This window comes from Hyla sarda, chromosome 1 (assembly GCF_029499605.1).
Source record: "Hyla sarda isolate aHylSar1 chromosome 1, aHylSar1.hap1, whole genome shotgun sequence".
Lineage (NCBI taxonomy): Eukaryota > Metazoa > Chordata > Amphibia > Anura > Hylidae > Hyla > Hyla sarda.
In genome coordinates this window covers 511,509,721-511,798,078 of record NC_079189.1, presented here as the reverse complement: position 1 = coordinate 511,798,078, position 288,358 = coordinate 511,509,721, and the positions used below count along the sequence as shown (strand labels likewise).

The 288,358-nt window shown below is 42.7% G+C and overlaps 3 protein-coding genes and 1 long non-coding RNA gene across 7 annotated transcripts in view; 2 read left to right on the top strand and 2 right to left on the bottom strand.

Moving 5' to 3' along the window:
- RHOBTB3 (Rho related BTB domain containing 3) overlaps positions 1–63,819 on the top strand; it is a 65,208-nt gene extending 1,389 nt beyond the window's left edge. Inside the window, exons 2-12 of one of the 3 annotated variants that reach the window (XM_056537718.1) lie at positions 2,451–2,646; positions 10,704–10,896; positions 15,309–15,463; positions 26,085–26,190; positions 31,529–31,876; positions 38,931–39,037; positions 42,770–42,869; positions 48,571–48,744; positions 58,928–59,094; positions 59,709–59,805; positions 63,239–63,819. In XM_056537718.1, coding sequence (XP_056393693.1) covers positions 2,451–2,646; positions 10,704–10,896; positions 15,309–15,463; positions 26,085–26,190; positions 31,529–31,876; positions 38,931–39,037; positions 42,770–42,869; positions 48,571–48,744; positions 58,928–59,094; positions 59,709–59,805; positions 63,239–63,351 — 1,756 coding nt within the window. In that variant the 3' untranslated portion in view covers positions 63,352–63,819. Of the gene's footprint in view, positions 1–2,450; positions 2,647–10,703; positions 10,897–15,308; positions 15,464–26,084; positions 26,191–31,528; positions 31,877–38,930; positions 39,038–42,769; positions 42,870–48,570; positions 48,745–58,927; positions 59,095–59,708; positions 59,806–63,235 lie in introns of all 3 variants that reach the window. The other 2 variants (XM_056537709.1, XM_056537726.1) reach the window with 2 other exon arrangements.
- Positions 63,820–69,068: 5,249 nt separating this feature from the next.
- On the bottom strand, positions 69,069–77,975 carry GLRX (glutaredoxin). Its single transcript, XM_056552403.1, has 3 exons — positions 77,680–77,975; positions 69,442–69,562; positions 69,069–69,170 (listed from the first exon to the last, which is right to left on the bottom strand). The coding sequence occupies exons 1-2, from the start codon at positions 77,884–77,886 to the stop codon at positions 69,449–69,451; spliced, it is 321 nt and encodes a 106-aa protein (XP_056408378.1). The 5' UTR covers positions 77,887–77,975; the 3' UTR covers positions 69,069–69,170; positions 69,442–69,448.
- A 29,159-nt stretch (positions 77,976–107,134) lies between these two features.
- ELL2 (elongation factor for RNA polymerase II 2) lies at positions 107,135–182,230 on the bottom strand. 2 transcript variants are annotated; one of them, XM_056537659.1, is made up of 12 exons: positions 181,960–182,230; positions 144,263–144,310; positions 128,549–128,670; positions 126,278–126,441; positions 124,526–124,785; positions 121,731–121,855; positions 121,309–121,393; positions 118,649–119,207; positions 117,315–117,378; positions 115,641–115,812; positions 114,574–114,618; positions 107,135–112,539 (listed from the first exon to the last, which is right to left on the bottom strand). In XM_056537659.1, the coding sequence occupies exons 1-12, from the start codon at positions 182,089–182,091 to the stop codon at positions 112,423–112,425; spliced, it is 1,893 nt and encodes a 630-aa protein (XP_056393634.1). In that variant the 5' UTR covers positions 182,092–182,230; the 3' UTR covers positions 107,135–112,422. The 2 variants fall into 2 exon arrangements, with proteins under 2 accessions (XP_056393634.1, XP_056393640.1); XM_056537665.1 differs by lacking the exon at positions 181,960–182,230 and adding an exon at positions 181,751–181,832.
- Positions 182,231–182,384: 154 nt separating this feature from the next.
- On the top strand, positions 182,385–243,941 carry LOC130290291 (uncharacterized). Its single transcript, XR_008847556.1, has 4 exons — positions 182,385–182,453; positions 197,826–197,910; positions 242,897–242,938; positions 243,380–243,941. It is a non-coding gene; the product is annotated as an uncharacterized LOC130290291 (long non-coding RNA).
- The last annotated feature ends 44,417 nt before the right edge of the window (positions 243,942–288,358 follow it).

Genomic DNA, 288,358 nt, shown 5'->3' with positions numbered 1-288,358 from the left:
ACCAGAAAAACGTCATAGACTACGGTTTTGGATACCGATAAAAAACCAGACAATGTTAAGTCAATGCATACGGTTTTCTATACGGTTCCGTATGGTTTTTAACTTGAAACAGTATACGGGAGCTGTATAGCATAAACGTGATGGGCATGCACCCTGGTGATTCGGCTTTCCCATAGAGATGAATGAAGGGCGCGTGCCTACCCCAGCTCCATGCAGCAGGTGAGCCAGGGTGCTGGGTAGGAAATTGCAGAGCTCTGCCTTTGGATGGGGCTAAATTTTTTTAAGCTGGATAACCCCTTTCAATGGCCCAAACATAGTCATATAGTCCGAGTAAATATGCATATGTGTGTGAAATTATCTGATCATAGTCACTAGTTTGGGTGTCAATAGTGCCCTATGCTTGTAGGTTAACAGATATGCGGCGGTGTCCCATTCTGACAGTTTGCTGCTATATATGTGAGAATCCTGATGTGACTAAACCCTAAAGATCAAAAAGGTGGACAGAATGACTGAGTTTAAAGGGGTTCTCCGGTGCTTACACATCTTATCCCCTATCCAAAGGATAGGGGATAAGATGCCTGATCGTGGGAGTCCTGCAGCTGGGGACGCCCGTGATCATGCACGCGGCACCCCGTTTGTAATCAGTCCCTGGAGCGTGTTCGCTCGGGGTCTGACTGCGGGAGACTACAGGGCCGGCGGCGTGTGACGTCACGCCTCCGCCCCCGTGTGACGTCACGCTCCGCCCCTCAATGCAAGCCTATGGGAGGGGGCGTGATAGCTCTCGTAGGCTTGAATTGAGGGGCGGAGCGTGACGTCACACGGGGGCGGAGGTGTGATGTCACACGCCGCCGGCCCTGTAGTCGCCCGTAATTAGACCAGGAGCGAACACGCTCCAGGGACTGATTACAAATGGGGTGCTGCGTGCATGATCACGGGTGTCCCCAGCTGCGGGACTCCCAACGATCAGGCATCTTATCCCCTATCCTTTGGATAGGGGATAAGATGTGTAAGCACCGGAGAACCCCTTTAAAGAACTTTGGGCGATCACCATATTAAACTTTTCTGTCTGCTGAAAAAGTGATCTGTGATGTCAGGTTTTTTCAACAAATCCTTTGTCACTTTATACAAGTGCATTCCTATGTTTTACACATATTTCTCCAGCCAATTTACGGTAGGGTGACTTGTAACGGATCTGCAGCGTATGTTACGCTGCGGATACGCCGGTGACCCTACCCTGCTCGCTGCAGCAGTCCACCGCTATGAGCACACTCGCAGTGTACTCAAACATCGCGGAACAGCCGCATTCTGAGTACACTGCGTATGTGCGTGACGACTTGCTTGTCCCTGTGTGGCTGCTCGTAGCGGCATTGGGGGGGGGCATTTAGGGGGAACAGCTGGAGGCACACAATAGGGCTGGGTCACTGGCGGATCAGCAGCGTAAAATACGCTGCAGATCTGTTATGTGTGACCCTACTCTTTGTCTGGAATGTTCATGGTCAGACTGTGCATACAAACATTCTGACGAATGATTGATCAAACACTTATAGGGTAATTTGTTAAGGCCCAAATTGGCCTATATATATGTGGTGCACAGCGTGCATTGCATTTATAATACCTTTTTTACCGGCATACATGGCTTTCTTCACTAGCTAATCCGGCGGGAGTTTTGTGGGCATGGTTTGGGCATGATTTCCTAGGCGCACAGTTTATGCACTGATTTATGATGTGCAAATTTTGTGTAACGCCCACTTCAGCCGGTAGCAGGTCTAGGCAGCCACGACAGGCTGACTGGCAAGTGAGCTCCACATTAGCAAGTCATGTGTAAACATTAGCCAGAATTTATCAAAAGGCGCAGGCATTTTGGCCAATACAGACCAACTTAAAGCATAACCTTAACCCCTTAAGGGGGAACTCTGGTACAGAACATCTTATTCCCTATCTGCAGGAAGTTACTGTGGTTGGGACTGTGGGAGACATTTATTATTGTATTTACATCATATGTCGCAAACCCCTCCAAAACACTGCAAATCTACACTGGTCCAGACCTGGCTTACAAAACTGCTTTTGCAGAACACTTTTAAAAAGTCACACATTTTTTTTGCTCAACTGCGACTTTTTATGCAGAAATGTCGCAGAGGAGAGGAGAAATCGTACAAAAAATATTTATTTTATTTTGCTTACGTGCGCTAAATTTATCAACCCCCCCTGTAATAGTATGATAGAAATGTCGCATGTAAGCAAAAACAAATGACTTGAAAACTCTCTTTCTAATCACAACAATGATAAATGTCCCCCCTATATTCTCAGAATTTGTACTTCTTACATCCAACTAGTTACACAAAAATTGGCTTTTATTTACCAAGCTTTGCAGAGTACATTGTGATTGTTAAATCGACCTTATAAAGTACCTAATATTTAGACTGAATGAGTAACTAGTGTATTTGTTTAAGGTCTATTCAGATTGTGTCACTCGGGAATGAGGACAATGGATTATCTGCAGAAGAAAGGACCTCAAATGTGTTTTCTTTCTATCTTGGACTCAGATCTAATAGATTACAGGTAGAAAAAAGCCACCCAGTTTTCAGGGTCTACCAAGCCAGTGTTCTGGGCAATGTGGAGATTGTGGTGCACGAGTGTCCTGACTGGGTAAGTTCTAAAAAAAAGATATTTACAGTTCATATAGCATATTATCTATAGCAAAAGTTGTGCATACTGTATATGTAAATACACAGCATCACTTATCTTGTGGGGATTCCAGTTCTGCTGCATTTTTGTGTCCTTTTTTTCCTCATTGTTTTTCCCTACCTTTTTTAAATACTTCAATTAGAGGTTTGCAGGAATTAAAGGAGAAGTATCATGTACAAAAACCTATAATGACCACTGGGACCCCTGGCTCTCCCCGGGAACAGAGCATGTTGATCCCCGCACGACGCAGCAGCCGACAGCCCCCCCCCTCCATTGATCTCCATGGGAGAGCCAAAGATAGTTGAATGGGTCTCCCATAGATAAATATGGAAGGGGTGTGCCAGGGCCCAATACTGGAGATTGTGGGGGTCCCAGCGGTATCCTGCGGCTAGGGGATGCGTTTTGTACTTTCACAGATATTTCACCTTTAAATAGGGACATCTAAAAGGCTATATCTAAATCTAAAACTTTTCTTTATTAAATCGCTTAGTAAATCACTCCTTTTCTGTAAGCCCCACCCCCTTGTAAATTGTAGTGTCAAGTTGTAAAAAGTCACAGACAGGGCTTGCACAAAAATTTGCATCTTTTTCCCCCCAAAAAAATAAAGGTGTACTTAGTTTATTAATTTCCTTTTTATGTTTTTATTTTTCTCAGTTGGGATGCGTTTTTTGGGTCAGTGGCAGCTTTTTGAAAATGTAGCATTCTCTTGGGTGTGGTCGTTTTTTTTACCTAGTTTGTGGTGTTTTCCTCCCATAGACCTTCATTTTTTCCTGCTTTTGAAACTTAGCCGGTCTAAAAAATATTTAGTGCAAAGAAAGACAAAATGAGTAAATTTTCCCCAATGACCAACCTATAAAAGAGCCTTGACTAGTGATTAAAAGCCAAACCAAAATCTCCAAAAGGAAGAGTACTGTTCTGTCTTCAAAGTGATCGTGTGTAAACTCTATACATCAACTGTATTAACAGGAAGTATAAACTAAAACATGCAGAAATATGAAAACAATATCCACAGCTCATCTCCTTATTGGTGAAGTGCTTGGATCTGGGCCAAGCCCATCGCCCGCTATGACTGCCGACTGCCACAAGAAAAAAGTCCTCTCGATCCAGCTCTTCAGAAAAACTTGTCTTTTATTGGATATGCATTAATACACAGATCCATTCCATAAAAACTTCTCAGCTCACACCAAGTGCCCCATACTATACATCCCAACCTGTTTAGTGCGCATGCGTACTTTGTAAAGGCATCCTGGACAAAGTGCTCATGCACACGAAATGCGTTGGGATGTACAGGATGGGGCATCTGGTGTGAGAGGGGAAGTTTTTATGAAATGGAACTGTGTATTAATACATTTCCAATAAAAGACTAAAAGACAAGTTTTACTGAAGAGCTGGATCGAGAGGATTTTTTTCTTGTTTTGGTTTGTATTGGTTTCATAAACCAAAACATGCAGCAAGACATACAGTAAGGGATGTACATTGATAAATCAATGCAAACAAAATCACCATACCAGTAAATTTATTGTTGAGCAAAAAGAAAATTCCCCCCCCCCCCCCCCCCAAAAAAAAAAAAAACATAATAAAATTTAGTTTAGCAGAGAAGCATAGTAAACAAAGAAGGAGTGAGGGGTAAGGCTGAGGAAGAAAGAAGAAGGTAAAATATAGGGGTTGGAATAGAGGTGGTGGGAAAGTGATGGCTTACTGCCCTGAATAAATATTCTACACTACATTTTAAGCTGTAACTAGGGATGGGTCAGGAGCCAGCTCTGTATGTCTCTGGAGTCACAGAAAAAGAGTCAGGACACCAAGTGCTAAAAAGTCTGCATGTGGTCTCTGCCTAAGCTTATGTGCACACATGGTTTTTCAGCATTATTTTGGATCTCTTTTGGTCTGTATTTTTAGGAAAGCACAGAAATCTTCCTATTGTGGTTGTGTAAATGCTGTGAAAGCACATGATACCTAGCCCTACCTATAAACCTATTTTATACCTATAAAACCTATTTTGTACCTATAAAATAAAGTGGGAATTGGTTAGTGTCTGGACTGTCCTTATATACCCTTAAAGGGGTATTCCAGGCAAAACCTTTTATATATATATATATATATATATATATATATATATATATATATCAACTGGCTCCGGAAAGTTAAACAGATTTAAATTACTTCTATTAAAAAATCTTAATCCTTCCAATAGTTATTAGCTTCTGAAATTTTCTGTCTAACTGCTCAATGATGATGTCACGTCCCGGGAGCTGTGCATGATGGGAGGATATCCCCATAGGAACTGCACAGCTCCCGGGACGTGAGTCATCAGAGAGCAGTTAGACAGAAAATAACAACTCAACTTCAGAAGCTAATAACTATTGGAAGGATTAAGATTTTTTAATAGAAGTAATGTACAAATCTGTTTAACTTTCCGGAGCCAGTTGATATATAAAAAAAAGTTTTGGCCTGGAATACCCCTTTATATTATTCAATTAGCCTTTCACTCATAGGTTTTCTCTGTGTCTGTGTTATTCCTGGTTTTGGCTTAAAATACCAAAATATTGTGTAAGAACATAGATTTATGTTCTTACACATTCCAGGTATAGTTTTAAAGCTAAAACCAGGAATACTTTTTCTCCCTTTGTGATCCATACCTGGTCTTGGCTTCTGCTGCTTCACAAAACAAACCTGGACATATAAGAGTACCCTTAAAGATGCTATGCTTCAGCTTTCTTTCTTGTCAGGGAATTTATTTGATACATTCCTTATGTTTTTATTTTAGCTTCACTTCTTTTGTCATTAGACAAAGTTATCCAGTAACTGATGAGAAAAATGTAGGGGTGCATTGTCCTTCATAGGAATGTCCTGTAGCATACCAGTTCATTGAAATGCTCAGCTAGACCCATGCCTACTTCTCTAACCGCATTTTCAAATAAAAGCTTCATTGTACGTTCATCGCCAACGCTTAATTTCAACACTTGTAAAGAAATGCTACGCACTTTGTGTATTTGCAGAAAGTATATACCACACAGTGTTCATTGAAAATAATGCTGCAATACTGTCATAATCAAGAGTTTATCCCAGGGTTAAAAGTTATCCCCTATGCAAGGGATAGGGGATATCTAGCTGAACCCTGGGGGTCTGACCACTGTGACCCCACCTATCACAAGTTGACCCCAGCAGTGGATGGAGCTGTATCACGCTCAACAGCTGCTCGATTTATTCTCTACAAGACTTTTTAAACATTGCTAAGTACTGAACTTTTCGGAAGTACCATAGGCAGGGCCAAGTTTGCTTGCTGCCTCTCCATTCACTGGGTGTAACAATTAAACTCTTATGATAGGTGAGTCACAGCGGTGGACCCCACTGATCAGTTAGGTATCCCTAAATGTTGGGATAACCCCTTTAGAGTATGTTCACACGTACAGGATCTGCTGCATATTGTTGCTGTATATTTTCTGCAGCTAATTTTACTAACCATTGAAGTTAATGGGTTGCAAAATCAGCTGCACAAAATATGGAGCAAAAAATATGCAGCAGATCCTGTACGTGTGAACCTACCCTTAAGATTATATCTAAGGTGTGGAGAGTTGGCACTAAACAAGGAAAGGATTAGGTGTCAATATCAACATCTGATTTGTTTCTAAGCTTTTCTTAACAGATAGGGGATTAGTAGAGGAGAATGATAACCCTTTCCGATGGAGTGTTTTGATGGACAGTAATGTATTCATGTATTACGTAAAGCTTCAGTAGCTTCAGTGTCAATAGCTTCTGTATCGAGCTTGCTTTTAAAGAACATATTGGGGAACTGCATGGTTAGCAATAATATAGCAGACCTGCAAAAAAAAACCTCATTGTCATTTGTTGCTGCTGTTTTTATGACAACCTGTTGCTATTGACTGCGCACTGTATCATCTGCGCACTGTAGGTCATTATAGAAGTCATAACCTACCCCTGTATTTGAATACCCTGGCCTAACTGCAGAGGCTTGATGATGTCTCCTCTGCCCCAGCAGTTCCCCCTTCTCTCAAGCTGCACACCATACTTTAAAGGTTCAACAGTGTTTCTTTTTAGTAAAACTAACAGTAGGTAAATGGGCATGATATATATATATATATATATATATATATAATGCCTGCAGCTCTTTTATTCTGGCCATTAGTAAAGTTTTTAAGTACAATCTGTTGTTGTCATGCCTCTATGCCAGTGGTCTCTAAACTGTGGATTTTGCTAAACTACAACTCTCAGCATGCCTGGAGTTAGTGCTTGGTGGTATGACTAAAATTGTGTATCACAGTATTTTTCAAAGTTATGGCAGTTCCACGGTATTTGCCGATTTTTTTCACTCATTTCCTCCTAACCACCCCCCCCCCCCCTCGAATGAATTATCATCCGTAGTGCACTGGGGAACTAATCATATATGACCCGCAGGCGCTCTGCTCTGCTTTTCCTCCCCCCTCCCCCACCCACCGAATGAACTATCAGCCACTACGCTTTCCCCACATTGGGAGACTAATCATGTTACCTGCAGGCGCTGCTCTCCTTCTCCTCCTGTGAGCCGTGGCGCTGGAAATGAATGAGTTGTGAGCCCCAGGTGCAGGACTTCTGTTCGGGGAACAGAAGCTGTCACCTCCCCCTGCAAGCGCAGAAAACCAGTGTGCCGCGGGCGCTGCAGAACTTCTGATCAGAAGCTCTGCAGCGCCCGTGGCCCACTGGCTTTCTGCGCTTGCAGGGGGATGTGACAGCTTCCGTTCTCCAAACAGAAGTCCTGCGCCCGCCGCTCACAACTCATTCATTTCCCGTGCCGTGGCTCACAGGAGGAAAAGGAGAGCAGTGCCTGCGGGTAATATGATTAGTCACCCAATGTGGGGACAGCAGTGCTGCAGCTGATAGTTCATTCATTCGAGAGGGGGGGGGGGGCGACCAGTATTGTGGTATAGGGAAAAATTCATATCGTACAGGAAAAACACACCGGTATTCGATATGAACAGGTATATCGCCCAGCACTACCTGGAGTGGTCCACAGTTTGAAGACCTCAGCTTAATGGCCAACTAGGATGTTGTGCACAAAGATGCACATTTACTTTAAAGAATCCCTCTGACCAAAACTGGGACGCCTTAGTGTTCCTGAATGCTCTTGTATATATATATATATATATATATATAGTTATTGGGGGGAATTTAACAAGGCTTGCCTGTTAGTTTTCTGTCAGAAAAAAAGGTACAAAGTAAGGCTGCTTTCACACTATAAAGTTCTTCCGTTTTAAAGAGCCGTTATAATCAACCCTTAAAAACGGGTGTTACAAAATCCCATCAAAGTCTATGGCCCATTATTAATAACGGACGTTATTTGTGACGGGAGAAAAAACGGTACTTGTACTATTTTTCTCCCGTCACAAAATAACGTCCATTATTAATAACGGGCTATGACAGGTTAAAACGGATAATGTAGAAATCCCATAGACTTTAACCCCTTAACGACAATGGACGTAAATGTACGTCATGGTGAGTTGGTAATTAGCGCACCATGACGTACATTTACGCGCCGCCATGATCGCGAGCACCGGATCGGTGCTCGCGTCATGCCCGGCAGGTCCCGGCTGCTATCAGCAGCAAGGGACCCGCCAGTAATGGCGGACATCCGCGATCGCGCGGATGTCCGCCATTAACCCCTCAGATGCCGTGATCAATACAGATCACGACATCTGCAGCAGTGCGGTACTTTGAATGGATGATCGGATCGCCCGCAGCGCTGCCGCGGCCATCCGATCATCCAGCATGGCGGCCGGAGGTCCCCTCACCTGGCTCCGGCCGTCTCCCGGGGTCTTCTGCTCTGGTCTGAGATCGAGCAGACCAGAGCAGAAGATTACTGATAATACTGAGCAGTGCAGTGTCCTATACATAGCACTGAACAGTATTAGCAATCAACTGATTGCTATGAATAGTCCCCTATGGGGACATAAAAAGTGTAAAAAAAATTTTTAAAAAAAATGTAAAATAAAAAAGTAAAAAAATTAGAAAAATCCCCTCCCCAAATAAAAAAGTAAAACATCAATTTTTCCCATTTTACCCCCCAAAAAGCATAAAAAAATGAATTAATACACATATTTGGTAACACCGCGTGTGTAAATGTTTGAACTATTAAATATTGTTAATTATCCCGTACGGTGAACGGCGTAAATGTAAAAAATTTTTCCAAAATTGCTGCTTTTTGGTCACATTTTGTTCCAAAAAAAATTAATAAAGAGTTAAAGCTAAGCAAAAGTGGTACTGATAAAAACTACAGATCATGGTGCAAAAAATGAGCCCTCATATCGCCCCATATATGGAAACGTGAGAAAGTTATAGGTGGTCAAATAGGGCAATTTCAAAATACAAATTTTGTTAAAATGGTGTGAGTTGTTTTTTTTAAGTGGTACAATTATAAAAAAGCATATAATCATGGGTATCATTTTAATCAGATTGACCCACAGAATAAAGAAAACATGTCATTTTTACCAGAATGTTTACAGCGTGAAAACAAAACCTTCCAAAATTTGCTAAATTGTGGTTTTCTTTTCATTTTTCCCACGTAAATAATATTTGTTTGGTTGCGCCGTACATTTTATGCTAAAATAAGTGATGTAATTACAAAGTAAACCATATATTGAAGTAGAAAAAGGAAAGATGCAGGCACTGCACGCTATTACTTTCTAGCAATCTTAATGTGGGAGAGCAGACGGTAGAAATACCAGCTTATCGGGTGGTGCTCATTCGTGGAAAATCGCAGTGTATGAATACAGTTCAATAGATAGAAGGACAAAGGCACTCACCCAGCGCTGTGATTAGATAGATATCTTCTTTAATTCATGTAGTACATGTTACAACAGGATAGCGGTGGAAGCCGTGGCGAGCGCAGGACGCCAGTGTGTAAGATAGCTGGTCACCATGTACTACTTGAATTAAAGAAGATATCTAATCACAGCGCTGGGTGAGTGCCTTTGTCCTTCTATCTATTGAACCTAATTACAAATTAAAATTGGTGATGCAAAAAACAAGCCCTCATATGGGTCTGTGGATGGAAATATAAGAGAGTTATGATTTTTAGAAGGCGAGGAGGAAAAAACGAAAATGCAAAAATAAAATTGGTCTGGTCCTTAAGGCCAAAATGGGCCTGGTCCTTAAGGGCTTAATGGGATTTTGTAACAGATATTTTTAAGGGTTTCATAACGGAGAATTATAACTGCTCTTTAAAACGGAAGAGCTTTATAGTGTGAAAGCAGCCTAATACGCAAACCTCATTTTGCTCGACTTTTTTTATGTTTTGCACAAAAATGTAGGGTGTTATGACTTTTTATGCCAGGTTTTAGGTGTAAGCATTGATACATTTCCCCCATTCTGTTCAAAACTGAACTATTTACCCTTCCTCGACCGTGCTACCTTTTTCTCCTTTCTTTTTTTGACAGTCATAATCCTATTCCTCCACTGCTATCAGACACTTATCCCAATCCTAAGAATGGAGGATAAGTTTTTAATTGCTGTAATACCCTTTAAACTATTGGTCTATTTTTTCACTTTGACCTATTGCTGCAAATTTAAGATTTATGTCTGAACGGTTCCTGGGCTTTACCTGCAGAAAGCAAAGGACAGCACATACAAATTTCCTATATAGCTACTAATATAAGGACAGCTCCACCAGAGGTGTACTTGTACCTGAAGTACTATACCAATGCTGCGTCCCCCTTCATTCTCAAAATCGGTGGGTGTCCCAGGGGTCGTAACCCAACCAATCATAAAATAATGTGAACGTTCCTTTATATAAGTTCTCTTAAAAAGACAACTCATGTTTATTTGCTCTGTAAGGGCAGTTGGACATCATGCAGTATATGAGAATCCCCCACTTGGGATACCATTCTAGAAGTGCAGAAAGTTTTTAATTAAAAGGCACTTGCCCCCTTTAAGGGATTCAATAGGACCCTAAACCAAAGTCAAGAATTTTGTGAAAATGATCCTAATGAAATGCACTTAATAATGATATGCTTGTTCTTTTGCAGGATACATTTGCCAGTGATTTGCAGAGGTCTCAGGCCACAATTGCAGAAGGAGATATTTTTGTATTAAAGTTTGCGGTCAACAACAAATCCTTATTTCTGGAAATAAAGAACAATTTTGCTCCATTATTAAAACAGATATTCAGTCACCAGTCGGTGCCAGTAATCATTTTAGCAATTGGTACAAGACAAAGTGGTGAGTGTTGCTATTACTGTTATTGCTGATACATAGTTTGTTAATGATAGAGCTAGAAGATCAATACTAAAAAGCATTACCTCTATAAGGCTTGTACCACAAGGGACAAAATATAATGCTTCCACTCTGAACAGGCTGTAAGTAATGGAATAGATCACCAAAAAACTTATTTTTAGAGAACAGAGTAATAGAGTCTAAGCTAGGCTTTCTGTCACCAGGAGTAAAGATTCTTCTGTAGCGCTATATCTAAATGACCATGACCGAGGCAGAGTAACTTGTTGGCACTCCTCCCTGGCAGCCACCACCCAGGACACATGACACCATCCCTCATTTCCCCTTGTTATCAGGCTAAGGCTACACACAGACATTTATAAGATTTTTAAGCAATCACTGCTAGGCAAAAATATAGGTAACATAGGATACAAAGTGGCAGGAAAGTTGCAGCAATATTGAGTGAATAATAATGGGGGCATCGTGAAGGCATTGAATGTTCTTCCCTGTGCTGCCAATACTGCAGAATAGTGCTCCACCCGGCATCATACCCTTCTCAGCTGTGAAATCTCGTAAGCAGAGAATTTTACTTCTTGTCTCCTTTGGCTGGCTGCGCATGCGGAAGAGAGGGGTTAGATGCAGACTGGAGCTCCATTCGCAACATTGAAAGATCAGCACAGGAGAAGAAGTCTTTCCTCTGAAGATTCAAGCCAGACATTACCTTGCACCAGGGGCTTGGGAACACCCCCCCCCCCCCCCCCCCCCCCCGCCCCTACTGAGGAGGATTATGGAGGTAAATATTACGATTTCGATATGCGATTGTGATATTATAAACAAATGGTTTATTCCCCCTATTTCATGTCAAATTCTCCCATTTCATATTACCACTCCCCTCATTTCATAATATGAAAAGAGGGGAATGGCTATATGGGGGGTGAATGGCTATATGAGGAGGAATGGCTATATGAGGGGAAGAACGGCTATATGATGGGGGGCAATGGCTATATTAGGGGGGCAATGGCTATATGAGGGGGAGAAACGGCTATATAAGAGGGGAGAATGACAATGTGAGGGAAGGACAGCTATATGAGAGGAGGGAATGGCTATGTAATGGGGGAACGACTATATGAAGAGGGGGGACGAATATATGGGGGGAATGGCTATATGAGGAGAAATAGCTATATGGGGGAAACGGCTATGTGAGGGGGAGAACGGCTTTATGAGGGGGAGAAATGGCTGTATCAGAAGAGGGAATGGCTATTTGAGGGGGTGGCTATATGAGGGAGAAACAGCAAGAAGTGAGGGAACGACTATATGAGAGGTGTACGGCTATATGAGGGGGAAACAGCTATATAAAGCGGGATGGCTATGTGAGGGGGAGGGGACAACTATATAACAATCCATAAAGCTATTCTTAACATCATATGGCCCTTTACCCTCCTCATATAGTCACCCCCCCCCCATATAGCCATTTCTCCTCATATAGTAATCCCCCCTCAATATTGTAAATCCACCCTCATATGGCCACCCTCTTCCTCATATAGTCATTCCCTCTCATAAAGATGAAACCATTCCCCTGCTCACAGTAATGAACAGTACTACAGTGTAAGCAGGAGTGGTTGTGATAGGGATGACCCTTATGTATCTAATGACTGATCAATATACTAATACTAATATGCCATTGCTGCTGGAAAAAAATATCTGTTACCTACCCTTTAACCCATATACATCAGAATGCTATCTACTCGTGACTCCGGATTGAGACCTTGCATGCAGGAGTAGAAAGACAAAATATCTGACAAACAGAAACTTCTGCCAAGAAATTAATGGACACTAGATATGCTAATATATACGGACACAATAATCAAACAACCAATCAAAAAGTAACATGCTAATTGTGATGTCATAACTAACCCTCCTTTTTTTTCGAATGTAAAAAATTTACTTCCTGTATTAAACAGAACTCTTTGGGGAACAGCTGGGTTTCCTGCTAAGAATGAGTGTATACCAACATCCTCTGTGTGGTGTATATTTTCTTATGTCGACACTTAGCAAAATATATAGCAGCACAGTCAATCACATTTGAAAGCCTCCCCTCAGTCCATCCTTATCAGTTGTTCCACCCCCTGGACCTAGGTGACTCCACCCTTTGACCTCTACACTCCCGTTTGCCACATAGCCCCGTGAGTGCTGTTTTCATCTCCTTAGACCTAATTTTGACAAGGGCCAAATCGAAATATTGCAATCCACTATAATCGTGATTCGATTGCGATATATCATGCAGGCCTACTAGGAGGCTTATTCCAATATACAAAGAAAAAGGATTGTGGGAGCTCTACATAAATCAAAAATCCTAAACAGAGGATACTGTGGTACACATTACCCAATGTGTCAAAATACTATATGAAACAAACCAAAAAATTGTAACAACAGAAGTGCCTTAGAACCGGTCTTTGCAGTATAGGCCACGGTAACGCAAGCAGCCACCATCTTGTTTCTGTGGTACTGGCATCAGCGAAGAGGAGGAATGGGAGGCTGAACCTAAGTGGTGGCTGGAGCAGAGACCAGGGGCAAGTACAAGTGATGAGTGCCTGCCGGGCTTCTCCCTTTTTGTGGGGCACTATTGTGCAGGAAGTGACCAAAGTACACCCGGGAGGGCCACAGCATCTTGTATCTCCGCCTGCTACCGGAAGAATGTAAGGGAGGTAACCTGCTGCTTCTGTTGCTTAAAGGGGCTTTGCATCTGAAATCATTATTTTATAGAAAACATTGTCAATATGGATTCCTATACTATTATAATAGCGTATTTTCCCAAGGTTGATCAGGCTGATAACAGTAGCAGTAGACTACTTCTCACTGAAAATATGTTATGTGCAGTTTCCCATTAAGCGTTTAAAGACCTGTAGACCCAGCCTGACCTGAAAGGCAAAATTTTACTTTTCTGTGAATCGAGAAAAATCACAGGGAATGCTATAAGGGAGGATTTAGGTTTTATGGTGAACTACAACTTCCAGCATATCCTGACAACCTTAGTGCATTTGGATTGTGAAATGTTGCCTGCAATGTATTATTTGGGGTACTAAGCGGACCCCCCTAAACTGCAGAAAAGTCATGGTGCACTATGTAGACACTACACTCTGTTTTATAAAACAATGTTTTGAATGCTGTGACTCTCCAGCTGTTACAAAACTACAACTCACATCATGCCCTGGCAGTCTAGATCCTCTATTACAGTTTTTCTTACCACGTGGTCTATGGCTTTTGCAAAACTACAACTCCCAGCATTTCCTGACAACTAAATCTGTGGCTTTTTGGCTGTTCCAAAACTACAACTCCCTGCACACTGAGTTGTAGTTTTATAACAACCAGACAGACACAGATTAAAAAGCACAGCTATGAGGTGATGTCCCCTTACATATCGATTAGATGTACAAAGGGAGAGACTGCTCAGGCGTGCGTCCTTGACTTGTACCACTATAAGCAGAGTAAAGTAGCCTCTGTCTACCATTGGCTTCCATAATAAAAATGTTTTTGTTAGTTTTTTTACCCCCTCAGTGCCAGAAAGAAGTAGTGCAATGTGTGGAGCATGTGGGTGTGGTTAGGGGCGTGGCTGGAAATCTTGGGTGAGTTCCCCCACTTTTTTCCCAGGACTTGTCCACTGATAGTAAGCATCATTTATTGTTTAATAAATATTCTTAAATGATTATTGGACACATTCTTTCCTACTATCATTTAACCTAGTAGGACTGTTACAATTTTTTGGTTTGTTTCATATAGCTTATTCCAATACACTGGAGGTTTCCTGCACAGGGCTTCCTGTAAAAAGGTTTGTGTAAAAGTGTTAGTAAAGTCATATGTATTGCTTTGCATAATCTCCTATCGCATACTTTTAAAGCAGCATAAATACCTGAATGTCTTTGGGTCAAAGTGTATGTGAAGTTAATTTTTACCAAACTTCATATCTAACTTGCAGTTTTCTCAGCTCTAAATCATAACAGTTGACATGAATATAGACTCTTTGCTATCTATTGCTGTTTTTAATGGGACATTCTTGGAATAATCAGGAAATTGCCTGTTTTTTTTAAAGGGCATGAGGCGAGGTAACTTTTTTCCAAATGTTATTTTACTTTCCCAGTGCGTCTAAAATGAAGCAACCTTGCAAATCAAAAAATCTGACTTATAAGTAGTTCACACAGTAGCAAAAAGTAGTATGTATATGAAAAAGAGTATAGCATCAGTTCATGAGTAAAAATGTCTGATTCTGTGCCTGCATTTCATTAATAGTATAGAATAGTGTTTCCCAACCAGGGTGTCTCCAAGGGTGCCCAGACAGGTAGGTTTGCAACAGCTGGAGGCACCCTAGAATAATAAAAGACGTTACAGTCATTATTAAAGGATTAGTAAATGTTCTTTATTTTTAGATGGACCATCCTGCACCTGCCCCATGTGCACTTCAGACACAGAGGTATGCGTTCCTGCTTCAGAAGGGATTCAACTTGCCAAGGACTTAGGAGCTACATACATAGAACTGCATGCTCTAAATGTCTTCTATGTTGTGAAATACTTCGGAGGACTGGTAGGTTCACGAGAGAATAGAGCTATACAGAATATTTCCTGTTATGACTGTTTAGATGGCTGCAGTGGGTAACATGTTCTACTTGATCATGTTATCATAGTAGTGCATGCTTCTTTTACCAGAGCCAATAAAAGAGAAAGATTCCATTAAACAAAGTAAAAATAGAGCATGACTGCCTTGTAGCATTTTCATATTGGTAGAAAATGACAGGGCACTTAGCCAAATAAAGAGACTACAATAGAAATGAATTGCCATTTTATTCACCAAATTACTTGCAAGATAATTCCAGGAAACCAGCTTTTTCAATAAAGAATTCTTGACATTCTGATACAGCTCATTTCAGTGCAGGGCAGGCTGAAAACTGGGCCCTTGGGCATTAAGTTGCATATTGTTTCTTTTTTAATTTTATTGTTTTACTTATTTCAAAAACATCCTTTTTTTCTGTGCAACACTTTCTGGGATGTCTGTTATTACAAACTACCAAAAAAGTAGAATAAAGCCTCTAATATTTTTACTCTTTAAATTCCTTGCTGGCAAAGACTAGGCTGCAGTTATAATGTATAGTAATATCATATCACATGTCCCCATGATCCAATAGTTGCATCCGCCACTGTTAGGCTGGGTTCACACTACGTTTTTCAACTACGGTTCCCGCATACGTTTTCTTTCAAAAACCGTATGGGAAAAACGGATGGAACAGTATGGGAAAAGTAAACCGTATGCGTTTTTAAACAGTATACTGTTTTTATAAGTGCATACATTTCCGTCAGTTTTTATAGAAAAAAAAACCCATATGTTTTTGAAAATGTTGTCCATTTTTAATGGGAGGGGTCTTGGGTGGGGACTTTAGGATTCAAATGCGCATGTGCAAAGTAAAAACGTATACGTTTTTCCCGTATGGAACCGTATACATGTGCGTTTCCCATTGACGTCCATGTTAAAAAAAAACGTATGCGGTTGCAGTATGGTTTTTAAACCGGAGACAAAATCGTGGTCAACCACAGTTTTGACTCCGGTTTAAAAACCGTACTGCAACCACGTAATTTTTTTTAACATGGACGTCAATGGGAAACGCACATGTATACGGTTCCATACGGGAAAAACGTATAAGTTTTTACTTTGCACAAGCGCATTTGAATCCTAAAGTCCCCACCCAAGACCCCTCCCATTAAAAATGGACAAAATTTTTAAAAACTTATGGGTTTTTTTCTATAAAAACTGACGGAACTGTATGCACTTTTAAAAATAGTATACTGTTTTAAAAACGCATACGGTTTACTTTTTCCCATACTGTTCCATCCGTTTTTTTCCCATACAGTTTTTGATAGAAAACGTATGCGGGAACTGTAGTTGAAAAACGTAGTGTGAACCCAGCCTTATTCAAATATTATGCAATCATTACCACCACTAACACCTATTGGATGAGGCAGCTACATGACTCATTATCACTGTGAGCTCATGGTACCTGGAAAAGTTTTATTTAGGCTAGATTTTTTTTTTTAAACCTAAAAAAAATGCCAGCAAAAACACCAGAAAAACTGTCACAGCTTTTTCCAAAGTTTTGGCAGTTTTTCTGGCGTTTTTGCCTTTGAGTGAAAATTGCATTTTTGGCCCCTTTGGCGTTTTTTTCTAAATTTGTTGGGTACCGAAGAAAAAAAAAAAAAAGGGTGCAGTGGGGATGGAAAAAGATATACCCGACAGAGGGACCCAAAAATTTAGTCGACAATAATAAAAATGTAGAAAGTGGCCATTTAAGTGTAAAAATAATATATTTTTTATAATAAATTTTGTAACATTTTTTTATTAGTAATGTATTTTAATAATGTGTTTAATAAAATGTGTGTGTGTGTGTGTTACGCCGAGCGCTCCGGGTCCCCGCTCCTCCCCGGAGCGCTCGCTTCTCTCTCGCTACCGCAGCGCTCCGGGCAGCTCCACTGACCCGGTGCGCTGCGATACCGTCTCCAGCCGGGATGCGATTCGCGATGCGGGTAGCGCCCGCTCGCGATGCGCATCCCAGCTCCCGTACCTGACTCGCTCTCCGTCTGTCCTGTCCCGGCGCGCGCGGCCCCGCTCCCTAGGGCGCGCGCGCGCCGGGTCTCTGCGATTTAAAGGGCCACTGCGCCGCTGATTGGCGCAGTGGTTCCAATTAGTGTGTTCACCTGTGCACTCCCTATTTATACCTCACTTCCCCTTCACTCCCTCGCCGGATCTTGTTGCCATTGTGCCAGTGAAAGCGTTTCCTTGTGTGTTCCTAGCCTGTGTTCCAGACCTCCTGCCGTTGCCCCTGACTACGATCCTTGCTGCCTGCCCCGACCTTCTGCTACGTCCGACCTTGCTTCTGTCTACTCCCTTGTACCGCGCCTATCTTCAGCAGCCAGAGAGGTGAGCCGTTGCTAGTGGATACGACCTGGTCACTACCGCCGCAGCAAGACCATCCCGCTTTGCGGCGGGCTCTGGTGAAAACCAGTAGTGACTTAGAACCGATCCACTAGCACGGTCCACGCCAATCCCTCTCCGGCACAGAGGATCCACTACCTGCCAGCCGGCATCGTGACAGTAGATCCGGCCATGGATCCCGCTGAAGTTCCTCTGCCAGTTGTCGCTGACCTCACCACGGTGGTCGCCCAGCAGTCACAACAGATAGCGCAACAAGGCCAACAGCTGTCTCAACTGACCGTTATGCTACAGCAGTTACTACCACAGCTTCAGCAGTCATCTCCTCCGCCAGCTCCTGCACCTCCTCCGCAGCGAGTGGCCGCTCCTGGTCTACGCCTATCCTTGCCGGATAAATTTGATGGGGACTCTAAGTTTTGCCGTGGCTTTCTTTCCCAATGTTCCCTGCATCTGGAGATGATGTCGGACCAGTTTCCCACTGAAAGGTCTAAGGTGGCTTTCGTAGTCAGCCTTCTGTCTGGAAAAGCCCTGTCTTGGGCCACACCGCTCTGGGACCGCAATGACCCCGTCACTGCCTCTGTACACTCCTTCTTCTCGGAAATCCGAAGTGTCTTTGAGGAACCTGCCCGAGCCTCTTCTGCTGAGACTGCCCTGTTGAACCTGGTCCAGGGTAATTCTTCCGTTGGCGAGTATGCCGTACAATTCCGTACTCTTGCTTCAGAATTATCCTGGAATAATGAGGCCCTCTGCGCGACCTTTAAAAAAGGCCTATCCAGCAACATTAAAGATGTTCTGGCCGCACGAGAAATCCCTGCTAATCTACATGAACTCATTCACCTAGCCACTCGCATTGACATGCGTTTTTCCGAAAGGCGTCAGGAGCTCCGCCAAGATATGGACTCTGTTCGCACGAGGCGTTTCTTCTCCTCGGCTCCTCTCTCCTCTGGTCCCCTGCAATCCGTTCCTGTGCCTCCCGCCGTGGAGGCTATGCAGGTCGACCGGTCTCGCCTGACACCTCAAGAGAGGACACGACGCCGCATGGAGAACCTCTGCCTGTACTGTGCTAGTACCGAACACTTCCTGAGGGATTGTCCTATCTGTCCTCCCCGCCTGGAAAGACGTACGCTGACTCCGCACAAAGGTGAGACAGTCCTTGATGTCTACTCTGCTTCTCCACGTCTTACTGTGCCTGTGCGGATGTCTGCCTCTGCCTTCTCCTTCTCTACTATGGCCTTCTTGGACTCTGGATCTGCAGGAAATTTTATTTTGGCCTCTCTTGTCAACAGGTTCAACATCCCAGTGACCAGTCTCGCCAGACCCCTTTACATCAATTGTGTAAACAATGAAAGATTGGACTGTACCATACGTTTCCGCACGGAGCCCCTTCTAATGAGCATCGGATCTCATCACGAGAGGATTGAACTTTTGGTCCTCCCCAATTGCACTTCTGAAATTCTCCTTGGACTTCCCTGGCTTCAACTTCATTCCCCAACCCTGGATTGGTCCACTGGGGAGATCAAGAGTTGGGGGCCCTCTTGTTCCAAGGACTGTCTAAAACCGGTTCCCAGTAACCCTTGCCGTGACTCTGTGGTTCCTCCAGTAACCGGTCTCCCTAAGGCCTATATGGACTTTGCGGATGTTTTTTGCAAAAAACAAGCTGACACTCTACCTCCTCACAGGCCTTATGATTGTCCTATCGACCTCCTCCCGGGCACTACTCCACCCCGGGGCAGAATTTATCCTCTGTCCGCCCCAGAGACTCTTGCCATGTCTGAATACGTCCAGGAAAATTTGAAAAAGGGCTTTATCCGTAAATCCTCCTCTCCTGCCGGAGCCGGATTTTTCTTTGTGTCCAAAAAAGATGGCTCCCTACGTCCTTGCATTGACTACCGCGGTCTTAATAAAATCACGGTTAAGAACCGCTACCCCCTACCCCTCATCTCTGAACTCTTTGATCGCCTCCAAGGTGCCCACATCTTTACTAAACTGGACTTAAGAGGTGCTTATAATCTCATCCGCATCAGAGAGGGGGATGAATGGAAAACGGCATTTAACACCAGAGATGGACACTTTGAGTATCTGGTCATGCCCTTTGGCCTGCGCAACGCCCCTGCCGTCTTCCAAGACTTTGTTAATGAAATTTTTCGTGATCTTTTATACTCCTGTGTTGTTGTATATCTGGACGATATCCTGATTTTTTCTGCCAATCTAGAAGAACATCGCCAGCATGTCCGTATGGTTCTTCAGAGACTTCGTGACAATCAACTCTATGCCAAAATTGAGAAATGTCTGTTTGAATGCCAATCTCTTCCTTTTCTAGGATACTTGGTCTCTGGCCAGGGACTACAAATGGATCCAGACAAACTCTCGGCCGTCTTAGATTGGCCACGCCCCTCCGGACTCCGTGCTATCCAACGCTTTTTGGGGTTCGCCAATTATTACAGGCAATTTATCCCACATTTTTCTACCGTTGTGGCCCCTATCGTGGCTTTAACCAAAAAAAATGCCGATCCCAAGTCTTGGCCTCCTCAAGCGGAAGACGCCTTTAAACGACTCAAGTCTGCCTTTTCTTCGGCTCCCGTGCTCTCCAGACCTGACCCTTCCAAACCCTTCCTATTGGAGGTTGATGCCTCCTCAGTGGGAGCTGGAGCTGTTCTTCTACAAAAAAACTCTTCCGGGCATGCTGTCACTTGTGGTTTTTTTTCTAGGACCTTCTCTCCGGCGGAGAGGAACTACTCCATCGGGGATCGAGAGCTTCTAGCCATCAAATTAGCACTTGAGGAATGGAGGCATCTGCTGGAGGGATCAAGATTTCCAGTTATTATTTACACCGATCACAAGAACCTCTCCTACCTCCAGTCTGCCCAACGGCTGAACCCTCGCCAGGCCCGGTGGTCTCTGTTCTTTGCCCGATTTAATTTTGAAATTCACTTTCGGCCTGCCGATAAGAACATTAGGGCCGATGCTCTCTCTCGTTCCTCGGATGCTTCGGAAGTTGAACTCTCTCCGCAACACATCATTCCTCCTGACTGCCTGATTTCCACTTCTCCAGCCTCCATCAGGCAAACTCCTCCAGGAAAGACCTTTGTTTCTCCACGCCAACGCCTCGGAATCCTCAAATGGGGTCACTCCTCCCATCTCGCAGGTCATGTGGGCATCAAGAAATCTGTGCAACTCATCTCCCGCTTCTATTGGTGGCCGACTCTGGAGACGGATGTTGTGGACTTTGTGCGAGCCTGCACTATCTGTGCCCGGGATAAGACTCCTCGCCAGAAGCCCGCTGGTTTTCTTCATCCCCTGCCTGTCCCCGAACAGCCTTGGTCTCTGATTGGTATGGATTTTATTACTGATTTACCCCCTTCCCGTGGCAACACTGTTATTTGGGTGGTCGTTGATCGATTCTCCAAAATGGCACATTTCATCCCTCTTCCTGGTCTTCCTTCAGCGCCTCAGTTGGCTAAACAATTTTTTGTACACATTTTTCGTCTTCACGGGTTGCCCACACAGATAGTCTCGGATAGAGGCGTCCAATTCGTGTCAAAATTCTGGAGGGCTCTCTGTAAACAACTCAAGATTAAATTAAACTTTTCTTCTGCATATCATCCTCAATCCAATGGACAAGTAGAAAGAATTAACCAGGTCTTGGGTGATTATTTACGACATTTTGTTTCCTCCCGCCAGGATGATTGGGCAGATCTTCTACCATGGGCCGAATTCTCGTATAACTTTAGAGTCTCTGAATCTTCCTCCAAATCCCCATTTTTTGTGGTGTACGGCCGTCACCCTCTTCCCCCCCTCCCTACTCCCTTGCCCTCTGGTTTGCCCGCGGTAGATGAAGTGACTCGTGATCTTTCCACCATATGGAAAGAGACCCAAGATTCTCTTTTACAGGCTTCATCTCGCATGAAAAAGTTTGCCGATAAGAAAAGAAGAGCTCCCCCCATTTTTGCTCCCGGAGACAAGGTATGGCTCTCCGCTAAATATGTCCGCTTTCGTGTCCCCAGTTACAAACTGGGTCCACGCTATCTTGGTCCTTTCAAAGTCTTGTGCCAAATTAATCCTGTCTCTTACAAACTTCTTCTTCCTCCTTCTCTCCGTATTCCTAATGCCTTTCATGTCTCTCTTCTTAAACCACTCATCATCAACCGTTTCTCTCCCAAATTAGTTTCTCCCACTCCTGTCTCCGGTTCTTCTGACGTCTTCTCAGTGAAAGAGATACTGGCCTCCAAGACGGTCAGAGGAAAAAGGTTCTTTTTGGTGGATTGGGAGGGCTGTGGACCTGAAGAGAGATCCTGGGAACCTGAGGACAACATCCTGGACAAAAGTCTGCTCCTCAGGTTCTCAGGCTCTAAGAAGAGGGGGAGACCCAAGGGGGGGAGTACTGTTACGCCGAGCGCTCCGGGTCCCCGCTCCTCCCCGGAGCGCTCGCTTCTCTCTCGCTACCGCAGCGCTCCGGGCAGCTCCACTGACCCGGTGCGCTGCGATACCGTCTCCAGCCGGGATGCGATTCGCGATGCGGGTAGCGCCCGCTCGCGATGCGCATCCCGGCTCCCGTACCTGACTCGCTCTCCGTCTGTCCTGTCCCGGCGCGCGCGGCCCCGCTCCCTAGGGCGCGCGCGCGCCGGGTCTCTGCGATTTAAAGGGCCACTGCGCCGCTGATTGGCGCAGTGGTTCCAATTAGTGTGTTCACCTGTGCACTCCCTATTTATACCTCACTTCCCCTTCACTCCCTCGCCGGATCTTGTTGCCATTGTGCCAGTGAAAGCGTTTCCTTGTGTGTTCCTAGCCTGTGTTCCAGACCTCCTGCCGTTGCCCCTGACTACGATCCTTGCTGCCTGCCCCGACCTTCTGCTACGTCCGACCTTGCTTCTGTCTACTCCCTTGTACCGCGCCTATCTTCAGCAGCCAGAGAGGTGAGCCGTTGCTAGTGGATACGACCTGGTCACTACCGCCGCAGCAAGACCATCCCGCTTTGCGGCGGGCTCTGGTGAAAACCAGTAGTGACTTAGAACCGATCCACTAGCACGGTCCACGCCAATCCCTCTCCGGCACAGAGGATCCACTACCTGCCAGCCGGCATCGTGACAGTGTGTTTTTAACTTTTTTCTTTATATTTTTACATTTTTATAGGTAGTACTACTACTCCCAGTAGTACCTGTACTAATAGACAGATCGCCCCGGGTGTCACTCCTGACACCCTATGCGATTGTCCTATCTATTGCAGAGATGGGGAGAGGCTCTATACAGCACTTGCATCTCTGCACTATATACTCCGGGCCGGCCAGTGATGGGAATAGAAATTCACCTCACTCATTCATATTTTCCGCCCAGAGTGAGGATTGGCCAGATGGTGGCAGCCAATCCCCACTCTCAGTGGGAAATATGAATCAGTGATGGGAATTTATACTCATGCAGCTTTGTCCAAGAGTCTTTTCTTGTCCATGACTTATGGACAAGCCTGATGCAGCTTCAGGACTGGTTAGTGTCCCAGTAGATATGGGGACCGCTAGTGGTGAAATTTTCACGAGCCGTTTTCTTTAGTAAATATTAAAAAAAAAAATGTAAACAACCATATTACAGAAGGTCTTTCATTATTATTAGTTACAACATATAAAAAGTTTTTGGATTTGACAGTGACCATTTAAAGAAATATGGGGAATCCAGGAGTTGTTTAAAATCCCTAGCAAACCATAGCTGCTAAGGGACTTTTGATAAAGTTATTTAACGGGCCTGCATTTTTATGGAATGACCGGCTGGTTTAGTAGAGGGGCTTATCATTCCTTCTCTGGCCAGTCTGGATTTTAGTTTGGCCCAAGTCAGCACAGGTGCTGGAGGCTGCTCATTACTGGGCTCACATAAAAGGTTAATACAGTCTCCGAGAAGGCTGGGAGCTACTTGTATTCTTCTGGGAGTTGGAATCCAGAGGTCTGTAACCTAAATAGGACAGTAAATGCTGGTGTAAGGTTATGCATCTTAATATGTATTGTTTGCTCAAGTATTAGCACTTTGACAAGCAGGATTTATTTTGTATATTGTATGTTTGAATGTGAAGGCTGTACTAATGTGCTAAAATCTAACAAGAGAAGCACTGTTTTTACCTATATTGCTGTGTAACTCTCTGTAACTGCTGTTTTTCTGCTATTTGCCAAGCACTACAGAGCTAATCTCTCACAAAAGGGTAAATTATTGCTCAGTGTGTTCTTTGATGATACTAAAAAGCATGAATGAATGTGTTCCAATGGATGGAGCAGATTTGGAAAGAATCAACATTAAAAAAGAGTAATAATTTCATTAACTACTGTAAACTTGTCAACATTTATGTCCATAAGCATACATACATATATATTTGTTCAGGGTAGATTCCTATGTAAATTATAACTTACAATATTCTAATCTCTATCATTATCTCCACATCCGGATGTCCAAATTACAGGACTGTTGTCTCATGACATTCATCATAACCACTGTGGATACACTATATTTATCCCTGTGCCGATTGTAAAAGGCTCATATTAACAAGGCCTTATGTTAACATTAACATTGTGCAAGCTTTCTGCATTAGACTTTTCTATATGGATGTTAATTCTAAAAAAAACAACAAAAAAAAAACAACAACTTGTTAAGCTGCCAACAATGTGGTAGGGACCTACGTATAACTTTGCTATGGAATCTTTGCATGTCTCACAGTGTCCATCATACCTCAGTGGCATCCATCAAATTCCTAGCCTGTCATGCAGTAATGTCTTGATTACAATTGTGTTCTAATTAGACACTGAGTCTTGCCCTAAAAGGCTTAAAAGTGTTTCCCTACTATCCTATAACAGACTCTCAGAAGCTACATTTTATAGTATAGACTAGACAGTGTAAAGATGTGGCAAATCTATCAAAGAGGCTTATGTGGCATCAAAAATGTTGTGCATCTTTAGATATTGGCAACTTTATTCCACCTATTGGTTGGCTTCCTTACTAGTACTTAACAAAATAATTTTGATGCTCTTTGTCAATTTCTAGTCATGCCATTTTTCATAAAGCTATGCATTTGTGCTAATCGTTGCTCCCTAAGCAAAAAGTATCTAAAATACATAATGAATGGGGTTTAATTTATGTATGGCAGCTCGGGGGGCAAATTAAGCGCATTTGTAATAGTAAATCTGCCCCAATGTTTCTCAACATTTCATGTTTAGTCTGGGATAGAATCTGTTTGATATCATATTTGAAACCATGTGGCTTTGTTTTTTTCTCAATGCATCTTTTCTCTCTTGGAAGCAAAGCTATTGGATAAAGTTAAATGCATTCTTGTCACTGGATCTCCATCCAAAAGAAAGAGAAGGATGGGATTTTAGACTTTGACTATACATTGGATTGAGTCTAGTAGCACACTGATGGATTTTATTTATTAACCTACAGGTCTAGTCAAAAGGCATACATCACACTAAGTTATGTGCAACCTTGTGAACTACAGTTGTCACTCTACAGTCAAAGGGAACTTGTCAATACTTTCATGCTGCTGGAACCAAGAGTCATTGGGGTGGCCCCCATTGGCTTCTCCCCAACCTAGCAGCCATGATTGGTAGATCTCGCCCTGTTTAGGTATAGGGAGATATCTATCAATCAAGGTTGGTGGGGCATTCAGAAGTCACAGGGACCATCCTGGTGGTTGAGGAAGCATGACACCAATGACAGGTTCCCTTTAAGAAACAACCTGCTGCGTTGTAGAAAGTCCGCACGTAGTCCAGGACATAGGATCATATGCAAAGCTGAATGAATCAAAGCCACTTTCCCATATGAAAATTTGTCCACCATTATAACATATGGGGAAAAATGATTTTCCAATTGTCACCAGGGTTTTGCCTTAGTAAATCAATGCAGTAATCATATAGAGGAAGATTTATCATTGTCTTTCTTTTGTAAGTGATTTCTGAAGCTGTGTTTTTTTGCTTTGTGATGCTATATGTGCGACAAATTTGATGATGATAAATTTGCTGCACTTGGGCCAAAAAAATCGCGACCACTGCAAAGTGAAAATGAAAATTTCACTTCAGGTAGAGCATGTTCGAAAAATTGCGATCATGTGACAAAGATAAGCAAAAAAAAAAAAATGCAATGATAAATCTCCCTAATATAGACTTGAATTGTGTGGCTTATTCATCATTAGTAGAAAGGGCATCCCCAGAGGCCGAAACATTTCCCAAATGTCACCATTGTTGTGTTATATGTTGAATTCCAGCTGGAATACTTCATACTGCAGACTATGAGCAAAACGTCAGCTGCAGCTGAAAGAAGAAAGAAGAATCAAGCCCTTAAGGTGAAACCTCCCAAGCTGGGGCCACCAGGTAAAGTATCTCTTCATTATAGTCAGTTTCTTTTAAACTGTATTTATTAACACAGGGCAGATCAATTTAGTGTTATATATCAATGTTAACCTTTACAGCAGTGGTCTCTAAACTGTGGACTTCCAGATGTTGCAAAACTACAAATCCCAGCATGTGTGGACAGCCAACGGCTGCTTTACAGCATCTGATGTTCGCAGAAATCAATTGACTGTGAATAGGACACAGAATTCTGTATGTAGCTCATGTGCCATTGAAACTCTTTAAGGGTCTATTCACACGTACAGTATTCTCCGCAGATTTGATGCACAGGATTTCAAGCTGTATTCAGTCATTCCGTTTACATTGAAATCTGCAGCAGAAAATCCTGCGCATCAAATCTGCGCAGAATACTGTACGTGTGAATAGACCATAAGACTCACTGCTTTACTTTCATATTATGGCTTTTCAGAAATAACATATAAGAACCTCTCCAAACCACATTCAGCTTGGAGATTTTCAGCATTTGCTGATTCAGCAAATATGTTTTTATTTGTTAGGCTGTTCGAGTTTTATTTGAACAAAAGTAGGGAAACAAAGTACTTTACCATCTGTATAGTCATATTTATTTTAACCTTGTAAAGTTTCCTTAAAAATGTTTTAATGTGCTTGCCAAGGTCTTATTAGTTATTAGTATAAACATACAGTAGAATTGAATACAGGCAGATTGTTTTTTTACTTGTCTGTTGCTCATGCACATTTTGACAATAAGTCTGTTCAGAATTACATCTTAGGGTTCAATAGGGTATGTGACCTGTGGAGTAGTTGTACCTACTGGCCACATAAAAGAGATAGAAACAAAGTTTAGAAAGTTCTCAAGACCTTCTTATACACATGAATGTTCAGCGCGACCGAATCTTCATGTGTTCTTTATGGTGAGAGAAGGGATAAGCTGCTTGCTGCCGAAAAGCTCTGGCGGCAGTCTGTGTCTCCAAGAATAAAAAATAGACATACACAGTTTATGTATAGATGGTCCTACACTGACCAATTTATTCTTTTAAATTGGTGTAGTTTGCAAATTAAATAAACTTGTCTAAGTTATAGAAAAATTTTAATCTACCTATTTTATACTCACCTGTTTAATCCTCAATATATCAATCTACTTCCCCTCCAGCTTTAGTTAGGGTGGGTTCACACTACGTTTTGTCCCATACGGGAGTGCATACGGCAGGGGGGAGCTAAAAGCTCGCGCTCCCGTATGTAACCGTATGCGCTCCCGTATGTCATTCATTTCAATGAGCCGACCGGAGTGAAACGTTCGGTCCGGTCGGCTCATTTTTGCGCCGTATGCGCTTTTACAACCGGACCTAAAACCGTGGTTGACCACAGTTTTAGGTCCGGTTGTAAAAGCGCATACGGCGCAAAAATGAGCCGACCGGACCGAACGTTTCACTCCGGTCGGCTCATTGAAATGAATGACATACGGGAGCGCATACGGTCACATACGGGAGCGCGAGCTTTTAGCTCCCCCCTGCCGTATGCTCTCCCGTATGGGACAAAACGTAGTGTGAACCCAGCCTTACAGGGCTGTAGCAATGACAAGCCTGTGTAGCCACTTGGAGCAGATCACTTGTCTTAGCGTTCATATGCATTATACTTCTGAGGCCAGGGATTTGCTGGTTAAGCAAGCAGCAGGATACATCATGTCATTCCTGCAGCCATGTAAACAGAGCTGGCAGGTAGAACCAGGGTAGTGATGCTGGCCCTGGCAGGGAATAAACTGGTGAGTAAAGCTTTTTTTTTTATACCACAATTCCAAGCACTAGGAAAAAATTTAAATAACTCAGACAATCCCTTTAACCCCATGACTACTATTGTTACTATATTCCCTTGTCTGGTTATTTGGGATATCCCTGTTTTAACAGGTCAGATTTTTCTTGAAACAGTGCCACGCTTGTTCATGTGATATTTCTGGATTTTCAGCTCAGCCCTGATCACTTGAAGGTGGCTGAACTACAATTTTGATCTGTCAGGGTCTAAGTGCTGATCATTAGAACAAGCTGGTAAAAGTGCACAGTAGTGCGCTTCACTCCACGCCTCGCAGCAATCTACGACCTGTCACCACAAAAATGCTATCTAATCCAAAGGCATCATGTTAGAAAGAGAATATATATGTTACAGCTAAAACTGGTTTTCCCTAATGAAAATTAGTTTTGACTTAACTCCTTTGTAAAAACTAGTATTGACTGCTTATCCCCTGTGAAGACTAGTTTTGAGTGAATGTCTTTGTGAAAACTAGAATTGACTGATTTTTCCCAGTGAAAACTAGTTTTGACTGAACTTCTTTGTGAAAACTAGAATGAACTGCTAGAATTGACTGCGTTTTCTATTTAAAACCAGTTTTTACTGAACACCTTCTTACAAACTAGAATATTTACTAAACGCCTTCCTACAAACTAGAATTTACTGCTTATCAAAAACCGAATGTCAATTGAAAACCGGTTTAAAGTAGAGAAATGACAACAATGGGACACAGCAAATGAGGCGTCAGAGATCCAGGATATTAAAGAATGGCTTCTGAGTTTATTCCACAAAGTAGATACATGTGCAACATTTCGGCGTGGAGCCTTTGTCAAGCTTAACAAAGGCTCCACGCTGAAACGTTGCACATGTATCTACTTTGTGAAATAAACTCAGAAGCCATTCTTTATTATCCTGGATCTCTGACGCCTCATTTGCTGTGTCCCATTGTTGTTATGGACTTTTTTCCAGCCATGCCAGGCTGGTAATGACACGTGCAATAGTCAGATAGTGCTGAGTGCTGAACCCTGATTTCTCTAGGATTAAAGTAGAGAAAACTAGTTTTAACAAAATGGCTTAGTCCAAATGTTTCCACAGAAGTCAAAGTTCATCTAGCTTACACGTGGTGCTTGAGAATGATTCTTATTGGTTGTGCAACGTCACCTTAGTCGTTGTGGGTTGACCACTCTGCCTCCGCATATCCTTGTACCCCTTTGCTAAGCATGCTCATGCGGGTTGACCACGCTGCCTCACATAACCACGTACCCCCTCCACTAAACTTGCTAGTGCTGGCCTACCATGTCGCCCTTGCATACACGTGTACCCCCCTGCTAAGCACCAAAAAAAACTTTTGCTATGCTGTATATCTTGGCAAAACAATAGTTTTTCTAATATACTTCTTTAAAAAAATATATCATATTTTATGAAGAAAACTGTCTTTGAAAATTGTGTCACTAGGGGTCCCCATACCTCTTGGGACACAGATGAGTGAGGAAGCAGCATCAGCTTGTCCACAAGTCATGGACAAGAGATGGCTGATGGACAAAGCTGTGGATGGGACTAGCGCTCTGCTGTGCTCGCTCCTGGCCTGTCGCTTTGCCTGGGTGAGCGCGGCTGCCAGGAGCGAGCGTGCATGAATTTACAGCATTGTTCTGTAAATATTTCTACTTTGCTACTTTTTTAATTTTTAATTTCTTTTCTGTGGTGGCAAAGTTCGGCACAAGGGGAAAACCGCTGATCGGATGTGGGATGTTACAGAGCTACGGGCCCAAATGTCAGCTGCTGAGCGAGTCCATATAACAGTGTTTCCCAAGCAGTGTGCCTCAAACTGTTGCAAGACTACAACTACCAGCATTTTCAGATAGCCAGAGGCTGTCCGGGCATGCTGGGAGTTGTAGTTTTGAAATCTGCTTGGGAAACACTTCCATACACTCAGCAATCTTGGCATGTCTGCTCAGCTCCACCCCCTTCTCTGCCCCACCCCCTGTTGTGCATGTGATCTCAGACTCACACAGAGGCCTGCTAGTGTCAGAGGAAAGATTTGAAACTGCAAGAGAACAGAAGATTAGCAAGTTACAAAGGTATGAGTATAAATACTGTGCCCTGGCCCCTGCCATTTTATACTACCCCACCCCAACACAGTGACATCACTGCATATTTACTCTATACTATAACATCCCTGTAATATCTTAGTACTGTGACATCATTGGGGTTATCCCTATAATGTGACATCCCTCATCACTGTGTATTATCCATGTACTGTGTGCATTATCCCTGTACTGTGACATCAATGTCTGTATTATCCCTGTACTGTGACATCACTGTGTATATTATCCCTGTACTGTGACATCATTGTGGTTATTATCCCTGTAATGTGACATCACTGTGTGCATTATCCATGTACTGTGACATCAATGTCTGTATTATCCCTGTACTGTGACATCACTGTGTGTATTATCCCTGTACTGTGACACCGAGGCCTGCTGGGGTCAGAGGAAAGACATTTTACTCAAACATATTACTACCTACAAGCTATTATGGAGACTAACTACTAAGCTAATAGGGGGCTACCTACTACCTACATGCTTATATGAGGGTTTTCATTTATGGGACAGCTATCTGGGGAATTTACTTTTACATTCATTATGTTTATATATATAAGCCCTTCCCTAATAAAAATGAAAACACCCCCTTTTTCCTATAAGAAAAAACCTGTGACATGACAATTAAAATAGTATCGTAATTGGTATCTGCAAGTGATTGAAAAAAGTATCGGTACTCGTACTCAGTCTTAAAAAAATGGTATCGGGACATCCCTAATAACTAGATTTATTTGGCATGCCTATCTCTCTTACTATTAGAGATTTTCAAATCTAGAAAAATGCAAACAAAACACTGCATGTATCAACAAAATATACTACTAATATAAAGAAAAATATGTCACAAAAAACAACCTCTAGTTTGTGCGAAGACGTTTAGTAAAAACTGGTTTTTCAACAAAGGCACTCAGTAAAAACTGGTTTTAACTAGGAAAAATCTGTCAATTCTAGTTTTCACAAAAGCATTTTTGTCAAAACTAGTTTTCACTAGGGAAAACTAGTTTTAACTGTAACATATATATATATATATATATATATATATATATATATAGTAAATGATTTATTGTAACTAAATCTTATTGATTGAAATCTATGCTCTTTTTGTTCTTAGGAGGCCAGTAAACAGTGGACCTCATACTGGACTCCTAAGCATAGATAGATAGGAGATTTCAATCAACTAATGACAAGTTATACTGAATCCTTTTCCACAGAGATATAAACAGTCTAAATCTGCTAAGCTCCTCCTTCTGTATAACATGATGCTGATAGATTAGGTAGCATTTTCATAGTGACCGGTTCCCTTTAAGTGTCTGTGTACTAGTTAAGTCCCATATTGTGCACTGTCACATAAAAGATTGTGTCCGGTAAAAACAAATATCAAAGTAAATAATTGATTGTAAACATATGTAATGTTATTATGTTAATTCTTTTTGTAATGTTATTATGTTATTTGTTTTGTACAGAAAAGATGCCTGTCTTGAAAGATGAACCTTCACAGTATATGTCTGATATCAAGAACTTGTTGGATCAATGCCAGTGTGTAGATGTGGTCTTCTGTACGGCTGACTTGAATCCGATATATGGAGCTCACAGAGTGGTTCTATGTAGTTTGAGCTCCATATTTATGCTGCTGTTTGGTATGGTATCTAATAAAGACATGTATGACCCCAGCACACATAAGACTGTCCAGTCCCTCTTCTATGTGTACCAGGAGCCTGCGGTCTCCACTAAGAATTCTCCAGTAAGAGTCATTGTTAAAGATGACCTCTTCCATAAATGTTTATCCGACATCCTCCACTTCATTTACTCAGGTACCACAGTTATACATTTGCATTTCTTCTGGTGATTTATATATTTGTGAAAAATGTATAAATGTAATTTTTAAAAATTTTTTATGCTGTTTACTGTGCGATAAAAATTGTTATCTTTATTTTATTTATGGCGATACCCAATTCATATTGCTTTTAATGTTCTTTCCTTTTCACAACAAAATCCTTTTATTTTCTCTCTTTTTTTATGTAGCGAACTTCCGACAGCCATAACTTCATTTTTCGGCCTATTGCATTGTGTGTGGGGCTTATTTTTGTGGGACAAGTTGTACTTTTAATTTACATACTTTATTTTATTATATTATACATAAGGTAGCCAGAAAAAAACTATATGTAGGACAAAATGGGGAAAAAATTATGAAATTGCGCAAATTTGTAGAGCAATCATTTTTTCCAACTTCACAATACGGTAAAACTAAAATGCTAACTTTATTCTATTCTATCTTTGCGCCTTGAGCTGTAGTTTTCAGTGGTACCACTTTTGTGGAGTTCTGGCTTTTTGATCACTTTGTATTCAATTTTTTCAGGGATATGATGTGATCATAAATCATCAATTTTGGTGTTTGGGTATATATATTTTAAATGCATTTATTTTTTTCTACCTGGCTGATTAGAAAATAAAAGGGGAACATTATTAATTTTCTTTCTTTTAACAACTTAGGGACATGCGCTGTAAATGTACGCTGCAGCGAGTAAATTCGCGCACTGCGCTGTACATTCACAGCGCCTATGACTCCCCAGCTGTTTCAAAACTCCAATTTCCTCACAGGGCATGCTGGGAGTTGTAGTTGTGCCAATGCTAGAAAGCCACAGGTTAGGGATTGCTTTGTTAGGATACAGCAATCCCCAACCTATGACTCTCCAGCTGTCATAAAACTACAACCCCCAACATGTCCCTAATGTCAGGGCATGCTGGGAGTTGTAGTATTTTTAATGCTAGCAGGCAATGGAGGCAGCTGGGCGATGCCGGCGACGGAGCTGTCCGGTGGGGGGGGGGAGGTGTTGTTGGGTAGGTTACTGTGTGAATGGTGGACTGGCCAGGAGATACGCGGTAGGGAGCAGGTCCGTGGAGCACTCCTTCTGTATGCTGCGTGGAGAAAGCTCAAATCTTCTGATGTCACAACAATGCGTGAAGGGGGGGAGAACAGGGCTCACATGCTCCAATAACCAGAAGCCACCACTGTCTTAAAGCAGCTGTAGCAATAAAAATAAAAAATAAATTGTCACAAATAAAACAAATGATACCCATCTCTTGTGTCAAATAAGCAAATGATACCTGTCTCTTGATACTTGTCATCTGATGGCTGTTTGCGAAGCTATACATATTTTATAACTTTACAAACAGCCATCAGCTATCTTCCAGTGTTTACTGCTCTGTGCATGATATACAGCTGACAGATTAGAGTAAACGTTATATGGGATATACCATAATCCCTGCTAGGTGCTGGGATTTCTGAAAAGAACCAAGCATACAGTGGGACAAAAAAGTATTTACTCAGCCACCAATTGTTCTCCCACTTAAAGGGGTACTCCGCCCCTAGACATCTTATCCGCTATCCAAAGGATAGGGGATAAGATGTCAGATCGCCACAGTCACGCTGCTGGGAACCCCCGGGATTGCTGCTGCGGCACTGCGCTATCATTACAGCACAGAGCGAGTTCGCTCTGCACGTAATGCCGGAGCATCGTTATGGCTCTGCCCCTCATGACGTCACGGCCCGCCCGCTCAATATGAGTCTATGGGAGGGGGCGTGGTGGTCGCCCCGCCCCCTGTCATAGACTTGCATTAAGGGGGTGGGCCGTGATGTCATGAGGGGCGGAGCCATGATGTCACGCTGCTCTGTCCCCTGTTTCGACCGTCATTATGCACAGAGCGAACTCGCTCTGTGCAGTAATGATAGCGCAGTGCCGCAGCAGCGATCCCGGGGGTCCCCAGCAGCGGGACCACGGCGATCTGACATCTTGTCCCCTATCCTTTGGATAGGGGATAAGATGCTAGGGGCGGAGTACCCCTTTAAAAAGATGAGAGAGGCCTGTAATTTTCATCATAGTTATAACTCAACTATAAGAGAAATAATTAGAAGGAAAAAAAAATCCATTAAATCACATTGTCTGATTTTTAAAGAATTTATTTGCAAATTATGGTGGAAAATAAGTATTTGGTCACTTACAAACAAGCAAGATTTCTGGCTCTCACAGACCTATAACTTCTTCTTTAAGAGTCTCCTCTGTCCTCCACTCGTTACCTGTATTAATGGCACCTATTTGAACTTGTTATCAGTATAAAAGACACCTGTCCACAACCTCAAACAGTCACAACTCCAAACTACACTATGGCCAAGACCAAAGAGCTGTCGAAGGACACCAGAAACAAAATTATAGACCTTCACCAGGCTCAGAAGACTGAATCTGCAATAGGCAAGAAGCTTGGTGTGAAGAAATCAACTGTTGGAGCAATTATTAGAAAATGAAAGACATACAAAACCACTGATAATCTCCCTCCATCTGGGGCTCCACACAAGATCTCACACCGTGGTCTCAAAATGATCACAAGAACAGTGAGCAAAAATCCCTGAACCACACAGGGAGACCTAGTGAATGACCTGCAGAGAGCCAGGACCAAAGTAACAAAGGCTACCATCAGTAACACACTTCGCCGCCAGGGACTCAAATAATGCAGTGCCAGATGTGTTGCCCTGCTTAAGCCAGTACATGTCCGGGCCCGTCTGAAGTTTTCTAGAGAGCATTTGGATGATCCAGAAGAGTATTGGGAGAATGTCATATGGTCAGATGAAACCAAAGTAGAACTTTTTAGTAAAAACTCAACTCGTCGTGTTTGGAGGAGAAAGAATGCTGAGTTGCATCCAAAGAGCAGCTACTGTGAAACATGGGGTGAAAACATCATGCTTTGGGGCTGTTTTTCTGCGAAAGGACCAGGACGACTGATCAGTGTAAAGGAAAGAATGGCTGGGGCCATGTATCTTGAGATTTTGAGTGAAAACCTTCTTCCATCAGCAAGGGCATTATAGATGGAACTTGGCTGGGTCTTTCAGCATGACAATGATCCCAAACACACCGCCCTGGCAACGAAGGAGTGACTTCATAAGAAGCATTTCAAGGTCCTGGAGTGGCCTAGCCAGTCTCCAGATCCCGGCCCCATAGAAAACCTTTGGAGGGACATCTCCAAAACATCACTGCTCTAGAGGAGATCTGCATGGAGGAATGGGCCAAAATACCAGCAACAGTGTGTGAAAACCTTGTGAAGACTTACAGAAAATGATTGACCTCTGTCATTGCCAACAAAGGGTATATAACAAAGTGTTGAGATGAACTTTTGTTATTGACCAAATACTTATTTTCCACCATAATATGCAAATAAATTATTTAAAAATCAGACGATGTGATTTTATGGATTTTTTTTTCTCATTATGTCTCTCATAGTTGAGGTATACCTATGATGAAAATTACAGGCCTCTCATATTTTTAAGTGGGAGAACTTGCAAAATTGGTGGCTGACGCAATACTTTTTTGCCCCACTGTACTTTTCCCCATTAGGTAGAAATTCGCCTGTATGTTGGTGCCCTAATATGTAGTTTCTCTTAGTATGCTGGTACCCCCAGTAGGTGATTTCCCTCAATAAGCTGGCGTCTCCTGTAAGTAGTTTCCCCAGAATGTAGTATCTTTCAGTAAGTGGTTTAACCCCTGTAAATAGGACCCCTCTGTATGTGGTTTGCCCCATATTGCCTCCCCCCCCCCCTATAGTTTCATATGTAAAGGGCACGCTTCCTTCCAGTATATAATTATTGACCAAATACTAATTTTACACCATAATTTGCAAGTAAATTCTTTAAAAATCAGACAATGTGATTTTATGGATTTTTTTTTCTAATTATGTCTAGTTATGAATAGTTGAGGTATACCAATGATGAAAATTACAGGCCTCCCTCATCTTTTTAAGTAGGAGAATTTGCACAATTGGTGGCTGACTAAATACTTTTTTGCCCCACTGTATCTATGTATTTGTTTATTTATTGTGGGAAGGGAAATAAGTGTGAATTAGTGAACTAGGACCCGTCCTCCTGATAGGTGAAAGTCCCAGAGATGTGGCTCATAATTTAAGTGTATCTGTCATTAGCAAAAACTTTTTATAAAATGTAGAAAATAACATTATATGTATATTTTTTATATACATTGGTTAAAAATGTGTATATTTTTGTCCCTGCAGTTATTGCCTGTGTGTATCTGTGAGAAAACCAATCACAGGTGTGGTGGACAAGCAGGGCTCTGTGCTCTGACGACAAGCAGGGCTCTGTACACTGAGGACAAGCGAGGCTCTGTACACAGAGGACAAGCGGGGCTCTGTACACTGAGGACAAGCAGGGCTCTGTACACTGAGGACAAGCAGGGCTCTGTACACTGAGGACAAGCAGGGCTCTGTACACTGAGGACAAGCAGGGCTCTGTACCCTGAGGACAAGCAGGGCTCTGTACCCTGAGGACAAGCAGGGCTCTGTGCTCTGAGGACAAGCAGGGCTCTGTGCTCTGAGGACAAGCAGGGCTCTGTACACTGAGGACAAGCAGGGCTCTGTACACTGAGGACAAGCAGGGCTCTGTACACTGAGGACAAGCAGGGCTCTGTACACTAAGGACAAGCAGGGATCTGTACACTGAGGACAAGCAGGGTTCTGTACACTGAGGACAAGCAGGGCTCTGTACCCTGAGGACAAGCAGGGATCTGTACACTGAGGACAAGCAGGGCTCTGTACACTCAGGACAAGCAGGGCTCTGTACACTCAGGACAAGCAGGGCTCTGTACACTGAGGACAAGCAGGGCTCTGTGCTCTGAGGACAAGCAGGGCTCTTTACACTGAGGACAAGCAGGGCTCTGTACACTGAGGACAAGCAGGGCTCTGTACACTGAGGACAAGCAGGGATCTGTGCACTGAGGACAATCAGGGCTCTATGCACTGAGACTCTATGACACACTCCCAGGGTGATTGACAACTTGGGAGCCTGCACAGAGCCCTGCTTGTCCTGCCCACACTTTCTTTATTTGGTCTCCTCACAGAGACACACAGGCAATAGCTGCAGGGACAGCATTTTTTCACCCAAAAATATACACATTTTTTAACCAATGTATAAGAAAAATATACATATTATAGTATTATCTACATTATATAAAAAAAAATTGTTAACGACAAGCACACTTTAAGAGAATTGTAGATTTTTTCATCACATTTCCTCTGCCGCAGCATTGCAGCTCTAAACAGATATTTCCTGTCAGTCAATATGAAAATAAGAGGTCCTCAACATACAAAGAGGTAGATTTACTATGGAAAATGCATGTGTAATTTGTGCTTACATGACTTGCACCACATATATTATGATCGCACCGGGTCTTGCTGCGATCGTGAGATATAAGACAGGGAAGCAGTGGGAATTGCCATTCCCTGGAGATCCATCTTTTTCTCTGCAAACAAGTCTATGAAAAAAAAGGGTCTGCAGGATCTGCAGGCAGCAATGGAGTATAGCGCAATGCCGTCTGCTTCCCAGGGTTATGTTTCACAATCACAACAGATCTCAGGAATGAGACCTGGTGTGAGCAACAACTTTTGACATGACAAAAGTTGTTCATCATAATAGCAAAGCTTTAAAAAAAATGTAGACACTTTTCCACCTTGTTCCATAAGGGGACGTTGCCTCTACAAAAGGGTGTAGGTGGTTTGGTAAATGGGGGTGTGGCTTAAGATACAACATCATGGCCAAATATGTACCACAATTCTAGTGCAGGATTCTGGTGCAGGATTCTGGTGCAGTCTAAGTTTAGACCAACTATTAGTTTCTTTAAAGGAATACGTAATAGGGAAAAAGACATGAAACAACAGAATCCCCCACATCCTATGCCACCTAGGGAGTGGAGGAAGTATGCTTGGCCTATGTTTTTTTTGCATAAAAGTTATTTTTACACAGATGATAAATGCAACAACTCTATCTGTACACAAAAAGCCACGCCCCTCCCAAGTGCAAAAACACAAAAATGACGAAGCCAGCTCAAACTGCAAAAAAATTACGCAAAAACAATCATACACAAGGTGCACAAAAACAATGATAAATGCCCCCCCAGTATGTTTTAGATTTTTCAATTTATTTTTGTTGTTGTAAAGGGGGACTTATTCTTATTTTTAAGAATTGTATATTTTGTGTGGTCTTAAACACATTAGTAGAAAGAAAATACTTGCTAGGATGTGTGAATCTTATTCTAATCTGTTACTGAATGGCACTAGCCTTTATATGTGTTACTTATGCAAAATCATAGAATGTTGCAGAATCTTGTGATACCTTTTTAATTGGACCATTTTCCAGTCTAAAGAAAATGAAATGCTTTTGACTTGAAATAGGAATGATCCACGCAAGCTTGTCTCTGCAAAATACTGTTAGTCCAATATAAAAGGTATTACAACACTCTGCAACATTCTGTGATTTTGCTTCCGCATCACTGGACTAATACGACAACTCCAAACTACTTCATGTATTTCTGAAAATTAAAAATGATTCAAGAATTCAGATCTGTAAACTTGGCAGCTAAGTTCTGTGTAATATCAGTGTGGATGACTTCCCTATGTATAGGTGTTGTTGCTTAAAGGGGTACTCATTGGAAAACATCAGGGGGGGGGGGGTTCAAACCATTTGGTGCCAGAAAGTCATACAGATATGTAATTTACTTCTACTTAGAAATCCTAATCCCCAGTATTTATCAACTGCTGTATGCTCCAGAAGAAGTTGTGTAGTTCTTTTCAAGTCTGGCCATCTGCTGACACCTCTGTCCTTGTCAGAAACTATTCAGAGTAGAAGCAAATCCCCTTATCTCAAAACAACAAATACAAATCTTAAAGCATGTCACTTTCATACGTGGTTCTCAGTGTATTTAAAAAGAAGATACATTATGATTGTGTATATACAGATCACATAGAATATAGTGTACTTGTGTAATTTTCGAATCTAAAGCATATGTTAATTCACCTGTGCTGTTTCTATAGGCGCGTTCCAATGGCAGCTGCTAGAATATCACCTCAACGAAAAATTAAAAGATGCTGAAGAAGTAGCACACGTGTATACCATAGTACAACGCATAATAGATAAAACAGTAAGTGTTTTATGTTCATTTTTTTCCTACTGTATGCTTCCACATACGTTCCACAGAACCAGCCTTTACAGAAAAAAACCACATTGATAGCCAATTCATAACAGGCCAAGAATCAGCAGAACAGACGGTCACATGTTTGTGGCCGAGCTGCAGTACTATGTACGGCCACATTAGCAGAAGTACTCCTGTGCATGGATAAACACCTATCAATCACACACTGATGGCCTCTCCTAAGGGCATAGCCATGTTGTATAATAGCTAATATACCACATCTGTTGTGAAATGATTGGAAATGTAATCTTTTTACTATTTGCAATAATCTTCTAATGTGCAGCATGTAGAAAGTAAAAAATGTTCAGTTTGTTAGATGCATGATCACACTTTGTTCTGCATGTGTCATCATTCCCTGTTTCCGCAATTATGAGTAGTTTGATGTTCTTACAGTATTGGCTGGGATTTCTTTTTGTTTATATATTAAAGTTTTACAATTTTTCCAAAGAGAAAAAGAAAGTAGAGTAAGAAAAAAAAGAAATAACAATATCTTATATAACAATTCTGGGTTGTACAATAGATACATGAGAAAGTTCGAGTAGTAAAAGATAACTCCATCATTGTTGCTGCTGATTCCAGAGTACAATTTACAATAGCCCTTCAGGGGAAACCCCTAGGGGAAATAAGCCCTATTTCTAGGCACTCACTAAAATATGACTTTAATTCTTGTGCTTAAAAACTAAATGAGAGAACACACACCATATATATAGTATATATATATATATATATATATATATATATACTATATATATCCATAATTTGAATTCCACTAGATAGAGAGATCACTGCCCAAAACCCATGACCAGCTGATTCCAGAGTGTCTCGGTCTAACATATTCAGATTGGAGAACAGGAAATTAGATGAACCAAAATAAAATGTCCATCTTGATGACCACAGTTCAGCAATGATAAATCAGCAAAAGCATCTTAATGGAGTAGCTCACAAAGATCTATGACTAAGTTTACATATCTGTCTACAAAAAAGAGAAAGAATCTTAGTTGCCATGGCGCTCAGGGGTTCAGTGGGATTTCTTAAGCAGGCCTAGATTTTTTATTTCCCACTATGCCAGTACCAGATACGAAGCTGCATTACTAAAGGTAGATAATGGGGATAAAGAGCTACCAATACCTTTGTCTTTATGGATGGCCATCTTCACAGTCATAAAATCTCTTTATTCAGTTATAGCTAGGGGTGCTGTAGAGCAAAGCCCTGTATCTGTCAGCTGGTCATTATCAAGACAGGATTTACAGTTTGATTTTTCTAATGTGGTCCACAATGTAGTAATCAGCAGAGGCGTTACTTGAGAGGTAGCAGTTGCTCCTGGGCCTGGAAGCCTAAGGGGCTCCAAAAACCCCTCTGCCACATAAGAAAACTCTTATCTGATAAATGGCACATGTAAGATGGGGGCCCTGGAACAAACTTTGCACTGGGGCCCATGAGGCTTAAAGAGGCACTGTCATTATGAAAAACTTGTTATATCTTGTAGTACTACTGATAAGATGAGTATACACATATACATTTCTTTAAAAAAAAATGTCAGTTTTACTAAAAAATGAAAATAGCCGCCACTAGGGGTCATCTGTCTTTATGCAGACAGTATTTTGCAGCATAATGGATACCAGATGTAAAGTGTGTTGGTATCCAGTATAGGAGATCACCATTGCACCACTACAGCCTACAAATGTTCCTAAACTACAATTCCCATGGTGAGAGTTGTAGTTTTGCAACAGCTGTTCATACAATCTTTGTAAAACTCTGTTTTAGAGCTGTGTATTCTCCAGCTGTGTGCCTTCAGCTCTTGCAAAACTACAGACAAAGGATGTGTGGGCATGCTGGGATTTGTAGTTTTGAAACAGATAAAGGCAACAATGCTCTAACACGGTGCTTTACAAACTCTGCAGCTCCAGTTTTTGCAAAACTACAACTCCCAGCATACTTGAACAGCCAAAGCTTTCTCTGACTCCTGAATGACAAAGAAGCTGATCAGACATTCAGGAATCTGTGAAAGCTGAATGAAACACATAGTGACAGCTATGTTGATTAGCATCCAGCTTTACTAGGAACAAAATGTATGCATAAAAACTACTGTGCAGTGATTTGCAGACTGCCAGGCTGCTCCCAGACTCAGAGCAGATGTCTCACCACAGTGAGGGAGAGAGATGGACACACCTCCTCCATAAGGCAAGAAGACAAAGCAGGTGAGCAACATATAAATGCTATTTGTTAGAGAATTATAGGTCCTAGAAACATAAAAATTATATGTACATGATCAGGTTTAGGTACTGATTTTGGCACTATGACAGGTACGCTTTAATGTACGATTCTGCTAATCTGGCTGCTATGTGCAATTGTTAGATTTTTTTATGTTCACTTATGTGTTTTTTTTAACCCAATGTTTATTAGTTTTAAGTGGTTATCTTTTTAAGCTGGATAATAAACATATTCTTGCTAACATATGTTAAGTGTTACTTTTTTCAGGGATTTCCCTTAAAGGAAAACGGTTATCTGATCACCCACACTAAACCCAATACACTGGGTTATAGTGTGGGTGAACAGGAGACTGATGAGGGGTTAATGGGTTAAATACATACTTGCATGCTGGAGACGGGCCCACCGGCTTAATTTGAATATCTCTCCGGAGTGCAGGTACGTATTTAACCCATTAATCCCTCATCGATCTCCTGTTCATCCACACTATAGCCCAGTGTATTGGGTTTAGTGTGGGTGAAAAGATGACTGTTTTCCTTTAAGGGTGCGTTCACACGGAGTAAATGAAGAGTAATTCACACCGAAAAATTTACGGGCGGAAAAAAGAATTCTATTTTTGCGCGAAATTCTCGGGGAATTCACTCGCAATTCGCGCACAATTTGCGTGCGGACATGGGGGAGAAAGAAGTGAAGGGGTTTTCAGCCAAATTGCAAATTGCGCGCGAAAACAATGTCGGGCGGAATTTTTTTTTTACCATTGACTTCAATTGATTTCCGCTTGAAGAATGAACATGTCCTTTCTTCAAGCGGAACCGAATTCAGCGTCGGAATTCTGCTAGCAGAATTTCCGCAGTGTGAACAGGCCAGCAGAAATAACATTAAAGTCATTGGGCAGAGGAGATGTGAATTAATTTGAAGCGGAGAATTCAAGAGGAATTACTCGAGTAAATTCCTCTTGATTTACTCCGTGTGAACGCACCCTAAGGGTGTATTCACACGAACAGTACCCTGCACATCAAATATGCGCAGGATACTGTATGTGTGAATACACCCTAAGGGTGTATTAACACATGCAGTATCCTGTGTATATTTGATGTGCAGGATTTGAAGCGGTGTTCAGTCAATAACCTTACATTGAAATCTGCAGCTTCAAATCCTGTACATCAAATATGTGCAGAATACTGTACGTATGAATACACCCTAAAGGTAGGGTCAAACATGCCGTATTTTACTGCTGCATATTTCCTTCCCACTCAAGTCAGTTGGTAGCAAAATCAGCTGTGTATTTTGTTTCCCGTTGACTTCAATGGGTAGAAAATTTGGCAGTGTTATGCGCAAAAATGTGTATCTTTTTTGCATAAGTTATTTTAGTGATACTCCTTAAGTCAAATATGCTGTGACTTGCAGTGGTAGCTGATAAATCTCCCCCCTATATTTTCATGTTTTCACTTTAAATTTCTTTGTGTTCTTTAGGGCACAAGTTCACATTCTATGAAGCCACTGCCTTTATGGGAATCTCTTGGATTCTTTTTTAACAATACATCACTGGCAGATGTGATCTTCCAGGTACAAGGTACTGTGATGTATGATATTTGCATTTAATGCGTTACTGTCATTAATACATACTTTTGGCATGTCAAATGTTAAGATCACACCCGGTCTCATTCCTGACCTGCTGCGATCGTGAGTTTTAGTCAACTAATGCTCACCATTAGGCCATATTCACTTCAGAGAATTTCGGAGCTGAATTTGTCAGAAAAATGCAGCTAGGAATTTCCGTTACAGAAGAATCCATTTGCTTTCAATGGGCTTCTGCTTCACCATGCACATCGCGGAATTTCCAGCGGAAATCCCGATTCTGGGCTTTGCCAAAAGAATTGGCATACTCGGAAATGTATTTCTGAGCATTCCTAGCAATGATCTATAGGGTAAGTGCACACAAAGGGTCTTGACCTTCATTTTAGTCAATATTTTTACCCCCAAAAAAATTTCTGCTTCTATCAAATATACTTCAAGAACTGACTGTTCACTTCTTTCCTAATATTTCCCACCCCATGAATGGTGCCATTGTCACAAGATAATGTTATTCACTTCATCGTGCAGCAGCTCTTCATGTAGTCACATGTATGTGGTTTTCTATAGAATTGGGTTCACAGACCCTTCTCAGAGCTACTTCTTTAAATAAAACCCTGTGCACTGTAAATGTTTGTCCAGCATCTTTATTAAAAATCTCAGGCGTTTATTTGCTTAACTTGTTATGTTTTGTGTTCTTGCTCAGTGTTGCGAATTAGCATTAGCCTACATGCCTGCTACTTAAGTAAAATATGCAGGAACACACCTGTGAATTAAGACACGCCAACCTTAAAATTTACCTTCAATTTATGGGTGTTTTTCAGACAGTGCTGCGTGTGTAATTTTATAATTTTCTGTTTATCTCATGCAGAAGGGCAGGTTTTCAGTATATGAGTGAAAACCAAATCATGAGAGCTTGTTGTAGGTTTGCTGTGGCTTTTCCTGCAGATAATGCAAAAAAGAGAAAAAATTATAGGTTTTACCCTGGTTTTGTGGAGTAAATTTGTCGCACAGTTTGTCTCAGATGTTGTTTGAAACTTTTCATTGTGACTTTTGCTTAAGAAGATTTTTTAAAAAGAACATACCAAGTTATGATTTCAGTTGATATCATGCAGTGGTCAGGAACTTATGATGTGTGATTTTTCAGTTTGTTGCATCGTTTGGGGCAACTGCGCTAACTAAGGCACATAGCTACAACAGACCTGACTTGGCTTACAAACTGACTGTGGAAAATGGTTGTAAAATCTGCAGGTGCAGAATTTGTAGGGAATCTTCATGAAAATCCACAACAATGGCCCATATTTATCAATCTGCCAAAAACCCTAATTGTCTGTTTTGTCCCATAGCAACCAATCACAGCTCAGTCTTTATGTCTTAACGGGCACTTGTAAAGTGAAAGTTGAACTGTGATTGGTTGCTATGGGAAAAACCAGACAATTAGGGGTTCAGGATTTTTCAAACAAATGAAGTATTTCTCACAGAAAATGATTGCAGTAACACATGTTTTGCTATACACATGTTTATTCCCTTTGTGTGTATTTGAACTAAACCAAAAAAAAGGGAGAAAAAAAAGCAAATTGGACATAATGTCACACCAAACTCCAAAAATGGGTTGGAGAAAATTATAGGCACCCTTTCAAAATTGTGGAAAAATAAGATTGTTCCAAGCATGTGATGCTACTTTAAGCTCACCTGGGGCAAGTTACAGGTGTGGGCAATATAAAAAAACACACCTGAAAGCAGATAAAAAGGAGAGAAGTTCACTTAGTCTTTGCATTGTGTGTCTGTGTGTGCCACATTAAGCATGGACAACAGAAAGAGGAGAAGAGAACTGTCTGAGGACTTTAGAAGCAAAATTGTGGAAAAATATCTCTGGGTTACAAGTCCATCTCCAGAGATCTAGATTTGCCTTTGTCCACAGTGCGCAACATTATCATGAAGTTTGCAACCCATGGCACTGTAGTTAATCTCCCTGGGTGTGGACAGAAGAGAAAAAGTGATGAAAAGTGTCAACGCAGGATAGTCCAGATGGTGGATAAGCAGCCCCAAACAAGTTCCAGCGATATTCAAGCTGTCCTGCAGGCTCAGGGAGCATCAGTGTCAACGTGAACTATCCGTCGAATTTGAAATTAAATTAAACTCTATGGCAGGAGACCTAGGAGGACCCCACTGCTGACACAGAGACATAAAAATGCAAGACTACATTTTGCCAAAATGAACTTGAGTAAGACAAAATCCTTCTGGGAAAACGTCTTGTGGACAGATAAGACCAAGATAGAGCTTTTTGGTAAAGCACATCATTTTACTGTTTACTGGAATGAGGCCTACAAAGAAAAGAACACAGTATCTACCGTGAAATATGGTGGAGCTCCAATGATGTTTTGGGGTTGTTTTGCTGCCTCTGGCACTGGGTGCCTTGAATGTGTGTATCGCATCATGAAATCTGAGGATAATTAATGGATTTTGGGTCGCACTGTACAGCCCAGTTTCAGAAAGCTGGGTTTGCGTCCGAGATCTTGGGTCTTCCAGCAGGACAATGACCACAAAGATATGTCAAAAAGCACCCAGAAATGGATGGCAACAAAGTGCTGGAGAGTTCTGAAGTGGCCAGCAATGAGTCCAGATCTAAATCCCATTGAACACCTGTGGAGAGATCTTAAAATTGCTGTTGAGAAAAGGCGCCCTTCCAATAAGAGAGACCTGGAGCAGTGACTGATTTAAGTAATTTTTTCCAAAGGGTGTGCAACCAAATATTAACCACTTAAGGACTCAGGGCGTACCTGTATGCAAAAAATAAGCCATCATATGGATTTTTAGGTGCACAATTGAAAGAATTATGATTTTTTAAAGGTAAGGAGGAAAAAACAAAAGTGCAAAAACTAAAAAAACTCTGAGTCCTTAAGGGGTTAAGTTAAGGGTGCCCATAATTTTGTCCAGCCCATTTTGGGAGTTTGGTGTGACATTATGTCCAATTTGCTTTTTTTACCTCACTTTTTTGGTTTAGTTCCAATACACACAAAGGGAATAAACATGTGTATAGCAAAACATGTGTTACTGCAATCCTTTTCTTTGAGAAATACTTCATTTTCTAAAAATATTTCCGGGGTGCCAACATTTACAGCCATGACTGTATGTGTTATTTTACATGTTGGCCTGCTCATTAAATATGATGAAAAAGAATGGGGAAATTCCACAAAAAATCCCTGCTCATTCTGGCACAGAAACTGAAACACTATCGATTAAAAAAAATGTGCAGATCAATTTAAAGCATTAGTCTCAACTTTTTCCTAGACATGTGAAAAGTTGAAATCGTAACGGGTGTCAGTCCTGAGATCCCCGCTTTTGGGGAAGCGAGCGGCAGCCTACTTCACTCCCTGGCAGTCAATCAAATCCCACTTTTTCTTTGGATAATGTAGAGAAAAGGTCGGATCTGCTGGCCAGGGGGTAAAAGACAATGCCGCACACTTCAGAGTGGGTCTCAGGACTAACACCTGGTGCAATCTCAACTTTCATCTGGGCAACGTGTAAAAAGTTGTTTTTAATGACACAAGTCTGTAGCTTGTGGATAAAATTTGTTAAATTATATCCACATGTATAGTACTGTAATCCATTGAAAACCCACATATATGTACTATTTTGGTGAATAGGAATTAACCGCTGAATGTAGGGATGTCCCGATACCATTTTTTTAAGACCGAGTACGAGTACCAATATTTTAATTCTAGTACTCGCCGATACCAATTCCGATTACTTTAAGGGAATCTGACAACAGGGTGACCCGGTTTCTGGCGCTGCTTACCGTATGATATGTGGGTTCCTTGTTGTGTGCAATGGAGGCGGCTGCTTTAGTATGAGCCAATATTTCTCTCTTCTCCATTGGGCAGAACAGGGAATTTGCATTGGCGGCAAGACTCATGACCACATGGTGAGCAGCAGTAGAAACCGGGTCACCTGCACTATCTACCTATATATTCAAGTTAGTGCAGGTGACTGCTGTAAGATAGTAGGTAGTATCCCCTTGCAGACATTAGCAGCAGCCCCCTGTAGACATTAGTAGCAGACCCCCTGTAGAACACAGTCCCCTCTTGTAGACAGCGCCCCCCCCGCCTTGTAGACAACACCCCCCCTTGTAGGCAGCAAGGCAGCAGCCCCCCCCCCCCTTGTAGACAGTAGGCCCCCCTGTAGACATTAGTAGACATTAGACCACAGCCCCCCTTGTAAACAGCAAGCCCCCCCCCTTGTAGACAGCACGCCCCCCGCAGGGCCCCCCCTTTAGACTTAAGTAGTAGGCCCCCCTGTAGACCGCAGCCCCCTGCAGACATTAGTGGCAGCCCCCCTGTAGATTGCAGCCCCCTTGTAGACAGCAACCCCCCCCCCCTTTAGACAGCAGGCCCCCCTTTAGACAGCAAGCCCCCCCTTTTAGACATTAGTAGCAGGCCCCCTGTAGACCGTAGCCCCCACCCTTGTAGACAGCTCACCTGCGGCTGTCCTCTGACTGGTGCTGCCACTCCGCTGTCCCGTTCTCCCATCTGCATCATGGTGTTCTATGGAGGAGCATGTGACATACACATCACTCTGCTTCCTCTGTAGCATTACGCTGGGCGCAGTGTAGAAGGTGGAGTGACGTTTGTGTCACATGCTCCTCCATGGAACGCTATGATGCGGACGGTAGAACGGGGCAGCGGAGCGGCAGCAGGTATTGGATTTGGTATCGGAGACATTGAAGAGTCCCCGATACCATGGAAATGGCTAGTATCATCCCCGATACCGATACTAGAATTTATATCAGGACATCCCTATCTGAATAAACAACTAAATTTTTCCATTTTTGCCACTCTGCATTGATTGTATGAGGCCGTGTTTAATGCGGCAGAAATTGCACTTTGGTGGTGAAGTTTGGTAATATATATATATATATATATATATATATATATAATTTTGTAATATATATATAGTTTTTCCACGTGAATTTGGGAAAAAGTCTTCTTGGCATTGTATTGTTTTTTTTTGTTTTTTTTTATATATGGTTTACTTTTCACTTTTTTTGTTTTATTTATTTTATCATACTTTTTTCACTTTATTTATTCTCTTATTATCTTCACTTATTAAATGTCCCAATAAAGGAGTACTATTTTATAACATTATTTCATACTTATAGTGGGAGTTTTACTAAGAATAACATTTTGTACACCGGTTTTATGTAGGACCCTGCTTGTGCTTGGTGTGCAGGATTTCCTGGAAGTCTGAAGCTGGCTGTGTGCTAGCCTAAGAAACCTGTGCCAGATTAAGCTTGTCTCACTACAATCTATTGTTTACCAATGTAAATAGCAATAAGCGTGGCGCATGTGGGGGCAACGCCCCCTTCCCGCGCAGACTGTAAAAACAAAATCGCTAAATTATCACGCAAACCGCTTGCACAAATAAATTGCGTAGTCCTGTCATGTGTAAACTGGATGGCATTCTCATAGCTCACGACTTGGCGAACATGACGCGATCGGGAGTTGAAATGCTGGAAGTCCCACTTTGTGTGGAAATTTTGAATTTCTACTCCTGATTACCTCATGTCGGGTCAAGTCTCTGGCTACGAGAATGACAGCCAATTTTCACCTATCCTGTCACTGTTGTAACAAGTACTCTTTAAATATGTGGAACTTATATGCATAATAGAATAGTGTGATTTTTTTTTCTACTTTGTACTGCAGATACTAAGATTCCAGCTCATCGGGCCATGTTAGTAGCTCGCTGTGAAGTAATGGCTGCCATGTTTAGTGGAAGTTACATGGAAGCCAATCAAGTGCTTATTCCAGTGTATGGTCTATCAAAAGACACTTTTTTAGATTTTCTTGAGTACATCTATACAGATACCTTCTACCCTGGTAAGTTATACATAATGGCCCAGATTTATCTGTCTGATTAAATGTCAGACTTTTGTCTCAGATAGCAATAAGTCACATCTCAGCTTTCGTTTCTCAAAATGAGCTGTGATTGGTTGCTATCTGTTGGAGACACAATTCAGACACAATTTTCTCAGATAAATCTGGGCTAATGAGTTATGTTTCTCTGGAAAGTATATGTGATCGTCTGAGAATGTCCATGACACTTTTCCTATTAGTTAGATTACCTAATATAAAAATATAACAGGCTTTTTTTAGAAAGCCGCAGTATTCAGAATTCTGAGAATTTTGCCACATAAATGTTAGCGCCCCATAACTTTACTGTGGATTGTCGAGCTTTTGTTCCTCCACACTAATACTATATACATTTCGGATCAGATTGCGTGTTTGATTTTTAAAAAGACCTCTGAAAAATTAAAGAAGCAAATTGATTTCATCATTTTTTTATCGCCGGGGTTATCTTTAGGGCAACCTGCAGCTCCAACAGACGTAAATTCATTGGTATTTAGATGATGAGAGAGAGCATCCATCTCCATGTGGAGATAATTTATCAAACACACTAGCCCATAACTCATGTCAGAGAATAATCATAGGGCTTAAAGCAATGCTTGTTCATGACCAAAACTAGGTCAAAGACTAGGTCTCTGGGCCTCATTTACTAAGCTGAAACCGACCATTTTTTGTAATTTTTTTTTGAGTGTTTGAGACATGTTTGCACCAGTCTGTGCCAGTGTGCGCCGGGAAAATCCGACAAAACCGACATTGCACTGTGAAAAGCCAAAAAAGGAGTGTTGTCTGTTGCAGAGAGGGTGTGGCAGACCCAAAAAGGGGCAGGGTTTCCCAACCCGACCTGTTTACTATTGAATTCACAGAAAATCCTGTGGATAAATGGCTGGAAATTTCCACCTAGAAAAAGCTGGTCAGAAAATGTTCCCGACTTTTCCCAATAGTAAATAGAGAGGATTCCTGCAAGTCTAAAACAACATTTCCACTAGTAAAAACCTGACACTCTTAGTAAATGAGGCCCTATGTGTTCTTAAGACTAAAGAACAAAACAACAATTTTTAAGATGTGTGTGTGATGCTTATCAGTAGTTACTATATGATATGATTGATATGAAAACCGTCCATACTATGTGCGTTATTCCCAGTTATTTTACATTGATATTGTAATTATTCACATTTATTAAGTAGGGATTGCTTAAAGGGGTACTCCGATGGAAAACAAATGTTTTGAAATCAACTGGATGTTGAACAGATTTGTAAATTATGACAAAAGTATTATTAAATTGGCAAGCGCTGGATCAGACACATAACAATTATAGCTATATAGTTGAAACTGACCTGTATAAGCAGTAGGAGGAGGGAGAGGTCCTGATAATACAGATGGAACTGTAGGCGGTGTGAGGGAGTGTTCTCCAGATGACTAAAATGAAGACACGATAGCTTAATTGTGTGAAATGATATACGTATCAATAGAATTGGGCTGTGTCTGTATAGCGTGATATACCTGTAGAGGATCAGTCGCGCTGGTACAAGCAGTATTGGTGGGGATATGCAGGTTCAGATGTCCGAACGGCTGGTGTAGTAAACTGAAGGGGTGATATTCCTGTGGTGTAGAATAGGTTAATCGATCTGTATATAGTGCAAGGAACTATTGGTGATTTCCTATTAGTACCTGTTAGGGAGCTGTATTACTGTATCCGTATGGATATTGTAGTGGAGAGTGCTTTATACTGTGTATCTGCGTGGGCTCTCCCTGAGGGTGCTCCAGAGGTTGAAAGTGCGTATTAAAAATCCTTTTCTACAGTTCAACTCTGTAACATAGGCAATATAATGTTGTCACTACCTAGTTCCGATGCAAATAATCTTGCAGGCTGATGGATGTCCGTATTACATATAGATACTTTCATGAATGACTGCTATCTGTTATAGCACTGAGTAGCGTACCTGGTGTGGCTCCGGCAGGTGTCCGCTGCGCAATGATCGCTGTTGAGAGCTCTCGATGAGGGTGCTCCTGGAATTGTTAGAGGGTGTTGAATTGAAGTCCTGTCCGGGAATGGTTGTTGGTAATCCGGTCACGCTATACAGACACAGCCCAATTCTATTGATACGTATATCATTTCACACAATTAAGCTATCGTGTCTTCATTTTAGTCATCTGGAGAACACTCCCTCACACCGTCTACAGTTCCATCTGTATTATCAGGACCTCTCCCTCCTCCTACTGCTTATACAGGTCAGTTTCAACTATATAGTTATAATTGTTATGTGTCTGATCCAGCGCTTGCCAATTTAATAATACTTTTGTCATATATACTATATATTGGTGTGCATCAACAGGGGAGCACATCTATTGGCTTAGCAGCAGTCCAGCCACAGATCATATCCAAACCCATCCAGAGCTAGTGAATTTATTTAGCAAGTTGCCCAGACTTGTAAATTACTTCCATTTAAAAATCTTAATCCTTCTAGTACTTATCAGCTGCTGTATAATCCAGGGGAAATTGTGAAGTTATTTCCAGTCTGACCACAGTCGTCTCTGCTGACACCTCTGTCCGTTTCAGGTACTGTCCAAAGCAGGAGAGGTTTGCTATGGGGATTCGCTCCTACTCTTAACAGTTCCTGAAATGGACAGAGTTGTCAGTAGAGAACAGTGTGGTCAGACTGAAAAGAACTTAACAACTTCTTGTGGAGCATACAGCAGCTGATAAGTACTGGAAGGATTAAGATTTTTAAATCTTAGTAAATTCAGTGAATTAAAAGCCAAGCACATCCAACGCCAATCTGTTATTGGTATCAGTCACTTGACAAATTCGTCAGTCACTTTTCCCTGGCATACCTGCAGTTTATGCCATGGTAAGGTGTTTGTGCTGATGTTAAAACACTTTCTCTATCGGCTCCATTGGGGGACACAGACCGTGGGTGTATGCTGCTGTCTCTAGGAGGTATGACACTATGGTAACAAAAAAGTTGGCTCCTCCCAGCAGGATATACCCGCCTCCAGACCCTGAGCTAATCAGTTTAAGCTTAGTGTCTGAAGGAGGTGGATATGGTCTGGATTTCTCCAGACCAGGTCTTATGTTTTATTATTTTCCTAGTTAGGGAATGTGTTTTTTCCTTTTTCTTCCATGTTTTCAGGTGGGGACTTAGGAACTGCGGCTCATTGTTTCCCCATTGCGAGTAAGGGGGCACAGACATTGCGTATATGCGCTGTTAACCCCCTCTCGCCAACGGTCAGCGTCTGGGGTTGTACCTCATGGGTCCGGGTCCCCCTATTCCCTGCTCGCCTCGCTCGCACAGGGTAGCTCGGCATGATGCAGGTAACAAAAGCTGACTGAAGACCTCGCAGAAGACTCCATCAGGTAAGTTCTTCTGACTGAGGTGAGTATATATTTTCTCCCTTAGGTGCTGACTTGCAACCTCTGGAGACCCTCATTTTTTGGACCACTTTCAGGTTAAGGGGCTGGCCTGTGTTGGGGCTCTATCTTTATTCAAAGCAGGGGCGAGCAAGGGCATTTTGAGCAGGTGTTTTATACTATGCGGCTGTCGGCCGCAGTGCTAACTATGTGGCTGAAAGCCGCGGCGTCTGTACTGTTCGGCGCACGGAGCCCCGACTCACTTTCGTTTTCGGCTGCAGACAGCTGCCAGCGTACATGGGAATCGCCCGCTCACTTCCCCGCGGGCGCAGATGCGACTGACATGTGCGCCCGGGGCAAAGAGCGGGCGCCATTACTGTTCTTCTTCACGGCGGCCGGGGCGCTATAGCTCCACCCACAGGGCCACCGGAGCTTACTGGAGGCGCGAACCGTCCTCCAATCAGCGCCGTGCGCGCGATGTTCGGGAGACAGAGGCCAATTAGACAGTGCCTCTGCTCCAGGCACGCCCCCCTATGGCTATTGGCTGGCCTGTTTCTCCTTCTCTTTCTCTCAGAGCGGAGTTCTCCTCACAGCAGCTGCCACAGGGGACACAGACTCGGGTGAGTTCTTTTTTCATTATGTTCGTACCCAGAACTGTTCCTCCCTCTAAACAGACAACTGGAGCATTAGTTTCCTATTTTATCTGTAAGACCTGTAATTCCAAAATGCCTGGTTCTGCTGAACCCACTTGCTCTGCCTGCTCCTCTGCTGCCCCAGACCCCATGGTTCCCCCGGATGCTCTTTCAGTTCCGGTGGATTCGGCCGCCCCTCCAGCCTGGGTTTCTTCCCTGTCCCAGTATATGGCTGACTTGACTCAAGTCTCCCGTTCGGTGGCTGAGGCCTCCCGTGAAGTGGTGTCTGCCTTGAAGAAGTCTGCCCTGCGCCGGCCCTCTAAAGGGAACCGCTCCTCTTCTCCACATACCTCACGCTCTCACAAGCGTACTAGGGGTGCATCTTCTGACTCTTCTATTGAGTCTTCAGGTAGACGTTGGCTTTCCCCTCGTAGTTCCCGCCCCCCCGGATCATCTGGTCACAAACCTCCAGGGCTGCCTCCACTCGTTCACATTCTCCTGGTGAACTGGCGGATGAGGCTTTTGAATCGGCATCTGACTCGGAAGACCACTTGGATTCAGTTGAAACGGTGAACTCATTAGTTGCGGCCATAAGAGACACCTTTCACTTAGAGGACCCAGGATCTTCGGACATGACTCCTGAAGTTTCCTTTCGTCGTGCTAAACCGGCACCTCAAAGGTTCAGCACTCACGCTGAATTTGACACCCTTCTGGAATCTGCATGGAAACATCCAGACAAGAGGTTCCCGGGAATGAAGAAGGTTCAGGTGCGTTACCCATTCGACAAGGACCTTGTCTTTAAGGTGGCTTCCCCTCCCTCGGTGGACCCACCAATTTCCCGCCTCTCTAAGGCTACCACACTGCCACTGGCAGATGCGGCTGCTTTCAAGGACCCGACGGACAAGAAGGTGGAGTCCTTAGTGAAGTTTGCCTCTGAAGCAGCAGGCTCTTCTCTACTTCCCACCTTCGCCTCGGCTTGGGTGTCCAAAGCCCTATCGTTGTGGTCCTCAAAGCTCCGTCAGGGTATCCAGGCGGGATCTCCCCCAGAGGATCTGTCTGCCTTGGTTCTCCAATGCTCTAAAGCTGGGGAATTTCTGTGCAGAGCTTCCATGCAGTCAGCCCGTTGTGCTGCCTTTGCTGTGGGTCACCTGGTGGCTCTCCGCCGTTCCATGTAGCTAAAGGCTTGGAATACAGATGCCGCTTCCTAAAGGTCTCTCCCTGAGCTCCCTTTTACTGGTGTCCGTCTTTTTGGCAAGCGCCTTGACAAGATTATTTCTGAGACAGTGGGGGGCAAGAGTTCCTTGTTGCCTCAAAATAAGGCTTGCTCTACTTCCCAGAGGAAGTCCTCTTCCTTTCGGTCCTTTCGGACTTTTGGCCCCAATAAGGGGTCGGGGCAGGCGCCTTCGCGGGACAAGAAGGCTCCCTCGTTCAGGGCGCGCCCGTCTTGGAAGTCGGACACCAACCGTTCCGGACGTTTTGCGGCCAAATTGGGCAACCGCAAACCCACTTCCACATGAAGTGATACCCCCACCCGCAGATTTTTCTCGTGTGGGAGATAGTCTCCTGTTCTTTCGAGACGTATGGACCACACATATTAAGGACTCTTGGGTCAGGGACGTGGTGTCCAACGGGTACTGAATCGAGTTTGCTTCTCTCCCGAGGGATCGTTTTTTTCAGTCCCGGGCTCCCCGGTCTCCTTCTCTGGGGAAGCAGTTTCAAGAGGCCCTTCGGTCCCTGCTTCTCCAGGGAGTTATTGTCCCCGTTCCTCCAAGGGAACGTTTTCAGGGTTTCTATTCCAATCTTTTTGTGGTCCCCAAGAAGGGCGATTCGGTGCGGCCAATCCTGGATCTCAAGCATCTCAACCGTCATCTTCTCATCCGCCACTTCCGAATGGAATCCCTCAGTTCAGTAGTGGCATCCATGTAACAAGGGGAATTTCTTTCTTCAGTGTACATCAAAGATGCCTACCTCCATGTTCCAATATTTCCCGGCCATCAACGGTACCTCCGTTTTGCGGTTCCAGAGGGACATTTTCAATTCGTAGCCCTCCCCTTTGGTCTGGCCACTGCTCCTCGGGTCTTTACCAAGATCCTTGCACCAGTGATAGCCCTGTTGCGGTCGAGAGGAGTCTCAGTGATCCCTTACCTGGACGACCTTCTCATCAAGGCTCCCACCAGAGTCCAGACCCTGGAGAATGTGGATCTCACCCTCCAGACTCTGGATCGCTTCGGGTGGATGGTCAACAGGGACAAGTCTGTCCTTTCTCCCACCCAGTCTCTGATCTTCCTGGGACTTCAATTCAACACGGCCCCTGCCCGGATTTGCCTTCCGCCAGACAAATGTCTGACTCTCCTGTCAGGAGTCCGCTCCCTTCGGGCCCAGGTCCCAGTTTCCATCCGCATTTGCATGGAAGTCTTGGGTCGGATGGTAGCGGCCATGGAGGCCGTACCCTTTGCCCAGTTTCATTACCGTCCCCTTCAGCTGGCGATTCTCTCTCGATGGGACAGATCTCCTCTGTCTCTCGATCGCAAGATTGCTCTCCCTCGCCGGATCCGTCAGTCTCTGCTCTGGTGGCTCCGCTCCCCCTTTCTTCTTCAGGGGTGATAATTTCTTCCCCTCCACTGGCAGGTGGTTACAACGGATGCCAGTCTGTCGGGCTGGGGCGGTGTGCTCAGGAACTGGACAGTTCAGGGCCTCTGGTCTCCCCGGGAAGCCCCGCTTCCGATAAACATCTTGGAACTGAGGGCAATTCTTCTTTACCTTCTTCACTGGGAGTCCCTGCTTCAGTCCCGCCCTGTCCGCATCCAGTCGGACAACGCCACGGCTGTGGCTTACATAAATCGGCACTTGCAGCTCGGCAGCCATGGCCGAGGTGACAAAGATTCTCATTTTGGGCGGAAAACAATGTTCCGGCCATTTAGGCGATTCACATTCCGGGTGTGCTCAACTGGGAAGCGGACTTTCTCAGCCGGTCCCTCAGCCGACCCTGGCGAGTGGTCCCTGCATCCAGAGGTCTTCGCACAGATCTGCGACCTCTGGGGCATTCCAGACGTGGACCTCTTCGCATCTCGGCACAATCGGAAGATCCTTCCGTTTGTGGCGAAGTCCAGGGACCCCCTGGCACTAGCTGTGGATGCCCTAGTGATTCCTTGGACGGGTTTGCTCTGCTCTGTTTCCTCCCCTTCCGCTCCTTCCCAGGGTTCTGACGAAGCTCAAAGCGGAGGAAGTTCCTGCCATTCTGATAGCTCCAGATTGGCCCCGAAGGTCATGGTACGCTGACGTGGTCAGGCTCCTGGACGACACTCCACTACGCCTTCCACTTCGTTCGGACCTCCTGTCTCAGGGTCCTCTTTGCCACCCCAATTTACATTGCTGCAGTTGACGGCGTGGCGGTTGAGACCGCGGTTTTGAGAGCCCGCGGTTTCTCTTCCCCAGTCATTCGCACCATGCTCAGGGCTCGTAAGCCCTCCTCGGCAAAAATTTACCACCATACTTGGCGGTCTTATTTTCATTGGTGCGAAGCTCAGGTTTTGTCTCCTGTTACTTTTTCTGTTCCCCGTCTTCTTTCTTTCTTGCAGTCGGGTTTGGAACTAGGTTTGTCTCTCAGTTCCCTTAAGGGTCAGGTTTAGGCTCTTTTTATTCTTTTCCAGCGTCCTTTGGCTTCTAATTCTCATGTCCGGACCTTTCTTCAAGGAGTGGCGCATGCTGCCCCTCCTTATCGGTCACCTTCTCCCCCTTGGGATTTGAATCTGGTCTTGGGGGTCCTCCAAGGTGAACATTTTGAACCCCTTAGGGAGGTGTCCCTGCACCTCCTTTCTTGAAAAGTGGCGTTTCTTGTTGCTATCACCTCCATCCGGAGAGTGTCTGAATTGGCAGCTATCTCCTGCCGTTCTCCGTTTCTGGTGCTTCATCAGGACAAGGTTGTCTTCCGGCCAGATCCTTCCTTTTTGCGTAAGGTTGTTTCGGCCTTTCATCTCAATGAGGACATTGTTCTTCCGCCATTTTGTCCCGCTCCTTCTCATCCTAAGGAGCATTTACTCCACAAACTGGATGTGGTTCCGGCTGTTAGGTCTTACTTCTCTGTCACTTCCTCGTTTCGTCAGTGTGATTCCTTTTTCGTCCTTACGGAAGGTCGTCGCAAGGGACATCCTGCTTCCAAGGCCACCATTTCTCGGTGGATCTGGTCTGCCATTTCGGAAGCCTATCGCTGTAGGGGGAAGGTTCCTCCCTTCAGGGTTGTGGCTCATTCTACCCGTTCTGTTGGGCTCTCCAGAACAAGGCCTCGGCCTCGCAGATTTGCAAGGCGGCTACTTGGTTGTCTTTGCACACTTTCTCAAGGTTTTACCAGGTTCATACCTTCGAATCGGCTGATGCTAGTCTGGGCCGTAAAGTGCTGCAGGCGGCAGTGGAACAGCCGACCGCCTAACTGATTGTCTGCCCACCCAAGGGACGGCTTTGGTACATCCCACGGTCTGTGTCCCCCCGATGGAGCCGATAGAGAATAGGAGTTTTTTAACACTTACCGTAAAATCTCTTTCTCGAAGGATCCATTGGGGGACACAGCTCCCGCCCTTTTGGGTTACTCTTTGGTTTCCTGTCCGAGGGTGTGTTGAGTTATATTTTTTCTTCTGGTTCTCGGACAGTTCAGGTTTTTTTCATTGACCTGTCGTTCCTCTCCTATTGCTCTGGTACTAAACTGATTAGCTCAGGGCCTGGTGGCGGGTATATCCTGCTGGGAGGAGCCGACTTTTTTGTTACCATAGTGTCATACCTCCTAAAGACAGCAGCATACACCCACGGTCTGTGTCCCCCAATGGATCCTTCGAGAAAGAGATTTTACGGCAAGTGTTAAAAAAATCTCCTTTTTACAGCACCCCCCCCCCCCCCCCCCTAACATGTTTTGTCACTAGGTGTGACGTCCTCAGAGGTTATGGGGCATAACCTCTGAGGACATCATACATAGTGACGAAACATGTTAGGGGCAAGCATGTAAAAGTGTTTTAACATTTTTAAGTAGAATTATAAAGTATGCTTGTCAAGCGGCTGATACTGATAACAGATTGGTGTTGGATGTGCTGGGCTTTTAATTCACTGAATGAACTCACCATTTGATTTGATTTAAATTATGCTAATAAAAGTTAAGTTTTATTCCTTAAAGTTAGGGATAATAGTGGACCTTTACTCTGTCTTATTAGACTGAGTTGCCTCCAAATTTTTTTTACTATGACACTTTGTTTTACTGATATTTACATATTCATGTATTTTATTTATCATATGTGTCATAGCGCACAGATTCTATTTTACTATACTCAATTGTTGATCTGTTACATTGTGAATCTATTTTATGTGTTCATTATATTTTTTAACAATTGTTATGACAATAATACCATGACAGAACCTTTAATTATTTTAGCCAGTTATGGCTATTTGCAGTATTTTATCCTTCGATCTAAGTATATGTAACTATTAGGTTTTATTCTACCATTCTTAGTTTTGGCTCATAATACATGGTCTTGCTGTATTTACTTTATGTCTTAAACGACGCTTGATATATTGCCATCTTGCTACACTGAGTTTTGGTGTAAAATTACATCGACACGTTGTGCCCTTTTGGTCAGTATCAGAGAGCTTGTCAGCTGTTCTGACATGTCTGATTTAGTCAATAATTTTTACCCAACTAAATAATACTGGAGATTCTTTTCTTAGAACTCTGATTTATTCATACATTTTCAAGATGAGTAACCTAGGAACCATGTCACTATGGAATTTTGTAGTTTGTAGAAAGTGTGTCAGTTTATTCATTCCTTTTTAGAGAAGTAACATAGGAATGTTTTTTTTCTATATGGTAAGTGGAATCTAATGTATAATTGCAAGTTAAAAAAAAAAGGGGATTATAAACACTGAGTTTCAAGGTTGTGGGTGATACAGGGTCGGACAGGGCACTAAACCTAAAATTGAGGAGTGTAAAGGGAGGGAGGAGGGGGTTGGGAGGGGTATTATTTATAGGAGTGATATGGTTTGTAATCATATGATGATGTACTATTTATTGTAGTTGATGTTAAAAGAAATACATATTTTAAAATGGAAAAAACACATAGGAATGTCATACAGCTGATTATGCAGAATGTAAATACTGGAACCTAAAACACCCAATTGTCCATACACTTACTTATAGCTAGCATCCTGCAAGCCATGTCTCTTCTGATTTGCTCCGAGATGTATCAAGTATCAAGACTACAACATATTTGTGAACGTTATATCAGTACCCAGCTTCAGAGTGTGCCCAGCAGAGAGCTGGGATCAACAAGCCTGAACGTGGTCAGTCTGCTTAAAAAGGCTAAGGTAATGCCATCAACAATTTGAAACATTCATATCAGAAGTGTTTATGGACGTAGCTCATAGGAGAATAGGATTCACTATGGATGAGTTTATTTTTCTCATTCCCACAAAAAGCCTAGATATACTGTAAATGAGTTTCAGCTGGGAAATCCAAACTCATTGACAGTATATGATGTCTATGATGTCTCTCTTGAACATGTAACACACTAGAGATTCGATATGTAGATCTGTACATAAACTATCCTGCTGTACTTTTCAGCATTTGTTGCAACTTGCTTCAGCCTATAGAATATTGAGTACAACCAGATAAGACTGTAGGAGTCATACCTGACTATATAGGGCACTTTTATAAAAACAGGAACATGCTTAGCACTATGTAAATACATGAAATCACTCATGACTAATGCCTTCTGTACATTTTTGTTTAGTTTTCTTGCATTTGCAAAAGATTATCTTTTGCCTTAAGCTCCATTTACATCAATTGTATGGCCTACGTCACAAAAATATGTTTGGATAACAATGAAGGGTGCCAAAGTGTAACTTGTAGATTACTAAACATTTTTTAATGTATGTGTCATAACTAATTTTCTTCATATCGATTCTATTTTGTTGGACAGTTCCATAACTCTGAAAGTCTTTACACTTGGCTACTTTACTTTGTTGCCACACACTATTTGATCTTCAGTCAAAAGCAAGAGTTCCAAGACCTTTCAGGTAATTTGGCTTTACCAAACCAACCAACCAACCAGACACATTTGAAAGTGCACTATGTAAGGGTAAATTCACATGTGGCAGATTTGTTGCCGAAAATCCTGAAAATGTTCCATTCATCTGAATGCACTGTGGAAAAATGAAATGCACATGCTGCAGAAACAACCTTATTCATACATACGCCAATCAGCCAGACCAATTGAGACAGAATAAAGGTGGCCTATGATTTCTCTCACAAGGACATGGATTGAAATGTTTTCCAGAACATTTCACATATTCCGGATTGGATTGAGATTGAAGAAATTTGGAAGCCAAGTAAACACCTTTTCATGTTCCTCAAAGCATTCCTGAACTGTCAATAAGAAATACCAATGCCATAAGCTGTGTATCTATTCTGCAAGAATGTTAGGCTACATAGAATGTGTCAAAGTGCCCCCACATAATGCCAGGACTCAAGGTTTCCCAACAGAATATTACCCAGAGTATCACATTGTCTTAGCCTTCCTCCCATAGTGAATCCTGGTGCCGTCTCTTTACCAAGTAAGTGATGCACACCACCCATTTGTCAAAACAATGTTAAAGAAAACATCAGACCAGACCACCTTCATTCTTTGCGTTAAAATTCAGTTGTGATACTCACATGCCTATTGAAGGCACTTTTGAGCAGGGGTTAAAGTGAACGCTCTGACTATTCTATGGCTATGCAAAACTCCTACACCACAATTGGTGATGTACCATGTGTTGTGACACCTTACTGCCATTTCAGCATTTATTTATTTAACACCTTGTGCTTCAGAAGCTCTTCAGACCAGAAGGAAAGACTTTTCTTTCGAATCCTTAAAGGGGTACTACCGTGCTGACAACTTATCCCCTATCTAAAGGATAGGGGATAAGTTGCCTGATGGCGCGGGGTCCTGCTGCTGGTGACCCCCCGCGATCTCGCACGCAGCACCCCGCTCTCATCAAGCCACAGAGCGAACATCCGTCTCGCGCCCTGCCATAGACTTACATTGAGGGTGCGGAGCGTGACGTCACATGGGGCGGAGCCGTGACGTCACGATACTCCGGCCCCGTGATCGGCAGTCATCAGACCTGGAGCGATGTTCGCTCCTGGGCCTGATGAGAGCGGGGTGCTGCATGCGAGATCGCGGGGGTCCACAGCGGCAGGACCCCGCGCGATCGGGCAACTTATCCCCTATCCTTTAGATACGGGATAAGTTTTTAGCACGGTAGTCCCCCTTTAACAGGTGCCATTGTCGCCAGATGGTCTGTGTTATTCACCACACTAATTTTATGGCTAGTCAGTTTATGGAACTTTTTTCAGTTGCATAAATGTTTGCAATTAATCAACCTTGTGTGAATTTACCTTATAAAAAGCTCAAATAGATAACACCAAATAAGATAATAGTTATTGGTATGTGTATGTTACGGAATCAATTGATTCGATATATGTACAAGGTATATATTGATTTTAAAAATGTTCATATGACAGTAAATGGTGTGGATTTGGCACATATTACATCTTGAAATTAATATGACTACCACCGTAAACTACATACAATGTTTTTTCAATGGACATCCACATAATTTTGTAACAGTTTTTTCTTCTTCTTGGATTTCTAAATATTAATTGACTTGTCACTTATTGAAACTGGATCTGATAGCCAGGATATGGATTAATCCAATTGAATTAGTGGTAACATGTTTATAATTGGAGGCATACTTCAGTATCCATATTTGCTTATATTAGCCTTGGTTACAGCTGTTGCGCAAACATCTTCATATGTTAAAGAGGTACTCCAGTGAAAAAAAAATGTTAAAGGGGTACTCCGGCGCTCCCATAGGCTTGCATTGAGGGGCAGAGCGTGACGTCACACGGGGGCGGAGACTTGACGTCACACGCCGCCTGCCCCGTGGTCGCCAGTAATCAGACCCAGAGCGAACATGCTCCGGGGACTGATTTTAACTGGGTTGCTGCGTGCAAGATCACGGGGGTCCCCAGCGGCGGGACCCCCGTGATCAGGCATCTTATCCCCTATCCTTTGGATAGGGAATAAGATGTCTAAGCGCCGGAGTACCCCTTTAAGGGCACGTTCACACGTGCGTATTTTACGCTGCAGATCCGCTGGTGAAGGCCCGCTCTATGCTGGCTTTACATGTACCTGCTGGTAGCAGCAATACGCCGCTACCAGCAGGCACACTGCGATGTGCGAGTCGCAGTATACTCGCCCATCGCGGTAGCTCTCTGCCTAGCTCAGAGCAGGGAGAGCAGCCGCAATGTGAGAGTACGCCGCGCACATTGCTGCACTGTGTCTGCTGGTAGTGGGGTATTGCCGCTACCAGCAGGCACATGTAAAGCCAGCATAGTGCGGGCCTTCACCAGCGGATGCGCAGCTAAATACGCTGCGAAAATCCGCGCGTGTGAACATACCCTAAATCAACTGGTGCCAGAAAATTATACAGATTTGTGAATTTCCTCTATTTAATAATCTTAAAGAGTACCTCTCATGATCTTGTTACATTTTATAATCCTCCCAGTTCCCTGCCCCCATCATGATAATAAAAATAAAGGCAGGGGTGGTTTATTTTTTATTTTTCTACCTTGATAATGCTCTATATTTTCTGCTCAGTCAGATTCACAGACTGGGAAGGGGCATTACCCAGCAGGCGTGACATCATCTGAAGCCATACAGGGGAGAACTTCCTCCCTCACTCTGCTACACACAGCCAAGAGCTCAGTGTGAGATGAGCTATGATTGGATAGGTTTGCCCACCTTCCCCCTCCCTCAGCACTTCAGATTGCATTTCCTGATTTTGGACTTCTGCCAGGCCAGCAGGTGTCCAAAGTCTGTGCAAGAGAGAGGGGGAAATGTGCTCTGGACAAGTAGGGAGACACCTTGTGGCAGCTTTTTTAAGCACAAATAAAACATAGAAAACTTCCTTTTTTTAAACATAGTACATTAGAAAGATTTTTTATTTACCATAAAGGAGTGCAATAGCGAAAATTATATTTAATGACAGTGCTGCCCATTTAAGCCTCCTAGTACTTATCAGCTGCTGTATACTACAGAGGAAGTTGTATAGTTCTTTCTAGTCTAACCACAGTGCTCTCTGCTGTCACCTTTTTCCATGTCAGGAACTGTCTACAAAACTTCCTCTCGAGCACACAGCAGCTGATAAGTACTGGAAGGATTAAGCTTTTTAAAGAGAAGTAATTTAAAAATCTGTTTTACTTTCTGGCATCTGTTAATTTGAAAACATTTCTTTTCCACCAGAGTACCCCTTTAATGCAGTGGATTGTCAGTGGCCTGTTGCTTTGAGCTTTGTTGCATGAAGCAGCAGGCAGAAACATTGTTGTATACTGTATTTGTAAAACATTATGTTTTATTCTCAGCTTTATTTTTTACTCCCTCCATTTTATCTTTTTATTTAGCAGAGGAACTGGATTTTGTGGAAAGACACAAGTGGCCTTCAAGTAGTTACCTGACACAACTTGCAGAATACAGAAAATACATAAATTCTCCAAAGCACAGGTGTGCTGTCATGTGACCCAAGCTTGATTACCTGCTTTAGTTTAGTTAAACTAGTCAGTGCCTAATGTGTATCAATGCCTGGTGTACTATCACCTGTAAAGGTACTTTTCTGCATTTGATGTTTTATTTTTCACAAGCTAGTATCTGGGGGGGTAGGGGAAGGGGTGAGAGCTGACTCTCTGTTGCCTAGAACAGACCTCAAAAGTACCTACCAGCATTATCATGTGACATTTCACAGTAAATATGTAACTATAAACAGCATTACCCCAACTACCGTGTTTCCCCGAAAATACACCATACCCCGAAAATAAGCCCTAGCTGGATTATCGGGGTGGGCTGCAATATAAACCCTACCCCGAAAATTAGACCTAGACCAGTGGTCTCCAACCTTTGGACCTCCAGATGTTGCAAATGTTTGCAACATCTGGAGGTCCGCAGGTTGAAGACCACTGACCTAGACAATGCCCGGGCTGCAAATATTAAAAAACAAAGTTTAACTTGCCTTCGTCCTCTGTTGCTAAGGAACCGGCCTCACTGTCCTCCGCTGTTCTCGCTGCAGTCCTGGGGATGGGAACGTCATAGAGCCTTCAGCCTATCACCGCCCGCAGCGATGTCCCACCTCGGCCGATGATAGGCTGAGCTCACTGTGAAGTAAAAAGCCGTCCGGCTTCTTAGATGACAGTCGGCTCAGCCTATCATCGGCAGAGGCGGGACATCGCTGCGGCTGGTGATAGGCTGAAGGCTCTGTGACGTCCCAATACCAGGAAGCAGCAAGAACAGCAGAGGGACCATGAGGCCGGTTCCATAGCAACGGGGGAACGGATTACGAAGGTAAGTTAAAGTTTGTTTTTTAAAATTTGCACCCCGGGCACAGCAATACAAAGTACAGCACAGCGGCTGATAATTATTTGGCAGGGGGGAGAGAAGCTGCGCTCGCGGGTGACATACGATTAGTCCCCCGATGTGGGGTGCAGCGCTGGGCTGATAAACCGGGGGGGGAGGGGAACAGAGCTGCGCCCATCACATGATGATAATGGGGGGGGGGGGGGGGGTGTAAATACCGTGGAACCACCATGTTCAATGTACATACCGTACCGTAAATAAATGTGTTTTTTGTGACTAAAATTAATATAAGACCCGGTCTTATTTTCGGAGAAACACGGTGCATAGATTTCTACTATGTGTGAATATACCCTTGGTAGGTATTCACACACACAGTATACTGCGCATATTTGATGTGGTTGAAGCTGCAGACTTAAAAGGAGATATCCAGTGGTGAACAACTTATCCCCTATCCTAAGGATAGGGGATAAGTTGCAGATCGCGGGGGGTCTGACCACTGGGGCCCCCACGATCTCCTGTACGGGGCCCCGACAGCCCGCGGGAAGGGGGCGTGTTGACCCCCGCACAAAGCGGCGGCCGACACGCCCCCTCAATACATCTGTATGGCAGAGCCGGAGCACTGCCTTCGGCAATCTCCGGCTCTGCCACAGAGATATATTGAGATGGCGTGTCGGCCGCCGCTTCGTGCGGTGGTCGACACCCGCTATCTGGGCGGAGAGCCTGGCCCCCCGTACAGAGAGATCGCATTGGGCCCCAGCGGTCGGACCCCCCGCGATCTCAAACTTATCCCCTATCCTTAGGATAGGGGATACGTTTTTCACCACTGGACTACCCCTTTAATGCTGTGTTTAGTAAATTAATTTATATTGAACTCTGCAGCATAAACTCTGCAGCTTTAAAACCTGTGCATCAATTATGCGCAGGATACTGTACATGTGAATACACCCTTAAAGGAGTAGTCCAGTGGTGATTCAGTGGTGAGCAACTTATCCCCTATCCTAAGGATAGGGGATAAGTTGCAGATCGCGGGGGGTCCGACCGCTGGGGCCCCCTGCAATCTCCTGTACGGAGCCCCGACAGCCCGCGGGAAGGGGGCGTGTCGACCTCCGCACGAGGCGGCGGCCGACACGCCCCCTCAATACAACTCTATGGCAGAGCCGAAGCGCTGCCTTCGGCAATCTCCGGCTCTGCCATAGAGATGTATTGAGGGGGCGTGTCGGCCGCCGCCTCGTGCGGGGGTCGACACCCGCTATCTCGGCGGAGAGTCGGAGCCCCGTACAGAGAGATCGCAGGGGGCCCCAGCGGTCGGACCCCCCGCGATCTCAAACTTATCCCCTATCCTTAGGATAGGGGATAAGTTTTTCACCACTGGACTACCCCTTTAAAGCAGTTTACTGAAAGTGACTGGCATACTGTTTTTCTGTCAGTATGTGGGTCTGAATGAAGAGACTGTTTTGGCCACAGGAACATGAACTGTCTGCCATTAAGGGGTGTTCTTTACAGTCTAAGGCTAAGTTTCCACTCATTTTTCTCTCTGGCAGTTTTTGGAACACTGCCACTGCAGTTTTTGAGCCAAGGTCAGAAGTGGATCCATAAGGGAGAAGAACTGTAGGTCCTTCCTTTATATGTCTAATTCCTTTTGAATACATTTCTGGCTTTGGCTCAAACTGCAGTGGCAGTATTCCAAAAACTGCCAAAGAAAAAACCAGGTGGAAACTTAGCCTTATAAAAGCATTAAAAAAAAAACAACACTATTTTGTAGCCTTAAAAAATAAAAATAAAATCTTAAAGGCTTTTTCACAGATTTTTTTTTATTGTTGATTTTTTTTTATTGTGGATGAGTGCAAAATGAAATAACTTTCCAAATAGTCTTCATAAGAAATTTCCTACTATTTCTTAAGAATCTGACAGACTTTTTGCTCTTAAGGCTAGGTTCAGACTACGGAATTTCCGACAGAAATTCAGTCGTAAAATTTCCGTCAGAAATTCCGCTTGCTAAAATGTCTAGTGTAGTGAATGGTTTTCCGTCCACAAATTCACACTTTGGAATTTGTGAAGTGGAAAATCCTCTTTCTTCAGGCAGAATTCCTCGCGGAACACATTGCAGTCTGTGGGAGACTGCAGTGTCCGCGCGGTTCTAGTGCCGACTTATTCAGTCGGCACAGGCGGAACTCAGAATCTCCGGGCGGAAATTTTCTGCTCGGAGATTCCGTAGTCTGAACCTAGCCTTAAGGCTATATTCACACGCTGGAATGTCCACATGGAGAATCTCCGAGCGGACATTCCGGATACTGTGGGGTGCCGGCATAATTCGCTGGCGCTTGGACCGCACGGGAATGCGCCGTCTCATGGACAGCTATGCATTCTGTGCAGTCTCCGCACAAAGAATGAACGCTGGAAACACCTGGCACAGAAATTCCACCATGTGCACAGTGCAGCAGAATCCCGTTAAATTCAACAGGACTCTGCTGAAGCGGAATTTTCCAATGCAGAATCCAACACGGAAATTCCGACATGTGAACATGGCCTCAGTGTTAGGCTTCTTTCACACTGCAGTTGTGCTTCATCCGAAAACATCCATTAGGCTCGCTTTTTTTTTTGCCTTTAATGTCCGTTATCAGGACAGGGCACAACGGGTCCCGACGGATCCTATTGACTATAATGAGGTCCATTGGGCGCTGTTTTTTAGTGGGAGAAAAAGACGGCGCATGCAGTAATTTTTCTTCTGCTATTCCGGTGAAATTTTTCTTCTTTTAGATCAACTGGTCGCAGAAACATATTTGTAATTATTACTTCTATTAAAAAATCTTAATCCTTCCTGTACTTATTAGCTGCTGAATACTACAGAGGAAATTCTTTTCTTTTTGGAATGCTCTCTGATGACATCATGAACCCACAGCTCTCTCTGCTGATGTTATTATAATAATAATAATGCTTTATTTATTGTTGTCCTTAGTGTGATTTGAATCCAAGGCCCCAGCACTGCAAGGCAGCAGTGCTAACCACTGAGCCACCATGCTGCCCTTAGCATACATCTGCTATGCATGGTTGCTAAAATGGACAGAGATGTCAGCAAAGAGCACTGTGTTCGTGATGTCATCAGTGTTCCAAAAAGAAAGGAATTTCCTCTGTAGCATTCAGCAGCTAATAAGTACTGGAAGGATTAAGATTTTTTAATAGAAGTAATTTACAAATATGTTTAACTTTCTGCCACCAGTTGATTTAAAAAAGAAAAAAAGGTTTTCACTGGAGTACCCCTTTAACAGCAATATGCACAGAATTTGAGAGAGCTAATTTCTAATTCACACAAGAGACATATGGCAATAAACATTCTCACGTGCATATAACTGCCATAGGACATTAGACCCAAATCCTGCCTGTGACCCCTATTAATAAGAATAGGGTCTGTGCACTAGTCCTCTAAAAATTTACCCCTGGGGCAACTTGTTATACATTACTTACTTTAACTGACTTTTGGATGCATTTGTGTTTCTATCAATATATTTAATAAAATGTAAAACATTTTAACTATAATCTCTTGTCGCAGCTTTTGTTTGTGTTTTTTGGTCACTTTACTTTTAGCAAAAGAATAAATACCAGCAGAGGAAACAGAAACACTCTTTTTGATTTATTTTTCCTGTTGCTTTTGCTGAGATTTATTCACAATGGGGGAAATTTATCAATTAAAAAAAAAATGAAATAAGCAATGTAATTGATTGTTATGGGCAACTCAGCAACTTTTCCTCTGGACAGGTTTTAATAAATCTCCCAGTATCCCTGTTCCAACAACTAAAGCATGGGCTGAATATCGCCATCTATCCCCGATATCATATGTGACTGGCTGACTGGATAGTATTTTGACAGACAACAGGTACCATTCCTAAAAAGTACCCATGCACCCTTACAGGTGCCATATTATTTCTCCCTTGGGGATGGAAACATAATACACCTGTACGTGAGGGCTTAGTAATATGATACAGACTGTTTGGTAGGGTAACATGTTCACACCTGACAATCACCTGTCAGTCCACATCATTCTCCATCCCACAACGCAGAATTAGACCTTGTCCGCATAGGGCTGGTGTAGATTTGCGCCTCAGTCATTGTAGTTGCACCAAACCATGTGAGAAAATGAAAAGTCACACATGATAAATTCCTGACCACTGCAGGATATCAACTGAAATCGCCACTTGGTATGTTCTTTTTGAAAAGCCTTCTAAAGCAAAAGTTGCAATAAAAGTCTCTAAACAGCATCTGAGACAAACTGTGCAACAAATTAACCCCCCCCCATGTCTGTAAGAAGAGAAATGCATCATGGAAACTTCAGTTCCTTACATTTAAATCCTGTCCGGGCTTGCTGGGAGTTCAAGTTTTGCAACATCTGGAGGGCCACCAGTTTGAGACCCTTGATCTAAATAAAGGTGCAGCACAGAGCTGGGCAAGATAATTAAAGATAAAATAATTACTTCTGAGCTATGATGACTGCACCTCGTGAACATTCAGATTAGAGATGAGCGAACTTACAGTAAATTTGATTCGTCACGAACTTCTCGGCTCGGCAGTTGATGACTTTTCCTGCATAAATTAGTTCAGCTTTCAGGTGCTCCCGTGGGCTGGAAAAGGTGGATACAGTCCTAGGAGACTCTTTCCTAGGACTGTATCCACCTTTTCCAGCCCACCGGAGCACCAGAAAGCTGAACTAATTAATGCAGGAAAAGTCAGCAACCGCAGAGCTGAGAAGTTCGTGACGAATCGAATTTACTGTAAGTTCGCTCATCTCTAATTCAGATAATAAATGTGCCTACAGTATATGTCTTTTTATAAGGCTGATAAACCCCTGGAATGTAATCTAAAAAGTCATATTTAGAATAATTCAACAGAAGCGTGTTAATCAGTTTAATGCCAATTTTAATTGAAAAATCCAATAAATATTTAGCATGGCAACAATGTTACTTAAGACATGGAATTTGCACTGGAACCAGCCATAGGCTTCTGAAATGAAAAAGAAAAGTACATCAGAGTTCAGTATTTCAATGTGAAAAACAGCTTTCAAATATTGTAATCCTTTTTATATTACATCCAACGTAGAATTGTATAACTTATCATCTAGTTCAATATTCCACATTTATGTCAGATAAATTAGTAATGTAGCATGGGAAATTAGGCTAATTCTTTTTTCATCAGTGCATTTATCTAAAAGAATGTTATATAAAAACATTTATTAAGACAAACCAAAGGGATAAGAAAATCCTGCCCTAAATACCGTTTCATTACTCCAGGGCTCCAATCGATATCAGCAACTTCTCTAGCTCTCCACTGCCATCTAGTTGTGTTAGATCAGAACAGCCGCCAATGCATTTCTCTCCAATAAATATCCGAGGTACCTTGAAATGAAAAATAAACTCTCATATAGCTTATGTATGGTATTTTGTTTTGTTTCTTTGGTTATTTGACTATGGCCTCTTTCCCACAACAGTATTTGGGTATTTTTCATTAGCATATGGAAACCAATATCAGAAGAGTGTCCCAACTATGGAAACATGCAAATCTATTATACTTCTCTCTCTTTCACTTGGCTTTGGTTTGTAATTAATGACAAAAAATACTGACCTAAATGTTTGCATGTGAAAAGAGCCCAAAGCCAAATTTACAGAGATTTATTTCTGAGCATAGACCGGATACATGTGGTGACCACAAGGGTCTGTTCTGTGCCCTATTCTTTTTATCATGTTTATAAGTCAGAAGGTTTGGTAGGTAAGGTTGCTGAAGACAAAAAAAGTGTACAATACTGTTGCTATTCCTGGAGGTGTCCGTAACATGGAAGATGGTTTAGCTGGATACATTGTCAAAACATTGGAAATGGCAGTTTAATATTTCAAAATGTAAAATGATGCACTTTTGCTAGTAAAGACTTCAGAAGAGAAGGATTTCGGGGTAGTGATATCTCACAGCCTCAAAATGAGGCAACTAGGACAGCCAGGCTGTAGGGAAGGCAAATTAGATGCTTGAGCTGCATAACTAAAAGGTATAACTAATGGGAAGAGGAAGATTGGGATTCTGCTGTATAGAGCCTTAGTGAGAACATATCTGAAATACTGGGTTCAGTTCTGGAGACCTTGTCTTCAAAAAAGTCATGGATAAAAAAAGAACAGGTCCAAAGATGGGCTACAGACTGGTGGATATCTAGAAGTTATCAGGAAGCTGTCATCGCTTTCTTGCTGTCTGAACCATAAGTGATCAGGGTGGTCTTTGGTGGCTTCCTACTGGCCTTGATACACAAACAGAGGTCTATCAATGAAGGCTGGTAAGGCGGGATGAGGCTTCTAGGGACTGCCCCGATTAATGGTTTAGACAGCATGAAAGTGATGATATGCTTGCCCTTAACCCGTTCAGGACCCATGACGTAACGTTACGTCCCGACACCCTGGGTCTTAAGGACCCATGACGTACAGTTACGTCATGGGCAGTTCCGGTCCCCGCCATGCGCCGGACGGAGATCGGACCGGGATACCTGCTGAAATCATTCAGCAGGCATCCCATGCAAATGCCCAGGGGGGGTCATCAAACACCCAATCCCCCCACCCACCCGTGTCGCCGATCGCGGCAAATCGCAAGTGAATTCACACTTGCGATTTGCGCGATTACGGGTCTATAGTGACCCAGAATGTAAGGGGGACCGCGGGTGTCTAAGACACCCAGGATCACCCTGAAGCAATAGGAATGAGATGGCACGGGTGCCACCCCTCCTATCTCTGCTATTGGTGGTCTAGACGCGACCACCAATAGCAGGGCGGGGGGGGGGGGGGTTTACTTTCGTTTTCCCCGTCCTGCCCACCCACAATAGGCGGGGCAGGACGGGGAAACGACGGGGACCGGCGCCGAAGATCCACTTACCGATCCGGGCGGGCGACGGAGATCGGCGGGCGGCGATGACGTGCGGCTGGATCAGACGGAAGCCGGTGAGTTGCCTAGCAACATCTGGAGGGTACAGTTTGAGACCATTATACAGTGGTCTCTAACTGTAGCCCTCCAGATGTTGCAAAACTACAACTCCCAGCATGCCCAGACAGCTGTTTGCAAAACTACATATTCCAGCATGCCCAAACAGCTGTCTGGGCATGCTGGGAGTTGTAGTTTTGCAACATCTGGAGGGCTACAGTTTGAGACCACTATATAGTGGTCCCTAAACTGTAGCCCTCCAGATCTTGCAAAACTACAACTCCTAGCATGCCCAAACAACTGTTTGCTGTCAGGGCATGCTGGGAATTGTAGTTTTGCAACAGCTGGAGGACAGTTTGGAGATCACTTTGGAGTGTTCGCTAAAACTGTAGCCCTCCAGATGTTGCAAAACTTCAAATCCCAGCATGTCCAAACAGCAATCAGCTGTCTCGGCATGCTGGGAGTTGTAGCTGCGTACCTCCAGCTATTGCATAACTACATCTCCCAGCATGCCTTTCGGCGATCAGTACATACTGGGAGTTGTAGTTTTGCAACAGCTGGCGGCAGACTGGTTGGAAAATACTGAGTTAGGTAACAGAACCTAACTGAAGGTTTTCCAACCAGTGTGTCTCCAGCTGTTGCAAAAGTACAACTCCCAGCATGCATGGTCTGTCAGTACATGCTGGGAGTTGTAGTTTTGAAACAGCTGGAGGTTTGCCCCCCCCCCCCCCATGTGAACGTACAGGGTACATTCACATGGGCAGGCTTACAGTAAGTTTCCTGCTTCAAGTTTGGGCTGCAGCAAATTTTTTGCCGCAGCTCAAACTCCTAGCGGGAAACTCACTGTAACACGTCAGTGCGAATTTACCCTAAAAACACTACACTAACACATAATAAAGAGTAAAACACAACATATACACCCCCTTACACTGCCCCCCCAATAAAAATTAAAACCGTATTGTATGGCAGTGTTTCCAAGACGGAGCCTCCAGCTGTTGCAAAGTAACAACTCCCAGCATTTCCGGACAGCCACTGACTGTCCAGGCATGCTGGGAATTTAGCAACAGCTGGAGGCACCCTGTTTTGGAATCACTGGCGTAGAATACCCCTGTGTGATCCCTAATTTAGTCCTCATGCGCATGGAGCTCTCTCACTTCGGAGCCGTCGTATTTCAAGGAAACAGTTTAGGGCCACATATGGGGCATCTCCGTACTCGGGAGAAATTGCACTACAAATTTTGGGGGGGCTTTTTCTCCCTTTACCCCTTAAGAAAAGGAAAAGTTGGGGCTACACCAGCTTGTTAGTGTAAAAAAAATAAAAAAATAAATTACACTAACATGCTGGTGTTGCCCTATACTTTTTATTTTCACAAGCGTTAAAAGGAAAAAAAAGACCCCCAAAATTTGTAACGCAGAAATGGGGTACAGAAATACCCCATATGTGGGCGTAAAATGCTCTGCGGGCGCACAACAAGGCTCAGGAGTGAGAGCTCACTTTGTACATTTGAGGCCTAAATTGGTGATTTGCACAGGGGTGGCTGATTTTACAGCGGTTCTGACATAAACTCAAAAAAATAAATACCCACATGTGATCCCATTTTGGAAACTACACCCCTCACGTAATGTAATAAGGGGTACAGTGAGCATTTACGCCCCACAGGTGTCTGACAGATTTTTGGAACAGTGGTCCGTGAAAATGGAAAATTTTATTTTTCATTTGCATAGCCCACTGTTCCAAAGATCTGTCAAATGCCAGTGGGGTGTAAATACTCACTGCACCCCTTATTAAATTCTGTGAGGGGTGTAGTTTCCAAAATAGGGTCACATGTGGGGGGGGGGTCCACTGTTCTGGCACCACGGGGGGCTTTGTAAACGCACATGGCCCCCGACTTCCATTCCAAACAATTTTTTTCCCAAAAGCTCAATGGCGCTCCATGTGAAATTTGGGGGGGGAAGCACACATTTTTGTGAATTTTTTATTTTATTTATTTATTTATTTTTTTTACATATGCAAAAGTCGTGAAACCCGTGGGTTAAAATGAGGGTTAAAATGCTCACTGAATGTCATTATGAATACTTTAGGGGGTGCAGTTTTTATAATGGGGTCATTTGTGGGGTATTTCTAATATGAAGACCCTTCAAATCCACTTCAAACCTGAACTGGTCCCTTAAAAATAGTGAGTTTGAAAATTTTGTGAAAAATTGGAAAGTTGCTGCTGAACTTTGAAGCCCTCTGGTGTCTTCCAAAAGTAAAAACACATCAATTTTATGATGCAAACAAAGTAGACATATTGTATATGTGAATAAAAAAAATATATTTTGAATATCCATTTTCCTTACAAGCAGAGAGCTTCAAAGTTAGAAAAATGCAACATTTTCAAATTTTTCATCAAATTTTGGGATTTTTCACCAAGAAAGGATGCAAGTTACCACAAAATCTTACCACCATGTTAAAGTAGGATATGTCACGAAAAAAAAACAATCTCGGAATCAGAATGAAAGGTACAAGCATCCCAGAGTTATTAATGCTTAAAGTGACAGGGGTCAGATGTTCAAAAAAAGGCCGGGTCCTACAGTGAAAATTGGCTGGGTCCTTAACCCCTTAAGGACCGGAGGTTTTTCCGTTTTTGCATTTTCGTTTTTTGCTCCTTGCCTTTAAAAAATCATAACTCTTTCAAATTTACACCTAAAAATCCATATGATGGCTTATTTTTTGCGCCACCAATTCTACTTTGTAATGACGTCAGTCATTTTGCCCAAAAATCTATGGTGAAGCGGGAAAAAAAATCATTGTGCGACAAAATTGAAAAAAAAAATGCTGTTTTGTAACTTTTGGGGGCTTCCGTTTCTACGTAGTACATTTTTGGGTAAAAATGACACCTGATATGTATTCTGTAGGTCCATACGATTAAAATGATACCCTACTTATATAGGTTTGATTTTGTCGGACTTCTGGAAAAAATCATAACTACATGCAGGAAAATTAATACGTTTAAAATTGTCATCTTCTGACCCCTATAACTTTTTTATTTTCCGTGTATGGGGCGGTATGAGCGCTCATTTTTTGCGCCGTGATCTGAAGTTTTTAACGGTATCATTTTTGCATTGATAGGACTTATTGATCACTTTTTATTCATTTTTAAATGATATAAAAAGTGACCAAAAATGCACTATTTTGGACTTTGGAATTTTTTTGCGCGCACGCCATTGACCGAGCGGTTTAATTAATGATATATTTTTATAAATCGGACATTTCCGCACGCGGTGATACCACATATGTTTATTTTTATTTTTATTTACACTGTGTTTTTTATTTTATGGGAAAAGGGGGGTGATTCAAACTTTTAATAGGGGAGGAGTTAAATGATCTTTATTCACTTTTTTTTTGCAGTGTTATAGGTCCCATAGGGACCTATAACACTGCACACACTGATCTTCTATGTTGATCACTGGTTTCTCATAAGAAACCAGTGATCAACGATTCTGCCGGATGACTGCTCATGCCTGGATCTCAGGCACTGAGCAGTCATTCGGCGATCGGACAGCGAGGAGGCAGGAAGGGGCCCTCCCGCTGTCCTGTCAGCTGTTCGGGATGCCGCGATTAGCCGCGGCTATCCCGAACAGCCCGACTGAGCTAGCCGGGAACTTTCACTTTCACTTTTAGCCGCGCGGCTCAGCTTTGAGCGCGCGGCTAAAGGGTTAATAGCGTGCGGCGCCGCGATCGGCGCTGCGCGCTATTAGAGGCGTGTCCCGGCTTCACTATGACGCCGGGCCCGCCATGATATGACGCGGGGTTACTGTGTAACCCCGCGTTATATCAGAAGAGCAGGACCAAGGACGTACCGGTACGTCCTTGGTCCTTAAGGGGTTAAAGGGTTTAAGGGGTACTCTGGTGGAAAACAATGTATTTTAAATCAACTGGTGCCAGAAAGTTATACAGATTTGTAAATTACATCTATTAAACAAATCTTAATCCTTCCAGTACTTTTCTGCCTGTCCACAGTGCTCTCTACTGACACCTCTGTCCATGTCAGGAACTGCCCAGAACAGGAGAAGATCCCCATAGCAAACCTCTCCTGCTCTGGACAGTTCCTGACACTGACAAAGTTTTCTGCAAAGAGCACTGTGGTCAGACAGAAGAGAAATTCAAAAAGAAAATAATTTCTCTAATGATTTTCTAATAGAAGTAATTTACAAATCTGTTTAACTTTCTGGCACCAGTTGACTTAAAAAGAAATTAGTCTTCCACCGAAGTACCCCTTTAAAGAACTTAACAGGACTATCTGGAGGCAACAAAAAACCCTTTCTATGGTGCTGGGGGCGGTCTAAAAATACCTACTTACCTACAGTGGTTCCCCAAGTCTCCAGTATCATCCAGTCCCCTGCAGCTCCAGCAGCTTCCTACTTCAGAGAAGTTTTTTACGGCAGCGGCATCCTGCATCATTGATCAGGCAGTCACTGCAGTAAAGAGCTTGTCCCAGAAGTAGGAAGTAACCGAGGCTGCGGAGGACCGCATGATGTCAGAGTGGGTGCCAAGTGATATGTTTCCCTGGTATACATCTTGTTCTGAACAACACTTATCCCCTATTCATAAGAAAGGGATGTGTCACATCCCAGGGACCTGAGTCACACCTCTGAATAGAGAGGCAAGTCATGCATGTGCACTGCTGTTCCATTCATTGTCTATAGAGCTGCCAAAGAGTGCTGTACTCCTGTGGTTTGGGGTTAAGTGATTTAAGTAACTATACCCCTTCAACCCCTTAAAGCCAGACGTAAATGTACGTCCTGGTGAGCTGGTACTTAACGCACCAGGACGTACATGTACGTCCTATACATAACCGCGAGCATTGGAGCCGATAGCAGCCAGGGACCTGCCGGTAATGGCGGACATCCGCGATCGCGCAAATGTCCGCCATTAACCCCTCAGATGCCGTGATCAATGCAGAGCACGGCATTTGCAGCTTTGCGGTCACTAAAATGGATGATTGGATCGCCTGCAGCGCAGCCGTGGCAATCCGATCATCCAGAACGGGCCAGAGGTCCCCTTACCTGCCTCCGCTGCCTTCCACGGGTCTTATGCTCTGGTCTGCGATCGAGCAGACCAGAGCAGAAGATGACCGATAATACTGATCAGTGCTATGTGCTATGCATAGTACTGAACAGTATTAGCAATCAAATGATTGCTATAAATAGTCCCCTATGGGGACTATTAAAGTGTAAAAATAAAAGTAAAAAAAAAATTGAGAAACCCCCTCCCCCAATAAAAAAACGTAAATTGTCCCATTTTCCCTATATCACCCCCAAAAAGTGTTAAAAAAATATTTTATATACATATTTGGTATTGCCGCATGCGTAAATATCCGAAATATTAAAATAAAATGTTAATGATACCGTACGGTGAACGGCGTGAATGTAAAAAAAAGGTCCAAAATAGATGCTTTTTTTTTTTTATAACATTTCATTCCCAAAAATTTTTATAAAATTTTTTTTTTTAAAGTTTTATATAAGCAAATATGGTATCACTAAAAAGTACAGATCACGGCGCAAAAGATGAGCCCTCATACTGCCACTTATACGGAAAAATAAAAGTTATAGGTCTTTAAGATAGCCAAAGGCTGTCCGGGCATGCTGGGATTTGTAGTTTTGCAACAGCTGGAGGCACCCTGATTGGGAAACACTCTTTTAAGGATATATTCATCTTTTATGTAAGTAGAGACTGAATGTACTATGTAATACTATTGATCAAGGACAGTTTTTTAGCCAACTTTCCCGATGAAAGGACCTAAAAGGTCTTGCAAGCTTGCACTCTGTATCTTCTCAGTTATCCAATAAAAAACGTACCATCACTACTCCACTTATCTCTTACATATCTACGGCTAACACGATATCAACTCATCTGATTTTAGCATTCTTTGGGATGCCAGCAGACATTGCAGTTTGTAATGTTCCAAAAACACACGTAAAAAACAAACAAAAAAAAAAAAACACCTTTAGGGTCTATTCACACGTACAGTATTCTGCGCAGATTTGATGCGCAGGATTTCAAGCTGTGTTCAGTCATTCTGTTTACACTGAAATCTGCAGCAGAGAATCCTGCATGTGAATAGTTCAAAGAACATTTATGTTTGCTGACAACACGCATGCGTTTTTGATTAAAAAAAAAACACGTATGCTATCACATGCTGTTTCTTTTAATAATTTAAAGCATTTTTTTTTTTTTTTTGCGGAACTTTATAACATTCCATGTCTGCTTCAATATGGCTTTTGTGCAATAACTTAACATAATATCAAGAATCTATTACTCGATTTCCGTCTGTGCTCTGAAGCAATGCCACGTCGTGTTTTATGCAATCTATTGGTGATAGATTACTTGTGTTTTGTACTCTATGGTCTACATACAAGCACACACCCTCCCTAGTAGCTATGTATACACCTAACCGGAAAGAAGTGACAGTGGAATTCATTACCTGCAAACTATGGATAGAATCAGCCCAGTCCTGAACTTCTTAATTTAAGGAATATTAAATAGAAATAATTCATTGTGTGCATCCCATTGAACTCACCGTTCTCTCTCCAGTGGTCTTTAAGAAGTAATCTTGTAGACTGCTCATGATATCCAGATTGGCGATATTAATGATTTCCAGATGTCCCTCCTTAAACTTGTACTTCTTCAGAATGCCTTTTGCTCTGATACAAAAAGGACACGAGCTCTTCTCAAACATGGTCACTTTGGATGGGGAGAGTTTGCTCTGGACAAAACTCTCAGCCATTGTTGGAGAAGGAGAAAGAAGTTCCTTTGTTACCAAGTCAAGAGGTAGCGAAGCAGTAGTGAGGGGCAGAAGGGTTGTGTAACTGAGTCCAGGAGGTGGGGGGAGGAGGATTCTGGGTGGTGGGTGGATTTATTTGCTGCTCAGTTCATGTTCTTTTTAACACTGTCCCTTCCTCATCCAGCTCAGCCTGTTAAACCACTTCTATAATAGCTATCCTACAAAAAGTAGCATAAAACCGCACAGAAGTGATATTGCTGATAAGTCACTGCCTGCTGCACTAGGATATTATTACACAAAGTGTCCTTTTAAATATACACTGACACCGCTGAATCAGCCACCAAAGTTTTATTGGGTTGATCCTCTCAAATAAAAAAAAAGTGCACAGAATGTTTTTGAAAGTGTCCAATGGGGTCAGTAAGCATGTACAAAGAAGCACAAAGAGACAAAAAAAAATATTTCTCCCCATAGGGGCAATTTATGAAGGATGGTGTAGATGAACAATTTTTCTAGATTTTATTTTTGAATTTGTGCGGTGCGGTAATGTGTACGGGCGACAAATGTATTAAATGGTCCCATGGCACGTGATCAATATGGTGCTAGTACACATTTGTCTGACACCTTAGTACACCACTTTGTATGGTTATTCCACTTTTTAACCCGTTGAGCCAAAATGTACGACTTTCTACAAATGCCAGGTCTGGGTGGTGTAGATTTGCGACAAATTCATAATAAATTCGTAACCACTGCAAAAAATTAAAACAAAAAAGGCAACCATGCTATGGTATAGCTGCACAAGTTTAGAAAGATTATCTAAAGCAAAAGTCACAGTGAAAAGTCTTAAAACAGCAACTGCGACAAATCATGCAACAATTCAACACCAAAAAACAGGGTAAGGCTAGGACTCCACTGAGGTTTTGTTCTAGCATTTTTTTTTATTTTATTTAAAAAACGCCTGAAAAACTGCCACTGAATTTTCCTGCATTTTTGCGCCGACAATATTAAAATTGCGAACATGTATAATTTTTTTTGTGCGTAATGTATTAATACCATATATTATGTGTAATGTATGTCTTTTTTATGTGTAATATTGATGTTACTGTCTTTTATAAAAAATTTTTTAGGTATTGTATATTTCCCTCAGTACGGCACTACTCCCATCATGGAACAGACTCATGATGGGAGTTGTAGTACAGGGGCTGAGTGAATGATGGCATTTCCTGACAGTGAGAACATGCTGGGAGTTGTACTTGAGTTGAAGGTAGCGGGGAGCGATGCAGAGACGAGCATGGCTGACAGCCCCAGTCAGAGGTAGCGGGGGTGTAAAGTACTGTAGTAGGGGACTCTGTATGGGCGGCTGAAAGAGGGGGGGGGGGGGATAATGTTAGGAAATTATGAAAAACGCCATATGGCTCATTGGATATTTTTGGGGTATTTTTGAAAAAAATTCCTAGCCCTGTGTGCAACTTTTCAATTTGTCACATCTGTTGTCGCAACTATGCTAACTGAGGTGCAAATCTACACCAACCCTGACTTTGCTTACAAAACTGACTGCAAACAGCATTATTAGAAAGTTGCACATTTTGTTGCATAATAAAAAGGCACACAAAAAGTCACAGGGGGTACGGGTACCATAATAAGTGATGTACTGAAGTAAGAAATATGATCAGCACCAGATTTATTACCATTCCCTGCACCATGCAATAAGTTTGGTGCAGGTACCATATGAATTAATGGGGTAAGGTTAAGTAAGGTTTTCTTTTTCTGACCCCAAAAAACACCAGAAAAAAACGCCATGGCATTTCCCTGCATTTAGTGTTTTGTTTTGTTTTTTCCTTTTTTTTCTGGCATTTTTGCTTTTGAGTGGAAATTGCATTTTTGGCCCCCTTGGCGTTTTTTTTTTTTCAAAATTTGTTGGGTACCCCCCCCCCCCCCCCCCCCAAAAAAAAAGGATGCTGTAGGGATGGAAAAAATTGCATTTAACAAAATTTATATTTTTTATAAGGACATTTTTATTAATTTTAAAAGGGACCAATTTATGTTGGTGGACAGGGACCTAAAATATGTAGCTGACAATAATGTAAATGTAGAAAGGGGCCATTTAATTGTAATATATTTTTTCTAATATTTTTACTAAACTTTTTATTAGTAATGTATTTTAATAATGTGTTTAACCCCTTAAGGACACAGGGCGTATCCATACGCCCCCGCTTCCAAGTCCTTAAGGACACAGGGCGTATGGATACGCCAAGCGCATTTCGGGCCCCAGCCGCTAGCTGGAGCGGAGCCGGTGCCGGATGCCTGCTGAAATCGTTCAGCAGGCATCCCGGCATATCGCCCAGGGGGGGTCATTATGTCCCCCCATGTCGGCGATTGCTGCAAATCGCTGGACAATTCAGTCCAGCGATCTGTGGCAGATTCTGAGTCAATCGGGTCTCCAGTGACCCGGAATTACTGGCTGATCGGGGCCATCAGAGACGGCCCCGAACAGCCATTGCCAGCAGAGGTGAGGTGGCACTGGTGCCACCTCACGATCGCCCTGATTCGTCGACCGGTTTCCCAGCCGACCAATCAGGGCGCCTGATGCGGGTGTCACTCCCGCAACCCACTCCGCCCCTCTTCCGGAGGACGTGAGCGGGTGCGGGAAGAAGACCCCGGGTGCTGGGTACCCCGATCCCCAGCGTCCCTGTTGGGATCGGGGCCCCAGGAGCGACGGCAGCTGCGTGGAGCAGCAGCAGGAGGTGAGTGACAGCCTCCTGCTGTTGCTTAGCAACAGCTCCCAGCATGCAAAAAGGGCATGCTGGGAGCTGTAGTTATGCAACAGCAGGAGGCAGACCACCACAACTCCCAGAATTCCCTTATGGGCATGCTGGGACTTGTAGTTTTGCAACAGCTGGAGGCACATTTTTTCTATGGAAAAGTGTACCTTCAGCTGTTGTATAACTACAACTCCCAGCTTGCACAATCAGCTAAAGTGGTGGTTGCATAACTACAACTTCCAGCATGCCCGTTGGCTGTCGGTGACTGCTGAGAGTTGTAGTTTTGCAACAGCTGAAGGCACACTGAGTTAAGTAGCAAACCAGTGTGTCTCCAGCTGTTGCATAACTACAATCCCCAGCATCCCCAGCCAAAGTAGTATGCCTCCGGCTGTTGCATAACTACAAGACCCAGCATGCCCTTCCGCCGTCCGTACATGCTGGGGGTTGTAGCTTTTGCAACAGCTGAAGGCACACTGGTTGCAAAACACTGAGTTTGTTACCAAACTCGGTGTTTCACAACCAGTGTGCCTCCAGCTGTTGCAAAACTACAACTCCCAGCATGCACTGATAGACCGTACATGCTGGGAGTTGTAGTTTTGCAACAGCTGGATGTTTCTCCCCCCCAATGTGAACGTACAGGGTACACTCACATGGGCGGAGGTTTACAGTAAGTATCCGGAAGCAAGTTTGAGCTGCGGCAAATTTTCTGCCGCAGCTCAAACTGCCAGCGAGAAACTACTGTGAACCCCCGCCCGTGCGACTGTACCCTAAAAAACACTACACTAACAAAAAATTAAATAAAAAGTAAAAAACACTACATATACACATACCCCTACACAGCCCACCTCCCCAATAAAAATGAAAAACGTCTGGTACGCCACTGTTTCCAAAACGGAGCCTCCAGCTGTTGCAAAACAACTACTCCCAGTATTGCCAGATAGCCGTTGACTGTCCAGGCATGCTGGGAGTTTTACAACAGCTGGAGGCACCCTGTTTTGGAATCACTGGCGTAGAATACCCCTATGTCCACCCCTATGCAAGTCCCTAATTTAGGCCTCAAATGCGCATGGCGCTGTCACTTTGGAGCCCTGTCGTATTTCAAGGCAACAGTTTAGGGTCACATATGGGGTATCGCCGTACTCGGGAGAAATTACAAATTTTGGGGGGTATTTTCTGCTATTACCCTTTTAAAAAATTTAACATTTTTGGGAAAACAAGCATTTTAGGTAAAAAAAAATTTTTTTTTTACATATACAAACACCTGTGGGGTATAAAGGTTCACATTACCCCTTGTTACGTTCCCCGAGGGGTCTAGTTTTCAAAATGGTATGCCATGTGTTTTTATTTTTTTTGCTGTTCTGGCACCATAGGGGCTTCCTAAATGCGGCATGCCCCCAGAGCAAAATTTGCTTTCAAAAAACCAAATGTGACTCCGTGTTTTCTGAATCGGGAGAAATTGGGCTTCAAATTTTGGGGGGTATTTTCTGCTATTACCCTTTTTAAAAATGTACACATTTTGGGAAACCAAGCATTTTAGGTAAAAAATTTTACATATGCAAAAGTCGTGAATCACCTGTGGGGTATTAAGGTTCACTTTACCCCTATTCCTGTGAAACACCTAAAGGGTTAATACACTTACTGAATGTCATTTTGAATACTTTGGGGGAGTAGTTTTTATAATGGGGTCTTTTATGGGGTATTTCTAATATGAAGACCCTTCAAATCCACTTCAAAACTGAACTGGTCCTTGAAAAATAGTGAGTTTGAAAATTTTGTGAAAAATTTCAAAATTGCTGCTGAAGTTTGAAGCCCTCTGATGTCTTCCAAAAGCAAACATAAAGTTGACATATTGTATATGTGAACCCCAAAAAAATGTATTTTGAATATCCATTTTCCTTACAAGCAGAGAGCTTCAAAGTTAGAAAAATGCAACAATTTCCTTTTTTTCATCAAATTTGGGGATTTTTCACCAAGAAAGGATGCAAGTTACCATAAAATTTTACCACTAAGTTAAAGTAGAATATGTCACGAAAAAACAATCTCGGAATCAAAATGATAACTAAAAGCATTCCAGAGTTATTAATGTTTAAATTGACAGTGGTCAGATTTGCAAAAAACGCTCTGGTCCTTAAGGTGTAAAATGGCCTGGTCCTTAAGGGGTTAAGGCTAACCCTCGGTCGCGTTTTTTGTGCACAGTTCAACCGCTTTACTATACAGTGTTTATATATGTGTGTTAATTAGTTTCATTCCAAGGACCACCAAAGAAGTATTATCTACTGGTGTAGGTAAGTCTCGCCGGTCACGTAAGGAGCCCTGACCACAAACAGAATTATAACAAAACACTTGTGAACCCATGAGGCGTTGGGACCTAAGGGAACATTCACACATGCAGGATCACACATGCAGATTGTATTGTGACTGAACACAGCTTCAAATCTGCAACCAATCGTGTACAGATGATAAAGGGTTGTATCATAGTAACGTAGCAACATAGTTCATAAGGTTGAAAAAAGACCAGAGTCCATCTAGTTCAACCTATTTCCCTAATGAGTCCCTACTGAGTTGACCCAGGGGAAGGCAAAAAACACTCATACTAGAGGCAAAGATTCCTTCCCGACTCCAAATATGGCATCAGAATAAATCTCTGAATCAACGTTCTGTCCATATAAATCTAGTATACATAACCAGCGATGTTATTACTCTCCAAAAATGCATCCAGACCCCTTTTGAACTCTTTTACAGAGTTCATCATGACCACCTCCTCCGGGAGAGAATTCCACAGTCTCACTGCTCTTACAGTAAAGAACCCCAATCTGTGCTGGTGTAGAAACCTTCTTTCCTCCTTGTTATAGATACAGTTCTGGGTATAAATAGATCATGGGAGAGATCTCTGTACTGGCCCCTGATATATTTATACATAGTTATTAGGTCTCCCCTAAGCCAGTAACAATGGTCCTCGCCCACCCTGGTAACATCAGGCTGTTGCTGCTTGGTTGTTATCTGGCTGAGAATAAAAATATGGGGAACCCTATGCGTTTTTTTTTAATTTTATTTATAAAAAAAAAAAAAAAAAACGCATAGGGTTCACCGTCTTTTTATTCTCAGCTATATACCAACCTAGCAGCAACAGCCTGACATTACCAGGGTGAGCGAGGACCATTGCTACTGGCCCTCCCCAGCCTAAATAACGCCAGCCTGTTACCACCTAGGCCCAGGAGCGACCATTTTTGGTTCTCCTGGCCTGTTGGTACTGGCTCTTCCCGGCACCCCTGTGGCTGTTTTTGGGGCTAATGCTAAGCCCCAGTTTAGTAATGGATTCCGTCAATAAGACCGGCTTCCACTACTAAGCCTGAAAATTCAATAAAAAAAAAAAAGACGAGACGAGACAATGGAAAAATTATTTTATTTTAAAAAACACTCCCCCACAGCCCTTGTTAACCATTTTATTAAAAGGAAAAAAAATCCAGTTTATCCGCTGTAATCCTCTGCATACACTGATCTGAAATGAGAAGAAAAAAAACCCCACAAAATATTGGTAAGTACCTTTTTGGCGCTGTCTGCTGGATAAAGCGCCCATATCTTTGGCTGTCTGGGCATGCTGGGAGTTGAAGTTTAGCAACAGCTGGAGTCTCCCTATCTGGGAAGACACTGCCAGAAGGGTCTGTTCACATTATACAAAACGGACAATGTGAACAGAGCCTTACTAGCCTGGCTCCCGTCTGTAGCCCCGCCCCCAATGACATCATCACTAGGGGGCGGAGCTATACTGACCCAGCTGGTACTCGAGGGAAGTAAGTGGACTGTCTTCTGTATACACTATATACAGCTATCTATAGATAGCAGCTGTATATAGTGTATACCACCCAAAGGGTTAACCTACATTGTCCAGCAGTGTAAGTTAACTCATTCCTTGCTGGGCTGGCACATAGCGCACAGCTCAGCAAGGGGTTAAGTGAGCCAGCAATGTGCATACTGTATACACATTGCAGGCTCACTGTAAGTTCTTGCTAGGCAGTAGATATACGATGTATATCTACTGCTCAGCATCAGCTGTTCTCCAGGCTCTGCAGCCGTGGGCACAGCTGAGTCTCGAAATTGACATCAGGACGATCGCATCGGGTGTCAGGAGGAGTGACATCTGCTGTGAACTGTCCCTTACTGCAGGTACTACTGCTCCCAACATGGAGCACACTCTGCTCCATGCATGGAGCTGTAGTACCTGCATTAACCCCTTAAGGACCAACCCAAATAAAACTGTATGCCCCTGAAAGACCAGGCCTGTTTTTTCAAATCGGGGATGTCTGTTTTATTAGAGAATAACTCTGGTAACGTTTTGCCAATCACAATAATTCTGACATTTTTTTTTTGGCACAAGTTGTCCTTCATGTACATAGTTAAAGTAAGCCGATATAATTTGTAGTTTGTTTTGTAGTTTTACAATGCAAAAAAATCATGACATTTAAAAAAAAAATTACGATTTTTTGCTATTTTAACACTAATAGGTTGCATATATTTATACATACTGACCAAGTAGTTGATGAAATTTATACTTTCAGATGTCTACTTTATTTTGACAGCATTTTTTTGGTTTTTAATTAACATTTTAAATTAATTAGAAGCCTAACAATTTAACTTGAAATTTTGAAAATTTGAAAAGTACATCTTTTTTTTATGTGCTATCCAAGGTTTGCAGAAATTTGAAGGTGGAACATAAGAACACCCCCCAAATGACACCATTTTAAAAACTAGACCCCTCAAGGTATTCGCTAGGGGGTACAGTGAGTATTTTAACACCATAGTTTTTTGGCAGGAATTATTACAAAATCAGTATTAAAAATTCGAAATTAGCATTTTTTCACAAATGCATCATTTGTGGGGCATATTTTTTTGTACATAACTTCTGATATTGCAAGAAATGCTCCCTATATTTTATTAAGCTAATCAGCCCGTGTTTGGAAATACCCCCGCTTAGGCCATACAGTGACCCCCCACCTACGATGGCCCCGACATATGATGAAATCGACATACGATGGCCTCTCAGAGGCCATCGCATGTCGATGTCAGCATCGACATATGATGCTTTTTTATGTCGGGGCCATCGCATTAAGTGCTATCCGGCAGCGCCAAATGCTTAAGCTGCTGCCGGATAGCAGCTTAATGTTCCCCGTGTGGTGCGGTAAGTATTACTTACCCCTCCACGATGCTCCGGGGTGCCCTCCGGGTCCAGCGCTGGTCTTCCGGTGTCTTCTCGACCCTTTCTCATGACGTCAATACGCTGCTGCACACGTCATCCAATAGGAATGGCGTACGCAGCGGCGTAATGACGTCGCTACGCAGGCCCAGTAAGGCCTTGCGGAAGAAAGCAGAGGACCGGAGAAGACAGCAGAGGACCGGAGAAGACAGCAGAGGACCGGAGAAGACAGCGGAGGACCGGAGAAGACAGCGGAGGACCGGAGAAGACAGCGGAGAGCCCAGCAGAGGCCCGGGGACACCATCTCGAGCGGCGGGGACAGGCGAGTACAGCTTCCTATACTTTACATTGCACGAATCCCTCAACATACGATGGATTCGACAAACGATGGCTCGTTTGGAACGAATTACCATTGTATGTTGAGGGACCACTGTATTTGGTTCCTTGGCCGCGTGGAAGGACCCAGAAGGAGAGGTGCGCCATTTGGCTTTCAGGGAATCATTTTAGGCCGAATGGATTATAGGCTGCCAGAACCATACAGAACCCCCACAGGTGACCCCATTTTGGAAACTACACCCCCTAAAGTATTCATCTAGACATAAAGTGAGTACTTATTGTGTGGCTGGAACTGATACAAAGTCAGTGAAAAAATTAAAATTTTCTTTTTTTTTCACAAATGCATTATTTGTGGGACATATTTTTTGTACATTGCATGTGAAAAGTAGAAAATGCGCCCCATATTTTATTACGCTGTTCGTCACCTGTTCGGTAATACCCCCGCTTAGACCATATTTGGTTGCATGGCCACATGGTGAGACCCAAAATTAGCCGTATTTGGCTTTCAGGATATCATTATACAAATTATGGGCCGCACTTCATCTTGCAAAGCATTCTAGCTGTCAGAACAAAACCGCACCCCCAGATGTGACCCCATTTTCGAAACTACACCCCCTAAAGTATTCACCTAGGGCAAAAGTGAGTACGTTGAGCCCTTATTGTGTGGTTAGAATAATTTCAAAGTCAGTGGAAAAAATAGCAATTAGCTTTTTTTCCCCACAAATTCTTTATTTGTGGGACATCATTTTGGTAAGTCGCTTTTGAAATGGAGGAAATACGCCCCATATTTTATCACGCTGTTCGTCCTGGGCTGGGCAGTACCCCTACTTAGGCCATATCTGGTTGCCTGGTAGGACCAAGAAGGAAAGCAGCCCCCTTTGGCTTTCAGGGCATCATTGTAAGAATTGTCCCCATTCATACTGCGTTTCTGCAGTATAGGTGTCCGTTGTCATGTCAAAAAAGGGATGCCAATGTATACTGTAGCAGTCTCATTCAGAAATGAATGGAGCTGCTACAGTATACGTCAGCATCACTCTTTTTGATGTGATGCTGACGGATACCTTTAACACTGCGTAAACGCAGTATGAACAGGACGCAGTTTAGGTTCACATAGAGCGCATCCACAGCATATGTCACACCACAGATGCCCCCGGCAGTCATAAGGGCGAGATCACTGCTGTGGCTGGGTAGCTCAGTGTGTCCGCTCATGACTGCCGGTGGGAAATCTGCCGCTATGAGTGGACACACAAAGCTACCAAGCCGCAGCAGGGAGCTCATTATTCTGACTTCTGACGGGCATCCGCAGCATGTAATATGCTGCGGATGTGTGCCGTGTGATCCTACACATTATACGTTTTTATTTTTTATTCTATTTATTTAATAAATGTGTTTTTATAATTTTTTTACACTGTATTTTAACTTTTTTTTTTTTACACTTTTTTTATACTTATTGTTTTTATACACTTTTATTTATTTTATATATTTTTCACTTTTTTTTTTTTTAATGCTTTGGAATACTTAGTATTCCAAAGCATTGCAGATATACAGTGGGGATCAAAAGTTTGGGCACCCCAGGCAAAAATTTGTATTAATAAGCATAAAGAAGCCAAGGAAAGATGGAAAAATCTCCAAACGGCATCAAATTACAGATTAGACATTCTTATAATATGTCAACAAAAGTTAGATTTTATTTCCATCGTTTACACTTTCAAAATAACAGAAAACAAAAAATGGTGTCTGCAAAAGTTTGGGCACCCTGCAGAGTTAATATCTTGTACGGCCCCCTTTGGTAAGTATCACAGCTTGTAAACGCTTTTTGTAGCCAGCCAAGACTCTTTCAATTCTTGTTTGAGGTATCTTTGCCCATTCTTCCTTACAAAAGTCTTCCAGTTCTTTGAGATTTCTGGGCTGTCTGTCACGCACTGCTCTTTTAAGGTCTATCCATAGATTTTCAATTATGTTGAGGACAGGAGATTGTGAAGGCCATGGCAAATCCTTCAGTTTACGCCTCTCCCTCTGTCATAACACTTACAGCCAGCGGTCACTTCCGACCGCGACTGTAAGGGTTAAACTACCGGGACCGAAGTTTACTTCGGTCCCGGCATTGCGGCCGAGTCCCTGCCGCGATCTCGTGGGTGCACTGGGCAGCAACCACGAGAAGCATGGACGTATACACGTCCATGGTCCTTAAGGGGTTAATAGACAGATCGCAGCGGGTGTAACTCCTGACACCCGCTGAGATCCTCCTGTATAATGTATAGATGCGGCCGGCCTCTCTTCTATGGTTCCCTGCACTGCTGCATATATACACATATTCATATTTCCCACAGAATTGTGAAAGACTGGAACCAGCTGGCCAATCACAGCCCTCTGCGGGAAATATGAATAGGTGTATATATACGGCAGTGCAGAGGACCATAGAAGAGCGGTCGGCCGCATTTATACATTATGCAGGAGGATCGCAACTAAACCCGGTGATCTTTCAATTAGTACAGGTACTACTACTCCCATCATGGAACAGTGTGTGTTCAATGCTGGGAGTAGTAGTACTACCTAAAAAAAAAATTTTTAAAAAGTGAAAAACACACATACACTACATTTTTGTTATTGTCTGCTATATTTTTAGTGCCCTACCCGCCCACATAAATTGATCCCTGCTTAAAAATTTATAAACATTTTGTTATAAAAAAGATTAATTTAATTAAATACAATTTTTACCATCACTACTATATCTTTTTTTTTTTTTTTTTTAATGGTACCCAAAGAAATGTTAATTAAAAAAAGGTATCTCCATCACTTTTTTGGATCGCTAAAGTCCAAAAAAGAATAAAAACCGTCTGAAAAAAACGCCAATGTTAAAACCCGTATGGAGTTTTTCTTAGCGTTTTTTTCACTCCCATAGACTTCTATGGGAGAAAAACACCAAGATTTTCCCGAGAAAATGCCAAAGTCTTGAAAAGAGGTCGTTTTTTTTAAAAACTGCCAAGGAGCCCAAAACACCAATAAGATTAAAAAAACGCCAAACTGAAAAACGCTAAGTGGATTTGGCATTTTGCAGTTCCCTAAAAAACGCCATGCGGCAGAATGGGTGTTTTTATTGGCGTTTTTGTAAGTGGAAACCTAGCCTTATGCAGGAAAATAAAGACACACTTCTATGTCACTGTCTGTAACTGTCTGTAACATTGACAATTATTTGCTTGGCTTTATGGAGCTAATCTCCCACAGCGCTGCCTTACAATTTTTTTTTTTTTAACTAGACAGTCTCTTTAACAAGCCTTAAATACTTTTCTTATTGGAATATTGTGGTATTCCAACACTAGCTGCCCCTAGACCTATCTGTTTACTAGCTTTATACTATGCTGAGATGTTAATATCATTTCACACAGTCTTATCAGACTAAAGACAAGTTCCCCAAATGTCAGCTGCCGTTTCTCGCCCACAGCAGCAGCCTGTGCTCCCCGTCTTTAAAGTGGGGCAAAAGGGCCCTCTGTCATCCACATAAATGGGCCACCATTAGGGGGTACATCCATGTGTCCACTGATTTAAAGTGCCTGAGGCCTCTTTTGCGTGAGCGTGAATGTTCGCCATGTCAGGTAGGGAACCTGTAAACATTTTTAAACATGCCCCTGGTGAGAACTGCTCACCTTTAACCCCCTGGCTGCTGCCACCACAGCGCTGCCTTGACTTAAAAAGTAAAGTGGCCTCACCTAATACATCCATGCTACAGATGTAATGCTCCTTATTGCCGCTCATGTTCCTGGTTTGAAGCAGCATCAGCTGACAGCCAGTAAGACCAACCCCTTTCTCTAACCCCTAGCATCATGCAACATTGAGTGGTCCCACCCTTACTGGCCCCTCCCTTTTGTGGTTCCGCCCTAAGCCCCACCTGTAGACCGGATCTTTTGGTGACATAGAAACGCCCCTTGCTCCAAGGAAAATCCCCTTTAAAGGGGTACTCTACTGGCCAGCGTTCGAAAGTAAATGTACCGAACACTGTTTTCATGCTGCGGGAGTTGGCCACGCCCCTCGTGATGTCGCGCCCGTTTTCGCACTGTGGGGGTCGGCCCTTCCTCGTGACATCATGACCACGCCCCCTCAATGCAAGTCAATGGGAGGGGGCGTGACATCATGAGGGGCGTGGCCGACCTCCGCAGCACGAAAACAGCGTTCGGAACATTTACTTGCAAACGCTGGTCAGTGGAGTACTCCTTTAATGTCTGTTTTTTTTATATTACCAGCATCCATAATATCATACATGCCCTGGCTATTAGCTATGACCTGTCTCACATAGAGGTCCTGTTTATTGTGATAGGAAGGTCAAGGAATGCAATGAGGATTTAGATATTTAACACTGTTGCTATGGCTGGCATTTACCTCAATCCTTAATTCCATCATTAATACCACGGCATGAATTGTTTTTCTGTTTCTATACATTGTAGGATTTATATAATGACTGCTTACCACAAATGTTTTCATGTTACACGCCATAGTACACAGAATATTATCTCTACTGTCTGACTGCACAAAAAAGTATCATGCATGATGAAATGTCTTAAGAGATAACTACAATGATCATAAAACTAACAACTCAAAGTTTACTGTACAACAATGATTATGATACAATATAAGGGCTTATCCACAAAACAGAAATACAGTCTAGTGCCATAAACAAAAATAAACCACACCTATCAAAAACAATGTCCCAAATTAATAATATATGGTTTGTTTCACACTGTCGTTGTGACACGGCAGTGCAATGTCCATTGGGAAACCCAGGGAGAATAACGGGAGAAAAAAAAATCATCAGGTGATGTCTTTTTCTCCCTTTACTCCTGTCATAAAACAACAGTGCCCGATGGACCCCATAATAGTAAATGGGAGCAGTCGGGAGCCGATGTTGTCCGCTGTGTCCCGTCCAAATTAACGGCTGTTAAAGGCACACACACACAAAAAAAAAGTGACTGACGGATGATCTCCGACGAGGCACAATGGCAGTGTGAAAGAGACCTAACAATGTCAATGTCTAATACCTTACGGAGATCAGAAAACTCATTAAGGATACTGCACAGATTTGATGCGCAGGATTTGTAACTGCAGATTAGAAGCTGTGCTCAGTCATCTAGTTTACAGTGAAATCTGCAGTAGAAAATCCTGTGTATCAAATCTGTGTATGTGTGAACGTACCCTAAAACAACATAAAAGGAGTGGTAGTTATGAGAAAAAAAGTGCATCAAGTGGGCAGTAAGCAAATACATATAGTAAAAAATCTCAGACTTTAGAGAAGGAAAATGAATACCTAATCTATTTTAATACACAACAGGTAAGTACATATTAACAAACTTGCAATCAATAAAATCTAATAATGAAATTTTAATATATTGCATACTTTTTGAGCCATTGACTTTTTGTGACATTTTAAAAAATTTTCTAATGACAGGTATACTTTAAAGGAAAGCTATATACAACAACTTATTGCAGCGACAATTTAAATTTGTTGTCACAACATCTGGGGGATCCAGAAGAAAGGAGAAGTTTTAATCCTTTCTTTAGATTTTCCATTCCTGTTGAATACACTTCTGGTTTTGGCTCAAAGAAAGCTGCCAAGTGGAAACACAGCCAGGGTTGACCCCAAGACATTGTGTTGCCTGGGTCCAAGAGTGAAATGCTGCCCAAGCCGATGCCCCCCAAAAAATGGTAATAATTTTTTTTAGCGTTCAGAATATGATAAATCTGACATGCTTTTTTTAATTCTATGGGTCAGTACGATTACAATAATACCGAACTTGGATAATTTTTGTTTCATTTTAAGGTAAAAAAAACAAAATAGAAAACTTGAAAAAAAGAAAAATGTTATTCAATGCCATGTTCTGACCCCTATAACTTTTTTATTTTTCCAGCTATGTTAGGGTTTATTTTTTGGGCCATGAGCTGTAGTTTTTAAATGTTTTTTTTATCGCATTTTTCCGGGATGTGATGTGACCAAAAAATCTGCAATTTTGGCCATTCACTTTGCATGATCAGAAACACCATAATTTAATAGCTCGGACAATTACACATGTGGTGCCCTGCCCTGACGAAGCGCTTCAGCGCACAGCGGTCCGTCGCCAGCACACTACCCCCGTGTCTTGTCCACCCGCTCCCCTGCATGTTTAACCCCGCATGTTCTGACGAACAATAAAGAAGCATCTGCAAGAAGACCCTGGTGAGTGCTCCGCATCCTTTGTCTATATATCACATGTTTTGATATTGTATCTCTTAGGCTGGGTTCACACCATGTTTTGTTAAATACGGCTCCCGTATACGGCTGGGGGGAGGAGGGGGGCGGGGCTTAATCGCGGCGCCCGCACCCGGGATCCGTATTTAATGCATGTCTATGAGCCGACCGGAGTGAACCACAGCCTCCGGTCGGCTGCTTTTTCGGCCGTATGCGGTTTCCCAACCGCAGGCAAAAACGTGGTCGACCACGTTTTTGCCTGCGGTCGGGAAACCACATACGGCCGAAAACGAAGCCGACCGGAGGCTACGGTTCACTCCGGTCGGCTCATAGACGTACATTAAATACGGTTCAACTCACTGCTGTGTAATGGTGCAGGAAACTCAAGTATGTCTTGCACTGGGGTTAAGAAATGTCAAGGCATGCGTCATATTTGCACGTATGAAAAGCTTCCAAATATGTAAATGTCAATATTCTATTATCAGCAAAAAGAACAAGGATCTTTGATAGCCATGATCGCAACCAATTTCTCAAACGCATGCTATCTAGAAACAGTGTAGCTCCATGACCCCAAGTAAGGGCACAACCACATGCCTCCTTCCTAATGTATAGCACTTTGTCACACAGCCTCGGTCTCCTATTACCAAGTCTTCATGTGAGCGAAAAGCAACTTCTCTGGGTGATGCTGCCATCTGCTGGCTGCATTGTACAGTAGTTGTATAAGCTTGCTAAAGTAAGCACTGTATAAATTCCCTGATATAAAAAAAGAAACTTTTAATGTGACAAAGACAAGTAAAAAGTTTTGACCATTTCAATTTCTCAGTATTATTGATATTTGAACGAGCTGGGAAAAGCATGTTGTTAGGTGCTTCGCTCCCCAGCTCCCTCTGATCTCAGTCCAGTTACCCGTCTAGTGCAACTAGAAAGAGATCAACTGCATACTTCTCCCCGCCCAGTCAAAACTGAGACCCCCGACCAATCAAAACTTTTGACATATCTCTGTTATATGTCAAAAGTTATTTGTAAAAGACAGATAAACGTAAAAAAAAGTAAAAGAAAATAGCAACAACAAAACCCCCCAAAACACATACCTTAAAGGGGTACTCCGGTGGAAAACATTTTGTTTTTAATCAACTGGTGCCAGAAAGTTAAACAGAAAAGGAAAATTACTTCTATTAAAAAAATCTTTATCCTTTCAGTACTTATTAGCTGCTATATCAAAAAGAGAAAGTTCTTTTCTTTTTGGATTTCTTTTTTTTTTCTGTCCACCCTCTCTGCTCTCTGCTGAGACCTCTGTCCGTATCAGGAACTGTCCAGAACAGGAGCAAATCCCCATAGGAAATCTATGCTGCCCTGGACAGTTCCTGATACAGACAGAGGTGTCAGCAGAGAGAACTGTGGACAGAAAAAAAAAATTCAAAAAGAAAAGATCTTTCTCTGTAATATACAGCCGCTAATAAGTACTGGAAAGATAAAGATTTTTTTAATAGAAGTAGTTTACAAATCTGTATTACTTTCTGGCACCAGTTGATAAAATAAATAAATAAATAATGTTTTCCACCGGAATACCCTTTTAACTGCATTCCTCAAATGTTTATCAAAAATATGGTCTAAACATACACTGTAGCTTAAGACTTCTGGACAATTCTATAAATTGACATCTATGGTTTCCATAACCTGTAGAGTACTATAACTGTTATCAGCCATTTCAGCACATCTGTAAGATTTGTATGTTAGTTTTGCTGTGTTGCTACAATTTAAAAACACCCAGAAAACCTATGACAGTGGTCTCCAAACTGTGGATGTCCAACTGTTGTAAAACTACAACTCCCAGCATTTCTTGAAAACCAATACCTGGGCATGCTTGAGGACCACTGCCCTATGGTAACACATGGGGGCAGGTTTGTCAGCCAGTTTTGCTATATTCCCACTCTTAAAAAAAATAGCACTGAAGTTTACAGAACCCAGGTTGAAGGGTCTTCTGACCTTTAATATTGATGGTATATTTGTAGGATTTGCCATAATTGCTTGACTGGGGGTCTAACTGCAAGAATTACCACCAGGCACCAAATCTAAGTGCAGCTGGCTACAAGGCATGGGTGTTCTCGGTTTGGGTGTGTTCACACGGCTAAACGTCCATGCGGAATTCCACCAGAAAATATTCTGCATGGACATTCCACTGCAGCAGGATCCCATTGATTTTAATTGGAATTTGCTGCACTGTGCACACAGCAGAATTTCCACAGCAGATGTCTATTCTTTCTGCGGATTTCACTCGTTAACACATTGGCCTCTATGGACAGTGCATTTCAGAGTAGTCCCAGTGCCCCCGGATAGTGCAAATGTGTGGAATGTCCACTTGTGTTTTTCAAGCAGAGATTCCAGCCGTGAGCATGCTTAATTGATTAGATTATAATGGCAGCCAACCCTCCAGTCCTCACTGGATCTGTGTATTTTTGAACAATAGCAGATGATGACATTCTATGCAGGTATACATAGGCAACTTGGTCACTGGTAGAGAAGGATCTTTATGTACTTGTAGATCATAGACTACAAAATAGCATGCAGTGTCAGGCAGCTGCTTCTAAGGCCAGCAGGATATTGTCATGTATCAGAAGAGGCATGCTGTTCAGTTTTGGGCTCCAGTTCTTAAAAGGGATGTTGCGGAACTAGAGAGGGCGCAGAGTTTATAGTTAAATGCGGCACTGGCAGCCGCAGCAGCCCTGTCTGTCTGCTGAAGGACCAGTCCTGGCAGCAAGCAGTGCAGTGTTTAAGGTCTCTAGGGACAGCTGCTTGCTCACCCCCCCCCCCCCCCCCCCCCCCCCCCACAGAGCAGCTGCCTCTTTTGCCCAGGCTAAAGATAGTACTAGATAAAATAATAACTCGCCCTGCCTGGTCTGTATGGTGAGGCCCAGTGGTCATCTTGGTCTATTTAGTCACCATTAAACACCCACACACTTTCTGATAAAATAATAAATCACCTTGGCCTGTATGGTGAGACCTGGGCATCACTTTTGTCTGGCTGAAGAGAACCAGACGTCACCTTGGTCAGTATATTGATGCCCAGTCATCACCTGAGTTTGTCTGGAGAGAGAAACAGGCGTCACCTTCATCTGTATGGTGAGGGTAGGCGGTCACGTCCGTCTGTCTGGGCAGGAATTTTACTTGGTCTGTTGGGATGCCACAACAGACACTCAGTTTGAGAACATAAGAGCACTTATGCAATGACATCAGATGGATTCCTTTTAGAATGTACAGAGAAATAGAATCACCAAATGACCTGAAAAGTAACATCAGCCTCCAGACTGGTTGTCAGTATTGATGTGCATGGAGGACTGCAGAGATGCACATTTATAGATCTATTTTAAATGGCTTTTTAAGCTTTAACTGGAAATCTCTGGAAGTTGCTGTATTATACACTTGATGAATCACACAATATCCATTAGGTGGCGCTGTGATCCTGTAGCTATGGCCTGAATATGAAGTTATGTTATCATGGAACAGCAAATGGGAACCCGAAATGGTCTTGAGAACAGAACGTTCTGATGACAATATCCTGTAACAGGTCTAGTGTACTAGCAATGCAATATTAATACACTGGAACATAACATGTTTTCTGTCTGTGTCCTGTATATATCTAAGTAATAAAAATATTTCAATACTTAAATACTGTAGTTCACAACTATCACATTGTAAGTCATTGGAATGCATTAGGCATTACTGATGTCCATTGTGCAATGGATTCATTTTTGTTTTTCTGCTCCTATGATGATTCAAGAAAACTGAATTTACGACACAGATTAGAACTCTGTTTCACAAGTTCTACAAAAATATATGCATTGTTAAAAATATAGCCCGAAACCCAGAATCCCTAGTATTAAAAACCTGTTCTGTTCAGGAGTGAATGAAATTTAAGGTGTCATAAACAAAAGGCCCAGATTATCATTGTCATGGTTGTCAAACACACACTTTCAAGGTGCGTTCACACGCTAGTACGGTAACTAGCAGCGGGAAACATACTGCGAGTTACGCTACCATTCAGCTGAATGGGCCGCGGACAGTCCGCAAATCTGACACTATTGCGGACTGTCTGTGGACCGATTTAAATCAATGGTAGCGTAACTTGCAGCAGGAAACCCGCTGCTAGTAATAGCGTGTGAACGCACCCTTGGATGAAATAATAGCTGTGATGAAGAAAACTAAACTTCTAGATCTAGGTCTAGATTCACACAAACATAATACGGGTGCATTGTTGCTATATACTATAACTATATACTTTATACTATAAATCCTGGCTAGCCTGGGGGTCTAATCACCTGAACTGACATAGATCACTATATGCCAACAGCTCAGGTTATTAGACTTGCAGATGGGAAAATGCACCTATGTTATACTTATGCAAATCCAGCCTAAGGGTACGTTCACACATACAGGATCCTGCGCAGATTTGACTGAGCTGTACTCGGTCATTTAGTTTACATTGAAATCTGCAGCAGAAAATCCTGTGCATAAAATCTGCGTACGTGTGAACGTACCCTAAGGCCACACTCCCAGATGCCGGTGAACGCATACAGCTAAAACAACACCCCCCATGCATTCACCAAATGGGCATGCAATGTTGCCAGAATAATTGGGGGCCAAGGAGGGGTGAGGGGTATTTTTTGGCCACACACGCCATGTGGAAACATAGTTACATAGTTAGTATGATTGAAAAAAGACATACGTCCATCAAGTCCAACCAGGGAATTGAAGGGAAGGGTGTAAGGGGATAAGGGAAAGGGATGTAGTTTTATAATTCTGCATAAGCATTAATGTTATTTTGTTCCAGGAATGTATCTAACCCTGTTTTAAAGCTGTTAATTGTTCCTGCTGTGACCAGTTCCTGAGGTAGACCGTTCCATAAATTCACAGTCCTCACGGTAAAGAAGGCGTGTCGCCCCTTTAGACTAAACCTTTTCTTCTCCAGACAGAGGGAGTGCCCCCTCGTCCTTTGGGGGGGGGGGGGGGGGGTTTAACCTGGAACAGTTTTTCTCCATATTTTTTGTATGGGCCATTTCTTTAATCGCTCCTCATAGCTAAGATGTTCCATGCCCCATATTAGTTTAGTCGTGCGTCTCTGCACCCTTTCCAACTCCGCAGTGTCCCTTTTATGAACAGGCGACCAAAACTGAACAGCATATTCCAGGTGAGGCCGTACCAATGCTTTATAAAGGGGGAGTATTATGTCCCTGTCCCTTGAGTCCATGGCCTTATACTTCTGTATACTTCAGTTATTGAGCTTATATTGATTTAAAGGGGTTATCCAGGATTAGACAAACAAGCTCTTCGAAAATCAGAGCCACACCTGTCCTCATGTCAGGTGTAGTATTATAACTCTGCTCCATTCACTTTAAAGGGAACCTGTGATCAGATTTTACCATATATAAGGCCTGTCAATGTGTTAAAATTGGTAAAATCTTCTTCCTCACCATCCCCGGGAGACTTTCCTGCCAGCAGGGATGGTAAGGATATGAAGTTAGGAAGTTTCTCCCCACCAGCCCCATAAGTAGTCCCCTGGGCAGGGAGTTATACTCGCCTAGTTCCCCCTCCCCCGGCTGTAATCATGCCCCCTCAGTGTGATTAACAGTCCAGGCACGGCCCTCGTCATCTCTCTACTCAGTCTGCTTAGGGAGCAAAGCGGTGACACGGGCTGTCAATCAAGCTGAGGTGGTGCTGTTTTTGGAAGAAAGCAGTCATGTTTGTCTAATTCTGAATACGGCCTTTGGGTACGTTCACACGTAAATAATCTGCCATGGATTACCTGCAGCTGAAATCCTTCTAGCAGATTTTCTGCTGCGGAATTCCATACTGGAAAATTTGCAAGCGGAATGTCAGCTGCAGGGAACCTGCAGCGGATTACTTACATGTGAAGTACCCTTCTAAAGGCAACATATCGGCAGTTTTAAGCAAGGAGCAAGTTTTTCATATACATACTGTATATATTTTAAGCTTGTTTTATCATCACATTTTAATTTTTCTCATGAGTATCTATATAGATGTTATATATTTTTTATACTTTTATATACAGTATATATATCAATTCACTACAGTTTTTATCTTTCGGTCCTGAAGAAGGAATAAGTCAGTGCTGAAACACATTTTACCGTTGATTTGTCCTGTGCATTGTCTGTGGTCATTCCCACGCCAGCTACACAGCAGTGTTTCCAAGACTTTTTTTTTTGCCTTCACCTTTCACCATGTTATATTGATCCCACTCTGAATGTCATCCAATCGGGTCAGAGTGCAGCAGTCTGTTTATTCATTACGCCTACTGTAGAGTTGTGTTTATTTATAGGGAAATTCTATGAGGTTAGTTTACTACGTTTGGGTTTCACACCTACTGAAAATCTACACAAAAGGGCACCCTCTTTTTTTTTGTCTCATCTTAAAGGGTTTGTCCAGGAATAGAAAAACAGAGCAAATTTTTTGAAAAACCGCTCCCCGTCTGTTTTCAGGTTGGGTGTGGTTCTGCAGCTCAGTTCCATTGAAGTGAATGGAGCCAAGTTGTAATACCGCACACAACCTGGGGACAGACGTGGAGCTGTTTTTGAAAGAAATTAGCTTTGTTTTTCTATTCCATGACAACCCCTTTAACTCCTACTGATTACAGGAGAGGGGCTCCATAGACTTAGACTAAGTGAGTACACCCTCACATGAAAAAATGACCCTCTGCTACAATGTAAAAGGAGATTTTTTTTATGCTCACCATAAAATCTCTTTCTCGTAGCCTTCATTGGGGGACACCTATACTAACGGGTTTATGCTCTTGCCACTAGGAGGCACTGACAATAAGAAAAAAGTCTGCTCCACCCTGGAAGGATATACCCGCCCACTGGAAGTGAGGTAATAAGTTTTGTCACCAAGTAGTAGGAGAATCCAACAAAGAAATATGTCCGAAAGACCCCAGAAAGGAATCCCAGATAAAAAAAATGTAAAAAGGAAAAGAAAATCCAGACAAAGAATGAAGAAATGGGTGGGTGCGGTGAAGGCTACGAGAAAGAGATTTTACGGTGAGTACAAAAAAAATCTCCTTTTCTCGGTCACTCTTCATTGGGGGACACCTATACTGATGGGACGTACCAAAGCAGTCCCACCAAGGGAGGGAATAACAACCACCAGTAAAAAGGAAATCATTCCACAGACCGAAACCACTCAATGGTAAGGCCTGAGGACAAGATCCAGGGCAGAGACAACCAAGGCCCACAAACTGAGCTCCCGGAAGAACCCCCGTCCATGGAGAAGGACTAGGACGCCAAGGAAGAGACTGTCCTATGTAGAGACTACAAAGCTACAGTCCATAAAGAGACAAGAAAAGGTTGACTAGGAAGCCAGTAGGGCCAGAACCATCCCGGGAGGAGGTAGGAATCAATCCCAAGGAACACAGAACCAGACAGAGGGCTAACCCGGCTGGGAAACAAAAATGGAAAAGCGCACAAACAAGAGAGCCCCATCCAGAGTCAACCAGGTCAAGAGAAGATGCCAGGGAGAGCAGCATGTGCAGAAGGAGAGTACAGAAGGAGAAGACCAGAAAAACACTGAAAAAAAAAGAAAGAAGGATGGAGACTTGCTGTGGAGAGGCCTGGTGCAGAAAATTGATGACCAGAACAGCTGCAGACCAAAAACCTCCATCCCAGGGGCCCGCCGCAAGCACTTGGGAGGCGAAATAAGCTTGACTAGAGTAATCTGGATGACCGAAACGCCCACCGCCCTGGGAGTAAATTGACCCACGAAGGAGGAGACGGAAGGAATAAGGCCAAAAAGGGAGTGGAATGCCCTAAAAAAAGGGGCATCCTGGAACACCGGAGCGTCGGATATGGGAACTGTAGGTACCCGGGTCACTTGGAAGACGTACACGTAAAAATAAACGGCCAAAAGGAGCATCCTGGAACACTGGAACAGTCGACATGGGAAACGGACGTTCCAGAGTTGCCTGGAAGACGTACACCTGTAGAGTAAGAATCTAATGTCCACGAAATGCTCCTGGTGACAAACTCCTACGTCTAGACAAGAAGAACTGCGGTACAGAAAGACCGCCCCACAAACGGGACTGCTGAGAAGTCGGGGCAGGAGAGCTAACCTATGGCTATTTTTCTTTTTGTTTGTGCAACTTAGGGGGAACGGCACCCTCTGTAGCCATGCACCCCTCCCCTTTTTCACAGGAGGTATTTTAAATTGATAATGGATCTAGCATGTCACCCAGTCAGAGGCTATATTCCCAGCAGAGGTGAGTGAAATGAGTGTTAGGCTCAATGTGTGTTAGGGTCCCATCCGAAATGAGGCCACCTCCGCGTGGTGGATGGGGGGGGGGGGACACATTTTTATCAAAAAGTGCGCTAAGAGCCTCCATTTTTTGACCAAGTGTGCTGCTGCAATCTTCTTTTTTGTATAAGTGCAAAAGTGCATAGCTCTGCTGATTGCTCTCAGCATAAAAAAAGGGCCCAGCCAGGTACCCCCCCCTATATAGAGGAGGGAAAAACAAGGGGTGGTCGCTATGAAACCCAGGCCCAGATGATGCCAAGCTCACTGATCCCTTTACTCCCGGTGGAGTAGGGATGATCAAAGTGTGCCAGGCACTATAGGAGCAGTGAAATGCTGCCTGAAGGTAAGGGGGCAAAATACAGGTATCTGTCCTCGTTATTTCCTCCTCACCTTCTAAAAATCATAACACTTCAATTTTGCACCTACAGACCCATATGAGGGCTTTTTTTTTTGCGCCACCAATATCACTTTGTAATGACATCAATCATTTCACTACAAAATCTACGGTGAAACCGGAAAAAAAAATATTTGTGGGGCAAAATAAAAAAAAATAAAAAAAGCCATTTTGTAACTTGGGGGCTTCTGAATCTACGCAGTGCACTTTTCAGTAAAACTGACAACTTATCTTTATTCTGTAGGTCCATATGGTTATAAGGATACCTAATTTATATAGCTTTTATTTTACTACCTAAAAAAAATTATAACTACATGCACCAAAATTTGTATGTTGAAAATTGGCATCTTCTGACCCCTATAACTTTATTTTTCCGTATACGGGGCGGTATGAGAGGTAATTTTTTGTGCCATGATTTGAAGTTTATATTGGTAAAATTTTTGTTTTGATGGGACCAAAAATATGCAATTTTGGACATATATATATTTTTTTTAGTTTGGACACGCGGTGATACCATATATGTTTATTTTTATTATGTTTACATATTTTTTTTATGTGAAATGTGGGAAAAGGGGGGTGATTCAAACTTTTAATATGGAAGGAGTTAATGGGTGTTCTTTTAAACATACTACATTTTTTTATTTTTTTTAAATACTGAGGCAGTATTTAAAAGGAGTTTAAAAACAAAAAGAGCTATGGGTCAACTCCTGTAAATTCATTATCCTGCAGAAATGCTCCTCTTGGCCTTCTAAGAGACATAATTCTTTCAAGGGCTTATTTTATGTGGGAATAATTGTACTTTGTAATTTTGGCAAACTGAAACCTCACCCACAATTTAGCAATCTTATTTATCTATGTGTGTGTGTGTGTATAAAGTTTTGCTTATCCTCTTCTGTACCCTATAACATGATTTTTCTGTAAACGCTGCTTTTTCATATTTGAACAAGCGAACAAGGCCTGAGAGGGTCTCAGGTGCAGGAATTCCTCAAACAAATTACAGAAAGGTAACAGTCATCACAATTTCAATATAATGATCAGCTCCATTCCATAATAATGACACATCCGGCCATTACCTATTAAATAGGGAGTGAACTATTGAGTCACACGTGTCTCAAACCATTACTGACACTCTTTTATAGTAAAAAGCATTAAATGTATCACATGTCAGCTCCATTGTCTGGAAACGAATGTGTCATGTACAGACATGAATGCTAAGATCATTTCTCAAATATCAGTCATAGATATATCCATACATACAGCGAGTGACATTAGTATTGAACAAGTCACTATTTTTCTCCCTAAATACACTCCAGTTGTGGAAAATCGTGAGTAGCGTTTATTCCATCGTGGTAAACAAGGCAACGTTTCAGCTGCTAGCAAACAGCCTTTCTCAAGCAAATACACAGTGCAAGTAAACAGGTATAAATATGGTGGAAGTGGTGACATCAATTACATCACTCATTTGCATTGGAGTAATAAATGTGAACACAAACAGTAGCAAATCAGCACAATAATCAAGTGAAGTTACAGTACAGATGAATACATACATGTATACAAAGTGTACAGAAGCATGTGTACATAATACAGTGCCAAGTGAAATAATCATATAATAAACTCATGGAGGCTCTGGGCAGGTCCTGCATGACAGGGCCAAAAGCACCAGCGACGCCGTCACAATGTGTCAGGCGCATGCCAAGCACTGAACGAAAGTAAACTGGGCAAGGGGTCAGCCAGAAGTGCGTGTGTAGTGGAGGACTGCACAGTGCACATGCACTTCCGGCTGATCCTATTGGCCCATTTACTTCCGCTCAGTGCATGCCTGTCATATTGTGACGCCGCCGCCAGTACTTTTGCCCATCATGCAGGACCCCCACAAAGCCTCCGCGAGTTTGATTATTTCACTGTCTGCACTGTATTATGTACAAATGCTTCTGTACACTTTGTATACATGTATGTATTCATCTGTACTGTAACTTCATTATTGCACTGATTGCTACTGTTTATATGTGTTCATGCTTGATATTACTCCAATGTAAATGAGTGATGTAATTGAGGACGTCCCCACTTCCACCATATTTATAGCTCTTCACTTGCACTTTGTATTAGCAGCTGAAACGTTGCCTTGTTTACCACAATGGAATAAATGCTACTCACAATTTTCCACAACTTCTGGAGTGCTGCAGTGTTCTTTTTGATTTATATGAAGTATGGAGTCCTGTGACCCCCCACTGAGTTGTACCCATTTTCCTTTTATCTGACGGAGTGCTGCTACCTTCTTGTGTATATAAATATATAATTTCTATAGGCTTTACATTTTGTCTGGATATCTGCTAAAGATACCTGAATATAGACTATACAATTGCATACATAGTTTGAAATTTGTGCATGGGATGCACAGGAGGAAGAAGTGTCCTGTGTTTCCCTTTTTAAGGCACAGCTGCCTACATCATTCTTGTGTGACATTATATCATATTGACACATTGTTACCTATTCCCCACACCATGTAACTAGAAGTCTATCATCCATCCTACCTATCATGTTACTGCATCGGATGGCTGTAAGAGGCATGTCCTTTACAGGCTTCATGTGACAGGCACCAGAGTAGTGTCACATGCAGAATGTAAGGTAACTAGTTTATCTGCTTGCTAGGGAAGTAGCTTTAAAGGTTTGCACTGAAACTCAGCACAGGACTATATTTACTTACACACCTGGTATTTTCTCCCATGTAAGTCATCCCAGGATGGGAAGCACATTTAATTACAGCCTAGGTTTATTTCTAATTTCCTGGGCGGTTCCTGAGGTTCACTCCCTATGACAGGCAGCATTAACCTTTTTGCACCAAAGAAAGGCAATGATTTGTCCCCAGTTTCTCAATCTTTGGGTTAGTTTTAATATATTGCAAAAGAGCAGTCTGCTTTTTTTTGTACTGGTACAAGTCATTTCATAAGTTATTGAATACTAGAACTGTTTCTAAATAATTTCCCCAAACTACTGAATTCAAAGTTGAAAAGGTAGCACTAGTTTAGCGCAAATCAGGATTTTCCCAACCAGTGCAAAACTACAACTTCCAGCATGTCAACAGCTGTCTGGGCATGCTGGGAGTTGTAGTTTTGCAAAAGCTGGAGGTACACTGGTTGGGGAACACTGGTGTAAATAATAAAGCTTAGAGGATTTCAAACTGATTATTTTTTCTTAAATGGGTAACCCGGTGAAAAGCATCTTATGCAAAGGATAGGGGATATGATGTCTGATCGCGGTACGGCACCCCCTCCTCCCCCCCGTAATCTCTGTTACGGCACCCTGGTCATCCGTGCACAGAGCAAACTCTGCTCCGTGCCAGATGACTGGCGACTACAGCTGCCAAACCCCCTCCAATCATGTCTATTGGAGGAGGCATGACGGCTATGTGCTAGCCATCACTCTCCCTCCCATAGACTTGTATGGAGGGGGGCGTTGCATGACATCAAACACCGAAGCGCCAAGCTTCCGTGTTCCGGACGGCGCCGCTGCCGGCCCAGAGATAGCAGGGTCCCCAGCGATCAGACATCTTATCCCCTATTCTTTGAATAGGGGATAAGATGTTTTTTGCGGGAGTACACCTTTAACCCCTTAAGGACTCAGCCCATTTTGGCCTTAAGGACTCAGACAATTTAATTTTTACGTTTTCATTTTTTCCTCCTCGCCTTCTAAAAATCATAACTCTTATATTTTCATCCACAGACTACTATGAGGGCTTGTTTTTTGCGCGACCAGTTGTCCTTTGTAATGACATAACTCATTATATCATAAAATGTATGGCACAACCAAAAAACACTTTTTGTGGGGAAATTAAAAAGAAAAACGCAATTTTGCTAATTTTGCAAGGTTTCGTTTTCACGCCGTACAATTTACGGTAAAAATTACATGTGTTCTTTATTCTGAGGGTCAATCCGATTAAAATGATACCCATTATTACATACTTTTATATTATTGTTGTGCTTAAAAAAAAAATCACAAACTTTTTAACCAAATTAGTACGTTTATAATCCCTTTATTTTGATGACCTATAACTTTTTTATTTTTCCGTATAAGCGGCGGTATGGGGGCTCATTTTTTGCGCCATGATCTGTAGTTTTTTTTGATACCACATTTGCATATAAAAAACTTAATTTGTAATTTTTTTTAATAAAATGTATTAAAAAAGTAGCAATTTTGGACTTTTTTTTTACGTTCACCGTAAGGGATCATTAACATTTTATTTTAATAGTTCGGACATTTACGCACGCGGTGATACCAAATATGTCTATAAAATTTATTTTTTACGCTTTTTGGGGGTAAAATAGGAAAAAACGGACGTTTTACTTTATTGGGGGAGGGGATTTTTCACTTTTTTTTTTACTTACATTTTTTTTTTTTTTTTTTACACTTGAATAGTCCCCATAGGGGACTATTCATAGCAATACCATGATTGCTAATACTGATCTGTTCTATGTATAGGACATAGAACAGATCAGTGTTATCGGTCATCTTCTGTTCTGGTCTGCTCGATCTCAGACCAGAGCAGAAGACGCCGGGAGGCGGAAGGTGAGGGGACCTCCGTGCGGCGTTCTGAATGATCGGATCCCCGCAGCAGCGCTGCGGGCTATCCGATCGTTCATTTAAATCGTGCACTGCCGCAGATGCCGGGATCTGTATTGATCCCGGCACCTGAGGGGTTAATGGCGGACGCCCGCGAGATCGCGGGCGTCGGCCATTGCCGGCGGGTCGCTGGCTGCGATCAGCACCCGGGATCAGCCGCGCATGACACGGGCATCGCTCCGATGCCCGCGGTTATGCACAGAACGTAAATGTACGTCCTGGTGCGTTAAGTACCACCGCACCAGGACGTACATTTACGTCCTGCGTCCTTAAGGGGTTAAAGGGGTTGTCTCATGGGCACATGTCCATTCATTCATTTCTATGGGACAGCCGAAGCACTGATCTCCAGCTCTCCCAAGGAGATCCATGGTGGTCGATAAAGCTCTGTGCAAGGGCAGAACTGGATAGGAGATTGCAGGGGGTCCCAGCAGACTGATAGGGGATATAAAAAAATAAAAATAAAAAAAAATAAAAAAATTAACAGCCAATTACAGTCAATGGAAGTTAAGCAAATTGTGTAACTTCTCCAGCTTCAGGAGCTGCTTTTGACCTCTCCGACCACTGCAATCAGGTCACAGGTGCCTGGAAGAAGCCATATAATGATATGGGTTGACCCATATTGTCAGCTGGCAAGTAACAGGAAATGCAGACATGGGGATTGTGTATTTTTCATAGGTTGAACTGGCTAACAGTTTAAAAAAAAAAAAACCTCACCAGCCGTTCAGAAGAAAATCCACACGAGGACCTATATGGCTGCACTTTGTTGTCGAATTAGCAAAAATGGCTGACTCAACTGGATAGAAACCGCTGCTAAAGTAAAGGTGATGCAGCAGCTATAAAGTCCATATAGATTTTGGGTGATATACCACTTTTAAGTGGGGTTAACTTGTAGAATGGAAGATAATTTGTTATCCTTTCTTTTAAAACTGATGGTCTATACTCCAGATAAGACATTGAGAGTAGATTGGCTAGGGGATGCAACTCCTGCAGATTAGCTGTTTAAAAGAGCCATGGGCAGGGATCTATACTTCCCTAGCCCCATCTTCTATTGCTGTAATCACACCCCCTCAGCGTGATTGACAACGCACGTCACCACCCTGCTCCCTAAGCAGACAAAGCAGAGCAATGACATGGGCCATGGCTGGGCTATCAATAACATTGAGAGGGGCATAATTACAGATGAAGACTAGACTAGTTAAATATATAGCTCCCGGCCCAAGGACTAAAGGGACTGGCGGGGAACACTTTCTAACTTCATATTTTACATGTTGCCATGCATTATGTATCGTAAAATCTCATGACAGGTTCCCTTTAATAGTGAGTTGTGTGCAATCTGTCTAAATACATAGACATTCTTTAAAGGGTAAAAAAAAAATTTACACAAAAAAAAAAAACTTGTATCTGACACTTATTTGTTACATTAAAAAAAAATACTCAAACCGTTTCATGATGCTCAAAGTTAACATTTTATTAAACAACTGATTTTCTTTTAACACAGAGGGGTAATATTGGCTCAAAAATTAGCTAAAAATACCCCAAATCCATTTTACCATTGAGATTTGAACACAGAATATCTGGAACATTTGAGAAAGTTCATTTTTTGTGCAGGGTCAACAGCCATCGTAAACTTCGGTTACTCTTTTGTATTGTTTAACGCATAGTGTCACTTAGTAGCCCTGTATGCTCTGGAGAGAAAGTTAAAAGATGGACATTCAAGGAAACAGGCGCCCAACAAAGAGCACAGGAAAGGAATCCTTCATTCATTAGAAATGGTTTTCAATACTCTTCTTAGGCTGTGTTTAAAGGGAACAGGGGTACTGAGAACTGACTTCTGTAAATGTAATCACCTGGTTCTAGCTCTGCTTTGGCAAGGCAGCCCCTCGGAACGGAATGAGAAGCTAACATACATGTGATACATTTGTCTGTGAATGGCGTACCAGATTCCTGTTTGGAGGAATGCTGCATATTACAAACCTTTGTGACAATACTATTCATTGCATGTTTGAAGGTTCTTATTCACAATGATCAGAAGTGAACACAACAGGATCTGAATCCTTCCAGTTACATTTTCTCCTCATACAACATACAAAAGGAACAATAATTTACAAAACACAAAAAGACAAGTCCCCTTCATGACAAGGTGGTACATAAACATAAGTGAGAACAGTAAACAGTTCAACTACAAGACAATTGGGGACTTGATAAGATCACCCATTTTCAAGTCAGTGGCAATGAGTTGTGAGAGGTGTATACATTAATCTCATTTACAATATGTCAATCTGGTTGGGCCTCACATAACAGCTGAATTAAACAATGCATTAAGTAACAAGTGTCTGTAGTCTACTTGAAGACCATGTTTAAGGAACCCTAGACAGACATGAAAGCTTTCATTTTGGTTATAAGTCAATATCAATACTGAAAAGGTCTTAGATTAACAGGGTTGTTTGTTCCAAGAAGGAATGTGAAATATAAGGTATATTATTGTGGGGAACAAAAGCAGTAAATGTGTTCTAGTGTAAGGCTAGGTAGGTAACATGACATTGCCTGATTTATAAGGCTAGGGCACCATAGCGCTGCCCACCAGTCACAAAAGTTGTGCCATTCCTGCTACAGTTCAAGGTTTTTCTTTTTTGTGACTGGTGCAAGAATGCTGAATTGCAGGTAACTAACTGTGGAGCCATAGCCTAAACCTATGACCGCTTTTACATTGGCATAACATGGACTCGCATAACATGTCTTAGACCAACTGATGGTCTAGAGACCCAAACTAAAAGCTTTGGTGATTTATGATGCCATTAGTCAGTCACATCTATTAGACAGGTGTGAAAGTTGCCTAAATAAGAGTTTGCAAGCAGTTTCCTCATCCACAGAGTGTTGAATTGTGAAATGGTCTTCAACTGACAGCAGCACAGAACTAGTTGCAAAGTCTCTGCAGGGTCTACATCTGACAAAATGCAAAACTAGCCCTAAAACTTTACAATGCAGACAGAAGATGTTCGGCTTAACTTATTGAAACTAATGCAAGGGATAGGACAGTTTCCCAGATCAACCAGTCAGTACTGCACTATACAAGAGCTGGAAGTAGACTTGACTACTATAGATGTCTATCTGCTGCACCAATATGTATCACAAGAATGCAGAATTCATTCCCTTAACAGCTAGCTAAAACACGTGCCATTGCCATGCCTTGATGCATCATTTATGAATGAAGTTTGGAATGCATTCTTAATATTGTTTCCACCCACAATATGACTATCATAATGAAGGCAGCTTTACTACAAAGGTAAATACAGGGATTCGGCTTAATGAACATGGATATTAATTCAAGGATTTTGGTTCAAAAATGTGTTTTCCAGCATTAATACATCTTGTAAACCAGAAAGTCTGTGCCAAAAAATTATTAAAAATGTGGCATTGCACATAGGTGTGTGCATTCAGCCAATTCAACATCTTCAGGACAATGTGTGTAAGGACTAGGATTTTAAAACTGTATTTGGAGAAAGGGGGAGGTGAGAAGAAAAGAATGCGCAAGACACTAGTGAAAATGTCTGAGAAAACCTTGCACTGAGCCAGATAAGGTTCCGTCACACTAAAATTGGTCATGGAAACATAAGGATAATCTATACAGCCATTATAATAGCAATTTGAGCAGACAGTTAACCTAACCGAATGTAATGTATATAGGGTCTGACAACTGTTGCCCAACAGCAATGTCAGAGGGGAACTAGCAGACATGTTGTAACCAAACATTTCTGAGCATCTGTTGTGCCAGGGATAAGCTGCCATTAGAAGTGCCTGGCAGGGTTGTGTCCTCTCCACTTTACTAAATCTTACAGAACCCCTGCATTTATAATGGGCAGTCAGATGTGGTTGTTGGCTGAACACTCCTCGAACAACATCTCTGTGTGTTAGGTTTCAACTTAAAGCGAACCGGTCACATTGAAAATGCAGATCTTTTAGAATGCGGCATGTTTTAGAGGAGAAGGAGGATAGTACATCCATAGTTTTGTGGGGAGAGATTCATAACTTGTTATTGATTTACCTGTTTAGACTGCCCACTGGACCTCCAAGGTCAGAAGGAGCAAAGACATAGCAAAAAAATCAAGCATTACTCTTTCCAGAAAACAATTTTTTTATTTACAACCTTGCTCTTTGTGATATCAGGGGTCCAGTGGGCGGTCTTCGTCTGAGTCATTTTTGTATGTTATCGCACACAAGGAAGACTCCCTGCTCTTTCTGACCGTGGAGGTCCAGTGGGCAGTTCTAAACAGTGATTGACTTCCATCTTCATAAATAAACGCACAAGAGAGACGGACTAATTTAAACCCCCACTGGACCCCTAAGATCATAAAAAGCAAGAACGCAAGTCAATAAGTTGCAAAGTTTACTTTTGTGAGAAAAAAATTTTGATACCTCTCTGAGATTAGGTACAAAGATCAATCACTGACTAAGATCACCCACAAGACTCAAGTCAGAAAAATTGGAGCAGTAATTCTATAAATTATATTCGAATCTTCCTAAAAACTTCTAGATTTACATCCCTGCTCATTTTAATCTTAGGGGTCCAGTGGGTGGTACAAACAAGTGTCTGACAGCTCTGTATGTAAACTTGAACAAGGCAGTTTATTGATCTACACCCTTGATCTTTGTGATCTTGGGAGTCTAGTGGGTGGTCCTAATTTGTGTCTGACAGCTATCCTCGTGAGTTTACATACAATTCCCAAATTTTTTTTTTAACCGTTTTTTTATTAGAAAAACAGCTCTGTATGTAAACTCATACAAGGTAGGCAGTCAGTCATTGTTTAAGGTGAGAAACAGCAGGGATGTAAATAGATTTAAAACACAATATTCTTCCACAAAACTATATTAATATACTCCGCTCCTCCTGCCTGTTGACATTCTCTGTTTCTTGGTTTTATTTTCAATGCGACAAGTTACCTTCAAGCAATGTAGTGTTGGTGTGAGAACCCATTTTTTGCTGATGGCAGAGAAATTTTATAAGCCGTTTTATTCTATGTCAATTATCCTAAGGCCACAAAATACCGGCTGAAGAGTAACCTCTCACACCTCCCCCACTTCTCAAAATGCAGCATATACAAATTCTGAAATGTAGTCAGGATTTGTGAAGTTTTGGTATGTGGATAAGTTATATATGAAATGTTTTATTGCCCCATAAGTCTGGTTTGTAACCAATGAAGAGCTGCACAATGCTGTCCCTCATGCACCAGCAGACCCCACTGATGGCACACAAGACACGTGACAACCATCACATGATCCTAATTTAGGATTCTTCATCTGCACAAACATTCTGGTTTACAGAGACACAAGAGCAAGCATGTTTGATGCTGGAGGCAACGTTTATTACAGATACTGACAAGCTTTTTTTTGGCAAACATTCCAATAATCACATCTGTAAACATTATGTGTCCCTTTTTCATTGGCAGCACTTTCGATAAGAGGGAAAAAATGGATTTTAATTTACCCAGAACGCAAAGAAAATCCAAAGAAAAAAAAAATATATTTTTGTTCCCACATGGAAAAGAAAAAAAAATTAGTTTTAATTAAAGTAAACTGGTACATTGCATGAAATGCAACTTTGTGCCGTCTGATGATCACAGTATATCTTAAAGTTAAATATATCTGTATTTTAGTTAAGCTCCTGGTTCGCAGGAGGAAAAAAAAAAATCTTTAAATATACATGTAGGTAAATAGCTTCTTTGCATAATCTTTTTTTCAAAAATACTTTATATCCGTATATAAATAAGTTACCTACATGGTTACATTTCTTAATTTGTCACCCAAAAATGTTTCTTGGTTAAACCTCTTCACAAGAAGTAAACCCCCTTCTCTACTGAAAGGGATCGGCTTGGTTTGATACCAGCTCCCACACTGACCCTCTTCAGTCCTTGATGTCAATGCTGACAAATTCTTGAAATGGAAATGCTTATGTTTTCCACAAGTAGCAAAGTCATAGGAAAAACCCTACAATAACACTCGTCAGTTGTTTAAAACCTGAGCGTTTGGCCTAGTACATAGCAGCTTTGTGATTTCATCATGCATGCTCACACCCACGCAGTCCTTGCACACATACAAGCACACTCCTAGACGCTGATAGGCCACAGTGTGCTTCCCGTTGCTTAGTAAAAGGGGAAGCGGTGTAGCCAATACTGAACTACACTAAATATAAACAGGCAAACACCTTAAGGCATCCATTGAAGTAGGGGGTATCATTTGAAAGTTTAAGTTAAGGACAGAGGTTTTTTTTTTCATATAATATTTTCTGTCTCTTAACGCTTGATTTTTATTTTATTTTTTGTTTTTTATTTTTAAATAGATTTTTTGTGCAAATTTTTTTTTAACCTTCTCCCATGTAAGGCGAAGGGTTTGCATTTAAGAAAGGTCAGAAGACAGACATTTATCCAAAAAGCACATCGTTATGCTACATAAAACTTAGAATGCGCAGTTTATCGAGTATAGGCACTTCGAGTATGGACTTCCAGTACCTATACTGATTTCCACAGATAAATGAGAGTCCAAAAGGACAAGAAAGGAGAAAGCAGCTTTTAAATAAGCAGGATAAAGGTAAAGATGGGCACCAGGAGGGAGAAGAAAAAAAAAAAAAAAGTCTAATACTGAAACTCCTGAAAGTTTCTTTGCTTTATCCTAGCGTAACACATCTGGAATTTTAAATAAATAGCGTTAAGTATTCACATCTTGTCTTAGAAGAGCTTTAGTGCCAGGACTCTACCCGTCGTTGGTCAAAATCTCCTATTAGTCTTTTGATGTGGGCAAGCTTGTTGTGCAGGTATTCACATCTGTATTTTTCTTCATAATAGTTTGGACTTGCCTGCAAACAGAAAAGGACAGATGTCATATGTGGTCATTTCAAAAGTAAGTTTGCAAAGAGCAGACTGAAACTAAGGGTATGTTCACAATCCGGAATTTCCGTGCACAGAATTGCACTCGTGATTTCCCCTGTATGAACCTCAACACAGACTTCTGCAGTGTGAATGGGTCAGCGGAATTTCAGCAGGGGAGAACTTTGCCACTGGACTAGATTTTAGAGATAAACAAAGTTACAGTGATTCGATTAGTCATGAACTTCTCGGCTCGGCGGTTGCTGACTTTAGCCTGCATAAATTAGTTCAGCTTTCAGGTGCTCTGGTGGGATGGAGACTATCCTAGGACTGTACCCACCTTTTCCAGCCCACCGGAGCACCTGAAAGCTGAACTAATTTATACAGGCTAAAGTCAGCAACTGCCGAGCAGTTTGTGACGAATCGTATCACTGTAACTACGCTCATCTCTACTAGTTTTGTTGAATGAATATGTCAATTATTTTTTCGGAATAATGCACAGACTGCCATGCGCTCAAGGTGGCGATGCAGGTAAGCTGAAGGATTTTGGCGGCCACCACGATAGGAATTATGGACAGAGATTCCATGATGTGAATGTACCCAAAGAAATACACTTAAAATGAATAAGGTAACTACTACAGGTAAAAAACTGATATCTGAAATAGATTTAGGGGGGCACCGTTGACCAGTTGCCCATAGAAACCAATCAGATTGCTTCTTTCATTTATCACAGGCCTTGTTAAAAATTATCCATACACTGAAATAAGTGAATGGGCGGCACTCACAAATTTAGCGCCTTTATGCCTTCAGAGCAGCGGGTTTACAAGCAAAGCATTTCAGCATGAAATGCAAGAGACAATTGTTTCGTGCTAAATGCGCTTCCTTCCTGACTGAAAAAAATAAAATAAACCTGATTGGTTGCTGAAGGCAACTGCACCACTCTTCCTCTAGTCAGTTTTTGATATATCTCCCACATGGTTCACAAACACGGGAAGAGTTTCTTAGATCAATTGGAATGAACTGAATATCTAACAAATGCATATAATTGACAGCAAGGCACATTTTAGCACGGAATTATAACTTCTCAAATCAACTCTTAATACTAGATAGCTGTAGGTCTTTCAATTAGGTCTTTATAGGGTATTCCAGTATAATTGTTTTTTTATATAGTGATGCCCATCTGTCCCCCACAGAGCCCATTCTAGGGACTTTCAGTAGGCTGTCACTCATCGCTCCTCCATTTGAGATGTTATGTCTCAGCAGGTCCTGCCTGCTTAGCCAATCACTGGCCAAGATGGAACATGGCTGCCCAATGACAGAATGGGCAAGTCTTTCACAAGGTCTCTGAAGCCAGGTGTAGTGATAAGCAGCAGAGGAAGGAAGTCACAGGAACAGGAGCTTTAGAGGACTAAGGTAGGTATCACATTTTATTGTTACACCAGCTCTGTCACTTTCCCGTGATCAATGTATGTGAAGATGTGGCTGCTTGCAGAGAGGACAACTGGATTAACAGACTGGACTTTAAGCTGTTGCAGTTTCTTACTCTATGAAATCCCTAATGCAGTGCTAGGATTACAATTTTACATTTGTCTATCAAGTTTGAATTTTGTTCCATCAACATTTATATAATCAGTCCGGAATCCTGAAATTGCTTGCCATGTATAGTAAGAAATCTGTATCCAGCTGGCTAGAAAACCTTGTTCAAGTCTATAGTAAAGCCAGGACTCTTACATGCATGATTTGCATACGTGGCAAATTATTTCAATGTGCAGAAGGAATAAAACCTAGGGAAGAAACTGCTTTCCATGTCCTATTAATGCATATGATCACCACTGACCGCTTCCAGAAGAGTCACATGATGCTACATATCTCCTGCAGCAGCCACTGCAGAGGAAATTACCAGCCTCATCTTACAGTAAGTAAATGATATGGAAACTAGTCTTATTCTTCATGTCTATGTGCACACCCAAGTATTAATCTCATTTTACTAACATTGGATGCTATATGGTGCTTCAAATCCATACCTCTTTAAATTTCTTGTACTCTTTTATAACCTCTTCATGTACAACCTGCAAAGAGAAAGTGTTTGATAAAATAAGCTGAATAAAAACTACATAAAACCTACCCCATAGACTGATCACTCCAAATGATTCACTGGGATCCAAACCTACAGGCATATATTGCATTTCCTGGGGATATACTATACATGTGTAAGGTGGAATTCCCCCTTTAAATTTTATTTTTCTACAATTGGGGATTGTACACGTCAGACTGGGGCACTTTGTTAAACTTTTCAGCTATAAGTGTTTGGGCTCTGACTCCCTTAGAAAGAATGTGATAAAAAGGTACTATTAGGCTATAGACATCTTTGGCAAGATAAAACTCATTCATGCATATTTTGCAGCTTTTAAATTCAAGCTGCAATGTTCAATGCATTTTAGACATCCCTGAATTTCAGTTTACAATAGACTCCTAGTTTTAGACCTCTCGAACGTGTTTCTCTCAGTAATACATGCTGGATGTACGGTCTTTGGATCCAGGATGTATCAACACAGCTTCATTCCTGTATTGATTTTGCCTACAGCCCCTGGGGAATCTCCTCTATACTGTGCAGACACACTGCAGGAATGTCCAAGATCTCTCCTCTTTCTGAAGCCGTCAGTGACAGTTTTCCTTTTTACACATGCTGTGTTAACTCTACCTGCAGCCCTTGGGTCCTCCCCACCCTCTAAAACAGTCCACTTTGTTAACCTCCTTCCAAGTGTCAGCTACTACTGACAACATGAGCAGAATAATGAAGAAGGCAGTAGGTGGCAGCACTAAGCTGACAGCAGCCAGGAGCAGTGCTCTGTTACATTTATGTTACATTTAGGAGTTGTGCAGACTCTACTCAACAAAATGGTAGGAGACTTCTCAAAACACAATCCGTGCATAGGTGTCTATAGCATCTTAGACAAATTCTCTGGTATCTCAGGAAGCCAACTGCAGAGGTTATCAAATTGAAAAAGCCATAAACATTGGTGAATCTTTCCTGTTGCTTGTGAGCAGTTTACTATTTTTTAATACTAAAACAAAAGAAAAAAGAAATTACCTGGTATTCCTTAGATCCCGGGGAAAGGCGCTTCCTCTGTGCATCCAGCTGCATAAATTTCCTAGTGATATTCTCTACTCTGGCATGTAAGCTGCGATATTCATCATATTCAGAGTTGAAGTCCTCTTTGTAACTTTGCCTCTGTTCTTTGGACACAATAACAGTGTATTTTCTACAAACAAACAATTTAATATTATAGGGTGCAGCCCATGAATAGTGTTTTTTTTTTCTTTTCTTTAGAACGACAACAGCACTTCCTGCGTTTCTCTAGATTTTTGTAAAGCTTAATCAGACCCATTAAATATCCTATTATGTAATGAATAATCAACAAGTCAGAATGGAGACTGGCTATAAGGAGGATCTTGCTGTCAAGCACCTGGAGTGGAAAGCCTATTTCTTTCATTCAAGGAAGCCGTGTAATGCTTCAATCCTGCTCTGCAGGGAACTGAACCTTGCTGCCAGGTTCCTCCAGATTACATCTGATTTATGGGGCTTCCTGCAGTGGGATACACATTAGCATCTCATTGGGGAGACAATTGATAAATAAACCATTTTAATTGGAGAAAACTGACATTTAGTTATCAAATATCGTTTAAGAGAGCCGTCATGAAAAGACAAATGTTTTATGAACACCAACTATTGCTGACCTACAATGCGGGGACCCTTCAAAGGAAGTTAAACAAATTACAATACAAATGTAAAGATAATCCGTTAAAACACAAAATTATTTTTTATTTTATTAAAAAAAAAAAAAAACACTGGTTTGATGCATTTCACAGTATATCAATTGTAGTTAAAGCATTAGGATAATGCATTGGGCTGGGGGTATGTGTGTCCACGCGTGCTGGTCCAACACAGTGCATTATCCAAACAATGCAAAAATAAGGTTGGGTCATAATGCACTTCCCATATGAAGCACAGCATGCAAACCTGCCTCATCAAATCCGGCTCAACCTCAATTATGAGAGGTAGCTCCCATTTTTACTTTTCACTATTCGAGATACATGCAGGTTTGTGAAAGTAGAGTGTCATACAGGAATTCTGATTGGTTCACTAATAGGATATGGCAGGAACCGCATAACCACGTCCTTGGGGGGGAAAAGCGAAACATGTTGGGGTTGCAGGCTCCAGTACGTCTGGAAATTGCATTTTTAAAACATTGTTTTTGCATATTTGGATTATGCACCGCACTGGGTTGAGCCGAGGTCCTTTGTCTCAGACCAGATGAACCAGCACTCAAGCCCAATGCATTATCCTAATGCTTTATGTACAATTGATATACTGAAATACACCCAGCAGACAACCAGTTTGTTATCATTTCTGTATACTGAACACTCCTATTTGGAACATTTAAGAGTTATTGAAAATTCAATTTTTAATAAAGATATATTTTGGAATTTTCAATTCACTCTTGAAGGTGTGAGTGCTGTTTACAATATAGGGCCCAAGATGCATGATTTAAGCTAGCTCAATGTAGGTATTATACTTATAGGTAGTACAACAATGATCTGCCCCAATAGCTTCCAAAGGCCAATTTATACTGGTCATTAAAACATTGGAAAGTATACATCTGGGCATTCCTCCGATGTATATGGTGGAATAAAAGCATGCCAGTTATTTCCAGTGAAAAACCATTACTTCTAAAATGCTGCACAGAACTTTAATGCTACTTACATAATGTAATCTGGTAATTCTGTTGTAGATGAAGGATCTGATGCTGTGCAGGTTTCTTGAACATCTATTAAGGGAAAAATTGTTCTTTACGTTACAATGCAAGTATAAAATTATAAAGTAATTTTAATAGTTTACATTTTATTATGGGTAAAACTGGGATGTGTACTAGTACAGTTGTGTTAAACAAAAAAAAAACTCACAAGTTGTACAAGTACAATCTTTATGCAAATAGTACAGTTTGTCTGTACCAGCAGTGAAGGACATACAATTTATACATGTAAGTAATACAAGCTACTTCTACACTGCAGAAAAGCAGCAAGTGCTAAACATGACCCTGCAGAATCTTGTAAGCTTCCATCAGAGGCAACACCCTTAAAGGACACACAAGATAAGGACTTTTGCTGCATGACTGCAGGTTTTGGCACATTACTTAGCTTTTCAGTTCTAAGTTTTGAAAGCTTTATACTAAGAGGGTGCAGTGCTAGGCAACACCAAAAGCATTATTTTCTTGTATTAAGAAACAGCTGTATAAGTATACAACAAAACATTAGCAAAACACTAAATTGAACCATAACTTTTTTCCGTAGCATAAAATCCAAAGTGAATTTTACACTCCATCTGAATTGTTCAGGATAGACAGTTGGTTGTTGCTTTCCTTAGCTACAGTATTCTATTCCCCATGAAATAAAATGTAACAAATAGCACTGGTTTATCATTAATGTTATTCTGTAGTAGTGTCCCTGCACAGTGACACCACCAGCAGTCACCGGACAGTGCCTTTTGGGGCACACTACTTTACCAATGGAAATGGTAACAGCGAGTTGCCAAGTTAGATGCTCCATATGGTTATTATATAATAAAAGGAGGAGGAACAGGTAATCCAAAATTTAGGGTAAAAAAAAAAAGTTTAAATGGGCACTGACTAAAAAAGACAAACCTAGACCTGTTGAGTTAAAACTTTTGAGTGTTCAGACTGCAACCGATCGCTAGAACTAGCAGCAAGAAGAGCGCGCTGAGACAATTTACAATGTAAGTGTATGGGATTGTGTCTGTCAACTGCAATTATCTATCCCCTCTTTCTAATTCTAACAATTGGTCGGGGTCTGAACACCCAGACACCCACTGATTAAAACGTAACATGTGTCTTGGACGTGTCAGAAGTTTTTTTTTTTTTTTTTTTTTTTTTTTTTTTTTTAAAGAGACAGGTACACTTTAAAAGCTGACAGCTCATTCTAACACCAAGTTGTCATCAAAAAGAACCCAACCTAGAATTGCATGCAATTATTTCCTTGAACACAGAAGGATGACTGGAAAAAAATGACAATAATCTGCACCTTTCTTTTCCTCTGGCTTGGGGCTCTTTTCCACCTTTACTATTTCCTCTTTTTTCATGTGAGCTGGCTTTTCTTCCATAGGTTCAGTATCCAGTTTTTTGCGGTCCTTGTCCTTGTGTTTTTTGGGTTTCTTTGCCTTTTTGTGCAATGTGCCATTTTTATTGTCCGTGGGATCAGAGTTCCCCAACTTTACCGGCGTTGATATAGAGTTATCCAGAGTAGTCCTAGAGGTAAATTTATCTTGCTGGTCCTCGTAGGTGCTGCCATTTTGACCAAAACTGTCCATTGGCAGATCCTGCGTCCCCCTACCCTCAGGAGTACTGGGAGAGTTTGAGTTAGAGTTCATAGTTTGTGGATTTGAAACTGGAAGGCGTGCGGGTGGAAGTGGAGGAAGTGCTGGGGTGGCAGCAGCAGGCGGGGGAGGAGGTGGGGGTGCTGGTTTGTCATTGGTTAAACCTAAATGTCCATTTAAAGTTGGCTGCACCCTATTTGTAAGATGAGATATCCTTGGTTTCTTATTCATTAATGGATCAATGAATTCAGTATCCAGAAGACGTTTCTAGGAAAGAATAAAAAATGTATGCGTGTTAGAAATCCAAATTACATAATGGTTGAATGGTACTGTATTTCTACAGGAACAAGAATACATTAAAGTAGTTGGCCAGTGAAAACTAACTTCTATCCACAGGATAGGGGATAAGTAGCTGATTGCGGGGGATCCGACTGCTTGGACCCTCCCAGATCTTTGGAACGGAACCCCAGCTCTCAGTGAAGAGCGTGTGGCAGATGGCAAGCACTCCATTATTTTCTATGTGAGCACCGGAGATGCCGAAGTACAGAACTGGTGTCCCTTCGGCGTTCCCATCAAAATTAATGAAGCATGTGCAGTCTACTGCACATGCTCCTCACTCAGAGTATGTGTGGACAAGAGATCAGTTTTTGCAGGACAACCCCTTAAAGGCCGCCCAATGGATAACTGAGCACAGCATGTCAGATTAGAACATGTGGTGCATAAAGATCTGTAAAAGCTGCACAAACTACATTTCCTCTGCTATCACCAAGTGGATGGGGCTTACTGAGGAAGGACGTTGGTCCACATAAAGAGGCCGTAGCTGTCCCATGTGCAGAGTTTACTATGATTTACGCCTGCATACAGGTGTAAATTGTAGTGGAAATTTACGCCAGCTGCCAGATTGCATGGATTTCTGAGGCTGCAGCATGGGCAAGCACCGCTTGATAAATAAAGTGTGGTCCTACCCTGGCAGAGGGCCATTTAAAGTGTACCCATTAGATCCAACAAAAACTTTTTTTTATATATCACTTAGTACCTAATCCTGATCATGTACATCTCATTTTTATGTGTCTAGCACCTTTATTTAATTGCACTTTTTAATTTAGCTCACTAGTCTGAATTCCTCTCAAAGGGAGGGGGCGTGGCCTCACTGTGCAGGTCTCCGCCCCCCTCCCTCAGTATGCTGTCTGCTCACATCTCCCCTAGCATTAGCAAAACTACATAGGTGATGATGCATGGACTAAGCAGAACTAGTATGCGTCCAAGCGGACAGGGGGGCAGTTTGACTAGCTTTTTCAGTATGAAATACTGAAAATTTTCTAATGAAAGCAATTGGTTTTGCATGCTTTACAACATATCAAGAGTTTTTGTATCCGACAGTGCTCATTTAAGCTTTTCCCTTTATTCAGATCAATATAGAATGCTTAGTTTGCTTTAAAAAGGGAAACTGACAGCTGGTTCACCTGCAATAAACCTAATACATAGGTTTGTAGTGCTGGTGAACCTGAGTAAAGTGATTGAACACTTACATAAATCAGTGGTCCAGTTGCAGAATTATAGCTAGTAAATTTATCTTGTCTTTTGCATAAGAGGCGGGAGCAGGCATACAGAGCTTCCCCGCCTCCATCTCCTCTGCTCCCATATGCCCAACTGGACTAAATATTCATGGAGGACACTTGAACACTATGGGTGGGCATATGGAGCAAAGAGGAGGCAGGGAACCTCTGTATGCCAGCTCCCACCTCCACTGCACAAAGGACAGCATTAGCAACAGACCCTAATACTTCTTGTATCCTCTGAACGACAGCACCGATCAAAAGTTATATCATTTTAACCCAGTTAACCTGCAATATAACCCCATGTATTGAGTTTAGTGCATCTGAATCAGCTGTCAGTTTCCTTTTAATGAATAGAACATACTCAGTTTGTCCCACTGTGTGGGAGTTAAATGGGCAGATTACATTACTTTTGAGTATGGCAAAATAAAAGTATATATTCAAAGACCCACCAAACATTAGTAGACATGTTCAGTCCATCAGAGAGAACCGGCTGCCAGAGGGTGCACATTGGCATAATTCCCTGCCAGTAAGCCGATTTATACCACATAAAGCTATTTCTAAAGTGAACCCATCTTTAGCTACAATGTGCTTGGTCAAGTTACAAAATAGTTTTGGGATGTCATTCATTACCCTATATTGATTATTGGCAAGACTTACTGCCATAATGACAATGCATTTATTGAATACCTAAGGGTGTATACTATACATTGTGCAGCATCAGTTCTGGTAACATAAGGAAAGCATTTAAAACACTTATCAGTCTCTCTGAAAAAATAATCTGTGGAGACTTCCATGGCTGTATAAAATACCTGGGAAGGAGATGTAGATGCAGCACTTAAAGGCGGAGAGTCTGATTGACTGGAGCTGGTAGCATTCTGAGACTGATTAAGTTTTCTGTTAAAAATGAAACCACACGCTAGATTATGGAGCCAATACAATTTTACCAGTAACCAACTGCATATGAATATGGTTGAAGAATAAAACCATAGAAAAGCAATGCTTAAGTCATAGAACCAAGTGCCCTACCAGCTAGAAAAGTGCCAATATAGTGGCTAAATTGTTCACCTTGGTACCATTCCTTTCTAAAGATACTGTATACAGCACTCAGTGACTACTGCTTTAGCACAAGGCAGGTTTAAATGCTAGAGCAAGAAAGGATAACCAGCAAGAATGTCGATTTACTAGCTGGAGGAGAATCATTGCACAACTTTATTTCACAGTAGGTACGTACCTGGAAAGGACTTTGTCTAATAACTGTTTGTCAGACTCGAAGTATCCAGGCCAATCCCTCTGAATTTCCTTGTAAACAAAGTCTTTAAGAGTATATGAATTGTCCTTGGGGTTCAAGTTGGCAACCTAGGGTGAAAAAGGAGAACACATTAACTTAGAGCACCGTAACTATAGTTCTATATAAAAATTTTACATAATTATGTATACTTTGACAAACGGCTTAGGCAGGGAAGAGGCAAATCAATGACAGGGGCTGGGTCTATATATGGAGACATAAAACCATTAAAAAAATAAATTTGTAGCAGAAAGCAAATATATGGACAAAGATTTCCATGCAGCTAGGAACGGAATTTTTTCAGTAGACAAATCCCTATGAGAATTCATAGCAAGCAAAAATCTATTAAAATTTAATGATAATTATGATTATTTAAGATTTAAAAATACTAAATTTCATGGCTACGAAAGTAACACGCCATGAAATATATAAATGAGATTCATCTAGCTTCCTCTAATGTGTCCATGATGATCTATTAATACACATCACTACTATACTTAGTCCATCATTTACTATGACACCAGAATGCCCAGAGAACTCCACAACCGGGCATGTAAGTTCTGAGCACATATTGGATTACCCTGCAACACTGCCTTCTATAGTCTTCAGCTGGTCCAAGTCCTTTAAAAGGCTTCACTAAACAAACCAAATCCTACAGTGAAACAATACAGCCCCCTCAGCATGCTTCTCTTAATCTGCCTGAAACAAAAATGGTCCTATTTTCCCATCAAAACCAATCACAGCTCCGCTTTCATACTTTAAGCTCTGGTAAAATGAAAGCTGAGCTGTGATTGGTTGTGGGCAAAACCAGACGAGTTTTGGTTTCAGGCAGATTGATGAATCTCCCCCAATGTGTATATATATTCGGATTTCTTTCAGTGTAGTCTGCCCATGCTGAGAATGAAGTGTAACGGGATATGGCATGACTCAAACTATGTCATCTGTCTGGAATGAAGCTATAGACCCAAGGCCAAATAATTTTATTTTTCAGGCAAATTCCTTGGGTAAAACATTTAATTTCATCCACAATCCTAAGTAGAGAAAGGTTACATATCAATATCTGAAAACTGACTTCTCTTTTCCTAGAATCCAGTTTACACATTGGGAAAAGGCCCTAACTTTACCTAAATTGACAAGCCCCTCTGAATACCATGCAGTTTGCTTATGTGGTCCATTTACTTAAGGAAAAAAAAAAAAAAAGTTATATAGTCTGACTGATCAAACTCCCAACCAGAGTGCCTGTAGATGTTTTAAAACTACAACTTCCAGCATGCCTGGAAAGCCAAAGGCTGGGAGTTTTAGTTTTGAAACAGCAGGAGGCACACTAGTAGGGAAACACTACTCCAGGCCCATATACCTTAAACAAGCTTGGCATATATGCTGGAAGTATTTCTTTGGTGGAAATACTCTAATATGGTAGTTAATACTCTAATATGGTAGTTAATATAATATTGATAAAGTATCCAGTCAAGTATACATTATATACCAAGGTGTTGGACATTTGGCCAATTTCTACCTATAGTGATTGTCATGAAGCGTTACCTTGGTTCAAAAATGCTAATTCATAATAAACCTTTTGTAGTCAGGTCAAGTAGTGAATCCCGTGTAGTCGCCCTACTGAGTGTCTACAGTGTATCTAGAATTTAATACTGCCTTTAGAAACCATAGGGTTACAGATGTTTGCTCTTCTGGGCACTGAAAACCACATAAGACTGCCCTCTTTCTCAGTACTGCGGGTGTTTGGCTTGCTGGCAGGGAAGAGTACAGGGTTGTACTGTTTCAGAAGCTGCAGAGCACAAAGACTGTCTGTGCCATTTAGCTCCTTTAACCCACTACCATGACTACGTTTAGGTTACAAGGAAGCACAAAAGCCCTGGGGTTTACATCTGGAAATGAAAAAAAGGGGGGGGGGGGAGAAAAGACACTTTTCTTGCCTTCAAAAATTTTACATATATTAAAATGCAAAGGGCTGAAAAGCTGAAGGCATAGCAAGGTGATGATACCAGACATTCCCAAACATATGGCTACTGCACAACTCAAGGTGTAGCACTGCCCAATAAGGGTGTGCATGGATTCTGTAACAAACACTCAGCTTGCTGCTGCTAAATATAGGCCACAGTATGCCAGTTGTGTATGATGAGCTAGCACTGTACAAAAGCAGAAGCCCTGCTTGCTGACATCTGAAGTGTAATGTAACAAAGAACTCCCTTTCCCCTTGTGTAAGTGGTTGCATATTTAACCCTTACAGAAAGAACTAAGATTTACTGTACATATCACATATAAAGTTCTTATCAAGACAGTATAGTCAGCTCTACATACTTTTTAGTGAAAGCACAAGGCTCGGCACTGTTCTTGCAGTGCAAGAGACAGACCCCTCAGTACAAGTGTGAACGGTCTGCCGTAGCTATTATTACTGTCAAGAAAAAAAATAATTCAACACAGAGCAACCTTTAAAGTCAATGGGGCCGTCATGATCTCCCAGAAAATAGATCTGTGACAGCAGTGGGGTCAGCTAGAAATGGAAGCTTGAGGCTAGTGTGACATATGGGCATGCGTTAACTCTTCATGACGAAAATATAAATAAAACCTGGAAGAAATAAGGTTGTGATGGGATACTCTAATATATAAAAATGTTAATCATCCACTGAGCCCAAAGAAACATGTAAAACTTGCATATACCCAGAAGCCTGTGTAGGAGGTACAAGACAATTTCACGTCTACCATCTGACAGCTATTCTCACCTGTGGCAGGATAACACCAAGAGAGTTCTTGTCTTTTTGATTAACACCATCTTTATGTAAACGAGCAAGTATCTCTGGTTTTTTATATGGCTTCAGTGCCAGCAGATGAATCACCCTTTCCCTATACGGCCGCTGTGCAATACTGTTGCTGACATTTGTCTTTCGAATGGTGTTTGCTGGATTAATGGGCGTGGACCTTTTCCTTTCTGGTGCTGTATCTAAAATACTATTTGCTGGTTTACGAATCTGGACCCTCTTCCCTACAAGAAATCGGAAAAACACAAAGTTAAAAAAAAAATCCAAATCAAAAGTCCAGAAGTTGCCAAATCCTGTTACCAGCATAATGGTTACTTTACTTTAATGCCACAGCTTCGATGTGCGCAAGATCAGGTTCTTTCTACACGTGCACAGAGCTTGCAAAACTTTAGTTTGTCAGATTTGAAGAGGTTGTTCCTGTTGGATGTGAACATTCACAGCCAGGATTTGTGCTGGAGGAAGGGCATGGCAGGAGCACTTAAGGTTACTGTGTGTCATGGGCATCTTTCCAGTATCAGATGAAGGACTCATTCAGATCCTATATATTTTTATTCTATAAAATTTATATGGGAAACACTGGTAGATTCTTGACACACTACATATGCCCAATAAGTGGCAAAAAAAATAAAATTTGAAAAATGTTTCCATAAATAAAATGGATCAGAGACCTATTTTTAATCTCATTTGCACAGTCAAGTGTAATGGCCTGTCAGCATTTCAGACTGGGTAAAAACTGGTGTGTTTGAATGAGATAATTCCAATCCTCCCCCAACTCAGGGACTCATTAGGGATATAGGTTGCACTAGATGGACTCTGGTCTTTTTTTAATGAACTATGTTAACACTAAAAGTAACTATGGACATGAGAGCAAATAGTGTGGGCATTAGCCTTGATTTCTTGTACAACCAGTAAGAGTAGGGTCACACATACCGTATTTTGCTACCTATTTGCTGCTGCGTATTTTTCTACCCATTGAAGTGAATGGGTAAAAAATTTTACAGCAGCAAAAATATGGCACGTAGGACCCTACCCTAAAAATCTTGCTAGAGGTGAAGATCCCCGGGGCTCCGGTTCACGTGTAAAAAAGGTGTGTTCGAGCGCTCACTCCTGTAGAATAGCTTGGCTGGGATCGTGGCAGTAAGAAGTAGCCGGACACGGTTAAAGATATAATAACCGGATTTTATTTGTATAGATCACAGATAACGCGTTTCGAGGGGTGGGACCCCCTCTTCATCAGATCAATGATCTGATGAAGAGGGGGTCCCACCCCTCGAAACGCGTTCTGTGATCTATACAAATAAAATCCGGTTATTATATCTTTAACCGTGTCCGGCTACTTCTTACTGCCACGATCCCAGCCAAGCTATTCTACAGGAGTGAGCGCTCGAACACACCTTTTTTACACGTGAACCGGAGCCCCGGGGATCTTCACCTCTTGCATTCTCCAGACGTCCAGGAATCCCAGGACGCCACGGTGTGAGCTGCACCCCCTGATTTCACTATTCCCTTTGCAACGGGATACAAGCGCGATATGGTGTTGTGCCCACTGCACAACACCAGAAGGTGAGCAAGTTTTTTTCACCTCTTTGTCTTTGTTATATCTGAAAACTTTTACGGCACATTGTTGCGCTTCCCTTTTGTGTTTCCAATTTTTTCTGCATATCGAGCATCTAAAAATCTTGCTGCAAGCCTAAAAACCAGGCAATCAATACGTACCTACAAATGGGCCGCCAGGTTTTATAACCTTTGTACTTCGGCTTCGAGTTTCCTCTTCTGCCTGGGTCATGCGGTCTCTTGTAAGCTGGTAGGAGTCATTAGTGGCACATACTGTTATTTTATCTTGGATGAATCCCAGACAATTCAATTTTGATACACCAGTGCTGAAAGAGGAAAAAAAATGTAAGGATCAATCGACCTAATGGGGGAAATAAAAGGGTTAAGAAAAATACCTATTCACCATAGAGTTAGATCCAGACATGCACCTACACACTTGGAGACTTGTCTATTAGTAAATGGTGGGCACTACACTATTAATGTTCTCTGCAGCATATTGTATAGCCGAGTAGTCATTGCTAGTGGTACATACTATGTTTCAAGCCAGAATTGTGCTTAGGACAAGAGTAAGCTACATTTTGAGAGGATTGGGTGGAAAACAAATGAATTCAAATAAACTGGTTACAGAACGTTAAACAGATTTGTAGATTACTTCTATTTAAAAATCTTAAACCTTCCAGTACTTAATAGCTGCTGTATGCTTCAGAGGAAGTTTTGTAGTTCTTTCCAGTCTGAACACCGTGCTCTTCTGCTGCCCTTGTCTGTATCAGGAACTGTCCAGTGTAGGAGCACATCTCCATAGCAAAAGTCTCCTGCTCTGGACAGTTCCTGAGACAGACAGACATGTGTCAGCAGAGAGCACTGTGGTCAGACTGGAAAGAACTACACAACTTCCTCTGGAGCATACAGCAGCTAAATAACTTTCTGGCACCAGTTGATTTGTAAAACATTTTATTCCTCCAGAGTACACATTTAATGTTGTATGAGAAATTACCCATATAAACTTAGGTGCACGCTAGCAACCATGTGTAATAAGACATGTAACCTTGTCTAAACTCGCATCAATACAGTAATGACGCAATGTGGAAACTGCAATCAGCCAGGAAAGCAGTACTGCAAGGTCAGATGAATGGCTATCCACGTAATATAAGGAGAGTTTGCATTTGCATCACCAGATTGGGAGCAGCTCTACTCTACTCAGAGGAGGCCCCAAGCCTGGGACCAAGCTTCCTCTAGAGCAGTATTTCCCAACCAGTATGTCTCCATGTGTTGAAAAACTACAACTCCCAGCATGCCTGGATAGCCAAATGCTGTCCAGGCATGCTGGTCCTTGTAGTTTTGCAACATCTGGAGGCACTCTGGTTTGGAAACAATGCTCTAGAGAAGGGTTTCAAAACCAGTGTGCCTGCAGCAGTTACAAAACTACAATTTCCAGCATGCCTAAACAGCCTTCCTTCTGTACAGGCATGCTGGAAGTTTTACAACAGCTGGAGGTACACTGGTTGAAACAATGCTCTAGTGCATCCAGTATTAAACTATGACAAATCCTTAAAGGGTAGCTCCCACCATCATGTTTTTTTTTCTGTCCCTGCCTATTGCTCTTTTATCCCTAACCCCCTCCCTACCTTTATTTTTTTATTTTTTTTATTTATTTATTTTTTTTTTTACTATTTTAAAAATGGCATCTAGTCTGCCTGGTAGTGTGCTCACTACCAGGCAGACTTCCCCAGCAGGCATCACGTCACACGGGGGGGGGGGAAGCCCAACTTCCGCCCTTAGTTCTAACAGGGTGCCTCCAGCTGTTTCACCACTACAACTCCCAGCATGCCGACACCTATTGGCTGTCAGGGCATGCTGGGAGTTGTAGTGGTAAAACAACTGGAGGCACCCAGAACAGGAGCTTCATGGGGGAAGGAGTGAGCAGGGAGCCAATGCGGGAGGGACGGGTACGGGCGAGCCTCTTCCTGCCGCTTGGTGAGTAACACTCAAACACCCCTCCCCCCGCACCTTGGAGCAGCGCCGCCCATCTCCCCCCCCCCCCCCCCCCGTACCTTGCAGCAGCCCCCCCCCCCGCACCTTGCAGCAGGGCCGTCGGCGAGTGCGGGAAGCCGATGCGCAGCCCTGGCTGTTACTGCGCCTGCGCAAAATTTCGACTGATTCCCTGCCGGAATCAGTCGGAATTTTGCAGTGACGTCACTCCGCACTGCATTCGGCCACTAGGAGGGCGCCCTTTAGTGGCCGAATTTCAAATTGCTTTTAAAAGGTTTTAAAAGCATTTTTTTAAATAAAAGTATAAGTACTACAACATCTCAAAAATAATTTTTCATGACAGTGCCCATTTAAGTTTGACTGAATATAGTCACTGAGACCTCAATGTAACTCAACCCTTGGCCCAAAAAAAAAAAAAAAAAAAAAAAATACATTTTGAATTACCTTGACACTGTTTGCTGGATACAATCAAAGCTGCCTTGGGGGTTATCTTTTCCTACATTCGATAGATAGAAATTAAAGTTGTGCATTTCATTGAGGCAGTCTGATTTTGGAATCTTGATGTTCTAAAAAAATTTAAAAATAAAATGAAAGATATAAAAAGTCTTACTCATATCCAGAAAAGAGCTTTAGTATGACAGCAGTTATACGTTGGCAATTATAGAAACCATTTCATGTATTACAGAGAATCTGTGGTCACGGGTGGGAGATTACTTCGTGGAATCTCTGGTGGCTCACATACCTGTTTAGAGTACGTTCACATGTGCGTATTTTTTTCTGCAGTTCTGCTGCAGATTTGGTCCAGTTACTTCAGATGGGTGTGGACAGCATCTGATTGAGTAGCTAGACTGTTAGATGGGCTACTGAGAGGAATATCTCTGGAATTGTGTGAGGGGAGGGTGGGGTTTTATAGGTATGGTCAGCACCCCCCCCCCCCCTTCCCCAGTAACTCGGTGTTTGGATCTTAAAGGGGTTCTCCCTTGTTTATACTGTTTTTTGTTATTATGTTTGTGTGTTATGTGTGTATAAGTATGTATTTTTTTATGTGTGTTGTGATTATGCATATATATTTTCTTACTTTTTGTGAAGATCCGGAAGCTGGCCCCTTTTTCTTCCAGTGGCTTGCTGTGTAACCTCGGCCTCCGCCATGTTGTGTTCGGTAAGTGGGATGTCGGGGGGTGTGTTCTTGCTTCTGTCCTTCCTATCTTCCGACGTCCGAGGCGAATCTTTTCTTCCTGTTTCTTCCGTGGCTCAGCGACGAATCTGAGGCCTCTTCCGGCGCAGGTAGTTTTTTTTACCAATAAAGTTTTTTTTGTCTAATTGACAAACTGTCTACGCATGCATGAGTACGCAAGTGCTACGATAACAGCGTAGCGTACGTTAGGTCTACGCTAATAGCGTAGCTTCCCGCAAGCGCAGAGTTTGTCAATTAGACAGAAAAAACTTTAGTGGTAAAAAAAAAAAAAAAACTACCTGCGCATGCGCCGGAAGAGGCCGCAGATTCGTCGCTGAGCCATGGAAGAAACAGGAAGAAAAGATTCGCCTCGGACGTCAGAAGCAAGAACACACACCCCGACATCCCACTTACTGAACACGACATGGCGGGGGCCGAGGTACACAGCAAGCCACTGGAAGAAAAAGGGGCCAGCTTCCGGATCTTCACAAAAGGTAAGAAAATACATATATACATAATCACAACACACAACCATAATAACAAAAAACAGTATAAGCAAGGGAGAACCCCTTTAATGGGGGAGATTTATCAAAACCTGTCAGAGGAAAAGTTGCACATAGCAAACAATCAGATCACTTCTTTCACTTTGCAGAAACCTTGTTAGAAATGAAAGAAGCGATCTGATTGGTTGCTATGGGCAACTCAGCAACTTTTCCTCTGGACAGGTTTTGATAAGTCTCCCCCAATATCACTAGTATGTCAAGAGTTATTGAAGTGAAAATGATCAGCTGATCAATGATTAAAAGAATAAAAAAAAACTTTCTGAAACACCCAAGTGTGACAGTGCCTCAGGATTTGCACACAGAAGCAAACACGTACTGGGAAGTACAGTTATGCAACTATTGAGGTAAATGGTCTAATCAGATTCTTACACAAGCTCCAGCATTCGTCAATATTACCTAGGAAAAAATTAACTTCCATAGCAAAGTAGCTGAAACAGCTGGAGAGATTCAGGACAACAATACCGTGCTGAAAACCATCTGTGGTGCTTTGCAGTAAAACATTTGCACTGTAGCATGTCCTACCTACAGAGTCTATGGAAATCTACTTAGGGTGTAATCATACATTCAGTATCCTGCACATATTTCATTGTAAAAAAAAAAAAAAAAACTGAACACAGCTTCAAAATATGCACAGGATTCTGTATGTGTAAATAGTCCCTTAGGGCAGGGTCACACTTCGTGCATCTGCAGTGGGTTTTGCCAGTGGATTTTTACCAAGCAAAAAAACCAGCAGAATTTTTAGCTGCAGGAAACCTGCTTTGGATGCGCCACGTGACCCTACCCTAAAGAATATTTTCACATTTATATGCCCCCTCACAAGGATAGGCCATCAGTCACAAAGTTCCTGAAAATTCCTAAGTTGCCAATTTCCCCCACTGTATGACAATGAGTAAAGTCTTCGGCAAGACATGTTAGGTAAATCTGCAGCAGGCTTTTATGCTTTATTAAAAAGTAGTTACAGATCTCCATGGTTTTTCCCCATACAATGCCAACTCACCACTAGTATTCCTGCAGTGTCATCCGTTTCTTCCTAGCTGCATCCATACATTTAAATTACTGCAGTGACCCCACCTCAGACCACTAGAAAATTATATGGCTTTATGTGTAACAGGAAGTGGTCTGTCCCTATGAGATACAGGATGACCTCCTCACCTACAAGATTGTTACTGGCTGCACTTAGGACTGTGCAAGTGTAGTAGTGAGATTATGCTCCCTCTGTAAAGCCAGTGGCATCATGTAGTCTGCATTAGGAGAACCATATCAGAAAAGAAATGGGAATCAGGATGGCAGACTTCCCGTGCATGCCACATCAACTAAAATAGGTATACACAAGCCATATATACCCAGACCTCTACATTATTAGTTAACCCCTTAACGACAATGGACATAAATGTAAGTCATTATGCAGTGGGACTTAACTGGTAGGAGGTGAAGTATCTCTGTAGAGAGTGCACGGCTTATTTAATCTTGTTCTTGTATATGATGTAGCTTTTTCTGTTTTCACATCTCCAGTGTAACTACTTCCAATTTATGGCCTCCTTTTGCATTCATTTTATTAGTGAGAGTTATACATCTAGTACTAAATCTGGTCTGGAGCCTCTGAACACATTGGGGGAGATTTATCAAAACCTGTTCAGAGAAATTGGTTGCCGAGTTGCCCATAGCAACCAACAAATTTTTTTTTTTTAAAGCCCGAAAACTGAAAAAAGTGATCTGATTGGTTGCTATGGGCAACTCAGCAGTTTTTCCTCTGGACAGGTTTTGATAAATCTCCCCCTTTGTGACTACTATTTAGAGTTTACCCCCTCCATTTTTTGTGCATGTATACCTGCTCTGCCATCTTTCTCTGCTATCTGATTTTTTTTTTTATTGTATCTGTATGTTTATTAAAGATTGTTTTACTAAATTATTCATGTTATCTTGTGGCCTTGTTTTTTGTGTATGCACCATGACATACATTTAAGTCATGTACAACGGCAGGTCCCGGCTGCTGTTAGCAGCCAGGGACCCGCCGGTAATGGCGGACATCAGTGATTGCGCTGGTGTCCACCATTAACCCCTGAGATGCTGTGATCAATACAGATCATGGCATCACAGGCATTTAAAATGGATGATCGAGCAGAAAATCGCCAATACTACTGAGCAGTGCAATGCCTATGCATAGCACTGTTCAGTATATGCAATCTAATGATTGCTGGAAAAAAAAATTAAGTGAAAAAGCCCCTCCCTACCTCAAAAAAAAAAAAAAAAAGTGGTGCTTTTGTCATTTTTTTCACAAAAAATAAAAAAGATTAAAAAGTGAAATAAAGCAAACGTGGTATAAAAAAAAAATACAGATCACAGGGCAAAAAGTGAGCCCTTAACCCCTTAAGGACCAGGCCAATTTCCACTGTAGGACCAGAGAGTTTTTTGCACATCTGACCACTTTCACTTTAAGCATTAATAACTCTGGGAAGTGGTACATTTTTGTTGATACTTGCATCATTTCATGGTGAAAAATTCCAAAATTTGATGAAAAAATTTAGCATTTTTCTAACTTTGAAGCCCTCTGCTTGTAAGGAAAATGAATATTCCAAATAAATTATATCTTGATTCACATATACAATATGTCTACTTTATATTTGCATCATAAAGTTGACAAGTTTTTACTTTTGGAAGACAGAGGGCTTCAAAGTTCAGCAGCAAATTTCTAATTTTTCACAAAAATTTCTAAAGTGGAATTTTTCAGGGACCAGTTCAGTTTTGAAGCGGATTTGAAGGGCCTTATTAGAAATACCCCACAAATGACCCCATTATAAAAACTGCACCCCTCAAAGTATTCAAAAGGACAGTCAGTAAGTGTGTTAACCCTTTAGGTGTTTCACAGGAATTGCAGCAAAGTGAAGGAGAAAATTCAAAATCTTACATTTTTACACTCGCATGTTCTTGTAAACCCAGTTTTTGAATTTTTTTACAAGGGGTAAAAGGAGAGAAATCTTCCTAAAATTTGTAACCCAATTTCACTCGAGTAAGGAAATACCTCATATGTGTATGTCAAGTGTTCGGCGAGTGCAGTAGAGGGCTCAGAAGGGAAGGAGCGACAGTGGGATTTTGGAGAGTGAGTTTTTCCTGAAATGGTTCTTGGGGGGGAATGTCCCATTTAGGAAGCCCCTTTGATGTCAGGACAGCAAAAAAAAAAAAAACCCACATGGCATTCTATTTTGGAAACTACACCCCTCAAGGAACGTAACGTAAGGGTCCGCTGAGCCTTAACACGCCACAGGTGTTTGACGACTTTTCGTTAAAGTTGGATGTGTAAATGAAAAAAAAACATTTTTTCACTAAAATGCTGGTTTCCCACCAAATTTTAAATTTTTACAAGGGGTAATAGGAGAAAATGCCCCCCCAAATTTGTAACCCCATCTCTTCTGAGTATGAAAATACCCCATGTGTGGGCGTCAAGTGCACTGCAGGCGCACTACAATGCTCAGAAGAGAAGGAGTCACATTTGGCTTTTGGAAAGCACATTTTGCTGAAATGGATTTTGGGGGGCATGTCCCATTTAGGAAGCCCCTATGGTGCCAGAACAGCAAAAAATAAAAAATTATAAAAAAAAAAAAACACATGGCCTACTATTTTGGAAACTAGACCCCTCCAGGAACGTAACAAGGGGTCCGCTGAGCCATAACACCCCACAGATGTTTGACGAAATTTCGTTAAAGTTGGATGTGTAAATTTATTTATTTTTTCTCACCAAAATGCTGGGTTTCCACCAAATTTTACATTTTTACAAGGGGTAATAGGAGAAAATGCCCCCCAAAATTTGTAACCCCATCTCTTCTGAGTATGAAAATACCCCATGTGTGGGCGTCAAGTGCACTGCGGGCGAACTACAATACTCAGAAGAGAAGGAGTCACATTTGGCTTTTGGAAAGCACATTTTGCTGAAATGGATTTTGGGGGGCATGTCCCATTTAGGAAGCCCCTATGGTGCCAGAACAGCAAAAATAAAAAAAAACACATGGCATACTATTTCGGAAACTACATCCCTCGAGGAACATAAGGGGTACAGTGAGTCTTAACACCCCACAGGTGTTTGATAAATATTCATGAAGTGGTATGTGAAAATGAAAAATTTGATTTTTTTTACACTAAAATGCTGGGGTTACCCCAAATTTTTCATTTTCACAAGGGGTAAAAGGAGAAAATGGTCATTGTAAATGTGTAAATACAAGTCTGGGCGTAAACAGCATGCCCACCGGTCTCAGAGGAGCAGGTCGCATTCAGGGGCCTTGAGCTTCTGCGTTGTGGCCTATGGAGCCAGAACAGTGGGACCCCCCCCCCCTCAAGGGGCATTACATGGGGTAAATAACTGGGGTACACTAACTAAAATGGGGTACAGTGGGACATAAAATTACAAAACAGGTTATGTTCCCAGAATGATGACCCAGAGCATAGCCAAAACTAAAAAATATGCCCACCCCAAACCCTATGCTCTGAATCATCATTCTAAGAATGTGACGTGTGTGGCTGTCCTTAACCTATTGCCTCAAATGCGCACCCCGCTCAGGTGGAGAGAGCGCTGCGCATTTGAGGCAACAAAAAAAGTCCCCGATGATAGTGACTCCGTGACCCATGACCCAGAGGAAAAAAAAAATACCCCCAGAGGTCTTCGTTTTTTTTAGATGAGTTTTTTTGGGCAATTTAGTGGTTTATGGGGTTAAAATTTGGAATGTACTCTGGACTTGGTACATTGGGGTCAAATTATGGAAAATTAAAATGAAGAGGGAACATTTAATACTGCATGGAAGTGCGATACTCCCTGAAGACAGTTTTTAATGCAGAGGCCCAGATGATCAGGGCAAGTGTCACATTGAGTGGTGGTATCCTTCCGTATCCCCCTCCTGTGACACACTGCATTTTTCCTGGGATCGTCCCTTCTTTCCAGTGTGGGGGACCTCACCTGGAAAGTGTTGGCCTGGGATGATCCTGGCACCTATTACTTCAGTTCCTTGGGAAGTCCGGCCTGCTCTTTCCCGGTCGCCAAAGATCAGGACCTTTAGGACTTCTTGGAACTGGAGGAATGTCCCTGTGTTGCCAGCGTACTGGGACAGTACAAAAGCGTTGTACATGGCAACCTGTACCAAGTAGACCGCAACTTTTTTGTACCATACCCGTGTTTTCCGCATGGCCATGTATGGCTTGAGGACTTAATCAGAGAGATCAACTCCCCCCATATACCGATTGTAGTCCAGAATACAATCGGGCTTGAGGACCGGTGTTGTGGTACCTCGCACAGGGACAGGTGAGCTGCAGTTACCATGAATAGTGGTCAGCATAAGGACATCCCTCTTATCCTTATACTTGACCAGCAACAGGTTTTCATTGGTAAGGGCACGGGACTCTACTCCCTTGGGCATAGGTGTCTATGCAGAAAATTTAGAGGGAGGCCTCTCTGGTTTTTCCCGCACGGTCCCACAAGCGGACGTGGATCTGGCGGCAAGGGATGTGAAGAGAGGGATGCTGGTATAAAAGTTGTCCACGTGGTAACCCTTATCCAGCAATGGGTGCACAAGCTCCCAAACGATTTTCCCGCTAACACCCAGAGTGGGGGAACAATCTGGGGGTTCAATATGGGAAACTCGTCCCTCATACACTCTAAACTTGAGAGTGTACCCGGAGGTACTCAAAAGTTTAGAGCTTCACGCCATACCACGCCCGCTTCGAGGGAATATACTGGCAGAAGATGAGTCTCCCCTTAAAACTGATAAGAGACTCATCGACCGAGAGCTCCCTGAGGGGTACGTAGGCCTCCAAAAATTTGGCCCCAAAGTGATCGATGATCGGCCTCACTTTGTAAAGCCGGTCATAAGTGGGATCACCTTGGGGTGGACATGCCTCATCTGCATAATGGATGCATTGCCGATTGGCCTCGAACCGCCTCCGTGCCATGACCATACCTTAAAGCGGGGTCTGGTAGAAGATGTCCCTGCTCCAGTACTGCCTGACACTGTTTTTTGACCAGGCCCATATGCAGCAAGAGGCCCCAAAATGTCCTCATTTCTGCTGCATCAATGGCGTACCATTCATTGGGCCTGGTCAAAACAGAATCAGGGTGGTGGTGGGCGATGAACTGCCTGGCGTACAGATTCGTCTGCTCCACCATGTGATTGACAAAACGGTCACTGAAAAAATAACTGAAATAGTCAATTTCAGTGAATCCAGAATGGTCAATTCGGATTCCGGAGTCGCCAACAAACTCCGGAACCCGTGGCTGATAACCCTCTGGGGGGTCTCCAGACAGGTTCAACGGAAGGGGGCTCCGGTAAACTTGTCTGGGGGGGGGGGTCGGACTCCTAGTACGAGCGGCATGACCAGTCGCAGTAGTGCCGGCCACTATCATGGGGGTGCGTGGCCTCGCCTGGCGGCATCTCTGCCGCCGTACGGGGGACTCATCAGTACTAGATGAGGAGGACGATGAAGAACACAGGAATGTAGGATCTTCATCGTCCTCACTGACAGATTCGGAGTCTGAGGCAAGAATAGCGCATGCCTCCGCTGCCGAAAATGCCTGGCGAGCCATCGCCTTTTTTCTACGGTGGTGGGGTTGGTGGCAGGGGTGGTGGGTGTGTGTGTGTGGGGGGGTGAGTACGTAGTGTATGTGATTGGTGTAACTAACTGTATGGGGGGGGGGGGGGGGTAAGCGCTGTGACCAAAAAAATGCCATCACTCTACCGTAAAATGTATGGCACAACCAAAAAAATACTATTTGTGTGGGGAAATTAAAAAGAAAACCGCAATTTTGCTAATTTTGGATGGTTTTGTTTTCACGCCGTACAAGTTACAGTAAAAATGACGTGTTCTTTATTCTTTGGGTCAATACGATTGAAATGATACCCATGATAACCTTTCTATTCGGGTGTGTTCACATAATTCCACATAATTCCGTGAGTAAAATTCCGCACAGTGAACGTTCGCATCTTTGAATGGGTCTTCCGCGAAGGTTATAAAAAAAAAAAAAAAAAAAAAAAAAAAGCAGCTATTTTGGACTTTTTTTTACGTTCATGCTGTTCACTGTACGGTATCATGAACATTTTATTTTAATAGTTCAGATATTTACGCATGCTGCGATACCAAATATGTATATAAAAATCTATATATTATATATCTATATCTTTTTTTTTCCACACTAATAGTCCCCATGGGGGACTATTTATAGCAATCATTTGATTGCCAATACTGTTTAGTGCTATGCATAGGACATAGCACTGATCAGTATTATCGGTCACCTTCTGCTCTGGTCTGCTTGATCGCAGACCAGAGGAGAAGACCTGTGGAAGGCAGCAGAGGCAGGTGAGGTGACCTCAGTCTGCCATTCTGGATGATCGGATCCGATCATCCATTTTAGTGACCACAATGCTGCAGATGCCGTGATCTATATTGATCACAGAATCTGAGGGGTTAATGGCGGATATCCGCGCGATAGCGGTTGTCCACCATTACCGGCGGATCCCTGGCTGCTTTCAGCAACTGGGACCTGCCGTGCATGACCCGAGCATTGCTCTGATGCTCGCGGGTGTGCATTGGACGTAAATGTATGTCCTGGTGTGTTAAGTACCAGCTCACCAGGATGTACATTTACGCCCGGCGTCGTTAAAGGGTTAAAAAAGTTATGTACACAGAACAGGAAGTGTCAGGCTAGTGAGGCTCGGTGGAAAGTACACTACAATTTTTCAGGCTTTTTAAAAATAAAAACAAAAACATTCAGCTTAGAGACGAGGACCTTTACAAGAAAGTTGTGACAGGCTGCAATATGTGAGGGAATCTAGCAAAGTATTTAATTCATCTACAGTACCTCCTGTAGGGCAAATAAGCATGTCACACAGCACCTCCTGACATCTACTCAAATAATGTATCTTTGCAACTGTACCTTACACTGGTTTAAAGGATAACTATTCAATTGGTGAAGGATACATATATTATAAGATAACTGTGGTTGTGAAAGGGAATCTTCATAAAGGAATATGTAACTTTAAAATTACCTTTAAGTATTTTTTCACTAAATATATATTTTATCGGTTATAAAGAGTAAAACAATGGAAGCGCTGGTCTATGACTGTAATTCCGTATTTGCATTTGTATTTAAGTAGCTCCAATTATTTGCTCTAATTACTTTTGTTAAGATTTTTAAACTAGAGCAACTGATTTTCCCCCTGCTGGGAGACTGGCTGCAGCAACATTCCTGTTAATCCTCCCACCCACCCCCTAAGAAGAAAAAAATAAAAATCAGCCCATCTGCAAAAGGGAATCGAAAGGAAGAGACACCCACCCACAAACAGGTGCTCTGCCCAGAAAGCATAACGTAAGGCAGAGGCCAACTCTTAGGTGAAAAGTATTGGGGACAGGCAAAACCGGCTGTGGCCGCCTCACAAGGGAATCATACAAAATGCACCTAAACCGCTATCAGCCCGACAACCACACAAATGCTTTCCAAGAAGAGAAGAACAGTAGTTTTAGTTTCATTAGAAACTCATATCAGAACAGCATAAAGGAAACTGTGTGGTAATGTGGTAATACATGCATGGAGTTATGATGGGGTTTTACACTTTTTATTGTAACAATGAAACCAGATGCATCATCCCAACAAGTGACGGTCTTCTCTGTAACAGCTTGTGGCCCATTGTACAATGCTCACTAGACAAATCGCTACTCTTTGGGGGAGGACACTTTTCTTCTAGAAACTGTACCATTCTTGCCCATAGGCGGTGTCTGGTTATAGAGAAAAGCCACAATGAAGTGCTGCAAAGCCAGGACAGCACACCAGACAAGAGGCACAAATGTTGAAAAAAATAAAAGCCGACACTATTCTACAACAACTTTTAAGCTAACCCGGTCATTACAGGCGTTCTACAGTGACGGGACATTGTGTCGGAAAAATTACTGCATAACGCCCGTAATGAATTACGGGCATATACGGGAGCAAATGGGCAGTTACAAAACCCCTGACGGCCGTGACTAAATTACATTGCAGCCTATGGGGTTTTGTAACTGCCGGGTTTCGCCGATATAGTGACGGAACTTGTGACTGAAGTTCCTAAACTGAACTATTTCATAGTGTGAAAGAGGCCTTAGATTCTTTTGTAGGGCTGGGTTTTTTTTGCACTTTATAAATCACTAACCCCTGCAAAAATGCTTAAAGCAACAGGGTTATGGTTCTAAAATGCTCCAAGTGAAAAGTGGCAGAAAAAGATGCACAGAAACAGGCTGCAACAGTTTATACAGCAAATTTAGACAAGGGGGAAAAAAACTGATTTGTAAATTACTTCTATTAAAAATCTTAATCCTTCCAGTGCGTATTAGCTGCTGAAGACTACAGAGTAAATTATTTTCTTATTGGAACACAGAGCTCTCTGCTGACATCATGACCACAGTGCTCTCTGCTGACATCTGTCCAGAGTAGGAGAAAATCCCCATAGCAAAAATATGCTGCTCTGGACAGTTCCTAAAATGGACAGAGATGTCAGCAGAGAGCACTGTGGTCATGATGTCAGCAGAGAGCACTGTGGTCATGATGTCAGCAGAGAGCACTGTGGTCATGATGTCAGCAGAGAGCACTGTGGTCATGATGTCAGCAGAGAGCACTGTGGTCATGATGTCAGCAGAGAGCACTGTGGTCATGATGTCAGCAGAGAGCACTGTGGTCATGATGTCAGCAGAGAGCACTGTGGTCATGATGTCAGCAGAGAGCACTGTGGTCATGATGTCAGCAGAGAGCACTGTGGTCTTGATGTCAGCAGAGAGCACTGTGGTCTTGATGTCAGCAGAGAGCACTGTGGTCCAAAAACAAAAAGTATTTCCTCTGTAGTATTCAGCAGCTAATAACTTCTGGAAGGATTAAGATTTTTTAATAGAAGTAATTTACAAATCTGTTTGACTTTCTGGCACCAGTTGATTTAAAAAATAAAAATAAAAAAAATATGAAAATTTCCACCGGAGTACTCCTATAACTCCTTGGGGACGGAGGGCCCTCTGCATTTCCGATCACCGCCACTCGCCGGGCAGTGCTCGGACTGGGATGACTGCTGATATCCATCAGCAAGCATACTGTGGCAATGCCTAGGGGGGGGGGGGGGCCTGAGACCCCCTCCATGTCAGCCATCGTGGCAAATAGTTGGTCAATTCAGACCAGCGATTTGCCCGCGATCCGGGCTAATCGGGTCACTGGTGACCCGATTGCCTGGAAAATAAGAATGATCGGAGCTGTCAGAGACCGCTCTGACCCTCTTAAAGGATAGGAGCGAGGTGGCAGTGTTGCCTCCCCCTCCTAACCCCTGCCATTGGTCGGTCAGGCTGACCACCAATGGCAGGAGGGGGGCGGGGTCAGAGTTCATTTCCCCCGCTCTGCCCACCGATCGGAAGTCGGGGCAGAGCGGGGGGGGAACACTGGCGGCGAGGGGGGAGCATGGCCCAACTTACCTGGACCGGCAGCATCCCGGAGCAGCGGCCAGAAAGTGCAGCGGAGAAGGCTGCAGTGAAGAATCGCGGTAAGTGATCTTTTCTGTGGCCTCCTAGAAGCTGCAAAACTACAACTCCCAGCATGCCCACACAGCCAAAGACTGTCTGGGCATGCTGGGAGTTGTAGTTTTGCAACATCTGGAGGGTCACAGTTTGGAGACCACTGTGTAGTGGTCTCTAAACTGTGGTCCTCCAGATGTTGCAAATTTTGGGGCGATTTTTCTCCTTTTACCCCTAATGAAAAGGTAAAGTTGGGGGCTACACCAGCATGTCATTGTAAAAAAAAAAAGTAAAAATTTTTACACTAACATGCTGGTGTTGCCCCATACTTTTCATTTTCACAAGAGGTAAAAGGAGAAAATTACCCACAAAATTTGTAACAATTTCTTCTGAATACGGAAATACCCCATATGTGCACGTAAAATGCTCTGCGGACGAACTACATGGCTCAGAAGTGAGAGCGCCATGTACTTGTGAGGCCTAAATTGGCGATTTGCACAGGGGTGGCTGACATGGCTGATTTGGCTGATTTGTACAGCGGTTCTAACATGAATGCAAAAAACACCCACATGTGACCCCATTTTGGAAACCACACCCCTCACGGAACGTAACAAGGGGTATATAGTGAGCCTTAACACCCTTCAGGTCTTTGACAAATTTTCATTAAAGTTGGACATGTAAATTTAAAATTAGTTTTTTCCCCCTGAAATGAAGGAGTTACCCCAAATTTCTCATTTTCACAAGGGGTAATAGGAAAAAATCCCCCCCAACATTTGTAACCCCATTTCTTCTGAGTATATAAATACCCCATATGTGGAAGTAAAGTGCTTTGCGGGTGAACTACAATGCTCAGAAGAGAAGGAGCGCCATTGGGTTTTTTGAGAGAGAATTAGGCTGGAATTGAAGGCTGTGTGTGTTTACAAAGCCCCCATGGTGCCAGAACAGTGAACCCCCTCCACATGTGACCCCATTTTGGAAACTACACCCCTCACGGAATGTAACAAGGGGTACAGTGAGCATTTACGCCCCACAGGTGTCCGACAAGATTTTTTGAACAGTCGTCCGTAAAAATGAAAAATGTAATTTTTCATTTGCACAGCCCACTGTTCCAAAGATCTGTCAAATGCCAGTGGGGTATTAAAGGGGTTCTCCAGTGCTTACACATCTTTTCCCCTATCCAAAGGATAGGAGATAAGATGCCCGATCGCGGGAGTCCCGCCGCTGGGGACCCCCGTGATCTTGCACGCGGCACCCCATTAGTAATCAGTCCCCGGAACGTGTTCGCTCCGGGTCTGAATACAGGCGACCACCGGGCCGGCGGCGTGTGACGTCACGCCTCAACCCCCGTGGGACGTCATGCTCCGCCCCTCAATGCAAGCCTACGGGAGGGGGCGCGACAGCTATCACGCCCCCCTCCTGTAGGCTTGCATTGAAGAGCGGAGGCGTGACGTCACACAGGGGTGGAGGCTTGATGTCACACGCCGCCCGCCCTGTGGCCGCTCGTAATCAGACCCGGAGCGAACACGTTCCGGGGACTGATTACTAACGGGGTGCCGCGTGTAAGATCACGGGGGTCCCCAGCGGCGGGACTCCCGCGATCAGGCATCTTATCCCCTATCCTTTGGATAGGAGAAAAGATGTATAAGCACCGGAGAACCCCTTTAATGCTCACTGCACCCCTTATTAAGTTCTGTGAGGGGTGTAGTTTCCAAAATAGTATGCAATGTTTTTTTTTTTTTACTGTTCTGGCATCATGGGGGCTTCCTAAATGCAACATTCCCCCAAAAACCATTTCAGCAAAATTCGCTCTCCAAAAGCCCAATGTTGCTCCTTCCCTTCTGAGCCCTCTAGTGCACCCACAGAGCACTTTACATACACATATGAGGTATTTCCTTACTCGAGAGAAATGGGGTTACAAATTTTGTGGGGCATTTTCTCCTATTACTCCTTGTGAAAATGAAAAGTTTTGGGTAACACCAGCATTTCAGTGTTAAAAATCGAATTTTTTATTTTCACGTCCCACTTTAACAAAAGTTCGTCAATCACCTGTGGGGTGTTAAAGCTCACTGTATCCCTTGTTACATGTGTCTTGAGGGGTGTAGTTTCCAAAATAGTATGCCATGTGGGTATTTTGCATTGTTCTGGCACCATAGGGGCTTCCTAAATGTGACATGCCCCCCCAAAAACCATTTCAGCAAAAATTTATTTCCTAAAGCCAAATGTGACTCTTCTGAGCATTGTAGTTCGCCCACAGAGCATTTTACGCCCTAACATGGGGTATTTCCATACTCAGAGATTGAGTTACAAATTTTGGGGGGCATTTTCTTTCTTGTAAAAATTGTAAATTTGGGGGGGAAAAAACTGCACTTTAGTGAAATTTTTTTTTTCCTCATTTACACATCCGACTTTAACGAAAAGTTGTCAATCACCTGTGGGGTGTTAAGGCTCACTGGACCCCTTGTTACGTGCCTTGAGGGGTGTAGTTTCCAAAACAGTATGCCATGTGTTTTTTTTGCTGTTCTGGCACCATAGGGGCTTCCTAAATGTGACATGCCCCTCAAAACCCATTTCAGAAAAATTCACTCTCCAAAATCCCATTGTTGCTCCTTCCCTTCTGTGCCCTCTACTGCGCCCGCTGAACACTTGACATATACATATGAGGTATTTCCTTACTTGAGAGAAATAGGGTTACAAATTTTGGGGGGCTTTTTCTCCTATTACTGGGTCTACAAGAACATGCAAGTGTAAAAAATGAAGATTTTGAATTTTCTCCTTCACTTCGCTGCTATTCCTGTGAAACACCTTAAGGGTTAACAAACTTTCTGAATGCCATTTTGAATACTTTGAGGGGTGCAGTTTTTATAATGGGGTATTTCTAATATGAAGGCCCTTCAAATACACTTCAAAACAGAACTGGTCCCTGAAAAATTCCGATTTAGAAAATTGTGAAAAATTGGAAAATTGCTGCTGAACTTTGAAGCCCTCTGATGTCTTACAGAAGTAAAAACATGTCAACTTTATGATGCAAACAAAGTAGACTTATTGCATTTGTGAATCACTATAACATTTATTTGGAATGTCTGTTTTCCTTACAAGCAGAGAGCTTCAAAAGTTAGAAAAATACAAAATGTTCAATTTTTTCATCAAATTTTGGAATTTTTTCACCAAGAAATGATGCAAGTATCAACAAAAATTTACCACTAACATGAAGTAGAGTATGTCACGAAAAAACAATCTCGGAATCAGAATGAAAAGTAAAAGCATCCCAGAGTTATTAATGCTTAAAGTAACAGTGGTCAGAATTGCAAAAAATGCTCCCGTCCCTAGGGTTATAATGGGCTCCGTCCCCAAGGAGTTAATAGTGCCCAAATCGCAGGCAGCATGAAACACTGACAGGCACTCTTATTACAACTATCTATGATTTACTAAAACACTGGCATTTCAGAGGAATCCTAGATAGATCACCAGCTTGAAAAGGGGGTTCCCATTAAGTCATCATGGTGGTCCCCAGTAGGGTCTCCCTGTCTGCCTTGATATCTTTCTCCATATGTGTATATAAGGAGAGATCTTTCAATCAAAGCAGGCAAGACTGAGCCCTGTTCTCTATTGAGGTTATAATGGATTCCTCAAACGTTGCAGTTTACACTGCATTACAGAGTGAATCATTCATTGTTTTAATGAAGGAGTCTGTTATTCAACCAGCATGAAACTAATAACTGGTTCCCTTTAAATGCCTATAAACACAAAATGGCGTGACCCTCTAACCCACTGTTCCCAACCAGAGTTTCTCCAAGTGTTTTTAAACTACAACCCCCAGCATATACCAAGCCACACAATCCTACATCAAATAAAACTACTGCATAAAATAGCATGCCATCCAGTGATCAATGAGAATATATAATACTATGTAGCCATGAATATACTTACTCCTTGGAGTCCCTGAAATTGAATGGATGGTCGTGCAGGTACAGAATTCTGAAAGAAAAAAAAAATATTAGAATAGGACTAGTTTTGTTCCTTTTAAATAAAGATATCCTCTTATTCTGGGTTTAAGTCCACATTTTTACTTCATTTGGGCCATATTTCTGTTAATAGTAGAAAAGAAGAGACCACTGGAGCCAGGCGCTACTTAATCCAAGATATTCAGAGTCACAAAGAGGATATTATCCAAAGGCTTTTATTCAGGTTACAGGAATACAAGGTTATGACACGTTTCGGGGCATGTTACCCCTTCCTCAGACAACCTGGTTGTCTGAGGAAGGGGTAACATGCCCCGAAACACGTCATAACCTTGTATTCCTGTAACCTGAATAAAAGCCTTTGGATAATATCCTCTTTGACTCTGAATATCTTGGATTAAGCAGCGCCTGGCTCCAGTGGTCTCTTTTCTACTATTGTTCCGGTTTCTTCAGGACGGGTTGCCCCCTCCTGCGACCAGACTGAGCAGCTGATCCCACAATTCGAGTACCCCCAAGGGGTGATATGCACATTATTTCCACAGTAAGGTGAGCAGCCACCCAGACCATAACTCCGGGTGTTATACTCTACATAATTTGTTGGAACCCCTACCTTCTGAGGGTAATACACGAGGCGCTGCATTTCGGTTCTATTTTTGTTTTTTTACTTCTCTATTTCTGTTGTGACTTTCCCCAATTCTGGTAAAATTAAAGGGGTATTCCGGTAGAAAACTTTTTTTTATATCAACTGGTGCCAGAAAGTTAAACAGATTTGTAAATTACTTCTATTTAAAAAGCTTAATCATTCCAGCACTTAGCTGTTGTATATTACAGTGGAAGTTCTTTTCAGTAGGAACAAATCCCCATAGCAAACCTCTTCTGCTTTGGACAGTTCTTGACATGGACAGAGGTGTCAGCAGAGTGCACTGTGGTCAGACAGAAAATAACTTCCTGTGGAGCATACAGCAGCTGATAAGTACTGGAAGGATTAAGATTTTTAAATAGAAGTAATTTACAAATCTGTTTAACTTTCTGGAGCTAGTTGATTTAAAAAGAAAAGAAAATAAAGGTTTCCACCGGAGTACCCCTTTAAGGCCATTTTGGGAAATCACAGCAGAAACACAGCCAAAATAAAGTTAAAAATGCAACACGTGAACCTGAAGACTTGGAATCTTCATAAAATCTCAGTTGTGATTAAATGTCAAATAACTTTCACCTCGCTGCAATATTCCTTTAAAAAATAATAATAATAATAATAATTAATATCAGTCTCAGCAGTTTAGTTGCTGCAGCTTAGTCAGGTGATTAGACCAATAGATGAGGTCATTCAGGAACTGCAGTAATGAGACTCCCCTCCCCTGGCAATAGAAGATTATGTGTGCTGGCCCCCTCGTCACTAAATGGGCTGCTGGGGTCACGTAGGATGGACAGCCAGGGAATGTGCTGCCCCTCCTATCTGGCCGCAGGTAAGAAACAGGTAGGGGGTTTAGCCCCAAGGGGAAAAAAAATTATATTTTAAAGTATTACATATTTAAATATAAAGCTCCTTCTCTCCGCTCCGCAGAGCTTAGAGTCTAGCTGACCCCACAAACTCTTAACACAAACACAGTCCAATCTCCTCCCCTCATTAACTCCCTCCCTAATATAACTACAGATTATCTTCTTCCCCACTATGGCTCGTTTGATCAGATTAGTTGATTAATCGAAATAAATCAGCCAACGAAGATTATGAAAATAGATCATCACAGGATAATTACCTAGTGGAAATAGTTAAAGAAATGTTCCTCCCTCCAGATCACTGCTGAGGAATGTCTAATGTAGGGGTATGCTGAACTCCTCCTTCACACCCCAAGATGCCCAGATGCAGGACAGGAGAATCAGATGACCCACAATCCTTCGTGGGGCTCACTTTAAAGATCAAGGTACCGTAAGTCTCAGATACCAGGAAAGTTTATTCTAACCTCCTCAGTCAAGCTTAGAAAAATGTCATTAATATTCTAGTCAGATCATCACATGTGAGTAGGCACTTTATGAACATGAAAGAGCAAGAACCCACCCCACCGCTGAGAACAGATGTGACGAACATGTCTACAAGTATTCTGTATTTCCTGGAATACTCCAGCTACCGGGAAGACCAATAATGTATCTTCAATAGGGGCTGCAGACCCTGAGGCTGGATCCCCATGCTCCTGTGGAGAGATGCATAGTCACCAGTCTGAAGAAGCAACCATGACACACTGACTATGAGCCACCAGAACTACCACACCCTGGATTACCTGAGGAGATGACCATGCTCTGGACATACATTTTACACTGTACTTTCCTTCAGAGTCTCCTCAGATTTCACCCCTGCTATAAAGCAATAATTTATGACAAAGCAGCATGGGCATCCTGTAGATTTCATTTACTACCATGTTACTATTGTGTGTGAATACGATTCCATCAGTCTGGTGCTGTATTCTGCCGTAGAACTTTACCTGCGTACATCCAGCTGGAGTCTGTGCACTTTACATTACACTTCTCTGCAAGGTCCACGCCTGGTTTCAGCTTATGCTGATTCACAGTACTGTACTGACCTAAATACTGCTGGGAGACCGAGGCCTCCAAACAGTGTTTTGCACAGAGCCATAAAAGAATGGTCATAGGGTGTATAACATCCCCACGGAACCTCTGTCCATATGGACACTATTCAGAATGTATCCAGCAAAAACAATCTGCCTCTGGGGGAGAATATATCTGTAAACCCTTCCCAAATGCACCCTTTACAACAATACATTGAAGCCCCATGGCTATGCACTTGAGACACACAGGCTCCGTGCATGCAGAAGATTATTATGCCAGAATTATTATGCCAGAATAATTATGCCAGATCATAGAAGGCATAGATTTCAATTCATGGCCCAAGGAACAGATTTTTTAATCATCTGGTGCCAGAAAGTTAAAGGGTAGCTCCCACCATCATGATTTTTTTTCTGTCCCTGCCTATTGCCCTTCTATCCCTAACACCCTCCCTGCCTTTTTTTTTTTTTATTTATTTTTTATTTTTACTATTTTTAAAATGGCATTTAGTCTGCCTGGTAGTGTGCTCACTACCAGGCAGACTTCCCCAGCAGGCACCACGTCACTGATGCCTGCTGGGGCCGCCACTTCCGCCCTTAGTTCTCCTACCAGGGTGCCTCCAGCTGTTTCACCACTACAACTCCCAGCATGCCTTGACATCTATTGGCTGTCAGGGCATGCTGGGCGTTGTAGTAGTAAAACAACTGGAGGCACCCAGGACAGGAGTTTCATGGGGGAAGGAGTGAGCCAGGAGCCGATGTGGGAGGGACAAGTGCGGGGGAGACTTCCTGCCGCTCGGTAAGTAAACCCAAACAAAAACCCCTCCCCCCCCCCCCCCCGCGCCGCCCGTGCCTTGCAGCAGCCCGTACCTTGCAGCAGCGCCCCCCATCCCCCCCGTACCTTGCAGCAGCGCCCCCCATCCCCCCCGTACCTTGCAGCAGTGCCCCCCCCATCCCCCCGCACCTTGCAGCAGCGCCCCCCATCCCCCCCGCACCTTGCAGCAGCGCCCCCCATCCCCCCCGCACCTTGCAGCAGCGCCCCCCATCCCCCCCGCACCTTGCAGCAGCGCCCCCCGCGCTGCCCGCACCTTGAAGCAGGGCCGTCGGCGAGTGTGCGGGAAGCAGATGCGCAGCCCTGGCTGTTACTGCGCCTGCGCAAAATTTCAACTGATGCCCTGCCAAAATCAGTCGGAATTTTGCAGTGACGTCACTCCGCACTGCATTCGGCCACTAGGAGGGCGCCCCCTAGTGGCCGAATTTCAAATTGCTTTCAAAATGTTTTTAAAGCATTTTTTTTAAATAAAAGTATATTAGAGATATGTTGTAGTACTTAAGTACTACAACATATCAAAAATAATTTTTCATGACAGTGCCCATTTAAACAGATTTGAAAATTACTTCTATTAAAAAAAATCTAAATCCTTCCAGTACTTATTAGCTGCTGAATACTACAGAGGAAATTCTATTTTTGGAACACAGAGCTGTCTGCCGACATCATGAGCACAGTGCTCTCTGCTGACATCTCTGTCCATTTTAGGAACTGTCCAGAGCAGCATATGTTTGCTATGGGGATTTTCTCCTACTATGGAAAGTTCTTAAAAGATGTCAGCAGAGAGCACTGTGGTCATGATGTCAGCAGAGAGCTCTGTGTTCCAAAAAGAAAAGAATTTCCCTCAGCCCTCCGATCATCCAGCACGGCAGACGGAGGTCCCCTTACCTGCCTCCGCTGCCTTCCGGGAGTCTTCTGATCTGCCTTCCCGCAGACCAGAAGATCACCGATAACCCTGATCAGTGCTGTGTCCTATACATAGCACTGAACCGGATTAGCAATCGAATGATTGCTATAAATAGTCCCCTATGGGGACTATTAAAGTGTAAAAATAAAAAAATGTAAAAAAAACTCCCCCCAATAAAAACGTAAATTGTCCCATTCTCCCCATTTCACCCCAAAAAAGTGTTAAAATAATATTTTATATACATATTTGGTATCGCCGCGTGCGTAAATATCTGAACTATTAAAATAAAATGTTAATGGTACCGTACAGTGAACGGCGTGAACGTAAAAAAAAAAAATCCAAAATAGCTGCTTTTTTTATAACCTTTTATTCCCAAAAAAATTTAAAAATGTATTAAGTTTTATAAAAGCAAATATGGTATCAAAAAGTACAGATCACGGCGCAAAAAATTAGCCCTCAAACCGCCGCTTATACGGAAAAATGAAAAAAGTTATGGGTCTTCAAAATATGGGGATTGTAAACGTACTAATTTGGTTAAAAAGTTTGTGATTTTTTTAAAAGAGCAACAGTAATAGAAAAGTATATTATCATGGGTGTCATTTTAATCGTATTGACCCAAAAAATAAAGAACACATGTCATTTTTACCGTAAATTGTACGGCGTGAAAACGAAACCTTCCAAAATTAGCAAAATTGCGGTTCTCTTTTTAATTTCCCCACACATAGTATTTTTTGGGTTGCACCATACATTTTATGGTAAAGTGAGTGATGTTTTTTGCACGACCAGTTGTCCGTTGTAATGCCAAGCCCTCATACTAGTCTGTGGAAGAAAATATAAAAAGTTATGATTTTTTGAAGGCTAGAAGGAAAAATCGAAAACGTAAAAATAAAATTGTCTGCGTCCTTAAGGCCCAAAATGGTTGCGTCCTTAAGGGGTTAAGTAGCCTGCCTCTACAGAGTCCTACTCCAGCGTAATTTTAGCAGGCAAGGAGAAAGGTCACACTTCGTAAACCCTCACATCTCCTCCCCCCCCCCCCCCCCCCCCCCCCACAGTCCCATCACCTATACAAACTGAAATACTGTCATACAACATGTACAAAAGATTTGAGTATCCCAACATATTTTCCAGTTTCAGGAGCTTTCTACCTAGATTAGCTCTCATTATGTGCAACACCGCTTCTAACCTTATAATGCTGCAGAAAGCTTGTGCAAGCTGTCATTTTCTATTTGAGGCCATAAATACAGATCACTGAACAAATACAAGGATCTGGTCTTCCTGCTTTCTGGAACAAATGCACTCAGCAATTGCTGCCAAAAACCTTTATGTCTATGCACAACTTGATGCTTCTGACCGGATATCAGGCTCCTTCAAAAGCCTTGGCAGACTGCATGGAAGCAAACCTGCAGGAAGGTACGCTGCTCTCCTAGATCTTCTGATAAAATAGGATTATCTCCTTAACAGCAGGTCAGCAGCCAAACAAAACACGTCTGTTCAGCCATGCAAGAAAAATACCACGTCTCTACAAAGAGTTAATTTTTTTGGGGTAATCCTATTTTAAATCCAGAACAGCCAAAAGAACTTTATACAGGGAAATCTCCCTTAGTGGAAACTTCCCAATAGACCGTTTTTAATTCCCCTGCAGAGTCCCATAAGATTTAAAGGGGTACTCCATTGGAAAACATTTTCTTTTAAATTAACTGGTGCCAGAAAGTTAAACCGATTTGTAAATTACTTCTATTTAAAAATACCAATCCTTCCAGTACTTAGCTGCTGTATAATACACAGGAATTTATTTTCCGTCTGACACACCTCTGCCCATGTCAGGAACTGTGAAGTACCCCTTTAATGTATTTGCACCTTCCGATTATGGGACATTCCCAATAGCAGACGCGGATACACCCGAAAGGGGACAATGGGAACAAAACAGGGGGAAAAATATTCCCAATAGGGGACAACCAGGCTTATGTGCCGGGCTTACCATGTACACCGGGATGAAGTCAGGAGGTACAGCCAATACAACCAGCAAGGGGCACATGGCCCTGTTGCATCCCCCTGCAAAAGCCCCAGCACAGAAGACCAATGTTTTAACAGTGATCTCCTGCTTCTGTACGTCCTCCAACAAAATAATTTACCCCCTTCCTTCCCTGACCTCCCCCCCCCCCTTTGCCACTTTATACCCAATCTAAACCATCCCCCCTTTACTACCCCCTGTGCTACATAATTTCCTCTTGGTCCCCCCTTGCCATTTAATTCCCCTCTTACTTTCTGTGCAAAATCACCCCCCCCCCTTTACCACCCCCTGTGCCATTTTATTCCCCCTTTATCCCCCTGTGCCACTTCATAAAAAGGGGGTGATTCATTTACACAGGGTAATGAAGGGGGAATTAAATGGCATGGGAAGGGGGATGATCACGGGGAAATGCTATGGCACAGAGTGTAAGGGGGGGGGGGGGGGGAATAAGGTGGCACAGTATAAATGGGGGTGAAATGTTACAGGGGAGGCATAAGGCGTGATTAAACGGCACTGAGATTCTACTGTAATTCCTTTTTATCATGTATTTTAGGTAATAACACTCAAGTGAGTACAGTATTTAGTCATTTAGGAAGAATTTTGAGCGTCCCCCCCCCCCCCCCCCAATAAGGGACATCTCTCAATAGTGGACACTTTATTCCCCTTGAGTGTCTATCGGGAGATTCTCCTGTATACAGCCAAGAGCTTTCACTCACCAGTTACAATCCTAACACAAGTACAGCAGAGTGATGGATAGACCGGCAAGGTACTTTCAAGTGGTATATATGTAGCTCAGCATTAACAATAAACCAATACTTTATTACTAAAGTTATTTTGTTTTAAACAGCTGTATTAGTATTTCTCATGTAGGTGTCAAAGATAATTCCAATTAGGGCTGGGCGGTATAACCAAATGTGAGTATCATGGTATTTTTGTAACTTGGCAGCTCCACGGTATGTAACCATTTCCTCCTCCGCCCCCCCCCCCCCCCAATTAATTATCAGCCCAGCGCTGTTCTGACCCCCAACCCCCCCCCCTCCCAATTAATTATCAGCCCACATCCCCATCGGGGTAAATACTCACATGTCACCCGCAAGCGCTGCTCTCCTCGTGCTGTTTGTTGCGGCCCCCGGCGCTGACATTCCTTACTGTGCTGTATCCCTATGCCCGGACTGCAAAAGGTAAATAAAATAAACGCATGTTCCGACGTCGGCCTTACGCTGGGGACGGGAACGTCAGACAGCCGTCAGCTTATCACCGGACGCAGCGTTGTTCCGCCTCGGCCTGTGATAGGCTGAGCCCACTGTCATGTAAGGAGCTCTGGCCGGCTTCTTACATGACAGTGGGCTCAGCCTATCACCGGCTGAGGCGGAACATCACTGCGGCCGGTGAGGCTGATGGCTGTCAGACATTCCCGTCCCATAGAAGCAGATGAGGCCGATACCGGACTAACGGGAGGTAAGATAACGTTTATTTTGATTATTTTTTGCAGCCCGGGCATAGGGATCCAGCATAGGGATAGCGCACAGTATAGAGCAGTGGTCTTCAACCTGTGGACCTCCAGATGTTGCAAAACTACAACTCCCAGCATGCATGCTGAGAGTTGTAGTTTTGCAACATCTGGAGGTCCGCAGGTTGAAGACCACTGGTATAGAATGTCAGCACCGGCGGCCACAACAAACAGGAGGATGAGGAGAGCAGCGCTTGCGGGTGACATGTCAGTATTTACCCTGACAGGGACAGCACTGGGCTGATAATTGGGGGGCAGAACAGCACTCGTGGGCAACATACGATTAGTTCCCCGATGTGGGGACAGCGCTGGGCTGATTCATTCATTCCTGAGGGGGAGGTGCTAAACGGGTATTGCGGTATGGGTTAAAATTCATGTTGTGCAGCACAAAAATGCCGGTATTCGGTATGAACCGGTATACCGGCCAGCCCTAATTCCAATTACAGATTCATTCTTTTTTGGCCAATTTTTGCCCCATTAAATGTGAACATTTAAATAATCATTGCATTAATGGTAAAACAAGTCAAGAAACCTGTCTCAGTGGTCAAAGCATTGCCATTCAAACTCACACTGGTTGGAGAAGGGACCTGCTAAGGAAAATCTGCAGCATTTTACAGTACTTGTTAGGCTGCATTCACACTTCGTTTTCACATTACGGGTGCTGGATCCGGCTGGGGAGGGGCAAACCGGGCATTCCCGTACCCCAGCTGGACCAGTGCTGAACTCCATTTACTTTAATGAGCCGAACGGAGTCAAACAGACTCCAGTCGGCTCATTTTTTTTACCCATATCCGGTTTTGTGACGGGACCTAAAAACCGTAGTATTACAGTGGGACAAAAGTATTTAGTCAGCCACCAATTGTGCAAGTTCTCCCACTTAAAAAAGATGATAGGCCTGTAATTTCCTTCACAGGTATACCTCAACTATGAGGGGAAAAAAAAATACATAAAAATCACATTGTCTGATTTCAAAAGAATTTGCAAATTATGGTGGAAAATAAGTATTTGGTCACCTACAAACAAGCAAGACTTCTGGCTCTCAGAGACCTGTAACTTCTTCATTAAAGGGGTACTGCCGTGGAATTTATTTTTTTTAAATCAACTGGTGCAAGAAAGTTAAACAGATTTGTAAATCAATTCTATTCAAAAATCTTAATCATTCCAGTACTTTGTAGTATACAGACCCTAAAGAGGAAATGGTTTTCTTTTTTGGAACACAGAGCTCTCTGCTGACATCATGACCACAGTGCTCTCTGCTGACATCTCTGTCCATTTTAGGAACTGTTCAGAGCAGCATATGTTTGCTATGGGGATTTTCTCTTACTCTGGACAGTTCCTAAAATGGACAGAGCTCTGTGTTCCAAAAAGAAAACCATTTCCTCTGTAGTATTCAGCAGCTAATAAGTACTGGAAGGATTAAGATTTTTTAACAGAAGTAAATTTACAAATCTGTTTAACTTTCTGGCACCAGTTGATAAAAAAAAAATAAAAAAATTCCACCGGAGTACCCCTTTAAGTGTCTCCTCTGTCCTCTACTCGTTACCTGTATTAATGGCACCTATTTGAGGTTGTGGACAGGTGTCTTTTATACTGATAACAGGTTTAAACAGTCACACTACAAACTCCACTATGACCAAGACCAAAGAACTGTCAAAGGACACCAGAAACAGAATTGTAGACATGCACCAGGAGATGAAGACTGAATCTGCAATAGGCAAGCAGTTTTGTGTGAAGAAATTAAATGTGGGAGCTATTAGAAAAGACCACTCAATCTCCCTCGATCTGGGGCTCCACACAAGATTTCCCAATAGTGTCAAAATGATCACAAGAACAGTGAGCAAAAATCCCAGAACCACATGGTGGGACCTAGTGAATGACCTGCAGTGAGCTGGGACCAAAGTAACAAAGGCTACAATCAGTAACACTACACCGCCAGGGACCAAAATCATGCAGTGCCAGACGTGTCCTCCAGCTTAAATAGGCACTGTCAGAAACAAAAACTTGATATGTTGTAAAGCATGCAAAACCAATAGAAAATTCTCAGTATTTCATACTGAAAAAAGTCAAACAACTGCCCCCCCCCACCTGCTTGGACACATACTAGTCCTGCTGTGTCCATGCGTCATCCCCTATGTCATGGACACACTTCCTTGATTGACAGCTGTTAGCACAGGGCTCACAGCTGGAGGAACAATGCTCCCACTATCAGCTTGTGTGCCGCTACTGTCAGTGAGGACAAGCTGGCAGGTGTAGTTTTGCTAATGCTAGGGGAGATGTGAGCAGACAGCATACTGAGGGAGGGGGCGGAGATCTGTACAGTGAGGCCACGCCCCCTCCCTTTGAGAGGAATTCAGACTAGTGAGCTAAATAAAAAAGTGTAATAAAAAAAAAATAAAGGTGCTAGACACAAAATAGATGTACATGGTCAGGATTAAGTACTGAGTGATATATTAAAAAATATATATTTTTGTTGGATCTGACGGGCACGCTTTAAGCTAATACATGTCTGGCCCATCGGAAGTTTGCTAGAGAGCATTTGGATGATCCAGAAGAGGATTGGGAGAATGTCATATGGTCAGTTGAAACCAAAGTAGAACTTTTTGGTAAAAACTCAACTCGTCGTGCTTGGAGGAGAAAGAATGCCGAGTTGCATCCAAAGACCACCATACCTACTGTGAAGCATGGGGGTGGAAACATCATGCTTTGGGGATGTTTTTCTGACAAGGGACCAGGACGACCGGTCCGTGTAAAGGAAAGAATGAACAGGGCCATTTTTGTCAGATTTTGAGTAAAAACCTCCTTATATCAGCAAGGGCATTGAAGATGAAACGTGGTTGGGTCTTCCAGCATGACCATGATCCTAAACACATCGCCTGGGCAACAAAGGAGTTTCTTCAGAAGAAGCATTTCAAGGTTCTGGAGTGGCCAAGCCAGTCTTCAGATCTCAACCCCATAGAAAAACTTTGGAGGGAGTTGAAAGTCTGTTGCCCAGCGACAGCCCCAAAACATCACTGCTCTAGAGAAGATCTGCATGGAGGAATGGGCCAAAATAACAGCAACAGTGTGTGAAAACCTTGTGAAGACTTTTTTACCTCTCATTGCCAACAAAGGGTATATAAAGTATTGAGATTAACTTTTGTTCTTGACCAAATACTTATTGTCCATCATAATTTCCAAATTCATTCTTTAAAAATCAGACAGTGATTTTATGGATTATTTTCTCATTATGTCTCATAGTTGAGGTATACCTATGACGAAAATTACAGGCCTCATCTTTTTAAGCAGAGAACTTGTAATTGGTGGCTGACTACTTTTTTGCCCCACTGTCTATGAAAGATTTGGTATAATCTCGTTTACATGCCAAAGAAACTTTTGCCTGGAAACTGACCTGTGGAAAAATTTTAATTTTTGATTTTTGAATATTTGATTTTTTTTTTTTTTTTTTTTTTTTACAGAGTTTTGCTGTGGAAATTCTCCAGATCCCCAAAAAATACATTAAAAAAATCACAGCTTCAGATTTAAAGATTTAATATATTTGTTTCTTGTAGTCTGACAAAATCTGTATGAGATCCAGGCGATTTACATGAACAGCTGTGGATTTTTCACCTGTAAAAAATCTGCAGTATTTCCATCTTGTGTAAAATTATCCTTTACTCAAGTGCCTTTAAAAGGGGTTGTCCAAGAAAAGAAACACCCCATCTATGGTGTCAAGTATAATAAAGCACTTTAGTACTCTATTCGCCATAGTGCACAGATCTTTCTGCATCAGCGGAGCCATCTCCCTTGTGGCTGTGACATGTCACTCTAAATGCAGCCTACCCTCTACCCTGCCTGCTCAGAATGAGGCCATATATGTGAAGAGTGGAGCTCGTATTACTGCTCATTAGATTTTAAAAGGCAGAAGGAAGCTTTTCACAGTAGTTTTCCTCAAAACAGGCTCACTGTTGCCTTGTCTTAAAGAAAAAAAAAAAAGAAAAGGGAGTGAACATTACTGCTCACAGACTTTCTTTCTATCAGTGGCCTCCCTGATCAGACAGGCAGGGAGGGGGAGTTTACTGCATTCAGAGAATGTAGGATCCTGGTCACAGCTACAAGGGCAACAGCTCAGCTGATAATAGAAGTTCTCTGCACTATGACTAAAAACATAGTGCACCCCCCCCCCCCCCAGGCGGAAGCAGCAGCAGCCCCCCCCCCCAGGCGGAAGCAGCCACAGGGCCCCCCCTCAGGCGGAAGCAGCAGCAGGACCCCCTTTTTTTTATGATATGAATTTTTCATATACCGCAATACCGGTGAGTGTATACCATGTTTGGGATTGAGGGTGTACGCCCTCTGCCCGCTACCTTCCTATAACACAGGGCCCCGCACCATAGCTGGTCGGGCCCGACACCTAGTAACGGCCAGGACCCGTGGCTAAATAGTACGTGGCACCGACCACGGTGCCACGTGCTATTAACCCTTTAGACGTGACATTCAAAGTTGACTGCTGCATCTAAAGCGAAGACATAATTTAACCCTTTCCCTAATAAAAAAGTAATTATCACCCCTTTCCCCCCCCCCCCCCCATTTTAAAAATGAAATAAAAAATTCCCATTTAAAAAAAAAATACTGCGATATACATTTTTGGTCATACCGCCCATCACTAATGCAATCTTCACACATTTGCACCTCTTGACAAGTTTTTCATGTCTAGCACATCACACATGACTAAAATACTATGAGCCCGACTGATCAGGAAGGTTTTATATTTATTTTGCTGTACAACCTAAGTTCTACAGTTCAGCATATGCAGAGCTCACAGATCATTATCCCATACATGTACTGGATAAGTGTGGACTTCACCACAGTGTGGAAACCTGAATCTCCTACCTGTAACCTGAGCCGTAGCCTGTCTCCAGCATGACCTTTTCTATACTACAGGGCAATAAGCAAAACAGCGAAAAGCTATTTCTAATGTGAACCCAAGACCAGCATATGCTGCCGCCATGTTATGGAATAGTAAAGTGACAATTGCCCTGCCACAGGAAAGTACTGTACATTTCCTGTAAACTAGTTTTCATACCTCTCCCCCCTAAACGCTTACATGCCATCCCATTGACAGCAAATTGACACCTCTGCCATGGTATAAAAGAGTATCTCTTCCACGGCCCTCCAGCCACAGAGTTACGTAAACATTACAGCTAGCAGTGACACCATTTTTTTTTAATTATAATAGAGGGCGTTAGAGATTGGTGTTAAACTGCTAGCTCCGCTGTTTTTGGCTTCCTGACCATTCCTGGCAATTGCAAGCCACCCAGTGAGCTGAGGGGTCTTAAAAGTAAGGAGGGAATATACCTATAAGCATTTGACTGCCATACACAACCAGGAACTTAAATTGACACTGATTATTATGGTGTGGTATATTTGATGGAGAGTCCTTTATTGTCATGCACACTAGCTACACTACTCAGAGGGAAAACTGCAAGTGTCAAACTTCATTTTGTAGTCACTTCTAACGCAATGATCAAACAATGCTATATTTACAGAAGCACAAAAGAGCATTATCCCACAAAAATTACATTTAAAGTAAATGAATACATGGAATTAAGTGCATTCATTAAGTGAATATGGCCTGAGGCCGGGAACCAGACAGGAAATGCATTATTTATTAATTACTTTAATACAGCCTAGATTGTTGGGATGCTAAAAGTCAAGCATAGTCCTGAAAATGTTCAACTGCTTTGTAGAGTCCATCCCAGGGGTGGGCTACTTGTGGCTCATATTGAAATAAGGGCAGACATCTATCTTGTTGGCCATGTGGTCTTACAGGCACCGTCAATCATCAACGTGGCCTCAATGTCATTTCCCCTACCTCTAATGCCAAAAACCTGATTCTTAACTGACTGTACCACCCCCTGCAGGTCTGCCGCAGATCCTGTTCTCCATGCAGTCCAGTGTCTTATGGGACTCACAAGACCTTCCTGCTCAGCCAATCACTGTTGTGACCACTGATTAACTGAGCTGGAAAGGTCCTCGAACCAGCTGCTTCTTGGGAGCACCGAAAAGATACCAGGTGTGCACAGAGGAGAACGGGACCTGCAGCAGACCTATGGGAACCTGGGGTAGGTGAGCATCAGGTTTTTTTTTTTTTTGTTTCCCTCTTAGTTCTTGGGACAGTGTTTCCCAACCAGGGTGCTTCCAGTTGTTGCAAGACAGCCAGGTTGGGAAACAGGGACTTCCTTTGTATTTCAGCAGCGGCCCAGACCAAAGTAACTGAATATATTCCTGTGGGCCATATAGACCTTTCGCAATTCTCATTGTGATGCGATTGCAATATATTGTGTAGCTGTAGCCCTATTTTTTTCCTTTTAACAATTAAGTAAATAGATAATGGATGGCAGAGATTCAGTGGGTATATTTCCTGCTTAAGAAAAGCATGTGTAAATGTGTGGAGTGATTTTTGTGGCACTTCATTCTTAAAGAGACCTCTTTGAATCACACGATTTGTAATGGGAAAAACGCTACTGAAAACGGTAAAAATACAAAGTTTTTAAACCCCACGGAGAAAAAAAAATAAATAAATCATAAAGCACAAACCTGTTTTAACCCCTTAAGGACCAAGCCCATTTTGACCTTAAGGACTAGGCCAATTTTATTTTTGCGTTTTTTATTTATTCCTCCTCGCCTTCTAAAATCCATAACTTTTATATTTCCATCTACAGACCCATATAAGGGCTTTTCTTGCATGACCAATTGTACTTTGTAATGAAACCTCTCTCATTCATACATATACACATATATATATATATATATATATATATATATATATATATATATATATATATATATATATATATTTTTACATATACATATATACACACACATACATACATATATATACATACATACATACATACATATATATATATATATAACAACGTGTGTGTGTGTCTAAAGATATTAACATGAAACTTGGCACACATGTTCCTTATATGTCAACAACAAACATAGGATAAGTAATTTAACCCTTACTCACCCCCATTTGCCAGGGGCGGAGTTTATGTAAAAATAACTTCTGTACCACAGGACGGGACAGGACAGGACGACGGGACAGGACGACGGGACAGGACGACTGTCACAATCACACCCTATCGGTCCAGGCAAGACACAGAGTGTGATGGTGCAAGGGTTAAGGCCACCAGACCTCTGGGTATACACTACTAGTCCCAGCAAGTCACCAAATTAACCCTTAGATAAACGTGTTTCCACCAAAGCCGCCTTCAGAAAGGTGAGCTCATATATGTAGAGATCAAAGACCAGAGCTGATTAATTAAACATTTAATCTGATAAAAGGTATCACAGTGCTGACTATATAAAAATACAGAAACAAATGACATACAGTTACAAAAATATTTTTTTGCAAGACAAGTTCAGAAAACAAAAGATGAAGTTCTTACAGCATGATGGTATAGCCGTACTTGTCAGTGAGAGTCCCATTCTTGTCAACTTTGGGCACAGCCTTGAACACCAGTTGAGTCCAGCATTTTAAGTCTTATCTGCTTCTTTGGAGGGAAACTCCACCCCCCCCCCCCTCTGATCCCACCAGGTGGGGCATCTCTCTTCCTGACCCCTTATCTGTTTGATTATATGATGGGACCAGAGTGCCCCTTACATCCTGCTGCTTCAAAAGAGCCTTTGACTTCAAAAGGAGATGTAAACAAACAGCCAGACCCCCAATAAAATGCAATACACAAAAAGGTTACACTGTCTGTGTAAGGTCTTATCCAAGACATGGGTGAGAGGTCATTCAGTTACAGTAATAATACACATATAGGATTTTAATAATCAGGCCTTGGGCCTGACAAGGACAGGATAGGAGGATGGCATATGAGGTAGAGATATGATGACGGGATGTGAAGTCAAAAGCTTCCTTCTTTGTTTATTTTCCTCCCCAACAAGGATTAGAAAGGAAAAACCGGGCAACGCCGGGTACTCAGCTAGTATTACCATAAAATGTACGGCGAACCCCCAAACATTTTTTTTGTAGGGAGGAAATTAAATGAAAACCACAATTTTGCACATTTTGGAGGGTTTCATTTTCACACTGTACCCTTTATGGTTAAAATGACGTTCTTTATTCTGTGGGTCAATACGATTAAAATGATACCCACGGCTAGATACTTTTTTTTTTAAGCAGTACAAAAATATAAAACTTTGTACAAAATCAGTAATCTAAAAATCGCCCTATTTTGACCATCTATAACTTTCATTTTTCTGTATTTTCTGCGCCGTCATCTGTACTTTTTATCGATAACACATTTGCATATAAAACTTTATTTTTACATTTTCCAAGTTTTCTTTCCACACTTTATATGTCTCCATAGGGGACTATCTATAGAAATCATTCGATTGCTAATACTGTTCAGTGCTATGCATAGGACATAGCACTGATCAGTGCTATTGGCTATCTTCTGCTCTGGTCTGCTCGATCTCAGACCAGAGCATGAGACCCTAGGAGACGGAGGTAGGTGAGGGGACCTCCGTCCGCCATTACAGATGATCGGATCTCCATGGCAGCGCTGCGGGCGATCCGATCATCAATTTTAAACATGCGCATTGCCGCAGATGCCGTGATCTGTACTGATCATGGCATCTGAGGGGTTAATGGAGGACATCCACGCGATTGCGGATGTCGGCCATTACCAGCGGGCCCCTGGCTGCTGGTAGCAGCCAGAACCTGCCGTGTATGACGCGAGCACCGCTCCGTGGCTCGCCGTCCTACACAGGACCTAAGCGTATGTCCTTGTGCGCGAAGTACCGCCAAACCAGGACGTACATTTATATCTGTGGTCATTAGGGGGTTAATGGAGGCCACAAGGGTTGGGTCAATAGGGCCTATTGCTATGTTCGGCATATGCACTGAAATTTCCTGGAGTATGCATAGACTGTAGCATGAACATAATAGAAGAAATTTACCAATGAATGTTACAATGTAGCAAGCAGATAGAGCTACAGCGAATGGTCAGTTCAACTTTCTAATTTATTCATGAGGCCATGACCTTTGGGAGGACTGTACAAGCTTTCCTGTTATTTGCTCACAAAACATTCTATAATGGAAAGTTGGGTAAGGTAGTCCTCATACATAGCTATGCAACGTTAATTCCCAGCAGCAAACACATGCATTTGAATGCTGGGGTTAATCTATCACGGCGCTGACATTTAGCATTGCTTAATATTTATGGAGACACACTGGAGTAAAGACCAGCTGGATTTCCTGAACAGATCCATCAGAGTGCGGTGGGGGATGGAAGACTCAAACAAAAGCAGCATTGCTAAGAGGCAGTGACGCAAGATCCCCAACCAGAAGATAAATAAATGCTGCCTGTAGATTGGAAGCCAATGTTTATCACTTACAAGAAAGTAGTTACCCACTTTATAAGAAAAGACGGCAGCACTTCAAGAGCAAAGGAGGAAAAACTTATTGGTCACACATTGTCTTTCATTCCCCAGAGGAAACTGCACATTCCCAGCAGCAAACACAAAGCCTGCCTGCTACATACATGGAATCTCACTGCATATAAAATGCCTGCGCAATTTACCAACCAGATTTACATAGTAATTGTAAGAAATAAGGAGATAAGCAAATGTGACCTGAATCATTGCACGCATAAGCTTTACTTATAAACTAACCAAAATAGATACCCCCCCTAAAAATCCCCCCCCCCCCCCCACACCCCACTTAACACTTTTTCCTTTTTAAAAGAGAGACTGACAGCAGTGTCCCCCACATTAACCTGCTAGTACTGCCTGTTAGAACAGTTTTGATCAGAATCACCTGCACTGTGTGAGCCCTCCATGTGGTATTCTGCTATGTAGTCACACATAGGTGACAGCCCCCCATGTGGCACATCACCCTGTACAAATTAGTTCCTGTATGAACTCACCCAGCTCTCTCCGTATGTCACTGACAAGCAGGGCAGCAGCTAAAAAATAAAAATCCTGTTACCTGTAGACCCCCCTCCATTGCAAAACAGCTGTGCTCATTGATCTCCCATAGCCATGTCCAGATGGTAGTGGGCACTCCTAAGTCTAATTGTAGATGTACCCTACAACTGATTGGACACTAGAGCAAAAATACCCCCCACGAACATACCATGCAGCAGGGGTTGTCATACATGCATGGCAGCCAGATGGTGTTACACCCCTATGCTGGAGCAGTATTGCCAGAGGAGAAGCCAACAATGTTGCTGCAGTGGGCCCCACTCCCTGTATCCAGTACAGAGACGTTCACCCCTCCCCCCCCCCCCCCCCCTGGTGTTAGGGATCAGATATATTTGGCCAAATACAAGTACTTGTGTAAATGTCCACCTAATGCCCCAATACTGGCATTGGTACATCCCTAGTTATCGAAACAATAAGCTTCTTATAATTGTGACATTGTCACTAGCAACTGCGTACAGATATGCACCCAGCAGCAACCATTGTCCCAATGGAAATGCTCACTAGACATCCTTTGTCTCTGGGTAGAGAGAGCTTTCATATGGGGGGGGGGGGGGGCATAGACGTTGTAGAACCCCTTCAAGTTTATGTCGATTTGTGCAGAACAATGGGAGCTTCTGCACTCGCTTCAACTCTTGGCATGGAAAACCTACAGGAGTCTACAGCGGATTACAGTTCCAGAAACTTAAGCGGACTGAACAAATCCCATCCGTGTACTGCAGAATATTTCCACATGGAAACGGACCTGTGGTGCAGGTTTTATTGACACCTTGAATTCTAGCGGGGAGGTCACCTCTTATGTACAGGGGTTAAATCCTGAGTGATTCTGCATCAAAACCACCACATTACACATGCAGATTTGCAGTTGAAGTGTGGCCGTATTCCCACACTTTTTTTAACCCATTTTGGTACATACCGGTAATCTGAAATATACACACATTTCATCCTAAATAGGAATCTAAGACTCTTTAATGCACTCCACTGAACCATGGGGAATACATGCCATAATTTACACTGACCTGCAGTACACTTCTATTTGTGCAGATCTGAAATAATCTTTGACCAATCACGTCACCATGTCAGCCAGGACGTGGACCGACCTCATTGGAGGGGGGCCAACCTGTCCAACACTGCACCAAAATACACCAAATGGCAGAACAATCAGAGGGCATGGGTTCCGCATTTTCAGTGTATTTGTTAGGGTAAAACCACATGGATGTACAGCTGTAATGCGGTAAAAAAATAAAATAAAACCACAAACAGCTGCTGTTTTAACCTTTACTAAAGAGCATATACTGTAGAGAGCTTGGAAGGACTTCCTAGAAGTGAGTCTTCAGCTCTGAACTGGAAAAAGACTACAGCAGCTTAATACAGGACATACAGAATGTTTCTTCAGTCTGACTGCACAGTACAACTACAGTGCAGGTTTATTCTGTGCGCTGTATAATTAAGTGATCTGGAAATTACTAGTCCTCATGAAATGCGAGCCAGGCACATAACTACTTGTTACCCACAACCTATTTGTACCCTTTACCCTGTTGACCTCATGCACAGGGGTCATATTACTGCTCCGTATATCCCCTTAAATATAAGTATCACACTTCCATTGGGTAGCACTGTACAACTGTAGGCTTCAAATCTTCAAATCTTGAGGGAGAGGTTTTACTGTCCAGTACTTTGCACATAAGGAAAACAAGTCAGTATGTGCCATCAGAGTCTGTATAACTCTCTCCCCTCCCCCCCCCCCCCCCCTTGTTTTTGGGTGAAACAAACAAGGCCATATGTTAGCTAAAAATCAATAATTATTCATCAAATGCCACTTGGCATTTGTCACTCATCATTGGTGTGTGTGGTTTTGGGTTCAGTCGCAGGTATCCAAAGTTACAGGATGTTACAGCGTTACTATTAGAAACAACTTTTTTCACCCATTTAATACGCTCTTAAAAACTAAGCGTTTTCCTAATATACATCAATAAAAAAATTTGACTGCTAAACTAAAGATGTGAAAAAAGGGTTTTAAAAAAAATGGCCACTAGGGGTTCTCTGTCTTTTTAATTTTGCAAACAAAGCCTGAAAATACAGCTTTTTAGTCCATCAGAAAAAAGGACCAATATATCTGTGGCAGGGATGTGGAATTCCTATTGTGCGACTCACGGGTCATGCAGTTCCGGGCAGGTAAATTTTTGAGGCCCTTCAGGCGATCCACAGTGGAGATAGCCGGAGGGCTTTTCTCTGCTTTCCTGGTGTCCAGGGCTCTGTCATTGATAGAACCAAGTCCAGCAGGGACAAAGTGTATAAAAAATAAAAAAAATAAAAAAGTTTAAGACACACACTAACCCCTTCCATATTAAAAGTTCAAATCACCCCCTTTTCCTATATAAAAACACGTTAACATAATGAATATATTTGGTATTGCTGCGTGTATAATCGTATGAACTATTAAAATATAACATTATGCATGCCATATGGTAAATGTAAAAAAAAATAAAACAAAAAAAAAGACACAGAATTGACATTTACAGATTTACATGATACAGATACACAAAAAAAAATGATCACTGCACAAAAAATGAGCCCTCATACAGCCTCTTATGCAAAAAAAAGAAAAAAAAAAAAACTACAGGGGTCAGAAAATGGTAACTAAAAAAAAAAAAAAAAAAAAAAAAAAAAAAAAAAAAATCAGGTCGGCCTAAAGAACCAAAACAGGTTAGCTCAACCACAAGGTAAAATGGCGTAGAAAAGATGTTATGGAAAAATTAAAAGGTATAGTAGTTCATTATGACTATTATAGAGTGAGGAGGAAAAAACAAGAGTAAAAGCAAAGATTGTCCGGACAATTGGATCGTCATGAGGGACAAGTAGGTTTAAGTAGTTTTTTTTAAATTAAATGTGGTTCTCTCTATTCTGTGCCTCAGAGCACAGACAAGATTCAGTCAGATTGCAGTCTTTAAGAAAAAAAGCATTTGCATGTACAGCAATACAAGGTGCTAAACTATTTATATGCAAATTGGTTTCTCTTTGGTCACTTTATGAAATTATTTCTTGTGTATTTGCACCATATAGGTTCCACATGGCTGCTTTAAGCTTATAAAAAAGCATGCACTTTGGTCACAAATCTGTAAAAAGATTTTTTTTGGGCACAAAATGCAGAAAATGTTCTTTTGTCCTTGCACCATGGTTTCACATGGCTGCATTAGAGTTATATAGAGCATGCATTGAGGCAGAAAACTTTGCAAAATGTTAACATTTTTGTGCAGACCTCATGACAAGGGAGAGGGAGGAGAGGAGCTCATCATACTCCATTGGAAATGCCCCCAGCCTCTCACAGTAATACATAGATCAAAATGTATTTTACATATTAACACATGCATATTGTGCATACAGGTCTTAGTGCACATTGTTACACTGATTTAAGGATTTTGTTTTAAAGTTTTTTACTAATGACCTTAACGCTTTAAAGAGCACCTGTCAAACTAAACGTAATATATTGTTCCTTGTGTAATAATAAGACACACTGCTATTTACTTACTGTTAACCTTTATATGTTTGTAAGGTGGCTCTGTTCTGTTCCCAGCCGCAGGCAAATAGTTAATTTGGTCTCCTCCCAGCCTGGCAGGAGACCAAACTCAGGGGCATGGCAAGGCACAGCTCTTGCAAGGCTTCAGTGGCATAGCTTCTGCTGGGGAACACCCACTTTCTCCTGCCAGTAGGTCACACAATGTGAGCAAGGGAAAAGGTATGATACAGAGCTTTTTAAAGGTTGGGAAAAAAATGTAAGGGCAGGAGGGGGTGTTAGGAGTAGTTGGGGAATATTATCAGAGTTAGTTTAGAAAATATGGTTTGATGACAGGTACTCTAAGAACATGGCATTTTAGGCCAAAAGCTTGGTGTTTCTCTTTAATAGAAAGTGTTAAAAGAAATTCCTTAAAAATGCCATGAGAGATTACCATTCGCACATTGGCAAAAGCAAATAAGCATTTAGCCCTGCTACGGGCAAGAAGAGCTGCAGACAACCTCTACTTAAAAATAAATTGGTCAGTGCTGTCCAGGCATTCTGGGACTTGTAGTTTTGCAACACTTGGAGGCACCCCGGTTAGAAAACACTGGCTTAGGGTGTATGGAGCGGGCTCCTGACCCGGTGGCCCTCAGCTTATTGCTGTAGCTGGGGGCCACAAGACAATAGCCGGCCATGGCCGACTATTAGCCCTTTGGATCGCTGCTGATCTAAAGGGATCTTATAACTATCCCTGGTGGTCTAGTGGGGTGGATCGACCCCTGCAGAGTTATCGCGGGGGAGAGGGCAGATTGGCGATCCACTGTGGAGGTAGCTGGAGGGATTACCTCTCATCCCATGGCTGCTGTTGATCTGCATTTGATTGAGCCTGCCTGGAGTGAGAATCTAATGATTCCTTCTTAGTCCTCTAAGGGACTAATATAAAGTGTGGGTGAGAGGAAAAAAACGAAAGTGCAAAAACTAAATAAACTAATAAAGACCTTTCATATAAATGCTATTTTGGTTACAATTTTGTGTACCTGGACAAGTGGATCATCATGAGGAACAAGTAGATTGTGCTCAGTTTTAGTCCCCTGGATAAGTAGTTTTTATAAATTTTTATTTCTACATCTGTGTAAAATTTTACTGTATAATTACCGCTCAGTTTGGAGCCCAGTAGGTTAATCGGCCATATATACAGTACATTAGATGGTTGACTGCTCCTGCCAGCCTGTTTGGCTGACCTCTGTCAAATGATTGCTCCTCCTTACTGCATTTCAAGATTTTAAAAAAAATTGACCCCAGTTTTTGACATGTGACTAAGGCAGCGTGGTTTACACTGTCTGGGCTCCATATCTGTAATATAGGAGAATGTCGGTGGGAACACTTTCCCCTTTCTACTGCCAACTTTGATGTAATGTCCTTAAAACAATTCAAAATGAGGCTCAGTAGTGTGTGACCTCCACATACTCATATGACCTCCCTACAATGCCTGGGCATGCTCCTAATGAGGTGGCGGATGGTCTCCTGAGGGATGTCCTCCCAGACCTGGACTAAAGCATGATGTCCCAGATGTGCTCAGATTGTCTGGGAAACGGGCGGGCCAGTACAATAGAATCAATGCCTTCCTTTTGCAGGAACTGGTGACACACTCCAGCCACGTGAGGGCTAGCATTGTCTTGCATTAGGAGGAACCCAGGGCCAACCACACCAGCATATGGTTTAACAAGGGATCTGAGGATCTCATCTCTGTACCTAATGGCAGTCAGGCTACCTCTGGCAAGCACATGGAGGGCTGTATGGCCCCCCCAGAGAAATGCCACCCACACCATTACTGACCCACCACCAAATCGGTCATGCTGGAGGATGTTGCAGGCAACAAAACGTTCTCCACGGCGTCTCCAGTCTGTTACGTCTGTCACATGTTCTCAGTGTGAACCTGCTTTCATCTGTGAAGAGCACAGGGCACCAGTGGCGAATTTGCCAATCTTGGTGTTCTCTGGCAAATGCAAAACATCCTGCACGGTGTTGGGCTGTAAGCACAACCCCCACCAGTGGCCGTCGGGCCCTTTATGGAGTCTGTTTCTGACAGTTTGAGTGGACATATGCACATTAGTGGCCTGCTGGAGGTAATTTTCTAGGGCTCTGGCAGTGCTCTTCCTTGCACAAAGACTGAGGTAGCGGTCCTGCTACTGGGTTGTTTGCCTCCTCCACATCTCCTGATGTACTGGCCTGTCTCCTGGTAGCGCCTCAATTGTAATTATAGGTCAAATCACTCTCCTTAAAAAACTGTTTACATAAGAACGCATCAAAACTGCATGTAGTGTGAACCAATACCAATCTTTAGCTGTCTGGGCATGCTGAAAGTTGTTGTTTAACAGCTGGTGGCCCACTGGTTGGTTAACACTTGTCTAATCTGCTAACCTTGGTGACCACCAGCAGCATAATTAGATGACCGTGATCAGACACCACACCCTCAGCCAGAGGATTAATTGGAAATTAAGGCAGCCTTAGGAATTTTCAAAAATAAGATTGCAAACCAGTTTTGAGCCAACCCCATGCCGGCAACATCAGCTGAAACAAGTAAGCACAAGGCATACACAAGAACATTACATATTTCTTGAGTATTGGCCTATGCTGCACAATATAAGAGAAAATTCCCAGAGTGCATCTTAATACATTGCAAATCAGTGATTTCCCCTTAATCTACTTGGGCTCCAAACATTTTTATTTTTTTGGGCTCAGCAGTCTGCATTTTCCATTGTCCTTCTGGAATATTTTCTTTGGCAAACACTCCACTGCATGATCTTGAAATCTTATAGTGAAGTCTGTAAGACGCTGCAGTTGAGATCCCTTAGTGACCTGTTGGATATCCCTCTGTCCTTGTGAATATTTGTCCCTTAGTTTATGTATTCGCTTATCAACGCACAGCAGACTTTAACCACCAAGGAAAGGTCAGATTGAACACATCACCCAAACATTCTGCCGCGCACATACTAATCTGCATTGACTCACGCCAATGAACTCCAGCCCCACGGCTGCCAGCGTGACGTACCTAATGTGCCTTGTGCTGACAATCCTTTCAGATGTTTTGCTCGGCTATTTTGTAATTCTGACAGCGACTTCACTTGGAGTCGGCAAGCTCCTTTCTGCTGTAGGCTGGCGATTCTGTTCAGGCACTTTCAGTTGTATCAGTTTTTATGAAGGTGGCACGTGTGCCAAGCAATAGGTGGCATTACTGATCTCACAGCAGGCTTTGCCCAGTTTACCTCCTGGATGGCAAATCCACCTAGAGCAAGGATGTGGAAAACCTATTGCGCAGAACTGCAGTTCCAGGCACCGGGCAGGGGAATTTTTCATGGAATTAGCCCTGCTACAGGCAAGCAGGGCCGGACAGGCTCCCCCCAACACACACACCACTGCTAGAGGTACTGCATTATGTAGGCAAGTGTCACAGTACTGTCACTATCTAGATCAATTGCTCAGGAATTAAGAAGTTTTGACAATTCTTGTGGAGAAACCATAATGGTGGCTATACAGCAGGACAGCTTTAGACAGGACAGCGGTGGAAAAAAAACATAGAAAATTCACCTGCCCCATGCCTGGAACTGCATGTGACGGGTGACAGGATTTCCACATCCCTGTTTACATGTTGTCCAGACATGTCAAGTTTTACTGAATGGCACTGGATCTCATTCTTGAGAGCTGCTGCACTCATGGTTATAGAGTGGTGAAGACCATGACTGCGTGTTTCACTCCCGACAGGGCAATCTGACCTAAGTGCTCCATAGACTAACTGAACACATTAGATGGAACAGGTCACTGGCCAGGAAGTGAACAGCGCGAGAATGTGGCAATAAAGCTGGGTTCACACTATAGAATTTCCATGCAGAAATCAGTTTTGAAATTCTGCTTTTAAAATCCAATGCAGCACAATCCCATTGCTGGCAATGAGATTCTGCTGCACAGTGCACACTGCTGAGTTTTCAAGGCGGACTATACACGTCCGGAAAATAAACTCCAAATATTCCGCCAGAACATTGAACTTTTTCAAATGTTCTGATGGATCTTCGCTCCACAGACATTGCCGTCTATGGGGATGGCATTTTCTGCACAGTCCTAGCACCGACTGATTGAGCCGGCGCTACCCCCACTCTGAATCTCAGTCCAGCTTTGGCAGTGTGAACACTGTTCTGGCGGAAAGTCCACCTCGAAAATCAGCCAGTAATGGGCTGCACTGCACTGGAATTTTAAAAGTAAATTCTGCACAGTAATTCTGTAGTGTGAACCCTGGCCTGTCTCCTTGACACTTGAGTCCAGGAAGAAAATCATTTTATGAGTTGGGGTAAACCCATGAACACTAACAAAGGCATGTTTGATATGGTCATCCTGTCACCTTATTAATGGTGTCTCAGGCATATGTAAATATGAGCTGACAAATTCACTTAAGAGCAGTCCACTTTACAGTCTTGTTGGGAGGGTGACAGAGACAACAACATATTACCAAGTATCCAAGAAAATACAGCATGTGCAATGTTTGATTACTCTTGGCTCACATCACTCCCTTTGTGGCCATTTTCTAGATGGAAAATACTTGTGGGCAATCCTTAAAAAAAAACAAAAAAAAACACTGAAATATATACACGTATCCATTTGCCACATTTATCAAAATTACATTTAAAAAAAAAAAAAAAAAAAAAAGAGAAGCTGTCACCAGGATTAGAGTTCTATAACTATGGCCAGTGTGTAGCAGATCTAATGTTTCCTACCATCTCCTTGTAGTGTGAGCCGAGCACCAAGTGAATTTGTAATTGGGCACACTGTATAGTCCCAGGTGCAGAACTAGATCTCAACTCTGCCAGTGATCACACTTAGCAGCTATAGTTGACAGGCTGGGAGGCCCCTAGGTCACACTACTGGGACTTCGAGGCCTCTCTACCTGTCAATCACAGCTGCTAAACGCAAGTACTAGCCGAGAGCTGGGAAATAGTTCCACCCTCCTCCCCACACATGCAAGGCTGGTACTCCATGCATTCTCCATCTCTTCAAACATTTCGTTTTTCCTTTTTACCGCCATCAAGACCATGGCTGGTCTCTGGCTATATTTGGCTTGAGCACCGGGTGTTTTCCTGGCACCTTTGCTGACAGCAAGCAGTGAACAGTGGGGGAGATTTATCAAAACTTGTGTTGAGGAAGAGTGGTGCAGTTGCCCATAGCAACCAATCAGATCACTTATTTTTCACAGGCCTCCTTAAAAATGAAAGAAGCGAGCTCTCAACACAGGTTTTGATGTCTCCCCCAGAGTGTACATAGCCTTATCTGTACATGGAGTAGAGCCATGTGTACCATCTCCTCACCCTTATTGGAGACAAGATTCCTCAGTAAAAGACAAAAGTACAGCTTATCCCAACAAGACTATAGACTATTTGTATGAGGTGATCCTTCTGCTAGAGACAGGGACAATTTGTTCAGTCTGTGAAAGTAATCCGATCCGCGTGCATTAAGTGGGAAAATGTGAGCCATGTAACTTTTCTTTCAGGCCACAACTGGATAATACAGGCAGCAGAGGAGCCTTTAAACTGCTTGAGTTCCTGCCGGTTATGTGACGTATATCACTCTTCACAAATTCTTCCTCAAGTCCCAGCTGACTGAGGATAAACAAGAGCCAAGGAGAACAAAAGCAAGCAGCAGCAGCACAAGAGGTCACTAGGCCACGCTCAGAGTCTGAAGCTGTGGACTGTGTTAAGTACACAATGGCTTGCGTTCCAGGCAAAGATTTCCTTCTCACTTTATAGCCTGGTAAACTAAACCGTAATAGTCTTAGCTTTCAAGGGTTACTATAAGAGTTGGCAGCCCCTAGTCTAGAAAGGTTAGACCTTCTGAACATGGGCTAAGGGAGCAAAATCCCAAGAACAAGAATATTCTAGTTGACTATGTGAAGCAGCTGGTGAATAGAAACCTGCAGGCGTTTCAGAATGACACCTCATAGAAGGAACAGTAGATCCTTTTATAGAAAAAGAAGAATTGCCCAGTAAGCAGTTTCCTGTGTGGGATTTTTTGGGCATTAGGGCCGACATTTATCATTGTCTTTAGACAGTTTTTTGTCTTTACAAAAAAGCGAGAGAAAAAAAGTAGGGTTTATTTGCACTTTTTTGTGCCTTTTGGTTTACACATTTATACTGATTTTGAGTTGTAATCCACTGATTTTGGCAATACACACACAATCAGAATCACCCCCCTTTTCCCATTTAAAACAAAAATCTATATATCTATATCTCAATGTGTGTGTGCGAGTGTGTGCGCCACCAAAACGTCAAAACGGCTAAAGCTATTAACATGAAACTTGGCCCACATGTTACTTATATGTCAACAACAAACATAGGATAGGTAATTTAACCCTTACTCACTCCCATTTGCCAGGGGCGGGGTTTATGTTTAAAGTCCCATACAACTCTATAGGAAATATATGTTACTGCATAACTTCCAAACGGCTGGAGATATTTCGCTAATACTTGGTCACATGTTACTTATATGTCCACTTAAAAATTAGGATAGTTAATTTAACCCTTAACCACCCCCATTTGTGAGTGTCAGGGTTTTTGTTTAAAGTCCCATGAAAATCAATGGGAAATGTATGTTCCCACATAACTTCTGTACGGCTGGAGATATTTCAATACCTGGTGCACATATTACAGGTCGGGATAGGACGAGGCGGCCGGAGATAGGAGGAGGACGAGGAGGCGGCCGGAGATAGGAGGAGGACGAGGAGGCGGCCGGAGATAGGAGGAGGACGAGGAGGCGGCCGGAGATAGGAGGAGGACGAGGAGGCGGCCGGAGATAGGAGGAGGACGAGGAGGCGGCCGGAGATAGGAGGAGGACGAGGAGGCGGCCGGAGATAGGAGGACAGGATATGGGGTTGGGATATGACAACAATATATGGGGATTGGATATGAAGTCAAAAGCTTCCTCCACTGTTGATTTTCCTCCCCAACAAGGATGAGGAAAGAAAAACTGGGCAACGCCGGCTACTCAGCTAGTAGTAAATAAAAACAACAACATGTGGTAACGCCACGTGCGGAAATGTCCAAATTATAAAAATATATAGTTAAACCACATGGTCAATTGCGTATGTGCAAAAAAAAAATCCCAAAGGCCAAAATAGCGTATTTTTTGGTCACTTTTTATAGCATGAAAAAAAATGAATAAAAAGCGATCAAAAAGTCCGATCACTTCAGATCATGGGGCACAAAAATGAGCCCTCATATCGGCCTGTATGCGGAAAAATAAAAAAGTTATAGGAGTCAGAAGACAATTTTAAACGTATAAATTTTCCTGCATGTAGTTATGATTTTTTTCAGAAGTACGATAAAAATCAAGCCTACATAAGTAGGCTATCATTTTAACCATATGGACCTACAGAATAAAGATAAGGTGTCATTTTTACAGAAAAATGTACTACGTAGAAACAGAAGCCCCAAAAATTTACAAAATTGCATTTTCTCTCCAATTTTGTCAAACAATGAATTTATTTCTGTTTAGCAGTGGATTTTTTGGTAAAACGACTAATGTCACTGCAAAGTAGAATTGGTGGCGCAAAAAATAAATCATATGGAATTTTAAGTGCAAAATTGAAAGAGTTATGATTTTTAGAAGGTGATTAAGAAAAAATGAAAATGCAAAAAACGAAAAAAACCTGCGTCCTTAAAGGGTTAATAAATCTGGTGCTCCTACAGATTACCAGCACACAAAAAAAAAAATGTAGAAAAATGCTTCACTTACACCTACAATGATAAATGCCGGCCTAGGTCTCTGAGGCCTCTTTTCTTCATGAAAGCCTCCCTAAATAGAGGCAGGCAGCACAGATTAATCCTGTCAAGCGAGAGCCTCAGCACGTATTTCATAGGCCAGTCATGTGATCACACAGGAAAAAAAGTAATAAATCGGAAGTGATCCAAATGGCAGAACACTTACCTGCAATAAAAGTTCAAATGTTCTGCAACGAGTGCACTTTGTACAGAGAGCTGCACAACCAAGATCAATAATCATTCAAACACCAGGCCCCTCTCTAACAAAAGAGTGAGAACCAACCACAAGCCATGGGGTAAAGAGTAGGGAGGTCCAATCACCGACACTTTTCTATGTCATGTGACATGGTTTTTATTTTTTTAATGGGAAAAGGGATGTTTTTTCTAGTTTTTAATAGAGGAAGGGCTTTTATTTAAAATATATATATATATTTTATTTAAAAGGGGGTGGGGAATTCAAACTTATTAGGAAAGAGGTTAATTCACACATATATATATATATATATATATATATATATATATATATATATATATATATTTTTTTTTTTTTTTTTAATTATTATTTTCTTCACTTTTTTAATCCCCATAGGACACTATTACATGCAATCCATAGATTGCATAAACCGATCAATGATATGCTCTAACATAGCATTGATCAGTGTTATTGGAGCTCATTTACTGCTGCCTGCCATGGATGGCTGCAGCAAAGGAGCAACGATTGGATGGCATGAAGCACTGTTAGGGATCTCCGGCCATCCTCACAGCTGATCAACACACCGCTATTTCACTGCGGTGATCCCAATGAGCTAACCGGTAGTTAACTTCAGGACTTTTAGATGCCGCGTTCAACTTTGATCACGGAGGCTATAGGGTTAATGCTAGACATCACCGGCTATAACACGCGCTCAGCTGCTGGGCACGCTGCATAGTTCAGCACCTCCATGATACCTGCCAGCGGGGGTCCTGCCGGCGAGTATCTGATAAGGTATCAGGGACATTTGCACGAGTACAAGTACTCATGCAAATGTCCAGTATCGGTCCCAATACCAGTATAGGTTTCGCTACATCCCTAGTAAAGAGAAAAGTCATTCCAATACGGAATATGTGTGATTCTGTGCAGCTTTATAAAAAGAGCCTAACCCGTACTGCTCAGTCTAAGACTATGTTCACATGGCATAATTTAAAAGCAGTGTAACACACATCTCCGCATTGTTCTCTAATGGATCATAGTTCATACTGAACAGGAGGCAGATCCCACCTCCACTGAATAGGGCTAATCCGCACCAAAAACTTCAGCAATAGAAAATTAAATAAGATGCATGAATCCAAATGCATGTCTCATTTCTGCTGCGTATTTCATGGAAAGTTTTACAGCGAGTTAAAAATCGGTAATGGGAACAACCAAAAAGTAAAGATACAGGGAGATTTAGCAAAACCAGTGCTGAGGAAGAGTTAAATCAATTGTCCAGATCAGGCCCAATCAGATTGCTGCTTTCATTTTAAATAGGCCTTTTAATTAAAACTAAAAGCAGCAAGCCGATTGTCTGCTATGGGCAACTTTCCCTCTGCACAGCTGTTGATAGATTTCCACTATAGTATCTGCTCTATAAAATCTCACAAGTGCAATAGAACAGGATCTGAAAGACGGACGATTGCTACAGTAGGTTTACGGGGAGTTTGATGCCTTTTTCTTCTCCCCCTCCCAGTTTGAAACCACTTTCAGCTATTGTCTCTGAAAGAAAAAAAATATTCACCCCCTTGGTGGAACACGTTCATGTGCTGTGAATGGATAGAGGGGGTGTAGGCCATTGGCAGACTGCTCTTGGCAGCTTATCTCCTAGAAAACAAAAAGTATGGGGCAGCTGAAGTCTAACATGCCCGATCATTCTCTCACATGGCCTCATGCACATTGCAGAGTTGGCTAATAGAGTTGAATATGAATGGGCTGGCTGGCTGTTCACAAAAGTCATTGGCTCCCCAGGTGATCTATTGTGAGCACTGCAGGAAGCTACTGACACATCCACACTTTGCCTACAAGAAAATTAGCACTATATGGTGCTCATTAAACTATGGACAGAGTCCAATAGACTAAAGGCATACACAATAGATTACTGGTAGTATTGGCGAACCATTAAATGCATATGGAGGCCTCATGACTGTCACAATGGCAGATGTCAAGGATTTAAACATGCCCAATATATTTTTAGAGATAAATAGCTACCAGAGGAGTCTGGTAGCAGCTTTTCCACTCCCCTAGAAAGCAGAGCATGCACATGGATGAGAGATTGGGAGATGTTGGCTGAATAATGTATAGCCATCTTTAGTCCCACACTGCAGAATTGACCTGATCGAGGGACACCACTATGATGTCCATATGTATTGCACATTTACAACAAGGCTGAGGTCAGATGTTGCTACCATGAGTAAAGATGTTTTTACCATGGTTCTTCATCTGTACTTTCTACATAAATTTGCTGTAAAACACCTTTATTTTATCACATAGTTCTTGACCACCCAAGCACACTGCCACCCTGCCCCATGGCCACATCATGTGAACCCACCCTGTCAACAGGGGGCAAAACCCATTTACCATAAATCCCAAGCACTTCTATGGTAAAGCTCAATCTTCTGCACAGTAAATCCTGTACATGTGACCCCAGCTAAAGCCTTTTGAAGGAAAGCTTGAAAGCAAAAGACTGGACCCAGTTCAGCTTAATAGACAACCATTTCTCTGTTTTATTTTCCATAGCAGACTTTAACAACATATTCAGAAATAGCCAAAACTGAACTGTGCTGCGCACACAAAAGTAGAGACTGGAGCCACAGTGCATGTCATAAATCAATATCTAGTTTAATTACTATGATGATTCGGCTAATATTCATTATGTAGATACAAGTGGAGGCATAGCTGAGCCAACGCCTCTGTACCAGTGCAGTACTATTACCCAGCTACAGATCTCGGCAAGATTTCAGAATTTCTAAAGAAACTACAAAGACTTCCAATGAACATCTATACCTCGGGCCTAACAGCCACCAGAAGAGATGAGAAAAAGAAAATGAGGCAGATTTCTGATAAATATCCCACAACAGAAGAACTGAACCTAGAGGTTCTCCGTACTGGAGATGTTTGCGATAGACATAAATGGATGACTATGGGGAAGATTAGTTCTAAACCAGTGTTTCCCAACCGGGGTGCCTCCAGTTTTTGCAAAACTACTACAACTCCCAGCATTCCCGGACAGCCAAAGGCTGTCCGGGCATGCTGGGAGTTGTAGTTTTACAACATCTAGAGGCACCCCAATTGGGACACACTGGTCTAGACTTTGCCAGGAATTCCACTTAACACTAGTCAGCTACTCCCCTGCTGAAGTAGCTGCTAACAGAGAATGGATCACATGCAGCTGCAGACGGGGTTTCCTCACCAGGGGTTTTAAAGGGGATGTACATATATTGTATATTTGCTGCACATGTCTAAGAAATCTGTAGAATTCACAGAAAGAAAAAAATTGTGCCCGATCTGTGTGAATTTACCTGCAGTGTAGTCTGTCTATTGCACAGAATTGTACAGATTTTCTGCTGTGGATTATATTTGCGGAAAAAATAAATACGGTAGTTATATTTATAAAACATTACAAATTTAACTATTGATTTTTATTTTTTTTTTAAATACAATCTACAGAAGAAAATCTGTACAATTCTGTGCAGATTTTCTACTTTCACCACACGTGGCCTTACCATAGAGGTTCCTATACACCATCAGCCACTGTCAGCCAAACAATAGTGTGACCAACAGCTGTTGCTCCCTACTTGCATACTCATCCACACAGTGGATCATTGCCGGCAGCACATCACCCTGGGCAATTGGGCATGTGTGGTCAACACATAATGAAAGCATTGGGCTGCACAAAGGATCCTGCGATCAATCATGCGGTTCTGACTGCCTGATTCCAAGCCATGTAATAGGCTCAATAAATGAGTGTGGATCTAGGAGATCAAAGTTTATTTTGGGCAGGGGGGGGGGGGGGGGGGGGGTTGGTTGTGTCATACAGCCTAAAAGGGGTACTTTTTCTAAATCAACTGGTGCCAGAAAGTTCAACAGATTTGTAAATGACTTCTATTAAGAAAAATCTTAATCCTTCCAGTACTTATTAGCTGCTGAATACTACAGAGGAAATTCTTTTTGGAATACAGCGCTCTCTGCTGACATCATGACCACAGTGCTCTCTGCTGACATCTGTCCATTGCAGCATATGTTTGCTAGTAGGGATCGACCGATTTTTTTTTTTTTAGGGCCGATACTGATAATCTGTGGAGGTTAGGGCCGATAGCCGATAATTTGTACCGATATTCCGGTATAACTTATCGGCTATTTATCCCCCCCGCGACACCGCTGCAGATCATCGATTTAAAGCGAGCACTTTAAATCAATGATCTGCAGTTGCTTTTGCGGTGCCATAGACCACCACCACCCGCTTCTCTCCCCCTGCCTGTCCGGGGGTCCTGAGTCCTATCACCGCCGCCCTGCTCCCCCCACCGCACTGCCATGGCCCCATTGCCTCCCCCATCCCCGGTTTTATAATTACCTGTTCCCGGGGTGTACTCTACATCTGGCTCCGGTGGCGTCCTCCTGAGCTGTCACTGTGCGCACTGACGGTGACGTCACTCGTCATTGTGCACAGCGTAACGCAGGATGCAGCAGGAGCCAGAAATAGCGTGGACCTCGGGAACAGGTAATTATAAAACCGGGGATGGGGGAGGCAATGGGGCCGGGGCAGTGCGGTGGGTCGGGGGGGGGGGGGGGGGCGTTCGCGGTGCGGTGGGGGCATTATTGGCAAGGTAATTGCCGATACCAATAATGCCCAAAATCGTGATTATCGGCCAAACCGATAATCGGTCGATCCCTATTTGCTATGGGGGATTTTCTCCTACTCTGGACAGTTCTTAAAATGGACAGAGGTGGCAGCAGAGAGCTCTATGTTCCAAAAAGAAAATAATTTCCTCTGTAGTATTCAGCAGCTAATAAGTACTGGAAGGATTAAGATTTTTTTTAATAGAAGTAATTTACAAATCTGTTTAACTTTCTGGCACCAGATCATTTAAACAAAAAATAAAATAAAGTTTTCCACCAGAGTAACCCTTTAAGTTGTGCCCTTGATGCCAAGTTATGTATGGTGTCAATTACCTTGTATTACCAGACTGATGAATCTGTGATAACAGGGGACTTTGCTGCTTCTCTTACCCGACATGCCTTCCCCTGTGATAACATGCGTGGTTGAGCTCTACATCCTGCCATGCCATTGTTGAAGGTCTTAACCGCTGTCACGTGATTGAGCAGTCCGAAGATGGCGGAAACTCAGTCAACACAGGCACAGCAGGACAAAGATAGCGCCACATGTCACCGGGGGACCGACTTGTCAGGGAGGAAAAGAAGAAAACAAGCCCCGCGATCACCTGATCTGTTACAAGACTGAGCCACACAGAAAGCCGGGAAAGGTTTGAGACAGTAATTCCTAGTGAAGAATTGAGAGCCTCCAGGGGCATGAAAATACAAAAAAAAAGGGACAATGTCACGCATGCAGATTTTGTTGCAAATTTCTAGACAGATCCACAAAACAAAGCCTGCAGTGTGAGCATTGAGCCCAAGAGTGCTAGCTAAAAGGAGGTGGGCCTCAGTGAGGAGCGTACCTGGGGCCTATATGGGCAGCTTCAGAAAGTTTCTATAGAAGTGAACATAAACTAAACACTGGTTTATCCACATACAGATTCTATTCGTACTTATTTTAGTCTATGGGAGACCAATTACATTTTACATTAAGGATTACTTTTGAGTCTAATTCCAAACAGCAGCCCTGGCATCATAAGCTCAGACTTGAGAGGTCCGCAGTAGAAAATGGGTGAGAAGCCCTGACCTACATGATTGTTCATGAGGATATAACATTTATTTCATGCCCTAGATTTTATCCACAGAATTCGGCACCCCCATGCTTTATGCATTTTAGACATTCAAAGATTTGTTGGTGACTAGTTCACACTAATATATATATATATATATATATATATATACTATAAATAAAACCTGCCTCTACAAAACGGACAATATCGGATGTTATCCGTTTGTATCTGTTTAGATGTGTTCTTGTTCAGTTCCAAAGGATTGAAAAAAACGGATGACATTAAAGAATCATCCGTTTTCCATAGACTTCAATGTTAAATTTACTGCAACTTTTCTTATTCCGTTCTTTTGATGGGAGAAAAAAAAATACTGCATGCACTGTCTTTTCCTCCGTAAAAATAAAAATAAAAACGTAAATGAGCACGGGGGGAGGGGTCAAACGGATGTGAAAGGATTGTAAAGAAAAAAAAATCCCATTGACATCAATGGGATTATTTTTACAACCGTTTGTAATCCGTTTACAAGCAGCAACAACGGAACCTAAACGGGGAATAAAAAAATGATGACAGACGGCCGTGTGAACGCAGGGCCCTCACTGTCTGAGTATTTAGTGTGTAATATTCTGATGTTTGATACTTGTTTTCATGTGTACCCTCAAAACTGTGAAGTGCTGCAGAATCTATTGGTGCTTTATAATATACAGTATTGTTCTATTTTTATAATTTTCATTATTTTTTATTATTAGTAATAATAAAAACAACATCATCCAGCTGCAGACACAAGCGGTAGGAGAATCTATCCCAAGTCTGCTATATTTAGGAGTTGCTATTTAAGCACATTTCCATGTGGCAAGATCATTGAAGGTAAACATAGTGGAAGGATGTCCGGGCATGATAGGAGTTGTAGTACTGCAACAGCTTGAGATTCCCAGGTTAGTAGGTGGAGGGAGGGTTGGGGGAGGGAGACACCGGATCTAAGTCATTCCAGGAAGTGAGTAATAAAATTATTTCTTATTTACATTAAACTTTTCCCCTACTACACCTCTCATCCATGTTTCTACAATAAAACTCCAATGGTTAAAAAAATAAATAAATAAAATGAAGCCAACACTATCTGCCTATTCCGATCGGTCGTGTTCGTCGATTTGGAAAAAAAAAAAAAAAAATGCTTTGCAGGCCCAAGGCTAGAGAAGCGAAAAGTGACAGCTCAGCAGAACTCCCCCGTTTTCAGCTGGAACTCCAACTACTGAATGGATGCCAGACGAGCTGGCACCCCCCACCCCCCCTTCCCACAGCCGGGACAGCAGAACTGTATGTGCACTGGAGGCCACACTGCTATTTAAAAGCTAGCCCTAGGAAACAGCTCCAAATAAAGCAATATTACCCAAAATAAAGCCATCCAAGCCCCAGAGAGCCCCCAGCCATGTTCACACTTGCCACATATACGCGTCTACATGGTGGAAACCTCTCTCGATTACAGTATTTTAGTTACTTCAAGCAGACGGAATTTGGAAATTATTATTTTAAAATGTTTTAATATTTTAAAAACGTAACAAGAAGGATCTCAGGACTTACTTTAAGGAATGGATACATTTACTTTTATAGGAGTTCCCAAATGAAAAGAAGACGGTTGCCAGTGAATGCCATAGGAGGTGGTCAAATCATTAAAAAACCCTTTAGCTAGCTGCCCCCCTACAATCCTAGACAGGGACTGGGAGGGGGGGATGGTAGGAACAGGACTGACAACACAGCAGTAGGAGAAGCCACCTTCCAGCTTTATAGAAGCTTACTCAGCTCTTCTATCCAGGTCTCAGGCAATGCTTCGGAGTATAACACCCATGATGCTACACTACAGCCCTACTCAGCAACTTCAGATAAAAGACCCCCCCCCCCCCCCGCCATAACTGCTGCACGTAGAAATGGGCAACGCTGTTACTGCGCCAATGTTAACGAAACATAAGTCTTTAATACATTTGCCTGCCAAGACTAATCGTTGACTATAGAAGGCAGAACATATGGAAGTTTCCAGAGCAGAGTCCCCAAGTGGTGGCTCTCCAGCTGTTGCTAAACTACAACTGCCATCATGCCCTGACAGCCTTCGGCTGTCAGGGCATGATGGCAGTTGTAGTTTAGCAACAGCTGGAGAGCCACCACTTGGGGGTGATTCATTGAATTACAGGAATGGGGAGTTCCATAGAGTAAGAAAGTGAGTCATACAAAATGAAGTACTACAAAACCCAGCAGGACAGACATTTGAGGTGGAGGGAGGTAAAGCAGTTGGAGGACATTGCAGCTGGAGGGGCCACCACTTAGGAGGGTCACTGCCTTTCAGGAATGGGAAGTTCCATGGAGTAAGAAAGTGTGTCATAAAATGAAGTACTACAACTCCCAGCAGTGTCATGACAGACAAATGAGGTGAAACAAGTACGAACTCCCCAATGATAAGTGTATGGCTACCGGCCAGGGCTGCCCTGTATACCTGGGAGACAAGGGACCAGCTGGTTCACATAGCAGGCAGTCACGTCCACACAGCACCTGTCCCGACTGCGGTTTTTTTTTGTCACCTGCGTCTTTCCTCACGTCACCACCGACAGCTCCCGACACCACCTTCTCCTCACAAACCAGCGCCGTTTTAGGGGGATCAGTACCCACCATAGCCCCCCCAAACACTTTTAACACCTCACTTACCTTAGTGTTCTGGTAGTTCTCCAGGGCTCTGAAGGCGGTCTCAGTGAGTTTAACGTGAAGCACGGTGATCTGGTCCTGGGTCCCCCTCTCGCAGGACAGCCCGTACCTCCCCTCCTCACTAAGAGCCGCCATCTTCCTCGCTCACTCCCTCTTTCCCCTCCCGACTGGGAGCCGAGCAGAGGGTTTTGTATCTCGCAGCCTAACTTGCTCGTTTCGCCTACGACACCGAAACATGCGACGCTGATTGGCTCAACGGCTTAGCCACGCCCCGCACGTATAGGCTCTGCGGTGCACATCTCTCAAACGCTTTATAGCAAGGGGAATTTTTTTTTTTTTTTTTTTTTTTTTTTTCTGTCTCTCATTCGAGACGTCATTACGTTGGAGCAGGGGTGGGCGGGGCTATCTGTGACGTACGAGGGGATTGAAGTGAGTAGATTTTGACATAGCTGGTGACGTTTACTCCCTGCTGAGCTCTGGGCTCCGGCGTGTCTACTGTGAGTGCGCAGCTATGTAAATAACCATTGTATGGAGCGTGTGCCCGGCCACATCCAGCTTTATCTGCCTAGCTCTCTTATATCATTACGACTATTTTTTTTATTTACTAATTTTTTTTACATTTGTTCAACCGGTAAGGCTATGTTCACACTGCGTTTTTGTTACCGTTTTAAAGTACACGTTCAATCCTAAATGTTAAAAAACAATTAAAAAAATCATATTTGGTATTGCCATGTGCAAAATTAGTCATCATATGAAAAATTACATATATATATATATATATATATATATATATATATATATATGTTTTTTTCCTACCTTATCCTTGTGGTGGAGGAAATGCAACATAGGAGGAAGTACTTGTCCTCATATCCCGTCCTCAAATCCCGACCTCATATCCCGTACTCATATCTCGACCTTATATCCCGTCCTCATATCCCAATCTCATATCCCAACCTCATATCCCGTCCTATCTCAATCTTATATCCCGTCCTCATATCCAGAACTCATATCCCAACCTCCTATCTCGACCTCATATCCTGTCCTCATATCCTGACCTCATAGCTCATCCTCATATCCCAACCTTATATCCCGTCCTCATATCCCAATCTTATATCCCGACCTCATATCCCGTCCTATCTCGATCTTATATCCCGTCCTCACATCCCAATCTCATATCTCGACCTCATATCTCGATCTTATATCCCGTCCTCATATCCCGTCCTCACATCCTGTCCTCATCTCCCGACCTCATATCTCATCCACATATCCCAACCTTATATCCTATCCTTATATCTCGCCCTCATATCTCATCCTCATATCCCATCCTCAGGTGGTGCTGAGCTGTGATGAAGAGATTGTAGGGGGAAAATAGAAGGAGGCGTGGTTTTGTGGAAGTGGGCATAACATGCAAGCCGGACCAATGCACAAAAAGGGTAGAAAATAAAAAAGGGGTGTGGCTTAAATGGTGGGTGGGGCTTTGATAGATGGGTTGTGGTATGCGGGAGGGGTGTGGTCGGACTGACGCACTCACCAGGAGATGCAGAGCAGAGCTTGGAGTAAGGTACTGGAAGTCCTATATACTTGCATGGGACTTAGAGAAAAACTGTCAGCTTGCTCCCCCCCCCCCCCCCCGCACTAACAAGCGGTACTGGTAGTGCGGGGGACGCTGATCAGTTTGATGCCTACCGTGCCCAGATCTGCTCCGCCATTCGGCTGAAATCTTTGTTCTTCTGTATATGCTAATTAGGTGCTAATTGGCACAGGCCGGGGTTACTGGCACTCTGACGGTGGGGCGGATCTGGGCATGGCCGGCATCAAACTGATTAGCGCCCCCCTGGTGTGGGGAGGAGCAAGCTGACAGTTTTCCTTTAAGACAAAAAACCCATCCTTCACGTAAGGGGGTAGGTTAGGGTTAATTTAACTATCATATATGTTTATTTGACATAAAAGTAACATGTTTACCAAGTTTCATGAAAATATTTTTACCCGTTTAGAAGTGTTGCTGGAACATACACACACACATTGAGTTTTATATATAATAGCTGAGTACCCGGTGTTGCCCGTTTTTTCCTTCCTAATCCTTGTTGGAGAGGAAAATCAACAAAGAAGGAAGCTTTTGATTTCCTATACCGTCCTCATATATTGCTGTCATATCCCGTCCCCATATCCGATCCCCATATACCATCCTCATATCTCAATCTCATATCCCGTCCTCATGTCCCGACCTCATGTCCCGACCTCATGTCCCGACCTCATGTCCCGACCTCATGTCCCGACCTCATGTCCCGTCCTCATATCCTGACCTCATGTCCCGTCTCCATATCCCAACCTCATATCCCTTCCTCATATCTCAACCTCATATCCCGTCCTCCTATGTAGACCTCATATCCCATCCTCATATCCCGACCTCATGTCCCGTCCTCATGTCCCGTCCTCATATCCCAACATCATGTCCCGTCCTCATATCCCAACCTCATGTCCCGTCCTCATATCCCGACCTCATATTCCGTCCTCATAGCCCATCCTCATATGCTGTCCTCATAGCCCGTCCTTATGTCCCATCCTCATATCCTGTCTTCAGGTGGGACTGATTTGTGATGAAGATATTGTAAGCTGAAAATAGAAGGGGACGTGGCTTTGTTGGTCTGGGCGTGATTTGCAAGCCAGACCGATTATTTGACAAATAAGTAATATGTGTACCAGGTATTATTGAAATATCTCCAGCCGTACGGAAGTTATGTGGGAACCTACATTTCCCATAGATTTGTATTGGACTTTAACCAAAAACCCTGACATCACAAATGGGGGTAGTTAAGGGTTAAATCAACTATCCTATATTTTAAATGGACATATAAGTAACATGTGACCAAATATTATCAAAATATCTCCAGCCGTTTGGAAGTTATGCAGTAACATACAGTGGGGATCAAAAGTTTGGGCACCCCAGGTAAAAATGTGTATTAATGTGCATAAAGAAGCCAAAGAAAGATGGAAAAAATCTCCAAAAGGCATCAAATTACAGATTAGACATTTTTATAATATGTCAACAATTTTATTTCCATCATTTACACTTTCAAAATAACAGAAAACAAAATCTTGTAATATCTTGTACTGCCCCCTTTGGCAAGTCAGCTTGTACAAGCTTTTTGTAGCCAGCCAAGAGTTGAGGTATCTTTGCCACTTCTTCCTTACAAAAGTCTTCCAGTTCTTTGAGATTTCTGTCTGTCACACACTGCTCTTTTAAGGTCTATCCATAGATTTTCAATTATGTTGAGGTCAGGAGATTGTGAAGGCCATGGAAAAACCTTCAGTTTACGCCTCTTGATGTAATCCCCCATGGATTTCGAGGTGTGTTTAGGATCATTATCCATTTGTAGAAGCCATCCTCTCTTTAACTTCAGCTTTTTCACAGATGGCATCAAGTTAGCATCCAAAATTTGCTCAAATTTTATTGAATCAATTTTTCCTTCTACTCGTGAGATGTTCCCTGTGCCACTGGCTGCAATAGAACTCCAAAGCATGATTGATCCACCCCCATGCTTAACAGTTGGACAGAGGTTCTTTTCATTAAATTCTGTTATCCTTCTTCTCCAAACGTACCTTTGCTCATTCCGGCCAAAAGGTTTAACCTTATCGGTCCACAGAACTTGTTTCCAAAATGCATCAGGCTTGTCTATATGTTCATTTGCAAAGTTCAAACACTGATTTTTGTGGTGAGGACGTAGAAGAGGTTTTCTTCTGATGACTCTTCCATGAAGACCATATTTGTACAAGCATCTCTTTATATTGGAATAGTGTACCACAACTCCAGTGTCTGCCAGATCTTTCTGGAGGCATTGTGCAGTCAAACGTGGGTTTTGAATTGTTTTTCTCACAATCCTGCGAGCTGTTCTGTCTGATATTTTTCTTGGTCTTCCAGATCTTGCTTTAACTTCCACTGTTCCTGATGACTGCCATTTCTTAATTACATTCTGAACAGAGGATATTGACATCTGAAAATGTTTTGCTATCTTCTTATAGCCTTCTCCAGCTTTGTGAGCATCAACTATTTTCAGTTTCAGATTTCTAGACAACTGCTTAGAAGAACCCATGGTGCTGATTGTTGGGGAAAGGTCAGATGAGTCTGGACATTTAAAACCTTTGAGATTGACATCACCTGGTCTTCCCAGATGATGATTAAGAACAATTCATGACACTGGCAGGTCTCAGCTTTGCAAAGAGGGCAGTGCATGCTATAAATTCTGCAGGGTGCCCAAACTTTTGCAGATGCCATTTTTTTAGTTTTCTGTTATTTTGAAAGTGATGGAAATAAAATCTAACTTTTGTTGACATATTATAAGAATGTCTAATCTGTAATTTGATGCATTTTGGAGATTTTTCCATCTTTCCTTGGCTTCTTTATGCACATTAATACAAATTTTTACATGGGGTGCCCAAACTTTTGATCCCCACTGTATGGGTCTGTTGAAGGAAAAAATAAAGGGGTACTCCACTGAAAATATATATATTTTTTAAATCAACTGGTGCCAGAAAGTTAAACAGATTTGTAAATTACTTCTATTAAAAAAAATCTTAATCCTTCCAGTACTTATCAGATGCTATATGATCCACATGAAGTTCTTTGCGTTTAAAATTTCCTTTCTGCCTGACCGTAGTGCTCTCTGCTGACACCTCTGTTCATGTCAGCAACTGTAGGAGTAGGAGCAAATCCCCAAAAGAAAACCTCTCCTACTCTGGAAAGTTCTTGACATGGACAGAGGTGTCAGCAGAGAGCAGTGGTCAGACAGAAAGGTAATTCAAAAATAAAAGTTATGCCCCCCTTGTTGCAGTATTGCTAAATCACTTCTGTACGAAATAGAGGCAGGCTTGCCGAGGAGCAGGCTTGCCGAGCTTTCCTGCCTCCTTTCTATGCTACGCAATGCCCCCCCCCCCCCCAATATAAGTATTCATTTTTCATGACTCTCCAGTCCTAGTGATGTCAGAGTCTGCAGCCACAAGGGCACTTTTCTATAGTATGATATGTAACTATATAGAAAACAATTTCAATGTTTGCAGATTACTCTAAACTTGGTAAGATGATCACAACAGAGGAGGATAACATAATATTACAGAGGGATTTGGGGAAGCTGGAGGCTTGGGCACAGACAGCACATCAAATTTATAGTGGATAAATGTAAGGTCATGCACTTGGGCTGTAAAAACAATGTGTACGATTATGCGCTTAATAGTAAGACATTAGGTAAAACTACTACTGAAAAGGACTTGGAGGTACTGTTGTATAGTAAACTTAATTTTATCATAAGACAGGAGGCTCGCATTTTTGCATATTCTCTCTTTTACTGCTCAATATGTTAACAAATAGCAAGATCATTGATAATAAAGATGTTGAGAAGAAACGGTGTACATATGCAAATGAGAACGATAGGTAACCAATCAACTGCAGGTACAGGTGATATAAGGACTAAACAGACCAAACACTTCCTCTTTATTGCTTCTTTCTCATGAGATAAGTATTACTATGATATATATATATATATATATATATATATGTACAATTTCTGTATATATATACATAAATATTCCTTTTTTCCCTTTATTGTTAAACTAAAATTCCTTTGCTGGCTATTAGTTCCTTCTCCTGTATTCATTTTTCACCTCTCCGTTCATTTCGTCATATATGAACACATAATTTTAATTCCTATTACTCCTACTCTCCTTATTTACACATACATACTTTGAATTTCCTCCCTTTATCCACTCGGCGCCTGCAGCGCTCCTCCGGAGCTACGTAACTCCTCTTGCGGTCCACCATCTTCTCTCGGCCGAGATATCGAGAGAGTTGCGCTTCCACTGGTCCTCAGTTGCCAGCGTGGGATTATACAAATCTCCTCACAGCTTTGGCGGCGTCCTGTTAGCGGTGGCATTCTACTCATAGCTCTGCCTATCCAGTAAACGTATTTACAAGATATACATATAAATTTGTTAATTTCAAATTATATTACAGCCTGACCTTTTTAGGTCACTTATATATATAATTTACTTCTTTTGCATTCATATTCTTTCATCTTTTTTTTATTGGACCCTCTGCCAATCATTTTTTAATATGGCTAATGAGGAGGCTGGAAAAACTACTATACCCCAAGGATTTGATTATATGAATGAGAATGCTATACAAGCCATGGTAGACAAGTCAGTGGCAAAATCAGTACAATCCGCTGTGCGCTCTGCCATGTCATCTATTCCTTACGTGGTCGCCAGGTCTGTAGCCATGGCTATATCTCAACCAGGACCTCCACATTCTCCCAAAGCAGCTCCTTCCATGCCGTCAGACCAGTTCTTGTCGGCAGATGACTCCACCTCTAAATTGGTGGGAGGTTGGAAACACCTAGGGAAAGCCTCCCATAAATGGCAATTTTTATCTACCGATCCTGCAAAAGCCCAAAAGAAATCCAAACGGGCCAAGGATCTGATCATTTTGTTCTCAGGGCAGGTAAGTTGCTGCAAAAGTGTGCATGTGTACAGGATGGATTAGATGTCAGTCAAAAGGGCATTTGACCATCAGATTTTTAAAATGTAGTGGCCTCCTTAAAGCATTCCTGTCAGATCTCACAAAAGAAAAAAATAATAAATTTTGTACATCTGATTTTTATGCCTCTATCACCTATATTTATTATTAAAAAAATGCCGTATTTATCGGCTTATAGCATGCACCAACATTTTAAGTAAATTTGAGTAAAAAAAAGAAATTTAAAATAAATGACTTTTTTCACCTATGTAGCCGTATCAGGGTTTATTTTTTGTGCCATAAGCTGTAGTTTTTAAAGGTAGCATATTTGTGTAGTTCTGGCTTTTTGATCACTTTTTGTTTCATTTTTCTGGGATGTGATGTGACCAAAAATCAGCAATTTTGGCATTTGGAATTTTTTTTGCGTTTACGCCATTCACTGTGCATGATCAGGAATGGGATAATTTAAAGGGGTACTCCGGTGCTTAGACATCTTATCCCCTATCCTTTGGACAGGGGATAAGATGCCTGATCGCGGGGGTCCGCCCGGCCTTGCAGCTGTCACACCCCCTCCCATAGGATTGACAGTAAACTGACCTGGAGCGAACACGCTCCGGGGACTGATTTTAAATGGGGTGCGATGTGCAAGATCACGGGGGTCCCCAGCGGCGGGACCCCCGCGATCAGGCATCTTATCCCCTATCCTTTGGATAGGGGATAAGATGTCTAAGCGCTGGGGTAACCCTTTAATTGTTCGGACAATTACACACGTGGCGATAACATATACAGTATTTTTTTAAGGGTTTTATTAAAAATATATATATTTTTATTTGGGGGGAGGGGGTTTATATATATTTTTACACATTTTTTGGGCCCTCCTAGGGACTCCTAAACAGCTATTTGCCTCCCCACAAGGGCCCTGTGTAAGGAGGTATACAATTTTTTATACAATTTTCATATACCGTATTTATCGGCGTATAACATGCATTTTTTAGGCTAAAATTTTTAGCCTAAAGTCTATCTCCGTGTTATACGCCGATAAGCCGCTGCAGTTCAATGCTGGCCCTTTAAATCAATGAACTGCAGCGGCTTTTGCAGGTCCAGAGACCTGCCGTCGCTGCCCGATTCTCTGCCCCTGCCTATCCTGGGGTCCAGAGACTGCCGGCGCCGCTGCCCCATTGCCTCCCCCATCCCCAGTTTTTCTGATCCCGCAGAGGCCCCCAGGAAAGGCAGGGGGAGAGAGGCCGTTGCTGCCCGCTTCTCTCCCCCTGCCTTTCCTGGGGTCTAGAGCCCTGCTGTCGCCGCTTCTCTCCCCCTGGCTATCGGCGCCGCTGCCCCATTGCCTCCCCCATCCCCGGTTTTATAATTACCTGTTGCCGGGGTCCGTGCTGCTTCTGGCTCCGGTGTCACGTCTCCTGCGTCGTTGCTATGCGCTGAGCTGCGCAATGACGAGTGACGTCGCATTGAAGACGTCACTCGTCACTGCGCCTCGCAGTGCATAGCAACGACGCAGGAGACGCGACACCGGAGCCAGAAGCAGCGCGGACCCGACCCCGGCAACAGGTAATTATAAATCCAGGGAAGGGGGAGGCAATGGGGCAGCGGCGCCGACAGCCAGGGGGAGAGAAGTGTTCAAGTGTACTGGTTATTTCAGAAAATTGGGTGTCTGGGTACTAAGACTCCCACTGATCACTAGAACCAGTTGGAAGAAGCTACCAGTTGAGCTTTGCCTCTCCCCGCTGTCTCTCGCTCAATGGAGAGGGGCTTCAAGGAAAATCTGTAAGGTCCATCTTCAGTGAGAGTGCAACAGCCAGATAAATCCACCTCTTCTCTACGCTGGTTCTAATGATCTGCGGTAGCCTCAGCACCCAGACTTCCACCAGTGTAAAGGAGTGACATGCCAAGTTAATTTTCAACATATTTTTTAAGATTTTATTTTTAATTCTCCATTTTACTATCTACAGTGAAACCCTCTTAAGAAGGCCACCCAAAATTCTTAAAGAACATGGCCACTATGCCAGTGTCTGCTGGAATGAAAACCTGACACACAAAATCTGCTATGAGTAGGGTGGTCTTCTCAAACAGATGGTGTTTTGGAAAAGCTTTATTGTATATTTTAAACAAATCCTAAAATCTTGAAGTTTTCACCACTAGGTTTAAAACTAAGGCTTCTTTCACACTAGTAAAGTTGCTCCGTTACAAACGGATGTTAATGGCTCTTTTTTTTCTACTTTGGCTGCCATTAAAGCGGTATTCCAGACAAAACCTTTTTTTTATATATATCAACTGGCTCCGGAAAGTTAAACAGATTTGTAAATTACTTCTATTAAAAAATCTTAATCCTTTCAATAGTTATTAGCTTCTGAAGTTTTCTGTCTAACTGCTCAATGATGATGTCACGTCCCGTAGACGCGTTTCAGGGTGCTTAGCAATCTCTGACCCTTTCTTCAGTAGTCAGGATGACTACTGAAGAAAGGGTCAGAGATCATAGGCGTGCGCACGGGGTGTGCCGGGTGTGCCCAGGCACACCCTAATCAAGCCCAGGGAGGCATCCGAGGCCACCATGAGCAGCCCGCAGAGGACCCCCCCGTCACATTCGGGACATCCCTGTGTCCCGAAAGATCTTTTCGGGACACAAGGATGTCCCGGTTAACTTTCTACAGTGGCCCCCGTGTTAACTTTCAAAACACAGGGGCCGCCGGGAAGTAGCGCACGCAGGGACGTCATTGACGTCCCGTGCGTGCGCCCATAGCAACAGAGGAGCGGAGAAGGAAGAGGATGCGCGCGCCGGCCGGAATGGTAAGTGACCAACACGAGCTGGTGTGGGGGAAACTATGTGGAGGAAACTATACTGCACCTAATGTGGGGGAAACTATACTGCACCTAATGTGGGGAAAACTATACTGCACCTAATGTGGGGAAAACTATACTGCACCTAATGTGGGGGAAAGTATACTGCACCTAATGTGGGGGAAAGTATACTGCACCTAATGTGGGGGAAAGTATACTGCACCTAATGTGGGGGAAAGTATACTGCACCTAATGTGGGGGAAAGTATACTGCACCTAATGTGGGGGAAAGTATACTGCACCTAATGTGGGGGAAAGTATACTGCACCTAATGTGGGGGAAAGTATACTGCACCTAATGTGGGGGAAAGTATACTGCACCTAATGTGGGGGAAACTATGCTGCAACTAATGTGGGGGAAACTATGCTGCAACTAATGTGGGGGAAACTATACTGCACCTAATGTGGGGGAAACTATACTGCACCTAATGTGGGGGAACTATACTGCACCAAATGTGGGGGAACTATACTGCACCAAATGTGGGGGAACTATACTGCACCTAATGTGGGGGAACTATACTGCACCTAATGTGGGGAAACTGTACTGCACCTAATGTGGAAAGATATACTGCACCTAATGTGGGGAACTATACTGCACCTAATGTGGGGGAACTATACTGCACCTAATGTGGGGGAACTGTACAGCACCTAATGTGGGGAGCTATACTGCACCTAATGTGGGGAACTATACTGCACCTAATGTGGGGGAACTATACTGCACCTAATGTGGGGGAACTATACTGCACTTAATGTGGGGGAACTATACTGCACTTAATGTGGGGGAACTATACTGCACTTAATGTGGGGGAACTATACTGCACTTAATGTGGGGGAACTATACTGCACCTAATGTGGGGGAACTATACTGCACCTAATGTGGGGGAACTATACTGCACCTAATGTGGGGGAACTATACTGCACCTAATGTGGGGGAACTATACTGCACCTAATGTGGGGGAACTATACTGCACCTAATGTGGGGGAACTGTACTGCACCTAATGTGGGGGAACTGTACTGCACCTAATGTGGGGGAACTGTACTGCACCTAATGTGGGGGAACTGTACTGCACTTAATGTAGGGGAACTGTACTGCACCTAATGTGGGGGAACTGTACTGCACCTAATGTGGGGGAACTATACTGCACCTAATGTGGGGAAACTGTACTGCACCTAATGTGGAAAGATATACTGCACCTAATGTGGGGAACTATACTGCACCTAATGTGGGGGAACTATACTGCACCTAATGTGGGGGAACTGTACAGCACCTAATGTGGGGAGCTATACTGCACCTAATGTGGGGAACTATACTGCACCTAATGTGGGGGAACTATACTGCACCTAATGTGGGGGAACTATACTGCACTTAATGTGGGGGAACTATACTGCACTTAATGTGGGGGAACTATACTGCACTTAATGTGGGGGAACTATACTGCACTTAATGTGGGGGAACTATACTGCACCTAATGTGGGGGAACTATACTGCACCTAATGTGGGGGAACTATACTGCACCTAATGTGGGGGAACTATACTGCACCTAATGTGGGGGAACTATACTGCACCTAATGTGGGGGAACTATACTGCACCTAATGTGGGGGAACTGTACTGCACCTAATGTGGGGGAACTGTACTGCACCTAATGTGGGGGAACTGTACTGCACCTAATGTGGGGGAACTGTACTGCACTTAATGTAGGGGAACTGTACTGGTGCAGTACAGTTCCCCCGCATTAGGTGCAGTACAGTTCCCCCGCATTAGGTGCAGTACAGTTCCCCCGCATTAGGTGCAGTACAGTTCCCCCGCATTAGGTGCAGTACAGTTCCCCCACATTAGGTGCAGTACAGTTCCCCCACATTAGGTGCAGTACAGTTCCCCCACATTAGGTGGCACCTAATGTGGGGGAACTGTACTGCCAACCTAATGTGGGGGAACTGTACTGCCAACCTAATGTGGGGGAACTGTACTGCCAACCTAATGTGGGGGAACTGTACTGCCAACCTAATGTGGGGGAACTGTACTGCCAACCTTATGTGGGGGGACGTATACTGCACCTAATGTGGGGGAACTATACTAACTGTGTGTATGTGTGCGTATATATACATATATGCACGCGCGCGGCGTGAGTTTGTGCTTTAGGGTGCACACCCTAATGCAATAGGCTGCGCACGCCTATGTCAGAGATTACTAAGCACCCTGAAAGCGTCTAGTTTTTTATTGATGTTATTTAAGCCACTCATTGCCTAAAGAACTTTACTGTCAAGATTCTGGACAGATATACTCTGGATAATATCCACAGCTCTGAATGAGCAATCCATCCCCAGGACTTACCTGCATCTAAGTCTGGGTCTAACCAGCCTCAGCTCCCATGGTCCGCATGAACTCTGACGTCAGACGCTGAAAACACGAGGCTCTGCATTCACTTCCTCGATCCCATCGGGCGGCATAATCCGGGTCCTGCGCCGTCAGGACCAGCCACCACGAGGCTCTGCATCCATCTCCTCGATTCATCGGGCGGTATCACCCGGGCCCTGTGCTGTCAGGACCAGCCGCCACCTGTGCATGCCAGCACATATTCCTGCAAGTATATCTGCAGCTCAGCGAGCAATTGCCGACCACAAAGAACTGGTAATAGATCATCATTTATTGCATCACTTGTTATAGCTTACAGTTATATTGAAAAATCTGACCAGAGACAATATAACAACATTATAGCAATTATTGCTACAATCTAAAGGACAGTTACATCTAATAGATATTTTGGTGTCCATGAATTTAATTTTGCAAATAATATAGCAATTGAGTGACATATTGTTTTAACTGTTCTGTATTTTTATCTGTATTTTAACCCCTTAAGGACTCAGGGTTTTTCCGTTTTTGCACTTTCGTTTTTTCCTCCTTACCTTTTAAAAATTATAACCCTTTCAATTTTCCACCTAAAAATCCATATTATGGCTTATTTTTTGCGTCACCAATTCTACTTTGCAGTGACATTAGTCATTTTACCCAAAAATGCACGGCGAAACGGAAAAAAAAATCATTGTGCGACAAAATCGAAAAAAAAAAACACCATTCTGTAACTTTTGGGGGCTTTCGTTTCTACGCAGTGCATATTTCGGTAAAAATTACACCTTATCATTATTCTGTAGGTCCATACGGTTAAAATGATACCCTACTTATATAGGTTTGATTTTGTCGCACTTCTGGAAAAAATCATAACTACATGCAGGAAAATTTATACGTTTAAAAATGTCATCTTCTGACCCCTATAACTTTTTTATTTTTCCACGTATGGGGTGGTATGAGGACTCATAATCATAACTCTTTCAATTTTAGACCTAAAAATCCATATGATGGCTTTCTTTTTTGCGCCACCAATTCTACTTTGTAATGACGTCAGTCATTGTGGCCAAAAATCTACGGTGAAACGGAAAAAAAAATCATTGTGAGACAAAATTGAAAATAAAACGCAGTTTTGTAACTTTTGGGGGCTTCCGTTTCTACGTAGTACATTTTTGGGTAAAAATGACACCTTATATTTATTCTGTAGGTACATACGGTTAAAATGATACCCTACTTATATAGGTTTGATTTTGTCGTACTTCTGTAAAAAATCATAACTTCATGCAGGAAAATTAATACGTTTAAAATTGTCATTTCTGACCCCTATAACTTTTTTATTTTTCCGTGTATGGGGCGGTATGAGGGCTCATTTTTTGCGCCGTGATCTGAAGTTTTTATCGGTATGATTTTTGTTTTGATCGGACTTTTTGATCACTTTTTATTCATTTTTTAATGGTATAAAAAGTGACCAAAATACGCTTTTTTGGACTTTGGAATTTTTTTGCGCGTACGCCATTGACCGTATGGCTTAATTAATTATATATTTTTATAGTTCGGACATTTACGCACGCGGCGATACCACATATGTTTATTTTTTATTTTTTTTACACTTTTTTATTTTTTTTATGGGAAAAGGGGGGTGATTCAAACTTTTATTAGGGAAGGGGTTAAATGACCTTTATTAACACTTTTTTTTACATTTTTTTTGCAGTGTTATAGGTCCCATAGGGACCTATAACACTGCACACACTGATCTCCTATGCTGATCACTGGCGTGCATTAACACGCCTGTGATCAGCATTATCGGCGCTTGACTGCTCCTGCCTGGATCTCAGGCACGGAGCAGTCATTCGTCGATTGGACACCGGGGAGGCAGGTAAGAGCCCTCCCGGTGTCCGATCAGTTGTTCAGGACGCCGCGATTTCACCGCGGCGGTCCCGAACAGCCCGACTGAGCAGCCGGGTCACTTTCACTTTCACTTTAGAAGCGGCGGTCAGCTTTGACCGCCGCTTCTAAAGGGTTAATACCGCACATCGCCGCGATCTGCAATGTGTGGTATTAGCCGCGGGTCCCGGCCGTTGATTAGCGATCCCGCTTCATATCGCGGGAGCCGGCGCAGGACGTAAATATACGTCCTGCGTCGTTAAGGGGTTAATATATTTCTTCTCCCACAAGGGCCCTGTGAGAGTGGAATTTAAATTCATATGATACATTTTAATAAAATAATAGAATAATTGAAGCACAGTCTTATTGCATTATCTTTGTAATAATATAAACACGAGCCTTGAGGTGGGGGAAACCATTTTTTCTTCTATTAATTTACAAATCTGTTTAACTTTCCGTAGCCAGTTGATATATAAAAAAAAGTTTTGGCCTGGAATACCCCTTTAATTTCCGTTATTGTAACGGAGCATAACAGGAGTTATAACGGGCAAAGAGGATCCCACCTATCAGATGAAAACGGTAGTGTGAAAGGAGCCTCAGCTGATACTTCCTGTTCTGTACAGATCAATTTCCATTAGTGCCCTCCTTATCGTCACAGACAACTCCTGTCTGTGACGAAGGCTGTGAAGGCTGACACTAGTAGATGTATAAGACAATAGAGTATGCACACAGCTCAGCCTCCCCCTCCCTTTCAATTGACCTCTGCAAAGGTCACCGACCACAAACCTTTCCTATTTATGTCAATGGGACTGCTCATGTCTACAGTTGCCATGTGGCTTGTGGTAAAGCATATCTCTAAATGCTGTTAAAAACAGCTCAGGCAAGATGGCTGCCCCCTAAGGCTCCTTTCACACTAACGTTTGTGCCTATCAGTGTGATGGCCGTTAGAAGATAGCGGGAGAAAAATTTGTGATTGCGACATCTTTTTCTCCCGCTATCTTCCGGCGGAATAACGGGAGTCATAACGGACGTTAGAGGAATCCCATTCAAGTGAATCTTCAGTGGCGGATCCAGGGTGGGGGGCAACGGAGCAATTGCCCCCCCCCCCCCCCCCCGAGATTGTTGCCCCTCCTGTACTATAACATGGTGGAGCGGGAGCTGTCAGCTGTCCCACTCGACCACTCCCTCATCTTTCTCATACGCTGCTCCATTCTTGCAGTGTGAGAGCCGCGGGGACGCCATCCACGGCAGGCCGGCGCGATGACATTACATTATCGCGCCGGCGCCCGGAGATCACATCCCTGTGGCTCTCACACTGCATGAACGGAGCAGCGTGTGAGAAAGGAGACAGCTGGAGAGAGCTGCTCGAGCGCGGTATGGTACAGGGGAATTATTAAAACTTGGGGGTTCATGCACAGAAAAGGGCAAATTATAAGTGAGGGGCACATAACGGGGACATTAAAAGTCAGGGGCACATGTCAGGGAGGCATTATATGTGAGGGGCACAGGATGGGGCATTATTTCTATATTTAGGGGCACAGAGTATTTTGCATTTCAGAGGTATAGGCCGGCATTTATCATTGTAGGTGTAAGTGAAGCATTTTTCTACACCTTTTTTTTTTTGTGTGCCGGTAATGTGTAGGAGCACCACATTTATTAAATGGTCACAGAGCATTCGATACATTTTGTGCAGGTCACATTTTCAGAAATTTCTCTCTTCACATACACCAAAAAGCTAAGCTAAGTCGGGGCTGGTGTAGTTTTTGTGGTTTTGCGCCTTTTTTGCACCTTTTCACAAAAAGGTGCAGTTCATAAAACCCTTCCATTTCATGTGTATTGCCAAAATCAGTGGATTACAACTCAAGCGCAAAAAAGGTTCAAATAAACCCTACTTGTGCCTTTTTTGCGCCTTTTTTAGACCCAAAAAATATTGTCTAAAGACAATGATACAGGTCGGCCATAGTGTAAATTATAAGGAATTTTTGGGGTAGTACAGTTTTTATGGGCCACAATACATTACGGTATTGTACTCAGAGGGTACATGGCAAGGTTATATTTAGAGAGCACAGAATGTGGTAGTATTAAATCCAGAGGGTACAGTGTGTTGTAGTAATATATTCAGAGGGTTCAGTGTGTAGTAGTATTATTTTCAGAGGTTACGATGTGTGGCGGCATTATATTCAGAGGGTACAGTGTATCAGAATTATATTCAGAGGGTGTGTGCCAGTATTATATTCAAAGGATACGGTGTTTGACAGTATTATAATAATTATTGTTTTCATATAGAGGATCAGAATCCGCTGACATAGTGAGGAGCCATCTGGGCGTCAAGTTCTGCTGAGGCAACATTTAGCTGAAACAAGTCCTGGCGGTATGTACCATCTGAATTAGATAAGGAAAGACTATAGAGAAGACGTCACATGTTGTCACATGCTGATATTATTGTGTATTCTCCTCACTATGTCCCATCAGAGCTGTAGTCACTTGTAAGTTCTGCAGTAATGATGGGTGAAACAACAACTCCCAGCATAAACTTACCATATACTGGGAGCTTTAGTTTTAAATGGTAAAAACTTCTTTAGCACTTTCCCATTCTGTGGCAATTGGTATATTATTATACTGGAAATAATTTTCTGCAAAATGCTACACTGCGTGCATCACAACATGCTAAAAAAAAATCAGGGCCTATATCCCTTAAAGGGGCACTCCGGTGGAGAACATTTTTTTTTAAATCAACTGGTCCCAGATTTGCAAATTATTTATATTAAGAAAATCTTCGCCCTTCTAATACTTTTTAGCAGCTGTATGCTACAGAGGAAATTCTTTTCTTTTTGAATTTCTTTTTTGTCTTGTCCACAGTTCTCTCTGCTGACACCTGATGCCCGTATCAGGAACTGTCCAGAGCAGGAGAAAATCCCCATTGCAAGCCTATGCTGCTCTGGACAGTTCCTGACACGGACAGAGGTGTGAACAAGACAAAAAAGAAATTCAAAAAGATGAGAATTTCCTCTGTAGCATACAGCTGCTAAAAAAGTACTGGAAGGGTAAATATTTTTTAATAGAAGTAATTTACAAATCTGTTTAACTTTCTGGCACCAGTTGATTAAAAAATGCTATGTAATGTTATGTTTTTGCAAGTATTCATTCAGTTGCTGTTTAAGGGTATGTTCACACTACGGAGTGTTAACGGAATCTCCGCTCGCTGAATTCAGCCAGCGGAGATCAGACTGGCAGCCGGCGGCGGCGGTAGAACCGCGTGACACTGCGCTGTCACCATTGACAGCTATGCAGTGTTCGCGGACTTCCGCGCAGAGAATGAACATGTTCTTTCTTTGTGCGGAACAATTTCAGCGGCGGAATTGTCTTCCGCTGAAATTCCGCAGTGTGAACGGGTCTCGCGGAAACCCATTCACACTGAGGGTAATGTTCACTGTGCGGACTTTTACTAGCGGAATTCCGCAGTGTGAACATACCCTAACCCCTTAAGGACTCGGCCCATTTGGGCCTTAAGGACTCAGACAATTTTATTTTTACGTTTTTGTTTTTTCCTCCTCGCCTTCAAAAAATCATAACTCTTTTATATAACGGACCAGTTGTCCGTTGTAATGCCATCACTCACTTTACCAGAAAATGTATGGCGCAACCAAAAAAATACTATTTGTGTGGGGAAATTAAAAAGAAAACCACAATTTTGCTAATTTTGGAAGGTTTCGTTTTCACGCCGTACAATTTACGGTAAAAATGACATGTGTTCTTTATTCTTTGAGTCAATACAATTAAAATGATACCCATGATAACATACTTTTCTATTACTGTTGCGCTTAAAAAAAAAACGCAAACTTTTTAACCAAATTAGTACGTTTAAAATCCCCCTATTTTGAAGACCTATAACTTTTTCATTTTTCCGTATAAGTGGCAGTATGAGGGCTCATTTTTTGTGCCGTGATCTGTACATTTTATTGATACCATATTTGCCTATATAAAACTTTTAATCCATTTATTAATTTTTTTGGGAATAAAATGTTGTAAAAAAACTATTTTGGACTATTTTGGATTTTTTTTTTTAATTTACGTTGGTTCACCGTACGGTATCATTAACATTTTATTTTAATAGATCAGATATTTACACACGCGGCAATACCAAATATCTATATGAAAAAATGTTTACAATTTTTGGGGGTGAAATAGGGAAAATGGGACACTTTACGTTTTTATTGGGGGAGGGGGTTTTTCACATTTTTTTTACTTTATTTTTTACTTCTTTTATTTTTACACTTTAATAGTACCCATAGGGGACTATTTATAGCAATCATTCGATTGCTAATACTGTTTAGTGTTATGTATATGACATAGCACTGATCAGTGTTATCGGTCATCTTCTGCTCTGGTCTGCGGGAAGGCAGATCAGAGCAGAAGATGCCGCGAAAGCAGCGGAGGCAGGTGAGAGGACCTCTGTTTGCCATGCTGGATGATCGGATCGCCACGGCAGCGCTTTGGGCGATTCGATCATCCATTTTAGGATGTCCGCCATTACCGGTGGGTCCCTGGCTGTGATGAGCAGCCGGGACCTGCCGCGCATGATCCGGGCATCGCTTCGATGCTCGCGGTTATGCTTAGGATGTAAATGTATGTCCTGGTGCGTTAAGTACCAGCTCACCAGGACGTACATTTACGTCCTGCATCGTTAAGGGGTTAACGTCTGTACAGACTCTCATAAAACCACATCTGCAGGCAAAGGATTCCACATCCTTTATTGTTCTTAGCGTAAAAAACTCTTTCCTTTGCCTTAGACAAAATCTCCTTTCTTCCAGTCTAAGGGGAAGATTTATCAAAACCTGTGTAGAGGAAAAGTTGCTGAGTTGCCCATAGAAACCAATCAGCTTGCTTCTTTCATTTTTAAAAAGGCCTCTGAAAAGTGAAAGAAGCAATCTGATTGGCTGCTGTGGGCAACTGGTCAACTTTTCCTCTGCACAGGTTTTGATAACTCTCCCCCTAAATGTGTGACCATGTGTCCTATGTGTAGTCCTGTTTATATAAAAATTCTAATATATTATACGTAAACTGCTTAAAATGTCTTATGATCTTTGTAATATTGATATATTTGTTTAAACATATCCTATCTGTTTGTAATGTATGACCATGTTCACACTACAAAATGTCCGCAGGGAAAATCTCTGTGCGGACATCCGTCTCCTAGATGGCTAAACATTCCGTGCGGTGTCTGCAGAAAGAATGAATGTCTTCATTCTTTTTGCTTATACAGAAAACGGAATTTCCGTGCTGGAAACATGCCGTGTGCACAGTGCAGCAGAATCCTGCTGAATTCAACGGGACTCTGCTACAGCGGAATGCCTGTGCCGAATTCCGCATTGGAAATTCTGACGTGTGAACATGGCCTATGTGTCTTAAACAAGGTTAGGACTGTATGATACATTTAATAATCTTGTAAGTACCTTAACCCCTTAAGGACCGGCGGTTTTTCCATTTTTGCATTTTCGTTTTTTGCTCCTTGCCTTTAAAAAATCATAACTCTTTCAATTTTGCACCTAAAAATCCATATAATGGCTTATTTTTTGCGCCACCAATTCTACTTTGTAATGACATCAGTCATTTTTCCCAAATATCTACAGTTAAACGGAAAAAAAAATCATTGTGCGACAAAATTGAAAAAAAAAACACAGTTTTGTAACTTTTGGGGGCTTCCGTTTCTACATAGTACATTTTTTGGTAAAAATGACACCTTATCTTTATTCTGTAGGTCCATACGATTAAAATGATACCCTACTTATATAGGTTTGATTTTGTCGGACTTCTGGAAAAAATCATAACTACATGCCGAAAAATTAATACGTTTAAAATTGTCATCTTCTGACCCCTATAACCTTTTTATTTTTCCGTGTATGGGGCGGTATGAGGGCTCATTTTTTGCGCCGTGATCTGAAGTTTTTAACGGTACCATTTTTGCATTGATAGGACTTATTGATCGCTTTTTATTCATTTTTAAATTATATAAAAAGTGACCAAAAATGCACTATTTTGGACTTTGGAATTTTTTTGCTCGCACGCCATTGACCGTGGTTTAATTAATGATATATTTTTATAATTCGGACATTTCCGCATGCGGTGATACCATATATGTTTATTTTTATTGTTATTTACACTGTGTTTTTTTTTTATTGGAAAAGGGGGGTGATTCAAACTTTTAATAGGGGAGGAGTTAAATGATCTTTATTCACTTTTTTTTTGCAGTGTTATAGGTCCCATAGGGACCTATAACACTGCACACACTGATCTTCATCATTGATCACTGGTTTCTCATAGGAAACCAGTGATCGCCGATTCTGCCGCATGACTGCTCATGCCTTGATCTCAGGCACTGAGCAGTCATTCGGCGATCGGACAGCGAGGAGGCAGGTAGTCCTGTAAGCTGTTCGGGATGCCGCGATTAGCCGGGGCTATCACGAACAGCCCGACTGAGCTAGCCGGCAACTTTCACTTTCAGCTCTGAGCGCGCGGCTAAAGGGTTAATAGCGCGCGGCGCCGCGATCGGCGCTGCGCGCTATTAGAGGCGGGTCCCGGCTTCACTATGACGCCGGGCCCGCCGTGATATGACGCCGGGTTACTGTTAAGCAACACCTTATTTTCTGTCTGCCAACACAAAATACTCTAATAGTGCCCTTCCCGAGACTAGACAATGGATCCGCCCCTGATCCTCTTTGCCCGTTATGGGCTCAGTTACAATAACTAACGCTAATGGCACTAAAAATGAAAAAAAAAGAGCCCTTAACGTCCATTTGTAACGGAGCCTCACTCAGTGTGAAAAAAGCCTGATAATCTACAAAAATAAGCTGAGAGGCCTGTAGTTTTCATCATAAGTATACTTCAACTATGAGAGACATAATGAGAAAAAAAATATATAAAGTCACATTGATTTTTAAAGAATTTATTTGCAAATTATGGTGGAAAATAAGTATTTGGTCAATAACAAAAGTTAATCTCAATACTTTGTTATATACCCTTTGTTGTCAATGACAGAGGTCAAACGTAAATAAAGGTAAATAAAGGTAAATAACTATACAGCTAAATATATACCAAAGGGGGACAAATATAAACGATTAAAACTAAATCCTACATGGCTGACAAATGATGTTAAAAGAGCAATAAACAACAAAAAAATTGCCTTCAAAAAATTCAAATCTGATGGGTCAGCTATAACATTTAAACAGTACAAGGAGCTTAATAAAATCTGTAAAAATGTAATAAAAACAGCAAAAATTCTAAATGAGAGACAGGTGGCCAAAGAAAGCAAAACTAATCCTAAATATTTTTTTAGATGTATAAATACAAAAAAAAAACAAGGACAGAGCATGTAGGACCCCTTAATAATGATAATGGGGAGGTTGTCACGGGCGATCAAGGGAAGGCGGAGCTACTGAATGGGTTCTTTAGTTCTGTATATACTATGGAAGAAGGAGCTGACATTGGACAGGTCAGTGCTGGTAACACATCATGTAATGTACTGAACTGGCTTAATGTAGAGATGGTACATGGTAAGTTAAGTAAAGTAAATGTAAGCAAATCTCCATGACCTGATGGACTACACCCAAGAGTTCTTAGAGAGGTAAGTTCAGTAATATCTGTACCCTTGTTCATGATATTTAGAGATTCTCTGGTGTCTGGTATTGTGCCAAGGGACTGGCGCAAAGCTAATGTGGTACCAATTTTCAAGAAGGGCTCTAGGTCTTCGCCAGGCAATTATAGACCGTTAAGTCTAACGTGCATTGTGGGTAAATTGTTTGAAGGACTTATAAGGGATTACATACAGGAATACATAGGGGATGATTGTATTATAAGTGATAACCAGCATGGGTTTACTAAGGATAGAAGTTGTCAAACCAATCTAATTTGCTTTTATGAAGATGTGAGTAGAAGCCTTGACAGAGGAATGGCTGTGGATCTAGTGTTTCTGGATTTTGCCAAAGCGTTTGATACTGTCCCTCACAGACGTTTGACAGGTAAGTTAAGGTCTTTGGGCTTGGAAACTTTAGTTTGTAACTGGATTGAACACTGGCTCATGGATCGTACCCAGAGAGTGGTGGTCAATGATTCGTACTTTGATTGGTCCCCGGTTATTAGTGGTGTACCCCAAGGTTCAGTACTGGGCCCGCTGTTGTTTAATTTATTTATCAATGATATAGAGGATGGCATTAACAGCTCTGTTTCTATCTTTGCAGATGACACTAAGCTTTGTAGCACGGTACAATCTATAGAGGTTGTGTATAAGTTACAAGATGACTTGGATAGACTAAGTGTCTGGGCATCCACTTGGCAAATGAGGAGGTTCAATGTGGATAAATGTAAAGTTATGCATCTGGGTACTAATAACCTGCATGTCGTATGTCTTAGGGGGGATTAAACTGGCAGAGTCACTGGTAGAGAAGGATCTGGGTGTACTTGTAGATCACAGACTACAGAATAGCATGCAATGTCAGGCTGCTGCTTCCAAAGCCGGCAGGATATTGTCATGTATAAAAAGAGGCATGGACTCAAGGGACAGGGACATAATACTCCCCCTTTATAAAGCATTGGTACGGCCTCACCTGGAATACGCTGTTCAGTTTTGGTCGCCTGTTCATAAAAGGGACACTGCGGAGTTGGAAAGGGTGCAGAGACGCGCGACTAAACTAATATGGGGCATGGAACATCTTAGCTATGAGGAGCGATTAAAGGAGTTAGAATTGTTTAGTTTTGAGAAGAGACGTTTAAGGGGGGATATGATAAACGTATATAAGTATATAAATGGCCCATACAAAAAATATGGAGAACAACTGTTCCAGGTTAAACCCCCCCAAAGGACGAGGGGGCACTCCCTCTGTCTGGAGAAGAAAAGGTTTAGTCTAAAGGGGCGACACGCCTTCTTTACCGTGAGGACTGTGAATTTATGGAACGGTCTACCTCAGGAACTGGTCACAGCAGGAACAATTAACAGCTTTAAAACAGGGTTAGATACATTCCTGGAACAAAATAACAATAATGCTTATGTAGAATTATAAAACTACATTCCTTCCCCTTATCCCCTTACACCCTTCACTTCAATTCCCTGGTTGGACTTGATGGACGTATGTCTTTTTTCAACCATACTAACTATGTAACTATGTTTTCTGTAAGTCTTCACAAGGTTTTCACACACTGTTGCTGGTATTTTGGCCCATTTCTCCATGCAGATCTTCTCTAGAGCAGTGATGTTTTGGGGCTGTCGCTGGGCAACATAGACTTTCAACTCCCTCCAAAGGTTTTCTATGGGGATGAGATCTGGAGACTGTCTAGGCCACTCCAGGACCTTGAAATGCTTCTTATGAAGCCACTCCTTTGTTGCCCGGGCCATGTGTTTGGGATCATTGTCATGCTGAAAGACCCAGCCACGTTTCATCTACAATGCCCTTGCTGATGGAAGGAGGTTTTCACTCAAAATCTCACATTCTTTCCTTTACACGGATCCGTCCTGTCCCCTTAGCATAAAAACAGCCCCAAAGCATGATGTTTCTATCCCCATGCTTCACAGTAGGTATGGTGTTCTTTGGATGCAACTCGGCATTCTTTCTCCACCAAACAGGACGAGTTGAGTTTTTACCAAAAAGTTCTACTTTGATTTCATCTGACCATATGAAATTCCCCCAATACTCTTCTGGATCATCCAAATGCTCTCTAGCAAACTTCATATGGGCCCGAACATGTACTGGCTTAAGCAGGGGGACACGTCTGGCACTGCAGGATTTAGGTCCCTGGCGGTGTAGTGTGTTACTGATGGTAGCCTTTGTTACTTTGGTCCCAGCTCTCTGCAGGTCATTCACTAAGTCCCCCCATGTGCTTCTGGGATTTTTTGCTCACCGTTCTTGTGATCATTTTGACAGCACGGGGTGAGATCTTGCTTGGAGCCCCAGGTCGAGGGAGATTATCATCATGTCTTATCATCGCCATTTTCTAATAATTGCTCCCACAGTTGATTTCTTCACAATAAGCTGCTTGCCTATTGCAGATTCAGTCTTCCCAGCCTGGTGCAGGTCTACAATTTTGTTTCTGGTGTCCTTTGACAGCTCTTTGGCCTTGGCCATAGTGGAGTTTGAAGTGTGACTGTTTGAGGTTGTGGACAGGTGTATTTTATATTGATAAGTTTAAACAGGTGCCATTAATATAGGTAATGAGTGGAGGACAGAGTAGACTCTTAACCCCTTAAGGACCGGGGGGTTTTCCGTTTTTGCATTTTCGTTTTTTGCTCCTTGCCTTTAAAAAATCATAACTCTTTCAATTTTAGACCTAAAAATCCATATGATGGCTTTCTTTTTTGCGCCACCAATTCTACTTTGTAATGACGTCAGTCATTGTGGCCAAAAATCTACGGTGAAACGGAAAAAAAAATCATTGTGAGACAAAATTGAAAATAAAACGCAGTTTTGTAACTTTTGGGGGCTTCCGTTTCTACGTAGTACATTTTTGGGTAAAAATGACACCTTATATTTATTCTGTAGGTACATACGGTTAAAATGATACCCTACTTATATAGGTTTGATTTTGTCGTACTTCTGTAAAAAATCATAACTTCATGCAGGAAAATTAATACGTTTAAAATTGTCATTTCTGACCCCTATAACTTTTTTATTTTTCCGTGTATGGGGCGGTATGAGGGCTCATTTTTTGCGCCGTGATCTGAAGTTTTTAACGGTACAATTTTTGCATTGATAGGACTTATTGATCGCCATTGACCGTGCGGTTTAATTAACGATATATTTTTTTATAATTCGGACATTTCCACACGCGGCGATACCATATATGTTTATTTTAATTTTTATTTACACTGTGTTTTTTTTTTATGGGAAAAGGGGGGTGATTCAAACTTTTAATATGGAAGGGGTTGAATGATATTTATTCACTTTTTTTTCACTCTTTTTTTTGCAGTGTTATAGGTCCCATAGGGACCTATAACACTGCACACACTGATCTTTCACATTGATCACTGGTTTCTCATAAGAAACTAGTGATCGATGATTCTGCCGCTTGACTGCTCATGCCTGGATCTCAGGCACTGAGCAGTCATTCGGCGATCGGACAGCGAGGAGGCAGGTAGGGACCCTCCTGCTGTCCTGTAAGCTGTTCGGGATGCCGCGATTTCGCCGAAGCTATCCCGAACAGCCCACTGAGCTAACCGGCATGGTTTCAGTTTCACTTTAGACGCGGCGTTCAACTTTGAACGCCACGTCTAAAGGGTTAATAGCGCGCTGCACAGCGATCAATGCCGCGCGCTATTAGCCTTTGGTCCCTGCCGTTGTTAGAGGCCGGGCCCGACCCGCTATGACGCGGGGCCACGCCCGTGGCCCCGCGTTATAGATCGGGAGCGGACACATGACGTTCCAGTACGTCATGTGTCCTTAAAGGAGTAGTCCAGTGGTTTAAAACTTATCCCCTATCTTAAGGATAGGGGATAAGTTGCAGATCGCGGGGGGTCCGACCCCTGGGGCCCCCTGCGATCTCCTGTACGGAGCCCCGACAGCCCGTGGGAAGGGGGCGTGTCGACCTCCGCACGAAGCGGCGGCCGACACGGCCCCTCAATACAACTCTATGGCAGAGCCGAAGCGCTGCCTTCGGCAATCTCCGGCTCTGCCATAGAGATGTATTGAGGGGGCGTGTTGGCCACTGCCTCGTGCGGGGGTCGACACCTGCTATGTCGACGTAGAGCCGGGGCCCCGTACAGAGAGATCGCAGGGGGCCCCAGCGGTCGGACCCCCCGCGATCTCAAACTTATCCCCTATCCTTAGGATAGGGGATAAGTTTTTCATCACTGGACTACCCCTTTAAGGGGTTAAAGAGGAAGTTACAGGTCTGTGAGAGCCAGAAATCTTACTTGTTTGTAGGTGACCAAATACTTATTTTCCACCATAGTTTGCTAATAAATTCTTTAAAAATCAGACGATGTAATTTTATGGATTTTTTTTCTCATTCTGTCTCTCAAAGTTGAGGTGTACCTATGATGAAAATTACAGGCCTCATCTTTTTAAGTGGGAGAACTTGCACAATTGGTGGCTGACTAAATACATTTTTGCCCCACTGTACACACAATTGGATCCAAATATTTTCTCCCATTAGTATACCAGTTGCTTCTTACCTGAGGAATCAAAGTTGGAATATTTAGAAATCCAACTTGTCCAAACGTAGTATTCCCCAACGCCTGGCTTTAGAGACAGGCGCCTTCATACACATTGGATTGAAGGAAGATTCTCCTAAAATTGGTCGGACCTGTCAATTTATCAAATGTACCCAATTTGTTCTTACTTTACTCTTCTGCATTACAGCTGCATAAATCATGAAAGGGTGTTCACATATCAGCTTGTCATCCCCTGTTGTTACGTTATGCGCTCCGGCCACACACGCTTGCCGTGAGCGCATGGTCCCCCTACCTTCTGCTGCCGATGGGGCTGGGACTCGCATCGTGGGACACGCATGCATGCGAGCCCCAGTCCATCACTCTCCGGGTGTTTCTCCGGCCTCTGCCTCTCTGTTCCGGCTCACGTGTCCCCGTCCCCTAGGGCGCGCGCGCTGGAGCTTTAAGATTTAAAGGGCCAGTACGCTCATTAGTGTAATCCACCTGTGGCTTATTTATAAATTCCTCCACCCTCCTCAGTTCCCTGCTGGAAATTTGTTGCCTTGTGCCTTTGAGAAAGCGTTCCTCAGTATTGCCTTGCCGTGTATCAGATCTCTTGCTCTTGTGAATTGATCTTGCTCCTCTGCCCCCTGCCTACTGAACTCCTGCTTCCCTTTGGCTACGATACTGTGCCATCTGCCCTGACCGTCTATTATCTAGACTACGAGTTGCCTTATCCCTCCTGTGCATCGCAATCTCCTCAGCAGCCTGTGGGGTCGAGCTGTGCCAGGGGTAGCGACCTTAGACTCCACTCCCTGGTACGGTCCGAGTCATCTGCCACACAGGTCCAGCGGATCCACATCCACCGGGGTTCCTGTCTTCAGAAATGTGAGTATTACGTCCCCCATTCAAAGGGTAGGGGATAAAAAGCTGATGACCACTAGGACCCCTACCAATACTGAGAATGGGGATATAATTGGCCCTGGAATGAAAGAAGCACACCGTGCCTGCACGGGCTAAACTTCATTCTCTATGGGGCTACTGAACTTTTCCGAGTTCAGTGTTTTGAAACCTTTGGCAGCCCCAGAGAGAATGAAATAGGAATGTCCTTTTAACCATGAAATAACATTAGTAGCACCACCAGTGCTCATCTGGACCTGACTCCACCATTCATGACCAAACACATTTATCATGCCTCAAGCTCATCTTAGATTGCAAGAAAATCAGGTTAGAAAATCTGACATGACAGATCTAAAAATCCTCCACCACAAAGCACCAATAGTAGATGCTCATAGATGTCTGGGTGTCCTGCAAAGGTTACTGGGCACTGAATGGCCTGCATCCACAAGGGTCTGTCTGATCAAAAAACTGTATAACATGAATTAATGGAAACAAACACATCACTACATTTATAGAAACAAGTATAAATCTGTCATTTTATTGTTTTTTGACTCTGCCTTGGAATTCCGCCAGTTCCAATGTTTCCATGTAAGATTACTTTCGAATATCCTCTTGTTCCCTTATGTAACCAGCCTGACAGATCACTGACAACTCTCAGTAGAGTCCAAAGCTCAGTAAACAAACATGTCCTAGTATGTAGCGTGTCAGTGATTCAGCTGTAAAGGGAGACACTGTTGATCATTGGCATGAAAAGAGATAGAAAAGCCCAAATGTCTGTTGTAATGGAAACAAAAAAAATGCGCTTAGAGCAATTTAATGTTCAGTCTTCTGTTGTGACATTATTCTTCACATGTCCTGTTATCACCATTAGTGCACCGTAATGGGCTTTATATCTGTGCATACGTAGACAGTGCCTTTGGTGAATGACTCATGCTGCTTTACCCTATTTAATATAAAGGATGGCTGGACCATCGTATAGAACATTTTGTGTCACCTCTATTTCCTCTTAAATTGTAAGCTCTTGTGAACAGGGCCCTTTCTGGAATACATGTGCAGCCAACTGGAGATTTGAGCACCAGTCGACTATGTACAAGTGGATCAGCGCTTGTAAAAGCTTCCTTTACATAGCCCAGTTATTGGGAGTGAACGTCGCTTGATCATTCATTAAAGGGGTACTCCATTGGCCAGTGTTCTGAATGCTGTTTTTGCGCTGTGGCGGTCGGCCACACCCCTTGTGACTTCACGGCCATGCCTCTCAATGCAAGTCTATGGGTGGGGGCGTGACAGCTGTGCCAGCTGTAGTCTACAATATTGCATACAACTCAATGTATTGCTTTGCAGCTGTAGCTTAGTAGTTAGAATCAATCTTTCATCATACTTTAAAAAAATAAAAAATAAATACAGATTAGAGTTGTGTAAAGGTGCCTATACACGTTGTAGTAAAATCGTCTAAGCCCATCAACTGTATAAGTTGTATGGCGACTTCCCGATTCTTCACTAATAATGGGGGAGATTTATCAAAACCTGTTCAGAGTAAAAGTTTACCAGTTGCCCATAGCAACCAATCAGATTGTTTCTTTCATTTTTCAAAGACCTTGTTAAATATGAAAGAAGCAATCTGATTGGTTTCTATCTCCCCCGATGTCAGTATTGAGCAGGGTTAGATGTGTTGGACCCGACCCTTTTTGTCACCCGACTCCTTTGTTCAAGTAGCGATAAACTAGCGCGAGAGCTTTCTGGCTGTAGCTTACCCCACTCCTCCCCATAGACACACATGAACGTGCTGCTGTGTCAAATGTTTATGTGTATGGGGAAGACAGGAGAGATAACTCTGTCATCTGGCCGACAGTTATTGAAAATGTATGGGCACCTTAATAATTGCTATATTGGATTGTTATGACCTATTCTATTCCAGTTTTGTAATGTCATTTCATGTTTATGGTCGGCTTTGAGTTTGTGGACAGAAGGTGTGATGATCTGTTCTAAACTTAAGATGCTTGGCCGGTGCTGGGTCTGTCTGAACAGAGGAACCACAATGCTTGCTGACTTTTATTTTAATGCTAATGAGACACAGGAAAAGCCAGTGAATTGCTGCCCATAAATCCCTATCTTGTGTTACCTATTTCTTGGCTGTGTGCCTTTGAAATAAAGTAACCCTTTATTCCACAAAGCTGCGTCTCTTGTCGAGGTGTGAGCTACAGGTACTGATCTCTGCTTTCTCTGTAAAGCCAGGAAGTTCTTCCTTTTCCTGACTACCTGAGACTTAGCTCCCATCCCCCAGCTAGTCACAATAGCAACATACATTGTGAAATCACAAGGCTTCATATCCAGTCCTCCTAACTTTAAGTGAGGACATGCTGGGAGTTGTAGTCCCAACAGCTTGCGGGCAGGTGGCCGGGGAGTGGAGCCGGCTGACAGGTATATGAAATTACAGTACTGTAATTTCATATTTTCCAGGCAGACCTGTGATTGGTCCAGACCTTCTGCCTAATCACAGCTGCCAGAGGGAAACATGGAGTTACAGTACCGTAATATGCTGGGAGTTGGAGTGGTAGAGCACAGGCGGGCGGAAGATGTGCGGGCAGGGGACAAGCTGCACCACTACAACTCCAAGCATGCCCTTATTGCAAGGGCATCCTGGGAGTTGCAGTCCTGTGGTGCGGGCGGGTGACAAGCTTGTCACCCGCCCGCACTTCTTCCACTCACACGCCCACCCGTGCTGCACCACTTCAACTTCCAGGAGGTCCTTACTGTAATGGAATACTGGGAGTTGTAGTAGTGCGACGTGTGGGGGGAAGAAGTGCGGGCAGATGACAAGCTTGTAACCAGCCAGCACATCTTCCGCTTGCCCGTCTGTGCTGCACCACTACAACTTCCAGCATGTCCTCATTGTAAAGGCATGCTGGGAGTTGTAGTCTTGCGGTGTGGGCGGGACATGTGTGGGCAGGTGCCAAGCTTGTCACCCGCCCGCACATCTTCCTCCCGCCCGCGCTGCACCACTACAACTCCCAGCATGTCCTGACTGTAATGGCATTCTGGGACTTGTAGTAGTGCGGCATCTCCCACCAGCCCGCCATTGCATGACTTCAACTCCCAGGTTGCCCTTACAGTAAGGACATGCTGGAAGTTGTAGTCGTGCAGCGCAGGTGGGTGACAATAAATGTACTAACCTATTTTCCGTATGCGTTTTTTTAAAATATTTAATTATTTATGAAAAAAAAATGTGGAGTTCCCCTTATTTTCATTCTCAGCCAGATACCAACCAAACAGTAACAGCCTGACGTTACCAGGGTGGACGAGGACCATTGTTAATGGCCCTCCCCAGCCTAATTAACACCAGCCTGTTACTGCCTAGGCCCAGGAGCGACATTTTTGATGCTCCGGGCCTGTTGGTACCGGCTCTTCGCTTGCACCCCTGTGGTGGGGGGTACCGGGGTAATAATTGGGGGCTAGTGCTAGCTGATTTTGGGGCTAATGCTAAGCCCCGGCTTAGTAATGGATTCTGTCTATTAGACAGCTTCCACTACTAAACCTGTAAAGTAAATTTTAAAAAAACACAACCGTTTATAAAACTTTTATTTTATAAAACACTCCCCCACAAGCCCTTGTTAATCATTTTATTAATATTAAACAAAAAAAACCGCTGATCATCATAGTCCACCAAATCGGAAGTAGTCCACAGGATACACTGATCTGAAATGAGAAAAAAAAAATGGCTTAGTACGTTTAGGTTAAGTTTCTACTTGTTTATTTGTCCTGCGTTTTTTGTTTTTTTTCATTTGTGTGGAAATTGCATTTTTGGCCCCTTTAGCGTTTTTTTTTTGGTACCCAAAATTTGGTACCCAAAAAAAGGATGCAGTTGTGATGGAACAAACATTTTTTTTGATGAAATTTATATATTTTTTTAACTAAATTGTATTAATTTTTAATAAAGTGTGTGTTTCATATTTTTTTCTCTCTTTTTTGACATTTTTTTTAGGTAGTATTACTACTCTCAGCATGGAACAGATTGTTCCATGATGGGAGTAGTAGTACCTGTACTAATAGTCATATCACCCGATGCGATCATCCTTAATATAGCAGAGATGTGGAGCTGCTCAATCCAGCGCCCGCATCTCTGCTCTGTACTCCGGCCAGTGATGTGAATAGAACATCACTTATTCATATTTTCCGCCCAGAGTTGTGATTGGCCGGATGGTGGCAGCCAATCACAGCTCTCAGAGGGAAATATGAATGAGCGATGTTCTATTCACATCACTGGCCGGAGTACAGAGCAGAGATGCGAGTGCTGTATTGAGCCGCTCCACATCTCTGCAATAGAAAGGACGATCACAGAGGATGTCAGGAGTGACATCCGCTGTGATCTTTCCTTAACTGCAGGTACTACTACTCCCAACATGGAGCACACTCTACTACTTCCATCACTACTGTATCTTTTTTATTATTATTTTTTAAAGGTACCCTACGAAATTTTATTAAAAATGGTATCTACATCACTTTTTTGGATCGCTAAAGTCCAAAAGAGAATAAAAACTGCTTGAAAAAAATGCCAACGTTCAAAACGACATGGCGTTTTTTTACTCCCATACACTTCTATGGGAGAAAAATGCCACGATTTCAGGGAAAAAAACACCAGTGGCTCAACATGCTGCGATTTTGCAAAATGGCCATGGAGCTGAAAAACGCCAAAAAAGACTGAAAAACGCCAAAAGGATAAAAAAAAAGCCAACCTGAAAAACTGCCAAGTGGAAAAACAATTTTGCGATTTCTAATTGATTTACAGCTAACATCTGGCCACAGCGTTTTTTGGCAGAAAAAACGCTAAAAAACAAGTAGAAACTTAGCCTTAGGGTGAAAAAAGTGGTAAAAAATTTAATAAACACATCGCACATTTTTTTTACAGCTGCGACTTGACGTGGGGTAACAAATTGGTGTTCTGAAGTCATTTATTGGTTTTTGCTTATGTGTGCTAAAAAAAATGGTATTCAAAAGTGCTTTATTGGTTTTTCCTTATGTGAGCCAAATTTATCAACTCCCTGTGATAGTTAAATAAATGTCACACATAAGCAAGAACCAAAGCAAGAAAAAAAATGACTACAGAACTCGCTTACCAAAGCAAAAATGATAAATATAAGGGATTTAAGCAGCTTTTTCTGATTACAAAAGTCACACAAAAGTCTCACATGTGCCTAAGCAAATTTTTGTGCGACTTTTGTGGGTAAGCAAAAAATACCAATCTGTCCTACCTAAGCAATTTTCAGTTTTTACTTTGCAGTGGTCCAGGATTTATCATTGCAAAAGTCGACCGTTTTTCAGCACTACTGAAACAGGTGCTTGAGAATTCTATTCCATTTTCTTATCTTCTCATGGTAAACATTTTTGAGACTATGCGGCAAAGGGGCCCAGACTGGGTGATTGGTACCATTTTTGTTTTGATGGGACTTCTTGATTGCTTTTTATAAACTTTTTTAGGGTATAAGTGATGAAAATTATGAAATTTTGGACTTTGGTATTTTTTTTTATGTATACGCCATTGACTGTGCGGTTTAATTAATGTTATATTTTTATAGTTTGGACATTTGCGCACGCGGCGATACCACATGTTTATTTTTATTATATATACATATTTTATATATTGAATTTGGGAAAAGGGGGGTGATTAAAACTTTTAAAATGGAAGGGGTTATTGTGTGTGTTTAAAAAAACTTTTATTAAACTTTTTTTTTTTTACGCTTTATTGGTCCCTTAGATTCCTCAAACAGATTAGTGGAACTCCATTGATCTGTATGATCTGTGCTCATTTGGTTGAGCCTGCTCTAGCCAGGCTCAATCAAATGAAGAGCAACGGACAGAAGGGAAAGAGGTAAGCCCTCCGGCTACCTCCACAGTGAATCACCCCCCCACAATCGTGCTGTAGGGGGGGAGGGGCTATCCACCCCACTGGACCACCAGGCGCGGGCTCGCGCCATACACTGTTTGCCGTTTCCTTAGACTATAACGGGTTAAACGACCTTATCGGCAGTTGCCAGATAGTTGCCATGGCCCTGACACACAGCAGCATCGTATGTTGATGCTGCCTTCAACATACGATAGGCTCTGAGAGGCCATCGTATGTTGAATGTATGGTATGTCGGGGCCATCATATGTTGGGGGACCGCTGTATTGTAAAGTGGCCATAAACTGTACAAGCTATTTGGTTAATAATGTAAATGGTACAGTGAATGGCCAGCTATGGATAGTCCTATATCACAGAGCTTTTATCTACATGTATATTCTTTACTAAATGGGAAGAGATCTCTAATGTTCTAACAGATATTGTAGCAATACAAGGGGTTTGAGAATTAGATGTCTCAATGACTATAGCCAAGTGTATCACTATTAACCTTTATTAATTTTCTTTCAATGCTTTTAATTTTACACCTGCAGACCCATATGAGGGCTTGATTTGTGTGCCAACAATTGTACTTTGTAATGACCGCACTCAGTTTACCACAAAATATAATGGAAAACCAAAAAGAAAATTATTTGTGGGGCAAAAAAAAACAACAATTTTTATTTTATTTTTTATAAAATTGACATGTTATCTTTATTCTGTAGGTACAGATAGGTACAATAATACCCAATAAAAAATAAACTCTTGTTAAGAAAATGAGTATGAGTTATATGCCATAGACTGTGCAGTTCAATTAAAGGGGTATTCCAGGCAAAACCTTTTTTTATATATATCAACTGGCTCCGGAAAGTTAAACAGATTTGTAAATTGCTTCTATTAAAAATCTTAATCCTTCCAATAGTTATTAGCTTCTGAAGTTTTCTGTCTAACTGCTCAATGATGATGTCACGTCCCGGGAGCTGTGCATGATGGGAGAATATCCCCATAGGAACTGCACAGCTCCTGGGACGTGAGTCATCAGAGAGCAGTTAGACAGAAAACAACAACTCAACTTCAGAAGCTAATAACTATTGGAAGGATTAAGATTTTTTTAATAGAAGTCATTTACAAATCTGTTTAACTTTCCAGAGCCAGTTGATATATAAAAAAAAGTTTTAGCCTGGAATACCCCTTTAACATTGGCCCTGATTTACTATTGTAAACCCGACATATCTTGTTGGGTTGTGCGCCAGAAATCGTGCCAGAATTGAAAAAGCCCGACCAACTCTCCATTTTACTGTGAACATGAGAAAAAGGGGCGTGGCCATCAGGGAAAGGGGGACGTGGTCACAAAAAAGGGGCATGTCCCGATATTTAGGAAAAATCTCAACATATTTACTCAGGTTTCCACAGAAAATGTGGTGGATTTGAGCTGAGGAAAACCCTACAGTTCAGAGCATGTGTAAAAAAAAGCAAAATGTAGGGAAAAGTGAAAAATGTAGGGAAACCTTAGTAAATACCGTGGAAAAATATCTGTTGGGGGAAAAAAAACCACAAAGAAAACTCTTAGTAAATCAGGGCCATTATATTTTATAAGTTCAGACATTTCCGCATATGGAAAATCCGCGTTTATATATATTTTTTACATAATTATACTAAAAAATAGGAAAAGGGGAATGATTCAGATGTTAATTAGGAAAGGGGCTTATTCACATTTATGAACTTTATTCTCTTTTTTTACACATTTTATTCATTGTTTTTTGGTAGCCCTTCTCAGCTTCACTGATCTACCGGCACCCGTTTTTAGGCACTTTAGATATCTTGATTAACTTTGATTCCGGCATCTAAAGGGCTTATGCCGAACAATGCCATTCGTACCAGTGTCAGCCACTAACCCTTTAGACGCAGCCAGGACTTACTGGGTATGAAGCGTGCTTAGCTTCCGAGCATGCTTTATACAACCGGAGAGGGCACAAGACGTACATGTACGTCCTAAGTCCTCTAGGGGTAACTATGCAATTACACGGTACTGCAATTGAGAATGCATGGAGGGGTGTATGGTCCCTGTGCTGTTTGCACAGAGAGTTTCCAGGTCCCCTTTAATAGAACCATGAGGTTATACAGGTTTAATCTAGGAAAATCAAAAACTTATTCTTTCCTGAGTTAGGGCATTTTTCTTATGTTTTAGTTATGTTTAAAGGGGTATTCCAGGATTTTTTTTATTTGAATATGCTACAGGGACTGTAAAGTTAGTGTAGTTCATAATATACTGTCCGTACCTGTGTGTGACAGTTTTCTCACAATTCTTATGTGATTTTCACTCCAATACTTATTTTTAACAGGATACAAAATGACAGTTATCTCAGATTTTTCCCAGGTTGCAATGCGGCTGAGACCTGACTCACTAGTCAGCTGATGACAGGGATCCTGTCTGCTTCAATGGGTGGAGGGATCGCTTGGTGAAAGAGGGATCAATCTGCAACAGCTGTAGGCACCCTGATTGAAAACCACAGATCTTTTGAATGGATGCAGCTAAGTTATGTTACAATGGGTGGGGTGGCTGATGTGTGGGAAGGAGGAGCATGGCATTATGGGATTTGTAGTCAAAAAAGGAAACTCAAACAGGAAATACCAGTTCACAAAAAGCTAGCCACAGTGTTATGGTAATCTCACAACATAGCCATTTAGGCCCAAGACAAGCGCAGATCCTTCCTAAGCATGTCCATTACTGTCTGCCAGGTACGTACTAAAATCACCTTATGGTGGATAACCCCTTTAACCATGATTTGGATCCTAAGTGGAGATTACTGTTCTTCTACGTGCTTCCTATCATAATACTGATTTCTCTTCACTCCAGGCAAGTTTCCCTGTGATGTACTAGGGTTAGAAATTCCCTAAGATGCAGACGTTCTTTTCTCACACATATCTTACAGACCCAATGTTAACACTTTTTTTTTTTAGATAAAATAAGGTGTTACTAGACACAACAAATTTGGCAGCAAAAAATAAGTTATTCTGACCCAAGGCCCCTCACTCTAGTAAGAACAGGGCAACTGGCTTTTGCCCAAGTAAAACAAGCAGGTAACCCAGCAGGGGATGTGTTTTCAGTGACTGGCTTGATCTGGTTGCTGACAGTGACTTTAATTTGCTCCAAACTTATTAAAGGACATCTTTTTGATAAATTTGGCACAACTCCATCAAAAACACAGCAACAAAAACCACGTTCAAATCTGACTATCCACAACCACAGGTTGATAACTATATCCCAATGTGTATTTGTATAGGCATTTTTAATGTGTTATGTGTTTTTATGCATTCTTCTCGTTACAAGTCATGTGAAAAAATATACCCCAAAAAAAGGCTTTAAATATATGTACACATTTTTTTCTATCCCTAGAGGTCTATGGGAATTGAAACATCAATTTTGTGAAAAAAAAAACACCCAGAGCCAGAGCATGCTGCAATTTTTAAAAACTGCCACTGAGCTAAAAAATTCCACTGAAGGGTGAAAAAACACTGCAATAAGGCATTTCATATTTCCCTATTGACTCCTAACTAACAGACACTAGCGTGTCTGTTTCTACCCTAATGGTAAGAGGAGTGGAGTGGAAAAGGAGTCAGAAAAGATATACAGCATGTAAATGAACCTACCAGTGCTACGCATCATGGAAAAGGCATAGGACAACGAACGAAAGAAAAAGAAACGTATAGGGCAATTTTACTTGACATATACATGGAAGTTGGTTTCAAATTGTCTTGGAACACCTTGTTAAAGGAGTTCTGTAGTAAAATATAACCTCCAAAGGATAGAGGATAAGTTATAGATTGTCGGCGGTCCTACCGCTGGGACCCCTGAGATTTCCTGAACGGGGCCCCGGCAGTCTGCTGGAAGGGGTCGTGCCATAGAGATACATACAGGGGGCGTGTCGGCCGCGGCTTCCTGCGGGGGTTTGGAAGGGCTGCTTCCCAGCAGTCGGACCCCCTACTTTCTATAACTTATAAGTTATATTTCACTGCACTACTCCTTTAATGGTTGGTATACTGTACATTGCATTTCTTCCCTCCATTTTACATATATAATGGAAAAAACTCCTGATGTATACATTAAATGAAGCCTGCAACAGATATAGTGGCATCCATAACCCATAGACTAATATTGGAAACATTTAACAGATACCCTGTGAACTTATTGACTGGATGTATTTATTAAACTGAGGCCATTATGGCCTATGGTTGATTGATGCCACTATTAGATATCTGTTTTACAGAACCATCAGGCGCCATGGACCAATGTGAACCAAGCCTAACATTGTTATTCTCTGTCATCTTATAAACCAATGAGTGTACCGCACCTGGCTGCAGTGTTTTGTTATAAAGAAAATAGCAGTGTGGAAAGAGACATCTCTGCTGTTGGAGGTTTGCTTCGGCAGCAACTGTGTATACAGTCTGTGGTATAAACCTTCCCAGAAGAGTCTATATACAGAACCTCTGCTGGCAAAAAAGGCACAGGAATGTGTGCAATGACTGAGAGATCACTGTGCTGGCATTGTGCACTGCTCACTTCTCAATGTAGACCTCTCTGTTTCTTTGGAATGTAAATCACCATATGGGAAGTCCTACAGCTTGTATGTATTTCCTCTCACTTAACTCTTTTAGTGTTACAAGACTCAAAATCCTCTGACACTTTATTTACCAATAAAACTACATTTGTTTGCTTTGGAAATAACTTTATACAGTGAAATCTCCCTTATTGGACACCTCCCAATAGGGGACACCTCCCAATAGCGGACAGTTTTTAATTCCCTGGCAGATTCCTATAAGACAATGCATTTGCACCCTCCGAATAGGGGACATTCCCAATAGCGGACTCGGGCACACCCAAAATGGGACAATAGAGGACAAAACACTCCCAAAAGGGGACAATAGGGAACAAAACACTCCCATTAGGGGGCAAAACATTCCCAATAGGGGACAACCAGGCTTATGTGCCGGCCCTACCTTGTACACAGGGCCGCCATCATGGGGTACAGCCAGTACCCCAGTAAGGGGCCCAGGCCCCTGCTGCACCCCCCCCCTGCAAAAGCCCCAGCACAGAAGCAGAAGACCAATGTTTAAATAGTGATCTCCTGCTTCTGTACGTCCTCCAGCCACATAATTTACCCCCCTCCTTCCCTGATCCCCCCCCCTTTGCCACTTTATTCCCCTCTCCAAACCATCCCCCCCTTTATTACCCCCTGTGCTACATAATTTCTTCTTTGTCCCCCCTGTGCCATTTAATTCCCCCTTTATTACCCTCTGTGCAAATTCATTACCCCCTCTTTACCACCCATATGCCATTTTATCCCCCCTTTATCCCCCTGTGCCACTTCATAAAGAGGGGGTGATGAATTTACACAGAGGGTAATGAAGGGGAAGTGAAATGGCACGGGAAGGGGGATCAAGGGGAAATGACATGGCCAGAGGGTAAGGGGGGTAATTTGGCACAAGGCATGGTGGGAATAAGGTGGCACAGGGTATAAAAGGGGGGGGGGGGGGTTGAAATGATACAGGGGAGGGATAAGGGGTGATTAAATAACAGTGGGAGATTCTACTGTAATATTCCTTTTTATCATGTTTTGTAGGTAATTACACTCTGGAGTGAGTACAGTATAATATTCGGTCATTTACGAAGAATTTAGAGCCTTTTTCACAATAGTGGACACTTTTTTTATTCCCAGTGAGTGTCCGCTATTGGGAGATTCTACTGCATAACTTTATTTTGCAAAACTACACTGTTTCATGTTGGCTAGAACTTGTAGTATCTTCCTCCATCATGATTCCAATTCAAATGCAATTTACAATGGCCGCTTATTATCATCATGATTTGCTTACTGATGATGATGCTAATAATATTTTTCCCCAGTGCGATTGCACTAAATGATTAATAATAACCAATAAAACAATGATTTATGGTTCATTTTAATGCACTATATTATCATGATAAAACATGTTATTTACATATGCAATAGGCATTACTTTCTATCATAACCTCTTATGAGAGTTGCTGCTTCCGAACAATGATGCTCTAAATCTGGTTTGGAAAAAAAAAAAAATCACCTGTCCATCACCTGAGAGAATCTTCTTAACCCCTTAAGGACCCAGGACGTACTAGAACGTCCTGGCACCCTGGGCTTTAAGGACCCAGGACGTACTAGTACATCCTGGTGTTTCTCCGGTCTCTGCCGCACGCCGGGCAGAGATCGGAAGCGGATGCCTGCTGAAATGCTTCAGCAGGCATCCAGGGCAAACGCCGAGGGGGGCCATGTAGGCCCCCCATGTAGGCGATCGCCGCAAATCGCAAGGGAAATCGCCCTTGCGATCTGCGGCGATACCGGGCTGATCGGGTCTCTGGGACCCGACCACCCGGTAATTTCGCATGATCCCAGCTGTCACAGACAGCCAGGACCATGCTAAAGTATAGGAGCGAGGTGGCAAGCCTGCCACCTCCTCCTATTCCCTGCGATCTGTCGGTTAGTTAACCGACCAATCGCAGGGGGGGGGGGGCGGTTACTTCCTCCCGTCCTGCCCGGCCCCTTGAAGTCCGGAGAGGACAGGAGGAAGACCGGAGGACGCGGCGGGGGACGGGGGAGTGCTGCGGACCAGCCCCGGTACTTACCTCGTCCCTGAAGACCCGGATCCAGACGATGAAGATGGCGGCTGCGGCGACAGGTGAGTTGATCTTCAGCCGCGGTCGGGCCCTTTACAGTAATGCACGTCGCCGTAAAGCGACATGCATTGCTGTAATGGGACCCTGTAAACTACAACTCCCAGCATGCCCAGACAGCCCTTGGCATCTGGGCATGCTGGGAGTTGCAGTTTTGCAACATCTGGAGATCCACAGTTTGGAGACCACTGTGCCCTTCCAGATGTTGCAAAACTACACATCCTCAGCATGCCCTTACTGTCCAGGCATGCTGGGAGTTGTAGTTCTGTAACATCTGGCCCTTCAGATGTTGCAGAACTACAACTCCCAGCATGCCTGGACAGTTTTGGCATACTGGGAGTTGTAGTTTTGCAACATCTGGAGGGCTGCAGCTTGGACACCACTACACAGTGGTCCCCAAACTGTTCTCCTCCAGCTGTTACGTAACCACTACTCCCAATATGCCCTTCGGCTGCCTGGGCATGCTGGGAGTTGTGGTTTTGCAACAACTGGAGGCACACTGGTTGGGAAACACTGTCTGTTTCCTAACTCAGTGTTTCCCAACCCGTGTGCCTCAAGCTGTTGCAAAACTATAACTACCAGCATGCACTGATAGACTGTGCATGCTGGGAGTTGTAGTTTTGCAACAGCTGGAGGTCCCCCCCCCCCCCCTGTGAATGTACAGGGTACATTCACATGGGCAGGGGGCTTACAGTGAGTATCAGGCTGCAGGTTTGCGATGCAGCAAATTTTGCGCGGCAGCTCAAACTCGTAGCGGGAAACTCGCTGTAATCCCCTGCCCGCGTGACTGTACCCTAAAAACACTACACTACGCTACACTAACACAAAATAAAATAAAAAGTAAAAAACACTACATATACACATACCCCTACACAGCCCCCCTCCCCAATAAAAATGAAAATGTCTGGTACGCCACTGTTTCCAAAATGGAGCCTCCAGCTGTTGCAAAACAACAACTCCCAGTATTGCCGGACAGCCGTTGACTGTCAAAGCATGCTGGGAGTTTTGCAACAGCTGGAGGCACCCTGTTTGGGAATCGCTGGCGTAGAATACCCCTATGTCCACCCCTATGCAAATCCCTAATTCAGGCCTCAAATGCGCATGGCACTCTCACTTCGGAGCCCTGTCGTATTTCAAGGAAACAGTTTAGGGTCACATATGGGGTATCTCCGTACTCGGCAGAAATTGCCTAACAAATTTTGGGGGGCTTTTTCTCCTTTCACCCCTTATGAAAAGGGGAAGTTGGGGTCTACACCAGCATGTTGGTGTAAAAAAAAAAATTTTTACACTAACATGCTGGTGTTGCCCTATACTTTTCATTTTGACAAGAGGTAAAGGGGAAAAAAGCCCCCCAAAATTTGTAATGCAGTTTCTCCTGACTACGGAGATACCACATATGTGGGCGTAAAGTGTTCTGGGGGCGCACAACAAGGCCCAGAAGGGAGAGTGCGCCATGTACATTTGAGGTGATTTGCACAGGGGTGGCTGATTGTTACAGCGGTTTTGACAAACGCAAAAAAGAAAAAAAAAACACATGTGACCCCATTTCGGAAACTACACCCCTCACGGAATGTAATGAGGGGTGCAGTGAGAATTTATACCCCACAGGTGTCTGACGGATCTTTGGAACAATGGGCTGTGCAAATAAAAAATTTTGTACAGCCCACTGTTCCAAAGATCTGACAGACACCAGTGGGGGGTAAATGCTCACTGTATCGCTTGTTACGTTCCTCAAGGGGTCTAATTTCCAAAATGGTATGCCATGGGGGGTTATTTTGCTGTCCTGGTACCATAGGGGCTTCCTAAATGCGACATGCCCCCGAGCAAAATTTGCTCTCAAAAAGCCAAATATGACTCCTTCTCTTCTGAGCATTGTAGTTCACCCGTAATGCACTTCATGCCAACTTATGGGGTACCTGCATACTCAGAAGAGATGGGGTTACAAATTTTGGGGGGTATTTTCTGCTATTAACCCTTGCAAAAATGTGAAATTTGGGGGGAAACACACATTTTAGTGAAAAATTTATATATTTTTTTTACATATGCAAAAGTCGTTGTTACGCCGAGCGCTCCGGGTCCCCGCTCCTCCCCGAAGCGCTCGCAGCGTTCTCTTATTCGCAGCGCTCCGGTCAGACCTGCTGACCGGGTGCGCTGCGATATTGCTCCCAGCCGGGATGCGATTCGCGATGCGGGACGCGCCCGCTCGCGATGCGCATCTCGGTCCCCGTACCTGACCCGTTCCCCGTCTGTGTTGTCCCTGTGCGCGCGGCCCCGCTCCTTAGGGCGCGCGCGCGCCGGGTCTCTGAAATTTAAAGGGCCAGTGCACCAATGATGGTGCCTGGCCCAATCTCCCTGATTAGTTTCCACCTGTGCACTCCCTATTTATACCTCACTTCCCCTGCACTCCCTTGCCGGATCTTGTTGCCCTTGTGCCAGAGAAAGCCTTTCCTTGAGTGTTCCTAGCCTGTGTTCCAGACCTCCTGCCGTTGCCCCTGTCTACGATCCTTGCTGCCTGCCCTGACCTTCTGCTACGTCCGACTTTGCTCTTGCCTTATCCCTTGTACCATGCCTATCTCAGCAGTCAGAGAGGTTGAGCCGTTGCCGGTGGATACGACCTGGTTGCTACCGCCGCTGTAAGACCATCCCGCTTTGCGGCGGGCTCTGGTGAAAACCAGTAGCAACTTAGAACCGGTCCACCGACACGGTCCACGCCAATCCCTCTCTGACACAGAGGATCCACCTCCAGCCTGCCGAATCGTGACAGTCGTGAAACACCTGTGGGGTATTAAGGCTCACTTAATTCCTTGTTACGTTCCTCATGGGGTCTAGTTTCCAAAATGGTATGGCATGTGTTTTTTTTTTTGCTGTTCTGGCACCATAGGGGCTTCCTAAATGCAACATGCCCCCCAAAAACCATTTGTGAAAAACGTACTCTCCAAAATCCCCTTGTCGCTCCTTCGCTTCTGAGCCCTCTACTGCGCCCGCCGAACACTTTTCATGGACATATGAGGTATGTCCTTACTCGAGAGAAATTGGGCTACAAATACAAGTACAAATTTTCTCCTTTTACCCCTTGTAAAAATTCAAAAATTGGGTCTACAAGAAAATGCAAGTGTAAAAAATGAAGATTGTGAATTTTCTCCTTCACTTTGCTGCTATTCCTGTGAAACACCTAAAGGGTTAAAACGCTGACTGAATGTCATTTTGAATACTTTGGGGGCTGTGGTTTTTATAATGGGGTCATTTGTGGGGTATTTCTAATATGAAGACCCTTCAAATCCACTTCAAACCTGAACTGGTCCCTGAAAAATAGTGAGTTTGAAAATTTTGTGAAAAATTGGAAAATTGCTGCTGAACTTTGAAGCCCTCTGGTGTCTTCCAAAAGTAAAAACACGTCAATTTTATGATGCAAACATAAAGTAGACATATTGTATATGTGAATAAAATAAAATAAATATTTTGAATATCCATTTTCCTTACAAGCAGAGAGCTTCATAGTTAGAAAAATGCTAAATTTTCTAATTTTTCATCAAATTTTGGGATTTTTCACCAAGAAAGGATGCAAGTTACCACAAAATTTTACCACTATGTTAAAGTAGAATATGTCACAAAAAAACAATCTCGGAATCAGATTGATAAGTAAAAGCATCCCAGAGTTATTAATGTTTAAAGTGACAGTGGTCAGATGTTCAAAAAATGGCCGGGTCCTAAGGTGTAAAATGGCTGGGTCCTTAAGGGGTTAAAGGACATCTTCTTTTGATCCCCATCAATGATTTTTTAACAATAGTAATAACTTTTTGTGTAAAGTGCCTTAACCCTTTTAGGCCACAGCCCATTTTGGCCTTAAGGACACAGACAATGCCATTTTTTTCTCTTCGCCTTCTAAGAGGCATAACTAAAAAAAAGGCCACAGTCTCATGGTTATTCAAAGATGAAATGTTCAAGTTATACACTGACAGCCATTCTGATCATAGTAAAGGTCGTAAAATTTAATGAATCTCGCCGTAGAAAGTCTTTGGTTAAAGGGTAGCTCCCACCATCCAATTTTTTTTTTTTTTGCTAGCCCGTTCCCCCCCCCCTGCTACGGCACTAACCCGTTCCCCCCCGCCCCGCCCCGCATACCCCGTTCCCTCATTACACTTGCAGTTACTGCAGAGTCCGGCAGCGGGCGTGCAGGGACAGCGGCGGCAACAAGGCGGCGGCGATGTGCGGGAGGAGTGGCCTCCCAGCCAGTGGCCGGGGAGCCAATGCGCTCGCTCCCGCCTGTCTGACTGACAGGCAGGGAGCGAGTGCAGCCTAACTGAAAAAGGACTGATTGCCACTCCAAAATCAGTCCTTTTTCAGTAGCCGGTTTTTAAATGTAAACCTTTTTAAGGAAAAAAAAAAAAATAGAAGTATATTAGAGATATGTTGTAGTACATAAGTACTACAACATATCAAAAAATAAAGTTGGTGACAGTGCCCATTTAAGTTTTTTTTATAGGCACTAGAGTGGGCCATAGAAATTATCAACAAACATGTCTTCCCCAGGTTTCTCTTCTCTAAGTTTCCCACTTCCTCTCTTTAAGTTTCCCTCCCTTATCTTTGAAGGTAAAACAGATGTACGATACTCACAAATGCAATATTGTTAAAAAACTTTGTTCTCTATGCCTCATTTACGGCTATGCTTTCTTGTCAGTATATTCTGACTTTATACTGCCCTGTTTTGTTCTCACATTTGAATGAATAACATTTGCCTTGTTAATTATTTCACTGTTTCAAAAAACAATAAAAAGATATTTTAATACAAAACGAATATGTCCTTTATACCTCCTTCTCTAGTAGGATAAAATGCGTATTTGCAAAAGAGGGATGAGTTGCCTTTAAGCGCTGCGAAATCTGTAGGCGCTATATAAATAAATAAATAAAAATAAATAGATCCTACCATAGATGGCAATAATTTTTATGTAGGCAATGTTCAACAACAGATTGCTCAATGCACAATTTAAAAACTTTAAATCTGCTTTTCTAATATTTACTGTATATTGATATCACAACTTTCTCCTGACAGATATCAGGGGAAAGAGGGATTGGGCATGTTGATTTTAACATGCTCCATCCGTTTTACTGACAGTAGATAATCAGTTGCCACATGGGTCAGGCTGCAGTTTCTTGCCCTCTCCCAATGTTTGTAAATAGGGGAGTCAGGAGGAATTAGCTCAAGTGTATGAGCAGCTTTAAGCCTCTTACTGGATGTTTACAAAACCCATGCTAATTTATATAGAGGTCTGACAATCCTGTTTGCAAAACCAGACTGAACTAGCACAGGGAAATTTGTTGACCAAGGTCCCTCATCCAATGTGTTAATGTGATAAGTAGAATACATCACCAGGATCACATTGCTTACTACATAAAAAGTGTCAAGTCACATCACCCATCTTTAAAAAAGTAAATAAATAAGCAGTGATGTGACTGCTCTTTGACATTAATACCATTAACATCACTACTTGCCACTCAATGCAAATACATTACTTTCACACTGCCGTTGTGTCCTGTCGGAAAACATTTTTTTTTTCCTTTAACGTCCGGCACAATGGGCAACAATGAGTCTTTGCAGATCCCATTTACTATTTTGGTGTCCGTCGGGCGCCATTGTTTTTCTAATAAGGGTAGCGGAAGAAAAAGATGGCGCTTGCAATATTTTTTCTCCTGCTATTCTCCCCTGGTTCCCTAGCGTGTGTTGCACTGCCATGTCACTACGTCAGTGTGAAAAAAGCCTTAAAAAGACAATAAACCTGAGGTCTATTTTATCACCATTTATCACCATGCTGTGCAGTTAAATACAACCTATTGTTTCCATTAGCAGCCAATTTAGGTTGGGGAGAAGGTGCTTCTCCTGTTTATCAATAGAATTAAAGACGAGGAGTTATAAAAACAATAACATTAGCGTTAGTACTAGTGTAAGGACAGGGTTATTTGTTAAAAACGTACCAATTTGAACCATATATACAACATGTTTTTTTTTTTTTACAGTGTTAACTTTTGCATATTTTCAAGTCTTTTAAAGCCTAATATTAGAGTGAACGGCTTATATAGTATTGCAGTATTGTATTATAGTGTATGTAGTAACTAACAGAACATAAGGATATTTTGCTAAAGTGAGAAAGTTTTTTTCTTAAAAACAAAAATACTATACCAAATACTGTACTATTTACCTTTTACCCAACCTGAGGCATTGATAATAAATATTTTTATTAGAAATGATTAGAAACACAGAGAAGGAGATTTATCAAGCTCCGTAGTAGTTTTTTTTGCGTAAAAAAGTTGCACCTATTTGCGCACGTGCGACTTTTCTATACATGCAGCGACTTTTTGATTTTTGCTTATTCCAAAGCACATTTCTGAAATCTGCTCTCGTAGTATTTTTTTTTTTTTTACTTATAACTGCAGAAAAGGACATGAACACCCACTTTAACAATTGTTCTTGTTCTGCATCATGAAACAAAGCTACTCCATTAATGTTATTGTTCATTATAGAAAAAATTTATTATATAACTAATAACTCTATAAATTTTAAGGTTGAAAATACACACTGCACACCTTGTTAATTTTAGAACATGTACATGCTGGCGTACCCACAACATTTTAAAATCAATGTTGTGTTAAAATAGAATAAGGCACAAAATAATTGTGTAAGAATTTTTACAGACTACGTAAAAAACCCACATGTGGCACTAAAATTTTCCTTAAAAAAAGAAACATCCATAGTAATACAGCTTCATGCACATTTTGGGGTGGGTAACATACTGAGCCGTTTTTTTTTTTTTTTTTGTGTGTGGCTTCACTATTGTTTATGTGCCTGTTGGCCTGTGCCAACGCAAGACTCCGCCCACCAACATCACAAAATGCGGGCTCAAAATTAAACAAAAAAGCCTCCAGAGTACGGATATTCATGGTGCGGCATAGTATGTTTTTAATATTTTTTAATTCTGAGGAGGGTGGATGGGTTGTTGTTGGATAGTTGGAGTGCGGCTATTTAGTGCCAAGCAGGCCAGTCAAGGTGTCACCCGATGCGGTACACCCCCCTCCCCGTCAATCTCTAGCAACCCTACTGGTAATAAAGGGTATATAAAGAAATTTGGCTATTAACATAAGGGAAAACTTTTCTGCTTTAAAAAATGCTTTTGTAAGCGGGTTTCCCGGGTTTTGCTTATGTGTGATTTATTTATCAAGGTTGTGCGACAATTTGATAAATAAGTCGCATGTAAGCAAAAGTAAGTTAAAAAAAAAATTGTCATATAAAAGCCATACGTTTGAAAAGAATGATAAATCTCCTTCAGAAAGTTTTTGAGCAATAAATTATTTAGATCTGAAATTTGATCATTTTAAAAACAAAAGATTATCTCGCTGACCAATGAACAGTGGTAAGATCAGTTAATGTGACAATCATCAATAGGGGTCAGATCAGTAAATTTAGTAACCACCAATAGCTGTCATAACATTTATCAAGACCAGCATCTCTGATGACGATCTAAATGAACACCCCGCCAGTGCACAGACTCGTAGGATTTACGTAGAGGCTTGCACGTCTACATACATCCCTGCGCATTGGGTTGTTTGAAATCGCCACCAGTTCTGAGCTGGCGGAGATTTCAAACAGAGTTTACGATTGTTAACTCTGGAGATAATGCATAAACTGATTTGGGGCACGAAAGTGGCCACTACCCTTTCGCACGAATCCACGCTTCCTCCACAATAAGCCACACCCACCCGGCGAGAGCTCCAAAACAATCAAGAACATGCATCATTTTTGTGCAAAAATTGTGCGGCTTTATGATTGTTTTTGTCACAATTGTTTTAATAAATGCCCCCCGTGTAGCAATTGCCAGTAGGGGTCAGATCAATAAATGGGGCAATTACCATTAATGGTCAAATCAGGGATTGTGGCAACTACCAGTCATCGATAAGTGGAGCAATCACCAATGGTGATCAGATTGGTTAGTGTGAATGGTTAAATCGGTAAATGTGGAGATTACTAATAGTAGTCGGATCAATAAGTGTGAGAATTACCAGTCACCAGTCTGCCTATGGCAGCAGAGGAAGGCATACTTCTGATACCAGTTATGTAAATAAATTCATCTTTCAGCAGCTACTTGGTGAGTGCTGGGCCTTTTTTAATTTATCATTGAACTTATTATTTTGCCAAGCGCACCACCACGATTCACAGAAGTGCCGTCCACTATATCCGATATCACCAGTAGTGGTCAGAGACAGTATAGTGGAGATTTATCAAAACCTGTGCAGATGAAAAGTTGACCAGTTGCCCACAGCAACCAATCAGATCGCTTCTTTCATTTCTCAGAGGCCTCATTAAAAATGAAAGAAGCAATCTGATTGGTTGTTATGGTTGTCAGTGTGCATATAAGACTTTGAGCTCCATTTTTTCTGTTTTCAATTTCCAATAGTGGTCAGATTGGTAAGTACAACAATTAACAGTTGTCCTCAAATTTATGTATGGTTGCTGTTACTTATATTATTATTTTTTTGATTGTCTGATAAAAAGATGTGCACTTGTAGTTTATATCAATGAAGCCATAATGATATAAGCTGTACTTCAGCCCCTGCTTCTTTACATCCTCCTTGGTGTAGCTAGTGATTTGTTCTCCAGCATGCCAACATATGTGGCCATAAAAGAAATACACAGATCTACCCATTGTCATTCCCTCATTGTCTGCCATTGACTACTCTTTTTGTCTTTTTTCAACTATTTTCCCTTCTCAAACATCTTTTCTTGTGTCAGTGAGTGTGAGTTAACTCATTGCTCCCTCTGTGACCTCCAGCGTCATGACATGTGAAAACCCAGTGGCTCATAGACTTCCTCCCACAGTGACCTCGTATTCTGATTTATCATCACAGGATCATGCCAGAGTTCAAAGCTAGATAATACCCGTGAATCTACATGTAACCATTGGCTCCCTGACCCATTATTATCTAGTTGCTTGATCTGTTAGGCTGGAATCACATGTGCAGCTTTTGTAGAAGGTTTTGATGCTTTTTTTTAAAGTTGGGAGTGAATTAAAAAAGAATGAGAGATGTACAAGACTCATTTATACCATTTTCCTGCTGGATCAACTGAGTTTGGCTAAAAAATCTCCTTCCAGTATTTATCAGCTGCTGTATACAGAGGAAGTTGTGTAGTTCTTTCTAGACTGAACATAGTGCTCTCTGCTTCCCCCTCTGTCCATTTCTGGAACTGTCCAGACTGCTCTGGACAGTTCCTGACACAAATAGAAGTAGAAACAGAGAGCACTGTGATATGGATTGGGTCTCCATGGTTTAGGAACTTCACTCAACAAATATGCACAGTGCCAGTTGCATCAGTATAAAGCACATTGGCAATGTACTGTACTTTGAAGAAATAGATATGTGTTTTATTGAGTGAACCTTATTCTACATCGTTCATTAGTCTGATGTATTAATCTGGGTTTTGCAAGTCCAGGGAGAAGATTCCTAGTATAAGGGTCTATTCACAAGGCAGAATTTTTATTGCGGAATTCTGCCTTGGGGATGAGGAATTTGTATCGCCTGACGCCCGGGACATGCAATTTTTTAGGTCCTTAGCCCTGCTTCCGGAGCTGAAAGCCCCCGACAAGCATGGCGGCGCTCACAGGGGAGTATGGAGCGGGCTCCCGACTCCAGCCCGCTCCGTACTCTGCAGCCCCTGGCTGTTTTTAGTAGCTGGGAGCCGCCCCAAATAGCCAGCATGTGGCGATCGCCGCAGCTGACTATTAACCCTTTAGATCGCCACTATTAACCCTTTAGATTCCTCCTAAAGGTCCCCTAAGGGACTAATAAAGTGTGAAAAAAAATGTTTAACCCCTTAACGACCAAGGACGTATATTTACGTCCTTGGCCGGCTCCTGCGATATAAGCTAAGGCTTTGCAGTGATCAGTGTATAAGATCAGTGTGTGCAGTGTTATAGCCCCCTATGGGAGCTATAACAAGGCAAACAAAAAAAGTGTAAAAAAAAAAAAAAAGTTAATAAATGTGATTTAACCCTTTCCCTAATAAAAGTCAAAATCACCCTCCTTTTCCCATAAAAAAAACAGTGTAAATAAAAATAAACATATGTGGTATCACCGCGTGCGTAAATGTCCGAATTATAAAAATATATCATTAGTTAAACCGCACGGTCAATAGCGTATGCGCAAAAAAAATTCAAAAGTATAAAATAATGTATTTTTTGTCACTTTTTATATCATGAAAAAATGAATAAAAAGTGATCAATAAGTCCGATCAATACAAAAATGGTACCAATAAAAACTTCAGATCACGGCACAAAAAATGAGCCCTCATACCGCCCCATACGCAGAAAAATAAAAAAGTTATAGGGGTCAGAAGATGACAATTTTAAACATATACATTTTCCTTCATGTAGTTATGATGTAATACAAAATCAAACCTACATAACTAGGGTATCATTTTAATTGTATGGACCTACAGAATAAAGAGAACTGTGTAGAAACGGAAGCCCCCAAAAGTTACAAAATGGCGTTTTTTTTTTTCAGTTTTGTCTCATAATGATTTTTTTTTCCGTTTCGCCGTAGATTTTTGGGTAAAATGACTGATGTCATTACAAAGTAGAATTGGTGGAGCAAAAAATAAGCCATCATATGGATTTTTAGGTGCAAAATTGAAAGAGTTATGATTTTTTAAAGGTAAGGAGAAAAAAACGAAAATGCAAAAACGGAAAAACCAAGAGTCCTTAAGGGGTTAAAAGGTCAGATCAATACCAAAATGGTACTGATACAAAAAACAGATTATGGCGCAAAAAATTAGCCCTCATACAGCCTGGTATGCAAATTTTTTTTTTCTAAAGCTACATGGATCAGAAAATTGCAATAAAAAAAATTAATTAAAAAAATTCAGATTTTTTATTTTATTAGTAAAACATGATGGAAACTATACAAATCTGGTATTGCTGCAATCAGGCTGGTTTAACCCCTTAAGGACTCAGGGTTTTTCAGTGTTTGCACTTTCGTTTTTGCTCCTTACCTTTTAAAAATCATAACCCTTTCAATTTTCCACCTAAAAATCCATATTATGGCTTATTTTTTGCGTCGCCAATTCTACTTTGCAGTGAAATTAGTCATTTTACCCAAAAATGCATGGCGAAACGAAAAAAAAAATCATTGTGCGACAAAATCGAAGAAAAAACGCAATTTTGTTATTTTTGGGGGCCTCCGTTTCTACGCAGTGCATATTTCGGTAAAAATTATGCCTTATCATTATTCTGTCGGTCCATACGGTTAAAATGATACCCTACTTATATAGGTTTGATTTTGTCGCACTTCTGGAAAAAATCATAACTATATGCAGGAAAATTTATACGTTTAAAAATGTCATCTTCTGACCCCTATAACTTTTTTATTTTTCCACGTACAGGGCGGTATGAGGACTCATTTTTTGCGCCGTGATCTGAAGTTTTTATCGGTATGATTTTTGTTTTGATCGGACTTTTTGATCACTTTTTATTCATTTTTTAATGGTATAAAAAGTGACCAAAATACGCTTTTTTGGACTTTGGAATTTTTTTGCGCGCACGCCATTGACGTGCGGTTTAATTAATGATATATTTTATAGTTCGGACATTTACGCACGCGGCGATACCACATATGTTTATTTTTATTTTTTTTTACACTGTTTTATTTTTTTTATGGGAAAAGGGGGGTGATTCAAACTTTTATTAGGGAAGGGGTTAAATGACCTTTATTAACACTTTTAAAAAAAAAATTTTTTGCAGTGTTATAGGTCCCATAGGGACCTATAACACTGCACACACTGATCTTCTACACAGATCACAGGCGTGTATTAACACGCCTGTGATCAGTGTTATCGGCGCTTGACTTCTCCTGCCTGGATCTCAGGCACGGAGCAGTCATTCGCCGATCGGACACCGAGGAGGCAGGTAAGGGCCCTCCCGGTGTCCGGTCAGCTGTTCGGGACGCCGCGATTTCACCGCGGCGGTCCCCAACAGCCCGACTGAGCAGCCGGGTCACTTTCAGTTTCGATTTAGAAGCGGCGGTCAGCTATGACCGCCGCTTCTAAAGGGTTAATACCACACATCGCCGCGATCGGCGATGTGTGGTATTAGCCGCGGGTCCCGGCCGTTGATGAGCGCCGGGACCGACGCGATATGATGCGGGATCGCGGCGCGATCCCGCTTCATATGGCAGGAGCCGGCGCAGGACGTAAATATACGTCCTGCGTCGTTAAGGGGTTAAAGTATCAAAACAACATGTTAGCTTAACCACAAGGTAAATGGTGTAGAAAAGAAAACCACCAAATCTGCTAAATTTTCTTTTACTATTTCAATTTCACTTACAATTTCAATTTCGGGGGAATATGTTATGGAAAAATTAAAAGGTATCATTATAGTAGTTAGTTATGGCTATAATAGGGCAAGGAGGAAAAAACGCCAGGACAAGTGGATCGTCATGAGGGACAAGTAGATTTTGCTCCATTTTAGTACCGTGGACAAGTAGTTTTTTATTAAATTTCCACACCCCTGCGCCTCAAATTAAAGCCCATAGACTTCTATGGGATTCCTCACTCCCATTCACACTTATGAATTTCAGAAGTGTGAATAGACTTTAAAGGGGTACTCCAGTGAAAACCTTTTTTCTTTTAAATCAACTGGTGCCAGAAAGTTAAACATATTCCTTTCTTTTTGGAACACTGATGAGATCACGAGCACAGTGCTCTCTGCTGACATCTCTGTCCATTTTAGCAACTGTGCATAGCAGATGTATGCTAAGGGCAGCATGGTGGCTTAGTGGTTAGCACTGTTGCCTTGGGTTCAAATCCCACTAAGGACAACAATAAATAAAGACTCATTATTATTATAATGTCAGCAGAGAGCAGTGTGCTCGTGATCAGAGAGCATTCCAAAAAGAAAAGAATTTCCTCTGTAGTATTCAGCAGCTAATAAGTACAGGAAGGATTAAGATTTTTTTAATAGAAGTAATGTAAAAATCTGTTTTAACTTTCTGCCACCAGTTGATTTAAAAGAAAAAAGGTTTTCACCGGAGTACCCCTTTAAGGCTAGAATCATGTTAGCTGGGAGTCAATAGGGAAATATAATACACCATACCTACATGATGTTTTTGTTGACATTTTGTTTGTCTTCAAGACTTTTGTGGTGCTTTTTGGCTCGTTGACATGTTTCAAAATCGCAGCATACTCTGACTTTGCAGCTTTTTTCCTGATTTTGTGACAATTTCCTCTCATTGACTCTCATAGTTTAAAAAAAAAAAAAAAAAAAAAGCCAAATGCCAGGAAAAAATGCATGACTGTTGGCATATATTCTTTTATAGATAAAAATCCTTAACCCCTTAAGAACCAGGGGTTTTTCCGTTTTTGCGCTTTCATTTTTTCCTCCTTACCTTTAAAAAATCATAATTTGGGGGCTTCCGTTTCTACGCAGTACATTTTTTGGTAAAAATGACACCTTATCTTTATTCTATAGACCCATAAGATTAAAATGGTACCCTACTTATATATATAGGTTTGATTTTGTCGTACCTCTGGAAAAAATCATAACTGCATGCAGGAAAATTTATATGTTTAAAATTGTCATCTTCTGACCCCTATAACTTTTTTATTTTTTGCGTATGGGGCGGCATGAGGGGTCATTTTTTGCGCAGTGATCTGAAGTTTTTATTGGTACCATTTTTGTATTGATTGGACTTTTTGATAGTTTTTATTCATTTTTTCATGATATAAAAAGTGACCAAAAATACACTATTTTGGACTTTGGAATTTTTTTGAACGTACGCCATTGACCGTGCGGTTTAATTAACAATATATTTTTATAATTTGGACATTTCCACAGGCGGAAATACCACATATGTTTATTTAGAATTGGGAAAAGGGGGAGGCCCGACCCGCTATGACCCCTGCGTTATAGTAAGGGAGAGGACTCAGGACGTACCGGTATGTCCTTGGTCCTTAAGGGGTTAAAGGGTACTCCGTTTTTTTTTTTTAAATAAACTGGTGCCAGAAAGTTAAACAGATTTGTAAATTACATCTATTAAAAAATCTTAGTCCTTCCAGTACTTATTAGCTGCTGAGTACTACAGAGGAAATTATTTTCTTTTTGGAACACAGAGCTCTCTGCTGACATCACAAGCACAGTGCTCTCTGCTGACATCTCTGTTCATTTTAAGAACTGTCCAGAGTAGGAGAAAATCCCCATAGCAAACATATGCTGCTCTGGACAGTTCCTAAAATGGACAGAGATGTCAGCAGAGAGCACTGTGCTCGTGATGTCAGCAGAGAGCTCTGTGTTCCAAAAAGAAAAGAATTTCCTCTGTAGTATTCAGCAGCCAATAAGTACTGGAAGGATTAAGATTTTTTTTATAGAAGTAATATACAAATCTGTTTAACTTTCTGGCACCAGTTGATTTAAAAAAAAAAAGTTTTACACCGGAGTACCCCTTTAAATCACATGATAAAAGAATCACTGGAGAGATAAAAAAAAAAAAACACCACATAAAAACACCTATACTTATAGATGCTATTTTGTGGGAGAATGCAGCTTTTTTGTGGCCTTTTTTTCATGGGTGTAGGGCTGTATTTTATTTTTAAGAAATTGTCCATTAGTTCCAACAAAGTAAAATGTTCATTCTGCACAAATTTTCTGTACAATTGAGTGTTTTAACCTTGTGGGAACAATAGGTTTACACACTGGTGTTTTTTTTGGAAAGCTGCCTCTGCAGTTTTTGAGCCAAAGACAGGAGTGTATTCAAATGGAATGGGAAATATAAAGAAAGGACTTATACTTCTCCTTTCTACTGGATCCACTTCTGACTCAACAACTTCAGTGGCATTTTCCCCCCAAAAACACCAGTAAAAACCTGTGTGTAAACCTAGCCTTAGGGTACGTTCCCACATACAGGATCTGCTACATATTTTTGCTGTTTGAAGTTAATGGGTAGCAAAATCATCTGCACAAAATATGCAGCAGATCGTGTACATGTGAACGTACCCTTAGGGTACGTTCAGACAAGCGGATCTACAGCGTATTTTATGCTGTCAATCCGCCGCCAATGGAACCCTGCAGGGTGACTCAGATGTGCCTGCTGGGAGCAGCAATATGCCGCTATGAGCAGACACACTGCTGCAATGTTTAAGTTGCCGCGTGCATGTGCTGTATGCTTGCACATCGCTGCTGCTCTCGGCCTAGCTCAGGGAGCAGGGGGAGTGGCTGCAATGAGTGCGAGTACACCGTGCATGCGCAGCAACTCGCTTATCGCAGCAGTGTGTCTGCTCATAGCGGCATATTGCTGCTCCAAGCAGGCACATTTGAGTCACCCTGCAGGGGTCCATAGGCATCGGATCCACAGTGTAAAATACGCTGTGGATCTGGCCGTCTGAACCTATCTTTAGAGTATTTTTTCCCTATATTAGCATGACAATTGTCCTCTAGAGATATATACTGAAATGGTTTGCAGAGTTTGGTGTAGAGGGGGCCTACAAAATGCAATACTTTTAGGATAACATTGGAAATGAAAAAGCACAAATTGATGTTATCTCTAGTGTCCATTTAGGTTTGGCTACCGAATGTAGGTGAGAGCCATGGAAAATTACATAAAGGATTTCAAAATTTCATATGTTGTTATATTGAAGCATTTATACAACAATCGTCCACAAACTTGTAGTACTAAACATAGTAATGAACTTGGTAGCAATGTAAACTTATTGTAGCATTAAATATAACAATTTAATGCTGATATTTCATAAATTTGATTCTTGTTCCTACTGTTTTGTGCTGTTTATTATTCTTATCTGCCTTATATACTTTTCCACTGATGCTGTTTACATGCTCATTGCTGATTGAATTTGCAATAGTGTGAAATGACTTGAACACTTTAAGTGAAACTCGTCCGAAAACTGTTTATAATGGATTATCCCATATGGGCTGTTGTTTAAATAGGAGCGGACTTGTCAAATTGTGCAATTGTAAAGCGACCTCATGTGTAAAGTTCAGTTGACACCTTCTCTTTTTTAAGATCTCTTCTACATCTGGTCATGTCAGACAAATGGGAGAATACTATTGCTTTCTGACATAACTGTACTTCAAGACAAAATAGTTTTATTTAAAATGATAAGGTCCATTAAGAAGGAAGAAAATATCAAATTTTTTTCCATTTCGCATTTTGATAACCATAACTGTTTTATTTTTCCCATATAAAGAGTCATATGAAGGCTTTTTGATTGTATTTTAGAATACCGTAACTCTTCTTTTAAAGGGGTTATCCAGAAATAGAAAAACAGAGCTTTGAATGGAGCAAAGTTGTAATACCACTCACAACTTTTGGAGCTGTTTTTGAAATACATTTTTCTATTCTATTCTATTCTATTTCTGTTTTTTCTATTCCTGGATAAACCCTTTAAAGGAGAAATGCAGCAGAAATCATTTCAGTTCCCCTGGGCCTGGGCTGCAAAAACTAAAAAAAAAAAAAAAAAAACACATTAAAGGGGTACTTTAAATCTACTTTTGAATCTACTTTTTAAATAAACTGGTGCCAGAAAGTTAAACAGATTTGTAAATTACTTTACTCTTCCAGTACTTTTTAGCAGCTGTATGCTACAGAGGGAATTATTTTCTTTTTTAATTTATTTTTTGTCTTGTCCACAGTGCTCTGCTGACACCTGATGCCCGTATCAGGAACTGTCCAGAGCAGGAGAAAATCCCCATAGCAAACCTGTGCTGCTCTGGACAGTTCCTGATTTGGGCATCAGGTGTCAGCAAAGAGCACCGTGGGCAAGACAACAAAGAAATTCAAATAGAAAAGAATTTTCTCTGTAGCATACAGATGCTTAAAAGTACTGGAAGGGTAAAGATTTTTTAATAGAAGTAATTTACAAATCTGGCACCAGTTGATTTAAAAAAGAATGTTTTCCAGTGGAGTACCCCTTTAACTCACCTTGCTACGTTCCCCCATTGCTCCGGTATCGGCATCCTGTATCCCGTATCACCGGCTGCAGCGATGTCCCGCCTCGGCCGGTGATAGGCTGAGCAAATTGTCATGTAAGGAGCTCGGGCCGGCTCCTTACATGACAGTGCGCTCAGCTTATCACCGGCCAAGGCGGGAAATCAATGCGGCCTGCAATACGCTGACCACAGTGTGATGTTTCGAGCCTAAGAAGTGGGGAGCCTAGCAGCGCCGGCTTTTTCGTTTTTGCAGCCCAGGCACATGGGAACTTAAAAGATTTCTCCCGCTTTTCTCCTTTAATTTTGCCATATAATATGCTTTGAATTTGGAAAAAATATTATGTAAAAAAAAACACAATTTTGAAAATGAATATTTTTTTTTCCCATCAACCAAGCTATATGAAGGCTCATTTTTTGCATTGTGATCTGTAATTTCTAATGGCAATATCTTGATGTATATGATCTCCTTTTATTACATTTTTTTCTAGGAAGTGATGTGACAAAAAATGCAACTTGAGCATTTTTTTTTCTATTTACCCCATTCACTGTATGAGATCAATAAAATATGTTTTTCATTTTTTGTTTTCATGGTTTTTTTCTTTGAGGTGGTGATAAGAATTTTTAATATAGGGGGATTTTTTATTATATTTTTACAAATATTTTTTCTTTTTTACTTTTTTTTCACAATTATTAAGTCCCCCAAGGAGACTTGTATGAGCAGTCTTTTGATTGTATGCCCATTTGTGTGAAAGTGTTAAGGATGGTTTTATACGCAACTTTTTGTGGTTATTTTTATATCAGTCTTTAATTTTGTCTTTTTGAGCCAAAGAAATAAGTGAAGCAGGAAGGAGAACTATATATCCTTCCTTTATATTTCCTGTTCCTTCTGGCTTTGGCATGTCAGATCGCCGGGATCCCGCCGCTGGGAACCCCCGAGATCTAGTCTGCACCACCCTGCTATCATTACTTCACAGAGCAGACTCGCTCTGTGCCTAATGACGGGCAATGCAGGGGCCGGAGCATCGTTACGTCACGGCTCCGCCTCCTCATGATGTAACGGCCCGCCCCCTCAATACAAGTCTATGGGAGGGGGCGTGGTGGCCATCATCAGGACTGTGGAGTCGGTAAATAAATGTTCCGACTCTGACTCCGACTCCGGAGTTTTCTGTACTTCCAACTCCGACTCCCAGACTCCTCTGTATTAATATGCAAATGTATTTTATACATTCCTTGAAGAAAAGAAAGGCAACATACATGTCATTACCGCAGGACTACTGGCTGGGAAGCCAACAGTCTACTGTATTGAACAGTTTGTGTGCTAATCTGCTGCTGAAGATAGGGCAGTGGGAGGATCCAGGAAGGGGCATTTATTATAAAACATGATTTCCCTAGTAGAATCCCATAGTCATGTTTAAAGTTTAAAGGGGTACTCCGCCCCTAGACATCTTATCCCCTATCTAAAGGACAATTTCTCCCGAGTACGGAAATACCCCATATGTGGCCCTAAGCTGTTACTTTGAAATACAACACGGCTCTCAAGTGAGAGAGCGCCATGCGTATTTGAGGCCTGAATTAGGGATTTGCACAGGGGCGGACCTGGGTGCAAGAATTACACTTTCCTCCGATACCAAAATTACCCTACGGCAGTGTTTCCCAAACAGGTTGCCTCCAGCTGTTGCAAAACTCCGAGCATGTCTGGACAGTCAATAGCTGTCCAGCAACATTGGGAGTTGTTGTTTTGCAATAGCTGGAGGCTCCATTTTAGAAATCGTGCTGTCCCAGATGCACTCATTATTGGGGGGAGGGTGGGGGGGGGGGGACAATGTGTAGGGGTATGTGTATATGTAGTGTTTTCCTTTTTATTTTGTGTTAGTGTAGTGTAGTGTGGTGTTTTTAGGGTACAGTCCTCTGATGATGCTGGGTATACCCTTTGTTGGCAATGACAGAGGTCAAACATGTTCTGTAAGTCTTCACAAGGTTTTCACATACTGTTGCTGGTATATTGGCCCATCCCTCCATACAGATCTCCTCTAGAGCAGAGATGTTTTGGGGCTGTCGCTGGGCAACACGGACTTACAACTTCCTCCAAGGGTTTTCTTTGGGGTGGAGATCTGGAGACTTGCTAGGCCACTCCAGGACGCTGAAATGCTTCTTATGAAGCCACTCCTTCGTTGCCCAGGTGGTGTGTTTGGGATCATTACCATGCTGAAAGACCCAGCCACATTTCATCTTCAAAGCCCTTGCTATTGGAAGTAGGTTTTCACTCAAAATCTCACGATACATGGCCCCATTCATTCTTTCCTTTACACGGATGAGTCATCCTGGCCCCTTAGCAGAAAATCAGCCCCAAAGCATGATGTTTCCACCCCCATGAATCACAGTAGGGATGGTGTTCTTTGGATGCAAATCAGCATTCTATCTCCTCCAAACACGACGAGTTGAGTTTTTACCAAAAAGTTCTACTTTGGTTTCATCTGACCATATGACATTCTCCCAATCCTCTTCTGGATCATCCAAATGCTCTATTGCAAACTTCAGACGGGCCCGGACATGTACTGGCTTAAGCAGGGGAACACGTCTAGCACTGCATGATTTGAGTCCCTGGCGTTGTAGTGTGTTACTGATGGGAGCCTTTTTTACTTTGGTCCCAGCTTTCTGCAGGTCATTCACTAGGTCCCCCTATGTGGTTCTGGGATTTTTGCTGACCGTTCTTGTGATCATTTTGACACTACGGGGTGAGATCTTGCATTGAGCCCATGATCGAGGGAGATTATCAGTGGTCTTGTATGTCTTCCATTTTCTAATAATTGCTCCAACAATTGATTTCTTCGCACCAAGCTGCTTGCCTATTGCAGATTCAGTCTTCCCATCCTGGTGCAGGTCTACAATTTTGTTTCTGATGTCGTTCGACAGCTCTTTGGTCTTGGCCATAATGGATTTCGGAGTGTCTTTTAAACTGATAACTTGTTCAAACAGGTGCCATCAATACAGTAATGAGTGGAGGACAGAGGAGACTCTTAATGAAGAAGTTACAGGTCTGTGAGAGCCAGAAATCTTGCTTGTTTGTAGGTGACCAAATACTTATTTTACACCATAATTTGCAAATAAATTCTTAAAAAATCAGGTAATTTGATTTTATGGATTTTTTTTCTCATTATGTCTCTCATAGTTGAGGTATACCTATAATGAAAATTACAGGCCTCTCTCATCTTTTTAAGTGAGAGAACTTGCATAATTGGTGGCTGACTAAATACTAAATACTTTACCACTGTATATGTTTAGTCTTAAAGCCCTAAAAATTGTCCACAGTACCTAACATATTTGAAGACAAAAGTATCATAAACAAAACTATTTGGGCCCTGTTCACATAACATTTTGGTGCTATGTTGCTAGTACAGTACATATATTTAATGATTCCTGCAAAAAAAATAAAGTACTGTATATACTCGAGTATAAGCCAAGTTTTTCAGCACAATGTTTCATGCCGAAAATGTCCCCCTCAGTTTATACTTGAGTGATGGGAAAAAATTTATAAAAAATCACAGGCATACCGGTGGGGGTGGTGAGGGGATCTATGCTGCAGGGACAGTCCGACTTCCAGTGGGGAGGGTGAGCCGGTCCGGGCCATCCATCTTGACCAGAAGGCTCTCTTCTCCGCTCAGGGCCGGCCCTGGACTAGTGATGCTGCATTGATGCCGCCGTGCAGGGACGTCCGTGCGCAGCAGACGTCTGTGACGTCAGGGGCATCCCTACGTGGCTGCGTCAATGCAGCGCCACTAGTCTGGGGCCAGCCCGCAGTGGAGAAGAGGGCCTCTCGGTCAAGATGGATGGTCCAAACTGGCTCACCCTCCCCACTAGAAGTCAGACGGTCCCTGCAGCAATGTTGGATGGCTGCTAGGGAAGGACCGACAGAGCTACAACTGGGGAGGTGAGTAGAGAACAAGAGAGGGGGGGTCTGGATGATGACAGGGGGGTATTAGGGGGATCAGGATAATGATATGGGGGCAAGGGGGATCTGTATGATGGGGGGATGAGGGGGGTCTGGATGATGACAGGAGGGATGAGGGGGGGTCTGGAGAATGAAAATGGGAGTCGGGATGATGACAGAGGAGGGCGGGATGATGACGGGGGGGGGGGGGGGGATGATGACAGGGGGGGGATGGTATATTTCCCACCCTAGGCTTATACTCGAGTCAACAGGTTTTCTGGGTTCTTGGGGTGAAATTAGGGGCCTCGGCTTGTATTCGGAATGGCTAATACTCAAGTATATATGGTATACGTTCAAGAAACAACCTGAACAAAGTCACTACTAGTAAACTATAGAAAAAGGAAAATGTAGTTCAGCTCACCACCCAGTGCGGACATCAATGAACAGGACTGCGGTTCAGACAAAACCTATAGGTCAATTAAATACAAAACGGTGTTTTGTTTTTAATTGACCTATAGGTTTTGTCTGTTTTTTCATTTCCATGTTTTAACCTCAAGCAGTAAAAGTTATGTTTTAATCTTTTCTGTGAAGTGGACCCCACCATCCTTTGTTTTGACTAGTAAACTATGTTTATTAAAGTCAATGGATGAGATGGAAGTATGATGCAGTATACATTGGAATACCTTTTTGATGATTTCTCAACATATACCATTGACTTGAAATGTTTTATAAGTGTGGCCTTAAAGAAGTATTTCATTTTTTTTTTTTTTACTATACTTAGGCAGGTGCTAAATAAAAATATCCTAAAAATATCCTATGCTCTTGTCCCTCTATTCTTACAGAACTCCCAGTCTCGCTGTGCAGCACTTCCGGGTTTTGGATAGGTATGTACATTTCACATAAGACAATTCTGCATAACTAATCAAAGAGTGGCTGTCCACTATGACTCATAGTAGAAGGTCCCACACTGGCAGCCATTTTTGTTCACTTATCATAAGTCTTAATAAGACATATAGACAGTGATTGCCTTCATAATATAAATCCTTTTCTCAGCTAATATAAAATATGCCCACAGTAACAGATGAAAATATGTGTTTATTTGTTACCTAATCCAAGTTATCTGGGTACCAAGTTACCCAGGGACTATATATCCTTTAACCATCCTCACATTGTTTTTACGATATTCCCCAAATTTTAAGATCATCTGTTGAAGGATCAAACAGGCCTGTCGTCCTGAGGAATTGGAAAATGTGAACATCACACCTAATTGCTTGTTTAACATTGCAAAACCATGGGTATTATTGTAGCTGCTTCATCCACTACAGAGTTCTATATCCCTTCAGGAAACTCATGAAATGGGTTTCTATGATCAGGAACAGCAGGCAACTCTAAGATCACCATGTACAAAGCTAACCGTTGGCAATAGTGGTGAAAAGCACTCCGCCGCTGGACTCTGGAGCATTGGAAACATGTTCCTTGGAGTGAAGACTTACACCCTGATCCATGCATTAGACTGCAAGATAGAAAAGTGTGTTTGGCGTGCGTACAATGCTCTCTACTGTAATGCATAGTGCCTTCTCTAATTCACTCAAACTTACTTTAAAACTTTCCTGTAGAAAGCCTTCCCAGAAGAAAGGAGGCAGTTATACCTGGCAGCTCCATATATATCTTGCTTCCTCCTTATCTTCTGTACACAGAATGCTTTATTTGTGTTGAGGATACTATTGCAAGTGGGGATTCTGGGTCACTGAGTACTTCTGTACTTATTAACAACCTGTTAACTCCTAATTGTAAAATTACTATTAAACATTCCGATTTTCCATTCTATGTTCCAGCCAGTCTTTCCCCTGTTTTTCATGTTTCATGTCCTTAGATCCCTCTGTAACCAAATTGACTTAGATTTTACCATACATTTCTTTGTGGAACATGCAGCATATGCTTTGTAAGTAAATTAAGATGAATTAGTTAATTGAATGATTTATACCCATTTACTGCTCTGTGATGTCATGATAAATGTGCATGTGTTACGGCAGGTAGGAAGCAGTGTTATTTGTTTTATATCATGCAGTGGAGAAACAAGCTGGCTAGGGTACATCCGGCTTCCTGCAGTATGTGCCAAGAACATTTCTGTTGCTACAGTTTTGCAATCCAGCCAGTAAATAAAGGCCAAATCATAAGTGGTTTATTGACGGAATATTCAGTCTAATTTGCACATGAATGATGCCGATTGCCTTGTAATTTCTAATAATACAATACTAAGTAAAAATCAAAGTACAAAGAATAGGAAAAGTATAATAAATGAAAGCTCTTCATTGTAAGATACTTCATTATTTTAAGTAAGTGTATTATAAGCAGTTCTCTAAATTTTTATTAAGCGGTTGACTGAATTTCAATATACTCTAGTAGGGAATTCTGGATTATCTTTTTTTCACACATTACAGCATTCACACTGCAGCCTTCATTACAAGTACCGTATATGTTGGAGTAATTCCCCAACATATTCGATGTATAATTATGATGGATGCCACTTAGCATACATACATCAGGCATAGTTTTCCAAATGTAAAAAAAAGTTTTCTCTGTATACAACGCTATTGAATAGGACAGCAAGTAAACATTTCATACACAGCAGAGAGCGAGTGCTATTCACTGCCTATGGCCAGACTGCACTTTCTGAGTTTAGTCTCCTTCCAGTCCAGCAGGAGACCAAAGTCTGTGCTTTTGAGCAGTTGGAATGTGGTCTGGAACAGAAGGAAGACCCCATAATGGCCATATTTATAAGCCCATGAAAGTGAGGTACAGGGAGTAAATTACAGGGAGTAAATTACAAATCTTATTTATTTACCTTCTCTATTATATACAAAAAAAATATTTTAATGACAGTGCCCATTTAACATTGCATAAGATAATTATGTGCTTAAAGCTTTCGGCTGAACAAAAAACATGTAAATTAAAATGTGTAGCCTTTGTGCATTTTTTATGAAAAACCTCATCAACCTCTCCTAACACCTTTTGGTATTCGTCGTAAATCTGACTGCAAGCCAGGCCTTATCAAACAACATCAGAGCTAGAACTTACAAGTGTCCTTGTATTTGCTGCTTAACCTATTTACTTTTTATTTTCAAGGATTTTTTTTACTTGTAAAATTGCAGTCTGTAATCTGTAGGACAACTTTGGAAGCCTACAGGTTATTATCATGACCGATAGCTATCAGATAATAGCAGTAATTCTGTTCATGTAATTGTCTAACATATTATTCCATCAGCTCCAGAGAGTTGCCTTAAATTTCTTGATACAATCGTTCTAAGTTGCATGACTATAGGCTTTATTGTACCTTTGTATACCTCCGATTTAATGCAGAGGTACCCATAGGTTTATATATAAATCATAAGACAGTGTGACATGTTTCATCTGATGCCTTATTGAGGAGTTATTTTCCTATAGGCACTTCTTCAAGAGGAGGATTCCTCTGTAACACGGTGCCCTATGGAGGCATCATATGATGTTACCCTGAATGCCTGCGGTACCTCACCTATAGTTTTTCTAGTAATAAAGCCATATACTGAGAAATATTTTTGTTTTATTACCGTATTTGTTTTTATTCTCAGATTGTAGATTTTTTTTATTCTGAACATGATTATGGTAGTGGTTATTTTGTGAACAGCATTCAGAAATATGCTTTACAGCAGCCACATGGACCCAAGAAACATGTGAACAACAGATGTTCATTGACATCTGTGGCTGTGGGAGAAGGCATGCTCTGTAACCTGTGCTGAAGTCATTATGAAGGGAGGAGGAAGAGGGGAGCTGTGACCATCCCCTAATATAAATGGTAGATCCTGTGTTATCTATACACTGATGTTACCTTCTACTGTAATCCTGCCTGTGATGATAACAAAGAGTCTGCTGAGAAGTGACCTCCACAGTACAGGAAACGTCAGCCTATTATGAGACTCAGTTATCAGAGTGAAAGCTGAAAAATTTTGGGATTATTTTTAAACATAGCTAGTGATGTGTAAAATAATACAATCCCCAAAAATTTTAAAGGGAACCAATCATCAGATTTTACCCTATATAACGCTTATAACGACTAGTTTATAACTTCATATCTTCACCATCCCTGGGGCAGAAGCGTCCCCCGGGGATGGTGAGGACAACAATTTTACCCTATATAACTCTTTGCCAAGCATTATATAGGGTAAAATCTGATGATTGGTTCCCTTTAACTAGTATGTTTAACATATAAAACCTAATTTAAACAACAGGTCATTTTCTGATGACACATTTCCTTTAAGAACTATGAGTTAAAAAGAAAAAAAGGCTATCTCAAACAAATGACGTGCAACACAGTACATGGCAGATAACAGCCTGCTGAGCGATAACCAAATGAACACAGGACCCACAGTGCTGCAAATGAAGTAAGAGAATGTAATCAGAAAACAACAAAACAGAGATAAAAGTGAGTACATATTATATTCAGGTTTTACAGCCTACAGTCAACTGTAGATATAAAGAAAAGGTATCGTCTATCTTAGTATTAAAACCAGTTACTGGATCACATGTTTTTTATATATATTATTTTTACTCTATATATTTTTTAATCAGTAAATGATTATGGGGAAGCCATATTGTCCAAGCTTTCTCTCTAAGACTGTGTTTTCACTTGGCAGTTTTCTGGAAAACTGCCACTGCAGTTTTTGAGCCAAAGCCAGAAGAGGATTCAGCAAGTCCTTTCTTTATGTTTCCTTTTGCATACACTTTGGGTCAAAAACTTCAGTGGCAGTTTTCAAACAAAAAAACTGTCAAATGGAAACCCAGCTTAAAGGGGTACTCCACTGTTCAGGATTTGGAACTAGACTTGCATTGAGGGGGCGGGGCATGGCATGAGGGGCAGGGCTATGACATCACAAGCTCCAAGCACCGGCTCCAGTGTTTGGAACAGTTTGTTCCAAACACTGAGCAGCGAAGGACCCCTTTAAAGGGGTTCTCCAGTGCTTACACATCTTGCCGCGATCATGCACTCGGCACCCTGTTTGTAATCAAGCCTCCCGTAGGCTTGCATTGAGGGGCGGAGCGTGACGTCACACGGGGGCGGAGGCGTGACGTCACACGCCGCCGGCCCTGTAGTCGCCCGTAATCAGACCCGGAGTGAACACGCTCCGGGGACTGATTACAAACGGGGTGCCGCAGCCACATGAAAACAAAGAAAAATTTACTGGAGGACTCTCATTGACTTTTATGGGTAAGTTTTCTAGGCCACCAGTGCTGGCCGTGAGCGCATTTCCCTGCTCTCCCCTGCATACCCGCATGCGAATCCCAGCCCGTCATTCACCTCGGTCCCCTGCTTCCTCCTCTTCTGCCTCTCAGCTCCCGCACGCGTGTCCCCATCTCCTAGGGCGCGCCCGCATTGGAGCTTTAAGATTTAAAGGGCCAGTACGCCCATAATTATGTGCAACACCTGTGTCTTCTCTATAAGTTCCTGCACCTCCCCCACTTCCCTGCGGGATCTTTATTTCCTTGTGCCATTAAGAAAGTATTACTGTGTTTAGCTGTGCCTTGTTACTGACCTCCTGCTATGTTCCTGACCTTGCTCCTGTGCCACCTGCCTACTGACCTCCTGCTTCGTTACTGACTATGCACCTGTGCTGCCAACCCTGACCTTCTGCTATCCTGACTACGAGTTGCTTTTTCCCATCTGTACCTCGAATCTCCTCAGCCGCCTGTGTGGTCGAGTCATGCCAGGGGTAGCGACCTGGATGCCGCCTGCTGCAACAAGTCCATCCTGCTTTGCGACGGGCTCTGGTGAAAACCAGCCAAGCAATGTATTGAGGTTCCCCCTCAAAAAACATTGGCTAGACATTTTAAGAAGTACCACATTTGTGATAGTTCTTTGTTGCAGGTCAGAGGTATTGACATGGGGATACGTGGAGGTAATTGGAAAAAAATACTTGCACAGAAAGAAAGCAGATGGATTAAAGTCCTGGGAACAAGAACCCCGGGAACGAAGTTAATAGCTTCGTTCCTTTCCTGTAAGTATCAAGTGATTCCATCTAAGTAATAGTTATGTTGTACATAAGATGATACAGTATTGTCCTCATGACGACGGCAGGATACAGCAGGAGGTGAGTTGTTTGCATCCTGCTGTTGCTAAGCAACAACTCCCAGCATGCACAGCCAAATGGCATGCTGGGAGTTGTAGTTTTGCAACAGCTGGTGGTAAAACTACAACTCCCAGCATGCCCTTTGGCTGTTTGTGCATGCTGGGGCTTGTAGTTATGCAACAGCTGGAGGCACTTTTTTTCTATGAAAAATTGTGCCTCCAGTTGTTGCATAACTGCAACAACCAGTATGCACAAACGGGTATGCTGGGCGATGTAGTAGTGTGCCTACAGCTGTTGCAAAACTACAGCTCCCAGCATGCCCTTTGGCTGTCAATGCATGCTGAGAGTTGTAGTTTTGCAACAGCTGAAGGCACACTTGTTGTGAAACACTGAGTTAACTAAAAAACTGTGTTTCGCAACCAGTGTGCCTCCAGCTGTTGCATAACTTTAACTCCCAGCATGCACGGACAGCCAAAGGGCATGCTGAGAGTTGTACTTTTGCAACAGCTGGAGATCCCCCCCCCCCCCCCCCATACAAGGTAGATTCACATGGTTGGGTTTACAGTGAGTTTCCCCACTGCAAGTTTGAGTGTAAATGTACTCTAAAAACACTACACTACACCTACACAAAATAAAAAGTAAAACACTACATATACACAGTTTAACCCCCCCCCCCGTCCCCCCAATAAAAAAAATGTCTCAAACGGCACTGTTTCTAAAGCGAAGCCTCCAGCTGTTGAAAATCAACAACTCCCAGACAGACAGCCACTGACTGTCAAGGCATGCTGGGAGTTTTGCAACAACTGGAGACACCCTGTTTGGGAAACACTGCCGTAGGGTGTTTTGGTGGTGGATGCAAATCCCCAATTCATGCCTCAAATGCGCATGGTGCTCTCTTGCTTTGGAGCCTGTCATATTTCAAGGCAACAGTTTAGTGCCACATATGGAGTATTTCCGTACTCGAGAGAAATTGCAATACAAATTTTGGGGTTCTTTTTCTCCTTTTACCCCTTATGAAAGTTAAAGTTGGGGTCTACACCAGCCTGTTAGTGTAATTTTATGTAATTTTAACATGCTGGTGTTGCCCCATACTTTTAATTTTCACAAGCGGTAAATCTGTAACGCAGTTTATCCTGAGTACGGAAATACCCCATATGTGGATGCAAAGTGCTCTGCGGGCGCACAACATGGCTTAGAAATGAGAGTGCACCATGTACATTTGAGGTCTAAATTGGCTGATTTTACAGCGGTTCTGACATAAACGCAAAACAATAAATATCCACATGTGACCCCATTTTGGAAACTACACCCCTCATGGAACGTAACAAGGGGTATAGTGAGCCTTAACACCCCACAGGTGTTTGCCGAAATTTCGTTAAATGGGCTCTGTCACCAACATTTTTTTTTTTGATATGTAGTGTTGAGCGGCATAGGCCATATTCGAATTTGCGATATTTCGCGAATATATGGACGAATATTCGTCATATATATTCTCTAAATTCGCATATTTGTAATATTCGCAGCATATTTTCGTAGATGCGAAATTTCGCATATTCAAAAATTTGCATATGGGAAAATTAGCATATACACAAATTTGCATATGCGAAAATTCGAATATGCAAAAATTTGCATATGCTAATGCTAGCATATGCGAAAATTCGCACGCCAGTCTCACACAGTAGTATTAGAGCCTTCTTTACACCACACAAGCTGGAAGCAGAGAGGGATGATCACTGTGAGGTGTACTGTAAAAAAAAAAAATAAATCGTAATTGCGAATATAGTGCTATATTCGCGAATATTCGCAAATTCGCGAATATGCGATATTCGCGAATAAAATTCGCATTGCGAATATTCGCGAGCAACACTATTGATATGTTGTAGTACTTATGTACTACAACATATCTCTAATACAGTTTAATTTTTTTTATTTATTAAAATGCTTTAATTTACATTTGAAAACCGGCCACTAGGGGTCTCCCTCCTAGTGGCCGGCTGCAGGCTGATTTGACGTCATGCTTGAATTCGGACCGATGCCGGCAGAGCATCGGTCCTAATTCATTCAGCCTGCGCTCGCTCCCTGCCTGTCAATCAGACAGGTGGGAGCGAGCGCTGTGAAAGTCGGGGCTGCGCGCATTGGCTACCTAGCCTCGCGCGCCGGCCACTCCTCTCGATATACGCGTGGCAGCGCGCAGTGCTGCGCTGCTGTCTTGGACATAGGGAGTTGTAAGGTATTGGGGGAGCGGGTAGCACCTTATAGGGAGTTTTTTTGAGGCGGGCCGGGGGGGGGGGGCGGGTTTGGGGGCGATGGGGGGGGGGGATTTGCGCTGTGGTCGTGGTCTTATAAGGACCTGGGGGGGATTTATGGAGGGAGCGGGGCGCCGTCACCGTTACATTACAAGATTGTTTTCAGCACAGGGTGCCTCTAGTTGTTTCACCACTACAACTCCCAGCATGCCCTGACAGCCAATAGATGTCCGGCCAAGCTGGTAGTTGTAGTGGTGAAACAGCTGGAGGCACCCTGTATAAGTGAACTAAGGGCGGAAGTCGGCCCCCCCAGCAGGCATCAGTGACATCACGCCTGCTGGGGAAGTCTGCCTGGTAGTGAGCACACTACCAGGCAGACACAAAGTTATTTCTAAGATAGTAATAAAAAAAAAAATTAAAGGCAGGGAGGGGGTTAAGGATAGATGGGCAATAGGCAAGGACAGAAAAAAAAAATCTAGAATGGGGGAGATACTCTTTAAAGTTGGATGTGAAAATGAGACAAAATGTATTTTTTCACTAAAATGCTGGTGTTACCCTAAATTTTTCATTTTCACAAGGAAAAATAGGGAAAAAAAGCACCCCAAAATTTGTAGCCCCATTTCTTGGGTATGGAAATACCCCATATGTGGATGTAAAGTGCTCTGCGGGCGAACTACAATGCTCAGGAGAGAAGGAGCGCCATTGGGCTTTTGGAGAGAGAATGTGTCAGGAATTTAAGGCCATGTGTGTTTACAAAGCCCCCATGGTGCCAGAACAGTGGACACCCCCACATGTGACCTCATATTGAAATCTACACCCCTCACAGAATTTCATAAGGGGTGCAGTGAGCATTTATGCCCCACTGGTGTCTGACAGATTTTCGGAACTGTGGTCCGTGAAAAAAAAAAAAAAATTTACCACTGACATAAAGTAGAATATGTCACAAAAAACTGTCTTGGAATCAGAATGAAAAGTAAAAGCATCCCAGAGTTATTAATGCTTAAAGTGACAGTAGACAGTGGTCAGAAATTTTAAACATACTTATTTTGCTAAGAACGTTTGCCCCTTGTTTTGAAAGCAGTGCAATAATAGAAAAGCATATAAACATAGTTATTGTTTTAATTGCATTGAACCACAGAATAAAGAGAATGTGTAATTTTTCCCATAAAGTGCACTGTGTGGCTCTGTGGATGGAAAAAATAAAAGGCGAGAAGGAAAAATTATAACACACCAATAAAATTTACTGTGTCCTCAGGGCAAAAATGGACAGTGTCCTTAACCCCTTAAGGACCGGGGGGTTTTCCGTTTTTGCACTTTCGTTTTTTGCTCCTTGCCTTTAAAAAATCATAACTCTTTCAATTTTGCACCTAAAAATCCATAGGATTGCTTATTTTTTGCGCCACCAATTCTACTTTGTAATGACCTCAGTCATTTTACCCAAAAATCTGCGGTGAAACGAAAAAAAAATCATTGTGCGACAAAATTGAAAGAAAAACCTGCCATTTTGTAACTTTTGGGGGCTTCCGTTTCTACGTAGTACATTTTTCGGTAAAAATAACACCTTATCTTTATTCTGTAGGTCCATACGATTAAAATGATACCCTACTTGTATAGGTTTGATTTTGTCGTACTTCTGGAAAAAATCCTAACTACATGCAGGAAAATTTATACATTTAAAATTGTCATCTTCTAACCCCTATAACTTTTTTATTTTTCCGTGTATGGGGCGGTATGAGGGCTCATTTTTTGCGCCGTGATCTGAAGTTTTTAACGGTACCATTTTTGCATTCATAGGACTTATTGATCATTTTTTCATGATATAAAAAGTGACCAAAAATGCACTATTTTGGACTTTGGAATTTTTTTGCCCGTACGCCATTGACCGTGCGGTTTAATTAACGATATATTTTTATAATTCGGACATTTCTGCATGCGGTGATACCATATGTGTTTATTTTTATTTACACTGTGTTTTTTTTTTATGGGAAAAGGGGGGTGATTCAAACTTTTAATAGGGGAGGGGTTAAATGATCTATATTCACTTTTTTTTTCCACTTTTTTTTTGCAGTGTTATAGGTCCCATAGGGACCTATAACACTGCACACACTTATTTTTTTTTCATTGATCACTGGTTTCTCATAGGAAACCAGTGATTGATGATTCTGCCTCTTGACTGCTCATGCCTGGATCTCAGGCACTGAGCAGTCATTCGGTGATCGGACAGCGAGGAGGCAGGTAGGGACCCTCCGGCTGTCCTGTAAGCTGTTCGGGATGCCGCGATTTCGCCGCGGCTATCCCGAACAGCCCACTGAGCTAACCGGCAGTTTTTACTTTTAGCCGCATGGCTCAGCTTTGAGCGCGCGGCTAAAGGGTTAATAGCGCGCGGCACCGTGATCAGTGCCGCGCGCTATTAGCAGCCGGGTCCCGGCTTCACTATGACGCCGGGCCCGCCGTGATATGATGCGGGGTCACCGTGGGACCCCGCGTTATATCACGGGAGCGGGACCAAGGACGTACTCATACGTCCTTGGTCCTTAACCCCTTAAGGACTCAGGATTTTTCCGTTTTTGCACTTTCGTTTTTTCCTCCTTACCCTTTAAAAATCATAACCCTTTCAATTTTCCACCTAAAAATCCATATTATGGCTTATTTTTTGCATCGCCAATTCTACTTTGCAGTGACATTAGTCATTTTACCCAAAAATGCACGGCAAAACGGAAAAAAAAATCATTGTGCGACAAAATCGAAAAACCCCCGCCATTTTTAACTTTTGGGGGCTTCCGTTTCTACGCAGTGCATATTTCTGTAAAAATTACACCTTATCATTATTCTGTAGGTCCATACGGTTAAAATGATACCCTACTTATATAGGTTTGATTTTGTCGCACTTCTGGAAAAAATCATAACTACATGCAGGAAAATTTATACGTTTAAAAATGTCATCTTCTGACCCCTATAACTTTTTTATTTTTACGTGTACAGGGCGGTATGATGACTCATTTTTTGCGCCGTGATCTGAAGTTTTTATCGGTATGATGTTTGTTTTGATCGGACTTTTTGATCAGTTTTTATTCATTTTTTTAATGGTATAAAAAGTGACCAAAATACGCTTTTTTGGAGTTTGGAATTTTTTTGCGCGTACGCCGTTGACCGTGCGGTTTAATTAATTATATATTTTTATAGTTCGGACATTTACACACACGGCGACACCACATATGTTTATTTATTTATTTTTTTACACTGTTTTATTTTTTTTATGGGAAAAGGGTGGTGATTCAAACTTTTATTAGGGAAGGGGTTAAATGACCTTTATTAACACTTTTTTTTAACATTTTTTTTTGCAGTGTTATAGGTCCCATAGGGACCTATAACACTGCACACACTGATCTCCTATGCTGATCACTGGCGTGTATTAACACGCCTGTGATCAGCATTATCGGCGCTTGACTGCTCCTACCTGGATCTCAGGCACGGAGCAGTCATTCGTCAATTGGACACCGAGGAGGCAGGTAAGGGCCCTCCCGGTGTCCGGTCAGCTGTTCGGGACGCCGCGATTTCACCGCAGCGGTCCCGAACAGCCCGACTGAGCAGCCGGGTCACTTTCAGTTTCACTTTAGAAGCGGCGCTTCTAAAGGGTTAATACCGCACATCGCCGCGATTGGCGATGTGTGGTATTAGCCGCGGGTCCCGGCCCTTGATGAGCGCCGGGACCGACACGATATGATGCAGGGTCGCGGCACGATCCCGCTTCATATCGCGGGAGCCGGCGCAGGACGTAAATATACGTCCTGCGTCGTTAAGGGGTTAAGGGGTTAAAGGGGTACTCCTCTGGAGAATATATATTTTTTTTAATCAACTGGTGTCAGAAAGTTAAACAGATTAGTAAATTACTTCTATTTAAAAATCTTGATCTTCCAGTACTTCTCTGCTTCTGTATGTTGCACAGGAAGTAATTTTCATTTTGAGTAGGAGCAAATCCCCATAGCAAACCTATCCTGCTCTGGACAGTTCCTAAAATGGATAGAGGTGTCAGCAGAGAGCACTGTGGTCAGACAGAAAGGAAATTCAAAAAGGAAAGAACTTCCTGTGCAACATATAGCAGCTGATAAGTAAATAGAAGTAATTTACAAATCTGTTTAACTTTCTGGCACCAGTTGATTAAAAAAATTATGTTTTCCAGAGGAGTACCCCTTAAAGGGGTTAATAACAATGAAAATGATCACATAAAACTATGTTTAGATAAGCAACGTAATTAAATAATTAAAAAAATTAACAAAATATATAAAAAATCTGTGTGAGCCAATATACCTATTTTTGTAACAACATACAAAACAGCTATCACGCCCCCTCCCGTAGGCTTGAATTGAGGGGCGGAGCGTGACATCACACGGGGGCGGAGGCGTGACGTCACACGCCGCCGGTCCTGTAGTCGCCCGTAATCAGACCCGGAGCAAACACGCTCCGGGGACTGATTACAAACGGGGTGCCGCGTGCATGATCACGGGCGTCCCCAGCTGCGGGACTCCCGCGATCAGGCATCTTATCCCCTATCCTTTGGATAGGGGATAAGATGTGTAAGCACCGGAGAACCCCTTTAATTCAAATCCCCATTGACTTTAATGGGATTCTGCCATGGAATTTCTCAAAACTAAAGACTGATATGTGAATGGGAAAACGGAATCCCATTAAAGTGAATGGGCAGTAAAGTTCAACAGAATTTTTATCTGAATTCTTTCACTGAATGCCTCATGGAAATTCCACCATAGTATTACAAGGAACATTGTAACATGTGAATAAGTCAGATCTACCCACTCTATAGGGGTGATTTTTGCTTGACTCATAGAGGAGAGATCCTATAATGGACATAGATAGCTGTCTGCTGAGAGCATATGTGCTCAGATCACCAGTATATACATGTTTGTTTCAATATAGAGAGGTTAATAGGCCACTGTCAGACTCATTTTGAGATATAAGAACTGTCAGTCTAAAACATATTGAACACCACTGTTACTAGTCCCCATTTCCCTCTACAATAGTCATCAGGGGACAGTTGGGTTTCTTTATTCACAGTAGATGGTCAGTGGATCCTGGTGACATTTAGCTTTTTTGTATGGCCAGCTTTATAGTCATTAGTAGCTGAATACCCGGCGTTGCCCGGTTTTTCCTTCCTAATCCTTGTTGCGAAGGAAAATAAACAAAGGAGGAAGCTTTTGACTTCTTATCCCGTTCTCATATATTGTTGTCATATCCCAACCCCATATCCCGTCCTCATATCCTGACCTCCTATCCCGACCTCCTATCCCGTCATCATATCTCGACCTTCTATCCCGACCTCCCATCCCGTCCTCCTTTCCCGACCTCCTATCCCGTCCTCCTATCCCATTCTCCTATCCCGTCCTCCTATCCCGTCATCATATCTCGACCTTCTATCCTGACCTCCTATCCCGTCCTCTATCCCGTCCTCCTATCCCGTCCTCCTATCCCGTCCTCCTATCCCGACCTCCTATCTCGACCTCCTATCTCGACCTCCTATCTCGACCTCCTATCCCGACCTCCTATCCCAACCACCTATCCAGTCCATCTATCCCGACCTCCTATCCTGACCTCCTATCCTGACCTCCTATCCCGTCCTCCTATCCTGTCCTCCTATCCCGTTCTCCTATCCCGACCTCCCATCCCGTCCCCCTATCCAGTCCATCTATCCCGACCTCCTATCTCAACCTCTTATCCCGACCTCCTATCCTGACCTCCTATCCTGACCTCCTATCCCGACCTCCGATCCCGTCCTCCTATTTTGACCTCCTATCCCGTCCTACTATCTTGACCTCCTATCCCGACCTCCTATCCCTAGCCGTCTGGAAGTTATGTGGGAACATAAATTTCCCATTGATTTGCATAGGACTTTAAACAAAAACCCCGACCCTCACAAATGGGGGTAGTTAAGGGTTAAATTAACTATCCTATATTTTAAGTGGACTCATAAGTAACATGTGACCAAGTATTATCGAAATATCTCCAGTCGTTTGGAAGTTATGCAGTAACATATATTTCCTATAGACTTGTATGGGCTTTAAACATAAACCCCGCCCCTGGCAAATGGGGGTGGGTAAGGGTTAAATCACCTATCCTATGTTTGTTGTTGACATATAAGTAACATGTGTGCCAAGTTTCATGTTAATATCTTTAGCCGTTTGTGGACGTGATGCTGGAACATACACACACATACATACATACATGCATACATACACACACACACACACACACGTTGAGTTATACATATATATATATATGTATATATATATATATATATATATAGATTATCATGACATTTGGTGAAATTTATCATAGTCTATACAAATTGTACAAATCAATTGGTTGCACGAAAGTTGTGTTACCTTTTGCTTCTGGTCTTGGGCAAGACTCCAAGCTGTTGTAGATTTCTAAGGCTGCCTCATGGCCAACCTAAAATGTGCCTGGATTTATCGATGGCCTCTTGATAAATCTAGCATAATTGTACATTGGTGGCACTGAGGTGGCACTAAGGCAATATGTGGACCCGTTTAACTTCCTAGTGGGAATGCAGATTGAGAGATAGGCCACATCTGTAATACATGGTACTGTACAGAAGCTGATTAATAGTGGTTCTTATCAGGATAAAGCAATGCCATCTTACTGAAAGTCATTGTATAGTGAATGTTTCCTTACTCTGTCCTGACAGAATCCGATTCTGTTATTGACACTATTAAACAGTTCCCGCATACAGCCATGTATAACAGCCATCTGAATATCGTCTGAAGCTCTTTGGAGTTAATCATTACCTAGTACCATGCAATCTATGGTCAGACAGACTTGCATACATTCCTGTGAAGGTAGGGGCAGTGAGTGGCTGAGTGAATAATTGGTATATTGAGTGACCACCAGAACAATTAACCCCTTAAGGACCAAGGACGTACCGGTACGTCCTTGGTCCTGCTCTTCTGATATAACGCGGGGTTACACAGTAACCCCGCGTCATATCATGGCGGGCCCGGCGTCATAGTGAAGCCGGGACCCGCCTCTAATAGCGCGAAGCGCCGATCGCGGCGCCGCGCGCTATTAACCCTTTAGCCGCGCGCTCAAAGCTGAGCCGCGCGGCTAAAAGTGAAAGTGAAAGTTCCCGACTAGCTCAGTCGGGCTGTTCGGGATAGCCGCGGCTAATCGCGGCATCCCGAACAGCTGACAGGACAGCGGGAGGGCCTCTACCTGCCTCCTCGCTGTCCGATCGCCGAATGACTGCTCAGTGCCTGAGATCCAGGCATGAGCAGTCATCCGGCAGATTCGTCGATCACTGGTTTCCTATGAGAAACCAGTGATCAACATAGAAGATCAGTGTGTGCAGTGTTATAGGTCCCTATGGGACCTATAACACTGCAAAAAAAAAGTGGAAAAAAAAAGTGAATAAAGATCATTTAACTCCTCCCCTATTAAAAGTTTGAATCACCCCCCTTTTCCAATAATAAAAAAAACACAGTGTAAATAAAAATAAAAATAAACATATGTGGTATCACCGCGTGCGGAAATGTCCGAATTATAAAAATATATCATTAATTAAACCGCTCGGTCAATGGCGTGCGCGCAAAAAAATTCCAAAGTCCAAAATAGTGCATTTTTGGTCACTTTTTATATCATTTAAAAATGAATAAAAAGTGATCAATAAGTCCTATCAATACAAAAATGGTACCGTTAAAAACTTCAGATCACGGTGCAAAAAATGAGTGCTCATACCGCCCCATACACGGAAAAATAAAAAAAGTTATAGGGGTCAGAAGATGACAATTTTAAACGTATCAATTTTCCTGCATGTAGTTATGATTTTTTCCAGAAGTCCGACAAAATCAAACCTATATAAGTAGGGTATCATTTTAATTGTATGGACCTACAGAATACATATCAGGTGTCATTTTTACCGAAAAATGTACTACGTAGAAACGGAAGCCCCCAAAAGTTACAAAACAGCGTTTTTTTTTCAATTTTGTCGCACAATGATTTTTTTTCCCGCTTCACCATAGATTTTTGGGCAAAATGACTGACGTCATTACAAAGTAGAATTGGTGGCGCAAAAAATAAGCCATCATATGGATTTTTAGGTGTAAATTTGAAAGAGTTATGATTTTTTAAAGGCAAGGAGCAAAAAACGAAAATGCAAAAACGGAAAAACCTCCGGTCCTTAAGGGTTAGAGGTACTCTGGTGGAAAACTTTTTTTTTTAAATGAACTGGTGCCAGAAATTTAAACAGATTTGTAAATTACTTCTATTACATTTTTTTTTTATCCTTTCAGTACTTTTTTAGCAGCTGTTTGCTACAGACGAAAATCTTAATTTTTTTAAATTTCTTTTTGTATTGTCCACAGTGCTCTCTGCTGACACCTGATGCCTGTATCAGGAACTCTCCAGAGCAGGAGAAAATCCCCATAGCAAACCTATGCTACTCTGGACAGTTCCTGACATGGACAGAGGTGTCAGCAGAGAGCACTGTGGACAACACAAAAAAGAAATTCAAAAAAGTAAAGAATTTCCTCTGTAGCATACAGCTGCTAAAAAGTACTAAAAGGATTAATATTTTTAAATATATATACTCGTATATACTCTAGTATAAGCCGAGTTTTTCAGCACGATTTTTCGTGCTGAAAACGCCCCCCCTCGGCTTATACTCGAGGGAACTCTCCTCCTGTCAATCCCTCCCAGTGGTCTTCAACCTGCGGACCTCCAGATGTTACAAAACAATAACTCCCAGCATGCCCGGACAGCCATCGACCTTTGTCGTCATCCAGACCCCCATTTAGTTTTCTACTCACCTCCCCTCAGTGGGAAGGAAGGGTGAGCTGGTCCGGGCTATCTATGCTGCAGGGACCATCCGGTGGGGAGGGTTAGTCGTTCTGGGCTGTCCATCTTCACCGGGAGGCCCTCTTCTCCGCTCCGCCCCGGACTAGTGAAGTTGCCTTGACGACAACGCACAGGGACGTTCATGCGCAGGGACGTCACGTCGTCGTCAAGGCGGAAGAAGAGGGCGAAGAGGAGAAGAGGGCTTCCCGGTGAAGATGGACAGCCCGGAACTAGGGATCGACCGATTATCGGTATGGCCAATATTATCGGCCGATAATCACGATTTTGGGCATTATCGGTATCGGCAATTACCTTGCCGATAAGCCGATAATGCCCCGCCCCCCGCACTGCGACCGGCACCCCCCGACCCGCCGCACTGCACCCCCGACCCACCGCACCGCGTCGCACCCCCCACCGTGATGCTGGGCGGTATACCGGTATGGATTTTTGCCCATACCGCTATACCGTTCGGGCCCCTCCCCCACCCTCCGAGTCAATAAAAAAATTAAACTTACCCATAATGGGGGTGGTCCGGGCCATCCTTCCTTCCTGTAGTGTCCGGCGCCATTCCGGGTTAAGGGTGAACCGGTCCGGCGTACCAGGCCGGAGCCTGCCCGGAGTGGAGAAGATGACCGCCGGAGGACAGCCCGGACCGGTTCACTCTTCACCCGGAACGCCCCCGGACACTACAGGAAGGAAGGATGGATGGCCCGGACTACCCTGACAGGTAGGGGGAGAGAAGCGGGTGGCGGCGGCCTATGGCCCCGCAAAAGCCACTGCAGATCATTGATTTAAAGCGCCCGCTTTAAATCAATGATCTGCAGCGGTGTCGCAGGGGGTTAAATAGCCGATAACTTATACCGGAATATCGGTATAAGTTATCGGCTATCGGCCCTAACCTGCACCGATTATCGGTATCGGCCCTAAAAAAATGATATCGGTCGATCCCTACCCGGAACGACTAACCCTCCCCACCAGACGGTCCCTACAGCATAGATGGCCCGGACCAGCTGACCCTTCCTTCCCCCGAGGGGAGGTGAGTAGAAAACTAAAGGGGGGGGGGGTCTGGATGACGACGAAGGCCGCAGTGGTCTTCAACCTGCGGACCTCCAGATGTTTCAAAACTTCAACTCCCAGCATGCCCGGACAGCCATCGGCTGTCCGGATATGCTGGGAGTTGTAGTTTTGCAACATCTGGAGGTCCGCAGGTTGAAGACCACTGAGAAGGGATTGACAGGCGGCTATGTGGTAAGCTTGTGGGGGTATAGGGTATATGGGGTGTAGTTGTGTAGTGATGAAAGGGTGTTGATTTAACCCTTAACTGTCGTGATGCCAGGGTGTGGGCTCCTCTGTATATTCTTGTCCTATCGCCACCCGTCCCAAGAGCGATAGGGAGGTATTAAATAAATGATTGTCCACAACCGGAGATTTTGTAGAAAACTGTCGGAACTTTTATTGCAGCTTTTATGCAGGATTAAACAGGAAACAGTCCATGTAACAAAGTCTATTTGGTGTTTGACAGTTGGTTGGGACCTCGTGAGTTTCTAGAGCTTAGGAAGTTAATAGGCGCTGTTCCACTGGATTTAGGGGATTGATATTAGGTCCAGTAGTCACGCTAGCTTTAGCGGGGATTGATATTTAAACTCACGGTTAGATGAGGCTGGCAGGCTTCAGGCCTAAGCTTGTCTTTGTAAGTTGCACGGATCACTTCTCACTCTCCACTAGTCCGGAACCCAAGAGAGCGAGGATTAGCTGGAAGCTCCCTTATATGGGCAGGGGCTGGCCTTAAGCTCATTGGTCCATACAATATGTCAATTCTCCTTACAAAGGATTATGGTCTGACATGTGACTATACCATGTGACCTTGGAAGGTCCTTAAGCATAACCTAAAGCAGTAACATTAGTCATGTGACCTAAGGTCCTGCGACCCTATATAAATAATTAAATATACAATTACTTACACATGTAAACATCATAGAATTGTAGAAGGAAGAGGCAACTAGGGGATATCCCATCAGGAGAATGCTACTGGAACAAAGTAACTCTGACTTTGGGGACCACCATACAAGGTACGGTATACCATACGGTACCGGGACACCACAAACCCCCTTACTTAAGATAAGTCAGCCTCGACGTCTGTCCCCTAAGGCAGAGGGTCGAAGTGCAACAGTTGCTTTTTAACAGTCCTGGGCATAATTTTTCAAATGTCCATTATTCAGGCTATATGAACACAACAAAAGAGTATTTGCGCATAATAAATGTCCTTTTTTTTAATGTTTTAGGCAAACAGAATTACATTATAAGACATTAGATACATCCTAACACTTTTACTTACTTTATTTTCTATTGACTGACTAGAAACATTATATAACATATTATAAATCTCACTTGACATTGTTATTACCACATTTGCTACCTCTCTAGTACACTGAAGTTATATTGGCTTGCCTGTGGCTATCTACCAATAACTATCTACCAATAACTAGCTACTAGGGTCCATTGGCTACACGCACTTATCCCTAGAACTCAACAGATAAACCTTACCTAGGTTACCTTTTGAATATGTGTATATATTTAGGCTTACAGGAGCGCATCCTGAACACGTAAAGAGAACAAAGTTAGTGTACATAACAGTGGCAGGAATTGAATAATGACATAGGCTACAATTCCTTAAAGTTTTGTTTCTTTGGTTACTTAGAATGTGAAATATTTTTTGTTTTGTTTTGTGTACTAAGTTATAGTGAGGTAGTTACACTAAAGTGAGTATATTATGGACTATGTGTACATGAATTATGTGAAGATCAGTCTTGGTATCTTAAGGGCAGGTTACCCTGAGTAGACCTTTGAGAAGGTGTTAGTGTGTGTGTGTGTGTGTGTGGGGGGGGGGGGGGGGGGGGTGACAGGAGTGTTACTCTCAGTGGAGCTGAAAGAGTCACCTATTTACAACTACTACAACACCTGATATTTTGTGTACACTTGTACAGAGTGACATTTTTCATGTACAAGAACCATTTACATTTGGTTCGACCTGAAAATAACATTTATTAGAAGTACAACAGGGTTCAGGTGCATTCACCTGATAAGTACTATTAGGCAAGGAAATAATATATTACTGTTAGATTATGTACAGTTAAATAGACGCGCAAGGATCATCAGTCCACCTGCACTAGGACTCTATAGGACACGGCTACCACATTTAGCCGGGCATACACTTGCAAATCTCCTAAGGGGCTAGGAGTCTCTTGACCCAGGGGTCAGGCACAAACTTGGTGGTTGCAGGGATAACTCAAACTGTCTTAGCAAAATTCTGCTAAGTGCCTCCTTAAACAATTTCAACAGTCTATGCAGACAAAATTAGGACAAAAATCAAATTAGGATTAAGCAGGAAGGTTAAGCCTTTAAAAGAAGCTCTTTCGTCGTCCAGCTCCTCTTGTAGAACCCTTGCCCCTCTTGACTTCAGAACTGGGCAAGGGGTTGACATTGGTGTCTCACACCACATTGGAGAAGGTAGAGTGAGCCACTGTAGGGTTAACATTGACCATATAATTGATGGCCGCTGCTGAAGATGCCAGTGGTAAAATGGCTGGTGCCGGTTGGTCCAGCCAAACCTCCTCAGTAGGAGTAGGCCGTGGCACAGTTGTTGGTGCTCGCAGTTTAGGCCTCACCTTCTTGTCAGGAGTAGGCCTGGGCACTTTGCTGAAGTCAGAAGTATCCGGCTGCTGCTGTAGAGTCTCCTTCTCCGTAGGCTCATCAGTGGAAGCAACAGGAGCAGGCCATTTCGGCCTTAGCTGAAAGGGGTCTGCCTGCCAATCGTTGGAGAGGTAGTACTGGAACGGAAGCTGGGTAGGAGCTGCGGGTCTGGTGACTGCGGCAGCCCACTCTCCTCGCAGACCCTGTACAGGTGTATATTCGACTATTTCACCCACCTCCAGTGAATGGAACTTCTTGTCGATGTAAGGCCTTTGAACAGCTCGACGGTTTACGAAAATGGTATAGCCAGTTTGACAATCAATGAGGGTACCATAACCTCTGTCCTTGTCGAACTTGGCCACCGTGGCACGGCGGCGCTCTAAAGGCTTCTCCCCTTCTCAGGGATAGTCCCACATACGGATAAAGAGTGCTTCCAATTCTTTAGTATTTTGTTGGTAGCGGATCCTCTCCTCATAGGGCAGATGAACATGCTTGGGGCCATAAAGTTCTCGGTGTCGGGTCTTTAGTTTCTCCATCAATTCGGCCATTTCGGCTTCTCGACAGGCCCTTTCCCTCTGCACTGTGGGAACCGGTGGGAGTGGCTTCCCGGGCAGGGGCTGAAGAACATCCATCATACATATATTGAAGCTCTGGTTCATCCCCGAATGTCCATTTAGGCAAACGTGGCGAGCGCGGCCGTGCACTCGGCAAATTAAATCAAACAGGGGCACTTCTGGTTCTGGGCTGGAGGAGGCAGAGAAGGCAGCTTCAGGTGGGGTACTTACAGAAGATTCCTCCGTCGGGATCTCAGCCCACAAACCCCATGTCTGGTGGTGAGGGGACAATCTCACCGGTGAAGATGCTCCAGGTGTCCCAGCAAATTCTCCTGGAGGGGTGTCCGGCCAGTCATTGTCATCGTCGAGCAGCTGGGGAAGATTGCAGGCCCCCTCCACATCCAACAAAAACTGCTGCAGACTGACGGCAAGGTCTTGAAATAGTTGGGCTGCGACTGCCACAACTTTCCTCTGCTCTGGCGCCATCTTGGAACTCTCACTGCGTGGAACACTGCTCTCCGCCATGTCTGTACACTCCATCTCTTACTCGTGCAGACTGAAGAGGTCGCTGTGCAGGGCTCCTTTTATAATGGGCTTCTCCAAAATGGCCGCCGGCCGGAAGGACATCATTGGTGCAGCCCCGACTTCCGGTCCCCCGGGAAACCACAGCAGTGTATCTAAGTTCCTTTTTGGCTGTGACACATTTACTTTTTAGCCACGCCCCAGGGCGGGTCCTGGCGCAGCGCAGGCTTTTTTTGCGCGCTTCTCTGGCATCAGGAGGATGCTACTGGAACAAAGTAACTCTGACTTTGGGGACCACCATACAAGGTACGGTATACCATACGGTACCGAAACACCACAGTGATGATGAAAAGGGGGGGGATGATGACGAGGGGATGTTAATGATGGGGGTGTTAATGACGGGGGTCTGATGTATTTCCCACCCTAGGCTTATAGTCAAGTCAATAACTTTTCCTAGGTTTTTGGGGTGAAAGTAGGGGCCTCGGCTTATATTCGGGTCGGCTTATACTCGAGTATATACGATAGAAGTAATTTACAAATCTGTTTAACTTTCTGGCACCAGTTCATAAAAAAAAAAAAAAAAAAAGTTTTCCACTGGAGTACCCCTTTAAATCACCATTAATAGCTCCTAGCTTTTTCTTAGGTCCACCACCACCACTGACCCCTAAACTGTGATTTTGCCTGTCTTTTAACTCTTGACTCCAGAAAAATTCTAGTGCATGCCCTTATCATCTCCTACTTGGACTACTGCAAAACCATTTTCTGCAGTCTTCCATCTAACATTCATGAACCCCTCAATTTCACCCTCAACTCTCCTGCCTGGTACATCCATCTACCTTCTCATTTCCCCCTTGCTTCTTTTCTCTGCTAGTTCCTTCAATGCCTATCCATTGCTCTGCAAGTGCTGTTTAAAATATTAACAATGACATACAAGGCTGCCCACAACCTGTCCCCTCCACACCTAATCTCCCAATATCTCCAGTCCTCTCTAGAACTCCTTTTGTGCTCTCCTCTTGTGCACAACCATCTCCACCCCTCATGTGCACCCCTCATTCCTGGAACTCACTACTCTAACACACAAGACACATGCCCACTTTTCATTTTTTTAAAGCTACTTAAAACCCCTTTAATAATAATAATAATAAAAAATACCCTGCTTCCATCATATTACCATATATACAGTTTAAAACCTCCCATACTGTCTTCTACCCCCTTTTCATGTGGGTTGCCGACCCTCATGGGCAGGTCTTCCTATTTACTTTATGCTGATTGTATTTTTTTTCTTTTGTTACATGCTTAAAAGGTATTCCATAGTTGTGATGAAAAACTTGATAAAAGGCTTCATGTACATTATACACAGAGCAGCCATATAACAATAATCCTACGTCCTAAACAAGTACAATTACATTACCTTTTCTCACTCCGTTGCTCCCTATGTACTCTTTTTCAGTACAACAACAATAGGCATTGCATTACAGCAGCCCATGTGGGTAGCAGACTATACTTCTCAGACTATAGTTCCCCTGTATTCTCCTGGTTACTCTCCCTTCTTGTGTACTTCATATTGTGACCACCTCTCTGCTGAGCCTCTCACAATTAGTTACTTATTCCCATCCCCTGCTGTTTCATAGACAAACAGCTCACCCCTCCTACAACTCCTGATGCTGCAACTGCGCATGTGTGACCGCCAATTTGAAGATGAGCTACAAGTCGTAACTGTAACCACTAAGTATCAACATCACATTTTACTCTGAGTAATATCATTTTAAATTGAGTTATGATTTGCATATTAGAATACCCCTTTAACCAAATCCCAACCCATTGAATTTTACCAGTTTTGAGTCTTCCTTCTCACCTTCTAAGACCCATATCTTATTAATTTGTTACTGAAAGAGTTGTATTAGTGCTTATATTTTGTGTGGCAATTTGTACTTTATAATGGCAACCTTTATTTTACCACATAAGTTATTGAGCAGCCAAGAAACCGATAAAACTGACATGCTTAATTTATTCTATAGGTCATTACTATTCCAATGATTCCAAATTTGAAAAAATAAAATAGATCCAAAATAGGCCATAAATGTCAAACAACATCTAAAAAGTTATTGGATCTGACAGTGCCCATTTAATTTCCTTTTAATAGAAATCATGGCATTGATAAAGTTCAGTAAGTGAGGGTGGGACTAGCACTACCCTGTGCTCACTCCTGTCCTATCAGACTGCAGCATGAAAAAAAACAGAGAGAGGAGGGGCTTTCAGAGTAGCCTGCAGGGACTGAATGAAGAGACCCAGCACAACAAACTCAGAAAGGAAGAGGAGTCATATGCAGAGTGAGGTCACGTTCCATCCATAGCACAGGATAAAAACCATTGAGAGCAACAGAAAGAAAGTATTTGTGAGAGAAATATAGGTGCTGTACACACACACACACACACACACATATATATATGTTATGTACAAGATTAGGTTCTGAGTAACGTGTGACTTTTTTTTTTTTTGTGTGGGCCTGGACAAGTACTCTATAAAGGGAGTAAACGCTCTCTATTCATGATTCACTAAATAGAATAATATGATAATTGTAGGAGATGCACCATAGAAAGTCCTGAAAAAAAAAGTTTTGTGTCTGCAAATCTGAGTCTTCAGACTAAATGGTGAGTTAGTTTACAGTAAATAAAAATGTACACTATGATGGAACTGTAAAAGTCCCAGTATATAAGGGAAAGTCAAATTTCCAGTTCTGTGTAGCATGATCTTAGTTATGGTTGTGGTACAGTGCACATCCACATTATGCAAATCTGAGAACATTCCATTCTACTCGGGAGTTCATGTCACTCACCAGTTTTATTTAGCTGGTAAGAAATATAAACATGTTAAAGAGTTTTTTGTTTTTTTTTTTAAAGAAAAATAGGAGCAACAAATGCTCTAAAATAACATTAAAACAGCACTCACCTCCTTAATCCCACACCAATTCAGTGCAATCTCTCCAGTGGCCCCCTGCCAGTCTATTGTTTACAGGCTGCCAGCAATGACGTCTAAGGACTGCTGGGCATCTGCACTGTATCGGCAGGGGATTGAGAGGTGAGGCCTTTTTTTTATTTTTATTTTTTTATTCTGTTTGCTGCTCCTGTTTTTTTTTTTCTCTTTTCTGAAGAGTCGGACAACCCCTTTAACTGTAGTCACATTTTCCCTTTTCAAGGTCACATACAGAGTTCACTGCAATAGGAGACGGCTGGGTTTTGATTACTGTGAGATTAATCCACCATAGTAGTCCCTGATAGAGATCTGATAGTAACTGAACTCACCATATTGTTCCAACTCAACAAGAAGAAATAGTTACCTTGTATTTTAGTAAACTGGATGATTGATATATGGCTTAGAACAGTGCAAACAGGGAGCAGTGGCAGATCCAGGGGGGGAGGCAATGGGGCAGTTGCCCCCCCCCCCAGATTACTGTCCCACCCGTACTATAGCATTGTGGAGCGGGAGCTGTCAGCTCCCGCTTCACCATCCCCTCACCTTTCTCACACGCTGCTCCATTGTTACAGAGAGTGAGCCGTGGGGACGCCATCCATGTCATCGTGCCGGCGCCCGGAGATCACGTCCCCGCAGCTCACACTCAAGAATGGAGCAGCGTGTGAGAAAGGTGACAGCTAGAAAGAGCTCGGGTGCTATATGGTACAGGAGAATTATTAAAACTTGGGGGGCAGGGGGATGCACAGAAAAGGGCACATTATTAGTGCGGGGCACATAACAGGGAGGCATTATAAGTCAAGGGCACATGTCAGGGGGGCATTCTATCTGAGGGGCACATGACAGTGGGGAATTATGTCTGAGGGGCACATGTCAGGGGGCCCCTGTCATGTGCCCCTCACTTACAATGCCCCCTGAGGGGGAAGGACAGGGGGCATTATATGCTAGGGGCACAGGACAGAGGGCATTATTATTATGTGCGGGGAACAGGACAGGTCATAATTATTATATGTGGGGGCACAGGATGGGGCATTATTTTTATATATGAGGGGCACATAGTGTTTTGCATTCCAGAGGTATAGTGTATATTATAAGGAATTTCTGGGGTATTAAGTTTTTTATGGGCCACAATACATTACGGTATTGTATCCATAAGATGCACGGCAAGGTTATATACAGAGAGCGCAGTATGTGGTAGCATTATATTCAGAGGGTACAGTGTGTTGTTGTAATATATTCAGAGGGTTCAGTGTGTAATAGTATTATATTCAGAGGGTATGGTGTGTGACAGTTTTATATTCAGAGGGTACAGTGTGTTGTTGTAATATATTCAGAGGGTTCAGTGTATAGTATCATTATATTTAGAGGGTACGGTGTGTGGCGGTTTTATATTCAGAGGGTACAGTGTGTAGTAGTGTTATAATCAGAGGGTACGGTGTATGGTAGTATTATATTCAGAGCGTACAATGTGTAGTAGTAGTAGTATATTCAGAGGGTACAGTGTGTGGCAGTATTATATTCAGAGTGTGTGTACCAGTATTATATTCAAAGGATACGGTTTTTGGCAGTATTATAATAATTATTGTTTTCATAAAGAGGATCAGAATCCGCTGATATAGTGAGGAGCCATCTGGGCATCAAGTTCTGCAGCGAGAACATTTAGCTGGACCCGGTGGTATGTACATGTGAATTAGATAAGGAAAGACTATAGAAAAAACTTTACCTGCTGTCACTGATAGATATCATTCTGTATTCTCCTCACTATGTCCCATCAGAGCTGTAACTTGTAAGTTCTGCAGTAATGATGGAGGAAACTACAACTCCCAGCATAAACTGACCACATACTTAACCCCTTAAGGACTCAGCCCATTTGGGCCTCAAGGACTCAAACTATTTTATTTTTACGTTTTTTTTCCTCCTCGTCTTCAAAAAATCAAACTCTTTTATATTTTCATCCACAGACTAGTATGAGGGCTTGTTTTTTGCATGACCAGTTGTCCGTTGTAATGCCATCACTCACTTTACCATAAAATGTATGGCGCAACCAAAAAAATACTATCTGTGTTGGGAAATTAAAAAGAAAACCGCAATTTTGCAAATTTTGGAAGGTTTCATTTTCACACCGTACAATTTACGGTAAAAATGACATTTGTTCTTTATTCTTTGGATCAATACAATAAAAATGATACCCATGATAACATACTTTTCTATTACTGTTGCGCTTAAAAATAATCGCAAACTGTTTAACCAAATTAGTACATTTAAAATCCCCCTGTTTTGAAGACCTATAACTTTTTCATTTGGCACAGTGATCTGTACTTTTTATATTTTTATACTTTTTAATACTTTTTAAATTATTTTTTTGGGAATAAAATGTTATAAAAAAAGCAGCTATTTTGGACTTTTTCCTTTTTTTTACGTTCACGCTGTTCACCTTACGGTATCATTAACATTTTAATAGTTGGGATATTTACGCACGCGGCAATACCAAATATGTATATAAAATATTTTTTTTACACTTTTTGGGGGTGAAATATGGAAAATGGGACAATTTACGTTTTTATTGGGGGAGGGGGTTTTTCAAATTTTTTTTAAAACTTTTTTTTACTTTTATTTTTACACTTTAATAGTCTCCATAGGGGACTATTTATAGCAATCTTTCGATTGCTAATACTGTTCAGTGCTATGCATAGGACATAGCACTGATCAGTAATATCGGTCATCTTCTGTTCTGGTCTGCTCGATCGCAGACCAGAGCAGAAGACTCGTGGAGGGCAGCGGAGGCGGTGAGGGGACCTCCAGCTGCCATGCTGGATGATTGGAATGCCGCGGCAGCGCTGTAGGCGTTCCAATAATCCATTCAAAGCACCGCAATGCTGCAGATGCCGTGATCTGTATTGATCACGGCATCTGAAGGGTTAATGACGGACATCCGTGCGATCGCGGATGTCCGCCATTACGGGCGGGTCCCTGGCTGCTATCAACAGCGATGCTCGCAGTTATGCATAGGATGTAAATGTACATCCTGGTGCGTTAAGTACCAGCTCACCAGGACGTACATTTACGTCCTGCATCGTTAAGGGGTTAAAGGGGTACTCCGCCCATAGACATCTTATTCCCTATCCAAAGGATAGGGGTAAGATGTCTGATCATGGGGGTCCTGCCATTAGGGACCCTCGTGATCTCGGCTGCAACACCCCGCTGTCTTTACTGCACAGAGCAAAATCGCTCTGTGCGTAATGACGGCTATACAGGGGCTGGAGCATCGTGACTTCCCGGCTCCACACCTCGTGATGTCATGGCCCACCCCCTTAATACAAGTCTATGCAAGGGTGCGTGGCAGTAGTCACACCCCCTCCCATAGACTTGCATTAAGGGGGCGGGCCGTGACGTCACAAGGGGCGAAGCTGTGACATCACAATTCCGGGGGTCCCCAGCAGCGGGACCCCCCCCAATCAGACATCTTATCCCCTATCCTTTGTATAGGGTATAAGATATCTAGGGATGGAGTACCCCTTTAAGGTCATACTAAGAGATGAAGTTTTAAATTGTAAAAACTTCTTTAGCACTTTCCCATTCTGTGGCAATTGGTATATTTGATTATTATACTGGAAATAATTTTCTGCAACATGCTACACCGCGTGCATCACAACATGCTAAAAAAAATCAGGGCCTATATGCCTTAATGTTATGTTTTTGCAAGTATTCATCCAGTTGCTGTTTAAACGTCAGTACAGACTCATAAAACCGCATCTGCATGCAGACGATTCCACATCCTTATCGTTCTTAGTGTAAAAAACCCTTTCCTTTGCCTTAGACAAAACTCCTTTCTTCGGCTGGAATTCCGCTGAGGATTTTTTTGCAAAAACACCGTAAAAAATGCCCGAAAAAACGAAAAAACACAGCGTCCAGATGTTTCCACCACAATGTTACTAATAAACTACACTATGCAAAAAAGAAAAGATAAATATTCCCCACATACAGAGGTAGATACCAGCTGCGCACACTTTCTGCAGACTGTATAAGTAATAACAGTGCACCTATGTCCAATGACTCACAGTGGGTGTCTTCTCTGTTCAGAGTTGTTAGTTTTCGCTTTTCTTCTCCATGGCCCGGGCCATCATGAAGACTTCTCCTGGGCATTGCTGGTCTCTGCAGAATTTGTTGGACAAACATTTTGCTCCTCGCTCTAGCACCCTTCTCACCTTTAGGGTGCGTTCACACTGAGCAAATCAAGAGGAATTGACGCCGAAAAATTTACGGGCGGAAAAAAGAATTTTATTTTCGCACGAAATTCGCACACAATTTGCACGGAATTTGTGCTGAATTGCTCAAAGGATTGCGCGTGGAAATGGGGGAGAAAGAAGTGAAGGGTTTTCAACAATTTCCGTGCAAATTCTGCGCAAATTCCGCGCAAATTCCACGTGAAAACGATGTCGATCGCGGTGATGCTCTGTATTAACCCTTCAGACACGGCGATCAAAGCTGACCGCCGCGTCTGAAGCGAAAGTGAAACTATCCTGGCTGCTCAGTTGGGCTGTTCGGGACCGAACAGCTTACAGGACACCGGGAGGGACCCTACCTGCCTCCTCGGTGTCCGATCAGCGAATGACTGCTCCGTGCCTGAGATCCAGGCAGGAGCAGTCATGCACCGATAACACTGATCACAGGCATGTTAATACATGTCAGTGATCTGTGTAAAAGATCAGTGTATGTAATGTTATTGGCCCCTATGGGGGCTATAACATTGCAAAAAAAAAATTAAAAGAAAGTGTTAATAAAGATCATTTAACCCCTTCTCTAATAAAAGTTTGAATCACCCCCCTTCTCCCATTAAAAAAAATAAAACAGTGTAAATAAAAATAAACATATGTGGTATCGCCGCGTGCGTAAATGTCCGAACTATAAAAATATATCGTTAATTAAACCGCACGGTCAATGGCATACACGTAAAAAAATTCAAAAGTCAAAAAAAGCATCTTTTTGGTCACTTTTCATACCATTAAAAAATGAATAAAAAGTGATCAAAAAGTTTGATCAAAACAAAAATGGTACCGATGAAAACTTCAGATCACGGCACAAAAAATGAGTCCTCATACCGCCCTGCACATGGAAAAATAAAAAAGTTATAGGGGTCAGAATAGGCCATTTTTAAACATATACATTCTTCTGGATGTAGTTATGATTTTTTCCAGAAGTACGACAAAATGAAACCTATATATGTAGGGTACCATTTTAATCGTATGGACCTACAGAATAATGATAAGGTGTCATTTTTACCGAAATATGCACTGCGTAGAAACGGAAGCCCCCAAAATTTACAAAATGGCATTTTTTCTTCGATTTTGTCGAACGATGATTTTTTTTTCCCGTTTGGCCGTGGATGTTTGGGTAAAATGACTAATGTCACTGCAAAGTAGAATTGGTGACGCAAAAAATAAGCCATAATATGGATTTTTAGGTGGAAAATTGAAAGGGATATGATTTTTAAAAGGTATGGAGGAAAAACCCTGCGTCCTTAAGGGGTTATACAAACTCCCCATCTATATGGCCCCACACAGTAATAGTGCCCATGTTGCACCTCCATATAGCAGTTAGGCTCAGTTTGTTCCCCTTTAAGAGTAGTTAGGCCACTCTGTGTCCCCAAAATGTAGTTAGGCCTTACACTGTGCCCCCATATAATTTTTAGGCACCTTTGAAACCCCCCTTTTAGCCTACATATAGGCGTTAGGCTTGTCTGTGCCTCCGTACAGTAGTTAGTGTAAGAAATAACCCATGGCACTCCAAACTGAAATCAAAGTGTGAATTTATTTACGATGCGTGAAGATATATATATATATATATATATATATATATATATATATATATATGTATATATATATATATATATATATATTCACAAGTGGTTCATAATTCATATGCATGACAGATTTTCTTGCCGGACTCAATATATAGTAGATTTTGTTATAGACAGAAAGTTTGCAATATTTTGGTCCACCTGTGATCTTTGGCAAGCCATATCTGCTCAAGCAGTAAAGGTGAATGTGACAGTCGGTACATTTGATCGACCGCCACATTTACCCCTGCTACTTGAAGAGATATGGCTTGAAAAAGGTCCTGTCTACAGGGTGGGCCATTTATATAGATTCACCTTAATAAAATGGGAATGGTTGGTGATATTAACTTCCTGGTTGTGGCACATTAGTATATGTGAGGGGGGAAACTTTTCAAGATGGGTGGTGACCATGGCGGCCATTTTGAAGTTGGCCATTTTGAATCCAACTTTAGTTTTTTCAATAGGAAGAGGGTCATGTGTCACATCAAACTTATTACTTACTTCCAGTATCCGTAGTTTCAGGTGCTGCAGAATGGGCAAAACAAAAATTGGAACAGGACCCTCAGTTTACTCAGAAGATTTTGTTCAGTGATGAGGCAAACGTTTAAGTGAATGGTGAAGTTAACAATTAACAAAACCACCTGTATTGGTCTGACACTAATCCACATTGGATAGATCCCTCCAACACTGTTGGAACACAAATATTGATGGTATGGTTTGGTATATGGGGTACAAAGATAGTGGGGCCATTCTTCATCAATGGAAACCTCAAGGCCACTGTATATGCAAAATTGCTACATGATGATGTGTTTCCACTGAAGCTGGCACATTCCCTGAGTTTTTCCAGCAAGATGGTGCACCACCACATTATGGGTGTCAGGTCCGAGCATTCCTAGATGAACAGTTTCCTGGAAAGTGGATTGGTCGTCGTGGGCCAGTTGAATGCCCCCCAAGGTCTCCCGATCTGACCCCCTTAAACTTTTATCTTTGGGGTCATCTGAAGGCAATTGTCTATGCTGTGAAGATATGACATGTGCAGCACCTGAAACTACAGATACTGGAAGCCTGTGCTAGCATTTCTTCTGTGGTGTTGCTATCAGTGTGTGAAGAGTGGGAGAAGAGGGTTGCATTCACAATCCAACACAATGGGCAGCACATTGAACCCATTTTATAAGTGGTCAGAAACTTGTAAATAACTCATGAAAGAATAAAGTTATGTTAAAACCAAGCACATCATTGTTTTTCTTGTGAAATTCCCAATAAGTTTGATGTGTCACATGACCCTCTTCCTATTGAAAAAACAAAAGTTGGATTCAAAATGGCCAACTTCAAAATGGCCGCCATGGTCACCACCCATCTTGAAAAGTTTCCCCCCTCACATATACTAATGTGCCACAAACAGGAAGTTAATATCACCAACCATTCCCATTTTATTTAGGTGTATCGATATAAATGGCCCACCCTGTATATTTGATATCTATTAGAAAATCTAATGTATAAGTCAGTTAAGAAAATCTAACCCTTATCCATACGGATTATGAACCACTTGTGAATTTATATCTTCATTGTATTATTAATAATTTCACGCTTTGATTTCAATTTAGAGTGCCATCGATAATTTATTTTACTGATATTGGCCACTTATCCTTCCAGAGACACCCACAATGCCTTCATTGGGTGTGCAGGATCATTACTTGGATTATTTGAGTAGTTAAGCCCCACACTAAGCCCCCATTTAGTAGTTAGGCTCTATCTGTACCCTAATGTAATAGTAAGACCCCTCTGTGTCTCCATAAAGCAGTAAGGCCCCCTATGTGCCCCCATTTACATTGGGCCCCTCTCTGTCCCTAGATTGTTTTAGGTCCCTTTATTCCTCCATATATTACAATCCCTGACAGATGCATTTAACAAATGGATTTTGGTGGTTTAAGAACTGGGACAGAGAAGAAAGGAATGCTATATGCTTCAGCAGCATTTTCATTTTTTTTTCCTGACATCGGAATACACCTTTAAGAATCCCTTCTTTCGTTCTGAGCCTGCTTTCCCTATATTGTCACTGTAAATTCTTCCTTCCAGCATGCAGTGTAAATAAGATACTAAGGCATATTGAAACTTGGGAAGCGACAATTATTTCATAGAACAGCATGTCCAGCTGAAATAACACTGCATACTGGCCCTATGTGAACAGAGCAAATTGTTAGGGATGTCTTCGGCTAGAGCACAGGAAGCTGGTATTCAAATCGAGAGCTTGCCAAAATCAGCAATTCACTGTTATGTGCTATGCCTTGTATCTACCAGGCTGAAACACAGTAGAGTCAGCAAACACTGCACATTCAGTGTATAGCAGGGTTTTTAGGTCACCACTTTTATTTTGACTCCAAGTTGCTGATGTTAGTTGAACATGTTATGGTTTATATTCACTGTGTTCTTTTATTGTTTCTGTGAAATGTTTGTTCCCATCAGTGTGTATGTGCTTTAATAGTTATATAGTTCTCCGGTGGAAAACTTTTTTTTTTTTTAAATCAATTGATGCCAGAAAGTTAAACAGATTTGTAAATTACTTCTATAAAAAAAAATCTTAATCCTTCCAGTACTTATTAGCTGCTGAATACTGTTGACAAAATTTCTTTTTGGAATACAGAGCGCTCTGCTGATATCAGGAGCACAGTGCTCTCTGCTGACATCTCTGTCCATTTTAAGAACTGTCCATAGTTGGAGAAAATCCCCATAGCAAACATATTCTGCTCTGGACAGTTCCTAAAATGGACAGAGATTTCAGCAGAGAGCACTGTGCTCGTGGTGTCAGCAGAGAGCTCTGTGTTCCAAGAATGAAAATAATTTCCTCTGTAGTATTCAACAGTGAATAAGTACTGGAAGGTTTAAGATTTTTTAATAGAAGTCATTCAAAAATCTGGGGGGGCGTGGCTTGCCTATGGCGGAATGAGGACGTGCTTTGTGTAGCGCCGCTTCCCTGCCCACCTTCTCCCCGGTATTATTGCGACCAGCTGCCCTGATACCGGTCCATGCACCGCTCCAGATGAAGGAGAAGCTCTGCTCTTTCCTCCGGTGGTGTCCGCGGCTCGATCCGTAGCTTCTTTCGCAGTGAACAGACCACCCGAACCAAGGCCCCCTCTCCCAAGATGGCCGCCGCTGCAAGAGCGCGCTCCACAGCTTGTGAGAAGGAGCGTACTGGGGCTGCCTCCCCACTGCTCTCACAGGTATCCAGGGGCTCCGAATCAGATGGGGGTGGCCCTGACTCAGATTGGGACCTTAAAACTTACCTGAAGGCGCTGCCCACGAAAGCGGACTTTGAGAACTGTGTGTCCAGGTTGGAAGCGGTCTATAAGAGGGAAGTGGATTCTGTTAAAGAGGAGCTGCGCCACATTGGGCAGCACCTTACTGAGCTGGATCAGCAGCAAGAGGTCCTGCAAGACCGGGTGGATATGCATTCGAGAGTGCTACAGGAACATTCCCTACAAATTGCGGAGCTCTTTCCCCAACAGGAGGACATTGAGAACAGACACTGCCGCAATAACCTTCAGCTGCGGGGGTTGCCTGAGTCAGTTGCCCCCTCCGACCTTGATGCTGCGGCGCAGCAAATATTTTCTACCTTGTTGGGGTCGGAGGCTTCCCCCCCTATTGAACTGGACTGCATTCATCGCTCCTTGGGCCCTAAACCTCCTATCAATGCCCCTCCATGTGACGTTATCTCTAGGGTCCATTTCTTCAAGGAGAAAGATAAGCTTATGCTGGCTCCAAGAGACCACGGTCCGGTTGACTATGAGGGCTCTCAGGGCTCCATATTCCCTGATCTGGCGAGTCGGACCTTACAATTACGCCGTGCTCTAAAACCCTTGCTGGATGCGTTGCAGAGTCGCAATATTGCATATCGGTGGGGATTCCCCTTCCAACTAGTGGCCCGGCATGAAGGCAAGACTGCAGTGTTCCGCAACCTTGGGGACCTTCCGAAATTTCTGGCTGCTCTTGAATTACCCATGCTTGGCCTCCCGGATTGGCCAGTCCCGTTGTGCCCCATTGATCCCCCACGCTGTGAGAAGTGGCGACAAGTTCCAGGGAAATCGAGGCCCTCTCCATTGGCGTCCCCGGTCCACTTACCTCCATGTGACTCTGTCTGGCTTGCTCATCTGGATGCTCTCCTGCATTGTTGATTCATCCTCTCCTGAGAAGCTTTTTGTCAAGTTACATTGATCTGGGTGTCTGCACTTTCAACTCCTGTTTCATTTTTATTGCTCTTATTATTGTTGTATTTTTTTCCCTTTTTTGTGTTTTGGGGGTCATCTGCTGTGTAGGGCCTTCCACGGTATTTTTGGACCTTCCCCTTTCTTTTGTTTTTCCTTATGATTTATGTGCCCAGCTGTATGAGTTCTTGGGTCCGTACCCAAGTGCTTTCTTGCTCTGCCCGGGACTTTTCTAGGACTTCATGACCCATCTAACATGTTTCATGCTTATATGTTTTATTCCTTATTGCTGGTCGCAATGTTATCCGTATTCCATGCCTATTGTTTGTGGGGAGGGGGTTTTTGGTGGGTGGGTGGGGTTGGTGCACCCTCTTTGTTGTAGGCTTTCACTTCCCCAGCGAGAGCTGATGGCCAGCAGGCTGACCATCTTTGAGTGCCCATCACCCTTCGGGCTGACAGCCACTCCTCTTTTCTTCTCTTTTTGCTGTCTCTATTCTCTTCTTTTGTTGTGTGATATGTTTATGCTGTCTCCCCCTCCCTCTTGTGTTTTCTTCCCTCCCGTGTGTTCTCTCTTTCTTCCCTTCCCTTTTCTGCCTCTCCCATGAATGCCTTAATGTTGTGTTCCTTTAACATCAAGGGCCTCAACCACCCCGGCAAGAGACGTCAGGTCCTCTACCATCTCCATAAAAAGAAGGTCTCTATTGCCCTATTGCAAGAGACGCATTTCTAGGCCTCGGCTAGCCCCACCCTTCGTGACCGTAATTATCTGGTTTGGTACCACTCCACTAATCCCGCTTCTAAATCTAGAGGTGTGTCCATAGCGTTTCACCGTACTTTTCTTCCCTCTGTCTTGAAGGTTCAATCGTATTCTATGGGTAGATTTTTATTTATTAAGTTTTCTCATGCCTCTCGTGTATTTACTTCGGCTTCTGTTTATTCTCCCAACCAGGGTCAGGTGGCGTTTGCACTGGACATGCTCCGTCGACTTGATGCCTTTGCTGGCTCCTCGGAGGTGATCATGGGTGGCGACTTTAACTGGGTCTGGGATCCTTCTCTTGATTCCTCCTCTGGTAAGTCCTCTCTCTCCTTCTCAGCTCTCCGTAGACTCCGTACAGAACTACATGACTGTAGACTGGTAGACTTGTGGCGTAGCCTTCATCCCACCGTAAAGGACTACACATATTTCTCCCCTGCACATAACTCTTACAGCCGTCTGGACATGATCTTTGTCACTCACTCTCTTCTTTCTCTAGCCCCTCGCTCCTCTATTGACTCTGTTGTGTGGTCGGATCACTCCCCGGTGCAAGTTAAGCTTACCTTTGCCCCTCCCTCCCCGAGGCCCTTTTCTTGGCGCCTCAATGATAACCTTCTTAGGGACACCCTTTGCAAATCTGAGATTCAGCGGACCATCAATGATTTTCTAGCCCACCACTCCGCGGACCCCACTTCCGCGCCTCTTAAATGGGAGGCTCTGAAGTGCACGCTGCGTGGTATTTTTATAGCACACGGTGCCAGGCTTAAGAAGGCTAACTCCGCCACCCTACGTGATCTTTTCTCTGAATTAGCCGCTCTTGAGACTCTCAATAAGCGCTCCGTTTCGAATTTAACTAATGCTCGTATTTACACTACCCATCAGAAATTGCTTAGTTGCCTAGATCAACGGTCTTTTTGTCTCCAAGAAAAGGCACACAGAGGCTATTATGAGTATGCTGACAAGAGTGGCACCTGGCTGGCACGTGCGCTTCATCCCAAATCCCCCTCATCTTACATACTATCTCTGAACTCGGCTGCGCGGGGGGCGTGTTCACACCACACAGCAGATCCTTTCTGTATTTCGCTCTTACTATGAATCTCTCTATCACATCAGTGGGCATTATGCCGATCTTTCTCCTACCCGCTTCCGGGCTAAAATTGCATCCTATCTTAGTACTAACTGTCTGCCCTCCCTGTCCCTGGAGAGATGGGAGGCCTTGGAGGCCCCGTTGACGCCTGGGGAGTTGGAAATGGTGATCTCCAATCTAAAGAATGGGAAGAGCCCAGGCCCGGACGGGTTTACGGCGCGCTTTTATAAGAACTTCCAAGAGTCTTTATCAACCCCCCTTTGGCATCTTTTAATGCCATTGCGGGTGGGGCCTCTTTCCCTCCTCAGGCGCTGATGGCACATATTGTTGTGATTCCCAAACCTGATAAAGATACTAGCCATTGTTGTAATTACTGCCCCATTTCCTTACTTAATGTGGATGTTAAAATGTACGCTAAGATTCTGGCCCTGAGGCTGGGTCCCCTGCTTCCCTCCCTGATACATACTGATCAGGTGGGCTTTGTGTCTGGTAGGGAGGCATGGGACAATACGCTGAAGTCGTTCTCTTTGATTGCTGCCGCCAGATCCCGGGGAATTGCTGCATGTGTCCTTTCCATCGACTCTTAGAAGGCCTTTGATAGGGTGGGGTGGGACTTCATGCATCAGGCCTTGAAGGCTCTGGGCATGGGCCCGACCTTCTTGAACTATATCATGGCTCTTTACTCTGGGGCCTCTGCCCAGGTAAAAGTAAATGGGATGTTATCATCTTCTTTTCCCATACACAACGGGACCAGACAGGGATGCCCCTTGTCCCCCCTTTTGTAAGTGATAGTTATGGAGTATCTGGCGGTGGCTCTCAGACGGAACAACTCAGTGCGGGGCATATCCTTACAGGGGTCCTCATATAAACTGTCCCTTTATGCTGATGACCTCTTACTCTATGTCACTTCTCCTCATACTTCCCTACCCGCTATTCTTTCTGAATTTTCTACTTTCTGAGCTCTCTCCAACTTTAAGGTTAATACACGTAAATCAGAGCTGCTGAATATATCTCAAACACCTGAAACCAGGGCATGGTTGACTTTCCAGTTCCCCTTTAAACTACAACCCCGCACGCTTAAGTACCTGTGCATTCACATAGTCGCGGACCTTAATGAATTGTTTCAGGTCAACTTCCCCTCCCTGTTAACCCGTATCGCCAGAGATCTTACCAAGTGTGGCTCTCTCACCCTCTCCTGGTTTGGGAAGATGGCTGCGCTGAAAATGGATATACTACCTCGGGTCCTCTATCTGATGCAGACCCTGCCTGTTCGTATTCCACTCCCCTTTTTATCTACTCTCAGATCCATGTGCTAAATTTCTATGGTCGCCTGGGGGTCCTCGGATCGCCCATCGGGTGTTGATTAGATGGAAAGAGCAGGGTGGAGTGGGACTCCCTGACTTCCGCCTGTATTTTATAGCCACGGTGTGCACCAGATTGATAGACTTTTGTTATGCCCCGATTTCTAAACAGTGGGTCCAACTTGAATGCAGTTTGTCCTCTGTGCATCCTGCGGCTTTGCCCTAGGTGCCCCTGCATATGCGTCCCCCGGGATATCTTCTCCCCTATGTTCTACGGCTCCTGCTCCCTACCTGGTATTCTATACTAGTGTCAAGAGGTCTCTCCTCCCGTCCCGGACCCCTGACTCCCCTGTTTAGTAATCCGCTTTTTCCTGAGGATTCAGGTATTAGAGCCTTGTTGGGACTCCCCCGGGATTCCAGACCCCGCCTGTTCCATGCCCTGGTGAACTGTGCCCTCTTGCCCCCACCGGTCTCTGTCCCTTTCACTAGCGCTAGCTTCACCTACACTAGACTGCAGCACTTTCATGCCTCATTAACACCCTCTACACTGCTTTCCAGACCTCTCACTTCCTTTGAAAAATTATGTGTCCTTTCTAGTCCTCCCGCTCATACTGTTTCTTTAGTCTACGGAGTGCTGAGATCGGAGGTGGAGCTGGGATCCAGGCCTGGATTTATCTCGAAATGGGAGACTGACTTGGGCATCTCTTTGACGGACCATGACCTCTCCAATCTGTTCCTCCTTACTCATAAGACTTCACTATCGTCTAGATCCCAGGAGAAGAATTTTAAGATCTTGTCTAGGTGGTACAGGTGTCCTGAGAGGCTCCATGAGATGTTCCCCTCCGCCTCAGCGCTCTGCTGGCGTTGTGGTGGAGTGGTGGTCCTATATCCACATCTGGTGGCACTGCCCTCTTATTGATCCTTTCTGGACAGCTGTATTTGACCTCTACAATAGGGTCTGTTCTACCTCCCTTTCTGTTTCGCCAGCCTGTGCACTTATTTCCCATTACCCATGCTCCATTCCTAGAGCCAAGAAGGGGTTGCCGCGACACTTACTGAGTGTGGCTCGGCTTATTATCCCTCGCCACTGGAAGTCTCCTGTCACTCCGTCTAAAGTGGAATTTGTGAAAGTCTTGAACCATGTTAGGAGAATGGAGGAAATGGTCTCTACTGACTCTGACAGGGTGGATAGCTTTACTGCTACCTGGTTCTCGTGGGACTCTTTTAGGGACTCCCTGGAATTTTCCCGTTGGCTTTCTTAATCTTCCTCACGTTCCTTCCTTACCCGTCCCGTGCCCTTCCCGTCCCCTCTGTATGTCTTGTTGGTGTTTCTGTCTTTTTGTACTCCTGTATTTGTCTGGTTTTGTTTTGGGTCCTCTGTTTCTCTTCCCTTCTTTCATATATGTTCTTTGTTTCCTTCCTTTCCTTCCTTTTATTTTCTTCCTCTATTGTTACCTTCCCTGGTTACTCTCCGATAGGATTATTACCCTGAGTGCCTTATGTCAGGTTGTGACATTGAGTATGTCTGATTGTTTGCTGCAGACGATGCTGTTCTGTACTTTTTGAGTGTTTATAAAACTTTAATAAATACAGATTTACCATAAAAATCTGTTTAACTTTCTGGCACTAGTTGATTTAAAAAAAAAAAGTTTTCCACCGGAGTACCCCTTTAAATCCTTGCTTGGATTTCACAGAAATATTATTAAATTGTATAAACATTAATTAATCTTAATAAATGATTATCGGAATTTGTAGCAGCAGCAGTCTAAGAATAGAAAAAGGCAGCTGGGGTTTTTCCAGATTCCTTGTCTCACCCTAAGTCTCTAGCAAACATCTTAGGTTTGCTGGCATAAAAAATGCATTACTGAAGTAATTCCTCTGCATGCTTCGACTGCTATGGTGCTAGTCCATGCATTATAATATATTTAGGAACTGGTGTCTTGTCAGCTCCTATTTGGGACTACATGAGCCTTAGTTATTTCTGACTGTAAAGTCACGGCCACGGAATTATTCTTAACTACCCTCAGTCTCTCCAAGTTGCAAAGCAACCAAGAATAATTGAACTTCTTCAGATCAGTATCAAGATACCGCACCCCTAGTTTTCACCTTTAGCATATCATTTGCACCTTGCACTGGATATGTTTAGATAATCTGGAAAGATTCTGCCTCAAGGTAATCCACAATTCGACAATGGTCTACTTCATTAGAGATATTTTCTGGCAGAAACTATCCCTGATGAAGAAGACCATTGTCTTTGAAAGGCATTGGAAGTGTTTTGATTTTTGCCAGCTACTGTAGTGACGTCAACAAATCAAAGCCAATAGGCACCATCGCTTGGTGGAGAAGCCAAAGGCTGGGGCAGTCGCCCATATAAAATGTGCTGCCCCTCATCGATCGGAGAAATTCAGGACCAGCCTTATGACTATGGACTCGTCTACTCTACTATAAATCACTCAAAGCCAATAATTTTTATGTTTTAGTACAAGCGCTCTGATGATTAATACTACTAATAATAACTAATAATACACACTGAAATCTTGGGACTTTGTCATGATCATTACTCCTCTTTAGTGCACGGAACAGCCATAACAGATTCCTGAAATATGGATACACGTATATTTTTATTCTCTATAGTAACACAGATATATTTAATACTATCAACATTAAAGGGGTATTCTAAGATTTTAATTTTATTTGACTATGCTACAGGGGCTGTAAAATTAGTGCAGTTCATAATATAGTGTCTGTACCTGTGTTTGATGGATGGTCTCACAATTCTTATGTGATCTTTGCCCCAATGTTTGTTTTTAACAGCATACAAAATGAGTGTCATCTCAGGTTTTTCCAGGTTGCAGTGCCTCAAAATCTACATTGTGGAGAAATGTTAAAAAGACTGTAATTTTGTCATTTTCCAGCTGTGCCGTTCTTCAGTCAAAGGAGAACTATAGTGCACAAAAATGTATCCTCTATTCAAAGGATAAGGGATAAGTATTAGATCGAGGGGGTCCAACCTCTGGGCCCCCCTGTGATCTCCTTCACGGGATGCTAGCTCTGCCCCTGAACGGGGTGCCTGGACACACAAAGCAACAGACAACAGGCCCCCTCTATGTATCACTATGGGAGAACCGGAAATAGCCAAACGCTTTATCTTTGGCTCTCCCATAGAGATACATGGAGGGGGCATGTTGGTCGCTGCTTCTTGTGGGGGTCGACACGCCCTGCTCCGTGGCAGAGCTCGTAAAGGAGATCGAAGGGGGGCCCAGTGTTCTGACCCTCATGATCTAAAACTCATCATAGTGCACCATAGTTCTCCTTTAAGCTTGAGAAAACAGTATGCCTCATTTGGCATACATCCAACGTGGCCCCACCTAAACCTATCCCCCTGGATGGGGTATTCTTCCTTACCTCCACCCTGGGCTTCTGGGCAGTGATAAACTCAATCCTGCATACACTCTGTTCAGGGTGTGGGACTTGATATTATGTGGTTAACATAGATGAGAAGTTCTAGCAAAAACAATTCTGTTCACAAGTCCAGTATATCAGTGGGTTAGTAGTTTAGAAACCTATTTTAAGCGCATGCTAAAAATAACTAAAAATTACATAGTGGTTTGAAAGGAAAAGGGAGCTTCACGTGTGCAAATGATTGGCTCCGTTCTGGCTGACTGTAAAATGTAGCATGACTGTAAAGTAGTAAACAGTGTGTATTAAATGCTATCAGCAGCAGACAGCTCTGTTTTAATTATATGTTATGAAAATTTGCCCTGATTAAAATCAGAATGTAGACGCACTTCATGTAAGAGAGAAAAACTGCGACTGCAATTGGGTGTATTACAGCCAGAGGTCAGAAATGAATCCGTGGGTTTTATGAGAGTAATATAATTTCACGAAATGTCATGTTTATCTTTAGACTTCGCAAACATAAATTGCATTCCTTTTAGACCAGAGCTTTAAAATGTTGGTGCCCCTTTGGCGACCTTAAAGGGGTACTCTGCCCCTAGCATCTTATCCACTATCCAAAGGATGAGGGGATAAGATGTCAGATCGCCGGGGTCCCGCTGCTGGGGACCCTCGGGATCTCCGCTGCGGCACCCCACAATCATTACTGCACAGAGCAAACTCGCTCTGTGCATAAAGACGGGCAATACAAAGGCCGGAGCATTGTTATGTCCCAGCTCCGCCCCCTCGTGATGTCACGGCCCGCCCCCTCCCATAGACTTGCATTGAGAGGGCGGACCATGATGTCACGAGTGGGCGGAGCCGTGACGTCACGATGCTCCAGCCCCTGTATTGCCGGTCATTATGTACAGAGCGAGCATGTTCTGTGAAAGAATGATAGCGGGGTGCCGCAGCCGAGATTCTGGGGGTCCCCGGCAGCGGGACCCCGGCGATCTGACATCTTATCCCCTATCCTTTTGGAAAGGGGATAAGATGTCTAGGACCGGAGTACCCCTTTAAGGGTGTATTCACACGTACAGTATCTTGCCCATATTTGATGGACAGGATTTGAAGCTGCAGATTTCAGTGTAAACTAAAAGACTGAACACAGCTTCAAAACCTGTGCATATTTTATTCTGCATGTGTGATTAGACTCTCCAGCACTATGGGCAGACACACAGAGCTACCCGGCCGCAGTTGAGAGCTTACTTTGCAGCCCCTCTGTGACTGCTGTTGGCGCATCCGCAGCTTAAAATACGCTGCAGATGCTCCCCATGTGACTCTGCCCTAAAGAGTTATTCCTATAAAGGAAATTGATAGGCTGGATATGCCATCACTTTCTGATCATGGGGTCTCCAGCTGCCAGAACTCCCTTAATCCCTCTTTAGTACTGTGTACCCTTTCAAGGTTTTTTTTCCTTTCTGCATAAAAGTGCTGCTGCCTGTGCAAGCAACTGCAACATGGCCTCATTCACTAGATTGGGGGGTTTATATAGGAATATTGGTAAGGTGAATCTTTATTACAGAATTGTGTGTATGCTTTTCGGTTTTCACGGTGCATCTTTTTCATGAGTTTTTGTTGTGTTAAAAGAACAAACAAAAGAAAACACAAAAAGCTGCAGCTATTCAGTAAAAGAACAAAATCAAAATGGAAATGTATACTCACAATAAAAAAAATGCTGAAGAGTTAACATTATGTATGAAACATTCCGTCACTAGTTTGAATTATAATGGTGAATGTTTGCTGTTTGGGTAGGTGAATACAGCAGTACAGGGAATTTAGTCAGAGTTGATGGCAAGATGAATGTTAAGCCTAAGCAGAGGCGGCTCTAGACTTTTTGAGGCCTAAGGCGAAAATAAATCTGAGGCCCCCCAAGCGCAATAAAAAGAAGACGGAGCACTTCACTATGATGCCCCTGCCCCCCCCGACAGTTACCCTACATTAGGTACTGTAACGGCGAGCGCTCCAGTCCCGCATCCATCCCTGAGCGCTCACGGCGTGTGTCCTTCTGCAGCTCCCCGGTCTGTCCGTCTGGTCGCATCCCGTTCCACTTGCCTTCCTCTGCCTCCTGTGTCCTCCCGGCGCGTGCGGCCCCGCTCTCTAGGTGCCTGGTGCCTGGCTCAATCACTGTTAAACTCTGTAAAACCCCACCTTCCCTTCCTGTCCTTGCCGGATCTTGTTGCCTTGTGCCAGTGAAAGTGTTTTTGTGAGCCCATTGCCTGTGTATCCAGACCCTTGCTGTTGCCCCTGACTACGAACCCTTGCCACCTGCCCTGACATTCTGCTACGTCTGACCTTGCCTTTGCCTTGTCCTTGTGTCCCGCGCCAGTCTCAGCCGCCAGAGGAGTTGAGTCGCTACCGGGAGGAACGACCTGGGGGTTACCTGCCGCAGCAAGTTCATCCCGCTTTGCGGTGGGCTCTGGTGAAAACCAGTAACCCCTTAGATTCCGTTCCCCTGGTACGGCTCACGCCATCGCCTCTCTGGCACAGAGGATCCACTACCTGTGTCCTCCCCGCATACCAGTCCAGATTCTGACAGTAGATCCGGCCATGGATCCCGCTGAGGTGCCACTGGCCAGTATCGCTGACCTAACCTCCGTGGTCGCCCAGCAATCTCAGCAGATCGCCCAACAAGGACAACAGCTGACTCAGTTGACTGCCATGCTACAGCAGCTTCTGCCTCCACAGCAGCAACCATCTCCTCCGCTAGCTCCAGCTTCTCCTCCGCAGCGAGTTGCCGCTTCTAGACTCCGCCTGTCCCTACCTGATAAGTTTGATGGGGACTATAAGCTGTGCCGTGGGTTCCTGTTCCAGTGTTCCCTACACCTGGAGATGATGTCGGACCAGTTTCTCCCAGAACTGTCTAACGTGTTGTTCGTGGTCAGCCTGCTGTCTGGAAAGGCCTTGTCCTGGGCCACACCGCTTTGGGACCGCAACGATCCTGCCACTGCTACTATTCAGTCCTTCTTCTCCGAAGGTCGCAGTGTCTTTGAGGAGCCAGCTCGGGCTTCCTCAGCCGAGACTGCTCTATTGAATCTTGTCCAAGGGAGTCCTTCAGTGGGCAAATATGCCATACAGTTCCGCACCCTCGCCTCTGAGCTAGCCTGGAACAATGAGGCCCTCTGCGCGACCTTCAAGAAAGGTTTATCCAGCCACATCAAAGATGTTCTGGCCGCACAAGAGATTCCTGCTACCCTGTCTGAACTCATCCATTTGGCCACCCGCATTTACATGCGTTTCTCAGAAATACGCCATGAGCTTCGCCAGGAAAAGGATCTTGTTCACACCAGGCGATTTCCTCGCTTGGCACCTCTCTTTCAGTCGCCGAGGAGGCTATGCAAGTGGATCGGTCTTGCCTGACCCAACAAGAGAGGACTCGCCGCAGGAACGCAAATTTGTGCCTGTTCTGTGCTAGTACCGAACATTTCCTGAAGGACTGTCCTATTCGTCCTCGGCGTCAGGGAAACGCACTCACCTAGTTAACGTGAAAGAGGCGTTACTAGGTGTGAATTCATCCTCTCCACGACTGACGATACCTGTGAGGATTTCTCTACCCACAAATATGAATACTTCCTTCTCTGCTGTGGCCTTTCTGGACTCAGGTTCAACAGGAAATTTCATTGAAGCCTCTCTCATCAACAGATTCAATATTCCTGTTACCCGTCTCGTCAAACCTCTCTTCATTTCATCAGTGAATGGAGAAAGACTGGTCTGCACTGTGCGTTACCGCACAGAACCTCTGCTCATGAGCGTTGGAGTTCTCCACCATGAAAATATTGAATTTTTTGTATTGCCCAACTGTACCTCTGAAATTCTTCTTGGCTTGCCCTGGCTCCAGCGTCACGCACCTACCCTCGACTGGGCCACTGGGGACATTAAGAGTTGGGATCCCACCTGTCACAAGCGATGCCTTAAGACTTTACCCACCAGTCAAGTACCCATCGCTTCGCCTCTGCCAGGCCTGCCTAAGGCCTACCAGGACTTTTCTGATGTTTTTTTTGTAAAAAGCAAGCAGAGGTCTTACCACCACACAGACCCTTTGACTGCCCTATTGACTTGCTTCCTGGTACTTCTCCGCCCCGTGGCAGGATTTATTCACTCTCTACTCCAGAGATCCAAGCCATGTCCGAGTATGTTCAAGAAAATCTAAAAAAAGTTTTTATCAGAAAATCCTCTTCTCCTGCTGGAGCAGGGTTCTTCTTCGTTGCTAAGAAATAGGGATCCCTACGTCCATGCATCGACTACCGCGGTTTAAATAAAATTACAGTAAAGAACCGTTGTCCACTACCCCTTATCTCTGAATTGTTTGACCGTCTGCGGGGAGCAAACATTTTTACCAAACTTGATCTAAGAGGGGCTTATAATCTTATCCGTATACGTGAAGGAGATGAGTGGAAGGCTGCATTCAACACCCGTGACGGACATTTTGAGTATCTCGTCATGCCTTTCGGCCTTTGCAATGCCCCTGCAGTTTTCCAGGACTTTGTCAATGAAATTTTTCGGGACATGCTGTATACCTGTGTAGTAGTCTATCTGGAAGACATTCTTATTTTCTCTTCCAACTCTGAGGAACATCGCCTCCATGTCCGTCAGGTGTTACAGCGCCTACGCAAAAATCATCTTTATGCTAAGATTGAAAAATGTCTCTTTCAACTGGGCAGGCTACCTTTCCTGGGATACATTGTGTCCAGTCAAGGCCTTCAAATGGACCCTGACAAGCTTTCTGCGGTTCTGGATTGGCCACGCC

Bases quoted from the DNA above. Each gene is read 5' to 3' on its own strand.
- GLRX (XM_056552403.1), bottom strand. From the start codon at position 77,886: ATGGCTGAGAGTTTTGTCCAGAGCAAACTCTCCCCATCCAAAGTGACC. The intron at 69,563-77,679 runs GTGAGTTCAATG...TTTCATTTCAAG, and splicing joins AGACCACTGGAGAGAGAACG to GTACCTCGGATATTTATTGG.
- ELL2 (XM_056537659.1), bottom strand. From the start codon at position 182,091: ATGGCGGCTCTTAGTGAGGAGGGGAGGTACGGGCTGTCCTGCGAGAGG. The intron at 121,856-124,525 runs GTGAGAATAGCT...TTTTCACCCTAG, and splicing joins TTGGTGTTATCCTGCCACAG to GTTGCCAACTTGAACCCCAA. The intron at 121,394-121,730 runs GTACGTACCTAC...CATTTTTAACAG, and splicing joins TTAGACAAAGTCCTTTCCAG to AAAACTTAATCAGTCTCAGA.